The 234264-nt window shown below is 40.9% G+C and overlaps 7 protein-coding genes, 2 non-coding genes and 1 pseudogene across 16 annotated transcripts; 4 read left to right on the plus strand and 6 right to left on the minus strand.

Annotated features, from left to right (window-relative positions):
* Positions 1-6794: 6794 nt before the first annotated feature.
* On the minus strand, positions 6795-20216 carry RNF135 (ring finger protein 135). Its single transcript, XM_061142835.1, has 5 exons — positions 19841-20216; positions 15567-15692; positions 12316-12475; positions 9259-9348; positions 6795-8295 (listed from the first exon to the last, which is right to left on the minus strand). The coding sequence occupies exons 1-5, from the start codon at positions 20195-20197 to the stop codon at positions 7766-7768; spliced, it is 1263 nt and encodes a 420-aa protein (XP_060998818.1). The 5' UTR covers positions 20198-20216; the 3' UTR covers positions 6795-7765.
* A 3219-nt stretch (positions 20217-23435) lies between these two features.
* ADAP2 (ArfGAP with dual PH domains 2) lies at positions 23436-58374 on the minus strand. 2 transcript variants are annotated; one of them, XM_061142836.1, is made up of 11 exons: positions 58189-58374; positions 57250-57380; positions 55340-55431; positions 51565-51644; positions 50210-50322; positions 42923-43069; positions 38350-38433; positions 35235-35297; positions 33844-33921; positions 32333-32561; positions 23436-31065 (listed from the first exon to the last, which is right to left on the minus strand). In XM_061142836.1, exons 1-11 carry the CDS (start codon positions 58280-58282, stop codon positions 31031-31033), a joined length of 1146 nt encoding a protein of 381 aa, XP_060998819.1. In that variant the 5' UTR covers positions 58283-58374; the 3' UTR covers positions 23436-31030. The 2 variants fall into 2 exon arrangements, with proteins under 2 accessions (XP_060998819.1, XP_060998820.1); XM_061142837.1 differs by lacking the exon at positions 58189-58374 and adding an exon at positions 56961-57002 and having other exon boundaries at positions 57250-57385.
* Positions 58375-72793: 14419 nt separating this feature from the next.
* Positions 72794-80832, plus strand: TEFM (transcription elongation factor, mitochondrial). 3 transcript variants are annotated; one of them, XR_009692935.1, is made up of 6 exons: positions 72794-72931; positions 73802-74265; positions 75375-75524; positions 77148-77594; positions 78529-78751; positions 80703-80832. XR_009692935.1 is itself a non-coding variant. In XM_061142842.1 (5 exons), exons 1-4 carry the CDS (start codon positions 72811-72813, stop codon positions 77583-77585), a joined length of 1173 nt encoding a protein of 390 aa, XP_060998825.1. In that variant the 5' UTR covers positions 72794-72810; the 3' UTR covers positions 77586-77594; positions 80703-80778. The 3 variants fall into 3 exon arrangements, 2 of the variants coding, with proteins under 2 accessions (XP_060998825.1, XP_060998824.1); XM_061142842.1 differs by lacking the exon at positions 78529-78751 and having other exon boundaries at positions 80703-80778; XM_061142841.1 differs by lacking the exons at positions 78529-78751; positions 80703-80832 and having other exon boundaries at positions 77148-77983.
* On the minus strand, positions 80310-114662 carry ATAD5 (ATPase family AAA domain containing 5). Of its 2 annotated transcripts, none has more exons than XM_061142840.1 (23): positions 114224-114662; positions 108852-110767; positions 107767-107875; positions 104660-104815; positions 103156-103282; positions 102533-102614; positions 100236-100420; positions 98425-98582; positions 97783-97942; positions 97002-97331; positions 94113-94209; positions 92463-92542; positions 92093-92235; positions 91850-92000; positions 90063-90239; positions 89223-89356; positions 88515-88608; positions 87462-87526; positions 84440-84620; positions 82657-82838; positions 81289-82154; positions 80674-80829; positions 80310-80560 (listed from the first exon to the last, which is right to left on the minus strand). In XM_061142840.1, exons 1-23 carry the CDS (start codon positions 114287-114289, stop codon positions 80482-80484), a joined length of 5694 nt encoding a protein of 1897 aa, XP_060998823.1. In that variant the 5' UTR covers positions 114290-114662; the 3' UTR covers positions 80310-80481. The 2 variants fall into 2 exon arrangements, with proteins under 2 accessions (XP_060998823.1, XP_060998822.1); XM_061142839.1 differs by having other exon boundaries at positions 80674-80832.
* Positions 111209-111749, plus strand: LOC133055900 (ubiquitin-ribosomal protein eS31 fusion protein). The gene has a single exon (XM_061140987.1). The coding sequence runs from the start codon at positions 111246-111248 to the stop codon at positions 111714-111716; it is 471 nt and encodes a 156-aa protein (XP_060996970.1). The 5' UTR covers positions 111209-111245; the 3' UTR covers positions 111717-111749.
* A 9692-nt stretch (positions 114663-124354) lies between the features above and the next one.
* CRLF3 (cytokine receptor like factor 3) lies at positions 124355-184765 on the plus strand. Of its 3 annotated transcripts, none has more exons than XR_009692936.1 (9): positions 124355-124528; positions 139015-139222; positions 141888-141975; positions 143096-143273; positions 144970-145192; positions 146131-146263; positions 163366-163478; positions 164528-165988; positions 184641-184765. XR_009692936.1 is itself a non-coding variant. In XM_061142845.1 (8 exons), the coding sequence occupies exons 1-8, from the start codon at positions 124412-124414 to the stop codon at positions 164782-164784; spliced, it is 1317 nt and encodes a 438-aa protein (XP_060998828.1). In that variant the 5' UTR covers positions 124355-124411; the 3' UTR covers positions 164785-165991. The 3 variants fall into 3 exon arrangements, 1 of the variants encoding a protein (XP_060998828.1); XR_009692937.1 differs by lacking the exon at positions 184641-184765 and adding an exon at positions 167159-173174; XM_061142845.1 differs by lacking the exon at positions 184641-184765 and having other exon boundaries at positions 164528-165991.
* Positions 128502-131230, minus strand: LOC133057949 (large ribosomal subunit protein uL13-like; annotated as a pseudogene).
* Positions 150406-150536, plus strand: LOC133058171 (small nucleolar RNA SNORA30/SNORA37 family). The gene has a single exon (XR_009693279.1). It is a non-coding gene; the product is annotated as a small nucleolar RNA SNORA30/SNORA37 family (small nucleolar RNA).
* Positions 173108-211243, minus strand: SUZ12 (SUZ12 polycomb repressive complex 2 subunit). 2 transcript variants are annotated; one of them, XM_061142843.1, is made up of 16 exons: positions 210729-211243; positions 208403-208449; positions 208254-208318; positions 203974-204042; positions 196140-196189; positions 192708-192793; positions 190529-190760; positions 189360-189453; positions 184902-185007; positions 181159-181336; positions 179585-179676; positions 179215-179358; positions 178587-178744; positions 178014-178212; positions 177466-177545; positions 173108-175493 (listed from the first exon to the last, which is right to left on the minus strand). In XM_061142843.1, the coding sequence occupies exons 1-16, from the start codon at positions 211000-211002 to the stop codon at positions 175148-175150; spliced, it is 2220 nt and encodes a 739-aa protein (XP_060998826.1). In that variant the 5' UTR covers positions 211003-211243; the 3' UTR covers positions 173108-175147. The 2 variants fall into 2 exon arrangements, with proteins under 2 accessions (XP_060998826.1, XP_060998827.1); XM_061142844.1 differs by lacking the exon at positions 203974-204042.
* On the minus strand, positions 176773-176882 carry LOC133058062 (U6 spliceosomal RNA). The gene has a single exon (XR_009693186.1). It is a non-coding gene; the product is annotated as a U6 spliceosomal RNA (small nuclear RNA).
* Positions 211244-234264: the final 23021 nt, after the last annotated feature.

Here is a 234264-nt window from a genome sequence, read left to right on the forward strand (position 1 = left end):
ACCCTGCCTGCCAATGCAGAAGATATTAAGAGATGCAGGTTTGATCCCTAGGTCAGGAAGATCCCCTGAAGAAGAGAATGATAATCCACTCCAGCATTCTTGCCTGGAGAATCCTATGAATAGAGGAGTCTGGTGGATTACGGTCCATAGATTGGCAAAGAGTAGGACGCAACTTAGCATGCACACAATGTAGGATATCATGTTTATAAAATGATTTAACAAATATTGTTTCCACCACATGCACTGCTCTGTACTAGGTTCTAAGGAAGCAGTAATGAGCAACATAGACTTATCGTGGTAGGCAAGTTGTGGATAAGGGAGTCTGGCCATTCATCTTTCTCACCAGAATCCTCCAATCATTCTCCCATCAGCCCAAACTGCCTTTTTTGAAAACCTTTCATGAGAGGTAGCATCTCATAATCTAAATCTCTTTCTCTCCCCATCCCACCTCTAGTCAAAACCAGCACAACTTGTGTGACTGTCTCACTTCTAGTAATCTGCTCCCCCTGCCTGGCTGTGTTCACAGACAACCTCCAAGGCAACACAATGCCTTAACCCAGAAAAACTGCAAATATCCCCATAAAGCTCCTAGGAAAATGACCATGATTTTAGCCTGAGTGACCTTCCTGGACCTTCTTCTACAATTAGTGCGTCAGCTTTGATCTGAGCTAAACTCGGTATACACGCACACATCACCCTGTTAGACACAGTGACAGTGAGAGACTCCAGTCCCCTTGGTAGAAACCAGATCCACTCTGGGTAAACAGTTTTCAACTCTGGCCAAGGGGGATAAGAGAGAGACTCCAGGCGAAGCAAACTGCAATTGCAAAAGTATATGATGTGACATAGAGCAAGGAAGCTGGGCAGGAGGTTGTATCTGCGGAGATGACAGGAAATGGGGGCTAGAGGTAGGTGAGATGGGAAGCAGAACTTTCTATTTTAGGAGCCTTTAAGGCGCACCCAGGAGTTTTAAGCAGGGGAGTGACATGATCTAACTCCCATTTCGGAAAGTTCACATTAGAATGAGAATAGATGGGGAGAGGGCTCCTGACTAGAGACGGAGGAGCTTGAATTAAAATAATCTGGGAGAGAAGGGATGAGAGTCTGAACCAGAGCGCAGATGCAGAGGGAAGAGTTGGGGGCTGAGTTGAGATGCCTTGAGAAGGCAGAAGCTAGGGTCAGAACTTGGTGACTAATTGAGGGGAAGGTACTAATTGTACCAGAAAAGCCGCCGTGGCAATGCCCAGACATTGAGTCCTGGAGATGTCACTGACCAAAGCCATAAGTTTGAAGAATAAAGGTAAAAATTTTCACTGAGCACAGAAGGAAACACATTCTTCCATACTGCACCAGACCAATCTCTTAGAATTACCGGGTAGAATAAGAGGTGTATAAGTGGTGTAGGGACAGCAGAAACTGTAAGTCTTATGGACAGAAACCTTTCTTTTCTCTATTATCTTTCCATCCTGATTAAGTCAAGATGAAAGCCTCAGCAAATCTGTAATACCTGATAATCTCCTTTTGAGCCAGAGAGAGAGAGAGAGCACTTCAGTTCAGAAACTTAAGACAAAGGTTCCAAGCTAGTTATAGTGTTTTGTTTTCCTTGAAACATACATTTATGCTTATCTCCATTTCAAACATATGATTCTGGTTTCCGTTTATATCAACTTTTTAAAGTTTCCTTTTGAAGCCCATGTACCTGAAGAGGGAAAAGTGAGTTGGTTTAGGAAAGACATTAAGTAAAAAATGGTACAGGAGATTTGAAGATGTAACAAAAATCATGGCACGTGAAAGGCTGAAGCTTAAGAAACCTTGTCCTTAAAAAGCCTATGGCTGGTTAGGAAGAAAAAAATCACAAATCTTCAGCATAACCTAAGTATTTATAATTAAGGAAGAAAGCGTCAGTCGTCTGGAAGGATCCAGTGCTTAGGGTTTTGAGCAATTATGAATAAGGATGAATTTGGGTCTAACGGCTCAGCAGAGTAGGGATGATGGAGCTGAGCAAACGCCAGGGAAGATTCTCCCTTTCCTGTCAAAATCCCCAGGTGCCCCCAGGGAAGAGACTTCTCCCTCCAACACAGCAGAGGAGTCTGAGAGGGCTCCCAGAGAACAGCATTGTTTCATTTTGTGATTTGTCTCTATAATCAGCTAGGAAATAAAGTCTTCAAATTAAACTTTCCTGGGGCTTCCACGGTGGTTTCGTGGTAAAGAATCCGCCTGCCAATGCAGGAGACACAGGTTTGATCCCTGATCTGAAAAGATCCCACACGCCTCCGGGCAGCTAAGCCCCTGAGCCACAAACATTGAACCTGGGCTCTAGGGCCGGGAGCCTCAACTCCTGAGCCCACGTGCCACAACTACCCAAGCCCGCATGCCCTAGAGCCGGTGCCCAGCAGCAAGAGAAGTGGTTGCAATGAGAAGCCCGCACACCACAACTAGAGAGCAACCGCCACCCCTGCTCGTGGCAACTAGAAAAAAGCCCGTGCAGCAATGGAGACCCCACAGAGCCAAAAATAAATTTTTTTAAAAATTAAACTTTTCTAGAAAAAAAAAAAAAGTACCTGAGGGAGGAAAAACAAGAGACAGACAGACAGAACTGTATTAGGAGCTGTCATGAGCCTTAAGAAGCTGGTGCCTTCCTCCTTAGCAGGTGGTTCTTCCAGGAACCGGAAATCCTGCTGTGCCCTGCTTAATCGCTCAGTCCTCAGACGTGTCCGACTCTTTGTGACCCCCCCGGACTGCAGTCCTCCAGGCTCCTCCGTCTACGGGCATTCTCCAGGCAAGAGTACTGGAGTGGGAATGCCATGCCCTCCTCCAGGGGATCTTCCCAACCCAGGGACCAAACCCAGGTCTCCCGCATTGCAGGCAGATCCTTGACTGTCTGAGCCATCATGTCAACAATCACTTAGATGTCTGAGAGAAACATCTCCAGACGGGGTGAGCAGCTGCCCTCAGAGTCCCTGACAGGAAGCCTTTCCGGCTTGGTCCTTGGGCGGCTGCTTCCCCCACACAGCGCAGACCCGAGTGAGAGGTCCTTCATCCACTGGCATTTCAACTTCAGTTCTTCTTCTGGGGAGGATTTCCAGTTTTGTTTGAGAAAAGGGTGCTATTGATATTTTTCACACTGTATGAAAAAGGATATGCTGACAGAAAACTCAAGGCAAGGGACTTCCCTGGTGATCCAGTGACTGGGACTCGGGGCTCCCAATGCAGGGGGGCCTGGGTTTGATCCCTGGTCAGGGAACTGGGAGCTTCCCTGGTAGCTCAAAGGCAAAGAATCGCCTGCAATGCAGCAGCCACAGGAGACACGGGTTTGATCCCCTGGAGGAGGGCATGGCAGCCCACTCCAGCATTCTTGCCTGGAGAATCCCATGGATAGAGGAGCCTGGTGGGCAACAGTTCATGGGGTCGCAAAGGGTCAGAAAAGACTGAATCGACTAAGCGCATACACACGGGGAACTGGATCTCTCACGCTGCAACTAAGAACTTACACAGCCAAATAAATATTTAAAAAGAAAGCAAGCTTGAAAGAACAGCAAAGAATCCAAAAATGATAACCTTCATTCCCACCTTTATAATTTTTGTGCTCTGGCTCCAGTTTGGGGAAGTCATGTGACCAAAGAATTACACCCCACGCTGACAGAGGCCCCATTATCCACACCACCTGAGAGGATGGTATTTAACCAAAAGACTTCAATAGGCTAAAACCCTGGCCTCTAGATTCTAAGTTTTAAAAGGCAAACATCAGGGACTTCCCTGGTGGCCCAGTGGCTTGGACTCTGTGCTCCCAACGCAGGGCCTGGGTTCCACCCCTGGTCAGGGAACTGGATCCCACACGCTGCAAGTAGAACATCCCACACACCACAACTAAGACTCAGCACAGCCAAATAAATAAATAATAAAGTAAAACACTTTTTTTAAAAAATGAAAGGCAAACATCAAGGTGACTCTGGGTGACCTGATAAAGGCTCCACAAAGCAGGAAGTGAGAACAGAGAGCCTTTTAATGGTCATTTGGCACACAGAGAGAGGCCCTGGCCCTGCTTAGGAACTCGAGGCCACTACGCTGAGACCTGACACCAACGACCATGGAAGAAAGGGCATCTCATGGCTTCAGTGCTGCATCTTATCAAAGTGGACAGCCAGGTCTGGGTCTCAGCCAGGATCTTATCAAAGGATGTTAAGCTTTGAGACTTGGAGAGTGGGAACACTGGGCCGGCTCCCAGATCTGCCGTGCTCAGCTGACTGATCCTGCCCAAACCCCTAGGTTGGTCCAGGCCCCCACTCCCCTCTCTCAAGTGTTAAAAAAAGGTGATAATACTCATCACACAGGGTAGTTTATGAGGCTCAGAGAGCAAATGAATAGATCATGGGGGAAGAATTCTGGTGCTCCTGTTTCCAAGAACATGTGTGGAAATGAGTGTGAATCTAAAGATGTTAGAGACCAAGGTGCTCTGCTGTGCTTAATCTCTCCGACTCTTTGTGACCCCATGGACTATAGCCTGCCAGGCCCCTCTGTCCATGGGGATTCTCCAGGCAACAATACTGGAGTGGGAAAAAATAAAAATACTGGAGTTGCCATGCCCTCCTCCAGGGGATCTTCCCAACCCAGGGGTTGAACTCAGGTCTCCTGCATTGCATGAGAATTCTTTACCTTCTGAGCCACCAGGAAAGCCCAAGAATACTGGGGTGGATAGCTTATCCCTTTTCCAGGGGATCTTCCCAACCCAGGAATTGAACTGGGGTCTCCTGAATCAGGTGGAGTCTTTATCAGCTGAGCTACCAGAGAAGCCCCAGAGACCAAGGTAGGCAATGTGAAAGTATAGTTCTGAGACTTCCCTAGCAGTCCAATGGCTAAGACTCTGCACTTGCAATGCAGGGGGCACAGGTTCAATCCCAGGTCAGAGAACTAAGGTCCGGCATGATGTGGCCAAAAAAAGAGAAAGAAAATATAGTTCTGTCATTGTTGCCGTGTTTATAACCACCCTGGCATTCTTCCAACGTCTTCACCTGTAACTTTAATTCTTTTGCAACACTTCGAGGAACAGAAGGAAGGGCCAATAATAATGATTTCCATTTTACAGAGGAAAGACAAAGAGGTGAAATGCACTGTCAGAGGTCACCTGGCTGGTTTGTGTAGCAAGACTTTCTGTTCAACCCAGCCCAGCAGAGCTGGATTCCATCTCTCCAGCAGGTGCTCATGCAACCTGGGGGCCTACAGATGGATTGTAAGGCGAAGAAAGGGAGGGGAAGGCTGTAGATCAAGTGACTTCAAAGACATAGCAACTGTTAACAGGCATGAGGGTTCTCTCTATGGGGAGTGATGAAAATGTTCTAAAATTAGATTATGGTGATGGTTTCACAGCTCTACATATACTAAAACACATTGATTTGTACACGTTAAATAGGTGAATTTTATAGTGCGCAAATTATATCTCAACAAAGCTGTTAAGATATATCAGGGTTTGTGTTTTTTTTTTTCTTTGAGTTTGTGCTAAAGATGCATGTTTGGGTGCTAAAACTCTAAAGAAATGCAAGCAAGTGATTACTGTAAAAGTCAAGATGCCTTTCAGGTGGAGAGAGGGTTTTGTAACTGGAATGGGGAAAGAGCCTCTGGGGTAGGTAGCAGGGTTTTATTTCTTGACCTGAAGTGTAAAGGGTGCTTAATAACAATAATGATTATTCCTTACGCTGCACATGTGTTTTGTGTAGTTTTCTCTATCTGTTCTGTTATGGGCTAAAATGGTTCTAAAGAAATGGGGGAAATCAAGTATGAGATGATACCATGTGCTGGCCAGACTGTAAGGACCCACCCCCGCACTTCCTGGTATTCATGCTTTAGTGAATCCCCACCCCTAAATGTGGGCAGGTCCCGTGACTTGCTTCTAATCAACAGAAAAAGGCAAAGGCGAAGGGATGCATTGGTTATATGTCCGTGTGGTTACATTACAGAAGATTTAATGTCGGGACTGACCTGGTGGTCCAGAGATTAAGAATTTACCTGCCAACTTGGAGGACACTGGTTCGATCCCTTGGTCCGGGAAGATCCCACAATTCATGAGGCAACTCAGCCCCTGAACCACAACTACTGAACCTGTGCTCGAGAGCCCGTGCTCCACAAGAGAAGCCACTGCATGAGAAGCCTGCGCACCACAGCTGGAGAAAGCCCGCATGCAGCATGGCCAAAACTAAATAAATTAAAAAACATTTTTATCACACACCAACATGAACTAGCCACAGGTATATAGATGGCCCCTCCCTCTTGAATGTATGGCAGAAACCGAACCAGTATTATAAAGCAACTAGTCTTCCATTAAAAGTTAACGATTTTTTAAAAAATTAAAGTTGTTAAAAGATTGAATGTCCACCTTTTGGGAGACTTGATCTCCCTCTGTGGCTTTGATGAAGTAAGCAGCTACGTTGCAGAGGCCCACTGGGTAAGGAACTGGGGTCCTCGGTCTGAAAACCCACAAGGAACTGAATACTGCCGACAACCACGTGAACTTGGAAGCAAGTCCTTCCCCAGGGGAGCCTCCATGTCACCCGGCCCCAGTTCACACTCCGACTGCAGCTTTCAAGACTGCAGAACAGAAGCCTCAGCTAAGCTGTACCCTGACTCTGGCCCATAGAAGCCTTGAGATTGTAAATGTGCGTTGTTTGAAGCCACTGAATGTGTGCTAATAACATTACACGGCGCTTGACAGCATGCCCCCTGTGGGTGGGGAGGAGGACCCCCAAAATCAATCTCATTGTCAGTGATTCACTAGAAGGACTCACAGAATTCAGCAAAGCTGCTATACTTGTGACTACAGTTTATTACAATGAAAGGATATAGGTTAAAATCAGACATGGAAAAAGGCCCTCTCATTATAGGGCCATTGCTTAATTCTCCCAGCATGATGTGTGACAACACACACGGAATACTGCCGAGGGAAGCACATCCAAGATTCGGTGTCCAAAGCCTTGATTGGCCCACGGTAGGCAGATTCCCCCGTGGCTCAGATGATCAAGAGTCTGCCTGCAATGAGGGAAACCTGGGTTCAATCCCCGGGTCAGGAAGATTCCCTGGAGAAGGAAATGGCAACCCACTCCAGCATTCTTGCCTGGAAAATCCGATGGGTGGAGGAGCCTGGAAGGCTATAGTCCATGGGGTCGCAAAGACACGACTGAGTCACTTTATTTTGTAGGCAGAATCACTGCTCATATGGCTGATCTTAGTTTCCAGCTCCTCCAGAGATCGAGCTGATACTGAGTGGCCCAAGGGCCTCTGATATAGACAATCTTATCAGGCAGGATATTCCAAGGGCTTAGATATTATCTCCTACTCAAGAGCCTTCCTTTCTTTGGACCATGCAGGGTTTGAACAATGCAAGTTAGCCAAGTTAAAGTTACTTTGCATCCCTCAACTTTGAAAGTTCATTCCTTATTTGTTTGCAATTCCTTTCTTTATTTTTAAAAATTATTTTTGGCTGGGCAGGGCCCTGGTTGTGGTGAGCGGGAGTTACTCTTCCTTGGGGTGTGCTGGCTTCTCTCGTTGCCGGGCATGGGCTCCACGGCTCCAGCGCTCAGTAGATATGGCGCACTGGCTTAGCTGCTCTGTGGCACGTGGGATCTTTTGGAATCAGGGACTGAACCCATGTCCCCTGCATTGGCAGGTGGATTCCTAACTGTCTGGACCACCAGGGAAGTGCTGGAAATGGGATTCTTAAGTTGCCACCCTGCTAAAAGTCAGAGAGACCCGATGTGCTTTAACACCCGGGGAATGTTTACACATTCATTTGCCTAATAGTCAGAGAATTTCCAGGGTATAAGCCATACAGCCAGAAGGCAGGGTGTAGAGGAAAAGAGACAGAGATCGGGCACTCAAAGAGAGGCTTCGCCTGATCTGCCTTGGAATAGAAGGCAAGTTTTCCCTCCTCAAGGTCCAGCCAGATGCCCACCACACTAGGTCTGTCTGAGCCGAGGACAGTTTCCTTGACCATGCACCATGCAGAGAGCTTGCTGGTCCCTTTCCACTCTACACACCAGGAGTCCGTGGTCCTTCCCAGGATCTGGTCACGCCTCATCCCCCGCGAAGCTACCCCGACTGCCCAGTGGCTACAACGCTGAGTGTCCACTTCCCAGTAATGCTGCCCGGAAGAGAGGGCCTGGGAACACAAGGCCTGGCTGGAGGCAAACCTCTCAGGACTCCAGGAATTGAGCTTTGGGAAGTCAGACACAGTCACTGTCCGGAGGTCTGTGGACACCACTAGATTACAGGAGAGGCTCCGAAGCTCAAAGGTTGGACTGATGGCCCCTGGAGGAAAAAAACCAGAACGTGACCAGTCAGCTCTGATGGTTCATGCTACGAGGTCCTCAAATAGTGAAAAGCATCTGTGTATCTTTGAATGCGATACAGTTTTACTCATACTAGCATTACAGTCAGAATGTCAACTTACAGTGGAACCTTGTTATATATACCCCTGATGCTGTTCTAGTAACAATACCCGCCTCTCCCACCTTCGTTTCTACTTACCCATGAGCCTTCTTTCAGGAAGCTGTCTGTGAAGCTCACCCCACAAAAGTCACCTCTTGCTCTTCCCCTAATGCTTTACCTGATCTCTAGTGATACTTACCATTTTCTACCAAGAGTAGAGTGATTGATGACCATGGCTATTTACATCTCTCTGGTTATACTAAGCTTCCTGATTAAGGCTCATGTCTTATTCATTTTGTATATTCCATACTGTTTTCCACTAAGGGAGTAAATAATTGCTAATACACAGCATTCCTACTGAAACTCATATTTACACACGTTTACTCACTTACCCTGATGATAATCCCACAAGGAAGTAAGGACTACTATCTCCATCTTACAGATGAGGGAACTGAGGCTCTGAGAGGTTACATGACTTCTCCAAGATCAGACAGCTAGTGAGTGGAGCAGTTGGCTCCAGGATCCGTGCCCTCAAGGATTATTCCAGACTTGGGCAGTGATGGTAGTTTAGCCAGGTTGGGGTATTGGCAGTTGGCTGTAAGTGGTGGCTCTGGCATGGATGCCCAAAGGTTGCCTGCGTTCTGAGAGCTCAGGGGTCTGGCTCAGCCTGGAATTCGGGAGTCTTCAACCCCTTTTGCCTTTGTCATCAGCTCCCCATGGGGAGGGGCCAGGTATGGAGGAACAAGCCAAGGGGTCTAACAACAGAGAGATGGACACAACATGCTCTCACAGCTCCTTGCTCCACCAAGTCAAACCCACGCTGTGGGCAGATCACATACTTACATCGAGCAAACGAGGAAGCCTTCTTGGGTGCAAGGCGGCTCTGGTCAGGCTGTGGGCATGAGGAAGAAGATGGAACTTCTGGGAGTTCAACTATGGAATCAAACACATTGGGAGAGGGAGATAGTCCCATCAAAAAAAAAAAAAAGGCACATAGAAGATATCCAAACATCATGATCAACACACACAGCTTGTCTTTCTCATCATCAGCATTTGATCAGGGAGTACATCCAGCTTAGGTATATCTAGTCCCATATTCTTACTGTGGACTCCCCCCTGCCCACACTGAGTCCTATGCTCCTTGCTGGCAGAGATTTTAATTCATCTCTGTATTCTAAGCATTTACCCATTGCCATGTACATAGGAAGTATTTAAAGCATATTTATCGAATAAATTAACTAATATGGTTCCAGGAGATCACAGCACCCTCACCCCCAGAATCTCCATGACCTCAGGTCAATGCTTTATTTATTTATTTTTTTTTCCAGGTCAATGCTTTAAACCGTTATTAAACTGGGAAATATGAATTGAAATGAGATTCATCACAACTGCTGATACCTATTTCCTCTCAATATACTGAAGTTTGGTTTTCATTTTATTGAAGTATAGTTGATTTAGTGTTGTGTTAATTTCTACTATACAACAAAGTGATTCATGTATGCATATATATATTCTTGTTCATATTCTTTTCCATTATGATTCATCACTGGCTACTGAATATAACTCCCTGAACTATACAGTAGGGCCTTGTTGTTTACCCATCCTGTATATAATAGTTATACCTGCTAATCCCAAGGCTTGTCAGGTGGCTCAGTGGTAAAGAATCCACCTGCCAATGCAGGAGCCTCAGGAGATGAGGCTTCAGTCCCTGGATTAGGAAGATCCCCTGGAGGAGGAAATGGCAACCCCTTCCAGTAGTCTTGCCAGGACAATCCCATGGACAGAGGAACCTGGTGGGGTACAATTCATGGGGTTGCAAAGAGCCAGACACGACTGAGTGACTGAGCTAACCCCAAACTGTACTAAATTTTATTATTACCTTAAAGCCACTGTGTGCTTACAATGACCACAGGAAGTGGCAGAAGGGAAAGTAAGAGAAATGCTAGGATATGGACCATGAAGGTGAAATCTTCCCCATTTGTATCCTGAAGGGACAGCAGCATAAACTGAATCGAAGAGCTGGATGATGTAAACTTACGGTGTAGACAGATACAGTATAGTACTGTAAATGTATTTTCTCTTCCTTATGCTCTTCTTAATAACATTTCCTTTTATTCTAACCTGCTTTACTGTAAGAATATAGTGTATAGTACACAAAACATACATACATACGCAAAAAATAGTGTGTGTTAATCAACCGTTCATGCTATAGTATGGCATCCAGTCAACAGTAGGCTACTGGAAATTAAGTTTTGGGGCAGTTTTAAGTTTTTGGTGCCCCTAATTCTCATGGGTTCAAGGGGCAACTGTACTCCCCAATAATTAAATTTGTATTACAAATAATCACCCATACTGGGTAAGCCCAAAATGGTTATCAAAACTGTAGTATGCATTAAAACCCCCCGCAAAGTTGGTAAAAATACAAATCCTTGGTACTTAGTCCCAGAGATGCTAGCTCAATAGTTTGGCAACGGGGCCTGGATTCTGAATTTTCATTTTTTAAGGGTGAGAAGATTTTTAATTAATACTATGAAGTGAGCATAATATTGATATCAAAGTCAGAAAAAACACATTAGAAAAAAAAAATAGGCTAACAAACTGGAGATTATCTGCATTCTTTGTAGTGTTACAGAAAGTCCTGGGCCATGCCTCGAGAAACACTGTGCTGTTTGCGTGATTTCCGTGGCAGTTCATGGTCTATTTACACAGGGTCAAAGGAAACCATTGTGAGGAGGCAGCCAAATTGCTTAGCAGCTGTTAAAGGGCTGACTTGAAGAACAGCTAATCTATTGTCTTAAAAACAATCTTGTGAGAACTTCAGGGAATGATGGTTCAGGAAATATTCAGATCTTGTGTTTTAAAGCTGCCCTGGACTGGCCCAAACAATCAAAATCAAAACAGCCAAAATAGGGACTTCCCTGGAGGTCCACAACGACGACTGGCAGTCCCATGGTTAAGACTGTGAGTTTCCAGTGCAGGGGGTGCAAGTTCTATCCCAGGTTAGGGAAACTAAGACTCCACGTGCCTTGAAGCCGCCGCCCCTCCCCCCCCCAAAAAAAAAGACTCCTCTTTCCCCTATAGCGGAATAAGCTTTAAAAAAACAAAAATAGCCAAGATAATAAAACTCGTACTTGCTAAGACATACTTGAATTTTCCAAGCTGGATTGTTTAAAAAACTATTTTATTTCTGAAGTTGCAGTGAACGGGGGCTGCTCTCTAACTGCGGTCTCAGGCTTCTCATTGCGGTGACTTCCCTTGTGGCACAGCGTGGGTTCTAGGGCGTGCGGGCGTCGGTGGTTGTGGTTCTCGGGCTCTAGAGCAGAGGCTAAGTAGTTGTGTTGCACGGGCTTAGCTGCTTCTCAGCATATGGGATCTTAGTTCCCCGACCTGGGATTGAACCAGTTTCCCCTGCACTGGCAGGCTGATTCTTACCCACTGCCCCACCAGCAAAGTTCTGTTATAATCTACATTGTTACTACTTAACATGTTAACACTGGCCAGAGATTATAGTTGAATAGAATTTATCAAGAACTGTATACAAAGTTGCATTCTTCATTAATAAGACATTTACTAGTGAAAAATTAAAAAGCTGCCTATTTCTGAATCTCCTCAAGCAGAATAACACAGGTGTGCAGTGAGCTAGCAAAATCAGGTCTAGGTTCTGGATTTGTAAGTCTTAGAAAATGAGTTTCTGTCTATTAAGGGCCTGTGTTACATCACACCTCCAGTCAGGTCCAAAAACACATCCAGCCACAAAAATAGCTCAGCCCACTCCTTCCTCATTCACATCCCAGGGAACATGCATCTGGGCTCAGAGATCCTGTTCCCTCAAAACGAAGCCATGGAACACTGCCCCAGCTTCCATAATCCAACCTCCTCTACCAAATAACATCAACTCACCCTGTGTTTGTTCTTCAAGGGCCCCTTTCTGCGTGAAGTTTTCTCGTAATTTTTCTTGGATCTCTTCTAAGTCATGGAGAATAGCTTTCATTTTTCGCTCAGGTGGGCTGGAACTCAGTTTGGGAGAAGCCAAGGAAACCTCCACCCCTTCCAACGAAGTCTATTGATGAATAAGAACAGAATGAAAGAGAGGGAGGGGGGAGGGGGAGGGAAGGAAGGAAGAAAGAAAGACAATCTTTCAAGGAATGCAACAAATATATTCCAGTCCTGCCAACCATCTATAATTTTCTACCTACCTCCCAACAGGTTTTTCAAAATATAATTAGGCCCTCAAAATACATGCCTTGAAAACAATCTGGAATACATTATTACGGCAATGATATTAGAGAATAGCAATTTCTGGGTGATGGGGTTATGGATGGGTTGTGGTTCTTAAACTGTTACGTATTTTCTAGTATTCTGTACAACAGACACAGAATTCTAAGCTCATACCCCCCCAAAAAGTTTTAAAATTTTAGGCCCATCTTATAGAGGCTTTACAAAATAAATAATACAGATAGGCACTAAGATAAGCCACAGAGGCTGAAATAGTCTTTCCCCGACTGCTATCATCTTATCATAATAACTCTTCCCATGGGCCAAGACAATCATGCCGCCTGCATCCAGTCTCTGGGGCCTCCAACACATACTCTCTAATTTTCTTTACCTTCAGGTCCTGTTTTTCCCCAACACAGTCTCTCATCTGCTCACCACTTTCCTACCTCCAGGACTTGACTCTCCTTCCCAACTTAGGGAAATCCATTTCCCATTCTTTTGGTCAATCATAACAGGAGTAGGTACTACCTCTTGCGTATTTTCCACTGCTTACCTCTAATTGCCTAACAACCTTCCAAGATAGGTTTATTACCCCCATTTTGCAAAAGAAGGTTAGGGCTGTATGTGCACTCAGTCGCGTCCAACCCCATGGACTGTAGCCCATCAGCCTCCTTTGTCCATGGAATTTTCTAGGAAAGAATACTAGAGTGGGTCGCCATTTGCAGGATTAGGGTTAGGGTTAGTTAACTAAATTGCCACAGTTAATTTGATTTTCCCACATTTTCACATTGCTTAAGTACATTTTCAAACAAGATATTTAAAAAAAAAAAAAAAAACTCAAAAAAAACACACACAAAAAAAAACTCCCCATTAAACCAATGAGGAGCAGGCCACAGACCATTTGTTCTTGTTTTACAGATAGAAGCCTGAGACTCAGAAAGATGAAATGACTGGCCCAAGGTCATAACACTAGTGAGTAACCACGTCAGGACTGACAGACTCTCAGACTTTCTACCCCAACACGCTGGGTCCCTGAGGACCCATTTATTCACTCATTCAAATACTCTGGGTATTTACTGAGCATTTACTCTGTCCCCAGCACTGTGCCAGGCCTGGGAAAACAAGAGTGAACAAAAGAACAAAAGTCATCAAGGTCTCTGCCCTCCTAGAGCTTAGAGTCCAGTGCTAGAAAGAGGAATGAAAGACTTTAATAAATTATGGTACCAATCACTATCAAGTCACAAGTGTGACAACTGCTGCAAATGAAAGGTACATGGAATCACATACATGAGAGCTTCTAGTAAGGGGACTTGACTTGTTCAAGGAAATCAGTGAAGGCTTCTTCAAGGAAGTGATAATCTAGTCGAGGTCTGAAGGATGAGCAGGCATGACCTACATGACAGGGAAAAAGAACATTCCATGGTATGGGCCCCGTGATGAGAAGTGTGACACTATAGTGGGAACAGAACGGAGTGATTAGGAGGCTTTGGTAGAAATCCAGATCAGAGATGGTCATAGCATTGGATTAGAGATGTTTTTAAGGAGCTCCAGAATAGTAAATAGGTTCAAGAGATGTTTAGCCAGGGGATGGAGGAGGGCAACATGATCCTCAGATTTCTGACTTGGGAACTTGGAATGGTTACAGGATCAGCTGCTCAGATGGGGTACCCAGAGGAGACACAGTTCAGGACAGATTAAGTGTGATGTGCCTCTGAGATGCCAAGAGGAAAAGATGAGAAGGAAGACACCAGATCAGAGGAGGGTCCAGGCTGAAGCTACGTTTGTGCACAGAGTGGGTAATTAAAGCCACAGGTGTGGACAGGGCCATCTGAGGGAAAGAGACAGTGACCTACAACTCAGCCTTGAGGAATCCCAGCTTTTCACTGCTGAGCAGAGGACAGTAAACCTGCCAAACAGACGGAAAAGGAGCAGCCAGAGAGACATGGGGAAAGACTGGAAGACTCGTATCTCAGAGCTAAGGGGAAAGAAAGCTCCAAGAATGAAAAGCAGTGGACTCACTGATATACAGAAAACAAATCTGTGGTCAGCAGTAGCTGGTGGGAAGTTGCTATATAGCACAGGGAGCCCAGCTCGGTGCTCGCTAGTGACCTCGAGGAGTGGGACGGGAGTGGGATGGGAGGGAGGCTCAAGAGAGAGGGGGGAACTGTGTGTGTTCGTGTAGCTGCTTCACTGTGTGGTACAGCAGAAACTAACACAACAGTGTAAAGCAACTGTACTCCAATAATGAAATTTTTTAAAAAAGAAAAAAGGGGGGAAAAAAGATCTTTTATCTCTGGTCATGGCAGAACAGGTTTCAAAAAAACATTGTCTTTTAAATATATTCAGTTATTACACAGTGTTTTGTAAAGGTATACACATATATTAAATATATATAAATATTTTAAAAAAATTAGTGGGGAGAGAGGCGAGAGAGGCAACATGGGGCCACGGGAGTGAGCGGTAAAAACTACTGGGCGTGAGATAGGCTACAAGGACGTGTTGTACAACACTGGGAACAGAGCCGATGTTTTGTAACAACTGTAAACGAAATGTAGCTTTTAAAAATCATACAGAATTTAAAAAAAAATGATGTTGTGGTCAACTATGTCATAGGCGGCTGAAAGGCCAATGAGAATAAAAGCTAGAAGGTCTGCAGGATTTGCACAGAGATCACTGGTGATCTTCGGGGAGTAAGGTGGTTATGTGGAGTGATAAGGATGGATGCAAGCCTACTTGAAGCCTTCACACCTCACCTCAAACATTCCAAACTCCCAGTTATCTGTGTTTGCAAGGTGAAAGATTGGGATTTAGCGCATCCTTCAAGGGCAAACATATTCATGTTGCTTCCCAGAGGTCCCAGGGGGGCTGTCCCTAGCCCCATCCCCTGGCACATCCTTTCTTCTCCCAGATGAGCCTACCACAGCCAGAATGCTCACTTCTTTATCTGGTTCAGATTCTGGGCGGTGTCTCGGACTCTGAAGGTTCCTGACAATATCTATAAGCCGTTCCACCAGCTTTGCCAGCTCCTGGTCAACTTCTGTGATGCTCTTTGATGCCTCCACCTTTAAAAGAGCAAAGCAGAACATAAAGCTGGACCCGGGAACCAGCTCTAGACAGAGGGAGCCCTAAACACTGGATAAAGGAAGCGGTCAAGGAAGTGACAAAAATGTCTAGAGGAAAAGGAGGTAATGTCCTCAGACTTTCCGCATGCCCACGTCCCCCTACTTGTTGTTCAGCGGCCATAACAGGGAAGCAGAGTTCATCCATTGGATGGGGCCGGGGGAGTGGGGGGTGGGAGTGAGGCACGAAGGGAAGACTGGGGTCATTTTGAACTGGGGAAGTCAGACAGGAAGCAGGGTAGGAGCCTGGGGATTTGGTGCAGGTAGCAGCTGGTAAGCCGCGTGGAAGGCATTTGACTCAGGCTTCAGGCCCACTCTCACCTCTGACTCATCCTGTGTCTTCACCACTCCTTTCAAAAATTAAAGCGACCACCTCTCGTTCCCTTTAACAGTGAAAAGCATCTACTATGAAAGGATTGTGGAGATTCTAGATTGCTGTACAGATGCAAGCTCTTTTTGTTTATTGGCGTCCTTCACATTTAAAGAAACATTCAGATGAGAATGCTAAACAACTCCACTTCCAGAGCTTCATCTGCGCAGCTGCCTGGCTGAGAGTGGGAGGAAATTTGGCCAACAACATATTCTGGCAACAACCTCAAGACCTGGAGAGGCATCAGGGGCAGGCGGGGCCCAGAACTCATTGGAGAAATCTGAATTACCTCCCAAAGGGGTCCTACATAGAACCACAGAAATACAAGATTTTTATCATTCTACTCTAAATAAACCAGAGTTTTTAATAACTGGGGGGACAGCTTTCACTTTTTAAATTATGCTGGAACCTCAAAAACTGGAACTAATTTTTCATCTCTAAGAAGCACTGATGTCCCTCAAAATAGCATGTGTTTCAGAAGTCATATGCAGAATAATTCGCAGAGGAAGGTGGCTGACCACTGGTAACATTGTTTGTTCTTGTATGTCCAGGTCTCACTCCTAAACATTCTGGCAGCTGGAATTCTGGAGTGGAGCCCTTATCTAGACACCTGAGCAAATTAAAAACTTTTATAAATAAGTGTTGGTGCTTTTTCTATCCATAAAACTGCACACTTATCGTGCTAAATTTAGAAAATGCACAGAATTGAAAGAAGAAACATTTTAAACCATCCAATATCCTACCATCCATAGGCAATTGTAATCTGAAAGCCAATGCAAAGTATATTCAGTCACTATACTAACAAATAGTTCTAAGAACCTGAGGAATAATGCTGTATTTATTCATCTGTGGCCACACCACTCGGCTTGTAAGGTATCAGTTCCCTGACCAGGGATAGAACCTGACCGGGCCACGGCAGTGAAAGTGCTGAATCCTAACCGCTAGACCACCAGGGAACTTCCAATGCTGTATTTATAACCAAGAAGAAGAAAACAGCTTTAATTATAAGGGGGGGGAGGGGGAAGGAAGCAACCAATATGTCCATTAAAAGGTGAATAGACAAACTGTGGGACATGTATGCAATGGAATATTATTTGGCAATAAAAAGAAATGAGCAGTCAAGCCACAAACCTTAATTATGTTTAGTGAAAGAAACTAGTCTGAGAAAGCTAGATACTGTGTGATTCCAATGGTATGACATTCTGGAAAAGCCAAAGAGATAGCAAAAAAATCAGTCACTGCCAGGGGTTGGCGGGGGGTGAGGGGATACAGAAAGGTGGGGCTCAGGGGGTTTTCAAGGCAGTATAGCTATAACTGCAGATACCTGACTTCCTGCATTTGTCAAAATCCACAGACTGGTACAACAGGGAGTGAACTGCAACTATGGATTTTAGTAAATGACAATGTATCAATATCAGTTCACAGGACTCCCCTGGTGGTCCAGTGGTTAAGAATCCGCCTGCCAGTGCAGGGGATTGACCTCTGGTCCAGGAAGATTCCACATGCCACGGGGCAAGTAAGCCTGTGCAGCGCAGCCACTGAGCCCCCGTGCCCTAGAGCCCCTGCTCCACAACAAGAGGAGCCACCGCAATGAGAAGCCCAAGCACTAAAACTAGAGCGTAGCCCCCACTCAACACAACTAGAGAAAGCCCATGGGCAGCGATGAAGACCCAGTGCAGCCAAAAAAATAAATCAAAATTTAAAATACTGGTTCATAAATTGTAACCAAGGAACCAAACTAATGCAAGAGAGTAATAAATAAGGAAAACTGGGAGGGGAGTAAGGGAACTTTCTGCAATATCTGCTCAATTTTCTATAAATCTAGAACTGCTCTAAAAAGTAAAGTCTATTAATTATTTTTGGAAAAAAAAAAAGAGGAGTAGATAGCTCCAAGCTTTCTGGCCCTCCATCACTCCCTAGCCTGCCCCAACACATCACACACAGAAACATCACAGAACAAGCAGAAACTGTCAGAACCAACTTTTTGAGGCAGAACTCTGGCAATCACTGACTCAAAAAAAACACAAACTGGCAGTAGGAAGCTTTGTGACATTCTGACCTGCACTTGCCTCATTTCTCTTCCTGGCTCAGTGACAGTACTGAAAATTTCCAGCATGACACTCTGGTCCTGGTTTCCAAAGGCACAGAAGAGATCTTAGTCACAAACTATTGCATATGCCTGTTCTAACCAGGCTTGGGGTGCTCATTCATCTTTGTTTCACCTAACTTGGAGCTCAGCCCAGAGAGGTGGTGGGCATTGCTCAGAAATACTGCAAGAGGAGTCAAACTTGCAGGTGTCCGGGGCAAAAGATCATGGTGTAAACTGACAATATCCTAAGTCCTGGAGGCTAACAGACTAGGAGCAAATTGACCTAAGTCCCTGGAGCAAAAGTTGACGAAAACTGGAACCCTTCTACTTTGTTAATGGGAATGCAAAATATTGTTGTGTGGAATGCAGTTTGGCTGTTCCTCAGCTAGCTAAACACAGAATTGTCATGTGAGCCAAAAATTCTGCTCCTACTGGAAAGAACTGAAAATAGGAACTCGGATATCTGTACACCAATGTTTACGGCAATGTTACTTATGATAACCAAAGGGTGGAAACAATCCAAATGTCCATCAGTGTTTGAATGGATTAAAAAAAAAAAAGTGGTATAATCAAACAAGGGAATCATTATTCAGCCACAAAAAAGGGAAGGGAGTTCAGACTTCCCTGGTGGCCCAGTGGATACAAATCCGCCTGCCAATTTAGGGGACATGGGTTCGATCCCTGGTCTGGGAAGATTCCCCCTACCTCAAAGTGATTAAACTGCTGCCCAACAACTTCTGAGCCTGTGCTCTAGAGCCTGAGAGCCGCAACTACTGAAGCCTGCATGCCCTAGAGCCAGTGCTCAGCAACAAGAAAAGCCACCGCAATGAGAAGCCTTCACACTGCAACTAGATAGTAGCCCCCACTCACAACTAGAAAGCCTGAGCAATGAAGTAATCTTCATAGCAATGAAGATCCAGTGCAACAAATGAATGGTTACCAAAAAAAAAAAAAGGGGAATGAATTTCAGATATAAACTACAACACAAATGAATCTTGAAAATGGTATAGCAACTGAAAGAAGCTAAGGCTAGAAACAAAGTGGCAAATACTGCGTGATTCCACTTGTATGAAATATATAGAGGAGGCCAAGTCACAGAGACAGAAAGTAGATGAGAAGGTGCCACGGGCTGGAGCGAAGGGAGAAGTCACTGCTTCAACGGTACAGAGTTACTGTTTGTGGTGATGAAAAGGTTTTGGAACTCGGTCGTGTTGATCATTGCACAGCAGTGTAAATATAATGCCACCGAACCGTACGTTTAAAAATGGTTAAATGGCAATTTTATGTTATATAACGTAAGCATATTTTAGCACAATTAAAAATCGACTGAGCGACTGAACTGAATTGAAAAATCGTCAGAGAGATAGACAGGCTGCAGAAAGAGAGGAAATAAGTGGAAATAGGCCAGGGTAGATAGTAAGTTGACAGGATTTCAGATTTGGATTTTTTTTTTTTTTCCTCCTTCTTCATATTTCTCTGAACTTTGCAAAGAACGGGTTCTATGTACAGCCTGAGAAAACTAAAGTGCAAGCAGAAACAATCAGGAAGAGAGGAAGCGCCCTGAGGGTACCGGGGTGCAGGCGGCGCGGATGAGCTGAGGGCAGAGAGCAACCGCCGGTCCCACCTCCCTACCCGCGGCTGCGCCGTGGGGCGCCCGGATACGGGCGCTGGGCGAGGTGCCGGGCCGGGCTCCGGGCCGGGGTACGGGCTCGGGGCCTCCAGCTCTCGCGCCGCCCGCCTGTACTTGTCGGCCAGGTCCTCCAGCATGGTGTTCTTCCGCAGCTGCGGCGGCCCAGGGGCGCCCTCGCGGCAGGTGGGGCAGAACCGGCCGCGCCTCGCGTCCCACAGGTCCACCAGGCAGTCGCGGCAGAAGCTGTGGCCGCAGGGCAGCGTGGCGGGCCAGGCCAGCAGATCGTGACAGATGATGCAGCCCAAGTCCTCCTCCGCCAGCCACACGGGGACGGCCCCGCCCGCGTCCAGGCCCGCCATGGTCCCCAGGCCGCCCCCGCCCCCGTGGCGCGGGCGCGGAAGTCGGGGCCACGTGGGGACCGCCTGCCTGGGCTACGTCTTCGCCGGCTCCTCCCTCGCTCTCTGCGGGTCCGCTTCTCCTTCGCTACCGCTCAGGTCCACCCTCGTTTCCTTTTTCCAGTCCTACTGTGAGCTCACTGGGAAATCAGCTCGCCCCAAGCCGCTAGAAACAGGCCGATGCCATAAACAGAAAGGAATTTGAGTCCGGCTGTAGTGACGCAAGGCCTGTTATACAGAGTGAAGTAAGTCAGAAAGAGAAAAACAAATATTGTATATAAACACACACACACCAGCCAATCCTAAAGGAAATCAACCCTGAATATGCATTGGAAGGACTGAAGCTGAAGCTTCAATACTTTGGCCACCTGATGCGAAGAGTTGACTCATTGGAAAAGACCCTGATGCTGGGAAAGAGTGAAGGCAGGAGGAGAAGGGGATGACAGAGGATGAGATGGTTGGATGGTATCATGGGCTCAATGGACATGAGTTTGAGCAAACTCCGGGAGATGGTGAAGGACCAGGAAGTCTGGCCTGCTGCAGTGCATGGGTTGCAAAGAGTCGGACACAACTGAGCAACTAAACAACAAAAAACAACTCACACACATATAGAATCTTTAAAAAAAAAAAAAATGGTACCGTTGAACCTATTTTCAGGGCAGGAATAGAGACACAGGCATAAAGAACGGACTGGTGGACACAGTGAGGGGAGAAGGCGGGGAAATTGAGAGAGTCGCATTGGCATATATACATTCATGCTAGTGCTCAGTGACTGGAGTCATGTCCAGCTGTTTGTGACTCCATGAACTGTAGGCCACCAGGCTCCTCTGTCCATTGGATTTTTTTAGGCAAGGATACTGGAGTCGGTTGCCATGTCCTCCTCCAGGGGATCTTCCCCACCCAGGGATGGAGCCTGCTGCCTCCTCCTGCATTGCAGGTGGAGTCTTTACTGCTGAACCACCAGGGAAGCCCCATATACACACCACTATGTGTGAAGTAGATAGCTAGTGGGAAGCTGCTGTTAGCAAAGGGAGTTGGGCTCAGTGCTCTGTGATGTGAGGGAGACTCAAGAGGGAGGGGAATGTATACTTAATGTATACTTAAAGCTGACTCTTGGTGTACAGCAGAAACCAACACAGTATTGTAGAGCAACTATCCTCCAATTAAAAAAGAGAAAAGCCAGCTCATTAAAACTATAAAATTTTTTAAAAAGAAAGAAATGTGCTGATATCCCAAAATTTTCTTTAGCTTTATGTTCCCCAACCCCCATTAAATTGAGACCTGGAGAAGAAAAAGGAGAGGATTCAAGAACTTGTTTTCTGAGATGTGCCCACTAGGTGTCATTCAGCTACTCCATCAAGCAGTGAGGGATTGAAGAAGACTGGGTGCAGGTAGCTAGCAAGCGCTTTAAAGTCTGATTTCTTTGTCTAGGGTGGAAACCCGGCATGCGTAGTTTTTAAAACCTAACCCAGATGATTCCGGGGCTTCTCAGGTGGCCCTAGTGGTAAAGAATCCACCTGCCAATACAGGAGATGCAAGAGACACCGGTTTGATCCTGTATTCTTGCCTGGAAAACTCCATGGAACAGAGGAACCTGGTGGACCACAGGCCATGGGGCTGCAAAGAGTCTAACACAACTGAGCACACACACACAGATGATTCTAACGTGTAGCCAAAGTCAGGTGACCCTTAGACTTTTAAAATCATTATCACAATGCAGAATTGTGCCACTGTTTCCTTACTGCTCCCTGCTGGCTGAAAGCGCATTACCTGCTAGACTTCAGGATGAAAATAACTAAAGTCTGTTTTCTTGAGGGAGCACACCTGGCCCTGGTGGGGCTTTCTCTCTTCCTCCTCTCTTATTCTAGTCTTATGTGCATGACAAACACATAAGAGCTGGAAGAGCAAAGTCCCCAAGAGGCAAATGAACTTTCAGGCTTACACAGCAATACCTGAATGGCAGAGACCAGGACCCTTATCTCTGTTATCTGTTGCAATGAACTAAAAATGTCCTATATTTTATTTCACCCCATATTGCCTGGGATCAAAATAGGTACCAGATAATATAAATTTGTGGCTACTTCCAATACTGGAAATGACAAGAAATACTCTTTAGCGCTGCTCATCAAAGTCTGCACTATCTATATGTGAAAAAAATAGCATAGTGATCCACCACCAGACATTATTTTTAATAACCTCTCAGCTGACAACTTGATTAGATTTTCCTTTATTTTTTTTGTTGAAAGCAAAGAATTTGAAACCACCTCTGTTGCAAAAGTTATTGGAATTAACCACTTTCTCATTTTCTGGGAGGTAGGCTAAAAAGACTTTGAAAAAAATGTGAAAGTCGCTCAGTTATGTCCAACTCTTTGCAACCCCATGGACTGTAGCCCACCAAGCTCCTCTGTCCACAGAATTCTCCAGGCAAGACTAGTGGAGTGGGTTGCTATTCCCTTGTCCAGGGGATCTTCCTGAACCAGGGACTGAACCCAGTATAACTGGTATAACTATCAATTATACCAGTTACTCTTTTACTTAGAGGCACTTGGTTTAACCTGATATACTCAGAAAGGCCTAGGAGAATTAGAATATTGATCATTTATATAGACCTTTGTTAATCGAATTTTTTGGACAGATACTTGTATCTTAAATACTTGAAATGTATGTCCTTTGAAAGTTTGGAGCTGCGAATTTAGCTCATTCAGTACAGGTAAAATATATGCCACACAATCTAATTGGCTGTGCCAGTTCTCGTAGTTAAACCAGTTGGTCAGATCAAACTCATCTTCTATCAGAGAGTCTGACATCGTTGTTAAATTCGAGTGGATATGTTAATATACATCCCTGTAATGCTGAGCTCTAATGCTAAGTCAGATGGGAAAGGACAATGGTCTTGAGTTTGTATGCAACCGCCATTAATATATTCTGTCAGGGCTCCTTTCTTTGTTTTGTTCTCACTTCAGGGACAAAGCATATTTTGTCAGGGGAAACGTCAGTAAACTGCTAACCTAAAATAATAAAACAGCCAGTTATTTTACCAGCAAAAGGGGTTTATTTGGGAGGAGCAAAGAATTGCAATTCAGGACAGGGAACTATGGTGAACCACATACAACTCCAGTTATGCAAAGGACAGGAAACTCTTTTATTATAGAGAAGGAGGGGAAGTTGGGATAGACTTCTAGAAACAAAAGGTCCATTGGAGTTTGAAGTACAGTGGCTTTTTATTGGCTGAGCTGTTGCCAGGCGAGGAAAAAAAAAATCTTTCTGCCCCCTGCTGGCAGAAATAAAGCAGTGTCATTTCCTGCTGGTGATGCAAGGTACATCTCTTCCTATAGGGGTCTGTATTGACATGGAGTTGTATGTACCTGCTTCTGGCCTCCTGACTCCTGGTTAGTTTTCCCTTAGTTAATTTTCACCAAACATACATCACCCATATTTCCACTCTATAGGAATGCAGAACACCCAAATATAAGCCAAACACCCTATTTTTAATGCCAAACTTTGTCACCAACCAAAATCTGCATTAAATGAAGGAAATCACAAACCCTGACCTCAATGCCTTGATTTAAGACTTCACCGGCACTGTTAAAAGAATGAAAAGTTATGGACTGGAGGAAAATATTTGCAAATCCTATATCTCTAAGGACTTGTATCCAGAATCCAGAAAAAAAAAATTCAAAACAATAGAAAAACGAACCGTTTAATATCACATTTGCATTGACAAAACTATTTCATCTTCTGGGAATAATTGCTTTAACTTTATTTTATTTTTTTTATTTATTGTATTTATCTGGAAAATAATACACTAAAGATAAACTTATCAAAAACAAGTCTTATGAACAGGCATTTTTAATGTTTAATATTGGACTAATAAAATAATAAAACACCTGTGAAATTTTGAACATTGTTGTTGTTCTGGATACAAAAGGTCTAATTTAGATTAAATAAGATCTGAAACACCTTTATGAAACTTATTTTGCTCAATGGGTATGATATTAAAGTTATGTATATACGGAGGTGAAATGAAAGCTACTCAGCTGCTCTTTTTGACCCCATGAACTATAGCCCACCTGGCTCCTATATCCATGGGATTTCCCAAGCAAGAATAGAACACTGGAGTGGGTTGCTGTTTCCTTCTCCAATTTCTTTAACTTTAAAGAAAAGCATATTAGTTTGAAAACTGTGCCTCTCCAAGTTGAATAAATTTGCAAACTCTAGTGTAAACTAGTATTATTTTAAAGGGAGACTATATAAATTTAAGAGCAAGTTCAGTATCAAGTGTCCTGCAAATTCCTCTTACAGCTTTTTTGGACAATTTATATTACTACTGGTTATAATTAAAGTGTTCTGTATATTGATTCATGTTAGAAAAGTGTATAAAATTGTCATTATTACCAACAAGGACCTACTGTATAGCACATGAAACTTGGCTTGATGTTATGGGGCAGCCTGGATATGAGGGGAGTTTGGGGGAGAATGGAAACATGTATATGTGTAGCTGAGGCCCTTTGCTGTTCACTTGAAACTATCACAACATTGTTAATTGGCTGTACCCCAATACAAGATAGAAAGTGTTTTAAAAATTATTACTGATTTGTATTATTAAATGTTTTCATCTCAACATAAATTCTTGTAACTGCTTAGCTAAGTCACATATTAACCTTTTCTTAGAACTTCAAAATTAGCTCATTCATATGCAGTGTGACATCAGTGAGAAAACATAATCACACTGCCTTAGGCCTTTGATTATTGACTATTTTGCAAGCACTCCTTTAGTTTCAAGAAAATCTTGAGTTGAAATGAACAGTACATTAAATAATTGTAAAACTTGTTCAAAACTCAAGTAAAAAAATACGAACTCACTGAATTGTCTTCCATATCTTTCAACAGTTCTATAAATTGGCAGTGCTTCATAGCATTTTCATGTACATGCTGAGCAATTTTAACAATTGTATCCATGACAGTTTTCATAGTCTGCTTCAAAAAACTGAACATAAATACTTTTACTTTGTGTCATACAATGGAACAAAGTCATGAGAATCATCAGAACCTTATTTTAAAATTTCAACATTTGAATTTTTGACCTAACATAGCTAAAGGAACCCTCTGTCACAATAAAGATTGGGTTTTCCATATCTACCTGAAATTCTTTTCTTACAGATGTAAAAGATTCAAAAACATCTACAACATGACTTTTTAGGCCGTGGATTGACATTTCCTCATAAATGTAAAAGTCCTTTGAAACAAAACTTACCCATATTATTCATTGTTAGTCTAGTATCACATAACTCACTTAAAACTAAAACAAAAAAAAAAGTCTACAGTTTTTTCAAATTTTGAATCAGTTGATCTCTGACATTATTAGAAAAAAAATTCTCATGTTCTCCAGGTAATCATTTGGCAGCTTAATTGAAGATACTTCACTTTTTGTAAAATTTAGTTCGTACTTTTTTCCATATCATTAAATTTTTTTCCACAACTAAAATAATAGATATCTTATGCAATGCAATGGCTAAATTAAAATATGTCTTACCAAAGCTACTAAGATGTGTCTGAAGTAACAATGTTTTACACTGCTCCAGTTTCTTATTTTAAATTTAAATTATTTAAATTTAGGGACTCTCCTGGTAGTCCAATGGTTAAAATTTCAAGCTTCCACTGCAGGGGGCATGGGCTTGATTCTTGGTTGGGGAACTAAGATCCTTCATACCAGGTGGCACGGCAAAAAATAAATTTTCTTTAATTGTAAAATTAGATAAAATGAAGTAAAATTAAAAATTCATTTCCTCAGTTACGTTAATCACATTTCAATGCTCAGTGAAAACATGTGGCTATTGTCACCATATTGGGCAGTGCAGCTGTAGGTCATTGGTTCTTCTTTTCCAATTTTTTTTTTTCCTTCTTTTTTTTTTTTTTTTTCTTTTCCAATTTAAGTGTAATTTACAATAGTGTGTTAATTTCTGCTGTACAGAAAGTGCCTCAGTCATATATACATTCTTTTTTATATTCTTTTCCATTATGGTTTATCCCACGATATTGAATATAGCTCTCTGTGCTATACAGTAGGTTCTGTTGTCTGTGTGTGTGCTCATTCACTCAAGTCATTTCTGGCTCTTTGTGGCCCCATGGACTGTAGCCTGCCAGGATCCTCTGTCCACGAAATGTTCCAAGCAAGTATACTGGAGTGGGTTGCTGTGTCCTCCCTCCAGGGAATCTTCCTGACTCGGGGAGTGAACCTACCATCTCTTTCATCTCCTGCATTGGCAGGCGGATTCTTTACCATTGCACCACCTGGGAAGGCCAAACACGAGTTGTCTGTGTAGGTCACTGATTCTTATGCATTTCCCTTTAATTAATGCTTTAGCAACATCATTTCAATTTTGAAACTTTTATCATTCAGTTATAAATCTAATTTCCCATGTGATTTCTTTTTTTGATCAATGATTATATTAATGTGTCTATTTTTCCCTTAAATTTTGCCCATTTTTGCTGCATGTACTCTGGGGCTATATTTTTAGGCACATGACACATCTATGATCCATTATGTCTTTTAATGAATTACACCTTTTATAGTTATGAAACATTACTCTTTATTTCTGGTGTTACTCCTTATCTTGAAAAAAGTACTTTATCTGATCTCAGTATAGCCTCTCCAGCCGTTTTATTGTTACTGTCTGCATGGTGTATATTTTTCCATACTTGTCACTTCAACTTATCTAAGTCTTAAAATGTCTTTTTATGGAGGAAGAGTCAGACCTTGTGACATGCAGGATCTTCTCCTGACCAGGGATTGAACCTGTGCCCCCTGTAGTAGAGGGGCAGAGTCCTAAGCACTGGGTCACCAGGGATGTACCCTAAAATGTCTTTTTAACAGCATGCGATTGGGTCATGATTCCTTATGTTCTCTGACAATCATGTACTTTAATGTAAGTGTTTAATCCACTAATATTGAGTGCATTAATTATTGATATGACCAGGTCTCCCTTTTGCTCTTTATTTTCAATTTATCCCATCTATTTTTTTATTCATTTTGTCCTTCCTGTCCTGCCTTCTTCTGGGTTAATCAAATGCTTTTAAAAATTCTGTTTTAATTTCCTTGTTAGCTTTTTAGCTATACCTCTTTGTACTACATGCTATGAGTCATTAAGAATTACAGTATACATCCCTGACTTCTCACAATCTACTTAGACTTCATTTTGTATCACTTCATGTAAAATATAAGAAGCTTGAAGTGTATAGTTGTATTTACTTCCCCTCCAGGCCTCCATGAGGTAGTTGTCATATACATTACCTCTATAGGTGCTATAAACCATAACACATGTAATTCTTGCTTTAAATAGGCAGCCTTTTATTTACTTATATCTTTACCATTTCTATTACGCTTTATAGATCAGATCAGAGTTTCTGTCTCGTATCATTTCCTTCTACCTCAAAGAACTTTCTTTAGTATTTCTTATACTGCAATTCTGTCAGAAATCTATGCTTATCTTTATGGGAAATATTTTTTGTTTGCCTTTTAAAAATAAAAATCTACCTTCATGCATTTTTTATTGTGATAAAATATCAACAGGAAGTTTACCATTTTAATCATTTTTAGGTGTTCAATTCAGTGACATTTTGCCTTCTTTTCTAAAGATTTTTTGGTTTGTTATCTATATAGAATTCCAGATATATGTATTCCAGATATATATATCTGGAATTCTCCAGGCAAGAATACTGGAGTGGGTAGCCATTCCTTTCTCCAGGGAATCTTCTCAACCCAGGGATTGAGTCCAGGACTCCTACATTGCAGGCAGAATCTTTGCCATCTGAGCCACTAGGGAAGCCCCAATATCTACCTACATATCCTTTATTCTTGAAAGAGGTTTTCTCTAGCGTTCTAATTTGATTTTTTCCCTTAGAAATTAATTTCCTTTTTAACCTTATTTTTAATTTTTTAAATTTTTTTATTTTTAATTGAAGGATAATTGCTTTACAGTATTCTGTTGGGTTTCTGCCAAACATCAACATGAATCACCATAAGCACACATATGTCCCCTCCCTGATTTTTTTTCCTTTTAGAGCTTTAAAGATTTATTTTCACTGTCTTCTGGCCTCCTTTGTTTCTGAAAAGAAACAGTATTTCCTTGTATGTAATGTATCATTTTTCACTGGCTGCCTTCAAAATCTTTATCTTTGGTTTTCAGCAGATTGGCAGTAATGTACCTGAGTGTAACTTTCTTTGCATTTATTCTACTTAAAGTTTGCCAAGATTCTTCTCTTTAATAAAGTGTTTTCTTTTTTAAAAAATTAACTTATTTATTTTAATTGGAGGCTAATTACTTTACAATATTGTGGTGGTTTTTGCCATACATCAACATGAATCAGCCATGGGTGTACCTGTGTCCCACCATCTTGAATAAAGTGTTCTTTTTTAAATATTTATTTACTTGGCTGCATCAGGTCTTAGTTGCGGCAAGTGGGCTTAGTTGCCCTGTGGCATGTGGAATCTTCCCAGACCAGAGATCGAACTATGTCCTCTGCACTGGCAGGCGATTCTTAACCACTGGACCACCAAGGAAGTCTCCATCTCTTATATCTGTCCTCGGCCCCTCCGAGGGGCTCCTAAGAATCCCAAATTGCCTGTTTTCTTCTCTTTCTTCCTCTCTGGACCACAAGTTCCTTTATTGATTCTCTCATTCTCAGAACTTAGCAGAGTGTAACAGAGTGGTTAAAAAAAAAAAGGCAGGCAAGTAACATGACCCTTAATATACATACAGCCCAGCAGGTGCTGAAACAGACAATTTCAAGGTGCTTTAGGAGCCAGAAGAGGAAGCAACCATGTCTTCATCCGGGCAGTCAGGAAGCCTCAGGAAAGACAGCTTGATGATGTTGCTCGTCCTCTGATCGGTGGATCAAAGGAAAATCCCATGAAAAACCAGAGACTCTTAAAGACTCTCCCAACCCTCTGGCTCTCCACTGAAATGAAAACAATGTCTTTCTGCACGTCACTCAAAGGAATAAACAATCATAGAGCCTAGACCTATTTCTCTAACATTGCAGCCACCCGCGATTTCTTTCCGTTTCTCTTGCCCATCTGGGAGCCTTTGAACATTTTCCTCCCTTACCCTAGAGTACTTTCCTGGCCCTCTTCCCTTTGACTAATCTCTGAACAGTTTAAGGTTTCAACTTAGACGTCACTTTCTGGAGAAGAAGGAGGCTCCCTCCTCCCGCTCAGGGTGAACCCTGTTGCTACACACCTTCGCAGCAGCCCACACTTCCCCTTTCTGAACACTTGCCTCATTGTCCTGCCCTCTGGTAGGGCTGTTGTCCGGTGGGCTGAAATCTGTGACAGCGGGGACCACGTCATCGGGTTCCTGCCCGAGCAGAGTCTGGCACCTGGGAGGTGCTCAGAAATAGCTGTTGCTTCCAACAGTTCAGCAGTTGCTACAACTTCCTCATTTGAAAGAGAAAAACCAAGGCAGAGGGTTGGGAAAGTGAGTTTTCCAACAGTCTCATTAGCAACCAGTATTCTTGCCTGGAAAATCCCATGGACGGAGGAGCCTGCGGGGATACAGTCCACAGGGTCACAAAGAGTCGGAAGCGACTGAGCGCACACACATGCATTAGTGGCAGGGCCAGACACGGTATTCAGGCTGGATAGCTCTCTCCCTGGGGTCCAGCTGAGTTGTCATCCTGCCCTCCTTCTTTCCTTCCAGAGTGTGTAGATGGGAACACTGTGCTTTGGGGGGAGGGGGTTGTTTGTTCTTTTGTATTAGCTATACTTTTATATCTTCTAAGATGTGCACAAAGGTAGAAGTCTCCCAGGAACATTTTCAATTCATGGGGAAAACCCACTACTTTTGAAGAGTGAAAAGTGGATACTTTTAAAGTAATTTCCCCCCAACTTTTAAATTCGAAAACTTTCAGGCCTATAGGAAATTTTCATGAATTGGACAATAAGCATCCAGGTATACTTCATCTAGATGAAGTTGCTAACATTTTGCACAGTGGTCCACTTTCTCTCTCTCCCCCTGAGTGTGTGTGTACACAGACCTTCTTTTTCATAAATACACACAGTATATCTAAGTAGATACTCTGTATGTACAGATACATTTATATTTTGCTGAACCATTTAAGTCAGTTGTAGACATATTATATTTTATCCCTGAACACTTCAGAATGTATCCCTAAGAACAAGAGCATCCTCTTACACAAATACAGCACAATATCACAATCTTACAATACTACTAGCTAATATACATTCATATTGGAACTTTCCCAGTTATCTTGATTACATCTCAAAAACTGTTTCTTTTAAATCCAAGATCTAATCAAGAATCATGAATTGCATTTTGTGGCTATGTCTCTTTAGTCTTATCTAATGTAGAACAGTCTCCAGACTACTTGATCTTTCATGATACTGGCAGTCTTAAAGTGTCTAGCCAGTCGTTTTGCAGAATTTCTCTAATGTGGACTTGTCTGATTGTTTCCTCATGGTTGGATTCAGATTAAACTTTTTGTTGTTTTCTGTTTTTCCAGTAAGCTTGGCTGATGCCACGGGTGTCTTCCCATTGCAGTGCCTTCATTTCCGGTGTCCCGAGCCCCGAGGACATTTACCAGCTCCCCAGACCCCTAGGGCAGCAGGGAGGCCCAGGGAGACCCAGGGAGCCGGCAGGTAAAGGCCAAAGCTCTGGTCTTGGCAGAGTTCACTGCCCGTGACAGCTGCCGACTGGGGGTGGGGGGCACTCCTGCAGGGCCCCCAAGGCCGAAGTGGTAACTTCTCCTTTCCACCAGGTGCGCTGGGTGGCCAGTGGGTCACCTGTGGCTGCAGTCACTCTCCGTTGACACAGCTACAGAGGGGACAAAAAGAGGGCTGGGGGCGTGGCTGTGCCAGCGAAGTCCCACCAGCGGGAAGGGACAGCGAGAGGAGAGGGGAACAATGACAGAGGGAAATGGAATAAAAAAAAAACAGACCAAAAAGTGGTAGATGAAGGGGACACACACACAGCAGAGGAGGAGAGAAGAGCAGAAACAGAAACAGCAGCAGCGACTCAGAAGCACAGGCCCCTGGGCGGAGTGGGGGGAAGAGCACCAGCTAATGTTCCTCGTTAACAACTTCCCAGCCCATTACAGAGGCCCTTCAGCTTTGGGATTTTTGGAGAGAGAAGCAAGTCTGTGTTTATCCTGGTCAGACTCAAAGGGCACCAGGGTTTCTCCCCAGGGGCCGCATGGGGTCACCTACTCAGCTTGTACTTTTCCAAACTCAAACTTCTCCTTGGTGTCCCAGGAGCCAGAAGGCCCTGGGCCAGAAGTTTCCTGCTCAGAATGTCTCCCCTCCTTCCACGAGGCTGTCTGCAGATGGGGAAGCCTGCTTGAGACACATCTGGGGCAAAGGGGAGGAGCAGGAGAGGAGCAGACAGACCAGAGCCCAGAGAACAGCACCCTAAAAATAGCCTTCCCTCTAGGAGTGGGGAGGAACCCAGAATCCCAGGAGCTGCCGGCGGGTGTGACCTTCCTAACAGGCCGAGGATTTCTCACGGGAAAAGGGACTCAGGGGCAGGGAGTGGAGGGACAGAGAGGCTGCTCGGCTCCTGGGAGGGAGCAGGGTAGAAAATGGGACCTAAGCGACAGTTCGGGCTTCCCTGGTGGGTCAGTGGTAAAGAATTCGCTTGCCAGTGCAGGAGATGTGGGTTCGATCCCTGAGTTGAGAAGATTCCCTGGAGGAGGAGATGGCAACCCACTCCAGTGCTCTTGCCTGGGAAATCCCATGGACAGAGGAGCCTGGTAGGGCTATAGTTCATGGGATCGCAGAAGAGTCAGGCACAACTTAGAGACACAACAACAACAACAAAAACGACAGCTCTGCCAAGACGAAGCTCATCTGGATGCCACTAGTGGAAGCTTCCTAGTAGAGGAACTTAATGTGGACAGAGAGGGTTTTCAGGCAATAATGTGCACTGTCTGAACTTCTCTTTGGCCAGAAGAGAAGAAAAGGGAAAGAGGACAGTCAGGAGCCATGACCCCGGTTTCAGGACTCACAGTTGAACCCAAGTGAAGAAGCCCCTTTCTGCCTACTCTCCTTGGCCAAAGGAATACACGCAGGGCCCTGTATCTTACCAAGGAGGTTGAGGGGTGTTAAAGGGCTGGAGAGGACCTCCCGAAAACTCTCCAGCCATTCACGCTGCTCCTTCTCGCTGGGGCAGGTGAAGACAAACCTCCGGTGGGGGGTGACGATGGTGAGGCCAGCTTTCCAGCGGTTCCCTCGGATGCCCTTGGGCAGGTCTTCAAACACCTGGTACCCCTGTTCGTTGCTCCCGAGAAACACCTGGCCCAGCTCGAAGGCATCCTGAAAAGAGAGGACAGAGGTCATCAGAGGCCACACCTGGGGCAGAGAGCCACCTGCAGGCCTGAGAGCCCCCAGGTCCATCTTAGTAAGAGGGCTGTGTGTGTGTTGGGTGGGGGCCTCTGCTGGGGATTTCAGCTAGGTGGACCCCAGAATTTAAAAGGCTCAAACTACAAAGGAAATTTTACACAGCCTCTGTTTAAATGAGCTTCTCTGGTGGTTCGGTGGCAAGGAACCCGCCTGCAAAGCAGAAGAGGTCGGTTGGATCCCTGGGTCAGGAAGATCCCCTGGAGGAGGGCACCGCAAACCACTCCATATCCTTGCCTGGGGAATCCCATGAACAGAGGAGCCTGGCGGGCCACAAAGAGCCATGGGGTCACAAAGAGTCAGACACGACTTAGCAACTAAACAACAACATCTGTTTAAATGACACTTAATGTTTGCGTGTGTGCATGCTAAGTGACTTCAGCCATGTTCAACTCTTTGTGACCCCATGGACGGTAGCCTGCCAGATTCCCCTGTTCATGGGATTCTCCAGGCAAGAATACTGGAGTGAGTTGCCATGCCCTTCTCTAGGAAATCTTCCCAACCCAGGGATCGAACCTGCATCTCTTAGGCCCCCGGCATTGGTAGATGGGTTCTTTACCACTAGCACCACGTGGGAAGTCCCATACTCAGTTTTTATGGAGAGCTAACTCTGGGAGTTGGCAATGGACAGGGAGGCCTAGCATACTGCAGTCCATGGGGTCGCAAAGAATCGGACATGACTGAGCAACTGAACTGAACTCTGCACTAAGAATTCAAGTGCTTTATGTATACTAACTCATAGAATAATCCTCAGGGCAACCTCTGAAGATGGCAGTGTTATTAAGTCATCTCCCGATTGAGGAAACTGAGGCAAAGAGAACTGAGTACTCTGCCAAAATGCCATGGGTGCACCCCTAAAAGTGGCAGAGCTGGTCCCAGAGCCCAGACAGTCGAGTTCTAGAGCTCTCACTCCCAACCGTGACTCTCCACAGCCTCCATGTTGGAAGGGAGCCCTGGAGACTAGAGGATGGGAACCCCTGTCTTGGCTACACTGGCAGCTTCTGGACACATGTGAAGGACTTCCTGAAGGTGAGGGAGAGCACAGTTTCATGCACAAGGATGACTTAGAGACAACCAATGATGGAGGGGTGTCTCTCGCTGGGTCTCTCCAGCCCTGTTGGATCCCCATGTTCCCCGACCAGCTCTGTCCCCACCTCCACCTCTGGTGCTCAGCGGAGGGGCGATCAGTGACTCTTACCAGCGGGTTCTTGTAATAAAGCAGCCTGCGCTCCTGGGGATCCAGAGCAAACCACCTTTTCTTGAAAGGTTCTCTCTGCTGCAGAAGAGGGAACTTCGTATCAGGCTTGGCCAGGCCGGGGGGGGCACACGGCCAGCCTGGGCCAGGACAAGAGAGCTGGCCAGTTCCTGGCTTGGCAGCCGGACACCCCAGCACTGCCCCCACCCCTGGGCCTCGACCTCTGATGGCTCCAAACACCCCCCTCCACCCCAGCTTTCCCTTGCGGCCTCCAGCCGCTCCCTATGTGCGTTGGAAGAAGCATTTTCCTCTTTCTCAGGCTGTGGACAAGACATCTCAGAAAAAGGAAGCTGGGAAATCAGAAGTGGCTACTGCTCAGCGCTTCTGAAAGCCCTGGCCTTGGCCAAATTCTAATCTAGGTCAGGGGAAGGAAAGTCCCCCTAAGAGCCACAGGGGCGGTGCCACCAGCTGGTGAAGGATGAAAACTTGCAACTCTTTATAAACCCAGCCATCTGAGGCTTCCTTTACCGTGAATGCCTAACACTTTCACTGTCATCTTAACAAACATCGCGTCAGCGTATTACACCTTAAAAAAAAAGCATCGAAAAGCCATTGCTTTGGGATTTTTTCTTTTTTTTTTTTTTTTTTAGGGAGTTCCTCTGCTTTTCTCTGGGAGAAGGAAATGACACCCCACTCCAGTATTCTTGCCTGGGAAATCGCATGGACAGAGGAGCCTGGCAGGCTACAGTCCACGGTGTTGCAGAGTCAGACAAGACTGAGCATGCACATATCTGCTTGCTTCTTCCTTCTTCCTTCTCCTCCTCCCTTCCCTGCTTCCCTGCACCACCCCCACCCCAGCACAACCCCCCACCATCTCCATCTTCTGGCTTGGAGCCTCACCCCACCAGCATCCAGGCTGGGTCTGAGATGTCCTGGGGCGGCAGGGGCCTCACTGGCCTCCAAGCATAGGTACCGAGGTGAGTTCTCTCAGACCAATCACTACTCCTGCCTCACTTGAACGGTCCTGGTAGGGCCCCAGCTTGGAGCACACAAGTTTTCAAGAGCTGCCCCGCAAAGGAGCTGTGCTTTTCAACTGTGCTTTCCCAAGAACAGGGTCAGTTAGATGGTGTAAAGACGAGAGCCACTGATGGTGATGCTGATCAAGAAGGAAGATGCCCAGTTGCAGGAAGAAGCGCCTGAAGTGAGGCTGGACCACCGTCGAGCCACCCCATCTCCACTTGGTCCTTCACCCCCGGAACTCACAAAAGTCCATTTACTTCCACTTCCTCCCTCCTCCCTGCCCCTGGTTCCCCATTTTCCCACCTCCCCACTTTGGCCCCATTGCCCACTGGGACTGAGGCCATGAAAGTCCCCCCCAGGAATATGGGATGTACCTTTGGACCAGTCTTTTCCATGAAGCCTTGTTTGAGATAGTTCCTGGTGATGAGGGGCACAAGCTGCGGGAAGAGAGACACATACTGACCCCCTGCCTCCCACCCCAGGAGGCCAAGCTTCCCCAGTGAACTTGGCTCCCCGACAAAGGGGGAAGTTTGCAATGGGGAAGGATGTGTGCACATGGTTATATTTGGTATGGATACAACGCTAACATTTCAACAGAGCCCGACAATAGCACCCCAGATGTCTGCAGAGCTAACCAGCACAGCTAAGTCTTGGTATAAAGACTTAGTTTAAGGGTTCCTTCAGCAATTCCAGGAGGAGGACACAGGTCAGGCTCTGACGAGACCCTCCTGGTATCAGGGTGGGTATCTACTGTGGGTCATCAGTTGGATGGCATCACCGACTTGATGGACATGAGTTTGAGCAAGCTCCGGGAGTAGGTGATGGACAGGGAAACCTGACGTGCTGCAGTCCATGGGGTCGCAAAGAGTTGGACATGACTGAGCGACTGAACTGACTGACTGACTGCATGTCAGGCTCTGCATGTAATTCTCAACCACCCTGTGAGGTGGATGTTATCATTTTCATGGTCTGCATGAAGAAACAAGACCTCAGAAAAGTCACTGAGGATTTTCCCAAAGACATGTCGCTGGTAGGATGAAGAACTTTCACCACCTAGAGCCGACCAGCCAGACCCTAGTGATACCTCTACTGCTACTGTATGATGCTCAAATGTTAATATGCCAGAACCTTCTGATCAGACCCTTGGCCAAGACCTGGGCATTGGTGGGGATTCTGAGCCAGGGCCATAGGAGGCGATGGCAGGATTGATTAAGTACAGAAAGTTCTGGACTAGGAGTCAGGAGACTTGAGTTCTAGCTCCAGGTCTGACCTCAACCAGCGGTGTTACCTTGGTAAGACCTTATGCCTCTCTGGGCCTGTTTCCTTCTATGTAATAAGGATACCGCGTTATGTGATCCGCAAGACCGTCCTACACTCAGAGAAGCTTCCAGGGATTGACACTGGCCTCCTATGTTCCAGGGTGTCAAACTGGCAAGTCTAGAGCTTCAGATGAGAACAGAGCCTGGGTCAAGAGCAGGGGCAAAGGTGATGTAAGGTTTGGGAGTAGGAATGGGAAGTCTGAAGGGAGAAAGTTGTGAGCAAGAAACCAAAAATATAAAGGACACCACTCCCCTTTCCCTAAAATGCATTCTGGAGGCTTTAATTCCTTCATTTGGAGCAAAGACAAGAGTCCTAATTGCTCAGTCGTCTGAACTGAAGCCTGAGCAGGGTGAGTCTAGACCTTGAAAAAGAGAAAGAGGCTGGGGATGGGGTACTATGCACTGCACCTTAGATGCCTTGGTTCACTGGACACATGTAGCCCTCAAGGCAGGGACTGTCCCAGTGGTGACAGATGAGTAAACTGGGGCTCGGAGAGGTGAGGCCACTTGCCCTTCGTAACACATCAGCTTCCCTGCCTTTGGGTCCATGTGTTTCTTTGTACAGGACCACAATCCCACTGGGGTCCCCCAGGTTTCTGGCACTGGATCCCTGAGCTCGAACCAGACTTGGGTGGTTGCTCAGAACATCACACCCTATGTAGACATGGGGGGAGGAAAGACAGGGAAAGAGGCAGGCGGGGAGGAAACTAGGGGTGGATAAGGGGTAACGATAGTGGATGAGGGAGGAAGAGGACATTGAGGATGTTGACCAAAGCCCAGTTTCCCCCGCACGGGTCAGCCGAGTTGGAGAGCTGCCCAGACAATGAGGTGGGGCGTCTGCAATTTGTCCTCCAGTCTTTCCAAGCAGCAGTCAGCAACCCCAGTGCCACACCCACGCAAGTGGGCATTCACCCGATATGGGTGCTGACTCTGCAGACCGGAAGGGCCCTGAGCCAGGCCTGGCTAGAGGAATTCATAGAGACCTGCCATCCCAGTGCATCCCTAGGTCTGGAGTGGACCCCTATCCCGGACACTTTGGTCCCTGCAAACTGGGGAATTAAGGAGCACTTAGGGTTTAAGAAGGGTCTAACAGTTGGGAATAAGAAAGTCCCAGGAATGGGACTTCCCTGGTGGTCCAGTGGTTAAGACTCTGCACTTCTACTGCAGGGGGCACAGGTCCCATCCCTAATCAGGGAAATAATACCCCGCATGCTATGTGGTATGGCCAAAAAAGAAAAATCACAAGATTAACATGGTCTTTCCAGCCCCTATCTCTTACAAAACCCTTCCAGAGCAGGCCTAACACAGGGCCCAGAGTACAGCACCTCAGAGTTAGAAGAGACCCTGGAGATGACCCAGAACAAGCGCATCTTACAGATGTGGGAACAGATGCGCACAGAGGCGACTCCACCTGCAGTGGTCACACGGCAAGTCAGCAGCAGAGCATCCACAAGGGCCCAGGCCTCCCGGCTCACGCCTTCCGGCCCACACTCTACAGCTTCCCCAGCCGAGCCTGAGGGATATACGTGGATGCCCCGACCTCTGAAGACAACTGAAACGAAGTTCTCAGGCTCACTGTCACCGTGGCCATGAAAGGCAGACTCTTCCTGTTAGAATGACAATGGGAAAGATCCCACTGCCTTCCTTAAAGCAGACCAGGAAAGGGCAAAGTGGGGGGTGTTCAAGTGGGAAGAACACCTTCGGTTATGCACTTGACCTTCCTGGGACTCCATTTCTAATCACTGGAATGGGAATAATCACCTCACCTAACTGCTGGCTGCAAAGGACGATTAGATAAAAGGGACAACAAGATAAAGCAGGTTCAGAAGCACGTTGTAAGCAGTATGTGAGGGACCATTTGTGCATTTCAGTGGGAGAAGTCAGAAAGAGATGCCCAAATCCTGAGCCTTTTGACACTGTGAGTGATGTATCCCAAAGGGGAGAGTCTGATCTGCTTTTTGGAGACTGCCTTGCCAACGGTGAGGCCATAATCCCCAGCCTCCCCAGGAGAAAGCTTTTGGTTTCCCACTGAGGTCCCCAACCCCAAGGCTCAAGGTCTTTCCTGCAGTCAAACTGAGTCTGGCCTCTGCGTGTCTTTGAGGTCAGCCAACCAGGAGCATAGGAGGTGGCAGACAGGAGCCGTGGAAGTTGGGATCTGCATTTAGCTCACCTCAGACTCTGGGAGTTCAGGAAGGGCCATTTTAAGGTATTGGAGACGGGCTGCACGGAGGGCGTTGAACCAGTCCACTATCTCCTGCAGAGAGACATGCAAAGGACAGACAGACAGTCAATGAGACTGAGTGCAGGCTGGGAGCCTGGGGTGGGGGTGGGGTGCCGGGGCGGGCAGCTGAGGCTGTTAGCAGGCAGCCAGCTGGATCTTCAGGTTTGGACACATGCACACCCCCCAGTCCTACTCAGGCTGACCCCAGGCACCTGGGAGGATGGTGCCAGAGCCCAGGGCGGCACCTGAGCAAGTGGGAAACATATCCCCAGGGCCATGGGAAAGGACCGAGGCCAACCGCACAGGAGCTATGCAGAGGCCCAGCACAGTGCTTGGCACTTGCTGCTGTGTGTATGCATCATCCGAAGATCTCATTAAAATGCAGATTTGAATTCAGTGGGTTTGGGGTGGGGCCTGAGATTCTGCATTCCTAACAAGTTCACAGATGATGAGTTGCTGGTCATTGGGAGACACGTTGAGGAGCAAAGGTCGTCAGATGTCAAAGATCGGCTTTCAGGTGGGGGCAGGTACACCTGGGGATGCTCCATCAGTGCAGATGCTCATCACCTGGAGTGCAACTTAGGCTGAAGCTGGCGTGGACCTCCTGTGTCCCTCCGGGAGAGCGCCTCCCTCAGCAGTGTCTACCATCATCTCTCACCTGCTGAACCCCTTATTCCAGCTGGTTCTGCCTCTGCTCTGCCACTCTTCATTCAGTCCTTACGGGAGCCAGAGTGATTTCCAAATTGCAAATCTAACTGAGTCTAGCTTAGAGTCCTCTCCACTACCCTCAGGGAGAGTCTTAAGTTCTTTAGTATGACTCACTTTGCCCTCTGGACTTCCCTGACAGCTCAGACAGTAAAGAATCTGCCTGCGATGCAGGAAACCCAGGTTGGATCCCTGGGTCAGGAAGATCCCCTGGAGAAGAAAATGGCAACCCACTGCAGTCTTCTTGCCTGGAGAATCCCACGGACAGAGGAGCCTAGCGGTCTACAGTCCGTGGGGTCACAAAGAGTGGGACAGAACGGAGCGACTAACACTGTCACTTTCACTTTGCTCTCTGAGCTCTTTCCATACAAAATCATTTGCAATCACTGCTCCCATGTTCTTCCCTTCTCTTGGAACACTCTGCCTCACCCACCTCTCTGCCCTCACCCTTTATACATCTTTTATCTAGAACATTCTATTCGTCCTGAGAGTGAGTTTAGATGGAATAGATTTTTGCTCCACCCAAACCCTGATTCTATGAAAAATGCCCCACCCATTCTCAGCCACGCACCACCCATCCACAGTTGCAGTCACACTTGCTGCTATGATCCTACCCCTTCTTGGCCACAGAAACTGGATGAGGGCTGGACCAATACAGAGGCTGAACAGGGCTTATCAGATTCTATCTCACAGGAGTATGGAATTGAGGAGAGGAAAGACCTGTCCAAATAGCTGCTGTGCTGCACTTGGATGTAATACAGTGATTGAGAAATTCATTTGAATTTGGTTTCAAAGGTATGAAACATCAGTACCTTTTCTCTGTTTTAGGTCAAGCTTTGCTAGTTCAGTATTCCTAAGCTCTCTTGACGAGGGCATTAAGAACCTTATAGGGTTTCAGGCACTAAGGGAAGGGGATCATCCCCACCGAAGACCCACCTAGGCCTTCACTTTGGAAAGACTCTTCCGGTCACAAATCCAACCTGCATACAGATTTGTTTGTCCTTAAGTTTTGCCTGTTTCAGTTCTCTATACATGTGTTCGTGTTTGCCACAGACTTAAGGCTGTCCACTTCACTTTTAATTTGCCCACCTGGCTCCTGCAGGCGTGAGTTTATAGCCCCCCATTTATGCCCATCTAAGGGAGAAGCTGGGGCATCACCAGGGAGAGGAGACTGGCCAGAACCAGGTTGTCAGAGGCTCTACAGCTGAGCCAGTGTCAGGAGTCAGGTACCATAAGTGTCTGAGATCATGGGCACCTCAGCAAAACTCCTTCAGCAGCGATGGGCGTGGAGAGGTAGCCACTGGTATCCAGTCAGTGGACTGGGGCTACAGCAGTGAGCCCACCATGGATTGAGAGCCAGAGATCTCCTCCATGCCTCCTGGACTGCACCAGTCCCCAGATTCTGGTAAAGCCAATGGAGGGAGCTGAGAAAAATGAGTGGCACTAGACTTCTTGGCAGTTTGGGGAATGAGATTCTTGCATTTAGAGAAGCAAAGAAGTGAGATGTCACTTGCACTCCTGGTTTTATAAAACAATGTGTTCCTGTTAAGAGTGTATTCTCTCTCTCTCCAAACACACACAGAATCACACACACCACAGTTCCTAATTCTAATCTCTCAGGCGGCCCAACCATGCTTCTGTCCCTTGAAATAAATACCCCTGTTTCTTTTCCACTCATGATCCTTTTAAGCTGGTTTGAGTGTTCTCCTTCTCAGCATATTCACACAGTTCTTAAGTAGAACCTCCTTCTTTGGAAAACCTTTTCGATTGCCCCCTCCCACCCCAATCCCCACCTCCCCCAGACTGGGCCACTTATATGTCTCCTGTGTGTGTCTCTAGCACGGCCTCCACCAGCATCATCACATAGTATCTTCAGGGCCTATTTCCCCATCTGTCTCTTTCCCAGGACTATGAGATCCTAGAAGCCCACTCATGGCTCTGCCTCATTCACTACACACCCCAGTACTGTGCACGTTGCAGGGAGGGGCGCCGTAAGGATTTATTGAAAGAGTGACATCCTGACCGCAGAAATGATCAGAAATGGCTCTCAAGAGCTTGTCTTCCGCTGCTGCCACAGTCATGAACAAATAACAACAGTGACAACTAATGTTTATAATGCACTTCACAGTAATGAGATGCATTCACGTTCATGGTTCACAGTCTCTCAATCCTCAAGACCCCTCCGGGAAGTGGGTATTATCAACCATACACGAGCAGGCTTAGGAGGGGAAGGGACCTGCCCTAGTAACACGCCAGGGAGCGGCAGAAGCAGGGTCCCAACTTCTGGCTCCAAACCCCAGCTCTTCAGGCCACACCGGGACGTCAGCCCAGACTGTGGAGAGAGCACGAAGCCTGCTTGGAGGACGATCCACGGTCAGTATCGCAGTGCTGGGGCCTCTTGGGAAGATCCAGTCCCTGTATCTAGTTTCTGACTCCTGCTGTCAAGGGTCTTCCCTCCAGCAGAGGCACATGGGGTGTCAGACAGGTGCAGGGTTCAGGAACCATCGGCCACATGACTCTGAGCAAATTACTTAACACGCCCATCCCTCAGTGCGTGCGTACTAAGTCGCTTCAGTTGTGAGCAACCCTTTGCAACTCTATGGCCGTAGCCCGCCAGGTTCCTCTGTCCATGGGATTCTCCAGGCAAAAATACTGGAGTGGGTTGCCATGGCTTCCTCCAGGGGATCTTTCTGACCCAAGGGCTGAACTTTTATCTCCTGTGACTCCTGTATTGCCGCTGGATTCTTTACCGCTGAGCCACCAGGGAAGTCCCATGCCTCAGTAACATGGGGGTAAAACATTTCCAGGGTTGTTTTGAAGATTAAGAACTGATGTACAGGACTTCCCTGGAAGTCCAGTGATGAAGACTCCACGCTTCCAATGGTTCCATCTTTGGTCAGGGAACGAAGATCCCACATGCCGCACAGTGCAGCCAAATTAATTAATTAATTCTTTTTTAAAAGAAAAGGAATGATGTATAGTGATCACCAAGAAAAGTGCCCAGCTACAGAATTAATAGCAACTCACAGAACGTCAGCCCCCACCTCTGCACCTCCTCACCTCCACTTAGAATCTCTGACCCTTGCCCAGTCACATGACCCTACCATTTAGAGCCGGCTTTTGTCTTTGCAGCTGTACTATTGTCCTGCTCTTCTCTGATGGAGCTGACTTCCTGGACCTTTGATAGAGCTTCTCAAACTTCAGTGTGCCTGAATATCACCTGGGGATCCTGTGAAAATGCAGTTTCTAACTCAGCAGGTCCAGGGTGGGCCTGAGACGCTAGTTCTAACAAGCGCCCAGGTGATGATCCTGCAGCTGGGACCGGACCACACACTGAGAAGGGAGGCCGTGGGATGCACTGTTTGAGCTTCGAGTCATCCCTCCTCTCATATTTGGAATCTCTGGCTGCACCCTATTTGCCACCTCTGGGCATAGTCCTGTCTGCTAACTGGATGCCCCTGGGTGGCTGTGCGCCATCCAGACACACCCCCCGGTCCCTGCCAGGTTCCTCTCCCAGATCTCACTCTGCCTTAACTTCTACTCTGTCTCCAACCAGAAGTGACAACAGGGACTTCCCTGACAGTTCGTTGGTTAAGACTCAGTGCTTTCACTGCTGAGGGCCCAGGTTTGATCCCTGGTTGGGGAACTAAGATCCCACAAGCCACGCAGTGTGGCCAAAAACAGAAAGTGACAACAGATTAAAGCAAACAGCAGCAGCGAATCTCAAGAGCCTGTTGCTCCAGGGAGTCAGGGAGCTGGGCCTTCGAGGTTTGGGTCTACTGAGCTGGAGGCTGGAGTGGCAACGCCATCCTCTCACCTTCCCATTCTCGTGGTACACAAACAAGTTCCGAACGTGGCCGTCTCTCCGGTAGGTGATCTGCAGCCCGTGGGGGTTCCCAATCTTCTCTGTCTGGAAGGTGGCATTCAAGTCCTTGATGCTGATGACAGCTTTGGGGTCTTTACCCTAAAAGAGAGGAATCGGATACTCAGGATGCCTACAAGCAGTGGAGTGACTTCTCATCACCTTCGTCGGTGAGCCTTAAGGCAAACATGACCAATTCGGAACTCCACATGAGTTTTTAATGTTCTTGCCATAATATCAAGATCCACAGATATTCTACCACTCTCTATATCTAGCCATCCCACCAATCCTGCTTAATCAGTGGGCTTCTCTGAGCTGGAAGGGGGCTTGGAAAGACCGTAACTTAGAACTTTTCAAGCTTTTCAGCCATAGAACTTTTTCTAAAATAAATCATTAGGATTTCCCTTAGCGGTCCAGTGGTTAGGACTCCATGCTTCCACTGTAGGGGGCACGGGTTCAGTTCCTGGTCAGGGAACTAAGATCCTTCATGCTGTGCAACCAAAAAAAAAATTTATAATGAATATCCATGGAAGCCAATCAAATGAAACAGATAAACAAGGAAAAGCAAGGGTGGGGGCCTCAGAGCATGCCTTCCCATACTCTACTCTGTTCTCAGGGTCTGAGCAGAGTCTGAGCACTCCCTGATGTTAAGAAGGCAAAGGGAAAACAAATGCTTCCTTTCATAACTGATGAGAGGAAGAAAAATGATACCAACAATCTAGTCCCATAGTAGCTGTAGCTGTAGTCACATGTAGATACTAAAATTAAAATGAATTAAAGTTAGGACTTCAGGGACTTCCCTGGTGGTCCAGTGGCTAAGACTCGGTGCTTCCAATGCAAGGGGCCCAGGTTCGTCCCCTGGTCAGGGATCTAGATCCCATAGCTTCCTGGAGTTCCTGCACGCCACAACGAAGACCAAAGATCCTGAGTGCTGCAACCAAGACCCATCACAGCCAAATAAATAAGTAAATATTTTTTTTAAAGAGACCTTAGTTCCTTGGCACACGTACTCCCATTCCCAGTTCTCAGTGGCCATCTGTGGCTAGTGGTTAGAGTTCTGGACAGATGCAGACATAGAACATTTCCATCACTGACAAAAATTCTAACGGACAGTCTTCTCTAGAGGGAAACTTGATCTTATTTATTAAAACACTGACTGTTTTGCTCTGACCCACAATTTCACATCTCAGAATCTATCTGAGAAAGTAACTGCATTACTATGCAAATACATATGTCAAAAGATGTTTTATTACCATGTTGCTTATATCAGTAAAAAAAAATTATTTAAATGTCCATCAATGATAATGGGTTAAATAAATAAATAAATCATGGCACATCCACACAACAAAATATCACAGAATTGTCTAAGGAAAATTTAAATCAATATTACTAATATGAAAAAATATCCATGATATCTACATGTAAGAAATACCAAGTACTAGGACAGGATATATAGTAGGAACCTATTAATGCAAAAATTGTACACACATATATATGCATATGCTACCTGCATATAGTGTATATATGATGTACATAAACTATATGTGTATATGTTTATTTGCACATACATAAGAAGTATGGACAGATTCAGGCCAACATTCTTCATAATGACTTTCTTGAAAGATTACTAGAAGACTTTCCTTTTAAAATATTTACTATGAAAAATACTAAAAATACAAAAAAAGTATATTTTGACAATATTGTTCCTTAAAAGGAAATTCATTTTAAAAATATGACATTATTAATAAAGTCAAAATCCCTTTAATTACTACTTACCCTGTCCCTTCCCCTCCTCCATTCCCCACAGTCAGTCACTGTCATGAGTTTGATGTTCATCTTTCTAGCTCACTTTTTATACTTTTATACACACAATACACATGCCTATGAACATACATGTGTTATGTGGCTTTAATTTACATAAATGGTATCATATAATATAGCTCATTCTACATCTTACTTTTGTCACTCAACCTGGTAGTTTTTAGTTCTATCCATGTTGAAATGAATCCATCTACTCAGCTCTTGTAAATGACTATACCAAAAGTTATCCATTTATTTTCCTGGTGACAAATATTGAGATCGTTTCTAATTTTTTGCTGCAGTCAGCTTGCGTCCTTGGCATCCATCTGTGAGGGTGTCTCTAGGTCACAGTACATACTTAGGAATGGAATTGCTAGTTCATAAGTGTGTACATCCTTGACTTACTGAAAACTGCCAAGTTATTTCACTACTAGCTCTCCGCAGTGGTTGCCCCAATATTTACTTCCAACAATAACACAGAAGAGTTTTCCTTTCTCCATATCCTCACCAACACTTGATGCTGCCAGTTTTCTAACATTTTGCCAACACAATGAGTTTGAATGGACTCTCAGTTTGTGGTTAATTTTCACATATTCAGCCTAACTGAGGTATAATTTGTAAGCAATAAATGGAACTCATTTTAAGAGTACAGTTTTTTGACAAGCATATATGCTGACGTAACCACCACCACCACAGTCAAGATATACATCAGGGACTTCCCTGGTGGTCCAGTGATTAAGAATCCCCCTTGCAATGCAGGGGACGAAGGCTCAGTCTCTAGTCAGGGACTAAGATCCTACATGCTGCAGAGCAACTAAGTCCACGAGCCACAACTACTGAGCTGATGCGCTCTAGAGCCCATGCGCCACAACAAGAGAAGCCACCAGAGTGAGGAGCCCGTGTACCACTAGAGAGTAACTCCTGCTGGCCACAACTAGAGAAAGCTTCAGTGCAACAATGAAGACCCAGCACAGCCAAAAAAAGGAATATATAAATACTTTTTTTTAAAAAAGAGGCGTAATCTCTATCCCCTCCCCAATGACTGATGCTGAAGCTGAAACTCCAATACTTTGGCCAACTGATGTGAAGAACTGACTCACTGGAAAAGGCCCTGATGCTGGGAAAGATTGAAGGCGGGAGGAGAAGGGGACGACAGAGGATGAGATGGTTGGATGGCATCACTGACTCAATGGACATGAGTTTGGGTAAACTCTGGGAGTTGGTGATGGACAGGGAGGCCTGGCGTGCTGCGGTCCATGGGGTCACAAAGAGTCAGACACGACTGAGTGACTGAACTGAACTGAACTGAACCGAATTGGTTTTGGTCGCATGACTTGAACTGACCAATAGCAAGCAGTTCCTGGCCTAAGCTTTGAGAGGCCTGGCAGCATCCTCGTTTGCTTGGGGGAAGTTGGCCGCCATGCTGTAACAAAGCTTGAGCTGGACTCCTGAATGAGGAACATTCACAGAGAGAAAAACCACAAGGAAGCAAAGCACGAGACATGTGAGTGAAGGCTTTCTGGGTCTCCCAGCCCAGCCCATTCCAGGAAAATGTAGCAGAGGGAATGACCCAGTTGAAGTCACAGGGAGTACCCTGCAGCAGCCACCACCTGCTCAAATTCCTGGCCCCAGAGGATTATGAGACACAATCAATTGCTATTTCAAGCCACTAACTTTTAGGGTGGTGTGTCACTCAGTAACAAATACCTAAAATACTCAGTCCTTAGACATCTTTTCTCATCCACCCCCATCCCCCACCTCAGTGATTCCAACCAGTCCTGTTGCTCAACCAGTTTGCACGCTGCTGACTCCAGCTCAAAACTTTCCCCAAACCTCTAGACTCAGAACTTCTGAGAACGGCTTCCTCAGTCTCTACGTGGATGACTAATAAGCATCTCAAATGAAAAAGGACTCATGATCATCCCCTCAGGGAGCTAAATCTTTGCCATCTCAGCAAATGACAAACTAACCTCATAGTTGCATAAGGCAAAAAATCTGGGATGCATTCTTATTTTTTGCTGTGCTGGGTCTTTGTGGCTGCCTTGGGCTTTCTCTAGCTGCCGCGAGAGGAGGCTACTCTCTCTCTAGTTGCATGGGCTTCTCATTGAGATGTCTTCTCTTATTGTGGCTCACGGGCCCCAGAGCGCTTGGCTCAGTAGTTGTGGCACACAGGCTTCGTTCTTCACAGCACGTGGAATCTTCCTGGAGCAGAGATCGAACCTGTGTCTTCTGCACTGGTGGGCGGATTCTTAACCATTGGACCACCAGAGAAGTCCTGTGGATCATCCTTGATCCCTCTGGCTTTCACACCCCATGTCCAATCCTTTGGTATATCTCACTGGTTCTATTTCCAAACTGCATGCAGACCACTTTTAACCATCTCCAACACCATTATCCTGATCTTGGATTATTGTAGTAGCTTCCTAACTGGTTTCTCTGCTTCTACTCTTGCCTCCTCCTGCCCCACTCTTGCCCAAGTAGCAGCCAGAGTGTCTCTTTTTAAAAGTTTTAGTCAAAGCTTATCACTCTTCTGCTCAAAACCCTCCTGCAAGCATGCTAAGTCACTTCAGTCATGTCTGATTCTTTGTGATGCTATGGATCATAGCCCACCAGGCTCCAAAGTCCAAGGGATTCTCCAGTCAAGAACATTGGAGCGGGTTGCCATGCCCTCCTGCAGGGGATCTTCCTGACCCAGGGATCAAATTTGGGTCTCTTATATCTCCTGCATTGGCAGGCAGGTTCTTTACCACTAGTGCCACCAGAGAAGCCCCAAAACCCTCATATGTCTTCCCAATAGCAGAGTAAAATCCAAACACAGAAATTTTTTGTAAAAATATTCTGGTGATAAACCATAATGAAAAAGAATATTAAGAAATAAGAATGTAATTTTTTTTTAAAAGATCATATACCCAATAAGGGCCTTGTATATAGACTATAAAAAGAACTATTACAGTTCAAAAAAAAAAAAAACAAATAACATAATCAAAATATGAGAAAAGGCTCTGAATAAACATTTCTACAAAGAAGATGTGCAACTGGCCAGTAAGTACATCAGAAGACACACAATATCACTAGCCATCAAGGAAATGCAAATCGAAATCACAATGAGATATTATCTTGTACCCATTAAGATGGCTATGATCAAAAAGACAGATAATAAAAAACATTGGTGAGGATGTGGAGAACCCTCATACACTACTGGTGAGAATGTAAAATGGTGCAGCTACTTTGGAAAAATTTCTCAAAAAATTAAACATAGAGTTACCATATGACTCAGCAGTTCCACTCCTAGGGAGAATTACCCAAGAAAATTGGAAACGTAGCTTCACATAAAACCTTGTACATGAATGTTCATAGCAGCATTATTCATACTAACCAAAAAGTGGAAACAACTGTCCATCAGCTGATGAATAAATAAGTGAAATGTGGTATATCCATACAGTGGAATATTACTTGGCAATAAAAAGAAATGAAGTACTGAAACATGCTACAACATGAATGATCCTTAAAAACCTAATGCTAAATGAAGGGAGTCTGCTATAAAGGACCACATATTGTATGATTCCATTTGTATGAAATGTCAAGAACAGGCAAATCTGACAGTAGATTAGTGGTTGCCTAGGGCAAGGGGAGGGCTTCCCTGGCGATTCAGCGGTAAAGAATCCACCTGCCAAGCAGCAGACACGGGTTCCACCCATGAGTCCGGAAGATCTCCTGGAGTAGGAAATGGCAACCCCCTGGGAAATCCCATGGACAGAGGAGCCTGGCAGGCTATAGTCCACGGAGTTGCAAAGAGTCAAACATGACTGAGCGACTAAACAACAGGGCTGGGGGAGGCTGGTAGAGTGGAGAACTAGAGCTCACACATGTGGGTTTTCTTTTTAGGGTAATGAAAATGTTCTAAAATTGACTATGGTGAAAGTTGCACAACTCCACGGATATACTAAAAGCTATTAATTACATACTTTAAATAGGTGAACTGCGAAGAGCTGACTCATTTGAAAAGACCCTGATGCTTGGAAAGATTGAGGGCAGGAGGAGAAGGGGACAACAGAAGATGAGATGGTTGAATGGCATCACTGACTCAATGGATGTGGGTCTGGGTGGACTCCGGGAGTTGGTGATGGACAAGGAGGCCTGCTGTGCTGCAATCCATGGGGTCGCAAAGAGTCGGACACAACTGAGCGACTGAACTGAACTGAAATAGGTGAATCCTATGGTATGTGAATTTACATTTCAATAAAGGTGTTTCCCAAAAAAAAACAAAACAAAACCATCTTCCTATGGTTTTCAAAGTCTTCCACTATGTGAGCTCATCTCTCTCCATTATTTTTTTTGCTCACTCTGTACCAGGCACTCTGGCCTCCTTCATGCCCTATAGTCTCACCAAATACACTCCGAGCTCAAGCCACGGCTATGGCTCATGGTTGGGAAGTTTGTGTGCTGAACAAAAAGCTCCTGGCTGAAGGGATGAGGAGAACTGGCATCTAGGCTTCTGCTTGCCTAGACTGGGACCAGGGATGCACCCTCTGAGAGGGGTCATCTTTTCTAATCAGCACACATGACCATGCTCCTGCACATACTGTTCTCTGCTTCTTCTACCCCTCCCCCACAAAGCCACATAACTTACTCATGTTTATTCTGTTCTGTGCTCAAAGGTCATCAGAGAGGCCCCCTCTGACCACCTCCCCACGCCCCATACTTGTATCATGCTCTAACCCTTCACTTTCTTTTATTTTACTTCATAGAACTTATTGCCACTGGATAGGTAACATATATTTTGCTTATTACCTGTCTCTATTCACTAGAATGGAAGCCCCAAGAGATCAGGAACTTCGTTTAGTTCACTGCTATATCTTCAGTGCTTGGAATAAGGTCTAGCATAGTAGGTGCTCGATGAATATATATTTTTGGGCTGCGATGGGTTTTCATTGCTGCGTGAGGGCTTACTCTAGTTGCAGTGATCGGGGGTCACTCTAGCTGCAGTGTGCAGGTTTCTCATTGCGGTGGCTTCTCTTGTTGCGGAGCACAGGCTCTAGGGCACACAGGCTTCAGGGGCTGTGGCATACAGGCTTAGTTGCCCTGAGGTGTGTGGGATCTTCCTGGACCAGGGATCGAACCCGAGTCCCCTGCACTGGCAGGCTGATTCTTAACCTCTGGACAACAAGGAAGTCCAATACATATTTCCTGAGTGAATGAATAAATGAAGTAAAGTCAAGTGATCATCAAAAGCTTAATCATGGACCAGTCTAAGCCCATTCAAGGTGAAGAGAAGGTGAGGTTTTCAGTGGACTGGATGGATTGTATAATGAGGAAAAGTAGCAGCATGTGGTACCTAAGTCTCAGTGACTGAGCTCATCTGCAAGACCAGGCACCACTGATCAAACCATAGACCAGAGAGGGGTGAGTGCCCTCGCTCGGGCAGCAGTAAGGGAAGCTTACCTCTTCTTTAGTGTAGTACTTCAGCAGGCCTTCTCTTGCCAGGAGGACAAACCTCCTTTTCAGGAACTGTGCGTTATCCCTTCCCCGCTTCCACAGGAACCCTTCTCGGTTACCTGCCACCAAAGACGAGAAAGAGTGAACCACCGCAGCTCTAAGACCAACCAGCAATTCACCTGCCTGTTGGTGACCCCATACTGTGCAGTCTCAGGGGTGGAATGGACCGCCCACCTGCTGCTGAAACGTCTCAGATCTGATTTAGCTATTTCAGCTGCAGGATGTGGGCCTGGGGAAACTTTGCAATGCTGTATGATTTTAGTTGGGGGTCCCCCCAACTTTCTTTCTTGGCTGTTTCCTAAGAAGACATAGTAAACCTTTAGGTGGAGACTTCCCTGGTGGTCCAGTGGTTAAGAATCCACCTGCCAATGCAGGGGATATAGGTTTGATCTCTGGTCTGGGAAGATCCCACATGCTGCAGAGCGACTAAGCCCACGCGCCACAACTACTGAGCCCACGTGCCGCAACTATGGAAGCCTGCGGGCCTAGAGCCTGCGCTCTGCAACAAGAGAAGACACCGCAGCGAGACGCCAATGCACTGCAACTAGAGAGTAGCCAGTGCATCAACAAACACCCAGCACAGCCAAAAATAAAGAAATAAACTAAACTAAAAGTTAAAGGAACCCTTAAGTAGGCTAAGAACTGAGAAACTGCACCGATTTTGAAAGAGGCCCAACTTCACCTTGATAGCAGCCAACCGAAAGTCTCCCAAGTACGGGAATAATGAGTGACCTCCGGGTCCCTGCTGGTGGCTGAACACTCTGTGCTTCTGGCGGCTATGAGCGTTCAGCACTGGCTGCCTCTGGTCCTCGAGCGGTTTTGTACATTATGCTCTCTGGGACAGTGTCCATTTGGACTCACAGCAGAGGGGTAGAATGTGCCGCAGGTCCAAGGCCACTGATGAGGTCATGCCCTGCACAAAGGTGGGAAGGGAGGCAAAACCAGCCCACTCTCCTTCTCAAGGCTTGTGCCACACCAGGGGCCCCCTTAGCCAGAAGCAGGTTGTCTATTTCTACCTGGTCTGCCCAGGGGGTCAATCTTCTTGCAATTTATACTAAGACTTGTACACCCTGTGGTCCTGCAAGGACCTGAAACGAATGAGCTTCTCGGCCAAGAAGACCATAAAACCCCACCAGCCGATGTGTTGCTATTTTAGAAGCAGAAGAACCCACACCTTGGTCTCTGGGGCCAGAGGGACAGCGGCAGGTATCTCTCTGCTGACCTTGTTCCTAATACTCAGGCACTTTGTTTTCTAGAATGCATCAGAATCAGCCCTCAAAAGATAATGAAAATAACTTTACCTGGGTGTGAGATGGTTTTCCCATCGGCCATAAATTCCTGTCTCTCATACTTAGCTCGAATCCACTGTTCTTTTAAGACCCTAAAAAGAGAGAACCTTTAGTCAGCTGTGTCTGATGCATCCTCTCTTCATGGCAATTTTATGAGACCTTGTAGCTGAGGATGGGAGCTTCACAGCAGTGCCTGGCTGCCTGGCCAGGCTGGTCATGGTTTCTCCACCTGCATACTATTAACACTTGGGACCAGGTAATGCTTCATGATAGGGGACTATCTCGTGCTTTGTAGGATGTTTAGCAGTATCTCAGACTTCCACCCCCCTGATACCAATAGCAACCCCTCCCAAGTTGTGATACTCCAAAACGTCTGCAGACAAGGCCAGTATCTCACCAGGGAATAATCTCTCTCCCCAGGGGCTATATTCAAACCACTATGCTATTCCAACCTCAACCCCAATCCTCTAGGTCACTGAGACAGATGCCAGCTCCCCTGGACCATCTACTCTGCCACATCACACTGTGTGTTCATGAGCTTAAGCCAGGGGAGTCCACGAGCCTCTCCCCAAGGCACAGCCATGAGATCTGGGCATGCTACAATGGACAGAGCAGTGGTCTTGGGGTCTGACCATCTGGGACCTGGTCCTACTCTACCATTTATCCACTGCGTGACCAAGGGCAAGTTACTTTACTCCTCTGAACTTGGGGAGTATTCCAGTAATATTATATCTACCTATCCCTTAGAGTCGTTGAGAACTTTAAATGCATACAGAGGGCCTAGTACTATGCTGAGCACATAATAGGTGTTTGCTATCAGCCCAACCGGACATTGTCACCCACGACTCATACAGAAAATCCACACAGCTGAGAGGGACTTCATTCCAATTGTTTGGTTCCCTCTTGCCTTTTCCAGGCACACGTTCCCAGGTTGATACGACCGCATCCCATGGCCACAGGGAATGACCTAGAACTGAGTACCTGAACCAAGTTGGTCAATCAGAGCTTGGCCCTGGGCTGTGGGGACCAAAAGGAGCAAAACTGAGAGAGGTGGATTGGAAGCCCTCTCTCCAGGGTCGAGCTGGGAGCTGGAGCTGGGAACATGGCTATGGTGTTGCTCCCAGCTACAGGAAGAAGTATATTAAAAAGCAGAGATATCACTTTGCCAACAAAGGTCTATACAGGCAGAACTATGGTTTTCCAGTAGTCATGTATGGATGTGAGAACCGGACCATAAAGAAGGCTGAGCACCGAACAATTGATGCTTTCGATCTGTGGTGCTGGAGGAGACTCTTGAGAGTCCCTGGGACTTCAAGGAGATCAAACCAGTCAATCCTAAAGGAAATCAATCCTAAATATTCATTGGAAGGACTGATGCTGAAGCTTAAGTTTTGATACTTCGGCCACCTGATGCGAAGAGCTGACTCATTGGAAAAGGAGCTGACTCCCTGATGCTGGGAAAGATTGAAGGCAAGAGGAGAAGGGGGCGACAGAGGGTGAGATGGTTGGATGGCATCACCGACTCAATGGACATGAGTTTGAATAAACTCCAGGAGATAGTGAAGGACAGGGAAGCCTGGCGTGCTGCAGTCCATGGGGTCACAAAGAGTCGGACACGACTGAGCAGTTGAACAACAACAGGAAGAAAACCTGGCTGAGAGAAAGAGGCAGGAATGGGAACCAGGGGGATTTCAGAGACTTGATAGTGCGGGAGCCTCCAGCTTGTCCTTCCGGAGGGTGGCTCTACCTCCATTCTTTGTGCGGTCTGATCCGAACCCAGAAAATCACCTTGTGCATAAGCTGGTTTAAACTGGGTTTCTGTCATGTATAGTCAAGAGCCCTACTGAATGCACTACCCTTGCCCCCAGGACATGGAGGAACTCTGAATCATAGAATCAGAGCTGGGAGAGGGAATGGAGACTGAGATTCTGGAGGTGGAGAATTCAGGGGACTTTTAGAATTAGGGATGGAGGCCATTAGTATTCAACCAGAAGGGGTTACAGTTCAGGGCTGTAGTAGAGGTCATGACACATAGTGTCTATGTAGCACTGGCAGAGAGCCTTGAGCTCAGTAGGTGCTCACCAAGTACCCGGTCCCTTCCCCTTGGAGGTTGGGAGCAAAGGGTGAGGCAAAAGGAGCCCTTTCACGATAAGCCTAGCACATACCACAGCTGGGCCAGCCACCAGCCAGTATGCCAAAGTGGAGGTAGAAATAGATTAAAATTGGCATGAAGGGTTTCCCTGGTGGTCCAGTGGTGAAGAATCTGCTTTGCAAGGCAAGCGACACCAGTCAGATCCCTGGTCCAGGAGGATGCCACATGCTGAGGAGCAACTAAGCCCGAGTGCTCCAGGGCCCACACGCCACAGCTCCTGAGCCCACTGTGCTGCGACTACTGAAGCCCGTGTGCCTAGAGCCTGTGCTCCACGAGAAGAGATGCCACCAAAGTGAGAAGCCAGCGCATCTCAACGAAGAGCAGTCCCTGCTTGCTGCAACTAGAGAAAGCCTGCGCACAGCAATGAAAACCCACCCACAGCCAGACAAATAAAAACAAGTAAATAAACCCTAAAAAAAAATGGCATGAGGGGTGTCTTGTGAGATGTTTTACCTAAGTTATCTCCTTTAATCTCTACCATCATGCTACCACTCGGGCATTACTGTCTACGTTTCAGAGATGAGGCTGCCACGACTTGGAGAGTTCTGCTCCCTTGTCTGCCTTTTCACAGCTGGAGAGTGACAGACAGAGAACCATACCGGGGTCTCCCGAGTGGAAAGCTGGGCCTGCCCTGCCACTCCCGGGATGTTTAAATACTGAGAAATGACAGGACACTAGGTACGGTTGTATAGTTTGCACACTGTCCAACAGCATCCTGCCGTGGTTAGAGGACAATGGTGGCGGAAACACAGCCTGTTTCCTGCAGGCCATGCCTCCTGTCTGCCTGGAAGTAAACCTTCTCCCCATTCACACTCCATTCACACTCAACCCGGAGGCTGAGTGCCTGGGAGGGAAGCTCAGGCTCAGGCCGTCAGTCCTGCAGAGGTCTGGGGGTCACTAGGTAACCAGTGTCACCCTCACCCGTCACCCCCGGGGACCTGAACCCTTCTGCTGCTCCATGGCATGCAATCCCAGTACACTGGATTTTTTCCCAGCGTCTTGGTACAGTCACGAAGGCCCTGGTATCAGATGGGCTAGTCCCAGCTCTGCCTCTATCAGCCTCAGGTTTTTCATCCACATGGTTTTCACCAAATACTGATCTCATAGGGTTGTTGAGAGAATGAAAATTAACATACACAAGCATTTAGCACAGGGCCTGATACATAGTAAAGTTCAATAAATATTAGTAGCTGCAAGTATTTCTATGGTTATTATTTGGGGATCTGGGGCCTAAGCAGCTGCCTTGGAGCTATGCTGAGCTTAGGTGGGACAGCTCTGAGCACAAGATTCCATGCAAAGTAGCTGAAACACATTGATTCTGCTAGAATACTGGCGTTACTCTTCTTAATCAAGTTAGTCATCACCTGTAGGCTATGAGAACATCAAGGCAAAGGGACAGAAACTAAAGCAGATGTCCCATTTCACGGCTGTGTAAACTGAGTCTCAGAAAGGAGAAGAGACGACCCAAGCTCCGAAGGTAGAGAGGGCCTCACACAGATCTCTGTGTTCTCCATGTACCAAATGCTTTCCTGGCTCCACCTGCTGGGCAGGTCCACAAAAAAGACTGTCAGAGACAAAGGCACTGGAGATGGGGTAGTGGTGGGAGCGGGTGGGACCAGGAAATCATCCACTCACATGCAGTCGTTGGCCTGGGGGATGTAGTAGAATGCAGGGACTCTGGCTTCATACTTGGCCTTCACTCGGAGGTTCCCATTGTGGGTCATAAACTGCAAGACAACAGCAACTTGGGGTAAAGTTAGAACTTGAAAAAACGTGAAACGAAACCACAGTCTACCCAGAAGGTCACTGTTCTCACTGGCTCCTAGGCTGAGTCAGGAGACATTCCTCCTGGAGTTTGACATTTCCCCCGACCCAGCTTGGTCACATGTGATGCTCAGAAGTCCCAGCCTGGAACAATGTAACAACCATGCCTCATACAGGCAGAGCACTTTACAGCTCTCCCACATTATTCCATTTGATCCCCTCAATCACTGTAATACTACTGTCCCTGTTATAAGGTGAGGACACCAAGGCTCAGAGAGGTTAGCTGGTAACACAGCTGGTCAGCGGAGAGCTGGAATTTGAACCCAGACCTGCCTAACTCCAAAGCTCATGTACTTTCTCCACTGCCCTCCACAGATGGCCAGGACCACCAGCAGTGGTCCGTAGGAGATAGATGGAACTGGAGGATGCACTTCAGTGCTCCATCCCATAGAGTATGTAGGTCAGGAAGATCACACCAGAGAGACCCAGAGGCAGGCATATGTGTCAGAAGTGGCCCTGGCCATCAGTCAGAACTCAGTAACATCAACGGCATTTCTGGGCTGGGGACACATGTGAAAAAAACAGCCCATTTTTAATCCACGTCTCTTGGAAAGAGTGAACCCTATTCTTCCTTTCCCCACTGGCCACTGGGCTGTGTCCCAGGATATGCATGGGCTTTGGGTCTCCACAGAGCACGGTTCCCATCTCGGCTGTGCCATTTATTCACTGAGTGGCCCCTGGGCTACACCTAACCCCCTGGGCTTCAGGAATCTCACCTGCAAAGATGAAGAAGCTATAACCAGGGAGTGATAAGAGCCAAGTTGCTTCAGTCGTGTCTGACTCTGCGATCCCCTGGATTGTAGCCCACCAGGCTGCTCTGTCCACGGGATTTCCCAGGCAAGAATACTGGAGTGGGTTGCCATTTCCTTCTCCAGGGAATCTTCCCAACCCAAGGATCAAACCCATGTCTCCTGCATTGGCAGGCAGGTTATTTTCCACTGAGCCACCAGGGAAGCCCATAACGGGGGAGTGATGAGGCACAAAGAAATGACCTTCAGGTTTATATGCCGGTTTCCGGTCTTTCTCCTGCATTAGAATGTAAAGCTCCACATAAGCAGAGACTTTATCTTCACTGCTCTCTCCTACACCCAGCAAATGCAGGCTTAGAGGAATGAATGAATGAATGAACAAAGCATCTAGCCCAGTGGCCCAGCACAGTGCCTGGCACAGACAGGGGTACTCAGTAAACGTGGGTCCTTGAAATCCCCAGCCAGCCCAGTTTAGGACTGCCTGCTCTCTGAAGGTTTTCTGGGCAGAATGGTGTCATCATCCAGGCTGAAAGTGTTCTCCATCTCTGGAGAGCAGGAGAACAAGGTGGCTCCCTCCCTGGCTAGGGGGACTAGAGAACGGCTATGGACCATGAATCAGGATACTTCTGTTCTGGTCCAGGACTTCAGCTACTAAGAACAGCAGCTGTTAATTGACTACTTACTTTGTACCTGTCTTGAGTCAGCATTTAATCCTGATAGCAGCTCTGTGAAGGGAGAGTGGTATATTTATAATACACGTGTGGAAAGGGCCCACAGCTAGTGTTAAATAGCAGGCTCCGGACCTTGCAGCTTGCAAGTAGGTAAGCGATGGAGCCAGGATTTGAACTCAGGGTGTCTGTCTAAGGCAACTCTAACTGGCTCCTTACTGCCCCTTTCTCGGCCTCAGTTTCCTTCCCTGGAGAATGGGAGCAGGCTCCTGTTCAAAGGCTCTCCACGTGCGCCCCTTGCTACCTCCACGATACTGTCGTCCCAGAAGTCAAGTCTGACGGATTTCACTTTGCTGATGTCTGGAAAGTTGCGGTGGACTCCGGAGCAGTTCAGACAGATAAAGATGCCCAGCTTGTAAGAGGCCCAGTCGGGATCTGCGGGGTGAGAGGGCAGGGTGGGGAGCTGGCTGAAGAGCTGGCTGAAGAAACCAGGGCTAGGCTAGGGGCGCCGGGAGAGGCAAGGGCTTGGCAGGTACCAACAGCCCATGTCTTCTCTCTCCGCCTCCCCGCCTTGCGCGAACTAAGATACCAGCATGAAACCCTCTGGTCAGCCCACTTGGCCCTGAGGCGGCTGCGGCGGCGGCCAGAATGAAGATCTTGGAAGGAGTCCGGGGGATGAAGAGCGAGAGGCTGAGGCGGGCGCGAAGTGGAAGTGACAGCACTTCAAGGAACTGAGAGGACTGACCCGCAACTCGCCGGGAACTGCGGCGGGGAAGTGGGGTCAGAGTCCCTTGGCGTGCGCCGGGTCTGAGCGCGCAGAACCCCGGGAACGTCCGAGGCGCGGGAGCGGACACTGGGCCATCCGGGAAGACCTGGGTCCGGGGTCTGGGAACCCTGGTGTGTGGGATGTTTGGATCCGAGGGTGGGGGAAGGGGCTGGGTCCGAAAAGAAGAGGTCAAGGACCGTGGTCCGGGTGGGCAGGGTGTCTGGCAGAGGGAGGTGAGTAGAATGGGCAGGGCACCCGGGGCTGGGATCCAGCGTCGAGGTCCAGAGGCGGCAGGTCAGGGGGCCCGGCTTCGAGTGGGGGCAGTACTGGCCGAGGAGAGGGCTGTCGGGGGCCCGGGTCCGAAGGTGATATAAGAGTCGTGCGCGGGGGTCTGGGACCCGCCCGGGTCTGGAGGCAGGGGACGGGACCCGCGGGCCGGCCCAGAGTACCGGGCTACACGCGCCTCCGCGATCTTACCCGCCGCCCCGCAGTCTGCGCAGTACGCGTTGCCGGTGCCCGCCGCCTGCAGCAGCTCCAGCAGCCGCTTCTTGTTGCGCTCGCGGTCACCCATGGCCGGCCCCGGAGGGCTCAGGGCTCAGCCCGGCCGCCCCTCGGCCCGCGGCCGCCCATGGCCAGCTCGCTCGCCCGCAGGTGGAGCGGGAAGCAGCCTCAGCTCCTGCAGCCAAGTCCTCGCCGCCAGCCCCGCCCCCGGGGCGTTAAGCCCCGCCCACTCTGGACTTTCCGCCCCGCCCCCGGCGCGTCCAGTTTGCGCCCCCAGCTGCGCGGATCGCGTTCCTCTCTAAGGCCGCACCGGTCCGGGAGGGACCCAGCACAGGGCTTGGAGTCGCTCACTCTGGCCGCTGATCAAATCCTGGCCTATCACCGGCTAGCGTTGTGACTGTGGACAACCTGATCAACCACTCTGGGCCTCAATTTTCGCCTCTGTAGAAGGAGAATGAGGACATATGTCTTTGGAAAACTGGCAAGGCTCTAACTTCTGTTAAGGCATTCTCTTGATATAGGTCCTGTGCAGTGCTTAGTCGTTCAGTCGTGAGCTCTGCGACCTCATGGACCGTAGCCCGCCAGGCTCCTCTGTCCATGGGGATTCTCCAGGAAGAGTACTGGAGTGGGTTGCCATGTCCTCCTCCAGGGAATCTGGAAAGCCCAGGGACTGAACCCAGGTCTCCCGCATTGCGGATGGATTCTTTACCGACTGAGCCACCAGGGAGCTCAAGAATACTGGCGTGGGTAGCCATTCCCTTCTCCAGGGGATCTTCCCGACCCAGGAATCGAACCGGGCTCTCCTGCATTGCAGGTGGATTCTTTACCAGTTGAACTAGTAGGAAATATCTATGTAGATCCTACATCTACTTAAAGACACAGAGACGTTAAATGCCACCTCCTCAGGAAGCCCTCCTTGATACTTAGCTAGCTTGGAGTGATCTCTCCAGCTTCTGGTCTTGCTAGAATACTGGCCCTTATAGGGTCCATTTTTCCTTTTGACCCTGAGAGCTTTCAACCAACCTTGCATCACAGTTATTTATATATTTATGTTAATTCCTCCCCAACCTCTGACACACACTAGTTTGATGTCAGAAGTTTTATTTCTGTATCCCACACAGCTCCTAGAAACAGCACCTGCACATTTTTAGAAGTTCAATAAATAGTTGTTTGACTGTGTTCCCCAGGAAGTGAGGCTTTACCAATGGGATACCACCGGGCACTTTTATCTGAGAATGTTCATCACTTAAGGTGTGGGCGGGGTTTAGGTGGTCTTGAATCTGGGCATTTCATGAATCCCCCTGCCCCTTCCCCATTCCTGTCCCTCCTTGACATCATCCTCAGTGATGCACAGGCTCCTGGTAAGGCACTCGCTGTGCACACGTGTCACTCCCTCTGTATACAAACACCTATCTGTCATAAGCATAATGCACATGGATCTTCGGTTTCCATCCTGGTGGGTTGCAGCTGATCTTCTAGCTGACCTGCCAGCATCTCCAATTCATCACACATACATATATGCATGCGAACATGTAAGGCAGCATGGTATAATGGAATGAATTCAGGAAGCCAGACTTTGAATCTTGGCTCCATCACTTACTAGCTGTGTAGCCTTGGGCAAGTTCCTTCACTTCTCAGAGCCTTAGACTCCTCATCTGTAAAATGAGGGTCGAAAGATCACCGAACAGGGTCATTGAGATGGTCATTGGCACACAAAGCCCTCAAAACTCAGTGGCTCCCTTGCTTCCCCGCTGGGCAGCTCATGGGATCATCTGTTGGAATGCTCTGTGTCATTTCCCATCTTCTCCAGGGTGGAGGGGGTCAGGCCTCCAGGCCCTGGGGGAGGGGAATATGACCAAGAATAACCAGCCAGGATGGTCTTGGCTGTGGGGGTGCTGCCTGGCCTAGGAACATCTCCAGAGGAACCAGTGAGAGAGCTTGGAGAAGGGTCAGAGGCTGTTTACCAAACAGGCCGGAAGATGATTCATTTCCGCTGCTTTACATGAAAAAGAGACAGAAATAAATCTCCCAGGAGAAAGATGGGAAAGGCAACCTAAGGTATGAAGGCAAGGCAAGGGGGAAGAGGGGGAAAAACAGGGGACAGGCCAAGGACACCATTTCTCCACTGACAATGCCAGGGTGGAATGGTGATATTGGAATGGTTCTTGGGGGCCTTTTTCCCACTGAGCTGCCCTCCTTTGCACCTTGAATCTCAGCATCCCCTCTCTGGAAGCCCCACAAAAAAACAACTGAAGGGAAAAAACAACATCTCTTTCACGGTGAGAAGCCAGATATTGAGAGGTTCCTTTAGTTTCTTCTCTTCCTTATTTCTGGAAGTTTCCAGTTAACAGAATTTCAAGGGACTTCCCTGGCAGTCCAGTGGTTTGGACTCCGTGCTTCCCTTGCAGCAGGTATAGGTTTGATCCCTGGTGGGGGAACTAACATCCCACATGCCGCAGGGCTCTGCCAAACTTTTTTTAAATTAAAATACATTTTTTAAACTAAAACAAACAAACAAACAAACAGAATTTCAAGCCTCAAGATTTGCCAAGAACAAACAAACAAACAAAAAAACCCAGAAACAAACCAAAACCAGTACTGTTATACTTCTGGTGATGAATTTCTTCCTTTCCTTCTTTCTTTGGGAAGGGGAGATAATTCTAATTTAAAAGTATTGAGTGTTATTTTAGAGAGTTTTACACTATTTGATTACACTTGCGTCCCATGACGGCCATCTGAGGGCAGCTTGCTACCCTCATGGAGAATGAGAGGTTAAGGTACCCAAGGCCATCGCCAGCAAGGGTGGGAACAGGGCTTACATCCAGTTCTCCTGTTGTAGTGACCACCAAACCCCACAGGACAAGCCTCTCTCCCTTTAGTCTTCCTCCCACAAGTGGATTTTTTTTTCCACTTTAAAAAAATTACAACAAAAATCTCTAACATAACGTTGGCTATTTGAATCATTTTCAAATGCACAATTCAACGGCATTCATTCCGTTCACAGTGCTGTGCAACCATCACCATTATCTAGTTCCAAATGCTTTTCAAAGTCATAAGAAGAGACTCTGTAGCCCCCTCGTGGGGATTGGACATGATCAAAATCAAGCTCAGCTCTGCATTCGGGAGCCAGAAGCTGCTTCTAAAGGAAGAACTCTGTGCCAAAGGAGGTTGTGACCCAGCGGAACACTGGGATCGGCCAGAGGCAACCCCCCTTGTCTGCTCAGTCCATACAGCAGCTGCTGGGGTGAGGGGGCAGTCAGGCCCTGGGACACAGTGTTCTCTGTAAATAAAGCTCCCAGGGTCCCTCAGAGCATGAACAACAGCGCTGCTCCCGGGGTCAAGGTCTCTGTCGAGCTGAGCCCAGCCTCGACAGGGCTGGAAGAAAGCTTTCAACCACATTCCCAAGCCTGGACTGGGCTTAAGATCCCCAGGGATAGGCCACAACTCCCTGGAAATTTTAAATAATTATGTTTATTAGTTGTACACAATTTGAAAACTATAATTATAGGAAATTTGGAATACATAATAAAGAAGAAAGAAAACACCACCCACACTTGTGGCCATTTATTCAGGGATTGCTGTATGTCAGGCCCCTTATGGGCATTATTATTCCATTTCCTCTTCAATATAACCCTGAGGTGTAGACTAATTTTATGCCCATTTTACAGACGGGACAACTGAGGCCCTGAGTTCAGTTCAGTCGCTCAAACGTGTCCAACTCTTTGTGACCCCATGAACCACAGCATGCCAGGCCTCCCTGTCCATCACCAACTCCCGGAGTCCACCCAAACCCATGTCCATCAAGTCGGTGATGCCATCCAGCCATCTCATCCTCCGTTGTCCCCTTCTCCTCCTGCCCTCAATCTTTCCCAGCATAAGGGTCTTTTCCAATGTGTCAGCTCTTCGCATCAGGTGGCCAAAGTATTGGAGTTTCAGCTTCAAAGTCAGTCTTGCCAATGAACACCTAGGACTGATATCCTTTAGGATGGACTGGTTGGATCTTCTTGTAGTCCAAGGGACTCTCAAGAGTCTTCTCCAACACCACAGTTCAAAAGCATCAATTCTTTGGCCCTCAGCTTTCTTTATAGTCCAACTCTCACTTCCATACATGACCACTGGAAAAACCATAGCCTTGACTAGACAGATCTTTGTTGGCAAAGTAATGTCTCTGCTTTTTAATATGCTGTCTAGGTTGGTCATAACTTTCCTTCCAAGGAGTAAGTGTCTTTTAATTTCATGCCTGCAGTCACCATCTGCAGTGATTTTGGAGCCCAGAAAAATAAAGTCAGCCACTCTTTCCCCATCTATTTGCCATGAAGTGATGGGACCGGACGCCATGATCTTAGTTTTCTGAATGTTGAGCTTTAAGCCAACTTTTTCACTCTCCTCTTTCACTTTCATCAAGAGGCTCTTTAGTTCTTCTTCACTTTCTGCCATCAGGGTGGTGTCATCTGCATATCTGAGGTTATTGATATTTCTCCCAGCAATCTTGATTCCAGCTTGTGCTTCCTCCAGCCCAGCGATTCTCATGATGTACTCTGCATCTAAGTTAAATAAGCAGGGTGACAATATATAGCTTTGATGTACTCCTTTTCCTATTTGGAACCAGTCTGTTGTTCCATGTCCAGTTCTAACTGTTGCTTCCTGACCTGCATACAGATTTCTCAGCTTAAATACAGCTTAAAATTCTCCAAGCCAGGCTTCAGCAGTATGTGAACCATGAACTTCCAGATGTTCATGCTGGTTTTAAAAAAGGCAGAGGAAAAAAAAAAAAAAGAAAGAAAAGGCAGAGGAACCAGAGATCAAATTGCCAACATCCACTGGATCATTGAAAAAGGAAGAGAGTTCCAGAAAAACATCTATTTCTGCTTTATTGATTATGCCGAAGCCTTTGACTGTGTGGATCACAATAAACTGTGGAAAATTCTTAAAGAGATGGGAATATCAGACCACCTGACCTGCCTCCTGAGGCCCTGAGAGAGAATCTAAATAAATTTGTCCAGCCAGCGTTACACAACTGAGACGATGCATACTGGATGATACAAAGGACTGGATCTGGGATTCAAATCCAAGTTCATCTTGAGCTCTTTGCAACAAAATATTATGTTAAAATGTGTAAAGTTGACTTATGAAAACAGTAATGTCGTGCAGTTCAACCTAATGCTCTTTTAATGGTCCTATCACCAAGATTTATTATTATGAATATTTACATGGATTTCCTTCTGGTCTCTTATACATCTTTTTATCATTTAGGCCATATTTTTCATATAACTGCTTATCCTTTAAAACTTTCTTTACATTGTATCTTATATTACTATGGATGCTTCACAACATCATTTTAATAGCTTTATAATAGTCCATGGGATATATATATTTCCTTATTCTCGGACACATAGATCATGACTGATTTTTCACTGTTACACATAGCACTGTAATGAGTAACTTTATACCCAAAGCCTTTTCCCTCTTTAACACTGAATTTTCAAGCTGTACCTACCCAACTCTGCTGTACTTGCTCACGGGTCTCCTTCACTCATCCAAGATTTCTGAAGACAGAGTCAGATCAGTGTATCCCCAGTGTACCCCCAGCACCTGTCTGCCACAAAACAAGGATTCAATAAATATTTGTGAAAAAAATGAAGAAACAAGTGGGGGTAAAAAAAATAGCAAGCAATAAAGTGAGAGAACTTGAGGTCACAAAAGTGTATTCCTTTCTTCCTTAAAAAATTGAAGTATAGGGACTTCTCTGGTGTCTCAGTGGTAAAGAATCTGCATGCAGTGCAGGAGACACGGGTTCGATCCCTGGGTTGGGAAGACCCCTGGAGAAGGAAATGGCAACCCGCTCCAGTACTCTTGCCTGGGAAATCTCAGGGACAGAGGAGCCTGGTGGGCTACAGTCCTTGGGTTGCAAAGAGTCAGACACCACTGAGCGACTAAACAACAATGACATTTGCTTAATTGTTCAATTGTGTCCACCTCTTTGCCACCCCGTGGGCTGTAGCCCGCCAGGCTCCTCTGTCCATGGGATTTTACAGACAAGAACACTGGAGTGGGTTGCCGTTTCCTCCTCCAGGGGATTTTCTTGACCCATGGATCAAACTCCTCTGTCTTTTGCATTGCAGGCAGATTCCTTACTCACTGAGCCATTGGAGAAGGCCAACAGCAACATACAGCACGGGAATTCATTTACTCGTATGTGTATGTATGTGTATATATATTTACATATATATTTATATATATATATATGTATATATATTCTTTTCCAGATTCTCTTCCCTTATACGTTATTACAAAATATTGAGTATAGTGCCTTGTACTATGCAGTAGATCCCTGTTGGAAATGTTTCCCTTTCTGAAGTGAAGAAATAACGGGCAGGCATGTGTAACAGCTGAAACTCAAGCAGTCCTACAGAAGAATCTGATGGATTTCACCTATTTGTCTGTTCAATACCACTCTGTCTTCACCAGCAGCTAGTACAGAGCTGAGAGGGACTCCCAACTGCCATACTGCCAAAGTGTTTGCTCATTTACTCATGACGTATTTACAGGGCGCATACGAGGTGGCAGGTACTGCTTTGTAGGTACTGAGGGTACAGTTGTAATCAGAGCAAACAGTTCTGCCTTCGGGCAGCTTACCTTCAAGTGGGGGAGACAGAAAATGCTATAAAGGAAACAACCAGAGTCAGGGGATAGAGGGATATGGAAGATTCTGTTTTGATAGAGAGGTCAAGGAGGTCCTCTCTGAGGAAGTGACATGGTAGCAAAGATCTGAAAAGGAAAAGGTTAAGCCAACTAGGCACCCACCTGAAAGAAGAGGGTCCCAGCAAAAGGGGACAGCAAGTGCAAAGGCCCTGGGGTGGTGACATGCTTGGCGTTGCCCTGCTCACACTCTTCCTGTCCTACTCCAGCCCCCTCCTTTCTACTCCATCCTCCTGCCCAGCCCTCGATGGTCTAGCAAACCCCTGCCCCCACCCCCAGATGCAAATCTTAACTTCTTGCAACATCCTTTTTCTCCCTCATCTGTTGTCCCACAATGTTCATACTTTTATTTCAACAATCATCACATCACATTGTACATTAATTTTTTTAACTCTCTTTCATCCCAGTTGGAAGTGATCTCATTTAAGAGCAGGTTGTCATATTCATCTTTGAACCCGTGGTGCCTAGCAGTGCTAAGCCTGAAAAATATTGGTTGATCCATTTGTGTGAAATGTGCAGGATAGGCACATCCATACAGACAGGAAGCAGACTTGTGGTTGCCGGGGGTTTGGGGAAGGGAGGACAAAGAGGGACTGCTAAATAGTGTGGACAAGGGTTGTTTTTTTTGTGTGTGTGGTTAGTTTTTTTTTTCATTTATTTTTATTAGTTGGAGGCTAATTATTTTACAATGTTGTAGTGGTTTTTGCCATACATTGACATGAATCAGCCATGGATTTACATGTGTTCCCCATCCTGATCCCCCCCTCCACCTCCCTCCCCATCCCATCCCTCTGGGTCATCCCAGTGCACCAGCCCCGAGCACTTGTCTCATGCATCCAACCTGGACTGGCGATCTGTTTCACACTTGATAATGCACATGTTTCGATGCTGTTCTCTCAGATCATCCCACCCTCGCCTTCTCCCGTGGAGTCCTAAAGTCTGTTCTATACATCTGTGTCTCTTTTTTCTGTCTTGCATATAGGGTTATCGTTACCATCTTTCTAAATTCCATATATATGCATTAGTACACTGTATTGGTGTTATCTTTCTGGCTTACTTCACTCTGTATAATGGGCTCCAGTTTCATCCATCTCATTAGAACTGATTCAAATGTATTCTTTTTAATGGCTGAGTAATATTCCATTGTGTATATGTACCACAGCTTTCTTATCCATTTGTCTGCTGATGGGCATCTAGGTTGCTTCCATGGTGGACAAGCGTTTTTTTTAGGGTGTTAGAAATGTTCTGGAACCAGATCATGGTGATGACTGCACAACATTGTGAATGCTACTAAATTGTAGACTTCAAAATAGTTAAAATGGTGAATTTTATGTGTACCTTTATACAATAAAAAATATTGGTTGGCTGACTTGAATTGAGTAGAGTTGAGAGCCACTTTACAAAGGTACAAAGGCTTATGGGAGTTTGTATTATGAATAAAATACAACCATCCAGGGATCTGGAGGGTTGAATAATCCAGTTATGAAATCTGAAGAGCCTGAATAAACACAAGATAGTTAAGTGTTTACATTTTGCATCATTACCTGGAGCCCTGAGTGAGAAGTTATTGCTGCAGTTGAAGGGATTTGGGTGACATTTTTATTTGAATGCTGGGGTACTTCCCTATTGAACCAGAGTTTTAAAATTGAGTTCAAAATCAAAGACTTTCATTTCTTTTAGTTTCACATAAATCAATTCCATAACTAATTATCTTATAAAGCATCTGGGTATTTCCCCTTGAGATCATTTCTTAGACAACCACATCTCATCTCAACCTATATAACCAATTGTCCAATTAATAACCTCACTCACTGTGTAACATTTTCTAATCTACCAATCACTTATATAATTTCATTTTGACAACTGCCTTGTAGGTAGGGGTATTTTGAGCTTTATTTTGCAAAAGAGAAGACTATTCTTATAGAAATAAACTGATAAATACATATATAATACAGTTCAAGTATTCTGATTCTGGGTCTCAAAGTGTGAATGCTGTTTTTCCTTTTGATAGTTGGCCTAAGAATTTAAATTATGTGCTGGGTATTATAACAGATATAATTATGGTTCGAATCCCTCATGCACTCTAGGAGGATCTGAAGAGGCACGGATAGGTGATGTCACTTGCCCTAGTTCATGCTGCTGGTTTGCCCGGTTAAACCTGGTTAAAACACAGGACTAAATGATCTCAAAGTTTAAGCATAACCACTGAGCTCCTCTATCTCCAGGAGACCTATTGAGCCGCAGGAATGCTTTTTGTTTTGTTTTGTTTGGGATCGATATGTACACACCACTTTACTCATTACTGGCTGCACTGGGTTTTCGTTGCTTTGTTCGGCTTTCTCTAGTTGCGGCCAGTGGGGTTGCAGTGCACGGGTTTCTCTCGTTGTGGAGCACAGGCTCTAGGCTCACGGGCTTCAGTAGCTGGGGCACACAGGTTCTGTCGTTGAGGCTCATGGGCTCAGTAGTTGTGGCACATGAGTTGAGTTGCTCCAGGGCACGTGGGATTTTTCTGCCCCAGAGACCAAACACGTGTCCCCTGCACTGGCACCATGGTACCACCAGGAACGTCCCCAAAAATGACTTTTTGACATATTCTAGTTGGTAGCTTCCAGATCATCTTGAAAAGATAGAGTCAAATGAGGAGACATGGGACCTCCCTGATGGTGGTTAAGACTTTGCTTTCCAGTGCAGGGGGTGCAGGTTTGATCCCTGGTCAGGGAGCAGGGATTCCACATGCCTCTGCAGCAAGGAACCAAAACATAAAACAGAAGCAATATTCTAACAAATTCACTAAAGACTTTACAATTGGTCCACATTAAAAAAAAAAAGCAAAAGCAAGCAAACAAACAAAAACACATGGACTGTCTCCTGAGTGGGTATCTTAATCAGGAAGTTATCTGTTCCAAGTACCAGAATACTGATTGAAAAGTGCCTTAAACAAGGTCAGTTATTCCCTCACTGAACCAAAAGTAGGCGGTGTCATGGTTGGTTCTGCAGCTGCACGATGTCATCAAGGCCTGTTCTAGCCCTTGTCAGGGCTGCCTGTCCATGGAGAGATGGCTGCTTCTGTGATATCACCCACCCACTGTCAGTCACAAGAAGAAAGAGGAGGTGGCCACTTTCACTCCCATACATCACTCCCACTCTTTATCAGGCTATAAAAATCTCTTCCTCTACTCTTCCCCCCTTCTCACTACTGCACTTGACTAAAAAAAAAAAAAAAACTCTTCCTCTTAGTCCCCCAACAGAACTACACCCACTCTTATTTATTTGTTTATTTTTTAGCAGCACAGGGCTTGTGGAATCTTAGTTCCATGACCAGGGAAGCCCCCTGCAGTGGAAGCACGAAGTCTTAACCACTGGACCACCAGGAAAGTCCAGCACACCCACCTTTATCTTAATCCTTGTTGTTGCTATTCATTCCCTCAGTCATGTCTGACTCTTTGTGACCCCATGGACTGCAACAAGCCAGGCTTCCCTGTCCTTCACCATCTCCCATAGCTTGCTCAAACGCATTTCCATCGAGTCGGCGATGCCATCCAACCATTTGTCCTCAGTCATCCCCTTCTTAATCCTTAGTAGAGGGAAGTGGGATTCCCATAACGAGTTCACCTCCTGGAACATTGCCACAACCAGGAATGCATCAAGAATGTGGAGAAGCAGTACGTGGGTACCTGGCGACGATCAGAGAGAAAGACCTGGAAGAGCAGGGGGAGGCTCCTCCACAGGGCAGGAGATGGAGGTTCGGCCAGCACCGGGGTCCGGACCGGGAGGATGTATGTGAAGGACAGTGACAGGGTCAGGCCGACAGAAAGCAGAGAGATCAGGAGGGGGAGGGGTTATTGCAGGAGCCCAGTGGAGACAGGAGGTTCTGATTTGAGTGGCCACAGCAATGGAGAGGTTAAAAAAGACATTTTGCAGGTAAGCCTGATAGAATTTCATGTGTCTTAAACTGTAAGATACCACACAATAGTGGGTTGTGAAATTAATATCAATTTAGTGGTTCCAATTAACCCAGATTAAAAAACAAATTTTTTTCCCACCTCAAAATTCTCTGTGTCCTTTGTCCCCATTTTAAGTTGACTTTGTCCTCTCTCCCTTTGAATCTCTCCAAATATCGCTTCTCCATCTTTTGGGGAATCCAAATACTCTACTCGCGCCCAGGGCTGGTGCTCCCAGGTTCTCTCCTGGACTCTCTGCACTTTCTTCAACCCACCCCTCTCCCTGACTCAGCCCAGACATTCCCATGGGATAAAGTGTCTTTTTTTTTATGGCATATCACAGTCCTCTCCTTTACACATCTAACCATCTACTGGACATCTCCACCCAGTGTCCTGTGGGTTAAAAGCAGACCAATAAAAGCAAACAAATAAACACACATCAGTGTTTTTTAAAAGTGGAGATACACACACACAAATTGAAATAGAAAATGTCAAAGTTCATCCTACATAAGAACACAAACATTTTTCTCTTTTTTTAAAAATCAACATTTTATTTTATTTTTGACCACGCCACATAGTATGTGGGATCTTCATTCCCTGATCAGGGATCGAACCTGTGCTTCCTGCATTGGAAGTGTGGAGTCTTAACTGTTGGACCACAAGGGAAGTCCCCGTCTCTCTCTTTTTATTGAAGTACAGCTGATGTACAATATTGTGTTAGCCTCAGGTGTAGAGCTATACATATTGATAATGTTCTTATGTGCATGAATATGTAACAATATATAACAATTTTCTTAATGTTCATATATGTAAAGTTCATTTTCAGATTCTTTTCCATTATAGGTTGTTATATAATATAGAGTATAGTTCCCTCTGCTATACAATAGGTCCTTGTTGGTACAAGTATTTTTAAATAAAGCTATTGTTTCACATGTACATCAACATGTACGTATACATCTCCTGGGTCATGGTCAAAAAAAGTTTTGAAAATATAGAAACTGGGTAAAATGGGCTAGAAATAGGAATGAGAGGAGCCAGGGTCATCTGCATCTGAGCAACAAAAACAGGGAAGTGAGGAGCTGGTTTCTGGGGAAGATGACGTCTTTCATTTTGAACCCACTGATTCTGATTTACAGTAAATCATTTTCAGTGTTTGCCTCTTGCTACTTCCAGACTCTGGTCAACATAATTCTGAATGAATGCTCTGAGAAATGACGACGTTTCCCCTCAAGGTCATTAATAATTAACTCCAAAGAAGAGGTAGTGCTTTAATAGAGGACGTAACATTCTATGCCAGTCTCTCTGCATCCAGTTTCTAAGGAGAAATCCTCTTAGCAGGATTTCTTGGTGGTATGAGGTGGGTACCATGATCTCCATTTCACAAATGAGGAAGCTGAGGTTCAGAGAGGATGAGAAACTGTCTACAAAGCTGAGCAGGTAAAAAGTCATTTGTTGCATCTTACCAGGGAACCACATCATCTCAGAAAGCATCAATCGCCAGGGTTCGTTATGGCCCCATATTATGGTTTTCTAGGGTTGCTAAACAAATCACCACAAACTGGGTGGCTTAAAGCAACAGAAATGCACTTTAAGCATTTAATTCTGGAGGCCAGAAGCCTGAAATCAAGATGCAAGCAAAGTGGATTCCTTCTGTATGTGAACCTGTACCATGCCTGTCTCCTAGCTTGTGGTGTGTGTGACCTGCTGGTGATCCTTGGCCTTGGCTTGTTGCCATGTCATCCCAAACTCCACCTCCATTTTCACAGGCATTCACAGGGTCATCTTATAAGGACAGCAGTCATATTGGATGAGCTGATCCCATGTACGTAGTGTGACCTCATTTTAATCTTCACTGATTGTGTTTGCAATGCCTATCTTTCCAAATAAGGTCAGGTTCTAGTACTGAGGGTAAGACTTTAACGTATCTTTTTGAAAGATACATTTCAACTCATTAACATTTTATTAAGTGGAATTAGGGCTTCCCTGGTAGCTCAGCTGGTAAAGAATCTGCCTGCAAGGCAGGAGACCCCAATTCGATTCCTGGGTCCAGAAGCTCTGCTGCAGAAGGGATAGGCTACCCTCTCCAGTATTCTTGGGCTTCTCTGGTGGCTCAGCTGGTAAAGAATCTGCCTGCAATGCAGGAAACCTGGGCTTGATCCCTGGGTTGGGAAGATCCCCTGGAGAAGGGGACAGCTACCCACTCCAGTATTCTAGCCTGAATAATTCCATGGACTGTATAGCTCATGGGGTCACAAGGAGTTAGACACGATTGGGTGACTTTTACTTTCACTTAAGTGGAATAATCCTCAGAGTAAAAAGGAAATTATTTCCCATTGATTTGGAGAATTTTGCACAAAAAGTTGGCTTTGTGTTGGATTCATAAGTGCCCCAGAAATTGGCAAGAATCCCAGAATTCTCATGAGTACCTACAACTGGCTACATCTCCACCACCTCTTGGACAGTATCTACACAGACACTACTGCCTCATAAAAACACAAACCCACCACTTTTCCCTCCCAAAGTCACCATGCTCCTGACTTCCCTGTCCATCACAAAATTAAAGTCTCTCCATCTTTCATGAAACGGGCTTCCTAGGTGGCTCTAGTGGTAAAGAATCTGCCTGCCACTGCAAGAGATGCAAGAGTCATGGGGTTGACCCCTGGGTGGGGAAGATCCCCTGGAGGAGGGCATGGCAACCGACTCCAGTATTCTTTCCTGGAAAATCCCATGGACAGAGGAGCCTGGCGGGTTGCAAACAGTCCATGAGGTTGCAAACAGTCAGACACAACTGAGGACATACATCATACCATGCATCTTTCGTGGAAGAGCCCAGAGTCAGCAACAGAGACATCAGTGGTTTCATGGATAAGGAATCTTACACCTCTGAAACAAAAGGGTTCTGGAGAGGCACTGCATGTTGGAAGGCAGGACAAGGCAGCCTGTCTTCACTGGGTGTGGGGGAAATGACCACAGGTTGCCCGGAAACCAGGGAAGGAGGATGCCCCTCACCACCCCTTTGATAAACTATCCTAGTAGAGATGTTTTGAGCTATAGATTAAGAAAATCACTAGCTGGGGCTGGGGGCAAGTACATAGGCATTTACTCATTAGGTTCTATGACTAGGAGGGATGATCAGTCAAGTGAGCTGGGTGTAGGTGAAGCGGGGACTGTTCTAGCAGTGAGTGTACAAAGAGCAAGAAACAGCCATCCAGCGTTGCCTGATCACACAACTGCCCAGGTTCAATTCCTGACGGTTGCCTATGCCTTGAGGATACACTAGCTTCCAGATACAGTTTGTTACCTCTAATTGAGCTTCACACTTCAACGTATGGTCAGTTTTTCAGAAACATACCTCAAGTCTGACTCTACAAGTCCAGGTGGTTTCCAGTTACCTTACAAACATTTTTGGTGCCAGCCTGATCTGCATCCCTCCCTTCCACAGGGGATATTTTTGAAGCCCAGTGCTAAAGCCACTTCCTCCTACGGCTCCCTTCCTCGAGCTTGTCTTCAGCTTGCTGGGCTCCTGAAACACCACCTCGCACCTGTTCCAGGTAGTCCATTCTACCTGGGATATTGGTTATGTATGTTCCTGCCTACGTTCTCCCGCCAGCTCTCCTCCTTGCGCCCCAGACAGGGTCCCGGATAGGAGTTCACCAATCTAGATGCCTGGATCCAAACCCAGGGAGGCTACCCAAAGGAGGGATCTTGCCAACTACAAGCTAAAATCGGCCCAGGCGTTCTCTTCCCAGAGATACGGCCCTGCTACCTTCAGGGGCCACAGTGGGCGAGGCCGTTTTCCGGATGCAGAGGAATGAACCTACGGCGCAGCTGGGAGCTCCGGATCCCGGCACTACTACGCCCACGGAGTCTGCATCGAAGCTCTACGAAGCGGCTGCCTGCAGCCCAGCTGGAAGCCCCTAGTGGCGGGCCGGAACGCCGCTTCCGCCGGAACCTTTGAATGGCCGGGCGCTTTGGGACGAAGCACGCAGGAACCGGAAGTCCGTGGGGGAAGACTGGACCGTTGGAACCTACTGCTTTAACGTGGAGGATGAACGTACCTAGTCTCCTCTTGGCGGGAGGTAGGATACCTGGAATACTGGGTGAATCTGCCGTACGCTTTTAGCGCCTGGCGTATTTACCTTCTCAGGTCCCGTGTCCAGGTCTCCCTCTTGGAGACTCTGCCGAGGAGACGGGGCGGTTCTGGTCGCCTAGCCTCGGAGCGATTGTAATTCCTTTCCCTGGGTTAAGGGTCCACGAGCGACTCTGGCCCAGGGCAGAGGGTCCACTGTCTGACGGCTCTTGCTTCCTTCTGGATGCATTATTGTCCCGTGACCGCAATGTAGAACTTTCCCTTGGTTTTACAGAGTTGCTTTTTGTATGTGTTTTCTTCTTTGTAGACTATGGTAGAAATCGTGATAAGTGTACAAAAGAAAATAAAAACCGCTCTTAAATTTACCACTCAGCTAAAACATTTCTTGTAAACGGGTAAAATTTAGTTTTATTTTATCCGCTTTGTGCAGCTTTCGGGATCTTGGTTCCCCGCCTGCCGATTGAATCCCCCGCTCTGGCAGTGACAGCGCCAACCACTCCAGCGTAAGGGAATTCTCTAAAATTTAGCTTTATTTGGCTCCACTGGATGAGAAAGAAACTAGTGAAGATAAATATTGTTTAAAATATCAGTTAATTGCAAGAAATTTTCTCTAAGGTTAAAAATTTTAAAAACGTTAAAATTGGGAAGAATCGTTTTAAATACATGCTTCTTATTGGACATAAGATTTATATGCAGTAAAATTTAGGTTTGTTAGCCACAAAAATCAGACTGTATCTCTCATGGATAGTTCTTAAATTATGGGAAAGTCCGTATCACTTTGCAAAGGCCCTGATTGGGCCACAAGTAACACTAAAAGTAACTAACGTCCAACTTACCTTTTGCTAAAATTTTCTTTTAGGGAGATGGAGATGTTTTCCACTTCCATTAGGGTACTCTTTATTCCAGGCCGTACATAATTCCTGCTGTCGGAAAGAATCCACTGCACCAAAGAAAATCATTCCCCATGTCGATTTTTCTGATGAGACTGCAAAGGAGTCTGGAAAGACACTGGACAAGCTCTTCTCTTCAGAACAGCAGGCTTCCATCTTGCATGTGTTGAATACAGCATCGAATAAAGAACTTGAAGCTTTCAAATTGCTTCGTGGAAGAAAGTCCCTCAATATTGTAGAACACAGAGAAAAGTTTGGACCATTTCTGAATTTGGAGAGTTTAATGAATGTGCCCTTATTCCAGTATAAAATCACCATTCAAGTTTGTAACTCCATTCTTAATCCAGAGACCGAAGGGAAAAAAAAGAAGTTACAGGAAAGTCGGCTCTTGAGAAAGCTCATCAAACCAGAAATAGGAAGAGAGAGAGTTAAGGTACACTCTTTTTCTTAATGTCTCTTTTACTGCCTAAATATTTGACAACCTACTTTGCAAAGTCCTATTCTGGGCACCAAGACAGGGTTCTTCTGGCAATTATAGTTTAGTCCTGTGGACCCAGCGATACACACATAAACAATCTATTTATAGTTATTCTCAAAGACATGAGATGTACAGGTAGTAAATTGGCAATTTAGTGGAGAGAACTGTGTGTTGGGGAATGTTTACTAGAAAAACTCAGCCTGGATCCCGGAGAGAGCTAGGCTGGTAGGAAGAGGAAGGCATTTTAGGAAGAAAGGATAGTTCATGTAGAGAAGTAGGTCTGTGCAGGACTTATGTAGAAGGAATGTGGAGTTACCTGGCTGTTTTCGTTTCCTCTATTCCACATACCAGTTATACTCCTATTGCTTTTAATCTGTTTGTTCTTCTCCCTGTGACTAAGATTCTTAAAATTTCATTGTGTAACAAGTACCTAACAGATCTTTCTCCCTAGTCTAGCCATCTCCCATCCACTTTTCTCACAGCTGTCCCTGTTCTTTCTGAAACGTAAATCTGTTACACCTGAATGTTGCATGCTTTGGTGGCTCCCGGTAGCCCTCAGGATAAAGGAAGTTACTTTCTGCAGAAATCTACCCACCCCTCTGCCTTTTTGCCACTTGCATTCTTTATTCCACTGTCTGAGAGGTGTCAGCCTATATCTGCAGACATCTGGGTGAAATAACTTCCTGTTACCATTTTACTCAGTCTCCTAGTCCTCCAGTAAGTCTTCCTGGCCATTTCTCCTCTCTACAGTGTACCGTATGGTGGTATTTCTTATAATGTAGGGTCATGTCCCTTGTTTCCCAGTATCTAGCACATTCCCCAGCAACATCTGAATATCTGAACACTTGCTTTGAGCTAGGTGCTGAGAACAAGTAAAAGTTCTGTCTGTAAACTGACTACTGCTGGTTACCTTTTAATAATAACTACTCTTTAATAATTCTTAGTACATAAACTGTACATATTATTTCTATCACATAAACTAATTTGGATTTCTGAGTTTGTATCTTAAATCTTATGTCTGTTAAAATGTTCACACATAATTAAACCAGCCTTTTTTGTTTCAGGCAGTTAATAGTATTGTATCCATTGTTTCTGGTACTCGAAGAATTGCCTGGGCTCACCTCGATCGGAAATTGGCAGTGCTGGACTGGCAGCAAACTGAATATTGCCAATTGATGAAAGGATCATACCTATCATCTGTCTATTTAGAAGAGGTAAGGCAGTTGCACCTTCAAATCCTGACCTGCTGAAGCTCCCTGTGAATCTAAAAGGGATGAAATAAAATAGTGAGGATGGATTTTCTTTGGGTACTTAAGACTCACCTGTTCCTATTGTGTTTTCCATCGCTTCTGTTTTTTTAATTTTTAAAAAATTGATTATTTTTTGGCTGTGCTGGGTCTTCACTGCTGTGTGCAGTCTTTCTCTAGATGCGGTGGGTGGGCCTCTCATTGCAGTGGCTTCTGTTGTTGCAGAGCACAGGGTCTAGGTACTCAAGTATCGACAGTTACGGCCCACAGGCTTAGTTGCTCCATGGCACGTGGGACCTCCCTGGACCAGGGATCGAACCTGCGTCCCCTGCACGGGCAAGCAGATTCTTAACCACTGGACCCCCAGGGAAGTCCCCACTTATGATCTTTTTAAAAACTGAACAATTTATTTTAAGAAATGCCTTATGAATCAAAGGTCGATCCTGAGAAAATCAGTGGTATACTGTTCTCAATGTTAAGAAATTTCTGCACCATATTTTTTTTTTCATTTATTTTTATTAGTTGAAGGCTAATTACTTTACCATATTGTAGTGGTTTTTGCCATACATTGACATGAATCAGCCATGAATTTACATGTGTTCCCCGTCCCGATCCCCCCTCCCACCTCCCTCCCCATCCCATCCCTCTGGGTCATCCCAGTGCACCAGCCCTGAGCACTTGTCTCATGCATCCAACCTGGGCTGCTGATCTGTTTCACACTTGATAGTATACTTGTTTCGATGCTGTTCTCTCAGAACATCCCACTCTCGCCTTCTCCCACAGAGTCCAAAAGTCTGTTCTGTACATTTGTGTCTCTTTTTCTGTTTTGCATATAGGGTTATCGTTACCATCTTTTTAAATTCCATATATATGCGTTAGTATACTGTATTGGTCTTTATCTTTCTGGCTCTGCCCCATATTTATAAAGCTTGTTCTTCACACACTATTATTTATTGTCTCATTTGAGTCTTCAGAATCTGGTGAGATGGGCAGTAATGTTCATCCTGATTATATCTATAAAAACTGGTTCAATCAATCGTCTGACGTGATTAGTCAGTGGCAGAGGTGATTGAGTCTAGACTAGTCATTCCAACCCTATATGCTACCCTAGAATCTTTTAAAAGGTAAATAAGACAATTTTGTCCAGTTTTAAAGGCAATATAGATCTTAGGGATTATGAAGCCCATTGCACAGATGAAGAAACTAGTAATTAGGAGGATTAACTGGCTTGTTTTAGCTCAGCTTGTTCCTGCTAGAACCATGACCAGAAGAACTTGGCTATCCTTACTCCTCCATAAAAGTCTGTGTCAGTTACTTCAAAATTGTCAACGGCAATATAATGGAAGTTACATATTTAACAAACAGAAGTGGGACAGAGATGGAGGCCTAAACAATAAAACTCAATGAATTCTTAATTTGTTTTGGCTGCACTGGGTCTTCATTGCTGCATGTGGACTTTCTCTAGTTCCTGCGAGCAGAGGCTGCTCTCTAGTTGGCATGCTCAGGCTTTTCTTCCTGCAGAGCATGGGCTCTAGGATGCACGGGCCTAGTTGCCCTGTTCACTCATTTTACCTTTTTTTCCTCCCAAAGATTTCGTCAATCATTTCAAAGATGCCTAAAGCGGACTTCTATGTTCTGGAAAAAACAGGACCTTCATTTCAGAACCCATCTCTGTTTCCTGTGCTGTTACATTTTCACATGACAGAAGCCATGCTGTACGCCTTACTGAATACAACGTTTGCCCAGGACGGCCGTCATCAGGTGCTGAGCATGAATCGAAACGCAGTGGGGAAGCATTTTGAGCTGATGATTGGGGACACACGGACTAGTGGGAAAGAGGTGGTGAAGCAGCTCCTCTCAGAGTCTGTCCTGAGAGATGAGCCACGGGTGTTCTTCCCACCCGAGAAGATAGTCCGCTACAGGCAGATGTTTTCATCTACCGAACACAACAGAGTGGAGGAGTTATATGATTCATTATTACAAGCTATTGCCTTCTATGAACTGGCTGTTCTTAATACTGAATCTTAAAATTCTGAGGTTAGTATGTTACATGCTGTTAATATTCTGTGAATTTATATTTATTAGCTCCTAAGTTGTAAAAGTAACTGTTTTCAACATCCATGTTAACAGAGAAGAAAACACACGTTTGAATGTATTTAGATGTTTAAAGTCAGACTTTTGGCTCTTGAATGGTTTACACAATAATAAACCAAGGCTAAATCAATATGAGATTCTGTGCCTTTCAGGTTTAAGTGTTAAAAAATATGATGTTCCTTAAACATCCAAAACAGGAAACAAAGTTATCTTCCTTGAAAGGCAAGTGCCATCTATACTAAAAGATTTGCATTATTATATTGTTAAAATAAGGACTAATGAATTTTCTGGATGGTGCTCATCGTGGGAATAAAGCTAAATATAATTGATAATGCAACTTGTCGAGTCCTCCTCTTGCTCTGTGAGTACAGTGTGGTTTGATGGCTTCAGAAGGCACTTCATCAGCTCGATCTATTAAGCACCAAACAAGTTTTGTTTAACAGGCTCTCTTCTCTGTTGCCGCACCATGTGGCGTGTGAGGTATCTGATCCCCGACCCGGTGTCAAACCTGTGCCCCTTGTGGTGGAAGCATGGAGTCTTAACCACTGGACCATCGGGGAAGCTCAACAGGCTCATTTTTAAAACTTTTTTAATTGAAGGGAATTGCTTTACAGAATTTTGTGCAGGCTCATTTTTTAACTTTGAAATATTTTACTCAACAGACCATCTTCTCAGAAAAGTAGCACTCAATTTTTTTCCCCATCTCTCTCCATTTTGCTTAAACTCAGGCCCCCCTTATATCTCACTTACACTGAACCCAAGTCACCCTGATGTCAAAGCATTGTCTTTTCTTTCCTTTAAAAGTGAAGTATACTTGTTGAAAAAAAAAAAATCCAAATAATCAGATAATAATATACATGAACGTCCTCCCTTCCAGCGCCTCCAACTCCCCAGGCACTCTGATGTACACTCCAGACCTGCAGCCATGCACGCTGTAAATCTCTACCTCTGTGACTGTATACAGAAGCATCTCCACCTGGGAACTGTTGCAGACACCTCCAATACATGTCTGAAATCACTCTTCCCCCCAGGCCGCCTCGTTTGCCCCTGTGCTGTGCTCTGGAAAACAGCGTCACCAACCATTCAGTTGGTCAGGCCAGGTGGGCGGCATTCTCCTTCTCACCTATTTCTGGGGATAGCTGTAGTGAAATGCGTTCAACTCAGACATTTAAAGGATAAGACGCTAGGTACTGAAAAGTCATCAAAATGTGGTTACTTTTATCACAAAAGTAAATCTTAAGTCTTACAGGTATATATCTTAAAGGTGATACTTTAAGAACTGAGAAAGTATTCCCCCAAAATATGCTAAACCGGAAAAAAAGAAAAAAGCTATTACCTGTGTCCATACTAGGGAGGAAAATGCTTCTTTCATTTCTTGGTCATTTAAATACAATTCTATGGAGTTAATTTTACTTTAGCTCCTCAGTTGATGAGAACTGTCAGAATTTTCTAATAACTAAAGACCAAATTAACTGGTAAATGCTCTACAGGTAGTGGACTCTTGTATTCAGTAGAAAAAATAAATCCATATACTTTAAAAAAAAAGGTGCCTTAGATCATATTCTCTTTTGTATAGGGACAAAATCTATAAGATAGAGCCAATATCCGAACCTATTCAATATCCATACTACCCAGATGATTTCACCTGAAACTCCCGTTTAAATATTGCATAGTCTTACATTTAGCCTTTAATTAAATCAATGTACTAGCAATACAAGATATATTGAAAAAATATTGTAAGAGGTAAAAACATTTTGTACACAGGTATATGTCTATGTTTTTTAACTGTAGAAAATTAGGATCCTTACCTTTTGAAGTGAAAACATAATTCACCAGATAATGTAACTGCATATTAAGCTAATATATAATATAAACACTTGAAATAGGAAACTATTTTCAGATACCCCTGATTATCTGATTGTAAAAATGATTTTACGTGAAATGTTGTAAATTTTAAAATCTTGTAATTAAAAACAGATACTTTCTCCAAAAATATAACCTTAAGTGGAAATGGCTATCATGTAGAAAGGCTAGAGAAGAATCCTGTGTTATAGTTTGAATGAACAGCAGTTTGTCCAGAATATTTATATTAATATCTTTATGAAATAAAACATCAATGATATAAAAATACAAGAAAAATGTACAAGACAAACTATTTGAGTTATCAAAATATACAAGATATCACATTTGTACTGTTGCTAAAAAAAGATTTATGAAAACTACAATTCATAATCTTGACTTCACCTTCTCAGTATTCAGTGATTCACATGGTAACGTATCCTGGATGAGCACACTAAAAATAAATTTATCAGGAAAAACTTACTTTTTGAAAAATGATCCATAATTTCTTTCCTTGGAAGTTTTCTTACTATTTTCCATGCTATTTCATATTCTGGATTGTGTAAACTTATTTTTAAAAAGATCATCACCTGGGTGATTCACATTCACAATTTGACAGAGCGCTGACACTTGGTTGGAGAGAGGTGGATTGAGGGTCATGAGAAAGGGAGAAGATGTAGGTTAGTTTGGCATTGAAGCACCTTTAGAAATATTTAGGGAACTCTACCTTCTAGAAACAGCCCCCACACATACTCCAACAGAGCTAAATCAGGTAATGCAAAAAAATACAGAAAAAAAAAATACTACCATAATTATAAATAATTTGTAACTCCAATTTTTTCATTTTAAATATTTACACACTAATAAAAATATACAAGTAGTCTATTTTAAATGTACATTAAGAGAAATAAACACTTCCATGAAAATCAATATAAAAATGTATCTTGAGATCCACGTGAGACTCCGTAGAAGGCATTTTTAATGTAGAATATTAAGGGAAGTCAGCTGCCAAAGTGTTCATAGTCTCTTTTGAAATGTTAAGATGAATTCCTTCAAGATAGTGTAGGAATCTGTCAAAATTACAAGGAAAAATACAATTTAAATATTAATAGTTCCATCAGATAAGAATATTTATCAATCTGTAAACAGCTATGTCAAATGTTCTTTTTATAAGAAACTTTACCTTCTTTTACTTTTTCCTTGTTCCTTTAGCTTCTCAGTCCTACAGATGTTTCGAAGAGTTGGTAAGTATTCAATTATACTAGCTTGTCTATTACCCAGATTCAGAAGAGATCGGCTGGAAAAGACACTTTTGATGACTGCTACCCTCTGCCAAGCACTGCTGTAAATTAAAAGTAATGCATTACCTTTTGATTTTTAATGTCCAATAAAAATGCAACTGTCTCAAACACAACCAGCTTCTGGTCTCTACTCCACCCTGATTCTAGTCTAGACTAGATTAACTGTATTCCAGATGAACCTCCTGTACCATTTTCAACACATCAGTCACTTCCATACTGAAAAGACTTTCTTGGCCACCTGCTGTCTGCACAGCAAATCCAGACCCCTTCCCTGTGATCCAAGAGTCTTCCAGATCTTCTCCCCCTGCCCCCAATCTCTCATTATTTCTCTTCCCAGAAATCAGGCTGGTCTCCTTAACTGTCTCCTTAGAAGCTACAATATCACGGACTTACCTGATCAATAAAGCCCAGCATTTCAAAATTAGTAAGAGAAAGAAACTGATAACTTCCCCTTTACCATTTATTATTGAAAAATAAAAAGTAAACAGAAGACTTACTCTAAATTAGCTGCAGACTGACTGAAGCGTACATTGTTGCGTCTTTGAGAAATATAAAAAGTAAGCTCTTTTGTGGGATCTCTTCCTAATTTCTTGCAAGAATTCAGAGACGTTTCCAATTCTTTTGAAATAGCAGAAGAACATTTAGTAAAGCTGAGAGCCTCTACAGCCGCCTTTATTTCTCCAGATCTTTGAGAAGTCCATCCATCACTACTCTCAAGACTAAACTCATCACAAAGTCCACTTTTAACCTTTCCATTTGTCCAACCAAAATCATCTTTACCTAACCCCCTCTGTTCCCGTACATCCATTAGAAGGGCATCTAAGAAGGACATGTTGTCCACGAACTCAGTGAGAGAATTTAAACAGTGAGAAACAAGGACAGAACATTTTTTTTCTGCTGGTGTTATAGGAGGACGAGGAATAGATTCAACGTTTGACTCTAGACATTTGTTTGGTTTCTTTGTCTCTGGATTGCTTTCTTTATCTCTGGCTTTCCTTTCTTCTAAATTTGAAGACGATGCAGAGGGAAGACTAATACATTCATCAGAAATGTCCAATTCACTGTCAAATAAGTCACTGTCATCTAAAGTTACCATCTTTTTCTTATGTTTCTTTCTTGGTGATTTTTTCAAAGGCTTCTCTCCTTCAAAAGATGTCCCAGCAAGACATCTCATGTTTTCTGTTGCTGCACTGGTGTCCACATTGATTGATGAACCAGAAGAGTTTTCTGTTTCTGGAATGATATCAACAGGTAGTGGCAGAATGAACTCGAGATTACTGTATAAGAAATCCACATTCTGCGTTTGGAATTCTGTAAGAAGGTGGATGAGCTTACGCCGTTCTTCCTTTGTTCTGATTTTGTGCTGAAAAACAGTTGTGAGTAAAGAAATGTTATACCAGTACCCAGTCTGAACATTTTTCTACCCATATGAATAGTGTCATTCCTGTCTATCTTCAAAGTAATGAGTCTCTGCCCTTCATAATTTTATTAACTTAACACTTCCTTAATACATCAAAACAGTATTTTGAGTATAAAAAATTAATTTGGAGTGTTAAATTGAAGAATTAAATTCTCTAATTGTCAGTATATACCCTAATTCAATAATTAGCAGTTCATTTGTTTAAAAACTACTATTCTGAAACTTTTTTTAATCTGAAATATCTCTAAGTTCTACATTCTATAATATATATTTAAAGCAATGCCTACGCACCATTTGTTAAAGTGGTACAATGTGTTAAAATCAGCAATCTGAAGCCTATAAAAATTACTGGTAAATTACAATTAACCTTAGATTCAAAAGATATAAGTGAGTGTTGGGAAGATGAAAAAGAACATAAATATTCCAAACCAGATGCTGAAAATACCTTCAAAAATGAAAATAAGTCTTCAGATGGGGAAAAAATGTTCTTAAGGCCGAACAAGGTCTCAGCACAACCAGTGTCACATTTGGGAAGGCCTGTTGGATTCCTTTTTGTATTTCTAGGGTTATTTTTGAAATCAGGGTCATCTTCAGAACAAACAAGTGGTACATTTCTGCTATTTCCTCCTAGAAAATTAGTAAAAGAGAAACTTGAGTATCCATATTTTTATCAGACTGTAACAAGCAATTATTTAACACCCAAGATCCTTTGGCATTTTTTTCTACCTAATCCTCATTTTGTTATTCTCCATCTATGTATCTAATTCACAAAGAGAACAATACAAACATTATTTCTACATAAATTAAGTGGGGGTGGGATGTGGGGTGAGCTTACAAACAATCCAACTGAAAAAAGTGCAAGGACACACAAATATCTAATAAACCGTAAAAAGATGTACAATTTCACCAATAATCATGGAAATTAAGATATTCATTTCTCACCTTTTAAATTGGGAAAAATTAAAAAGATAATCACTGCATACGTTAATGAAAAACTGAAGATGACTTAAATGTTGCCTAGTAGGTAATGGTTAATTATGTTACCTCCATTTTATATTACAGAATAGCATGCAGTTGAGAAAAAGAGGGCTAGAACTATATACTGACAATAAACTGTCAAGTAGAAGAAAAGCAAATTATTTCACTATACATAGTGCTGGTAATTTTGCTAAATAAGTAGGCAGTAATATTTGTATATGCACAGATAAAGGTCTAACAGTAGCTACCTTTAAGAAGTGGGGAAGATCTTTTACTTTTTATGTTATATATTTCTCTACCGTTTGATTTCCATTGAGTGTATATCTGTGTGTATGTATGTGTGTTTTTAAGACAGGATGAAATGCATTTAAGATCTTCAAGAAAATAAATAATGTTAAAGTTCTTGGTACTGCATCTTATATCCAGTAATATGATGATAGTCATTAACTATCTTGTTCATAATAGGATATTTCACGTCTTATTTATCATATTTACTTCTAAGAAATAGTGAAACTGCCAGCTTAAATTGAATTATTAATAAACACTTGAAAAGAATAAGATACTAAATTCTGAACTAATTGAAAAAGTGATAAGGGATTTAATATAACAGAACTTCACCTTTTTAAAATTTAAATATTAGTATATTTCCCAGAGCAAGATGTGTAACTACAGAACTGTGACTACGGAGCATGGAAACCACAAACTATGAACTTCTTCAGGGAAAGAACCATGTCTTATTCATATAAACACAGGACCTGGCATGAAGAAAGTTATCAGAAAATGTCTGTGACTTGAATTAGGTAACAATCACTGAAGACTGATAAGAAATAAAGCATGTTTTAAATAAGAGAATTCTTAGGAAAGACAGGATTATAGGCTATTAAAGAAGCTAACAGGGAAATTACAATACAGCCATCTAAAAATAATTTACATATGGAAAAATCACCAATACATTTTTTAATAGGTGAAAAAAGGAAGCTTCTAAATAATATAATTCTATTTATTTATAAGAAACTATATGTTTATAAATGTACAAGTAACCATTTGTCTCAGAGTCAGTTTAATTGTAAATACCCACATTTAATGCTTACAAAACTTTCAGGAACAAAGTTGATGTATATATGTTTATTTTAATATTGACACAATACCCCAATGCTTAAAATTTTTTAATTTTTCAAATATTTTGGTACAGCATATATTTTAATATAGAATCCCATAACAGAAATTTCCTTTCTAACAAAGCAACTTACGACAAAGAGATAATGGCTTTTCTTCTAAAAATCCACCTCCACTTCTAATCCAGAACTGTAAGTAAAGGATACTTTTCCTGATATCACAAGTATTTGCAGTTAGCAATGTTACAAAATCCTTTACATCAGTTCTGAAATTTTCAGTCAAGCAGATCATCTGTAGGTAGCTGGCAACATTTAGCTGGGGTAGGGGGGAGGCAAGGGGTAGAAAGGGAGAAAGAGAGGAAAGAAACATGGTCAACTGAAGAGTTAACAGAAATACCTCAATACTCTAACAAAAAGCCAGATTTCGCTAAAATTTTAAAACATCTTAATTCTTTTTTTTTTTTAAAACATCTTAATTCTTATTGAGAATGACTGAAAAATATAAGGAAATATGTTACCAAATTAAAAGCATCTATATATACTGCTTTCATTAACTGTATACAGTATGAGACAGCAAGACTGTATCTTGGTTTTTTTTTAAATGGGACATTCTCCAACCTGAATACTAAAGGCAATCTTACTAAACCTTAAGACAATCCCTTAGGACCAATGGTACTACCTGATGGAACATTTACAGCCATTAAAATGATAAATATGAATATTATACTATACAGGAAGAAAAGTACTTACTGTATAACTTTTGAAAACCAGACTTAGTAAATTATATCAATGCATGCATAAAAGAATAAATGTATGTAAATGAAAAATAGAAGAAAAAAATTTAAATACATGATATTTGTTAGCAGTAATACTTTTAAATTTTATTTAGTGTACAATTAATTTGCTATATTTTTTGTAAAACAATATAATTCTCTTATTGTTTATGGAAAGCTTTTTACCTTGAAAAGCTAAAACATATAAAATTATATTCACAGTTCACAGATAATTACAAGACTACTAGCATTTATACATTATAATAAACAAGACAATTAAAAACATTTTTCCCTATGGTATCTTTGACTTTATTCTATATATATGTATTATTCTTGCACACATCTGGGACTTCTTCCCACAGACCAGGAATTCTCCTTTCAATAACAAAAGAGTACTTAATATAAGACAAACCTTGCCATCAATAATAACTATAAGTTCTATAATCAACCTACGAAAATATAAAAAGCCAATTATCTGAATGAACAAGAGAATAACCAAAGGCAGAAGAAAATCAAAGGGAAATCAACACTTGGACAAATGAAATGGCCTTGGGTGAATCCCCACCACACCTTTTAAAATTGATTTTTGACTGAGTGCAGGCTGTAACAGTGGTAGCTAAAACTCACAGCAGCTAGAAAGTGAGGGGGAGGTCCACGAAAGCAGAGAAACAGAAATCCTAGCTCTAAAGAACGCAATGCTTGATTTGATGCTTGAAGTTCCGTGCGTGAGCTTGTTTTAAAGCAGCCCAGCTAAAACTAAAAGAATTGAACAGAATACCTGTTCAGAGGAACAAAAAAGAGTCCAGAATATATACATATATACATTCACAATGTACAATATATCATTCACAAAGTACAAGATAAAAATCTAAAATTACTAGACATACAAAGTAATAGGAAAAAGTAACCGATACCTCAGAGGCAAAACAATCAAGTACAGACTGATCACAAGATGACAAAGCTGGAATTAGCAAGAAAGAATTTTAAAACAGCTAGTAAAACTATGCTTAAGGAAAACATGCTTATAATGAACAGTAGGAAATTTCAACAGAAAAATAGAATCCATAAAAAGAACTTATAAAACTAAAAATTAATGTAATATTAGAATAAAGATTTCTGTGGATGGACCTCATGGGAAAACAAAGATGGCAGGAAAAAAAGGTCAGTAGACTTGAAGATAAATCAATATAAATCACCAAATCAGAAGTATAAACAGAAAAAAAAAAAACTGAGGGGGTGGCGTGGGGAAGAAACAGCACATCTCAGTGACATGCGGGTCAATGTAAATGTCCAACCTTCTTGTAATTAAATCCCCAGAAGGGAAAAAGAGAAAATGAAAATAAAATAAATTTGGAAAAATAAGCCTACAAAGTTCCCCAATTGGAAGAATGACATATAATTAAGGATAATAGATAATGAAGAATCACAAGCAGGTTAAATATGAAGAAAAATAATACCTAGGAACATCACAAGAAAACCACTGGAAACTAAAGTTAAAGAGAGGATCTTGAAGGCATCTAGAAGAAAATGACACATTACATATGGGGCAGAAACATAAATTTTAAAAATCTGTTTAAATTGCTGGGACATAAAAGAAACAGTGGTGACCAAAACTCAATGAAATGATATGTTTAAAGTAGTGACAGAAAAACTGAAAGAAATCTAATATAATCCACTGCCAGCAGGCTTGTTCTGTAAGAATTGCTAATAAAGTTCTTGAGGCTAAAGAGAAACAAAACCAAAGAAAAACTCAGATCTTCATAAAGAAATTAAGAACATACAAAATTACACAGGTAAACAAAAACTTGACTTTTTACCTTCTTAATTTCTTTAAAATATATATGATCAGCTAAAGCAAAAAACAGAGCATTGTATCGAGGAGTTTATAATGTATGCAAACACAAAGAATTTGAAAATTAAAGCATAAAGTTTCATAACAGGCAAAACTAATCTGAGTTAATACACATTAGAATAGTGGTTATCTCTGGTGGAGAGGGAAGTGCTGACTAAAAAGGGTCCAAGGGAACTTTTTGAGGTGAAGGAAATGTTCTATATTTTGATCTGGATGATGGTTACATGGATGTTTATCTCTGTTCATATTTTTCAACTTGTATACTTAAGTGCAATTTAACTATGTAAATTTTACCTTAAAAAAGCACTGGTTACTATGAAAAAAAATTAAAGAACATTAGAGTCTAGCAAAAATTTGAATATTCAAATTTTGAAAAAAAATTTTTAAGTTAAAACGAAAAAATTCAAAGTCTCCTAAAACTCAAAAATGTTAACATACCCCTTAATAGTCAAAATATAGCTAAATATTATAATAAATTACTTGTTATGTAATTGTGATATATAATTTATGATCATCAAAATTCAAAGCTTACCAGTGAAGGAGTATTAAAATTAATTTCTTCAAAGCAGCCATCAAACATTAAACTAAATGTTGGATCTATAGTGAAAAAACATATTTTTAAACATTAAAACCACTAAGGTACTTTCTCTAGTCATATGTTTTTTATGAAAGTATCCTATATTTCATCAGTAATGAAAACATCATACAAATTATAAATCATTAAGGAACTAAATTTCTACCTTGACCTTTTAAACTACCAAGTCACTTGTAATTAATATAATTTTATCGATATTTTTAGAGTACAATCATTAACTATTAAATGGGCCATTAATTTCTAATTTCTAGTTTGAGTCTAACACAAACACATTTTCCTACAAAAATCCATAGTAGAGACATTCTGAATATCTGCAATAACAAATATTGAAAATATTATAATATAATATATATAATGAAAAATATTGTATGAAATTTTAAAATTAAAAACCAAATTCTAATTATGAAGAAAAGGGGACCAACTCTGTAAGGCTGATGATGGCTGACTTCAGCTAAAATATGCAATTAATCCATAGGAAACATTATCAGGGGCTAAGAAATGGCCAAGTTCAATATTAAGAAACTGCAGAAAAGTTAGGTTCCATAAAAAATCCTGACCAGTAAATGAGGTTTGGTAACCTAATTATAGGTATGAGGAAGAGATAAAGAGAAAGATTTGTTATTTTCCTTCCCCAAACCCCTTCACCAGCTTGTCCATAAATTTCTCTATCTGTGTAGGCTGTTGTTGGCATCCTAAATGTCTAACACCCCAACACAATAATTCAAAGTAGTACTCATTTTTTAAAGTCACTGCTATTTGCAAGTTAATATATTAAGTTTTATAATTACTCAAGGCTACAAATCAATTGCAAATTTGAATAATTCTTAGTTGATTAATAAAAATGATCTAGAAAGCCTCCTCACTTTAGGAAAAAAACAACCAATTTAATTTGCCAGCAGACTTCTAAAGCAACATATCTAACCAAAATTAGAAGCTTTCCCCAAATATTTTAACTGAAAGTAATTAATTGTAAAATCACTGATTACCTACCACTTGTCGTGAGGATTACAGGTCTCTTCGTGGTTGCCATGAATGTTTTGACTGCATTCAAAAATCCAGCATCTTCTTCAAAAATGACATCAACCTAAGAACAAAATGGTTATTAGGATATTGACATAGTGAGTAACAATACACTTACTTGAATATCAGTTATGTATACACAGTAGATACACTATATGTCAGAGACAAAATTTATGAATTTGTAAACAGTGTGACTTCACACCACGCTGAGCACTTACAATATCTTACACTATTAAAAGAGTAAAGAAATTATCAAATATTAAAACCAAAGACATACAGTCACCTATTAATATAATTGGATAAGTATGGGACAGTATAATTCTACAGACTCTAAACAGTAATCGAATTGCATGAATCATGTTCCTGAAAAATTCTTCTATGGTTGACAGTTTCATTCACTTTAATTGGAAATGAGTGTTAGTCACTCAGTCGTGCCTGACTCTTTGCAACCCCATGGACTGTAGCCCACCAGGCTCTTCTGTCCTCGGGATTCTCTAGGCCACAATACTTGAGTGGATTGCCATTCTCTTCCCAACCCAGGGATTGAACCCGGGTCATAGACACAGTTTTTCCTGACTTTCGTGGCTGTTCTACAGATCGTCAGAGTAAAATATACAGTAACCTCTAGAATAAGCTTTTATCAGGAGATATCACAAATGTATACCTCTGTAAACCTACCTCCTCAAAAAGAATGAGGGATGTTGCATTTTTCCTGTTGGGTTCCTCAGCCCCAAACTCTTTGACATTTGAATTAGTTGTGTTTGTAGATTTCGTCTGAATGATTTGTTTCTGTTCAAAAGAATTTTTGATTCCTGCATATAAAATATTTTATATAAAATCAACTTTTTTATTAGAATATAACTGCTTTACAATGTAGTTTCTGCTGTAGAGTGAAGTGAATGAGCGGTATGTATGCACATATCCCCTCTCCCTTGGACCTCCCTCCACCCCACACCCCAGCCTGCTCGTCTAGGAGCTGAGCGCCCTGCGCTGTAGAGCGGCTTCCCACTGTCTGTCTCTTTTACACACGGTAGGGTGTGTATGTGCATCCTGATCTCACAGCTCATCCCACCCTCCCCTTCCCCTGCTGGGTTCATATGTTTCCTCTTTATGTCTGTGTCTCCATTTCTGCCTTGGAAGCAGGTTCATCTGTACCACTTTTCTAGATTCCACATACATGCGTTAATGTACGATATTTGTTTTTCTAACTTACTTCACTCTGTATGAGAGACTCCAGGTTCATTCAGGTCTCTACAAATAACCCCATTTTGTTTCTCTTAGTGGGATGAATAATATTCATTGTATATATGTACCCCATCTTCTTTCAAATCAACTTTTGATTGAACATTGGCTATTTCCACAGAATAAGTTTAAACTGAAATCCCCTATCAAAACTGAAACAAAGTATCAAGACTGCTACAAGTAGGACCTTCAGAGGTTTAATAAATTACAATAGGAACTCATGAAATATGATCAAATTTTTATGTATTGGGGTTCTTTGTCAATTTAGTGTCTTACCTTTATTATTTTCTGGAAGTGCTCCTATTTGTTCATTATTTTTTGGCTTAGAAGACACTTTAAAATAATTTGCCAAAGTTTTAGGCGGAAGTGTTCGCTTTGGTCCATTACTTTGTGGTGATGGCGGAGGAAGTTTTCTTGGTGATGTAACAACCTTCTTGGGGGAGCATAATTTTTCTGCCAAAAACAAACTGCACTTAAAAACAAATATTCTAAAAATTAAACAGATGTCAAGATTGAGTTATCCACAGTATATTTCTACTCATACTAGTTAAAAAGCAAATATATAAAAATTTTTTCATTCTTATAGTCAATACTCTTTACACTCAAATATTACTGTATTGTTAGCCTATCAGTAGAGAAGATAAAGTCAGTCATTTGGAAAAGATACTCTTCTCTATTTTTGAAGTAAATAATGTTCACAATCCCGTCATTCACTCTGTCTATATGTGCTAGAGGTCAGAAGAAGCTAAAGGGGCACTTCCCTGGTCATCCAGTGGTTAAGACTCCACCCTCCCAATGCAGGGGGCCTGGGTTCAATCCCAGGTCAGGGAACTAGATCCCACGTACTGCAACTAAGAGTTCACATGCCACAACTAAAGGCTGGAGGAAAAATGATATTGGTGTACACTGAGCACATTACAGGTCTTCTAGTCCAACTTTGATTTAGCCCACAGTAAATGATACTATAAGCAAGTGATATGTTTTTCTAGATATGAAAGATGGATACAAAGTTAAAAACAAATGGCTGATGTCCACCTTTCAGAAGCCTGACAACAGCCTGGCATTTATCCCAGAGCTTGTACCCCAATTCAGCCTTTACATGCACTAGTTATTATCACATGGACTCAGAGCAGAATCTTCTTTACATACCAGTATACGTGCACATATCTATGACTGTGTCCTATTCTTTTTCTATACCCTCACCTTCAGAGATCTTATATTTCTTGTGTATCATAGGTGTTTAAAAAACAGTGGAAATTTTGAGCTTTGAAAAAAATTACCATAGGTATCACTGTCATGTCATAAAAATCAGGCATTTTAACATCACAAGGGAAGAGATATAATCTTAAAATAAAAAATATTTTAGTATCACTAAAAGTGGGATAACCAGTTGTTATGTATCTCTTGCTATGACACTGCAGGAAGCGCAGCCCCATCTGTGAATGTATACTAGCACCAAAACGGAAAGGAATCTAATCAAGCCCACAGATCTAACTGCCAGTTTATAAGAAATACAAGAGGAATGTGTTAACTGATACCATGTAGATATAGTCAGCCAAATCCAGAATGTGAAACATCTTATGACCAATGTCCCATGTTCTTCAACAAATAACATGAAGAGAAAGAGTGAGGGAGTTGTTAAGAGAGATGAAAAGGCACTTAAGAGACATTAATACAAAAAAAAAAAGACATTAATCTAAGGTGTGGACTTTGTTTGAATCCTGATTTGAACAAACCATTTGAAACAACAGAAAACTGAAATCAGACTACATATCAGATCAAATTAAGGTATGTGGTTAACTTTGTTAGTCTGGTTATGACATTGCAATTATGCTTTTAAAAAGTCCTTATCAGTTAGAGCTAAATACTAAAGTATATATATATACATGAGTAAAATTATGTGATGGTCATGAGATTTATTTTAAAACATAAAACCCGAGAAAAATTTGAAAGGCACATATATATGTAGAAAGATAAAATATGGCAAAATATCGATTATTAAAATTCTTTTCTTAGATTTTCATTTCTTAAAGGCTGTGATTTGAAGAAAATAATTCACTTACTTGGTGACTTGCCAATGTTGTAGCTATTAAAAAAGCAGGGTTTCTGTGAGTTGACACCTTGCTTGTCTACTTGATGAGACTGAGTAGCTTCCTTCAGCTGAGACAGAATTTGTCTACCACTGCGCTGAGAAGAGGCATTCACTTCAAATATCTAGAAGAAGAATACATGAAAAGGGGCAGAATGGTTTATATTTCTTTTCATTTCATTACATTAGTATTCATCCACTACAGCTGTCAACTAACCTTAAAACCAAGTTCTTGGGCACAAGCATATACCGCAGCAGTCTTCCCCACTCCTGTTGGCCCTGTTATAAGAACGGTATTACAAAGGCGATTTTCTTCTTCGTCATCTGAACTACCTTTGAAGTCTCTGCTATCCAACGAATCTGAAAATCATTCAAACACACATAAAACAATTGCATGGGCAGCAGTTCTATCTCACCAAACCCGGTGACCAAATCCCACATCTTCCTGCCGATAAATGTTGGCAATTCAATGTACGAAAATGAGAAAACCAAACATAAGATACCAAATAAGAAGCCTCACAAGAGTGATTAGCTAATCTAATTCTAAAAATGTTCAGTGAAATGGGAAAAAAAATGACTCAAAATACCTTCCTGTTTCTCATCTCTTTTTCCCTTCAAATTCTGTCCTTCTTCCAATTCAGCTTTTCTTTTCCAGTCTTTCAACCAACTATCAAAAGAAAATGTATGTTAATAAAAATAAGTCACAGAATATAGATAGCTTTTAGACAGTAAGTTAAATGGTTGTTGGGGGAAGATATGGTATATCAATATATTTTAAGAATTCCATGATGCTTCTGAATCAATTATATAGTAAAATAATTTTACACTGGATTAACATTTTAAAATGAAGTAATTTTGCCTAAATACTCAAGACTATATGTGCAAGGATATGCACTACAACACTGTTTAAATCAGCCTCCAAAAAGAAAAACTTGAAAGTGCATCAGTAGGGAAAAAGATACCTCATGGTATGTTCACATAAGAAACCAGTACAGGGAAACTTAGAAATGGAACAGACAATGACTTGAAAGATGTCTCATACACGACGCTATGAGTAGAAAGATTAAATTATCGTCTAGAGCTAGACCACCTGAGTTTAAATTGAGTTCCACTACTTTTAGATGTGTGACCTCGTACAAATAATTCAACTTCTCTAGGACTCATTCTTCCTGAGGAACAGTATTTACCCTCATAGGATCATTCTAAGGATCAAATGAGCTAAGAACTATCAAGTACTTAGAACAATGCCAATCTCAAAGTGTTCATTATTATGGCTCCCAAGTCCTTATATGAAATCCTTTGGGCCAGGTGAGTTTTAGAATTCAGGATCTTTTAGATACTAGAAATGTAATTTGGAACAAATACTACATATAACATAATACCTTTAGTGGGTCTGTGGCAGTACATCTATAATCACTGAATATTTCTGGTTGGACCGATAAAAACTATAATGAACTTTTGTCATCGTTTAGTCGCTAAAGTCATGTCCGACTCTTTTCAACTCCATGGACAGTAGCCCTCCAGGCTCCTCTGTTCATGGGATTGTCCAAGCAAGAATACTAGAGTGGGTTGCCTTCTCCTTCTCCAGGGGATCTTCCTGACTCAGGGATCAAACCCGCATCACCTGCGCTGCAGGCATTCTTTACCTCTAAGCCACCAGGGAAGGTCATAATAAATATTATGTATATAATGAAGTTAATAAACTTTCAATTTCCAGAACTCTTTGGAGGTGGGAATTGAAGACAAAGGATTATGACCTGAGTTAGTAGTAATATGATCCTATCTGTTAGGAAGAGCAAATATATGCATTAATTTTTTTCTGGAAGGTTTTAAAAGACATCTTTAATAGTAAGGAATAGAAACAGGAGAGAAGAGGTACATTTACTTTTCACTTTGGATTTTTATTTTTTAAGATTTTACCTTGTGATCTATAACTTTATAATTTCTAGTGTTGTGTTAGTCGTTCACTCGTGTCTGACTCTGCGATCCCATGGACAACAGCCTGCCAGGCTCCTCTGTCCATGGATTCTCCAGGCAAGAATACTGGAGTGGGTAGCCACTCCCTTCTCCAGGGGATCTTCCTGACCCAGGGATCAAACCTGAGTCTCCTCCATTGTAGGCTGATTCTTTACCATCTGAGCCACCGGGGAAGCCCATAATGTCTAGATTTCAGTATAAATAAACAGTAAAACTAGATTCATAAACTATTTCTCAATTCCTTTATAAATATTACCAACCTATGTAACTTTTTTATAGCTAGCTCATTGCCTATGAGTTCACTGGAGTTCTGAGGTTGATACTTTTCCGTCCAAAGCATGTCTTCAATTCCAGAATCTAAAGAAAAAAATATGTATTGAAGTATTTTGTTCCTTGACATAAACATATATTCTTATACATTTGCATTATTGTTTTATGTAACAATAAGTATTTGTAGAAATGTTTATAAACTGCCAAAAAAGGCAATTTTAAAAACTTAACATTACATTGAAAATTCTTCTCATCAAAACTGTTCCCCTTAAAGCTAACCACCATAAAGTCTTATGACTGTAAACAAACAAACAAAAAACAAGTCTTATGACTGTAAGATTTAAAAGTATACATTAAAAATGTTACTCAAAGCACTCAGTTCAGTTCAATCGCTCAGTCGTGTCCGACTCTTTGCAACCCCATGAACTGCAGCACATCAGGCCTCCCTGTCCATCACCAACTCCCGGAGTCCACCTAAACCCATGTCCATCGAGTCAGTGATGCCATCCAACCATTTCATCCTCTGTCGTCCCCTTCTCCTCCTGCCCTCAATCTTTCCCAGCATCAGGGTCTTTTCCAATGTGTCAGCTCTTCGCATCAGGTGGCCAAAGTATTGGAATTTCAGCTTCAAAATCAGTCTTTCCAATGAACACCCAGGACTGATCTCCTTTAGGATAGACTGGTTGGATCTCCTTGCAATCCAAGGGACTCTCAAGAGTCTTCTTCAACAACACAGTTCAAAAGCATCAATTCTTCAGTGCTCAGCTTTCTTTACAGTCCAACTCTCACATCCATACATGACCACTGGAAAAGCCTTGACTAGACAGACCTTTGTTGACAAAGTAACGTCTCTGCTGTCTAGGTTGGTCCTAACTTTTCTTCCAAGGAGTAAGCGTCTCTTAATTTCATGGCTGCAGTCACCATCTGCAGTGATTTTGGAGCCCAGAAAAACAAAGTCAGCCACTGTTTCCCCATCTATTTCCCATGAAGTGATGGGACCGGATGCCATGATCTTAGTTTTCTGAATGTTGAGCTTTAAGTCAACTTTTTCACTCTCCTCTTTCACTTTCATCAAGAGGCTCTTTAGTTCTTCTTCACTTTCTGCCACCAGGTGGTGTCATCTGCATATCTGAGGTTATTGATATTTCTCCCAGCAATCTTGATTCCAGCCTGTGCTTCCTCCAGCCCAGCGTTTCTCATGATGTACTCTGCATATAAGTTAAATAAGCAGGGTGACAATATACAGCCTTGACGTACTCCTTTTCCTATTTGGAACCAGTCTGTTGTTCCATGTTCAGTTCCAACTGTTGCTTCCTGACCTGCATACAGATTTCTCAAGAGGCAGGTCAGGTGGTCTGGTATTCCCATCTCTTTCAGAATTTTTCAGTTTATTGTGATCCACACAGCCAAAGGCTTTGGCATAGTCAATAAAGCAGAAATAGATGTTTTTCTGGAACTCTCTTGCTTTTTTGATGATCCATCAGATGTTGGCAATTTGATCTCTGGTTCCTCTGCCTTTTCTAAAACCAGCTTGACCATCTGGAAGTTCATGGTTCATGTATTGCTGAAGCCTGGCTTGGAGAATTTTAAGCATTACTTTACTAGCGTGTGAGATGAGCACAATTGTGTGGCAGTTTGAGCATTCTTTGGCATTGCCTTTCTTTAAGAAATGCAAATTATGAAAAATAATTTGTACTACAAGAAATGATCTAAAGGACAAATGTAGCATACTTTTCATGAAGCCTCTTCTTGACCACTAAAAGGATACATTGCTGCTGCTGCTGCTAAGTCGCTTTAGTCGTGTCCAACTCTGTGCAACCCCATAGACTGCAGCCTACCAGGTTCCTCCGTCCATGGGATTTTCCAGGCAAGAGTAGTGGAGTGGGGTGCCACTGCCTTCTCCGAAAAGGATACATTAGAACATTCTATAAGGTCTGCCTGAGTAAATGGAGAGAGGCTACACTCCTGAAGGAGAAGACAACGTTGGAAAGATACCAGTTCCCTTCAAGTTAACCTACAAACTAATGCAAAATCAAAATGCCCATGGAATTTGTGGGGAAAGGGAATCTGTAGTTCATTTAGTAGAGTAATGCTTGAAAATAGTTTAAAAGAATTATAGATGGATAGACTTAGGATTGTCATACTGAGTGAAGTAAGTCAGACACAGAAAGAAAAATATCATGTGATATTGCTTATATGCAGACTCTAAAAAAAGGGAACAAATGAACATTTTTACAAAACAGAAGCAGAATCACAGATGGAGGGCGGGATAAACTGGGAGTCTGGGATTGACATATACACACTACTATATAAAAAGTAGATAACTAGTAAGGGTCGGCTATGTAGCACAGAGAACACTACTCAATACTGTGTAATGGCCCGTATGGGGAAAAAAGCTAAAATAAAGAACGCATGTATGTACATGTATAACTGATTCACTTTGCTGCATACCTGAAACTAACACAACATTGTAAATCAAGTATACTTCACTTAAAAAAAAGATAGAGACCTGCTGTACAAATGATCAAAACATACTCTAAATGAATAAATTAATCAGTTCAATAGAATACTCCAGATACGCTAGATGACCAAATGGGACTAATGTCAGAAAAATCAGTGAAAGAGGTGTAAAATAATAGGTAGAGTGTGATCCCAAATTTTCAAAAAGGCATACCTATTTGGGGAAGCACAGAAAAATCAACGGCCAAACAGAAATCTGTTAAATGTGGTTTATCTGTAAGACCCTAATCAGTGAGGCTTCCACGTCTTATTTTGTTTGAATGCTGCAATGAGCATACATTAAAAAAGAGGAGGAAAATGAGAGGTCAAAAACAAACAAAAACCATCTAGGACCAGAAGGAGAGAAGAATCTAATTTACCTGGAATAGAGGACACTTCTGATGAAGACTCTTTGTCATCATCTATTATCAGAAGATCAGGATCTTCTACTGTTGCTGTTTCCACTTTACACCTTGTACTCAGAGCTGTTTGTTTCTTCCTGGATGTTTTAGGAAACAAGCCTTTGGAAGAATCTAGCTTTATCCCACTGGAGTTGTTTCTTTTGTCAAGTTCTTCTGGTTTCCCATTTATCTTTCTTGGACTTTCTAAATAGTTATTTGGTTTCCTTCTTTTGGATTTATGATTTTCCGTTTCCACTCGTTTCCTTTTGGTTTCTTTTCGGCTGACAATGGGCTCAAGTTGTGGACTTTCTATTTGGAAAATTATACAAATGCATGTGTTTACCAATCAACAGAAAATTAATTTTATTACCCAATAATCTTAATACCATTTCAAAATATCCAATAGCCTTATTACTGTAAAATGAAAAGCCAAGAATCAAACATTGCATGCTGAAAGCTAGTTGCTATATTGTTGTTTAGACTGCCTTTTGTACAGGCTATAAAAACTACCTCATCTAAGACTTTCCTTAAATAAATTATTAGTATTTTAACATAATTAATGCTATTTTGGGGTTGGCCACTCTGGAAGCCAGCAGAGGCCAACAATGCATCACAAAAGATGCTTTACTTTAGTTGAACAAAACTCACTGTCAACCACAAGAAAAGTTCTCTCAGTGGTGACCACTTCCAAGAGTTAATAGCTAACCTCAGCATTTTCAAAAGTGAAATGTTAATGGAAATGATAGTAATTATCACTAACCTTGTTTACAGTGACACTCAGAAAGTACCTGGTGCTCAGTTCGCTTTTTTAGAAGCAAAGAGAAGTATTTCCTCAAAGGAAATCTGGGATTTGACCACCTAATTTCCTCCAACAAAAGATTTCTTACTTCTTCAGTCAAATCTTTCCTTCTTCCCATAAACTGCAATAAAAAACCAAATGTTCAATTAAACTCACATTCTAATAATATTAATCAGAATATTACCAGTTATTTTCTGTCTGTAAGTCTACATCAGGGTAGGGTTAACTTTAGTCACTAAATACAACCCTTGACGGCAAAGCTGCATTTGCACAGCTTTAGAAGGACTTAGTTCATATGAACTAAGTACTTTTTTAAACTAATTGTATTTTATACCTTTATTAGAGTACAATTCTGACTGACAAAGTATCTAAATGTGCTATATAATCTAATATTCTTTTGGAACTGGCTATCATTAACTCTTAAAATGTTTTTAAAGCTCTCAGAGAATTTAAAAGAGATTTGTATTTCAATTGGGATTTATTTTTTAAAATTGGACTCTAGGAAGAGATGGTCTTTAGGCTCCAACAGTAGACATGTTAAATTTTTTCCCTCTGAAAAATGTGAAGGAAACGTCCTGTAATGTTGAGTGCTCTCATACTTACCCCAACAGTGGAATTATTACTTTTCGAATTTGAATTCAATGTTGAAAATTCACCAAGAGCCATAACACATTTTGAGAGATCTATTACTTTAGTATTTAGTTCTTTAAGTTTAGTTAAGAGAGGACAAGCGGGTGGTTTCAAACGCCACAAATGGCACCCTAAAGAAAAATAGAAAAATCGTTAATTACCTTCATTCTTCACATTCTTATCCATTTACCAAATGCCAAGTCAACAAACACAGAAAGACCCAGCAACAACTACACAGTTAACACAAAAGTATCAAAATTCAAAGGAGTACACAGGAACAAAATCCTCACCTATAACAAATACAATTAATAAAAATTACCTAGTCTTCCCTCCTAATTGTTAAAAATAAGCAAATATTTGCACATTTTTCATTTTTTTAAATCAACCTTGCTGCTCAGGTTAAAAATTTAAGGGGCAATTAGCATCCTGAAATCCAGATTCTGTTACTAGGTGATGATGGGCATGATCCTAAGGAAAAGTATAACTAATCTCTATAGTTGAACATACTATTAGAAAATGCTTTATAACACTGAGCTGGTGAAAGTAACAAGAAAGGTTTCATCCACTGAACGGCTGTAGCAGAACTGAGAGAAAAGGAAACAGAATATTATTAGAAAGGCTGACTGGGAACGTCACACAACAGAGAAAAGACAGGCTAAATAAAACTCAAAAACCATCAAGGTCAGAAACATAAAAGGAAAAGAAAGGAGGACAGATCAGAGTGAACATTTCATGAGGAGAGGGACTACACCAAACCAAACCACAAAACCAGCTGAGAAGAAGATAACTGTTTTTGCCCTGACAAAAAGCACTATGTAGAAACAACAATAGGGGGCTTCCCTGGTGGCTCAGATATAAGAATCTGCCTGCCATGCAGGAGACCCCAGTTTGATCCCTGGGTTGGGAAGATCCCTGGGAGAAGGAAATGAATTCCTTGGACAGAGGAGCCAGAATTCCATGGATGGAGTCCATGTGGTCACAAAGAATCAGACATGACTGAAGTGACTAACACTTTTCAGGAACAACAACAAAGCAAAGATAGAAAGCTTTGTATATGATCAGTAATTATAAAAACTAAATAGCTCAGGTAAGACTGTGGTTGCCAGAGCACTTGAATCCACAGAGAATTAGATCAGGATCCAGTTAACACCATCCTACAAGGCTTGTGTAAACATCTCGCTCTCGTGTGCGGTACATGTGAGGGTAGAGAGAGTTAGAACAATGGAGCATAGCTCCCTGTTACCAACTCCAGGAGATGGTTCACAAGACACTTGTGTGGTACCAAACAGCACAAGCTGTTACAGCAAGGAGGCAAACAGACTTCTCTTAAACAGTGAGCTGCAGACTGGACAAAGACAGGGATGGAGTTCATCTAAGAAACTCTTAAAAGATGATCTGTTCACATATAGGCTCAGATTTCAAGAACACAGCACCTCTCTGGACAGCATTCACTTCAGCACCACACACATGCCTGCCCTCCCCTGGCATCAGGGGTAAGGGGTTCGGCTTTCCTGCCCCACCCCCTTTCTCAGCCCAAGGCTGCAGCAGAGAGGATGTGGTGGTGCTGGTTTAGTTGCTCAGTCATGTCCGACTCTTTGTGACTCCATGGACTGTAGCCCACCAGGCTCCTCTGTTGATGGGATTTCCCAGGAATAGAGAGGATAAAAAGCTACTTTAAATTCCACATAAGAATTATACCTGAACCTTTGTCTCACCTAAAACCAACTCACATAGTTTCATATTGCTTACTAATGTTTAAAAATATGTCATAATAATAAACTCACCATCGTCTTTTTGCTGAACATGAACGACTCTCTGGAAACTGGCACTCACTGCATTGTACACATCTAACGCAGCAGCTTTCTTTGCAATTTGTCGTTTCAACAAATCTGGCAAACCACTCATGAGGAAGTCACGCTTTGCTTTAAACTGCACTTCACAATCCTGAGACCTTTCAGATGCATCTTGGCTTTTAAGAAAATATGAGAAATGGACAGGTAAGGTTATAAACACTTAAAAAAAATACACTATAAGACAGCGGTGTTGACGTACCACGGCAGGCTCCTACATGAATGTTCGTAACAGTTCAAACTATTCACTTAATAGGGGTGCATATGAATATATGCATATTATACCTGAATAAAGTTGATTTTAAAAAATATGTGTGTGTATGTTGTGTACCAAGCACGTGTACTTAGGCACAAAATAACATATAATGTTTATGTGATGTTTGGAAACAGACAAAAAATAACCAATGGCAACAGAAATCAACTAGCCAATGGTAACATCAACCAGAATGGTGACAACCTTTTGCTCTGGTGGCCGGGACACAGAAGAAGAAAAAGTAAACCAATCGGGAGTAAAAGAAAGATGCTATATCCGGATATAATATACTTGTCAGAACTGTGTGCTTAAGATATGTGCATTTAACAATAGGCAATTATTGCTCAATAAAACTGAAACAGGAAAAAAAAGAAAAAATAACCTCAGCTCATGTCCCTAAACCTGGTCTTCTTCCATTGTGCCACCCACTGGCCCAGATCAGAACTTAGGTGTCATCTTTCCACCTTCAACTCTCCCACCCCCAGCCCCTGTGTCTAATTAATCATAATTAATTAGAACCCAGGTCTCCAGCATTGCAGGGGGATTCTTTACCAGCTGAGCCACCAGGGAAGCCCAAGAATACTGGAGTGGGTAGCCGATCCCTTCTCTAGTGGATCTTCCCAATCCAGGAATCGAACCAGGGTTTCCTGCATCACAGGCGGAATCTACCAACTGAGCTATCAGGGAAGCCCAATTAATCATAAAGGGTTCTTAAATTTATCTCCTAGGGAAATCGCTGGTGGTCCAGTGGTTAGGACTTCACGCTTTCACTGCCAAGGGCACAGGTTCAATCCCTGGTGGGGGAATAAAACCCACAAGCCACATGGTGTGGCAAAAAATAAACAAATAAATGTATCTCCTAAAATCTTTCACACATCCTCTCCAATACTTGAGTCCACACTTCCTCCTGTATCCACTCTAATCCCTCCTCCATCCCATTCTCTGTACAACAGCCAAATGAATCCAGCAGTCAGATTAAACTTTCAAAATTCAAATGCTTAAGTTTCATTCATGTTTAAAACCCTCTGACTGCTTCTCATTGCTCTTAGCATAGTGACAAAATCCATTCATGTGTCCTAAAGGTCTACCCACATGGGCTGGTACCACCTCTCCAGCATAATCTCACACTCTGCTCACTGTGCTCAAGTCACGGGGACATTCCTTCAACTTCCTGTATTTACCATGCTCCTTGCAGTCACAGGGACCTTAGATGGTCCCTCTGGATGGACCACTGCTCCTCCCCAGTGAACTCCTGCTCATCCTTCAGTTCAGGCATCATTTCCTCAGCAAATCCTTTCTTAACCAGACCAAATCTACTTAATAGAACTTTGTACCTCTCCTTAGCACAACTCCAATTCTTCACTTGTTGGCTCAATTAACACTTAATCAGAGATCATCTTTCCTCTAAAGTGTAAGCCTCAAGAAGACGGTGTGTGTGTGCTAAGTTGCTCAGTTGTGTCTGACTCTTTGAGACCCTGTGGACTGTAGCCTTCCAGGTTCCTCTGTCCATGGGATTCTCCAGGCAAGAATACTGGAGTCAGGTGCCATTTCCTTCTCCAGGGGATCTTCCTGACCCAGGGATCAAACCTGAGTCTCTTATGTCCCCTGCATTGGCAGGCAGGTTCTTTACCAGTCAAGAAGATGGGGAATGTGTCTTACTTCCATGATATTCCTAGTATCAAACACAGTGCCTGGTACATAATAAATATTTAAATATTTTCAAAGTTCACAAACCAGCTTTTTGGTATTTTTGGTTTGCCTATTTATTTTTCCACTAGTGTGTCTAGAGATGGCCACAAAATGTTTGCAAAAGATCAAGATCTTCAAATTGCAGTTGTAGCAATGTCAACATTATCATCTTTTAAAATGGACTTATTAAAGCTTCAAATGATAGTTTAAATCTTTCTCATCAAAGTAAATGAATACAAAATACATTCCATTGAATATTTTGGCATTTTAAAATCTGTATCACACTGACCTGCTTTCATCAAAACCAAGGGCAGGATCAGCTGTCTTCTGAGTCTTTCTAGTAAGAAATAAAGGCGCGACTTTCACTTTTCCTTAGAAAAATAAATACTTAGGTTAGTATTAAGGCTTATCATTTCCACTTACCTTCAATTACTTTCAGAACTCTTTAAAAATTTTTTTAACTAAAATTTTTCTATATAATGAGTTGGGTCTCTCAATCTGGAAATATCAATATCAGAATTTCTTGGGGAGCTTTTTTTTAAGTTACAAATTCCCACAACCCATCTCTAGAGACTCTTGGTCAGTAATGTCTAGGAAAGGACCTAAAAACTTAACATTTTAAAAAATTTACCCAGATGATTTTGATGATCAGTCAGCTTTCAGAATCACTAAGTTAACAGAGGCTAAACAGATACAAAGAAATGCAATCACTTAAAATATACTCACTTACTCTTTGTAAAACTCTTTACTAACTACATTATAACTTCACTCATTTACTCATCAAAATAGAAATATTTAATATAATTAAAGGCTATAAAACAAGAAATTTAGATTTAAATTAAACTAAAATTCAGAACTATATAATCCCCCTCAAACCTCCTGTTCACCATCAATATTATCAAATCTGATTACCAGGGACATTTTTAGGAGTCTTGTTAAGTTTTTTTCCTAACACATCATTCAGACACTGAAGTTTCTTCTGATTTTTCTCAGGTTGCTTTACAGGAGGAGGACTTGAACTTATTATTATTACAGAGTCCTAAGATAGAATAAGAAAAAAAATTTTAATAACATACAGTTAATGTCATTACAATTTCAAAAAGATTATAGTGCTAGAAGTCATAGACAAGAAAATCACATTAGCAATTCTATACATCTCCCTGTCAGAAACTATCTGATACAAAAAATACATATGAATGGCAGTAGTCTGTGCTTACACCATACAAGTTCACATGATCAAAAAGATTTATTATGATCATAGTTTTCTTTTTTAAAGAAGCAACTAACAAACTATATTCCAGATAAAAGAATCAACACAACCAAGCTATAAAAATTCTAGCTATCCCCTTTCAGAACTATATATCCTAGAAATATATTAGATGAAGTTTGATAAGTACTCATATGGTCAGTATATATCTCTGAGTATCTACTATGTATAGGCAAGAGCAGGCACTTGAAACACAGACAAATGAAACCAGAGATGGCACCAAGGTTAGAACCAGGGTTTAGGGGACAGAGGGAGAGCTAATTTATGAGTGGACAGTTTAACGTCCAACAACTGATGAATGTTAGTGGTGGTATTTCCGTATAATGGGGTATTATTTGGCAATAAAAAGAAAGAAAACACTAATGCTACAACATGGATGAACCTTGAAACATTATGCAAAATGAGAGAAGCCAGATACAACGGACCACATATAGTATTATATGTGATAATATATCATTTGAATTAAATGTCCAGAATAGACAAATCTATACGATTTGGCTAGGGCTGAGGGAGGGGAGATTGGGAGGTGACAGCTAAGGAAATGGGGGTTCTTTTGGAGGTATTAAAATGTTCTAAAATTGACTGTGGTGATGGATGCAAAACTCTATGACTGAATTGCATACTTTAAACAGCAAACTATATGGTATGGAAATTACATCTCTCTAATAAAGCTATATATCTCTATAATAAAATTGTTGTTGTTGTAGTTTTTAAAAAACACAGAAGATGGTGGCATTTAGAGGATCTTAAAATCTGAGTAGGAATTCCTTCAGTAGGACTGAGCACCTAATACACACTTCAAGCTGAAACTACAAACTGAAAAGAGTTAAAACTGTACCCTTTGGAGAGAAATGAATAATTTAGTAAGACAGAGTGAAAGGTGTGTATTTGAGGAAGGGGGTTGTTTTGAGGAATGGCAAGAGCTAGTTCTGCCTATGAAGGGTCTTGAATGACTTGATAAGGATTCAGATTGTATTCTATGGGCAAAAGACAGCCAAAGTCCTTTAAAAAAGAATGGAAAATTATATTCTTCCTACCACTTTAAAGCTTCCCACAAGTACTCTATCTTATAATTTTATAAGGGTTTCCTTCTCTCATTTCAAACAGAAGAGAACAAAATTTATACCACTAAATATCTGTAATACTTACTTCTGTTTCTGATCTTTCAGGAAGCGTCTGATGCCTAGACGAACGCCTTAAAGGTGTCACTACTTCTTCAGTAGATTTTGACTTACTAATATGCAAAGCTTTTGCTTTTTCAATCAGTTGTTTTGCTTTTGATACATTTTTTGAAGCACGGCTTACCTAAACACAAATGTGAAATAATAATTTAGGTTTCTGGCAAATATTTTATATTTAATAATAGAAAGATAGAAAAGATAAAACTTTAGAGACCCTAAAAAGACAGGAGGTTGTCAGGGGAAAAGGAAGGGATGAACAGGCAGAGCACAGAGGATTGTTAAGGCAGTAAAACTACTCTGGATGGTACTATTTATAGAATGGTGGATACATGTCAGTATACATTTATCTAAACCCACAGAATATGCAACACCAAGAGTAAGTCTTAACTTAAACTATGGGGACTTCCTTGGTGGCGGAATGGATAAGAATCTGCCTGCCAATACAGGGGACACAGGTTCGAGCCCTGGACCGAGCAGATTCTACACGCCACGGAGCAACTAAGCCCATTCAACACAACTGCTGAAGCCGGAGCTCTAGAGCCTGTGCCCCACAAGAGAATGGCAGGCACTGCAACAAAAAGTAGGCCCCACTTGCTTCAACTAGAGAGAGCCCTTGCAAAGCAAGTCCTAAATAAATAAATTTTTTTGAAAGACTTAAAAAAATAAATAAATAAACCATGGACATTGGGTGATAATGATGTGTCAATGTAAGTTCATCGATGATAACAAATGTACTATTCTGATATTGATAATGGGGGAGGTATCTGCCTGCGTGGTAGCAGAGGGTATCTGGGAAACCTGTACCTTTTGTTCAGTTTTGCTATGAGCCTGAAAGTGTTCTAAAAAATGAAGTCCACTAAATATATACATAATAGAAAAACATAATCACAGATCACACCAAATAAAGGATCAAAAAAAATACCTATTCAAATTTTACCATGGAAATGAAATTAAAATGTATCTAATTATACTTCGTTTGCCTTCATTTTTTCACTTGAAATCTATCCAGATAAATATAATTACATTTGTAAAAAAACACCCAGAAAGATGACTGTATATACATTTTTTTTAAAAACAGATGTCTGCATAGATTGGAATTGTTGGTTATTTCCATCTTCATGGCATCTTTTCTTTGTTTTTAGTCACTTATAGGCTGAATCCTTTAGAGAGAAATTGAAAAGGTAGTAGGCATAGAAAAGAGCACTAGAAAAGAACAAAGTCTACTCTGCAGGTCTGGCTCTGTCACTGATGTACTAAGCAACTTTGTGTATTTAAATATTATCTTCCAGATAATGTGTTTTCCATATTTTGAGTTCTACAAGTTTTTACATTTGGATTAAAAACATACTGCAAACAAGCTATAAAAGTTTACATTATACGATCTCTTTTAAAAATGTTATATCTATTTAAGCATAGGAAAAAGTCTGGAGTAATAAACTCGTAACTATTAAAAGTGGGTTACCCTTACAGAATAAGAGACAAAAAATTTTAAAAAGCTTTCACTTTTATATGTATATACTACTGTGATTTTTAAATAAATGTTTGCCATTTCTTCAAAACTTTTAAAATTTTTTAAAAAAATGTTAAAGAGAATAGGCATAAAAAATAAAAATAAAAAAGAACAGGCATGGATATTCAGTACCTAAGGAGGTTAGGAATGTTAGGAATTTGCTTTACAGGAGTAGAGTGATAGATATCTATTGTTCTGGTAGCAAAATTTTTGACAGGCTGGTGATAAACCTTAGGGTAATAATCCAGCTAAATTTAAATTAACAACTCCATCACTGAACCAGTTAACAAAGAGATCTGTTTTAGTAAATGCGTGGGGAAAAAATACACATGCATTTTGGCAAATTCTGCTATTACTTGAAATTGGTTTTTTTCTAATAGTTATTTTTCTGATAAAAGTTTTTAAAAGTTCTATTTATAGAAAAACAAAAAACAGAAAAATGAAGAAAATTAAAATCAACCATAATCCGATTACCTCAGAAAGCAGTCATTGCCAATACCCTCCTTTGTGACTAAGCTGCCTGTCCTCCCAGCTCTTACTTACTCCTAATATAAGAGGACTTCCATCCTGACCGTTCTCTAATTTCTTCCTATTTATCAGCTTCTGGTAGCCCTCTTCCCATGCCCCCAGCTTAAAATGCACTGTGTGTCACTCCAACTCAAAAATGTTTTAACCTTTTTTGGCACCACTGTCCTTCAAAGGAGGGCTAAATATTCACTTCATGAGATTAATGGCATGAGTACTAAGCATAATACCTGGAATGTGGTAAGCTGTCAAAAAAGAAAAAAAAAAGGACAGCTGCTAAAGAAAAACAAAGGAGATACCAACTTTCTGTGGCAGGGGCTTTCTCCCAAGGATTACATGAGAATCACCCTGGTAGCTTTTTAGACACACACACACTTGTATCTACTCACCCAAGAAAGAATCCAATTCTCTCATGAAGGAGATAAGCAGTTTATTTCACAAAAGCAGCTAAACTATTCCTACACATTCTCCTTTCAGGATAGTGGTTTTCAACTGGGGGTGATTTTTCCCTCCAGTGGATATTTAGCAATGTCTGGAGATATTTTTGGTTGCCAATGCTGGGCGAGTTGGACTGCCACTGCCACCTCATCCATAGATGCCAGGGTTACTGTTTAACACCCTATAAAGCATGAGACAGTCCCCCACAACAAAGAATTATCCAGCCCATAATGTCAACAGTACCAGGATTGAGAGACCCCACTTTTTAGCCTCTAATCTATAGAACTAAAACAAAAATTCAATCATGCTTATTTCCGTAAGCAGCCTTAAGGAAAATGATTGGAATATAAGTATGATTAAGAAAACCTTTTCTAAGTAAACTACATGGTCTTTATCAACTGCTTTCATCTCACAGTAAGATATATTGATCTCTTAATAAGCTAATTCACAGAATGAATCATCTAAAATAGTAAAGGGTTTTAGTTAACATAAACCAGTCTATGAATCATGTGAATCTTCTTTTGGCGTATCACTTCCAAAAGTAGCGGTTGTTGTTTTAGAAAACAGAATACACTTACAGGACTCCCTAATATTTCAATTACCTTTCTAGTCTGAGTCTCAAAATCTTCATCAGCAGCTTCAGATTTCTTAGACCTTTTCTTAGATTTTTTCTTAGATTTTTTTGGAGTACTAATTCTGGTGAATTTCATTCTGAAAGCAAACCAGAAAGATATTGACAAATATTTTTATGATTATAATGTCTAAGAATTTCAATTAAATATAGTAAACAACTAACTAGAGCTCTAATTTCTGGACAGTTCTGAAGTAAAAAACAAAAAAAATCAAACCCTCCATTAGTTTCAAGTTACTGGTTCAAATGTAAGCCAAACTCAATGTTAAACTCTTAGAAAACATAAAGCTTCTTTTGTAAATCATAAGTTTTCCAGAAAATTAGCCCCTAAGATCTTTCTTATCTTCCCTGATAGTTCAGTTGGTAAAGAATCTGCTTGCAATGCAGGAGACACCGGTTCTATCCCTGGGTCAGGAAGATCCCCTGGAGAAGGGATAGGTTACCCACTCCAGTATTCTTGGGCTTCCCTTGTAGCTCAGCTGGTGGAGAATCTGCCTGCAATGTGGGAAACCTGGGTTCGATCCCCGAGTTGGGAAGATCTCCTGGAGAAGACAAAGGCTACCCACTCCAGCATTCTGACCTTCAGCATTCTGAAGAATTCTATGGACTACAGGCCATGGGGTCAGAGATGGACACAACTGAGCAACTTTCACTCCACTTCAAAATCTTTCTTACATTGGCCAGAACCACATGCAAGTATATATCTCATAGTATATGTCTCAGTTTACCTAAAGTTCTATAACTTATTTTTAATCTCATGCTTGCTAAATGCACAGATTTCTTATTTGAAGGATATTCCTCCAGGAATTAGCAACTATGATAAACAAGAGTGTAAAGCTCATCTGAAATACATAAAAGCTCTTCTGAAAGAATGCCTGACTTTAAGTATGGAAAATAAGCAGCATTTTTGAAACCCTGTTTTCTTTTTCTTATAAATAAGCTGTGTTCTAGGGGAAAAAAACAAACAAACTATTCTCCAGTGCTTGACGTCTTTTCCTTCGAATCTAATAACTTACACAGAATATTCAGAACTTGAGAACAAAACAGAACTTTTACCTAATAGGACTCTCTGAATCAGAGGGTATTGTTATTAATTCTGCTGTATATAAGCGATGCTTCTCTGATAAATTGGCTGCTTTTGGAGTAGAAGCTTTGACTGGACTATCCTCTTGTGCATCTTCAGAATCAGTACCTCGAACGATTACTGTAGCAGGAGTGCTGCTACTTCTTACAGATCTTCTGCTTGACTTGGGTGTAGAAACATTTCCCAAGCTGTCTTCAGTCTCAGCTTTAGACTGTATAACCTTATCCTTAACTGGTAAGCTGGTTTTCCTTGAAGACTTATTATTACACGGAGAGGAAATCTTTAGAGGGTCATCATTTGCTGTACGTTCACAAACAAGGCTTTCCTTGTTAAATAATGTGCTGCTTTTGAAAAGTTCTGTTTTCTTTTGTCTTAAACTCATTCTAAGCCTGTTTTGATTTTGCGTCTCTTTAAAGGAAAGAGTTGTTTCTTTTTCCTGAGTATTTCCCTCTCTATTTTCAGCTGGAATACCACCAGTCTCTAACATTTTTTTATTATTTTTCTTCAGTGTTTTACTTTTCTCCTTAGGAAAACTTCCTTTATCAGTGTGGGGCTGTGATCTGCCATGGTTTGAAACCATTTGGATATTAGGATTTTCCATGACTTTTTTAGAATTATTATCTCTTTCTTCCTCATTTAAAGATTTTTCATTGAGCTCTTTCTGCTTATCAGAAGACTTTTTGACTCCATTTTTAAGCGTATCTGATACTGGCTGCCTAAATGCTTTCATAAACTGTTGTCTTTCTTCTAGAGTGCATTTAGGTTTCACAGCATCAGAGCTTCCAGCTTCCAACACCGCCAATTCTAATTCTTCCTCATGTATAACAACGTTAGATTTTCTTTTCTGAACTGCCTGTTCATTCTCAGGATCAGACAGACTACTTTCCATTTCCACCTGCTTTTGTTTCAAGAAAATGGAGGGTATTTTCCCTGTCTTTTTTGGGGGGATGGGGTGAACTTGTGCAAGAACAGTGACTGTCTTAAAGCGGGTCTGTTGGGAAATTTCATAGGTTTCGGGGTCACTCATACAACCACTTCTGACTGTATCTTCAACAGTTTCAGAAGGAATACAAATTGACACTGTAGAGTCTGGTGTCTGCTCCACTTTATTTTCCTTGTGACTTTTTAAAAATTCCTCATATGAGACAGTTATTGTACTGTCATTTAACAGGGGTATTTCAGTGATTTGATCTCTAGGCTCAGCATCATTCGCAGTACTTTTGATTTCATCAGTTAGGGAAGGCCTTATCTGTTTACTATCATTACCATCTTTTTTAAGGAGATTTAGTTCCTCTGTTAAGGGTAAGCTTTCAGATAGATCTATAACCTCCCTGTGCTTCCTTTTTCTCAATGTTCTGCAATTGATTTTTGAGGGCCCATGTTTAGGATTTACTTTCTTAGACCTTTTTTTGGAGGTCATAGTGCTTGATTGTTTTTTGAGACTTTGGATACTTTCTGCAAGTACCTCGACATGTTTCTTGTCAAGTAAAGCGGAAGTACTACTTTCCACAAAATCGTTATCTAAACTACAGTCTTCTTTGCTCTCATCACTGTTAATTCCAATTGGAGTTTTATGTTCAGTTTTAATACTACTTAGTCGATGAGATAAATTTAGTCTCTTTCTTCTCTTCTTACACTCTGTATTTGAGGGCATTTCCAAACAGTCTTTGCCGCTGTCAGCAAGCAATGGTGTGGATGACTTTGTCTTGCACTTTTTTGTTGTCTGAGTCTTCTCATTTGTGAATGAAGTCTTTCTAAAGTAATCCAGAATATTATTGGACTTGGGTGGAGAGAAAACCCTGTCTCCAGTCTTCCCCATGGGTGATAAATACTTGGTGATTGTTCTGCAAGAAGTTCTGTCATCATCTTTCCTTCGCTTCTTGCATGCCTATCAATTTAAAAGAAGAAAAAAAAGCCTTACTTCAAGCAAAATACTATAAAGTTTAAACACAGATTTATTATTTTATGTAATGGGATAAAAAAAAGAAGGCTTCCTTCCTTGATAAACAAGGAAAAAAACTTTAAACTTAAATCTACAATCAAATCTCAATGTCACATTGAGTTACACAATTATAACTTGTGTACTTTACTGTATGTATACTTCAATAGAAAGTTTCAAGGACACTATATTTGTGTACAAATACATTAATTACTGTTGGCCTCTGTTCATTTAATAACCTTCAAATAGTACCACACAACCAACAGAATTTGCAATGAACATGTCACATACAAACACGTAAAGTCTGATCCATGATAGAAACTTTATAAATATTGTTTCCATTCCCTTTATGGTTTTTTAGCTAAAAGTAAATAAATTATTCTAACTAGCTTTCGGATCCGCCATCTGCGGTGGAACCGCCGCCAAGATGCAGATTTTCGTGAAGACCCTGACGGGGAAGACCATCACTCTCGAGGTCGAACCCTCGGATACAATAGAAAATGTAAAGGCCAAGATCCAGGATAAGGAAGGAATTCCTCCTGACCAGCAAAGACTGATCTTTGCTGGCAAGCAACTGGAAGATGGACGTACTTTGTCTGACTACAACATTCAAAAGGAGTCCACTCTTCATCTAGTGTTGAGACTTCGTGGTGGTGCTAAGAAAAGGAAGAAGAAGTCTTACACCACTCCCAAGAAGAACAAGCATAAGAGAAAGAAGGTTAAATTGGCTGTTCTGAAATACTATAAGGTGGATGAGAATGGCAAAATCAGTCGCCTTCGCCGGGAGTGTCCCTCAGATGAATGTGGTGCTGGAGTTTTTATGGCCAGTCACTTCGACAGACATTACTGTGGCAAATGTTGTCTGACCTATTGTTTCAACAAACCAGAAGACAAGTAATTGTATATTGGTTAATAAAGATATGAGCTAACACTTTAAAAAAAAAAAAAATTATTCTAACTATTTCCAAGAAACAGGTACACAGTGAACAAGCCTAGGATCCCAAAATTTACTAATTAAGCAAAAATGATAGTGGGCACTTACTACAAATAATTAAGATTTTTCAGTATTTTAATATGCTATTAAAACAAAAAAAGATGCTTGCTCCTTGGAAGAAAAGCTATGACTAACCTAGGGAGCATATGAAAAAGCAGAGACATTACTTTGCTGACAAAGGTCCGTCTAGTCAAAGCTATGGTTTTTCCAGTAGTCACGTATGGATGTAAGAGTTGGACTATAAAGAAAGCTGAGCACCAAAGAATGGATGCTTTTGAATTGTGGTGTTGGAGAAGACTCTTGAGAGCCCCTCGGACTGCAAGGAGATCAAATCAGTCAATCCTAAAGGAAATCAGTCCTGAATATTCATTGGAAGGACTGATGCTGAAACTGAAACTCCAATACTCTGGCCACTTGATGAGAAGAACTGACTCATCTGAAAAGACCCTGATGCTGGAAAAGATTGAAGGCGGGAGGAGAAGGGGACAACAGAGGATGAGGTGGTTGGATGGCACCACCGATTCGATGGACATGGGTGTGAGCAAGCACCAGGAGTTGCCTATGGACAGGGAAACCTGGCGTGCTATAGCCCACGGGTCGCAGAGTCAGACATGACTGAGTGACTGAACTGAACTGATTAAAAGAGTTACTGCCTGACTCCTACACTATTCATCGCCCTTAAAAAAAATATCCATCAGTCTTTTCGTTATTTTTAATTTCCTTCAGTTCATTTGTTAGAATAAACTTGTCAGAATAACAAGGAAAACTTTTTTAAAAAAAAGTTAAGTAATCAAGAAGTTATAGTTCTAGAAAATTTAAATGTATTATAAAGCTATCATGATTAAAGCATAGCACTGATGCATGAATAGGCAATTTAATAGAACCGATTAGAAAACCAGAAAAAGAGATATTTAAGAATTGGCATATGACAATAATAGCACTCAAGTCAGTAGGCAAAGAAGTAGTCAATAAAAAGTATTAGGGCAAATCTGGATAAATATAAGGCAAAGTAAATTACAGACACATTAAAGTTTTACCTCTTAAAATGAAGTGATAAATGTGTTAGAAGAAAATGCTAGCGAGTTGGTAGTATTACTATCCTGAACTGATATCAGAGGCAGTATACCATAGGCTCTGGAGTTAGGCAGATCTAAGTTCAAGCGCTGGTTTTGTCAACTACTAGTGTGGGACCTTAAGCAAATTACTTTTAGTTTTGTAATTTACTTCTTCTAACCTAATTTAGATGGTTGGATGGCATCACTGACTCAATGGATGTGAGTTTCAGCAAACTCAGGGAGATAGTGAAGGACAGGGAAGCCTGGCATGCTGCAATTCATGGGGTCACAGAGTCAGACACAATTTAATGACTGAACAACAACCTAATTTATCTTACTTTTAATTACTACTTAACCTGTCATCCGCAGAATGCAGATAATAACACCTCATTACAGAGTTGATATACCCTTCCAATACTGAACAGTAAATATTATTACTATGAAATAACTCTCTAAGCTGGGCATCAAAAGCAGAAACTGTAACAAAAAGATGGGAAAACTGCCCAAACAAAAAGCAAGAACTGTGTGATTCCAGTATTAAAAGTTCTTTTTCACACCTAAGACAAGCAAAGCAACTGCCTTGATTTAGCAAACAAGCACCAGCATAACAACTAATAACAAGCAGACAACAGAACTCAATTCTAAAAAGAAAGTGTCCCAGTTACATAAGTGAATATACATCTTGGCTCACTTCAAGGACATACATACAGCGCATACATACATCAGACAGAATGTGAGCCTGAGATGAAAAGGTGTAAAAATATAGTAACCATCTACTTTAAGATGCTACTTCACTACTTCATGGTGTTAAAAGCTCTTTATAATAACTGCTAGTACATTTCACTGAAACTTGATGTACACAAGAGAATAACAGATGGCAAGGTGGGACTTCTAACTGCAGTATCTTAAGCTATAGAAGAATGAGAAAGTGATTTTTAAATGAAGGGTTCTGTTTGATTCCTGTAGTGACAATCTAATCGGTATTCCTAGAGCAGGTGGATTTGGGTGGACAAGTAGAACTAAAAGATTCTTTTCAACGTTAAAGTTCTCTGCTTCCTTATCATGAACTCAAACCAGACCGTGGGATCCTTCATGACATTCATGGCATTAACCAAGTCCAAAACATACAGTTCCAACATTTCAGGATCTGGGAACTGGTCCTTAACTAGGCATCCTGAAGTCCCCGCAAACATCTCACAATCCTAACGTTTGCCAGGACATCTTCAAGAAACGATACACCCCAGCAATTGTTGAAAACAATGTCACAACTCTTGTGGGGCCTCACCAGGTCCCTCTTTGCCCTCATAGATCCTAAACTAGGATCACTCCTCACAAACGGAGATAATTCAAGCTCACCTCAATCTCGTAGTCCTTCACCAGAGGGGGAGCAGCTGTCGCCGCCATGGCTAGGACCCCCACCATGCTCCTTGCTTTCCGGAATCCCAGTTCCTAGGACCTTGCGCGGCCCGGCCCAGCTTGTCGGGAGGCCATGGAGGCGGCCGACTCCAGCAGGAGCGAGGACCTGGGCCGCGGGGTCCGCCTCGGACTCCCCCGCGCCCAAGACCAGGGGTGGTCGCAGAGGCTGGGCCCAGCTCAGCCGAGTCGAACGCGGGAAGAGGCGATGAGAAAGCGCGGGCAGCGAGAACCCTCGGGCGTGGTCGGTGAGCGCGGGGTGCCCCCAAGGCGGGCACTCCAGTCCTAAGTGATCGGGGCTAGGGGTCCCGCGGGAAAAGCAGGTCGAACGCAGAACCAAGCCCCCGGCTTCGGAGGGAGTTCTTGTCAATTGGGTTTTCGCGCCGACTGGAGCGCAGGGGGCGGAGCTTAGGTTGCTTCCGGAGGCTGCGCGGACGGTGAGCCGAGAGGGCCAAAATACTTCTTTGACAAGCCTGCCGGAGGCGGGACTGTTTGGTCGAGAATCTAAAAGTAGCGGGGAGTTTGCCGATTTCAAACCTCTAACTCCCAATTTCACGCATGAGGATGTGCTTTGACTAAGTCCGTTGGTGGCAAAATTAAAACCGTATACTTTTTTTGGCCGCTTTGTGGGGTCTTAGTTTCCCCACCAGGAATTGAACCGGCACCCTCAGTAGTGAAAACGCGGAGTCCTAACCATTGGACGGGCCAGGGAATTCCCTAAACCCCTATATTTTGATGCCCCAGATTAGCCCCTATTTAAAAGTGAAAATTCAAGAAATACCGGAAAAGAAATAATGATTGATTACACTCCTCCCACACGGACTAAAACGTTATTTTGGCAAAGCTTCCTATTTCGAGACACGCCCCCTTGGGGGATCCAAGATTTCGACTTTTTACTCCGTTTTTTTTCCCTTTTCAGTTCTTTTTCTTATTTGTGTGTGTGTGTGTGTGTGTGTGTGTGTGTGTGTGTGTGTGTGTGTGTGTGTCTGCGACTTTCTAGTCCTAATTGAACTCATTTCTTCCTGTGGATTTTGCCCGCGCGAGCAGCTACGAGCCCACGGTCATCGCCTCAGCTGGCTGCCGTGTGTCCGAATTGTCCCTGGGTACCAGTAGTATGCTAGTTTGTAGTCACGATAATTTCATATATCTTTTGCATTGTTTTCATACATACGTTTAGCTTTACATTTTTTAACATGACACTTGCAATTTACAGACTGTATTTATTTTGTTTGAGTGCATAACTACACGATGTGTAAGAGCTGAAACAAGACATGTAAAAAACCTGTCAAATGATAACGAGAAGCCACCTTGTTCATGGGGTTATACAAACTGATTTTAACTGTTGAGTAATTGTGTCTATCATTATGGTATTTGTTATTGTCTGGACAACAAAAAGAGTACAAATGTCTCCAATGAAATTAGAGGTAATTACATTCTCTTTGAAAATTGTTAACCCTGATAAGGTTAAACTTCTAAGTATAAACTGTTTTGTTGTTTTGGTTTGGTTTGTTTATAACTTGTGTAGAATAAGAACACGCTCTAGGAGGACAGAGAAGAGGAGGAGCAAGAGGCGGAGCTAGAGTTGGATGGCGGGGAGAAGGAAGAGGAATCGATTAGAAAATTACTGAAAAAAAAAGAAAGTCTCTCTGATATGCACCCCCAAATTCAGTTTCTTCCTCTTAGCCGCAAAGGCACCCCATATTACCTATTTGGTGGATAGTATTGCAGACTTTCTTTGAGGGATTCCCTGGTGGCTCAGACGGTAGAGAATCTGCCTGCAATGCTGGACACCTGGGTTCGATCCAGAATTCCACGTATATGGATACATAATGTATGTAAAAGTACATATAAAAGTATCTGTAGAAAAATCTTTAGCTTTGTTTTTCTTTACATGGAAGGTAATAACCTAAATATCACTCACCAATTTTTTTTTTCGTTGTCTTCAAGAGCTAGCCATGATACAGGTCCACTTGATTCATTCTCTTTCATTCCCGAGCATTTCACCCAACTATGCACCTTTCATTTATCCATTTCCTTAGTGATGATCGTTTAAATTGTCTTCAGTTTTCTGTTAGACAAACAGTGATTTGATGAACATTCTTGTCTCCTTGAACACAGGTAGTGCTTTTCCAGGATACACACCTAGATGTGGAATTGCTGGTTTCTAGAGTATGCAGTGCTTTTTAGTCTTCCAAAAAACTACACATTTAAAATGCCTTGTGCTAAAAAAAATAAAATAAAATGCCTTGTGCTGTTAAGCATTTGCACAGAATTTATTTTTAGATACCGAGTTAATATTTTACAGAAATTTATTTAGGAGCTTATGGCATTTATTAATTTTAAATTAAATGAGCTGTCATATTTGTATGGCAATTTAGCATTTACAATGTGCCTGTGTTGTTTTCTATTATCTTCTTCATCTGGCTAATCCTTACTTTTAAAAATTATTATTAGCTTCTATATTCATCCAAGTAATGCCTGTATTTTGTTTAAAATGTCAAATAGCTTCACAAAGCTTTTAATCAAAAAACACCTAATTTCTATTTCAACCCCCAGTTCTATTTCCCAGAGGCAACCACTTTCAAAATTCTTCTAGCACTATAAATATCTGCTTATCTTTAAATAATTCAATATCTTTACACAGCTATTTCTTGATCTAACAATTTTAAACAGTATTCACTAATGTTCTGTTATGGCGGTTAAGGATTTTATTCTCTTGTAACACCACCCTCCACTCTTCCTTTCCTCCCACATTCTCAATATAGCTAAATTATGAAGACTTGTGCACAAATGTTCCTAGACACTTTATTTGTAATAGTAAAAATCTGGGAACAACCTACAAACAGGTAAATTAATAAAAATATCCATTCCATGGAATACTACTCAGCAGTAAAAAAAAAAAAAATGAACTATCAATACATGAAATAACATGGATGAATCTCAAAATCCTTCTGGTGAGTAAAAGAAGCCAAATGAAAAAAGAGTATATACTGCATGATTCTATTTTTCTAAAATTTGAGAAAATGCAAATTAATTTCTACTGACAGGAAGCAGAGCATCATTGCCTGTGTTCAGGAGTTGAAGAAGGCATGGATTACAAAAGAATGCGTTACATGGAAAGTTTGGGGAGTGATAGAAATGTTTGTTGTTTTGGTTATGGTAATGGTTCCCCATGAAAAAGTTAATCACATTATATGTTTTAAATACATGCAGTTTATTGCAAATCAGTTATACTCAATAAAGCTGTTTTAAAAAATTGTTAATGCTGATTGAAGTTTTTCAGCATGGACAGGACTCATTAGTGGGTTCTACAGTAGGATGATCAGAAGATGAACCAGCATTTTCACTGAGGAATTTCCTAGTATTAAGAGGTAGAGGTCTTTTCTCTGGATGAGTTGGTTTCTCCAATCTATTTAGGGGCATGTGTGGGTGCTCAGTCGCTCAGTCTTCTCCAACTCTTTGCAAACCTATGAACTGTAGCCCACCACCAACCTCATCTGTCCATGGGATTCTCCAGGCAAGAATACTAGAGTGGGTTGCCATGCCCTCCTCTAGGGGATCTTCCCAACCCAGGGATCAATCTTATGTCTCCTGCATTGGCAGGTGGATTCTTTACCACTAGTGCCACCTGGGAAACCCCTATTTAGGGGCAGAGGTGTTTATATCTCATGTAGTTTCATGGAAGCAGTAGGGAGGAATCACCTAAATGCATGGACTAGGGCAATGGACCTAAAATATCTAACTCTAATATTAACAGATACCCCCAAGTTAGTCCCATAACTCATTGTAATGTGCTGTGCTATTCATCCTTCCATCCATTCTATAAATATTGAGTATCTGATACATGCCAGCTATGAACAAAGCAGCTGTACACAAAACAGACAAAAATTCCTCTCCTTTTAGGATTTATATTCTAGTTGGTAGACACATATGACACAAATGACAGATAAGTAAAATACATGGCAGTGAGTGACTGAAAGTCACCCAGTCTGGAGAAGGAAATGGCAACCCACTCCAGTATTCTTGCCTGGAAAGGTCCATGGACAGAGGAGCCTGGCGGGCTGCAGTCCATGGGATTACATGACTGAGCATGTGTGCACGAGGGTGGAGGGAGATGGGCTGGTAGCTATAAAGTGGTAGAACTAAAAAAAAAAAAGAAAAAAAAAAGTCATCCAGTCGCGTCTGACTCTTTGGGACCCCATGGGCTATACAGGTAAGGTAGAGCTAAATGCTAAGGAGAAAATAATGCAGGAAATAGGATAAGAAGAGGAATGTCAGAATATAGGTTGTGGGTTTTTTAAGTGACTAAGTATTTTTAAAGGATATATAGCCTGAATTTCCTTGGAGTCTTCAGGGGGAGTCAGCCCATTTCTGAATGGTTCCTCTTCTGCAATTCTGGATATAAATTCTTGCAGTAGTCTTGGGCAATCACTACTCCTCCACTTCCTATCTTCCAAAATTTGTGAAACTCGCTAGTGCTTTTTGTGTTCTCTGCTGTTCCACTCTCCTTCATGGATCACTGCCTTGTCGTGGCTAAGAGGCTTGCGTGACTCAATGAAGCTATGGGGCATGCCATGCAGGACCACCCTAGTTGGATGGGTCATAGTGAAGAGTTCTGACAAAAAGTGGTCCACTGAAGGAGGGAATGGCAAACTAGTCCAATGTTCTTGCTTCGAGAACCCCATGAACAGTATGAAAAGTCAAAAGGATGTGACATGAGAAGGCAAGACCCCCAGGTTGGAAGGTGTCTAATATGCTACTGAAGAAGAGCAGAGGGCAATTATGAATAGCTCCAGAAAGAATGGAGCAGCAGGGCCAAAGCAGAAACGGCACTCAGCTGTGGATGTGTCTGGTGGTGAAAGTAAAGTCCTATGCTGTAAAGAACAATATGGCATAGGAACCTGGAATGTTAGTTTCACGAATCAAGGTAAGTTGGACGTGATCAAGCAGGAGACGGCAAGAATGAACATCTACATCTTAAAAATCAGTGAACTAAAATGGACAAGAATGGGAGAATTTAATACTGATGACCATTATATCTACTATTGTGGGCAAGAATCCCATAGTAGAAATGGAGTAGCCCTTATAGTCAACAAGAGTCCAAAATGCAGTGCCTGCGGGCAATCTCAAAAATGACAGAGTGATCTCTGTTTCCAGGGCAAACCATTCAACATCACAGTAATCCAAGTCTATGTATGCCCCAACCACTGATACTGAAGAAGCTGAAGTTGACCAGTTCTATGATGACCTATAAGACCTTATAGAAGTAACACCAAAGAAAGACATCCTTTTCCTCACGGGATTGAAATGGAAAAGTAGGAAGTCAAGAGATAACCTGGAGTAACAGGCAAGTTTGGCTTTGGAGTACAAAATGAAGCAAGGCAAAGCTAACAAGAGTTTTGTCAAGAGAACCCACTAGTCATAGCAAACACTCTCTTCCATCAATGCAAGAGACAACTCTACATGTGGACATCATCAGACAGTCAATACCAAAATCAGATTGATTATGTTCTTTGCAGCCAAAGATGGAGAAGCTCTATACAGGTCAGCGAAAACAAGACCTGGAGCTGACTGTGGCTCAGATCATGAACTCCTTATTGCCAAATTCAGGCTTCAACTGAAGAAAGTAGGGAAAACCACTAGGCCATTCAGGTATGACTTGAATTAAATCCCTTATGATTATACAATGGAGGTGACAAATAGATTCAAGGGATTAGATCTGATAGAGTGCCTGAAGAATTATGGACAGAGGTTGGTAACATTGTACAGGAGACAGTGATCAAAACCATCCCAAAGAAAAACAAATGCAAGAAGGTAAAGCAGTTGTCTGAGGAAGTTTTACAAATAGCTGAGGAAAGAAAAGAAATGGAAGGGAGAGGAGAAAGAGAAAGATACACCCAATTGAATGCTGAGTTCCAGAGAATAACAGAGATAAGAAGGCCTTCTTCAGTGAACAATGCAAAGAAATAGAGGAAAACAATAGAATGGGAAAGACTAGAGATCTCTTCAAGAAAATTGGAGCTATCACGGGAATATTTCATGCAAGGATAGGCATGATAAAGGACAGAGACAGTAAAGACCTAACAGAAGCAGAAGAGACTAATAGGTAGCAATAATCCAGATAACCATGATGGTATGGTCATTCACCTAAAGCTTGACATCCTGGAGAATGAAGTCAACTGGGCCTTAGGAAGAATTTCTAAGAACAAAGCTAGTGGAGGTAATAGAATTCCAGCTGGGCTATTTAAAATCCTAAAAGATGATGCTGTTAAAGGACTGCATTCAATATGTGAGCAAATTTGGAAAACAGCAGTGGCCACAGGACTGGAAAAGGTCACTTTTCATTCCAATCCCAAAGAAAGGCAATGCCAAAGAATGTTTAAACTACCATACAGTTGCACTCATTTCACATGCTAGCAAGGTTATACTCAAAATCTTTCAAGATAGGCTTCAGTAATACATGAACTGAGAACTTTGAGATGTACAAGCTGGGCTTAGAAAAGGCAGAGGAACCATAGATCAAATTGCCAACATTCATTGGATCATAAAGAAAACAAGGGAATTCCAGAAAAACATCTACTTCTGTTTCATTGACTATGGTAAACCTTTGACTATGTGGCTCACAACAAACTGTGGAAAAGTCTTACAGAGACAGGAATACCAGACCACCTTATCTGTCTCCTGAGAAACCTGTATGCAGGTCAGGAAGTAATAGTTAGAATCAAACATGGAACAACTGACTGGTTCAAAATTGGGAAAGGAGTACAACAAGTCTGTATATCATCACTCTGTTTATTTAACTTCTATGCAGAGTACATCATGTGAAATGCGAGACTGGATGACTCACAAGCTGGAACCAAGATTGATGGGAGAAATAACAACAACCTCAGATATGCAGATGATACCACTCTAATAGCAGAAAGTAAAGAGGAACTAAAGAGCCTCTTGATGAGGGTGAAAGAGGAGAGTGAAAAAACTGGCTTGATCATGGCAACCAGTCCCTTCACTTCATGGCAAATTGAAGGGGGAACAGTGGAAGCAGTGACAGGTTTTATTTTCTTGGGCTCCAAAATCACTGCGGACAGTGACTGCCACCACGAAATTAAAAGACGCTTGCTCCTTGGAAGAAAATCTATGACAAACCTAGACAGCATATTAAAAAGCAGACACACACACACACACACACACACACACACACACACACACACAAAAAGCAGAGACACCACTTTGCCAACAAAGGTCCATATAGTCAAAGGTATAGTTTTTTTCAGTAGTCATGTATGGATGTGAGAGTTGAACCATGATGTAGCCTGAGTGCTGTAGAACTGATGCTTTCTAATTGTGGTGCTGGAGAAGACTCTTGAGCGTTCCTTGGACTGCAAGGAGATCAAACCAGTCAATCCTTAAAGAAATCAACCTTGAACATTCATTGGAAGGACTTATGCTGAAGCTGAAGCTCCAATACTTTGGCCACCTGGTGTGAAGAGCTGACTCATTGGAAAATTCTCTAATGTTGGGGAAGATTGAAGGAAAAAAGGAGAGCAGGGTGACAGAGGATGAGATGGTTACATAGCATCACTGACTCAATGGACAAAAATTTGAACAAACTCTGGGAGATGGTGAAGGACAGGGGAAGGACAATCTATGGGGTTGCAAAAAGTTGGTCACAACTTAGTGACTGAACAACAACAAAAACATGTGAAATCTTCTCAGACCAGGGGTTGAACTGGTGTCCCCTGCATTGGCAGGTGGATTCTTAACCACTGGACCACCAAGGAAGTCCCCTAATCCAGTTTTAAACTCCTTAAGTTGTTATTTTAATAGGTTTTCAGGAGGGAAAAGAGAGACCCACGTGGGGACATGCCAAGAAAAACCTTAAGACTCACCTCAGAAGCTATTTTTTCCAAGAAACTTTCCCTGGTACCTTCTTCCTTCCACTTTACCTTTGGCTGGATTAGGCAGCAGGTTTCTGTGCTTCTTCTCATTGCATTCAATGTATTAGAATACAAATTTCTGTATTTATCTTTGTATGATTCCCCCTAGTCGACTATGAAGGCAAGTCCTAGGTCTCATTCCTGTTTTGATTCCCAATACTTGGCACAGAGTCAGACACATACCTTACACTCTATAAATATTTTGTACATAAGTATGTGCTTTTACCTGGCCATATTAACCAGACTTTGCACACTCCCTGTAAGGAAGACATTTCCATTATTGTCAATTTTTACAAATGTAGCTCACACATGTTTCCAAAATTGCTAGTCTCCTAAATAAAATTTTCGTGCTTTTTGGCAAATGACATGTACTCAGTACACGGAGAAAAATGGAAGATGTCATTTTCTCCCCAATATTATACCATTTTCTCTTGATAACCATCACTGTTGTTATTCTGGAATACACACTTCTCCCACTTGACTGATGTACTTGGCAGTGGTGGTTTAGTCGCTAGGTCATGTGTGACTCTTAGGACCCCATGGACTGTAGCCCGCCGGGCTCCTCCATCCATGGGATTTCCCAGGCAAGAATACTGGATCTTCCTGATCCAGGGATCGAACCCAGTTGAGATCTTCTGGAGATTTTCTGAGTACCTGTTAACCTTCTTAACCTGAACTCCATGGCCCTTACTTTGCTCAACTTCATCTCTAGATGTATTTCAGTCCTTCCTCTCCAGTCAAAGTGGTCTGTTCCTCCTTCCTTACAGAATCCACTTAGATTCCTGCCTGCCTTATATCCTTCCCCACTTGGTTTTGTCCTACCTGGGGTGCCTTTCCTGACTCCTTTTTGTTTAGTTAATGCCTTGATTCATTCCACAGATACTTGTTGAGCATCTGTGGAGTGCCTGGCTAGTTTAGGATAATTTCCCACTTTCTCCAGAAGTGCTTTCCTTTTCTAAACTTCTCTAATCTCAAGTGTCATTTACTTAGCACAAAACAGTATGGTAGAAAGAACATGAGAGTCTGGCCCAGGAAAACTGAAATCTAGCCGCTAGTACAGATTCATTGTGTAACCTTGAGGCAGTCTATTTCTGAGGGAAAGCAAGTCTACCACACTTGGCCAGGGGTCAGGAAACTATGTGTGGTGTGTGCTAAGTCACTTCAGTAGTGTCTGATTCTGCAACCCTATGGCCTGTAGCCCTCCAGTTTCCTCTGTCCATGGTGTAAATCTGACCTACCACCTGTTTTTATTGGCCTCCTGAATGAAGAATGTTTCTTACCTTTCAAAGTAGTTGAAAAAAAGATGCAAAGTATATTTTGTGACACATGACAATTAGGTGAAATTCAAATTTGTGTCCATAAGTATTATTTGCACATAGTCACGCCCACTTACTTACTATATTGCAACGGAGGCCTTATGGCCAGCCAAGCTCCACATTTTCACTACCTGGCCGGTACAGAAAAAGCTTGTCTTGGAATTCTGGCAGGATTGAGGTACCTACCGGGGGGGCCCACGCTTAGGCCTCTGTCTTGACTCCTTTATAAGACTACGAGCTTCTGGGTGGCGGGTGATCCCTCTGAGCCTGGTGACTGGCTCACGGTAACCTCCTAAACCACTGGCCGCTGCAGGAATGCTCGTTCACTGAGTCAATGGACATGAGTTTGAGTAAACTCCGAGAATTGGTGATGGACAGGGAGGCCTGGCATGCTGCAGTCCCTGGGGTCGCAAGGAGTCGGGCACGACTGAGCGACTGAACTGAACTGAACTGAAAACAATAATTTAAGAGCCATTGGGGTTGAAATCCCGACGGCTTGAGAAAATTGATTCCTCCCTCTGTCCTTGTCTTTCCTCCTCTGTGGAACAGAGGTGTAAGAAGGCCTGGCAGTGAAACGCCAGAAGGAGATAAGTTGTGCGAAGCACTTCGCGGAGGTGGAGTCATTAATCCTTCGTTGGCTCCACGCGGACTGGGAGGAACGCCTGCGGGCCAGGCGCGGCGCAGGAGCGCCGCCGGGCGGGAGACGCAGGCGGCGCTGGGACCCTGACGCCGGTTTCGCGCCGCTGTCAATCAAGGCCTCCGCGGGGCGGGGTGGGGCGGGGCTTCCGCCTGCCCTCGGCGGTACCCGGCCGCTCGGCGGCGCCTGGGACAGTCGGGAACCGCGCCCGCCGCCGCCGGCCGCGCGGCCGGACGAGGGGACGATGGAGCTGGAGCCCGAGCTGCTGCTGCAGGAGGCCCGCGAGAGCGTGGAGGCGGCGCAGAGCTACCGCCGGGAGCTGAGCCAGAGGCTGCAGGGGCTGCGGGAGGCGCGGAGGCAGGTCGGAGGGCCGCGCCCGCCGGGGCGCTGTGGGCCCCAGGGAGGGCGCGGGGTGCCCGGCGGTGGGCGAGCGCAGGGAAGGCTGCGGGGGGCGGGAGTGTCCGGACACTCTGAAGGGAGGAGGGAAGCGGCTCTGAAGGCGCTGGAGACCTGGCTGGGTGTGAGGAAGGGGGAGGTGGGCTCTGAGGGGCGTGGGGGGAGGGGGTCTTGAGAGGAAGAGACGCGTTTGGGGAATGGTGGGAGGGTGTGAGAGGTGTTTCCTAAACTGTGTGGGGCGATGCTGGGGCTGCGAAGGACTGCGAGGTTGGGGGGAGTCAGGGATCGCAGCAGAAACCCAGGGCGTTGCAGAGCGTGGTCAAGATTGCGAGAGTTGGGGGCGGTGGAGGTTCTTTGGAAAACCTGCCTTGCGGATGGAGATTGAGTTTAGAGAGCTCGAGGAAAATGTAGGGCAGTGAGTTGGGAGAGCGCAGACTGGAGGCAAAATGGGCCGTGGAAGGGAAGGACTAAAGAGAGGGACAGAGACGGGAGGCGAAGCAGCAGAGTTAACACTAAATGAATGGAATTAGTGTCTGAAAGTGGTCTTTAATATCTCTTATGATCTTGAATGCATTAAAAAAAAATTTAGCGGGATCCCATTCTAGCGAGTTTGGATTTTAAAGTGAAACTGTGTGGAAAGGGCAAGGAAGGAAAATGAAACCCTTGAGGGATGGGATACAAAAGTGTAGGGAAATGGAAAAACAGATTTAAAGACAGACGAGTCGAGAGGAGAAGCTAAATATACTTTCAAGTGACAGCAGTTATCTGCTCCGTGGGGACCTGGTCCTCAAAGATATAGGAAAGCCACATGGTTTTTCCACACCCTGGAACATATAGGGGAAAAGATATAACCCGCGGCCAGTGTGTAGTAGGACAGATAATCCTCGAGCAACTTAATTCAGGTGTTTAATAAGTGCTTTTTGAATCAGTGGGATTCCAGGTGAGTGGAATCATTTGAGTGAGTGGCATTTTTCTTCATCACGCTTGTCACTAATCTATTTGGTCATCCTAGTAGCGCTCATGCTGCAAAGAATCTGAAAATTACAACTAGTTGAATAGTGCTGTGATGAGAGTGCCTTTGGGTATTCTCATCACTAAGGTTACTCAGCATGCTTGAGGTTTTATATATTTTAAAATTCTTGTAGGTTTTTTAAAAATTTATTTTCACTTTTGACTCTGCCAGGTCTTCATTGCTTTTTGTGCTGGGTCTTCGTTGCCTTTGCCTGGGCATACTGTAGTTGCGGCAAGTGGGGGCTACTCTCTAGTTGCGGAGCGCAGACTTCTCAGTTGCAGTGGCTTCTCGTGTTGCATAGCCCTCTAGAGCCAGAGGGCTTCGGTAGTTGCAGCATGCAGACTCAGTAGTTGTGGCTTAGTTGCTCTGCAGCATGTGGGATCTTCCTGAAGCAGGAATCGACCCAGTGTCCTCTGCGTTGGCTGGCAGATTCTAATCCACTGTGCCGTCAGGGAAGTCCTAAAATTCTTGTAGATTTTTAAATGAAGGCCAGGCATCATTTGTAGTTTAGTAGCAAATCTGAGAGGGAAATCTAGGTATGGTGATCCTGACTTGATGAATACTTTTTAAGGCCTTCCAATACATTCATCTTGATTTCCACTTCACAACATCTGTATTATTCCTTCTGCTATTGTGAAACAGAGGTTCTAAATCTAGGGTATGTTTAAATAGAAATTTAAGTATCTCTTATTATATGATTAATGTTTCAGCCAGTTAAGATATCTTATATATGGAAAAAAAAAAAAGATATCTTATATATGAATGAGACTGTTGTTTAAGTGTATCAACAGTTAAGAAACAGTAGAGTTGATATTATCTTCCTTGATGGCTCAGTGGGTAAAGAATTTACCTGCAGTGCAGGAGACACAGAAGACACCGGTTCGATCCCTGGGTCAGGAAGATCCCCTGGAGGAGGAAATGGCAACCCACTCCAGTATTCTTGCCTGGAGAATCCCATGGACAGAGGAGCCTGGTGTACTACAGTCCATGGGGTCGCAAAGAGTTGGACACAACTAAGCAACTAAATGCACACCCAGAGTTGATATTAAATGAATGAATGAGCTTAGCACCTGGGAGTAGTGCTTATTAATTTCTCATGAGTTATTGAACACATTAGAACAATTCAGTATGATCTCATTCTGAGTTTCCAAACCTACATTCTTTAAAATTCTATGTCCAGCAATTTAAATACGGGACACACTTCCCTATAATTTAGTGGAGTTTGGTGTGGGGTTTCGTTTTGTTTTGGAGGCCCATTGTCTCGGGCTTGAAGCAGAAAACAGTAAGAGAACATCCATTATGCTTAAATTCTCAATAACATTGCCTTCCAAGTAGACTGAGTAATATGGTAGTTCGCTTGTGTGAACTGAAATGTGTTTTGTGCCAGTTCCAGTGGCTTCTGCTTCTATTGGGCTGGCCAAAAAGTTTGTAAGATCGTAAGGAAAAACCTGAACAGACTTTCTCGTCAACCCAATAAAAGCTTTAATTCTCTCTCAGAGTTCTTTCTAGTGGCTTGTACACGTTTGGATTTGGAGAATAAGTCCTCTATCAATTTGCAATCTAAGGAGGATCTGTGTTACAAAAATGTTATCAAAATAAGCAGCTGCTTTTGTTTAGTGGTTAGGATATTTTTAGGGTTCCAGTCATTTTCAGAATAACTACATAAAATATATGGCTTTTCAGTCAAAGATTTTGTGTGGGGGATGAATGAGAGAGCAGAGAAAAAGGATGCTCCCTTCGTATATATTTTTTACTTGCTGATTTTACTTCCTTATAGAATTTTTAAAATTGATGTATAATTTACAGACCATACAATCCATACCTTAAAATGTACAATTCAGCAGTTTTTAGTGTATTTGCAAAGTTGTGCAACCATCACCACTGTCTGTTTCCAGAACTTTTTCATCACCCCAAAAAAGAAATGCTTTCTGTCTCTATTTGGATTTGCCTATTTAGCAAATGTCATAAAAATGAAACCATACTGAATGTGACCCCTTGCGACTGGCTTCTTTGACTTAGGCATAATGTTTTCAAGTTCATTCATGGGGTAGCATGTATCGATACTTTAGTTCTTTTTGTGGCTGAATAATATTTTGTGGATAAAGCATGTTTTATGTTTCCATCCATCAGCTGATAGACATTTGGGTTGATTTCACTTTTTGGCTATTATGACTAATGTTGCTGTGAACATTCATGGATGAATTTCCGTGTGGATATTTGTATATTTGAGAATATACTTAGGAATTGCTGGGTCATGTGGTAGCGCTTTGTTTAACGTTCTCAAGAACTCTTGGCATACTCTTTATCTTTGTTTTTGTTTCTTACCCTTTAAAAATCTCTCATGAAATTTGCCTCCTGTTAGGAAATCATGTCTGAAAGTTTAGAAGGAACAAGAGTAACGTCTTTTACTGTCAATCTTTTCAAGTCAAAAACAACTGCCAGCATGCAGCAGTTTCTCCTCTTGTGGTTAAGTTGAAGCCTTACCCTCTGTCTTCAGAGAAAAGGAAGTTCTGTGTAGGAATGAAGTATACTCAGTAACTCTTACTGTTTGAATGTGTTAAACATTAGACAACTTTATTGTCTTCAGGAAATCAGATGATATTTACAGTCAACTTGGCCTCACTGATGTTGAAATCATTAAGAATAGTTCTATATAGCTCCCTGGAATCCTTGGTATTAAGATGTAAATGCCAAGGAAATCAACTCCCACCATCTTTGAATACTTATCTGTTCATTCATTTGATGAATATGTATTGGGTGCCTCCTGTGGGTCAGAAATACTTCTACGTCCTAGAAATACTGTGGTCAGGGAAACAGACCACTGCCCTCACAGATGTAATCTTTTCCTTCTGTGGCTAATCATTAGACTTCCGCCTCAAAACAAAACAAACAGGAGAAATCTAAATTCTTGTGTATTCGTTTTCAGATTTCACTTCCATTGTGTTCTTCATCCCTTGTTTATTTCTACAGGTTTGACTTTCCTGCTTATTGTGAGTAGAGATAGCTGATTAGGATGTCACTTGTCAGCTGGCCAGTCAGAGATGCCTCACGGAGTGACACCAGTGATGACATTGCATAGTCCAGGGCCTCATCTTTAAGCCTTGCAGGTCCAGAAGCTCCCATCTTTGTACATTATCAAAGGGGGGTTAGTTTGAAGTACTGGAGATGGTAGAAATACCGATATTCCAATCCGTGTACAGTTAATATTTCACTCCATAAAATAAATGTGTTGGCCATCACGTGCCTCTAATTAGTGTGATTCAGTGTCTCAGAGGGTGCTGACCAGAGCAGATATCTGCTCTTTCAGAATAATGGACCAATCCTGGTGTCTAATTAAGATACTCTTTGGTGAGGACCCTTCCCAGCTCTGGCCAGTGGGTGTCCCTTTGATTATTGCTACTGCAAGCATGGTCTAGGACTACAGTAGGGGCATCCTGACCTGAGAGCTGATGAAGAATGCAGGAATCAGGCCCCACCCAGGCCTCCTGAATAGTCATCTGTACTTTAACAGTATTGCTGGGTGTGATGCGTATGCACATTAAACACTGAGGCACAGGGCCTTGGAGTGTACCATTAACACTTCATCAGCTCTCTGCCGATTTAACCCTTAGATATGTTGTTGTAAATTGTTGTGGTTTATCATCAAGTTTTTTTAAGTAATTTTATTTTTATTATTTATTTTTGGCTGTGATGGGTCTTTATTGCTGGGAGGGCCCTTCTCTAGTTCTGGGGAGTGGGAGCTACTCTTTAGTTCTGGTGCATGGGCTTCTCACCTGTGGCTTCTCTTGTCTTGGAGTGTGGGCTCCAGTAGTTCCAGCACGCGGGCTCAGTAGTTGCAGCTCCTGGGCTCCAGAGCACAGGCTCAATAGTTGTGGCACCTGGGCTTTGGTATGTGGGATCTTCCCAGGTCAGGGATGGAACCCGTGTCTCCTGCATTGGCAGGTTGATTCTTTACCACTGAGCCACCAGGGAAGCCCTAGCCTCAAGATTAAAATGATGTTTGAAATTGCGTGGGTTTGTTAGATAGTTATACAATGACAGACAGGAGATTAATTGACAATCTCAAGCCACCACTTGTTTTAGCATGTCTTAAACATCTTTAATGCAACCATTTGTCTCTCATGGTATTTTGTTTTCAGATTTTTTTCTTTAAAAATAATCTATTAGTTTTGGATCACAAAATATAGGAAAGACACAAAGGGGATGCCTGTGACCACTTGACTGCACTTCCTTTCCATAAACTCTTTTTTAAAATCCCAGACCTAAAATAAATGAAAAAAATAAAATCAAATCCCAGACCTGTGCTGCCCAAGCATTCTCTCACATCCTAACAGGTGCAGAGTATAGTATCCGACCACGTGGAAACCTTAAACACACACCCTGCAGCGATGTGGGATCCTTTCCAATTAAGTCTTCCAGCTCACTTTTGCCAGTATTGCAACTGCACTGGTTATTCCAACTATGTCCTAAAGCTCATGAATGAATAGGTCCCAAATGATGCCTGCACAGCCCTCCACTTTTTAAAAGGCCTTTCTTAAACAGCTGGGCTTCCCAGGTGGCACAGTGGTAAAGAATATACCTGCCACTGCAGGGAACGCAAGAGACGTGGGTTTGATCCCTGGTCGGGAAGATTCCCTGAAGTAGGAAATGGCAGCCCACTCCAGTATGCTTGCCCGGAAAATTCCATGGACATGAGAAGCCTGGCAGGCTACAGTCCATAGGTTGCAAAGAATCGGACATGACTGAGCATGCGTTAAATAGCAGTGACTAAGGCCCCTTGGCTATACGCAGTCTTCTAAGGCCCAGGCTGCCTGTGGCACCTGGATGGCAGCCCCTAGGGGTCCCCCACATCCTAGGGTGGCGATGGAGGAAGGGCAGGCCAGGCGAAGCATGAAGAATAAATAGTCAATTTAATTGGGCTCAGACTAGAAATCCATGAGTCTTGAGGACCTCTGTGAATCTGTCAGTTTCCTTCCCTGTGTTCTTTTCAGCCTGCTTCCACAGCTTCATGAGCTGCTGCTTTTTCCAACAGTGAGTCTTGGCCTTCTCCTTTCTCTTCTCCTCCAGGGTGGCTGTTACCACCTGGTGGGACTTCCAGCCAGCCTCATGAGCCAGACACCTTAGGTGTAGGCGAACTTCGGAATAGGCTTCAGACTTACAAGCTTGAGGGCAGCAGGAACCACCATCGGCGTTTTCCTTTCACGGGGTGGCGGGATCCCATCAAACAGCTTGAGGCGGCCCGGAGCGGCTGGGCCACGCTTGGTCTTGTGGGCCGCCTGCCTTGCGCTGTCTGCCGGAAGGTATGTCTGGGGGCTCGGAAGTGGTCGGGGCCCCCAGAGGGCTTGGTGTTCATCTGCTTGCAGAGAAAGGCCGGGCACTTCCGCGTCCTTCTGTGGGAGTTGTCAGCAGCGCTGATGCCCTCACATGCAGGGCCGCAGCCTTCCGGCCCAGAAGCACCCGCTTGGCCACGACTGCTGCCAGGGGCCCAGGAGGTGGCCTCGGCCAGCGAGCCCCAGGACTCTCCATCGTTTTCAGCAGCCGCCTGGGAAAGCTGTTTCCAAACTTTTAAATAGTTGATTTCAGCTGCTTTTTTGAGGATCTTAACTAGAAACCTTGGTATTCCTAATGTACCATACCAGATTCTCCGTAGATCATTATTCCCACAGGATTTGAAAACACAGAGCGTACTTAAGACTCAGTGTGGAGATCTCAGTGCAGGGAAAAATAAAAGTTATTTCAGAAAACCAGGGCAGGAAGTCTTAGTAGCTCAGCAAAGAAAAGAAAGCTACTATTGCTTCTTTTATCTCCCACTTCCCCTCCGTTACCCATTTTCAAAACAGTCCAAAAATCTGTTTGAAAATAATTTGTTACTGCAGTATTACTTAAAATATTCCTTTTGTGTCCTGTGTGTGTGTGCGCTCAGTTGTGTCAGACTCTGTGTGACCCCCCTAGACTGTATAGCCCGCCAGGCTCCTCTGTCCTTGAAATTTTCCAGGCAAGAATACTGGAGTGGGTTGCCATTTCCTTCTCCAGGGGATCTTCCTGACCCTGGAATCGAACCCATGTCTCCTGCTTTGGCAGGCGGATTCTTTACCACTGAGCCACCTGGGAAATCCATTATAGTGTCCTAAGAAAAGGTTAAATCCCAAGCTGGAGAAACCTAAAAAGAGATGAAATAGTTTGAAGATAACTCATAATTCTATTTACAGACAACCACTGTTAACATTTTGGTGTATCCTTCTAGACATTTTGTCAAATTGAAAAACTACTGTATATGCAACTTTATATCTGCTTTTTTCTTTTGGCTAGTGTTATATCATAAGCATTTATTATGACAGATTTCCCACGTACAGTCTAATTTTTAATCTAGAGGTTAATTAAAATTACCTAGGTACTTATAGAGCATTTGTTGGTGTGCTGAAAAGTATTGACTCAGATATGTCAAAATACAAAACAGAAGCAAAGCTCTAGAAGCAAAACTAAATAATCAACCACTAAGGGGAAAAAAGCCGCACATATATTTGTGTGCACAAGACCACATATTTACATTGGCTTTTTAGTCATCTTTTCTCAAACAAGTCTTCACAAATTGTCTTTAAACACAGCACCCTGAAAGCTGCTTGTTGAGTCCAAACTCACTTGAAATATAGTAGGAAATGAGAATTCATAAAAGCATTTGGAATTAATAATGTTAAATTCAGGGAGCTTAAGTAAAAAGTGTGTGAATGTCACAGAAGGGCCCGGTTTCTTCCTGTCTAGGATTGCTTTTCTTCAAGATAGAGTGTGATGTAAATTTAATTTTGATAGAGAAGAACTGTTCTTATTACTAGAAACCTGGTAAATTATATGACTAATTTGTGATCTTCAAAGCCAAACAAATGTAGGACAGGCTTTGGGTTTTTTTGTGTGTGTGGAGGGAGTCCACTGGGAGCTTAGTTCACTGACTAAAGATCCAACCTGGGCCCTCGCAGTGAAAGCACCAAGTCCAAACCACTGGACTCCCAGGGAGTTCCCAGGACAGGCTTTTATTATTATTTAAGAATATTTATTAATATTTATTCATTTGACTGCGCAGGGTCTTAATTGTGCCATGTGGGATCTTTGATCTTTTCGTGGCAGCCTGCGGGATCTCGTTGCCTGACCAGGGATCAAACCCAGGCCCCTGCATTGAGAGCACACAGTCTTAGCCACTGGACTACCTGCGAAGTCCCATGCTTTTCTTATTGAGGGATATCCATGAGGCATTTATATTTGCAGTTATTTTATTTGCATTTGCCCCTGTTAATCATAAGACCTTGAGACATTTAACTTTCCCAACTCCTCACTTTCCTATCTGTACAATGAGGATAAGGATAGGACCTACTTTATTTGGCCACTGTGGGAATTAAAGGGAGAAATGTATTTAAAATGTTTAGCACAGTGCCTGGGACTTATGAACTGCTTAATAAACATTAGCTGTAGAACTAATACCACTATATTATTATTCAGGGTGACCTCCCCTACTTCTCCCCTGGCAACTAATTCTTGAAACGTCTCCTCTCCTTTCCAGCAGAATGGCCTTTTTGAGCTCTGATGGCAGTTTGTGGCTGTCCCACTTACATAAGAACTTAATACTTTTTTACTATAGTTTCGTGGGCATGCAACTATCTCCTTTACTAGAATGACACAGTTTTCTGAGGTCAGGATCATGGTTTACTCATCTTTATAACCCCAGTTCCTGGCACATACTAAAGCTCAATAAATATTGAATGAGTGCCTTTATGAATGTTGTGGGGGTACTTTTGCAGACATTCTTTTTAGATCGTTCGTGGCCTTGATTATATGCACCCTATTCGCTAATGCAGATAATCACGAATTAAACATTTGTTTTGTCATGATTTGGTTATTTGTTGCTACATAATAAACTATGTCAGAGCATAATGGCTTAAAAGGCAGTCACTTGCTTAGTGTTCTGGGGACTGACTGGGGCTCAGCTGGGCAGTTCTCCTGATTTTGCTGGCAGCTCTCCTGTAATTGCAGTCAGATGGCAGCTGAGGCTGGAATGTTCAAGATGGAATATTTACTTACCTGTTTGGAGCCTTAAATGGTAGCAGGGCTCAGCTGGAATGCTGGCGTGGCTGGCTCTCTCTTCCTCCCGCCCCTCCCACTTTCCTCCCCTCTCCACTTGGTCTCTCAAGAAGAATAGCCATGCTTCATGAATGGCAGCTCAGACCCCTCAAAGTGCAGAAGCAGAAGTTGCCAGATCATCTCAAGTCTGCGGCCTGGAGCCAGCACAGCTCAGCTCCACTCTGTGACGATGCACGGATGACTGCGTCGCTAGTCACCGCCCAGCCTGTATTTTCAGGGAGAGGTCTCTACAAGGATCTGAGTGCCACAAGGCATAGTTTGTGGCTCCCTGGGGCCATTAATGTAATAGACTGCCAAATCATAGAGTAAAGTTTTCCTTTTAAAAGTTTAGTAAAAAAAAATAAATAAAAGTTTAGTAGGCATTTTTTAAGAAAGCCTAACTGTAAGAGCGACAAGGAAATGTAAGAGCGCTTATGAGTCCATACGTGAAGCAGACAGTTCAGATTTTCTGCCATGTGACTGGCTTTGTGATGTGGGCAGATTCATCTCTCTGACTCCTATAGGTCACTCACCTACAGGTGATTTCTTCCTAGGGCTGTGGTAGAATTTAAGTGAGAACATGGGTATAAGTACCTGGTACACAGATGTTCAGTAAGTGGGAGCGGCTGCTTTATTGTTATTATTGCCATCATTATTACTATTATTATTAATGACTTATGTCTTGGTATTAGTGTAAAGACAGATGGCTAATGCAGTACATTTCCTGTGAACCCAGAAGGAACATTTTGGTTAGCTTCTTCAGTTTCAGCTGACTACTTTGTATCTTTGTCTTTTATTTTTGATTCCTATGTTCTTGTTAGCTAATAGTATTTAAAGCCAGCCTCTAATAATTTTAGTTTCCTATAAGCAAAACAGTTGGGAGCATAACTTCTTAGATTAAAGTTGGAGGATAAAAATTCTTTTCTTCTGTAGTCGTGAAAATCCATGGTTCAGAGGAGATTCCAGTTACTTCATTTCCTGAAACACAGGCGTGTTATGTTATAGACAGAGCTAGTATATATTGCCACTTAAGACCAGAGATGTCTTAAATCATATTCTACACAGGCTTTATGATATTTTAATAGTTAAAGTCTAGAGGAAAATCATTAACAGTCCCTGCTGTCTTAGAGGGCTGTGAAGTATCTTTTACTAGCTTTTATATGGCTTTGTACTGTTATATTATAAGTTTATTGACTTTTTGAGAACTTCTGTTAAAACTTTAAAAGTTGCTTTGGAATTAGAATCAACTGCAGTGGAAACTTTCTAAGTTTTAACGGTCTGTTATACTAGAAGTTTTAGTAGAAAATTGGTTCTGAATATTGTTAATCAATATAAATAATGTATATTACATTTCTTTTTTGAGATCTTGAGTTGTATATCATTTGTATGCTTCTTAAATTTACTTTGTTACAAACTGTAACAGTTGTTTTGCCCTGAATGGTTGTCTGCCACACCTTTCTTTATGCAAGGAGGAGAAATACATATTGCAGCAGGAAATGTCTTCAACCAATCACATAACTTACAGGTTTACCAGAATGCTTTAAAATGGGTTCTGGGGAACTTCCCTGGCAGTCCAGTGGTTAAGACTGTGCACTTCAAATGCATGGGGTGTGGGTTTGATCCCTGGTTGGGGAAGCAAGATCCCACATGCTGCATGGCCAAAAATGAAAAAATAACTTAAACAAAATGGGGTCTGTATGCACTAAGCAGCTTGGGGCAGTGGACAGACCTTGAACCTTTGAGTCGTGCTGTTTCTGGCACCGGGAGGCTGTGGGGAAGTTTTTTGGCTTCTTTGAGCTCTTTCTTCAATGTAGACAATACAGACCCACCTCTTGGGACGAGTGAAGGAGCCATCAGTGAGCACATTGGACCCTGGTGCCACATCAAAGACCAAGAAATTCACTCAGCAGTGAAGTCCACATTTTAAAATTAGTTGTATAAAAGCCCAAGGAATGACCTTGATTAATTACATGATTTGATTAAAGGTGACTGTAGCTTTGAATTAAGAGCTATTTCTGGGAAAAGAAACTGGTGCCAGAGGAAGTGTCACGTTTGAAACAGGGGTGGTCTGGAGTCTGTGAGCCAAAAGGAGTCACATTTGCAATGAAATGACAGGAGGTGAATTTGGAAATGGATTCTCCCTTCACTGCCTTCTGACTGCTTTGTGTTCAAACACTTCCTTTTTTTCTGAGGTTCTGAAACAAAACAAAACGTAGTGGGGCTCGGCAGCAGCAGCAGGAGCTTTTGAATTCTTTCTAAAGAGGAAACTGACTTTACCTAACCAGTGCACTTCCTGTGTGTGTGGTATCCGTTGGGGACAGATATGGGACCTCGTTGGTACAGCGCTCGGCTGCAGAATTTCCTCTTGCTGGTGGTTGGGGCGGGGCGGGGGGGGGGGGGGGGGTTCGAACTGTATTTCAGAGCTCCAGTTTGTCGTCTTCATTTATCCTGGTATCTGTGAGGTCTGCGTGAATCACCTTGTTACCACTGCAGGTTCTGATCCAATAATTCTGGGTAGGACCTGAGATTTTCCATTTCTAACCATATTCCAGGTGAGATGTATCAAAATCCTAAGGCGTTCTTTCCCTGGTTCTTTTTGAAAGGTCCTAAACACATACATGGGGCTTCTCTGGTTACTCAGACGGTAAAAAAATCTGCCTGCAATGCAGGAGACCTGGGTTCGGTCCCTGGGGTCAGGAAGATCCCCTGGAGAAGGTAATGACTCCCCACTCTAGTATTCTTGCCTGGGAAATCCCGTGGGCAGAGGAGCCTGGCAGGCTACATACAGTCCATGGGGGTCACAAAGAGTCAGACACGACTAAGTGACTAACACACACACACAAACACATACACGATTGACTTAATTGCATTGAACAACACTTAATTGCTAGTTTTTATGTATGTTAGGGCCTGATTCTCAGGCACCTGATCCCACGGTTGGGTGATGTGCTAAAGCAAGGACATTTTTAATATAACCCTCTCATTTTTTTAAACTTCGACTTGGATTTAGAAGTTCTCTAGTAACTTTACAGAGATTAATAGCAATTAAACTTAAGTTAGAATTTCTTTGTTCTTTATGATTTAAGAAAGTCTTTCACTTACTGCACAAATACTGTTGTAACTTACATTAATGTTGAAAGGAGAAGACATTGTTTCTGTGATCTCCCCAGCCAATCAAAACCATTTTTTTTTTTTTTCCCGTATTTCTTTGTAGCCCTTAGATGTGGGCATTTTTTTGTTTTCACATGCTCATGAGCATTTCTGGGTAACTTTTTTTGTTCTTAATGGTTTTATTTATTTTTTTGACTGTGCTGGATCTTCATTGCTACAGGGGCTTTTCTCTAGTTTTGGGGAGTAGGGTCTACGCTGTAGCTGTGGTGGGTGGGCATCTCAGTGCAGTCGCTTCTCTTTTTGTTGAGCACAGTTCTAGGGCCCACGGGCTTCAGTGGTCGTGGCTCCAGGCTCTGGAGCACAGCCTCAGTAGTTGTGGCGAACAGGCTTAGTTGCTCTGCGGCATGTGGGATCTCCCCTAATCAGGGATTGAACCTGTGTCTCCTTCATTGGTAGGCGGATTCTTTACCCCTGAGCCACCAGGGAAACCCCTGGGCAACAATTTTGTATTCTGGTTTTCAGTTTTAGTGTTAGAGAATAAATAGAAAGTTTTCAAAATTTCTCTGCTATCTGTTGAAATATTGGGCTTTATCCATATTTTGATACATTCTTTTCTTGGTGGGTTTTTCTTAGCCTCCAAATGCTCTTTCTAAGATCAAGTTAGCAGAGGGTTAGGGTAATAAACATAACATGTCTTAGGAAATTAATATGATCATATTTGCAAAGTACAGTATGAACTTCGTTATGAAGTTGGTTAGATAGCATCACCAACTCAAAGGACAGGAATTTGAGCAAACTCTAGGAGATAGTGAGGACAGGAAAGCCAGTGTGCTGCCAATCATGGGTTTGCAGAGTTGGACATGACTTAGTGACTGAACAACAAATGTGAGTTTGCTTTAATTCAGCTGACTTGCTTATAGTTAGAATTTTCCTGTTAAGTGAGAAAAGGTGAATTGTGTGTTATCTGTGTACTTAAAAAGAAAAGCTGGTGTCTCTACAGACAGCTGACTTGTTTTCAGAATATCTGTGAGATATAAGGATTTTCCTGTCGTATCTCCTAGAACAGCCATTCTTAATCTGGGCTCTGTGGACCAAGGGTAGTGTGTCTCAAAGTGTGGGCTGCAGAGTCACAGGTGTGCTTGTGAAAAAGGAGGACTCTGCCCGTACATTCCCCCAACCCCTTCTTGAAGATTGTTGTGAGGTGGAGCCTTGCCATCTAAACTGTAACAGGTTGTCTGATACGTGATTCTTCTACAAACCAAGTTTCAGAATTACTGCTCTGGGCAAGCAGTGGCTGGGATCTGAGGGACTTTGGAATCTCTGAAATTGAATCAGTTTCTTTTTGGTAGGGATTATTCATTTTTTCTGGGAAGGTCTGTAAACCTCTTATTGAAATTCACAGAGGACCATGACTCAAAGAGGATGACTGTCATTGTCCCAGAGGTGTGCTTTGAACATCTTCTGCTTCCTGTGAACCTTTTGGAGTGTAAATAAATTCTTAGTTGTTTTTTTTTTTTTTTTACTATAATGAGGGCATTTTGTCCACAAAGTGATTTTTTTTTTTTTTTTTTTTTGTATCGTGCTTTTTTAAGCTATCATTTCTTTTCTACTTTTCAGTGAAATGGATTTTTTTTGGCAGGGGGTGGGTGCGGGCTCGTGGCATGTGGGATCTTAGTTCCCTGACCAGGGATCAAACCCATGCCCCCTGCAGTGGAAACATGGAGACTTAACCACTGGACTGCCTGGGAAGTTCCAGTATAATGAATTTTAATCTCTTCCTAATCTTTTTTATTTGGCACTGAAACATTATTATTTCCAAAAACTGCTTTGTGCAGATAATACTTACTGCTAATGTTTATTTATTGAAAACAACAATGTGCCATTTATTTTACCAAGTGCAGGACATAGACTGTTTAATCCACAAGCAGCTCCATCAGGTGAGCATAATTATACTCATTTGATGAATAAGGGAATTGAGCCATGGTGTGTTTAATTATTAATAACTTAATCCAATTGACATAGTCTGTGAGTGATGGGACCAGGGTTTGAGGCTGTTCTGTCTCACCTGAAGCAAACGCTATGCAAGTCTGCGCAGATGAATCGCATTTGGTTTACCAGTGACTGGAAGGTGATGTTGGGGTAGTGCCTTGAGATTATTATGAGTGATGCCTGTGGATCAGCCTTTCCTAGAGATTCTGAGTTTTTATGTTATTTTGTTTCAGATCAAGGAGAGTGCATCCCAGACAAGAGATGTCCTCAAACAGCATTTTAATGATTTAAAGGGAACTCTTGCAAAGCTCCTGGATGAGCGGTTGGTGACCCTCTTGCAAGAGGTGGACACCATTGAGCAGGAGACCATCAAACCACTAGATGACTGCCAGAAGCTGATAGAACATGGAGTTAACACCGCAGAGGACTTAGTCCAAGAAGGTGGGAGTCCAGGGAGCCTGCTAATGCGGCCCATTCCGGTCGACGTTGTACTGGTTTCCTAGGGCGCCAGCAGGCTTCCTGCTGTCTCTGGGTGCTTAGGCTGTTTGCACCTTGGGAAAGTTTTTGATAATAGGATAACAGGGGTACAGTGAGGTATCCTAGGGTGAGTTGCAATTCATGTACTAATTATAATCATTTACAAAGTACAGAGTAAATGATCTTTCTCATGGTTCTGTGACAACAGTCTCTCATTCATGGTTAACACAGCGATTTTGCGATCATTTTGAATCTGTTCACATACTTTTCGGAGTGTTGACAGTTTATAGGATTTAATTCCACTGTTATTTTTAGAAGGTTAAGGAGTAGGATTGGTCTTTACTCCTGAGATTGTAGTGGTTACTCCTGAATGTAGTCAGTTACTTTGGTTAAAGCATGCCCGGCTCTTCCCTTGCTGACTTCCTGCCTCCGTGTCTGTCTACCTTCCTTCCTTCCCTCCTGTAGATCTTTGTCAGGTACATTAAATAAAAAGGTACTGGTTCTGCCCTTTGGGGTTCACAGGCCAGCAAGAGAGGCACACATGGTGAGAGAGATCTAAGACCTCATGGGAGCACAGAAAGAAAAATGCTTAGCTCTGGAAGAGGGTGGGGTGGCTTCCAACAGGAGAACTTCCACAAAGGCTTGAAGAAATTCATCAAGCAGGCAGAGGAAGAAAAGGCGTTCCCAGCAAGACTGGAAACAGAAGTCATGCCAAGAATAAAGTGAATGGCACATCTGGGAGGTCTTGAATGAAGTCTTTTAGGCAACAGAATTACACAGTCAGGTTTACATTAAAAAAAAAAAAAAAAGACACTGCCTACAGTTCAGAAACTGTATTAGGGGTTTTAAAGAACTACAAAGAGCCCGATGAGAACGCCATGGTAGCAGTCCAGATAGGAAATGACAAGGGCAGTGACAGGTGAAGGTGAAGCAGAGCAGGTTTTAAGATTTTTTGGAGGTAGAATGATTGGTGATTTTACTGAGCTATTCCTGTTGGTGGCTGCCCCGGTTATAGGATGGAGGAGGAAGAAGAAAAGGGTTTGGGATGACCCAGGCCAGTGTGGTTTTAGATGACTGGTGAATTGTACCATTGACTGACTCAGGACATGAAGGGGGAGGGTGAGTGGTTCGGGGTATGTTGAGCTTGAAGTGCTGAAGATGTCAGGAGCTGGAAATGTGGGTGTGATGCTAAGGAAAGATTCTACCTGGAGATGTGACTATGGCAGGGAGTAGTGTGTACACCACATCTGAATCCATGGGAATAAGTCATCAAGAGATAGCACAATATGATTAAAATGACTCCCTGAGATGTTCATATTTCCACTCTGTCTCTGTACTGTCTTTTTTTAAAATTATTATTAGAGGATAATTGCTTTACAATATTGTGTTAGTTTCTGCCATACATCAGCATGAATCAACCATAGATATGTATATTTATATCTCCTCCCTCTTGAACCTCCCTCCCACCTTCCACCCCATCTCTGTACTTTCAAATAGTTCAGGGTCACTCTTACTATTCTTAGAATTTAGGTTTACCTGAACTATGACATTTTCAAAGACCCATCTTTCTTTCTCCATTAAAAACATTAAAGTAAAAGTTACATTTTGGTTAAAAAAGGGGGGGGGGGTGGTACAATATGAGCTGGGAAGGCTGCAGAAGGTGGGACTCCAGGAGATGCCAACACTTAGAGGTCAGTTAAGGACAGAGGATCCAGGGAAGGAGACTGAATGCCGTCCATTCTTCATTGAGTGCTGTGCGTGGCACAGAATAAGAAGTGTGTATGGCTCCCAAGTTTGTCATTTCAGCTGGAAGTCAGTCCCCTTTCTGGTCTCACTTAGAATATAGTATTCGTGTTATCTTTCCATGCTGATTCCATTTCCATCTTCTCTTCAAGGACAAGTGTTTATTTGCCACTGACCATAACAGTGTGTTTGAGAAAACTCTTTTTAGCAGGACTGCAGAATGTCTTTCCCTGGGGGCTCAGCATTTGGAAACAAACTCAGCAGCAGTTCAGCACAGGTCAAGAGTGTGTACCCATCACCATGAGGCCTAACCAGTGTTTTTATTTTAGAAAATAAATCCTATGAGTCACATACATGTTTGTTACAGCATCTGCTGCTAATTTTTTTTTTTAATACTTCAGAAATATTTTTAAATTTCAGACTTTTTCCTCCTTTCCCTTCCTAAGGGATAAAAACTTACTTATGGAATTTTGAGGATTCTGAAGCAGTGTTAGTATGCCTCCGTTTTCCTTTTGGTAAGGAGTAGGGTCATTGTTATGTGGTCTCAAAACACTTGAGTGACTCCAGGGCACAGTGAGACAGAAGACAGTTCTGGTAGTGTTCTTTAGGGCTGTGGAAGGACAGGGTCCCTGGGGACTTGGCCATACAGTTGGTTGATAAACCAGGTTTCCACTTGCAGAGCAGGATCTTTCATCTCTGGCAGAATGCAGTCACTGTGTACCCCGTTCCTCTTGTGTTTCACTTGAAAGTCACTTCTAAAATAGTTTCTACACTTGCTTTTGGGGAATTTGTGACATCACATAAGAATCGTTTTCAAGAGACGTGGAGACCCACCTAACACAGGTGACCATTTTTCCTGTACTGGTTCTCTTATCCCTGATTGTAGGTGAGCTCGCCATTCGGGGAGGTATAGGAGAACAGAATGAAAAGCTCTGGAGTTTTACCAAGAAAGCCTCGCACATCCAGCTGGACAGGTGAGAGCTCGTGTCTCTTAGGCTTAAACTGCTTTTCTTTCTTTTTTCCTCTCTCTCTTCCTCTCTCTTTCTCTTTTTCCTTGTTAAAAATTATGATTCAAGGAGATAGAGTATATTTTTCAAAGTTTCACTGCCCATTACCAGTGTGAAATAGTCGAGATTGTGATCTTTGAAATAGAACTACTACAGATTTTCTTCAATCCTAATGTGTAAGAGAATCATTAAATTTTAAAAATTCTGGACATATCATTAAAACTGAGGCATAGCTCAGACTGCAAGGTCCTACTGTACAGCACAGGGAACTGTATTCAATATCCAGTGATGGACCATAATGGAAAAGAATATAAAAAAGAATGCATGTCATATGTATAAATGAATCACTTTGCCATACAGCAGAAATTAATGCAATACTGTAGATCAACTGTACTTCAATTAAAACAAAGAAAACTGAGTCACAACTCAGTAAACCAGATCTTTTGACATAAGCTTGACAGTTGTGATCCTATCCCTTTTCATCCCCCACTGCCATTAGCATTATTTACCAGCAGCTTTTGCACCCTTATAGCATGTGACTGATTGAAGATGTTCCTTGTTGGGATGCCCCTGGCTGTGCAGTGGTTAGGACTTCACTCTGTCATTGCTGAGGGCCTGGATTCAACCACTGGTCGGGGAACTAAGATCCCCAAACCACACGTTTCAGCCAAAAAATAAATAAGTGAAATGAAAAATAAAATATTCTTTGTTTATTTTTTAAAGATTGAGGTATAGTTGATTTACAGTGTTGTATGCATTTTGGGTATACAATATGTGCTGTGCTTTGCTGCTCAGTCAGACCTGACTCTATGTGGCCCCGTGGACTGTAGCCCACCAGGCTCGCTCCTCTGTCCATGGGGATTCACCAGGCAAGGACACTGGAGTGGGTTTTCATGCCCTCCTCCAGGGGATCTTCCCAACCCAGGGATCAAACCCAGGTCTCCCACAATGCAGGCAGATTCTTTACTGATTGAGCTTCCAGGGAAGCCCAATACAACATAGTGATAAGCAATTTTTTAAAGCTATACTCCCTTGTATTTTTAACTCTTGGTTAAAAGTCTCATAAGCATGAGCTTTCTTTCCTCAGCCTACCAGAAGTGCCTTTACTGGTCGACGTGCCTTGCTTATCTGCTCAGTTGGATGACTCAATTCTTAACATAGTGAAAGACCACATTTTTAAACATGGAACGGTAGCGTCTCGCCCACCGGTACAGATAGAAGAACTGATAGAGAAACCTGGAGGCATCATCGTACGATGGTGTAAGGTATGTAATTCAGAACTGTAGACGTAGCTTCAGCATTATGAGTTTGAGTTTTGGGGGCCTTTACAATTTTTTTTTATTAGTTATCTTTGACTATTTTCTTCTCTCCATGAACAAAAATGCCTTTTGCTTCACAATTAAGGTCATAGGGAACTTGAACTGAACTAGCTGTTGCTTTGAGATAAACAGTTTTGAAGGTACTTTTTAAAATCTCTGTATCAAAACGTTTCCCATCACATGTTTCCTAAATGTAACTTGGTGAGTTGAGAATTGCTCCCATTTCTATTTATTAGAAAAGTCAGAAGGTGTTAGTGAATGTTGGGTGTTGGATATTTTTCTGTTCAACATTGAACTAGTACCTCTGAAATAAAAGTTCAAAAGTTTGTTTTTTCCCCCACACTCTCAGCATTACCAAGAATTTTGTGTATTAAGTCATATTAAGCATGTGATAAGTCATATTATGCATGTGAATTACCATATTTTAGATAAAAACCATGTCCAAGTGAGTCATAATATTTTGGCTGTTGACAAATACATCATTCAGAGGTGCGTGGTCAGCTTCTGGAAACTTTTCTTAGATGGGATTTTTACTTTTGTTACAAGATTTTTTTTCTTATTTTTTGATTAATTTTTAATGTTTTTTCATTGTTTTTAATGAAATTGTAAAAATGAAGGCTTTGTACAGAAGAAAGACGTAGAGATGCTTTTGTTGGTTCAAAATAAAGACTCTTATTCTATTTCTGTTTTTTTGCCTGTCAGTTCTTTTGCTATAAGTATTATTATTCATGCTTCCTTGCATACACATTTAAGATTTTCTAAAGTATATACCTAGCTATAAAACTATGAGGTAGCATATTGGATCTATACTCTACCAGGAAATAATCAAACTCTTCCCAAAGTGATTGTCCCAGAGTGTCCTTCGACCAGTAGTGTATGCATTTCTCTTACTCTGCATCTTCACCAGTACTTGGCATTGTCAGACTTTATACTTTTGCCAGTATAGTACCTCATTGTGGGTTTTGATTGCATTTTCCATACTACAGATTAGGTTGAATATCTTTATATATTTTCAGCTGCTTATATTTCTTATTCTGTAAAACACTTAATTGTGTCTTCTATGCATTTCCCTTGCTGGGTGCTTTGTCTTCTATTAATTTTACAGAGTCCTTTATATATTTCAGATATTACCTCTCTCTTAGTTACATGAATAATGTAGTTGTGAGATGCTTGTCTTTGAATTTTGACTGTCTGATCTTGGGCTTTATTGTGTAGGAAACACGTCATTACTTCAAAGGAAGCAGATCTATTCATATCATACCGGGGTTGTAAAGCACATAGTTCAGGGACTTGTAGCAGTCCAGTGGTTAAGAATCCGCCTGCCATTGTAGGGGATGCAGATTCAGTCCCTGGTCAGGGAACTAAGATCCCACATGCCAAGGGGCAACTAAATCCAAGTGCTGCAACGAAGACTCAGTGCAGCAAAAAAAAACAAACTCAAAAACAAAATAAAAACACATAGTTCAGTAAGGGAAAGAAGGGAAATAATGATGTCATATTTTCTGTGACCTTCCTGAGACCAGCCCATATTCAGCGTGTGGCCTGTTTGCTCAGCCCCAAAGGCCCCCATTCAGAGTTCAGCTGTGATGCCGAGAGAAGTTGCTCTCTGACTTCTGCCTAACATAAAGCCTTTCCCCCGCAGGTGGATGACGACTTTACTGCCCAAGATTATAGGCTCCAGTTCCGTAAATGTTCTTCCAATCATTTTGAGGACGTATATGTAGGCTCTGAGACGGAATTCATTGTACTGCACATAGACCCCCACGTTGATTATCAGTTCAGAGTCTGCGCCCGAGGAGACGGCCGGCAGGAGTGGAGCCCGTGGAGCGTCCCCCAGATCGGTCATTCCACGCTGGTCCCGCATGGTATGTTGTTGCCGTCTTGCTCCTGAAGCTTACCTATGTATGAAGACTTGTATTCTTTGCTAAAAGGCAACACACCGACAACAAAAAGACAATATCTTTTTCCTAAGGATAGACCCTGAATTGATGGAGAATGACATGAGACACATCTTTTACTTCCTGATCAAATTATTTCATGTGAATTTTGATAAATTTTCGTTCATTTTTCTCTCAAGCATCCCCAAATGGGCTAACCAGGTGGTTAGAACCTGGTTAGAACCTGCTTGCCGGTGCAGGAGGTACAGGAGATGTGGATTTGATCTCTGAGTTGGGAAGATCCCCTGTAGGAGGAAATGGCAACCCACTACAGTATTATTCTTGCCTGGAGAATCCCATGGACAGAGGGGCCCGGTGGGCTACAGCCCATGGGTCGCAAAGAGTCAGACACGACTGAACATGCATGCACACAAGGGTCCCCAAATAGAGCCAGATAGAATTATAAACATCCCTAAAATCAAATAGTTTTAAATATTGCATTAGAAGACTACAATATTTAACCCAAACCTTCAATGTATATCTTGGTAGAGGCATTTATTTTTTTTTTTTTTGAAAGTCTTATGCTTTGACATTGGTCTCTCCTATATTACTTTTTAAAAATATTTAGACTCATTTTTTAATTACTTCCTAGGTTGGAATAAGCTCAAACATGATTTTATTGAGTAGTAGGAGATAATGCTTGTTTGATCTTCCTTGCCACAAATGTGCAGGAAGACACTAAAATCTTCTTTGTGATATGTAGGATTAACCATGACACCCTATCACTGAATTTTTCCTTTTATTGAACTTGCCCATGACCCCTAAGGGTGGCGTCTTCCACTCCCAAGTTTTATTTAATATATCTGTGTTGAAGATTTTCCCCAAATGATTCTAACAACTTTCAATACCTTTTGCTTTTCAAAAAGAGTGGACAGCTGGCTTTGAGGGGTACAGCCTGAGCAGTCGAAGAAACATCGCGCTTCGCAATGACGCCGAGTCGTCCGGCGTGCTCTACTCCAGCGCGCCCACTTACTTCTGCGGGCAGACGTTGACGTTCAGGCAAGTGGATGTGAAAAGGTCTGATGCTCAGGCCTTGGGCAGCAGCAGGCAATACTCAGAGCATCCAGGAGCTTCTGATCTAAAGAGCCCTGAGTTTATGCCGTCATTTCTAGGCAGTATTACCTTGGAGCGATTTCCTTATTTCTCTGCTTCGCTTTTCTCATATGTAGTCATAGGGTTATTATGAAGCATGAAGTGAGATAATGTGTGTCAGATGCCTTTCTTTGCTTGATAACATAGTGCATATTCAGTGTGTTTAGGTCTTCTTTCTTCCTGGTAAATAGAGGTAAACAGAATATCTCTATAAAGTCCATCTTAAAAAAAAAAATCCATCTTAAAAATTCAGAGATACCCAGGTTTTTTTTTTCCCTTCTTTGTGAATCCATAAGAACAGGTGTCAGTGAGAGACAGCCTAAGTAAACATACTGTGTATATAGATACATATGGTATATATGTTTAGTCTCTGTAAAATAAAATGGAAAACAAGCCTCTCCTGCTGCCAATTAATTTTCTATTTCTTCACCCATTGCTCTCTGTCTTAGAAAAATTCCCTTTTCCTTGTTTCCATGTTGTCTGGGATACATTCTCTGTAGTCCTGTTTCTAAATAACTTTTCCTGAAAACCAAAGCCCAGTTTTGATTGAGGAAAGTCAAGCTCGCCTGATGTTCACCAGACACACCTCAGTGTAGCAAACTCTCCTCTAGGTTTTAAGTTGTGAGAATTGTGGGATTTTATTGTGAATGCTTGTTCCAGGTTACTCTTGTTCTCAGTCTCTTGTTATATAAGGCATGGAGAGTATCTGAAAGTTTTCTCTAAGCTAATGTTGCCATGTTCTCCACCAGCCAAGTCATTTGAACTTTCAGCATGATCAGAATGCACTAGTTTATGCTTCGTCTCATTTTTGACACCTCCCCTTGCCCCTTTCGTTACGATGAGAAAATGACTTATTAACCAGAAAAATACTGACAGAGAAGTAAAGCGTCTAGTACCTAACATCGACTTAGTTATTCCTGGGTAATCAGTTTTCTGAACTAACAAATCTCTGCTTATGTCCCTTGTTGATAGAGATACTCCCATTAGTGAGTCTTCTGAAAACAAGGGACTTTTGTGTAATGATAGGGCTTCCTGAGTTAATAGGTTCAGGCCAGATATCTCAGCTCAGAATAATAATCAGAGTAATACTGCAGTTTTAAGTTGCATTTATCATGTGCCAGGTGCTATTCTAAGCACTTCACTTACTGATTCTCATAACCCAATGAAATAGGTTTAGTTACCCATTTTATGAATGAAGATACTGAGGCACAGGGAAGCCCAGTCACTTACCCAGGGTCACATAACTAGTAAATGGCAAAGCTAGGATTTGAACCCAGTCAGTCTGGATCCCATAATTTTAATACTGGTCTGTATTGCTTCTTGGGCTTCCTTGTGGCAGGAAAATAATTCTCCTGCCAATGCAGTAGACTTGAGTTCAATCCCTGGGTTGTAAAGATCCCCTGGAGAAGGAAATGGCTACCCACTCCAGTGTTCTTGCCTGGGAAATCCCATGGATAGAAGAGCCTGGCAGGCTACAGTCTATGGGGTTGCAAAGAGTCGGACATAACTGAGCGACTAAACAACAAACAGGAATGTTGCTTTTTGTTCGTCTTTTTCATGCAAGAGTGTGGAAATGTACAGTTTCTCCGTATCCTTAGCTCTCTTCCTTTCCCCTCTTGTGTGACTTTTCTCCCTTGGTAATGGTGATCGGATGCTCTTCTACCTGTAACTTCTTCCTCTGTGAACCCAGGGGAACCTGACTGATAGATGACCCACTTAGGTTTGATTCTTAAGTCATTCAATAAATGTTTTTAGGTTATGACATTAGAAATTACACATTGATTTACACCCACCTACTTTCTGCAGCCTGTGGCCTGACACTTAGTTGGCCTTAATAACCCATTAGCTCCTCCCTCCTCCTCCAAAGGTGCTTGACTGGGCCCCTCTTGGCAGGTGATTAACTGACAGTTAAGCTCAGTATTACTTTAGTCAGACCTTTGCATTTTTGTCCTTTTTCCTTTGACTGTGGATTGAAAATGTTTTCTTTCCTTGTTTAAAGTAATGCCAGTCATGGGCCATGAAGGCAGAAGATGTGAATGGTGTGTTTGTGTGGGGAGCACCATCATGTGTTTAAAGGAGGGGGCAGGCAGATAGGCCTACTTGAATAAAGGTAAACTTTATCTGGTTTTTTAAGGACTTCATAGTCAGAGGGGTGATTATACTCCTGCAGGCCCTGTCCTGTGGCTCAACCCAATCTATGCTGAAGTTTCTGAAATGCTTAGAGCTGCTGATGTCAAAGAAACCTGTTACTGGCCAGCTCTTAACAGTCTCTGCAGCCCAGTCTCAGGGGATGCCTGAGTGCCCTCCTTCCCGGCCACTCCCTGACTTCCTGTCTTAAATAGTCCTGCCTTCCCTTGCTTCTAAAATTTCCTGATTTTACTATTTTTTAAACCATATTTTTATTTTCTCTTCTCTACCACCACCTGTCTGTAGCTTCCCTTAGTCTGATAAAATATTTGCTGATCTGTAAAGTGTTTAGAAATATATCAGAATATCAGTTACTCAGACTTGAGCCCTGAGAATGTATTCTGTGCACTAGTAGTTTAACATTAAGTAAAGAATCTGGGTATTGAGAAATCTCATTTTTATAAGAGCATATCTGGGAAGAAGAAAATTTTCTTTGATGGTGAGACAAAATTTTCTTTGTCTTAGTTCAGAAAATTATTTAATAATTCTTGGTTACCTGTGAATAAAGGAACTTTGTAATCCTCATTTCTCCTATGAGCATTGTCATAGTCAGCTTATGCACTGTTGTTGCAGATAGCCTTGCTTTGCCCACTGCCAAGGAAGCCCAGAGGGAGAGTAGTCTTCCACTGTTGCTGTGAATGTTTGGCAAAGAGCTTAATTTTTAAAATTTTTATTTTTTGCAATTGTTATCTATAATGAGGGCATCCTAGGCGGCTCAGTGGTAAAAGAATCCACCTGCCCATTTAGGAGATGGGAATTTGATCCCTGGGTCGGGAAGATCCCCTCAAGGAGGAAACAGCAACAAATATTCTTGCCTGGAAAATTCCATGGACAGAAGAGCCTGGCAGGCTACAGCCCATGTAGTGACAAAGAGTTGGATACTACTGAGTGCATCTATAATGAGCTTTCTGAGCCTGGATAGTATTTGGAGAGGAGGTGGTAGTGTTAGGCTTGTATGTTCTCCTCCATACCAGGCTTTTTCAGTTTGGAGGGAAGTGTGGCTAGAGTTGACCTTGGAGTGTGGGTATTGTTGCAGCACTCGACTACATTGCCATGTGAATAATAGAGATTGATTTTGGTTCTGTCATACATGTATATTTATTAAAAAATAAATAAAAACAGGGACTTCCCTGGCATTCCAGTGGTTAAGACTCTATGCTTCCACTGCAAGGGGCTCCAGTACATCCCTGATTGGGAAACTAAGATCCTGCATGCTCTGCTGTCAAAAACAAACAAAATATGTGGAATTTAGAAAGACGATAATGACGATCCTATGTGCAAGGCAGCAAAAGAGACACAGATGTAAAGAACAGGCTTTTGGACTCTGTGGGAGAAGGTGAGGGTGGGCTGATTTGAGAGAATAGCAATGAAATGTGTATATTACCACATGTAAAATAGATGACCAGTGCAAGTTCGATGCATGAAGCAGGGCTGTCAAAGCTGGTCTCTGGGACAACCAGCGGGATGGGGTGCGGAGGGAGATGGGGGGGGGGGTTCAGGATGGGCGAACACGTGTACACATGTAGCTGATTCATATATGGCTAAACCCACCACAATATTGTGAAGAAATTATCCTCCAATTAAATAAACTAAAAAAAAAAATCTTCCTTTCTAACAGCCTTCCTTATCCTGGTAGCCTTGGAGGTTACTGTCTTCCTCTTTCCCCAGGAGGAAATGAGAGCAGAGAGAGGCTGACTCATCGACATCTAAATCCTGGGCGGCTCACCCCAGTCTGTGCTCTTAACCACTGCGCTACCCTGCCTTTCACAAGCAACATGACGTAGTAAATCGAGTGGCAAATCAGCTGGCTATTTTTTATTGTTAACTCTTTTCTTTCAAGAACATCAAAAAATAAAGTTCCGCTAGCACTTTCACAGGTCCTCCCCTAGGCAGCGGGGCCAGGATTTGGTAGCTGGTGCTGAAATTGACAACCCTTGAGTATATCCTTGCCCTGGGACTGTGTCAGTGGCGACTGTCAATCAATGGAATGGGGGGCGGGGGGAAAGTCATGTTCCAGTGACTTACTGTTGTGTAACAAGCCACCCCCAAACTTAAACAACTCTAGTCACTTATTTAGCTCAGGAAACTGCAATTGGCAGAGTATGGACAACTCGTCTCTGCTTGTGTGGAGTCAGCTGGGGTGGTTTGACCAAGGACGTTGGATCAACTTCCAAGATGACTTGTTGACATGGCCAGATTGATTCTGGTTCTTGGGGCCTCTCTGTGGACCGCCTGTGCCTGCTCATAGCCTGCTCGCCAGGTTCCAAGAATAAGCATCCCAAGAGATAGCAAATAGAAACTGATAGCTTCTTACGGTTTGAGCCTGGAAACCAACATAGTGTCACTTCTACCATGTTTTGTTGTTCAACTGGTCACAGAGTCCAGATCCCAGGGAGGAGACTTAGATCCTGCTTTATTTATTTATATTTTTTGCTGTGCCTTGAAGCATGCGGGATCTTGGTTCCCCAACCAGGGATCAAACACGTGCCCACTGTCCACTCTTATCTACTGGACTGCCATGGAGATCCTTAGATCCTGCTTTTTTTTGTTGTTTTGGCTGCACCTCCCTTGACCAGTGCTCAGACTCACCCCCCACAGTAGAAGTGCAGAGTCTTAACTGCTGGACCACCAGGGGAAGTCCCTAGACCCTGCTTCTTGATGGAGGAAATATCAGTGAATTTTGGGGCTTTCTGTTAGAAATGCCATGGTTGGTAGCTGTTAGAAAGGGGTTTCTTGGAATATGTGCATTTGGTTTAATGCTTGCCTTTGGTTGAACATGAGCATTACCTTTTCTGAATGAATTTAAGCTGGAGGAGATCTTTATTTTTCTGTACAAGCTTGGTCTCTGTCATTGCCAGGTATATCTTCAATACTAATTACCACCTCTTCATAGCATTTAAAAAAAAAAAAAAAAATCTCAGTCTAATATAATTTTATCTGGAAAAATCCCATCTGGGCATAATCTCTACTAGGATTAGGAAGTTAATTTGTTTTAACTATAGGGTCTTTGAAATCTTGTCAGTTTCTTCTTTTATTGAGACAGTGCCCTGTCCTAGGAGAATACAGCTTTGCCGGTGTTTTCTTTTTTGTTAGAGTGATCCCCTCTGGAGGCTTGATGTGTAGTTCTTTCAGGGTGAAGCGGGGAATGTTGCCAGACAGAAGTTTTCCCCACAAACCTGTTAATATAGACTTGGATGGGATAAGACAGGTGGTTCCTAAGTAGACTAAGGATTCTGTAGTTTTTAGTTTGTTTGTAGAGAGAGGATGACATGAAATCATGGAAGCATATCTGCTTTGGGATGTTCACAGGGAGTTATAACTATTCCTTACAGATAATCTGAGGAATATTTCTTATACTTTTTTCCTATCCATGTCTCTCTGTCTGAAACTGCTTTTCTAAAATGTAAGGACAGTTCTGCTCACCTGAGGTCTTTCTGAATGATGCTGACCATTTCATTCAACTCTTATTCCATTCTGATGGTAGTTACAGTATTTGGTATTGTTGGGAATGAAAAGTTTAAAAAAAAGGAAAAATAAGAACCTTTGGCTAATAGGCAGTTTACAAGTTAGTATAAGAGAGATCCTGAGGAACTTCCCTGGCAGTCCAGTGGTTAAGACTATGCACTTCCAATGCGTCCATTGCAGGGGGCACAGGTTCGATCCCTGGTCAGGGAACTAAGATCCCACATGCTGTTCAGCGTGGCTAAAAATAAAGAAGCTGATAGCACCATAACACCATTAAAAAAATATGATTAGACAGTCAAACCTTAAAAAAATCCTGAGTGCTGTGAAATACAGGGGAAGGGAAATTTACTTCTAGACGAGGGAATGATGAAGGCTTTATCTCAGAGCTGGAAGGGCAGTTCAGGTAGGGAAATAAAGCAAGAACCAAAGATATGGAGGAGGAAAAATATGGAGAACAGGAAGTAATTAGTGTAAATGGGGTTAATAGAGACAGGTACATAGTCAGAAAGAACCCCGGAAAAGTGGGATATTCTTAGTTCTTAAGTATTTAATGAGTTAATGACTATAAATCTTCATTACATGCTCAGGAGGTAGAGGTGTTTTATAGATGAGGAAACTGAGGTGTAAAAAGATTACACCACCTGCCTGAGGTTGTACAGATGCTTTTTTGGAGGGATCGTACCGTGAGGTGCATGGGCTCTTAGTTCTCCAACCAGGGATGGAACCTGTGCCTCTTGCAGTGGAAGCGTGGAGTCCTAACCACTGGACCACCAGGGGTTTCCCTGTACAAGTTCTTATAGTTATCCCGAGATTCAGAGCCTGGCAGTCCAGCCCTGTCGGTCTCTTTCTGCTTGGACCTAGAATGTGACAGGAAGCCATGGGAGGACATTGAGCAGATGAATGAGGTGCGCTGATGTATGTTTTACAAGTTGTTTTGGCTGTGGGGTGGAAAGAAGTCTGGAAAGTGGTGAAGGCCAGGAGGAGACCCGTTAGGAGGCTGGAGAGGAGGGGCAAAAATATTACCAGAAATGAGGGAAAAGCTGTGTTCAGCATTCCAGGATTTAATCTTGGTAACAGCTCCTGGTGACTTGGACCAGAAGTTAGTGATAGGTGGTCAGAATCCGGATTTATTTTGAAGGAAGCACTGACAGGATTTATTGACAAGTTGGTTGTGGGGTATGAGAAACGAGTCAAGTGTAACCTCGGGGTTTCCGGACTAAGTAACTTAGGGTAGAATTGTCAGTTGTCAATTGTCATTTACTGAGGTAGGTGAGGCCTTTTGAGGAGCCTATTTCTGGGTGAATATCAGTTCTTTCACAAATTAATTTCCTTATAAGATATTTAATCGTACGTAGCAGAGCAGCTCCCTTGCTGCGATCTATTGAAAGCCCTCGACACAAGTGTTTGTTAAAAAAAAAAAAAAAAAGAAAGTAAAAAACGAAAAAGCAAAAAGACAAAAAAAAAAATAAGACATTTAAGTGAAGATGTGGAGTGGACAGTGGATATACAAGTGTGGAGTTAAGTGGAGAAGACCAGGCTGAAGATACTAAGTGAGAGGTGGTTTTTTCTTCTTCAGTTTTTGGTTTTTTTTTTTTTTTTTTGTCTGCACTGCGCAGCATGTGGGATCTTTGTTTCCTGACTAAGGATCGAACCTGTACTCCCTGCATTGGAGGTGTGGGTCTTAACCACTGGACTGCCAAGCAAGTCAACTTCAGAGGTTTTAACATGGTGGTTTAGTCGCTAAGTCATGTCCTTCTCTTGGCGACCCTGTGGACTGTAGTCTGCTACAGTCTGCCACTGGAGTGGGTTGCCATTGACTTCTCTGACTACACGTGCTGCTGCTGCTAAGTCACTTCACTCGTGTCCGACTCTGTGTGACCCCATGGACTGCAGCCCACCAGGCTCCTCCGTCCATGGGATTTTTCAGGCAAGAGTACTGGAGTGGGGTGCCATTGCGTTCTCCCTGCACATGCTAGGAAGTGTAATTCTGAGTAGCAGCATTGAAAGTAGACATCTTTGTCTTATTCCAGATCTAGGAATAAGATGCTAGTATGTTGCTAGCTGTAGGTTTTTTGTGGATACCCTCTATCAGGTTAAGGAAGTTTCCTTCTATTCTTACTTTGCTGAGAGCTTTATCTATAAATGGATGTTTAATTTTGTCATATTATTTTTTTATACCTACTAAGACAACCATATGGTTTATCTTCTGTTGATATGATGATAACGATGGATTTTTAAATATTGGATCAGAAGCCCTACTTGACCATGTGTTATTCTTTTGTATATATTGCTGTAAGTTTAGCTTTTATGTTTTGAGGATTTTTATATCTCTTTCCAAGAGAGATATCTGTCTCTTTTTTCTTATGATGTGTTTGGTATCAGGGTTAATTGCCAGCCTTGTAGAGTGAGGTGGGAAATAATTCCTCCTCTTTTTTTCTCAGAACTGTCTGTGAGAATTGGTATTGTTTCTTAAATGTTTGAGAGAATTCAACAGTGAATTCGCCATCCTAGAATTTTCTTTGTTGGAAGATTTTCAGTTTTTACAATAATAAGATAATCAGCTTTATTTTAAGAGAGGATAAAAGCTATTTTAGGATTTGTATAGTAGGGAATATATTTCTGTATAAAAAAATCCTTTTCTACCGTGACTTGATAAGACATCCCTTTTCTCTTTTTTTTTCCTGACAAGCCAAGCTGTGCCATGACCCTCTTTGTTAACATATGGCTTATTTGTTCCTTGGGCTAGTTTCCCGTTAGTGACACACAGCCCAGCTGGCTGTGTTCCTGGAAGAACTTGCAGTCTTCCCAGCAGTGTGTGAGGGTCCTGACTGATGTTGCTGCATCCTTGTCAATATTAAGTGTTACTGTTTTAATCTGTAGCCATAGGCCATAATAATATTCTTCTTTTCTTTCTTATATTTATCATAAAGTTGGATACTTTTCATAATATATTTGGATATATTATCCAAACAGTGAATTTTTGGATCTTTGCTCCAGGTGTTCACTGTGGGAAGAAGGAAGTGCAAGGTTCTGAGGCTTTACCACTTAAATCCCAGTTAGCCAAAGTGCAGAGTAATAGGTATAGCCTTCCTTTTGCTGTCAGCCTTGCTTCTTTTTGTTCTGAACCATGTTCTTTTTCTCAGAATACTTTGAGAAAAATTATTCTCTGCAACTTTCTACATGATTTTATGCAGTGGATGGCTTCCTGCTAATCTGTACATAAGTTGATTTTTTAAGTTAATTGTATCTCTGAGGTCACTGTACCATGCCATAAATTATTTTATATGTCATTTTTCTTTTTTATATACTTTTTATATTTAGATGATTTATAGGAGAGTTTTTTTTTATAGGACTTGTTTATGTGAGAGAACCACTCAAGTAGTTTTTTAGGATATAATGTCCTGATTACTTGTCTTGAAACTTAAAAATTCAAAAATGTTAGGAATCCCTGAAAGTCCAGTGGTTAGAACTCTGCTTTCACTTCTGGGGATCCGGATTCATCCCCTGGTTGTGGAACTAAGATCCTGCAAGCCATGTGGCATGTGTCCCCTCACTCCCCCCGAAAAAAATATTCAAAGATGTTAAATTCACACTCTGTTTCTTAGTGAGCTATGAAAATAATTCTGGGTTTCAGGAAAATTAGCTCTTTATTTTCATGGTTCATTTTATATTCAAAGAAATTTTTGTAAGCTTTTAATGGCATACTTGTGTTATTTATCAAATGCTGTTTTCATGTAGAATGTTTCTAGGAACAGTTTTGTGATTTACTCAAATTGAGAGTTTTTTTTTCCTTTCTTCCCAAGATGTTTTTTTCTCACTGCTTTGAGTTTCTTTTTTTTTTTAATTGGAAGATTTAATAATAATTAAATAATTGGTTTACAATGTTGTTTTGGCTTCTGTCATACATCATCATGAATCAGCCATGGGTATACCTATGTCCCCTCCCTCTTGACCCTCCCTCCCATCTCCCTCCCCATCCTACCCCTGTAGGTTGTCACAGAGTTTCCTATGCTATGCAACAACTTCCTGCTTTGAGTTTTAACTCATACTTTATTTCAAGAAAATTTGAGTTAATTATTCATTTAAATCATTTAATCACAGAAAAAAATGTAGATCTGAAATGAGCTGGCCAAACTCAAGTGAGAGCACAGTCCGCCAAAAGATACCAGTTGCAAGCTCAGGGGTCCCCAGGGCCCATCCTCACTTCTAACTACATTCAGTTCACTTCAGTTCAGTCGCTCAGTCGTGTCCAACTCTTTGCAACCCCATGAATCGCAGCACGCCAGGCCTCCCTGTCCATCACCAACTCCCAGAGTTCACTCAAACTCATGTCCATCGAGTCAGTGATGCCATCCAGCCATCTCATCCTCTGTCGTCCCCTTCTCCTCCTGCCCCCAATCCCTCCCAGCATCAGGGTCTTTTCCAATGAGTCAGCTCTTCGCATGAGGTGACCAAAGTACTGGAGTTTCAGCTTGAGCATCAGTCCTTCCAATGATCACCCAGGACTGATCTCCTTTAGGATGGACTGGTTGGATCTCCTTGCAGTCCAAGGGACTCTCAAGAGTCTTCTCCAACACCACAGTTCAAAAGCATCAATTTTTCGGCGCTCCGCTTTCTTCACAGTCCAACTCTCACATCCATACATGACCACTGGAAAAACCATAGCCTTGACCAGATGGACCTTTGTTGGCAAAATAATGTCTCTGCTTTTTAATATGCTATCTAGGTTGGTCATAACTTTCCTTCCAAGGAGTAGGCGTCTTTTAATTTCATGGCTGCAGTCACCATCTGCAGTGATTTTGGAGTCCTCCAAAATAAAATCTGACACTGTTTCCACTGTATCCCCATCTATTTGCCATGAAGTGATGGGACCAGATGCCATGATCTTAGTTTTCTGAATGTTGAGCTTTAAACCAACTTCTTCACTCTCCTCTTTCACTTTCATCAAGAGGCTTTTTAGTTCCTCTTCACTTTCTGCCATAAGGGTGGTGTCATCTGCATATCTGAGGTTATTGATATTTCTCCCAGCTTTCTTGATTCCCCCTTGTGCTGCTTCCAGCCCAGCGTTTCTCATGATGTACTCTGCATGTAAGTTCAATAAGCAGGGTGACAATATACAGCTTTGACGTACTCCTTTTCCTATTTGGAACCAGTCTGTTGTTCCATGTCCAATTCTAATTGTTGCTTCCTGACCTGCATACAGGTTTCTCAAGAGGCAGGTCAGGTGGTCTGGTATTCCCATCTCTTTCAGAATTTTCCACTACATAGCTGGCTACAAATTCCAAGGTTTCCATGACCACGCTCAGGTTTTATAATTTGCTGGCATGACTCACAGAACTTAGGAAAGCACTTCACTTACGATAGCAGTGTTAATACAGCAGGAGGATACACATCAGAACCCCAGAGAGAGGGACTCAGCGGATGAGATGTGAGGGGGTTCCAGACCGAAGCATACATGTCAGGGGAGCAAGACCTTTTGCAATAACAATACTCAGAGTATTACAAAGCAGGAATGCTCACTCAGCCTTTGGTGTCAAGAGTTTTTATTGGGATTTTATTGATTACAGGAGACGCAGGTTCAATCCCTGATTCGGGAAGTTCCCTAGAAAAGGAAATGGTAACCAACACAATGTTCTTGCCTGGAAAAATCCCATGGACAGCAGAACCTGTTGGGCTATAGTCCACAGGTTTGCAAAGAGTCAGAGACAATTGAGCATGCACGCACACTTACACACATCTGTGAGATTGGACTAACATCCCTTCGCTCAAAGCCTCAACCCTGTGATCATGTGTTTGATCTTTCTGGGGTGACTTGTTCCCATCCTGAGTCATCATGTTAGGACCAACTATCTAGGGGCCCACCTGGAGCACCTCATTAGCATGGTGGATCTGAGATGCCCACCATGAATTATAAAGACACACTCCTGTCACTTGGAACATTCTAGTGATTTCAAGGTTATCTCCAGGCATTATGGCAAGCCAAATTCTTCATTATGCAATACTAAAACAAATAATTACTATCCTCCGTCTATTAGTGATAATATTAGCATGTTTTTATTTTTTAAAGAAACAATATTAGAGATGTTAAGGATAAAATTGAAGTATCTTGTGTTCCTCACATTCATCTCTCTCTCTATATATATAATATATATATATATTTATCCATATAGTGTTTTGTGTGTTTTTGTTGTTTTGATTTTAAAAATTTTATTTTTATTTATTTGATTGTCTGTGTCAGGTCTTAGTTGCAGCATGCAAACTCTTAGTTGTGGCATGTGGGATCTAGTTTTCTGACCAGGGATTGAACCTGGGCCCCCTGCATTGGAAGCAAAGAGTCATAGTCACTGGACCACCAAGGAAGTCCCTGATTTGTGTGTGTTTAAAATCTTTATAAACATGATTTTTCAGATTCACGGAAGAATTGCAAGAATAGTACAAAGAATCCCTGAATAGCCTTCACCCAGATTCCCCAATACTACATTTGCTTCATCATTTTCTTTTTTTTCCCAAATCATCTTCAGTGAGTATTTCATAAAAAGAGATCATAAAAATCATAAAGTTAACATTGATACACTATTATCTAACCTATAGAGCTTACCAGATTTAGTTGTCCCAATTAACGTTCTTTGCGGAAAGGAAAAAGATCTTGGATCATGTGTGATATTCATTTGTCATGTCCCGTTAGTCTCATTTATTCATTTACTCTTGGCTGTGCTGGGGTCTTTGTCGCTTCGAGCGGCCTTCCTCTCGTTGCAGAGAGCAGGGGCCCCTCTTGGCTTCGGTTCCCGGGCTTCTCATTGCGATGGCTGCTCTCGTTGCTGGGCACAGGCTCTGGGGGCCAAGGGCTTTCAGCAGTTGTGGCTCTTGGGCCCTACGGCGCAGGCGCAGCAGTTACGGCACGCAGGCTTGGTTGCTGTGCGGCCCGTGAGACCTTCTGGACCGTGGATCGAACCCATGTCCCCTGCATTGCAGGCAGATTCTTTCTTTCCTTTTTTGCCTGTGCTTTTTCTTCGTTGCTGTGGCAGGCTTTCTCTGGTTGCGGGAAGCGGGGCCGCTCTTCACTGTGGTGCCTGCGGCCCTCGTTGCGGTGGCTTGTGGAGCGGAGCACAGGCTCTAGGCTCGCGGGCTTCGACAGTTGCAGCACGTGGGGTCAGTAGTCGTGGCGCAGGGGCTTAGCTGCTCAGAGGCATGTGGAATCTTCCCATGCCAGGGACTGAACCCATGTCACCTGCGTTGGCAGGCAGATTCTTATGCATTGGGCCACCGGGGGAGTCTCTCTTTAGTGTCTGTTAATCTGGAACAGTTTCTCTGTCTCTTTTCAATTTTATGATACTGGCATTTTTTAAGGGCACAGGTCAGTTGTTTTATACACGATCCCTCATTTTGGGTTTTTCTGGTGTTTCCTAAATGTTAAGATTCAGGTTATGTATCTTTAGCAGGAACATTATAGAGATAATGTTGTGTTCTTCTAGGTGCCTTGAATTCTTTTGGATATATGCCCAAGAGTGGGATTGCTGGATCATGTGGTGGCTCTGTTTTTAGTTTGTGAGGAACCTCCATTCTGTTTTACAGAGTAGTTGGACCAACTTACATTCTCACCAACAGTGCTAGTACTTTATTTAGGATTTTTACATCTAGAGTCAGTCATCAGAGTTGTTGGCCTGAAGTTTTCTTTTCTTGCAGTGTCTTTCTCTGACTTTGGTTTCAGGATAATTTTAACCTTGTAAGTTTGGAAATGTTGACCAAAAAAAAAAAAAAAAAGTTGCACAACATGAGAATTGCAAAATAAGTTTTATTTGAGGCAAAATGAGGACTATAGCCTGGGAAATAGCATTTCAGATAGCTCTGAGAAACTGCTCCAAGGAGGCAGCGGGGAAAGATCAGTGTAGATGTGATTTTGGTGAAAGGGGAAAACATGCAATCAAGCACTGGTTTTTTTTTTTGTTCGTTTGTTTTTTTTGCAGAAGGTTTCTGCTAGTCAGGAAGAACAGTCATCACTGTAAAGGATTTTAGTGCTTTTCCAGACAAGAGGAGATACAAGAATTGGGCACATAAAATCTGCTTCTGAAAATATCTAACTATCTGGAGGACCTGTCCTGCCAGTTTTCCCCGAGCACAGCGTGCCTCATGCCTGCTTTCCTCCCTGAACTGCTTTCCCGAGTGTTGAAAATCAGCAGCTGCAGAAGCACATGATTTAATTCCTTGTAGAGGTAGATGGCAACTGCCCTTGACAAGTGCCAGTTTGTAGCTGACAGAAGTATTCCCTCCTCTTGAGTGTTTTTGAAGACTTTAAGAAGGATTGTATTTATTCTTTAATCCTTTGGTAGAATTCAGCAGTGAGGCTACTTGGTCCGGGGCTGCTGTTTACTGATAGTCTTGGTACATTTTTTATTACTGATCCAGTCTACTTTCTAATCATAAGTCTGTTCAGATCTGCTGTGTGTTTATGATTCATTCTTGGTAGGTTGTGTGTTTGTAGAAATTTGCCCGTTTCTTCTAAATTATCCAATTTCTTGGTATATTTTGTTCATGAGTTTCTTATAATCTGTTTAATTTCTATGGTATCAGTTGTAATGTCTCCTCTTTCATTTCTGTCTTTATTTGTGTCTTATCTTTCTTTATCTTAGTTAATCTAGCTGAATCTGTCAGCTTTGTCAATCATTTCAAAGAAAGAGCTCTTAGTTTTGTTGATGTTTTTCTCTTGTTTTTCTACTCTCTATATTGTTTATTTCTGCTCTAATATAATTATTTCCTTTCTTCTCCTAACTTTAGTCTTAATTTGTTCTTTTTTGTTCCTTGAGGTATAAGTTGTTTTCTGATATTAAAAAATTTTTTTACTTACTTAAATTTTTTGAAAATTGGATTAAAAAAAAAAAAAAGCTCTTTTTGGTTGCCCCCACATGGCATGTGTGGTGTTAGTACCCTGACCAGAGATCGAGCCCATGTCCCCTGCACTGGAAGCGAGGGGCTTTAGCCACTGAGCCAGCAGGGAAGTCCCTGGTATCTTTCTAGATGTCTGTGTTTGTGTCTGTAAACTTTGCTCTTCAGTGCTTTTGCCGCATCCTATACATTTTGGTATGTTTTGGTTTTGTTTTCATTTGTATCAGGACATTTTCTAGTTCTCTTTTTGATTTTGTCTTTGATCCATTGGCTGTTCAAAAGTTGGTTAATTTCCACATATTCGTGAGCTTTCTAGTTTCCCTCCTGCCATTAATTTATAGTTTCATTCCGTTGTGGTCAGAAAATAAACATGGTGTAATTTCAGTCTTCCTGAATTTGGTACACTTATTTTGTGACCTCCCATGTGCTGTATCCTGGAGAACATTCCTTGTGTGCTTGAGAAGAATGTATATTCTACTTCTTTTGGGAGGAATGTCCATATCATTTATGGTGTTCAGATCCCCTACTCCTTATTGATCTGGATGGTCTATCCACAATTGAAGTAGAGTATTGAAATCTCCTTCTATTATTGTGTAACTGTTTTTCCCATCAGTTCTGTAATTTTTTGATGCATATATTTAAGTGCTCTGATGTTGGGTGCGTATGTATTTATAATTGTTCTATCTTTCTGGTAAATGGACTTCCTTGTTTGTGTGTGCAGTTTCTCAATTAGAGCCTTGCTGGCTTTTCAGGAGCTGCTAATCTCTTGCTCCCTCTGGTGCCAGTTTCTGGTACTGCAAGTTTTGCAGCCGCAGGGTGCCTTCACTCTCTTGGACCCAGTGGCCCCCAGACATCCAGAGTATGCTGGCTCCCGACAAGGGAATGAGACAGATACCATTCCCTTGAGCTGTCCTGTGAAAAGATAGCACAGCAGAAGGAAGCCTCCCTCTTCTGCCTCCCTGCAGCACTGGCTGCAGGCTGCCACTCCTCACTTTTCTTTGGGCTTGGCAGCATTCAGGCATCCATGTTATGCCAGTTCCTTCGGTGCCCCAAATGAGGCATGACAGAAACCAGTCCTCTGGGAGGCCCTCCAAGGAGCTGGAATGCTGGATGCACACTCCACTCCTCTGTGTCTCTTCTGAAGGAAAAGTTAGGAGCTGGGCTGTTCTTGCCTGGTACCGAGCTATGGAAGCTTGGAAGAGGGGTTGGCATGAGGCAAGTGAAATTACTCTTCTTACCCACTTCAGTGCAGCTATTCTCAGCTTTGTGCTCCTTTGGGACTTTTTAACTGAATTCTGGAAATCTCCTAAAGGTATTTTGGTCTATATATCATTTAGAAAGTGTGTGTCCCTATGGTAGAATGAGTCCTAGGACTTAACTATGCTGTCGTATGGCTGGTGTCATTCTCCTTTTTTATACTGCTGGTTTAGAACTGAAATGACTTCAGAAGCCCACCCATGTGTTTATTATGGACTCCCATGTTTGCCACTTTACAAGGAAAGACATCTTGAGGCCACGCTGAGTATCAATAAGCACATCTTCCCTTAAAAGCTACGTGCTGCCCCTTGCTCAGTTTTCTTTTTTCTGTCCTTGAAAAGTCTAGCTTTCTGGAATGGAGAGAAAGATGTCCCTGGTCATCGGGATGTGGGTTGACCTTTATATCTCAGTACATGATGACGTATTGTTTGAGACTTAAACAAAAAAGGAAACGCTTCAACTTACTATATGAAGTTCTCCAGCCAGAATATGTCCATAACCATATTATCGTGTTTTAAAAGAGGGATTAAAAAAAAAAAGGGGGGGATAATGTCTATTTTTAAATGCTTGGTAAACAGTAGTCATTGTATAGACTCTCCTATTAAAAGTTTAAGTGATGATCACATTCATTATAATGGCAAATATGAACGTTTTCTACATGTCTAGAACCAGAACATAGAACAGAAATGTGCTGTCATAGCCATAAACAGGTAATGTGGACTCTGAAGTCAGAATGCCTGAGTTCGTGTCCTAGCTCCACCACTCAGCTCGGTGATCAGATCAGTTTATTTTCCCTTTTTTTTAAACCTTATTTTTTCTTTTGTGCCTGAGTTTACTTATGTATAAACTGGGTATGATAATAACAGTGCCTACATCATGGATTGTTACATGAATTGAATGAGAAGATTTATGGATAAGATGTACAGACACAAAGTTGTCAGAACAGGACCTGGAATTTAAGAAGTGCTAGAAAGAAATGGCACCCCACTCCAGTACTCTTGCCTGGAAAATCCCATGGACGGAGGAGCCTGATAGGCTACAGTCCACAGGGCTGCAAAGAGGCGGACACAACTGAGCGACTTCACTTTCACTTTTCACTTTCAAATCATTGTTAGCTATTCTTAAGAGTAATCGTGATGAGATAGCTCCTGTTAAGCTTAGCAACTAGTAGAGATCACATTAAAAAAAATATTTAAAAGACTTTTCTGCCCCGTTGACAGAGTTGAAACTGTGGGACAACCAGACAGAAGAGACAGCATAGGAGTGTGTGCAGAAAAACAGAATGGATATGACTCCCTGCAGAGGGATCAAGCAGTATGCATTAGTACAAATGGTAAGTAAGGAGGAAATAACTGCCGTTCTCTTTGAAATGTATGATTTACTATAATAAGATTTGAATCAGTCTGACACGTTTATACCAGAAGATGAAAATTTAGGTCTTAATGACATATCTATGTGACTGCTTTGTACCAGGTATTATTCTATACCCTTTAAAAATAATACCTTAATCTTTAACACCTTTTTGAAGTGAGGAGTAGCATTATATCCATTTTACAGTTGATGAAAGGGCTTCCTAAGTGGCTCTGTGGTAAAGAATCTGCCTGACAATGCAGGAGACGAGGGTTCGATCCCTGGGTTGGGAAGATCCCCTGGAGGCGGAAATGGCAGCCCACTCCAAGTATTCTTGCCTGGGAAATTCCATGGACAGAGAAGCCTGGTGGACCGTCGCAAAGAGTTGGAAAGGAGCACGCACAGCACACAGTAGATAAGGAGAGAGAAGCTGTGGCTTAAGTAGCTGGCATAAAATCACTTAGTCTGGAGGTCATTGAGCTGAGATGTTTTGCCAGGCGGTTTACTTCTGGATTCCGTGTGCCTAAGTCATCTGAAGTCAACATAGAGAAGATAAATTCAGCATAGGTTAGGGAAATGAGGCGAGTTTACATCTGTAGTGTTCTTTGGTCCTTACTTCACAGTGATCACACTTAAAGATCACTACCAAGATGTATTAATATTTTATGGTGTGGGTCAAACAGTCGGTAGACAGGATCCGTATTTATTCCACATGAAACAGTCCTGCTGTTCCACAGGAAGTAGTTTTATAAGGGAGATGCCGTCTGCGTGGGAAACTCATGGTCTCTATTTTAAGAGTGGAGCCCTGGACCAGAAGCCTAAAACGTTATTAAAGCTTTAACTTTTGCTTTTGCTTCTGCCTGGGGCATGTGGGGGTTAGTGAACGTATTTAACTGCATTATCTTTGACCAGTTGGCATTCCAAAATGTTTTCTTTAATTAGGAAATTAGCTTCATTACCAATAATCTAGCATCTTGTTTACATTCTTAGTTGTTGCTCACATGTGAATGACTCTTTACCTTAACATTTTAGGTGCAGTTTTTGTAAATGGAAAAGAAATGACTAATCAGTTGCCCGCAGTTACTTCTGGGTCCACTGTCACATTTGACATTGAAGCTGTGACTCTAGGATCCACCAATAATAACGAAGGCGGAAACTTCAAGCTTCGAGTGACTATTAGCTCAAATAACAGAGAAGTGGTGTTTGATTGGTTACTCGATCAGTCTTGTGGTTCTCTTTACTTTGGATGCTCATTTTTCTATCCTGGGTGGAAAGTGTTGGTGTTCTAGGTTTTCCGATGATTGGCTTTGGGTATGCAGGGGTTTCACATAGCTTTCCTCTCAGCCCAGTTGTCATTGGTTTAAAGAATGGTTAGATTCATCTCTCAGTTAAGCCATTGGAAACAGAAATTATTTACAGGATTTCTTTTGGACTATCTCAGCAATAAGAGGCGTGAATATGGTGGACGAAACCATTGCAATGCAGTCCATTTTATTTTGTAGTATAGTGTTAATTGGAATATGACATCACCATAAAAATCAAATTGGCTTTTAAAGTATGAGGAGATACAGAAAGCCTTATGAAACCCTTCCAGTGTACTTCTAAAGTTGGTTGTAAGAACAGAAAAATGCAACATAACATCATTTTTTACTAAGTCTCCATCTTTTAAAGATCCAAGGCCATTTAAGACTTTAGAATGAAAAGCCAGGAATAGACCAGGTAGAATATGCCATAATGTGCGCTGTAACGTACACTCTCTTGTGTGTTCCCCACAGGAGTGTTGAATATGCTCTTCATCTTCAGGGATTTGTAAGCAGTATTGAATTTTATCTCATGTTCAGTAATCTTTAAGTCCCAAAAGTGTGATAAGTTTTAAAAATTACTGAGCAAATGTCTACAACAGGCAAAGTGTTTTCTTTTGTTCTTTCCTTGCAGTCCCATTCCCAATAGGTTTGAGGGGCTTTACAGGGTAAAACTACTTACAGAAGTAGTATGCACAGCAGTGTTATTAATAGCTATGTCCCATGTATGAAATATGCACCAGTGCACATCCAGCCTCAGTGACTTGCGTGTCGCTCTTGGTAGGGTCTGAGTTGCAGTCCAGTTCATGAATTGGTCTTTTAGTGGACCAAACAAGTGTAGGCTAAATACTTGACCTATTTTTTGGGAAACAAATTTGTTTAAAATATTTATTTGAAGGACTTGGATGTAAACATGATTATCTTAACTTGCTATTTACCAGCCTAAGATCTTTTCTCTTTAATGTGAATTTTTTTTTTTCCATTTTTAAGAGTAGAAAAGTGGAAAAGCAAGTTTGATATTTTTGTAAGATAATTTATTGGGGGATTCCAGTTCCCTATTAGACAATCATGACCTTTTCCCGTTGCCTTTTTATATAAGTAAGCTGTTTTTTACTTGTTTAGTGATTAAGAAGATGTGCTAGAATGTAGATGCCTCGTCCAGCTATCTGAAACAAAAATAAAAAAGTAAAAGGTATGTGTGTGTATTTTTTTTTCTTTCATGAGATTTAATTAATTCAGATTTAATCTTTTAAGTAGAGGGAGAAAAGTCATCTTCGCTTTTAAGTGTGTGTGTATATATATATAATGGTAATAAATAAGCTATGTACACATATATAACATATATATTGGCAAGGCTGTACTCCTTCCAGAGGGTCTAGGGGAGAATCCTTGGAGCTTCTGGTGGCCACAGGCATTCCTTGACTTATTACTGCGTAACTCCAGTCTCTGTCTCTGTCTTCCCATGGCCTTCTCCCTTGGGCTTTTTTTTTTTTTCCAACTGCCCTGTGAAGCTTGCAGGATCTTAGTTCCCCGACCAGGGAATGAACCCAGGCCCATGGCAGTGAAAGCACCAAGTCCTAACCACCGGACCTCGAGGGAATTCCCTCCTTTTGTCTCTTACAAGGAAATTTGTCTTGGATTTAGTACCCATTCAAATAAACCAGGATGATCTCATCTCCAAGTCTTTAATTTACTTATAGCTGCAAAGACCCTTTTTCCAAATAAAATTGCTGTCATAGGTTCTGATGTGGACATGTCTTTTTGTGGGCCACCACCATTCAACACGGATGATGGTGTCTGGCTGGAGTGGAGTGGTTGTTGGTCATCAGTTTGTCTTGCTAGGCTGCCCCTTTCCTGGTCCCTTGGCTGCAGAGAGCAGGTTTTTGTTGGGGCTTTTTGTCTGTCGGCATTTCCATGTTGCCGGCATCTTTTGCCCCCAAGTTTGGGATACACAAGACGAAAACCTTAAGAATGCACAGTATGGAGTTCCTTGAGTTTTGAGGTACCTTGGTCATCTGTCAGTCTTCTTATGTTTGTTTTATTATATTTTTTCCCATAGTTTTTAGTTTTTCTCAGCAGGAGGAGTGGGGAAATTATGCTACTCCATCTTCTCAGAAGCATAAATTCTGAAGCTATATAATAGATTTTAATATCAAAACAAAAATAAAAGAGTAAGTAGGGATGAAGAGTAAATACATCTCTTCGGAGGGCTTTCCCTGTAGAGGGGAACAGAGTAAGCATCTAGCTCCTCAGTTAAATATGAAAGATTTAGTTCAAGAAGTGAAATTTATTCAGTTATTGACAACAAACTATTGTGACAACTGTTGACAGGAACGCACTCACTGAGTTATCTCCTAAACAGGTTCAGAACTTTTCACACGTGTGTGAATCAACCAGTGCCAGAACGGACAGTTTGTTCAGCTCTAATCGGTGTCCTGTGTCTTTCTCTCTCTTGGATTATTCCTTAACCTTAGTGGAGCACTTCCTTCATTTGCTGTGAAAGGGTGCCCAAGAGGTAAATTTTTTGAGATAGAAAGCTGAAAATCTCTTTATTCAATCCTACCTTTGACTGTGACTCATTAAGAATTCTAGGTTGGCGATCATTCCCTCTCAGAATTTGAATGCACCGTTCTGTGGTCTCCCAGGAAAACTAATGCCTTCCTGATGCCTGTTCATTTGTATGTTGTATGTTTTTCCTCTTTGGAAGACTATAGTCCTCCTCTTTGGAAGACTCTTTATTCCAGCGGTCCCCTACCTTTTTGGCATCAGGGACTGGTTTCATGGAAAACAATTTTTCACGGACTGTCGGGAGCAGTGGTTTTGGGATGATTTAAGCATGTTATATTTTTTGTGCACTTTATTTCTATTATTCCACCAGCTGCACCTCAGATCATCATGTATTAGGTCCCAGAGGCTGGGGACCCCTGCTCTGTTGTCTTCCTAGTTTGTTTTTGGTATAACACTCAGCTATGTAGCTCATTTGACAGCTGAGCCTGTAGGGATATGAGTTTCTAATACCCGCTTTAAACCCACTAGATTATAAATTCCTTGAGTTTTTGTATTTTCTATAGCAAGTTATTCTCAACCCTGGCCTCACATTAGAATTTCCTGGAGAGCTTTTAAAAATAGCAGAAATTCTGATTCAATTGGTATTAGTGGAGCTCACTTTTTTTTTTAAGAAATGAAATTAATTATTATGAAGGCAGGTTTGGGAGTAACCACTCCAAAGTAACTAAAAGTACAGTCTCCATGGTGATTTTTTTTGGTAAATCTAAATTTGTTCTCTTTGGAAGACTATTCTTTATTCTGAAATTTAAGTTTCTTGCTCTTTCTATACTGTGTCCTTCTGTAAAATTAAAGTGACAGTAGACATCAGGTTTGCTGGGTTTGTTTGTAAATCCTATCTGACAAAATGTCAAAAAGTTTTTGAATATTTATTACTGGTCTATGAAATCCAAAGTCTGGGATGTACTTCCTACCCAACATTTCCTGATATGTGGGTATCTGATAAGTACTTATGAACTAAGAACAGTACTTTTCTTATAAGACAAAAAACCATATTCAGCAAAATAAAACTAATCTCTCACAAAAGCCTTTCTTTCATGGAATTTAATGTTGATTAAATGAAAAGTGACCTGTCACTTCATTAGTCTTACCTAAGGCAGTGTTAGAAAGCTTGCAGTTTTGTAGAGAATTAAGACTTTGTTAATGTAATCTCAGGAGACTTCTCCAGGATCTTAAAATATATAGCTTGTGAAAGGAGCAAGCATGTTATTTTTCCTTAGAGGTGGGAGCTGAGGATTGATGTTGACAAAACTGTAAGGTTGTAGGGAAGGAAATAGTGATAGATGTTAACCAAGAGCAGATTACTGTCCAGATCCCCTGTTGAAGGAGGCACTTTTTTTGTCTATTGCCATAGTTATTTTAAATGTATTTTTAATTGGAGGATAATTGCTTTCCAATATTGTGTTGGTTTCTGCCATAGATCAGCATGAATCAGCCGTGGGTATACGTATGTCCCCTCCCTCTTGAATCCCTCCCTCCCACCTCCCATCCTATTGAAGCAGGGATTTTGATCCCATTTTACATTTGAAGAAACAAACTCAGTGTGGTCAAGTAATTGAGTTTTGGAGCTGCAAAGGCCCTGGAGTTGGCATTCAAATCCAGGCCTGCGGACTCTCAGTGCTTCTGCCATGCTCCTCTGTGTCCACACTGCCTTATGTCCCTGGGGCACCAATTTGAGATAAGACATTTAGCTTACTATCTTGGCTTACTAAAACATGAACAAATGTCACCCTCTCTGGCATTCATGAGGGTCTGCCTTCTTCATCTTTGTAGCCTCACACTTAACTAAGGCAAAGGCCATTATAGGTGCCCAAGAAGTATTTAAGGAATAAAGAAGGCTCCGTGAGCCTAACTAATGGCATGGCAACCATGGTCCTTTCCCTTCAGGGCCTCACAGAAGAGCCAGCTCCCTGCTTCCCAAATAAGAGAAGTAGGGGTCATTTGGACAGAATCCACTCAGAAGAAAATCTTAGTTGAATTAGTGAAGAAAGGAGCTAAGATTTGTTGGATTCCTGTTACATTCTAGGCTCTTGTTCTAGGTGATTCATACATTTGTCTCAAAATAGAAAAAAGCTTTCATTCTGTGACCTGTGTAGCTTCATCGCTGCTTCTCTGGAGTAATGAGCAATAAGTCTAGCAAAGAGATGCATGCTCGTTTAGGGATAGGAGAAAGAAGTGACTTTAGTTTTGATCCATGAGAACTGGGAGAATCCCTGAAACATGAGTCTTACTCAACTCATTCCCAGTGCTTGGGACAAGTCCCAGCACACATCCACAGACAAATTACAGGACAACTGGAGTGGGAGTGTGCTAGCAGAGCAGGTGGAAGCTATTTGGGTTCTGAAAAAGGATGGAGTAACATGGACAGAAATATGATTCCAGGAGATGGTGCACCTGTAGGTGACCACTGGTTGAAGCTTTGCCATGTGGGTGGATAGGATAGTAGTCAGAAATGGGAAAAGACAACAGATTAAATACAGTAGTTTAGGAGATACACACTCTGTTCTCTAAAACCAGCTTTATAATGTGATTCATCCATGTGACATTTAAATAACAATCTTGTCTTATACTTGAGTGAATTTTTACTTCTGTATAAAAACCAATCTTACACTTGTACAAATAGTACATAGAAACGGAAGGTGCTCCAGAAATTGGATTGTAGACTGTGTATGGAGAACACCAGGGTGCATGGTGTGTACCATGCTGTACTCTGATACCCTACCTGGTTGGAGGGGAGACTGCATACATGAGAGAGTAAGACTGAAAAGATAGTGAATTCCAATCAGGGAGGAAAAGTGTATGATTTTTCTGCTGTCAACAACTCAGTTCAGTTGTTCAGTTGTGACCCCATGAAATGCAGCACACCGGGCTTCCCTGTCCATCACCAACTCCTGGAGTTTACTCAAACTCATGTTTCCATCACATCGGTGATGCCATCCAACCATCTCATCCTCTGTCGTCCCCTTCTCCTCCAGCCTTCAATCTTTCCCAGCATCAGGGTCTTTTCCAGTGAGTCAGTTCTTCACAATCAGGTGGTCAAAATATTGTTTAGCTTCAGCATCAGTCCTTCCAATGAATATTCAGGCCTGATCTCCTTTAGGATGGACCAGTTGGATCTCCTTGCAGTTCAAGGGACTCTCAAGAGTCTTCTCCAACACCACAGTCCAAAAGCATCCATTCTTCAGCTCTCAGCTTTCTTTATAGTCCAACTTTCACATCCGTACATGACTACTGGAAAAAGCATGCTTTGACTAGACAGACCTTTGTTGGTAAATGATGTCTCTGCTTTTTAATATGCTGTCTAGTTGGCCCTAACTTTTCTTCCAAGGAGCAAGTGTCTTTTCATTTCATGGCTGCAGTCACCATCTGCAGTGATTTTGGAGCCCCCCCCAAATTAAAGTTGTTTCCCCATCTATTTGCCATGAAGTGATAGGACCAGATGCCATGATCTCAGTTTTCTGAATGTTGAGTTTTAAGCCAACTTTTTCACTCTCCTCTTTCATCAAGAGGCTCTTTAATTCTTCACTTTCTGCCATAAGGGTGGTGTCATCTGTGTATCTGAGGTTATTGACATTTCTCCTGGCAATCTTGAATCCAGCCTATGCTTCATCCAGCTCAGCATTTTGCATGATGTACTCTGCATGTAAGTTAAATAAGCAGGGTGACAATATACAGTCTTGACATACTCCTTTCCCCATCTGGAACCAATCTGTTGTTCCATGTCCAGTTCTGTTACTTGTTGACCTGCATACAGATTTCTCAGGAGGCAGGTCAGGTGGTCTGGTATTCCTGTCTCTTTAAGAATTTTCCAGTTTGTTGTGATCTACAGCCAACAACTGGGACCCATCAATGGTCCATTTTAATATGGTACTGGTATAGTTAATAAAACATGTATCTCTGCTTTCCTTGGAGCAACATACTATTTAGATTAACAAAAAATACAAATACAGTGTTCAGACTATTTTTTACAGCGCCTGTTTTACTTAATACCAATTGACTGTGTTCCATATCTTTGTTAACTTATCCATTATACCTGGTTCTCAGTAAGAAACCATCCCTCTTCCTGTTTTTTTCTAGTTTTTAAAATATAAGAACTACAGAAAACAGGCAGTACATTTAAAAACTGCAGTGAACAGCCTCCTTCCTACCTGTCCTTTCACCCAGCCATCTTCCCTGACAGCAGTTGCTTTTGTGTATCCATTTTGTCATCTTCTTCAACCAAGCAAATATTGGTTACATATTCTTTAAAAATTTTGTTTAAAATGAAAGTATTCTAGAAACTTCTGTACCTTTCTAATCTGCTCAACAGTGGTCACAGTTTGTCAATTTACATGTGCCCCAGTTTATCTGTCGGATTAAATTCCTGAAGATGAAATTGTTGGGGCAAAGGTTAAACGCATTATGATTTTAATGGAAAGTACCAAATTACTCTCTGTAGAGGTTGTACTAACTTATTTCCCCACCAGAAATGTCATGAGTACCCACTTCGCCGTTTTTTACCCAACAGTATTATCAGCAGTCTTTCATCTTTAGCAAGCTGAATCCACCTGTGTTCCTGATCTCCTTTCCTTTTCTGGTCATGTGTATCTTTGGTCTTCTCTGTGTCTTCCATAGTCTGCAGGCTCGACCTTCCTATCCACTCTCCCCAGTCTCTCTGCCTGTTTTCCTCTTTCAATGGCCCCATTTCCCGCATATTCATGATAAAACTTTTCCGACTCATTTTCCATTTATTAACATTAAACTCCTCAAACCTGTTTTCTGTTACTTTACCCTTGAAGTTGCTGTCTTAAACTCATTTTCTGTTACAGGACGGCTTCCTTTATGAAACTCTTCTTCCTTGGCTTTGTCACTGCTGATTAATTTTTTCATACTGAAACACCATGATTTCTTCTTGGGCACTTATTTCACAATGGGCAGAGTTCTATTATTTAGTCGGGTATCTCACCTGGAGGACTCCCGCAGCATCCCTGTGCTTCTCCCTGTGGAAAGCTTCTCCCCTCCCAGATTCTTGGAACCACAGCTCACCTATGACACAGACTGGTTTGTGTCATGTCTGTGCAGTAAATCTCCAAATACTTCTTATTGCCTGAAATCCAAATGCTTAGTTAGCATGGCATATAAGGCTTTCAGTTTATGTAACAAATATATGAACACCAAAGAAGACCATGAGTCACTAGTAAGGCCAGTGAGACTGACTCAGGAGTCTAATGAAAAGGAAGCAGGTGTTTAAAGAAACAGAGTGAGCTTTGGAACCAGAGGCTCTCAGCTCAAAGCACATACATGTGTACAGGCAAGCTATTTCCTGTAAATAAACCAAGCACAGTGGAACCGTCAACACTTCAGGAACATTTTCTTCAATTCTTCTAAATTAATTTCAACTACTGACCTCACAGAATATATTATTTTATTATATAATTATTATTTGTGTCTCACTATATGGTTTTTTGAAAGCCAACATAAATTCCTTTTCATTCAAAAGAAAATGAAAAAACCAAAGGTGAATCAGCCTTAGGGCAATTAATATTGACATTACCCTAGACTATAAATTTTAAAATATCTTTTATGTGACAGTATAACATACTAGTTGCAACTGTTATTACTAGAACTAAAAGCAGGATTTCACATCTTCTCAACTTATTTGCTCTGATGGATATACTTTTTTGGATATTTCCTATCCTAGCCAAGCCAAAATTTTTTTGTGTGTATTAACAATGCATAATGTAAGAAAAAAACAAAACAATGCATCTTTTATATTATTGAACTTTATGTACAAAATCATTTGATTTCAAATAAACATTTAATGTAAAAACAAACGTTCTTTTAAACTGAATTTTTTTTTTACATCTACTGTACCATTCAAATGCTTTATCATCTTACATGATTTCTTCAAAATCTCTTATCAAGGGTACATATAGAAAAGCTTTTTTTTTTTATAAATAGAAACAAAGGGATTTTTTCAGCTTTTATTATAAGATGACATAAAAAGTTTACTCAACAGAAGTAATTTCATTACTATTTGGGGGAGGGAATCACCAACTTTTTGTGCAAACAATGCTAGCCTTCTTTTAAGCATTAAGAGCATAACTGCTTAAGAAATGACATAAGCAATAATTCTACACCTACATCTCCCCTAAAATAATCTATTTTTTTTTTTTTTACATATGTGCACAGCTTTAGCAAATTAAAGCCCGAGAGAAATGCTCGAAATCCACTATGCAGAGGCATAATCAGAGTTTACTGTAACTCATCATTTGGAGAGCTTACCAATCAAGGAGTCTGTAATGAAAGCTGCAGTTTCCCTCTTTCCTATTTTTTTTCCAACACAAAAAAAAAAAAAATCAATGACTAGGAACTTAATACTGGATGACAAATCACATCCACACTATCAGTTAAATAGCCTCACAGTTAAACACATCTTAAAGACCAATCAAATCAGTATTTACATTTTATAAATTTCTGAAGACACCATTAGAAAGCTTATATATCCCTTCATTAAACAAAATAGGGAACTGCATCTGATGGTGGTGGAATGAAATTAAAAAAATTAAAAATACCTGTATTTACAGCAGCATTGATCCTTTATAAATAAAGAATATGAAAATGCAATTATCTTTAAGGATAATAAAAAATTGAGGTGATGTTACTCAACCACAGTGCTTGGAGTTGGACTAAAAATCTATTGGTGCTTGTTAATGTGCCAGTAGTGAAACCACTTTCTGTTGGAGAAAATCCAACTGTAAATATGTGCATGAGACACATATAACACAGGGCAAAATTGCTCAGAACGATTCAAGTCAGCTTATCTGTATTGGATATTCTAATCATGAAATACATTACGAAGACATCCTTGCAAAGAAAAAAAAAAGTTACAACATTTTCTGGTTCATTTTTATAGAACATTTCCTCCCTCACAAGTGGCATCTTAAAAATCTTAAACTCGTTCTTCCCTTGGTTTACAATCCTAATGAACAGATGTGGACAGCTGAATCTTCCATGTGATTACCTAATTGGGAAAGAAGAAAAAAAAAAAAACCAGCAAAATGTTCAAGTTTAAAAAAATATACTGGGTGAGCAATGCACTAAAATTATCCACATAAAAACAAATGGATGGTCAGTAACCTTAGAAGCCAACATTGACATTTCACCAACAAAAATGTGAAAAATTAACATGTTCTCAAACAGGCGTAAGATGAAGAAGTGCTATTTTTAAATTGTAAAATGAACTCACATAATGTAAAATACCTTATGTAGTAATTTTTCACTCCAAATTGATAAATGATTTCAAAGTCAAGGATTAAGGTCTGATTGCAAACAGTACTGCAACATAATTTCACAAAAATCTTCAGATTCTAAAAAAGGGAATCACATTCTAATTTTCCCTCCCCAAGAAAATGTCTCACAATTACAAAGTAGAAAAACAGCCAGTCACAAATGCCAAAAAAAAAAAAAAAAACCCAACACATTATAAATATGAAATAATTTCTAGATTATCAATTCAGTATATTTCATAAGACAATTTTTGAAGTTAAAAATACTTTAAGGTATTGCTTTTCATGCTCCAACTTGAGAATATTTTAATGACATCAATAAAACTGATATGCGGTTAATGCTGCATACTGAAGTGAAGTAGAACCCTGATTAAAAATATCCTTGTTGAAATCATTTACTTCATCTGACAGTGCCTGTTTGGAACCTATGATTAAAAACACAAACAGAACTCTTCCTAGAGGCTGAATTCCCTAGAATGAAATTTCAGTGTTTGTCCATAACGTGGGGTTAAGCCTTTTCAGAGTTTTTGTTTTTTGCTCTGTTTTGAAACCCCTGAGACACCATCTGTTTCCAAAGCTTTCTCTTTTGAGTTAATTTCACTAAATCCATTTGCTGTCCCATTTTGTTCTTCAGTGACTTCTTCATTTGCAGGGGAAGCAGATTCTCCTTTTTCTAATTTTTGTTGCATTTCACGGAGCTTGGTAACAGCTTTATCTATTGACATTATGCTAATAAGATTAAAGTCATGCATGCTGACTAGATGAAGCATGAAGTTTCGACATAAATTCTTCTTAATTATTTTCTGTCCATAGTTTTCTACAAACAGCATACAGGCATGATTCATTTGATTGTCAGCAATAAACCTATTTAACAAAAACACAAACACATCAACAATAATACAAAGTATTTCTGTCAAAGGCCACAGTGATAACTATTACAGGACAATAAGGCTATATCTAGGTAAGTGATGATTTAACTAGTAAAACTATAGTGAATCTGAGATTCGATCACCTGAATGAACTTACCATTTTAAGAAATTTAAAGAGGTTTAATTTAACCAGAGCTTAAACAGATGTCATTTCTGTTTTTCCTAATGAAATTAGGAAATTAGCAGTTAAAAGTGTAAAATATTTTCTCTTGCCACTCCACTTTCATTAAGTGTATAACACTATTCTCTCAGTTTCCTATTTCAGAAGCAGTGTTTCTACACACTTTCGGTTCATGGTAAACTTTTGAAAAAATGAAGATGTCACAACAATTGTGGTATAGGGTGACTGTTTTGGTGGAAGGCAAGGAATAAAATCTGAAAGAACCAAATTAAACCAAATAGGAGATGGATGTTCAATTACCCACTGATACTCAAAACAGAATCTGTAAAATGTAAAAGCCTGATTGCAGATCTGAAAAAATACAAAGAGTTTACCAACTACCTGACACTTTGTAATGCCAGTTTATAGTGAACCTAGTAGTTCTTATGCTGACAGATTTGGATCAGGAATTAAAATATAACTCAAGTAATTTGACTAAAATTCTATCTTGAAACTGGCATATTAGGACAAAAGGAGAAAGAGATTACAGCCAAGCCTCCACATATATATTTACTCATAACTGAGTTTTAATGACTAGACCAGGGAAGAGGCAAATATTTTCTGTAAAAGGCTGAACAGTAAGTATTTTAGGCTTTGCAAGCCATACGTGGGCTTTCCAGGTGGCGCTAGTGGTAAATAAAGACCTCCTGCCAATGCAGGAGACATAAGAGATGCGAGTTTGATCCTTAGGTTGGAAAGATCGCCTGGAGGAGGGCATGGCAACCCACACCAGTATTCTTGCCTGGAGAATCCCATGGACAAAGGAGCCTGGTGGGCTACAGTCCGTAGAGTCACAAAGAGTTGGACACGACTGAAACGAATTAGCAAGCCATATGTAATCTCTATTGTCTTCCTCTTTGATTTTTTACAACCCACTAAAAATGTGAAGACTATTCTTAGCTCAAGGCAGTTTACAAAAAAAAGGCTATAAGCGATGCACCTAGTCATCTGAACTAGAACTTAGAACACTTGAAGTTCTCCATTCCCCAACAATAAAGAAAAAAAGCGCTCCTTCCCATTTATTTCACTTAACCTTTATTTTTTTATTTTTTTAAAAAATATGGAACGCTTCACGAATTTGCGTGTCATCCTTGCGCAGCAGGGGCCATGCTAATCTTCTCTGTATCGTTCCAATTTTAGTATATGTGCTGCCGAAGCGAGCACTCACTTAACCTTTAAAGGAAAAAATCTTAGATGCGTGTGCTATAGAAGAAAGCCTATTTGAGGGTCTAACACTAACGAAGGTAGAGAAGAATCTATGTACTGACAGGTAAATAGTTCACATAAGGAAGCAGATGTACAGGAAAAACAATGCTTCAGCCCCAAAGGCACAAGAAATTAGGATTGTTCTACCCTCAGCTTTATGAAATGGTAGTAAGAAATAAGAAAAGTTGTTTATATTTTATTCTGAATAATAAGGCAGTTAAAAATTTTGTTAATAATTGTGTTAGTGGTTTTCAGGATTTCCAGGTGTGTAGCACACGGTGTATTATTTATGTATTCCCTAGCAATAAAAGGAATAAAAGCTGGGTTATTAAAAAACATTAACTAAAAACCTGCTGTTAGATGGAGCTAGCACCTTACTTAAACATTCTCTGAAGATAACCATTTTTCTAATAGTTGAATTAGGATATTTAGGACAAATTATACCTAAATTTTAAGTAAGATCCTAACACAGATTTACAGAATGTGAAGCAACAAAAAGAACATAAAGGAAATGGAGTATTTAAATCTAGAAACACCCTACCCATGCTTCATGACATGGAGATTCCATAGTTTCATCACTTCTTTCTCTCCTTCATTAACATCAGAAAATTCCTCAATTTGCTTTTAGGAAAAAAGAGGGAAAAAAAATCTGTTAGATGCAGAATAAATATAATTGATATTTCTAAGAAAAATTGTGAGAAAGTTAAAAACAGAATTTTTTGTAACTAAAAATACTATGACTTCTTTATATAGCAAAGCAGCAATGTTTCCAACATCTATTTAAGTGGTAATTTTAAAAGGGAAATTCTTAGTTATGAAATAGTTGCCTTTAAATAAAATGAAAAAACACAAAATCACAAGAAGAAAACCTGTATTTCCTTTAGTTTGTAACTATTAAAATGACACAATTACAAAAATTGTAGATTCCTGAATTCCTTAATTTAAAAAAATGCTCCTTAACATTATATCAAAAATTTAATTCATATTAAACAGTTATTAGTTTTCTAACAAAATCATTTCATCATAAAACTGTAAAATCATTGTCAATAATGATGATGATGCTAATAGCAACAAAACAGTAATAATTACGGTAATGGTTTTTTCTCTTAGCCATTCAGGGTCTTTTTCATCTTCACTATCTACTTCCATTTCTTGTGGACGGAGTGGTAAACAAGTATCACTATGGAAATATAGGCGGTTGTGTCCACTACTGTATGTTCGCTGCTGTTCCACTTCTCCATCTTCAGATTCAAGAAATTCAGACATACTTGCTTTTGTTCTTTTTGGCCTAATGAAAAGAAATGTTGATGTAATATTAAGTAACAGAGAGGGCTCACACTACTCAGTGTACATTCCTTTCTTACAGAGGTTTCTACCTAGGCATGCACACAGAAATTTCTACTGGGAGACACTTTAATCCCCCTATAACCACTAGAGCAGTAGCCACATTAACACAGGAAAAAGCTGTGAGGAGGAAGTGAGAAAAACCGCTGTAACAACAGGGGCCAGGGAGGGTTACAAAGCAGTATACCACCCCAGAGACTTAGTTAACGCTGAAATAAGAACTGCCACCTCAATAGTAGTTATGACTGGCTTCCCTTTATTCCTCAAACATCAATAAAGTCAGAGAATAAACTTTTGCCACATGACATTTTTACCTACCTGCACACAAGGATGTGTGTGATAGGTGTTCTCTTTACTGGTCCATTGCGACTAAAAGCAAATCCAGGTTGGCGATGAATATCCTGAGGATTTCCTGCATAGGAGCCATCATAACACTCGTTGATAGAAACATCTATCCTAGCACCTTTTGGATGATACTGTAACAAAAATGGCAAGGTGATTAGAAAAAGTATTAATTATCCTATCTTAAATACCTATTCTTCCAACTTAATTAATTAAAGCGTACTTGTGGGTTCTTAAATGTTTTGAAAACTAAAATAAGCCAGGCATACCAGCATGGTGAACAGGAAGCCAAAAGATCTGGAGTCAAAAAGATCCGTGTTAATATCCTGGCTGTGCCATTTATTGGCTTGGTAACTGTACAAATTACTTCTTGTCTGAGCTAGGATAAGGAAATTACCACGTAATTCAAAGAGCTGGGGTGAGGATTATGTGAGTCATTAGAGGTGCACTGTGCAAATATACACAAACACTGAATCATTAACCATAATTCATCCATAAACAATCCATTCAATGTAGAAACTTGGGCATTCTGCACAAAGTACAATTTCTGAAAGCCAAATTGTATCATAAGGTATAGTAGTGAAAAAAATGAAAAGCTACTTACAACATAATTGAAGATAAATCTGCTATGGCAGAGTTTAAGATGTTTAAGTAAGCTATAAAGTTTGCGGCAGTTCAGGGTGCACCAAGGGCAATGTAGGTCATCTCTTGCTTCAGTTTGTTGTCTTGTATTGTTGTTATAAAGGAACTTTAAAGATAACAAAAAACAAAAAGAACAGCACATCTCCAACTTAAATGTCTCAAGATATTTTGTTTCAATATCAATTTTAAACATAATTAAAACAATATAAAAGGAAAATCAAGTCAGAGGCATTCTTTTTATTTAAATATGCCAAAATACTTCAGATAGATAGAATGTGCAAAACAAAGGTATCTCATGATTACTTAAAAAAAGATGGGTCAGCTATGTTTACCTGATAAAATATTCTTAATTTTTGTCGGTTTTCATTTGAAGTATCTTTTTCTTTTCTTGTTTGCAGATCTGTAGTCAATGATTCTTTAACAGCTGAAAACATATACTTTTAATGAAAATACTTGCTTCTAAAAAGTGAAATAATATCTGCTGTGAACATAATTAATAAAGGTTTCACAAAATTCTTCTTGTGGCATTTAATACAATGTTTGTTCTCACCCTCCACTGATTTCAGGGGAACAATCCCTTTATCAGCAACCTAACCAGATACTAAGGTCTTTACTGGTAGGATCCCTTTTTTCCCCCCATTAAAATGTCCTAAAGCATTAGGACACTTATCATGTTCCAAAACACCTAAAACTAACCCCACGTAGCTATGCGCAGTCACTGGACTGCTTTAAGCACCCCGAGGCCAGAGGAAGGTTCTGATTGGTCTCTGTATTCCCAATGCACACCAGTGAGCAGACATCCACTAAATACTGGTTTAACAGAAATTAAATGAAAATGATTGTAATAATATCATTCCAAATCCAAAACATAATCAATATTAATAATTTTGGTGTATTATTTTACTGACTTAAAAATGAAAATTTGTATTTCTCCTGACATAAGTAATCATTTCATATGTACAACTTTGTAAAAATCTTTTCTTCTCAGTTTCTTGAAAACTCTTTTACTAGTATTGGCCACAGAACACTTTGAGAAGTGCCCAGACTACTATTTCCTTGGAAAATCTTTCCCCTGACATGGGTCATTTCTTACATCTCCTGAAACTGACTCTAACTACGTGACTTGCACACAGCTAATGGACGGACTTGAGTGGTATATGTCAAAGACAGCTCCCTTCTGCCTTCTTAAGCAGTCTTAGATAAAAACACATGGATACTCTCAGGTCAAGGACAGTGTTCTCATCAAGCAGATAAAAAATGAAAGAATGCTGCAACCTGGGCCTTAACCCAACAGAGCTAACTGCTACAATTTGTTAAGTGTTTCTCCTCTTAAAAATTTACTACAAAATTTAACCTGATAAAATTCAGGTTATAATAATCCTCTTCCAGTCCCCAAACTGTTCAAATATTCTTAAATGGTTAAGTCAGTTCTATAACATAAACAAATTTCTACGTAAATTTGAAAAAGCACATAGTTAAAAAGCCCTTTATAGCTGCAATTCCAAACTACAAAGCTCTGAAAACCAATCATTTCCTCATGAGTTTGGGACAAATTTATTTAATGGAAAAACTTATCCTAAACTGACATAAAGCTATCTATAGACCTCATATGAAGATAGTATGTAATATATGGCATGTATACTATATATTATACCATGATTCTAAAATTAAAAAAATAAATAAAATTTAAAAAATAAAAAATCTCCAAAATTCCCACATACCTCTAGTGAATAAAGTACTGTTGATTAGCACTTCATCACAAAACTTTAGGAGAACCATAATTTACTCATAGTGTGTCTAGTAAGTCAAATAATATTTCCAAAAATTACTGGAGCAAAAGACAAATTAATCTAAAACCTAAGTCCTAACTCTACAAAGCATTATTTTAACAGCAAAGTCTTCATACCAATAGTTTGAGTAGGTTTTACTGAACCAGGCTTATTTTCTTGATGGAGACTCTCTGAATTTCTAGTGGCAAGAGGTTTGGCGATAGGAGCAGTAGATTTATCATTGGTCTCTCCTGTCCAACGAAGAGTGAACTGCAACGTAGGTCCCTGAGAAAATGTTTCAAATGGAGGCAGTCTCTAAAAAAGAAAAAACATGGAAACAGTGAAGATCCCAAAAAATGAATTGGGAGAAATTGTAGGAGTAAAAAAAAAAAAAAAAAAACACTTATTATGACATATTAATGTGGAATTGACTTCAATGAACAGATTTTTCCTTTAAAAACCCCCAAATGCCTACATGGATAGCCAGGGAAATAAAATAATAAATGTATGGCGCAGTAAAGACTGTATATAGTACTCGAGGGCTCAGACTGGCAATTGCTAAACTGGTTCCCCATACAAACACTGGCCCAATACAGCCAGATTTTCAGACTTTTTTCTAAGTTCTCATGAAAAATACTCCCATTTTTATTTGCTGGTAACTAACAAATTTAAAAAAAACACACAAAAACTATGGTACCCAAAGCCTGCCAGTTTGCAACTTCTCTGACGACCAATTACTTTTGACTGAATTGAATGGTTTTAGCAATGAATAATTTTTGACTTCTCAGCTTCACTAACGACTGCCCTTGCTTCTCTGAATTTTAGGACACTGAAGCTTTCCTCCTCCACATCTGATCACTTACAAAACCACTCTTCGCTTCGTCTCCTTAATTAATTCCTAGCTAACATTTAGCCACAAGCCCCAATCTCTCACCTATCCTCAAGGATTTACCTATTAGATTATTCCCAAATTGCTTCTCCCTTCTTTACACTTAGAGCTCTAAACATTGTTACTTGGATATCCAGGTCATCCTGAACTAAAATATGTTTAGACATCAATCTATTATCTTTTCTTCTTATTTTTGTACACTTATTTTTGTCCCAAGCATTATCATTCTACTAGTGACCCTGAAGGAGAAGGAAATGGCAACCCACTCCAGTATTCTTGCCTGGAGAATCCCAGGGACAGGGGAGCCTGGTGGGCTGCTGTCTATGGGTCACACAGAGTCGGACACAACTGAAGCGACTTAGCAGCAGCAGCAGCAGCAGCGACCCTAAACTAAAAATTTCAGAATTACATTTGAAACCTATTCTTGCTATTCTCATATAATTACCACATGTAGATTCTTACTACAGTATCTTACTACTAGAGAGCAGTATCCCAGCTGCTCTCTCTGCTTCTAGTTCTTACTTCTCAATCCATATTCAGGAGACCAAGTAATTTTTGTCAAAGATGCTTTCATGCTATTCCTTTTGATAGAAATCTTCAATGATTTTCTCTTTTACTGCCACACAGTCTAATCTCCTTCTACATCTTTATTACAAATAATCCTTTTAAAACTATAATTTTAGACAGAAGTGAAGTGAAAGGGTAATCATATAAACCAATTCTGACATAGTGAGTCTGTATCTAGGAATTTATCTTGTAAAAATACTTGCAATGCAAAAAGATACATGTACAAGTATACTCACAACATTTGTTAAAATGTTAAAAAAATTAAAATAATCCAATTATCAACTTAAGTGACATTAGTTTAGCAATTTATGGGACATTTACTTAAAAGAGTAACATAGAGCTGTTAAAAAGAAGCAAATCTATATGACCTGACTTAAAAGGATACCTCAATTTCTTGGGAAAACCCCCAAGCTCATATATTAGTTCAATTCAGTTGCCCAGTCGTGTCCAACTCTTTGCAACCCCATGGAATGCATCATGCATATAAACTCATACTCGTTATATGATATAATAATTCTATTTTCTCATGAAGAAACTTAAAACTTTAAAAAAGAAATTTAATATTGTCTCAATTTCTTGGAAAAACAACAATCCTATTTTCTCAAGAATAAATTTAGATTTAAAAAATTTTGAAACATAAAAATACCAAATACCTGCAGAAAATTCAAGCACTGTAGATATATATAAATAAAAATTATTTAAAATCCCATCACCTGAAGGTAACCACTATTATGCTTAATTTTAGAAAAGGTGGTTGTATGTGTTATTATGTAAAAATTGAATATCATGGAAATCTTGTCAAAATATTGCCCTTTTTAATGGCTATCATTTTAAGAGTTAAGGTGTTTCCAATTTTTCACTATTTAAAAATTTCAGGCAAGACTTATTACCTAGATCTTTTCAGTTATCTAGTTACTACCTTGTGACAAAATTGTAAAATGTAAACTGTTATATCAAATTGTTAATGACTATATACACAATTAAAATTTCCATTTATATTGTCAGTCTCCCCTCCAGTAAAGTTATATCAACTTATTCTTAACTTAAAGCATTCTACGAGAATATATGTCCTCACATCTCCAACTAGAAACTGTCAACCTCTTTTAACTGTTGTCAAACTAGTAATCAAAAGCTAGTAATCTCTGATTTTGTTTCTCTTTGAATACTAGTAAAGTTGAGTATCTTTTTAAAAAGCTTACTAGTCATCTGTATCTGTTGCTTTAAGACCTGTCAGACTGTTCTTTATCCATTTTTCCTAATTAGATTGCTTTTTTTAAAATAGATTGCTTATCTTTTTATTAACTGCAATTCATATTAGCCTTCTGTATGTTACAAATATTTGGCCCAGTCCATCATTTGGTTTTAACTTAAGATTTTTAAAGTATAGAAACGATTCGTTTTAATTAGTTGTTATTTTATGCTTTCTAGCTTTTGCATCACACCTAGAAGGGCTTTCCTAATAGCAAGATCATATTAATATTCACCTGTCTTTTCTGAAGCTATGTAGTGTTAATTTTTACATTTACATTTATGAGCCTCCTGGAATTTATTAGGTCTAAACTTACTTCCAGAAGGCTAGAGAGCAATTCTGTCACACAGATAATGAACGGTTTATCTTTCCCACACAGATCTAACACCAATTTTATCACAGACTAAACTATTTCAAGATTATGCTTCAGTGATGTGCTGGTCTATTCCTATACTTGTACCATAAATTTAAGTTCTTTTATTGTTATCTGGAAAGTAAAGGTTCTCAGAAAACTCTTCCGTAATTTTCCGTAGTACTATTACACACTGTTTTAGGTTAACTTTAGACTAATTTTAAGACTTAAGAAAAAAAAATCCTTTCAGGATTTTGCTTGTGCTGCTACACTGATCTAATATATTTAGAAACAAATGACACTGGTTCTGTTGTCTGCCTATCCAAGAAATGTACGTAATGCCTATTTTTAAGTCTCTTAAAAGTTATTTTAAGCCTGCTTCATCTAAGATTTGAAGATTTCCTGATAAGTTTATTAGTCAGATGTTACCTGCTGTTACTATGAATGGGATTTAAAATATCAGTTAACATTTATTGAGCACTTATTTTATGCCAGGCACGGTGCTAAGCATCTTTCATTAATTATTTCATTTAATTCATCAATTCTATCCCTTGCTTTACAGATGAGAAAACTGAGACACACAGGATTAAGTAACTTGCCAGATGCCACATAGCTACGAGTAGAGATTTGAACCTGGTGGTCTGGCTCCAAGGATAATGCCTTCCATTAAATACTCTGACTAGATAATTTTGATTTGTGTTTTTCAAGGTATTAAAAAAAAGGACTCTTCCTTCCAATGTGAATTTGCATTCGGGGTAAAAACCATCAATCAGAAATGGGAGTTTATAACTATAACGTGCTCAGTCTTCTGAGTAGTCCATACCTTCCCATCAAGAATAGTCTCCCATGTTGCTCTTTTCTTGCTTATTGGACATTCTTCCATTTCCTGCATGGCTACTTCATATTCCCCATCTAAAAGCTGTAAGCGCCTGTTAGACAAACACATACACTTTAAAGTAACCTGAGTATTATTGTAAGTACACAAATTCTACATCTTTAGATTTATATTCAAAAGCATTTATTAAATTTATAAACTAGCTTACATTTACAACAAGGTTTAAAAATATACCTACACTCCATTCCTGGCCAAAAATTTTTTTTAATGATTTGTACTAATAACTATTATTAGAGAATTATTTCATTACTGTAGCTACTCAGATTTAACTTTAAACATTTAAAGTATAATATGCTTATGGTCTTAAAACTTAGTAAGTTTTAAATATTAAGTATAAAGCATGTGTGCAGGCTTTATACTTTTAGAAATGAAATAACAACAGTGTTTTAATACTTGCCTTAGGGAGCCACTAAGAATTATGTCTGTTATCTTTACTTATTGTAAATACTTGAACTAGAATTCTTGAGTCAGCAAACTGATGACAAATTGGATAATTGTAAGATCCTAAGGGGGCACCTGGCACATATAGGTGCTCAATAAACATTTCACAGGTGAATGAATATGTAGAATACTGGTTGAATCAAAGAATCAATTAAATTAAACCCATACTCACAGTACAGTTTTAATGTGTGTGTACATATTTGTGTGTGTATATATAGTTTTTTATTTTTTCCATACCATTAAACACTGGTAACACTACTAACCTAAATACCATTCTCCAACCATACCCAATAATTAACTGTATTATCAAGAATCTGGCATCTCCTCATCAGTCTTACAGAAATTCTCTTAGGTGATATTAGCTGACATTTATTGAGTGCTTACTATGTGCCAGGCCCTATTTTAAAGACTGTATTTACATGGTTCATTTAATCTTCCCAACAACTCTATGAAGTAGACGCTATTACTCCACTGTTCAGAAGAGGAAATGGGGGCATAGAGAGGGTTAAATAACTTGCTTTAAGATGACACAGTGAGTAGCCAGAGCTAGCAATACAATACAGATAGTTTGGCTCTAAAGTTTAATTTAATAGCAAATGATTTCAAGAACTTAAGGATTATCTTTTTGTGCTACTTCAACTTTTTCTACTTCAATATATCAGCTTAATATTTTTAAAGCTGATTTTATTAGTTTGAATAGATATTAATGTTCTTCTAAAATGGAAAGGAGCTCTCCTCACATGTTTACCTGGCTACATAACATTCTGTTTCATGGTTGTACATTTGATGGCTACAATCCAATTTACTCTATTTGTAATGTATGAAGAGTCCCTTTTCCCCCACAGCCTTATCAACGGTACTTGATGAGGCTTTTACCAAGTTTTTTGATATCTGTGAAATTGCTAAGTGAAAAAAATGACATCTCAATGCACTTTTATATTCAGATGTTTTACCTTTTAGTTGTTTAAAAACCATATATACTTTCTTTTCTTATAAATATTTTCATGATATCCCTTCCTCATTCTTCTATTGATCTGTTGTGTTTTCCTTTTTACTTAATATGATCTGTATATATTACAGGAATGAGGTATCCATTGATATCTACATATTGTGAATTCAAATTAATTTTCTTCTGACTTGTCATTTTTATTTCAACTTGGCTTATGATGGTGTTTTTGTTTTCAAAAGGAAAGGAAAGTGAAGTCGCTCAGTCGTGTCTGACTCTTTGCGACCCCATGGACTGCAGCCTCCCAGGCTCCTCCGTCAATGGGATTTTCCAGGCAAGAGTACTGGAGTGGGTTGCCATTTCCTTCTCCAGGGGATCTTCCCAACTCAGGGATTGAACCCAGGTCTCCCTCATTGCAGGTGGACGCTTTACCCTCTAAGCCTCCAGGGAAGCCCATTTTTTAAAAGAAGTTTTTTATTTTGCTCCATATTCATATTTTTCGATATGGCTTTTGAATTTTACTCTTTAAGGGGACTTTAACTTCTCAGAGATTATAAAATGAATTTTTAAACATCTAATCCCCAGATCTTGGCTGGCAAATACTTTTCCTTTACTAAAAGGAACCATGACTCTGAAGAAAGAGCCAATTCCAGAGGAGAGGTAGGAAAAGGAGAATGTAAAGCCTGGAATATCTAGAATACTCCAGAAAACAAAGAAATAAATAAAAATAAGTCAAAGGGACTTACGAACCTGCTTAGAGCTCCAGAGCTCCTCCCGACCAAATTTAGGACAATTTGAACATTAAAATAGCAACAGAAATAGATTAAAACAGACTGAATAGGGGACTTTCCTGGTGGTCCAGTGGTTAAGACTCTGTGCTCCCAAAGCAGGGGGCACAGGTTCAATCCCTGGTTGGGGAACTAGATCCCACGTGCTGCAATGAAAGCTCCCACACAGGGCAAGTAAGACCGGGCACAACTAAATAAATAAGTAAACCTTTAAAAAAATAAAAATAAAACAGACTGAATAAAAGTGGAATTCATTAATCCATACTTGGTACTGTTACGATGGAGAAATATGAATACCACTTTAACCAAGTGATCAAACCAAATATCAGCTGTGTCTGTGATATGCACAAAGTACACATCATCAATTAGTGTTCCTACCCAAAATGTTTAACCGGAATCTAAACATGAAATAATCACAGAAGTCCAAAATGGAATACATTCTGCAAAACTACAGGCCTGTACTTAAAAGTGTCACAGAAGGAAAAAAAAAAGTGGGGGGGTGGGGACTGGAAAACCATTCCAAATTGAAGGAGATGGAATATATACCACAATGGACAACTAGCTACAGATCACAATCCTTGACTACGGCGAGGAGGGAACAGAAAAGTACATTACCGAAGCAACTGGGGAGAGAGTATTGTATTTTTGTCTCATGTTAACTTTTCTGCATATGGAAGATGTATTGTGGTTATGGAGGTTAATGTCCTTGCTCTCAGGAGATCTGGGCTAAGTTTAGGAATAAGAAACGGAATCAAGTGTCATGATCTAACCCTCAAATGGTTTATCACAAAAATACTCATGAATAAAGCACATGTGGTAAAATGTCAACAAACTATGAATCTAAGTGAAGGGTACATGGGTATTAACTACCTGCATTTTTCCTTCAACTTTTTTAAGTTTGAAAATTTCCAAAATTTAAGTTGGGAGAAAATTATTCTATGATTTCCTCTTGGTACTTTTTTAAAAAGCAGTTTTTCTATGTATACCTATAGCTGATTCATGTTGATGTATGGTAGAAACCAATACAATATTTTAAAGCTATTATCTTTCAATTAAAAATAAAATTTTTAAAAAGGCCGTTTTTTAAAAATATACAAGGAATATGTTAACATATGTAAGGTAGAAAGAATTTTTCAAAGAATATAATGTACCCTTCCTCCTACACTGCCTAAAATAGAACATATTACTAACACTGATGAAGTCCAGTGTACGACATCCTAATTGCTTTTCCCACAGACATAACCCCTTTCAAATTTCTAACTTTAGAGAAAATAATGTCAATGACATTAAGTGACAGATTCAAAGACAATATGGTAGCAAAATCAATGTCACTATTCCTAATCACCTTTGCTTTCCCATTAAAAGCCCCGAAACTTTCTTTACCCTGGTAGCTAGTAAGCGGATTATATCAAGGCAATAATCTACCTTTTAAAGAGCATGAGAAATGCACTAGTTGGCTTGGCTTTCTCCTATCCCTGACTGACAGTGAACTGTGTTCACTACCAGTGAGCACCTCAGGACAAGAAATCATGGCATATTCCAGGTTTCATCCTCTAATCGTATCAAAAAAGAATACTGCATTTGCTTCCCAGAGGTTCTTCACTGGCACTAAGGTGCTTAATTCCCAAGTGAAAATTGCAGAAATGATTATAAATCCAAGTGTTCCTTCCTACCCTGTGTCAAATGTACACAGAGCCACACAATGATGATAACACAAAATTTTCTTAACTCTAGGTAAATACATAATCTCAATATTTGCATGAAGCCCACTTCATTCAGGTCTCTGCTCAAATATGACCTTCTCCCAGAAGCTTTCTCTATAAAACCACCACTTATTCTCTATTTTTCTTCACAGCATTCTAAGTATATTAGCTGATATAAGTTTGGGGAGTGTACCTGTTTCCTCTACTAGAATTTAAGCTCCATGAGGGCAGGGGTTTTGCTGCCTCCTCATGGGCGAAAACAGTATCTAACAAAAAAGTAGACACTGAGAAAATACTTGCTGAATAAACAATCTTAACTGAACATTCAAACAACTCATCTGTGTTTATTGCTTTCTATGTGATAAAGAGAAAAGTTTAGTAATTGCAAATTTGTTTTTTCATCCATAAGAATAAAGAGAAAGGCAAAGAAACAGTATCACCACTATATTCTGCTTCAAAATAAAAACATTTCTAAAACATGGGAGCCTTGCCTGTCCATCAACATTACCTGTTTTTATCAAATACTGTCATTTGTGCAACAAACGTTTTTTCCCCATCTTCACGATTTCGTTTTCTTCTAGCTGGAAGTTCTTCATTGACATCTGAATTTGATAAACATGACTCATGAATCAAATATTCAAGCAAATACACCATATTTATGACATTTGGACCCTTAACATAACACACTCTATCCCAAATGAGGTACAGGAAGTTGCAATACCCAGACTTACACCCTTCAATTTTATGTTTTTACCTTATGTGTATGTTCTTACTTTTTAATATTCATTGACATTATTAACCCCACATTTTTGCAGATATTAGTTTCTATTCAGAATGATCTTCCCTGCTAGGCAAGGAGAAAAAATTCCTCCTCTTTCATGGTTATTTTCCAAGAACTTCAAAGAATGCCTCAAGACTCAAAAGATTATTTTTGTCAAGGTAGTTCTCCACTAACCTTCAGAAATACCTCTATTATACCATGGATCATTTAGCTGCAATTATATTTTATGTTTATCTCTGTATTCTAGGTTATGAGCCTTTGGAAGATGGGACTGGATTTCTTAATCATCTTTGTGTCCTGAGCACCTATATGTTATATGAATAGTTACCTCAAAGGTGGATTCAGAACAGTGTGGAGGATAGAAAGATAGATATGTGGTAAGTATAATAAAATGTTAACTGTAGAATCTAAGTGGTAGATAAAAAGTCATTCACTACCAAATTCTGAATGTTCTGTATGTATGAAATTCCTCACACGCTGGGGGAAGGGATGAATTATTTGCTCAGAGACTAATTTAAATACCAGTCTTTTCCATCCAGTGTTCAATATATACATATATTTTTTTTTACTACGTGAAATGTTCCACCATACAATAATGAAAATTTTACAAATTAAATACCTAGTACAGCACAACAACTAATAGTGTAAGCACCAGGCCAACCTACCATAAAATTATCTCATTAGAGATTTCCTAATAAAGGCCATGTTGTTAGAGCACATGCAGTAACTTATAGTTCTGGATCATTTTTCCCTCTAAATAATTATTAAAATAACTAAAAAAGAAATATTTTGTACACAATTATGAATACTATGAAGATGTACTACTTCAATCATTTTTACAGTTCATCTTAATCTCCAACAATAAAATCTAGTAAAATTATTAAAATAAAAATTACCAATATTTTCATTGGTTTCTCCATTAATCATCCCATTATACTCTCTTCTTCCTGGACGAGTCACTCTAAATAGCAATGAGTAAGACTTCACCATATGGCTGTTACTAGGTTCAAATTCATTACTGGAAACTGCAAGGGACGGGAAGTTTCCAGGTTTTGTTTGATTGAGGTCAGGATTCAAAGGCACCTGCTTTTTACCTGTAGGAACTTGCCTTATCGGACAACTTACATCCTGCAAAGGCAAAGATTATTATATTTATTTATGTATATGCAATGATAATAAAACCTCTAATCACAGCTATAGGAAGTACGGTTTAGGGCATGATTTCCAAACGGCATGCTAAGATTCTAAACAAAGGTCTGAAAATTGTGATAAAGTGCAAAGAAAATATCAATCAACTATTTTCAAATGTTAACACAATTGAGGACTTCCTCAATATAATGAAAATAATGATAAAGTATATCTTATACTTAGCCGATGGTCATCTTAAAGTGTTAAGTTAGAAATATAGAACTAAAACCATGCTTGAAGTATTACAACTCATGTAAACTACTCTTTTCCCTTAAATATTCCATTTTTAACAAAATAACGAATAGGATCATTAGAAATGAAAAAAGATGATTACAATAACCCTACTGACAACAACCTTAAGAAATAATAAATCCATATATTAAAATATATTGTCGATAAGAAGTAATATTAATCATCTTATGAGTAATGTTCTGTAGTTATATAACTAGGGCTATGGTGAAAGAGCAAAGTCGAAAAATTGCAAGATGCAGAAGACCTTTATAAGAAGAAAATACAGTATGTATTTTAGGTAGCTTCTGTTTCAAAACAAACAGAATACATGCCTACAGTCTTAAAATTCTGTTCTACAAGGGTTAAAATGGGAAAAATATGTCTCCGTCACCCCAGTTCTTACACTCTAGAGAGGACTAATATTAGCAAGTGGCTGTGCATATCCTTTGAAGAAAACATTTATGCCTTTTCTTAACACAAGAAGGATCATACTATAGTTATAGTCATTTCTTTTTTTGCCTAAACAATAACATACCTTGCAGAATTTTCACATTACTACTAACTGTGTGTGGGGCTTGGGGGACTAGAAAGTATTGTTAGTTAGCCTGAGCGTCCCTAATATACACACACTGCCGTCTCCCATCACTCTGGTCTACTCTATCTCTAGCACAGTGTTTACCATATCATCTTACTATGATTTTGGAAGAGCATTAGCAATAGGGACCTCTATACAGATCATTCTTATTCATTTCTTTGGGGCTTGCCCCACAGCTTGTGGGCTTTTAGCTCCTCAACCAGGGATAGAACCCATGCTCCCAGCGGTGAAAGTGTCCTAAATTTCTGGAATGCCAGGGAAGTCCCTCCTATTCTTAAAACACCCAAGGACTTCCAAAGCTACTAAAAATAAGCCTACTGGCTTTGGTGGGTTGCCCAGGAAATTTAACCAGCATAATACTTGCTTCTATGGTAAAATGATTTCATCTTGTAAATAAAAATTTCAAGCAATATATTAACAAGTTAATGACTGATAATGCTAGCAGCAGAATTTCTTTGCCTGAAAGTACAAGATAATCCTTTAGGGAAAAACTCTTTCTTAGCCCTTATTTAAAATACAAGTGTGTTTAAATAGCTAAAGTAAAAAAAAAAAAGCTAAGAGATTAGAGTAGCAGGAAGCAACTGAATTTATGTCCTAAGATGCTAAAAAATTGGCTTCTTCCCCCACACTGTCATACTTCTATAACAAAGTTTTATGCAGATACCTACAGTCAGATTAGAAAAACTTGAAGACATGGAAGGTTGGCAAAAGAGGTTATCAATTTTACAATTCAGCCATCAACATATTTTAAAACTTTTAAGGTTTAAAAATGCTTTCCTGATGGCTCAGTGGTAAAGAATCCATCTGCCAATGTAGGAAACTTGGATTCGATCCCGGGGTCGGGAAGATCCCCTGGAGAAGGAAATGGCAACCCACTCCAGTATTGTTGCATGGGAGATCCCATGAACAGAAGAGCTTCAGTCCATGGGGTCGCAAAAGAGTCAGACATGGTTTAGCGACTAAACCACCACCACATGGTTTAAAAACATATATATTTGCATAAACATATTTAATGAAAAAAATTATTCCATTTAATCCACCAGTATCATTTTATACATCACCTTTCTTTTTTTGTGGCAAACTTTCACAAGCAGGACTTCCAGGGTGACAGAATTTTGTTCATTTTCTGAATTTTGTGATGGTTTATCTAAATAGAAAAACAATACTTCAAAATCTGTTTTAAAAAACAGTACTCATTTTCCTAAGATGTCTGAGAATTTCAAACAAAGACTTTCTATAATGAAGTCTTCTCAGAAGTTTACTCATTCCTTTTCCCCAAAATCAGTTCCAAATGTAACAAATATAGTTAATTCTTCCTAGTAGAAAGCATAAATGAAATAGTTCAGGAGAGGTAAGACACAAAATAAACATTTTTTTCTTTCTCCCAAAATCTATTAGAAAAATTTCCTAGTTTAAGATATGTTTGAATTGAATTGGTTACTATCTTTCATTTCATTTTGAATGCTCAGATGTCTAAACTAAAAGGCTGATTTGACCAAAACTTGTAACTGAAAGGATTAAAAAAAAAAAGGATTTCAAAAAATATTAAACATAAAAGTTATTTATAATAATATAAACATATTATTTCACAAGAAAACGAGCTATTTTTTTACCTTTCCCCAAGAATCTTTTTTTTAGATTCATTCCCCATTTATTACAAATTTTTTTAATTAATTAATTTATCTTAATTGGAGGCTAATTACTTTACAATATTGTAGTGGTTTTTGCCATACATTCACATGAATCAGCCATGGGTGTACATGTGTACACCCCCCTCCCTCCCCCAGAATTTCTTTAAAGCCTAAATGGGATAGCAAAAATCAAGATATTATTTACTACCTAGGAGACTCTCTTGGTTTACAGAGTTTAGGAATCTTAATTTTAAAGTGATAGTATATAGTCTCTTTATCAATGAACTTTAAAAAAAGGCTTCTGCAAATTAAGGTTCCAGAATACTTCGCTACAACTTGGCTTTAATCCCAAAGGCACTAATAGTCCAAACCTTAAATATTTTATCATTCATTTATCATTAAGTTTCAACAATATACAGAACTACTATGTTATATATATGTATACAGACACTCTATATGTTATAGACGAGTAATACACACATATATATGTTATAGATGAATCTATATACAAAGAAATAATCTTTGTTCTGAAATTTTAGGCAACACTTTTTCTGCTTAGAAACATTCTTCTTACTCAGGGCATATACATAAAGTACATCTGAATCAGTCTCTTGAAAGCTGTATCCAGGATAAAGATAATTTAACATATCCAAAATACCCAAATGTCCAAAATGCAATAACAAAAATACTCTCTGAACAATACTCACCATGAAAATAGTACCCTAATAATCTGTGTATTCATTCTAAGCAATTGTAAGTAGTAACTGCTAAACAAGTATTCATTCAAAAACAAAAGAAAAAATAATATTTTAGGGATCTTGATGTTGTTTTTCTATCCTGGTTTCTTAAAAATATTATTTCTCAAAAAAACTACAAATATAACTTGAATAGACAAGAGAGGCAATATATCTGCTTCTTTCCAACTTCCACTAATTTCAAAGTTCTAATGGGAAATTACTTTCTGGAAATAGAAGTACTGACAGTTTACTTTCTCATATATTCTAGTAATATCAAGAAAAAAGAAAACTTTAAGTGAATTTGAGCAATTTTTGAATTTTTCTGTCATGTAGACAGGAAAAAAATTTACCATACCATGTGCCAGTTTATTTCAACTAATTAATTCAAGTAAATTACTGTTAAATATATGATGTTAGTAAATAGTTTTCAATTAATATCCATCAATAATTTCAGTGATGAGTAATTTATGTTTATAGAAGTACCTGAGAACAAAGGGCTAACAAACCTATAAAATTCAAATTATGAGCTTCTAAAGTATTAGAATTCATGTATTTTTTAAGTACCACAGGAGATCAAATACAATGAATGTTTAGAAATAACTTTACAAGATGATTATAAATGATTTAGGAGAAAAAACATGAAAATGCCACTCAGGTTACTTCTATAAAAAAAAACAGACCAGTTCTAAGGCAAAACTAAAGTTACATTAGCTGCTAATATGACCAGACTAATAGGAGAGAAATGACCAGACTTCCAATTTCTTACATTAAAAACTTGACTAGTTATCAAACTGTTCTAATATAACCATTCTATTTATTATTACACTTTTTTTCTTACTCAACAATACCAAGGATGAACAACTTGACCTGTTTCTTATAAAGATTTTATTCCATTGCATGATTATATTAAAGGATACATACACAAATTTAAGATGGACAAGCCCAGAGGCATTTTATCCATTTTGAAACCAACTGAAACTTTTCCCAGTATGCTTTCACCTTTTTTTAATGAAGAAACATTCAAGACTATATAATTTTCCTTTTACAATATCTAACATATTGATACATCCCATTGGTTAGCAGTGCTCGTTTCAGTTGTTTTATCTCTGTACTGGGATGGCCACAAAGTTTGTTTGGGTTTTTCCATAAAATGTCATTAAAAAAAAATTCAAAATGTTTATCCCTATTCTAGGTTCTGAGGCAATTAATTAAAATCCTCACCGTCTTTATAATTTAAAGTTCGAAAAACGGTGTAAATAAAAAAATGACAAAATCTAAGAAATTTCATTTTATTAAGTCTTTTCCATATTTTCTACTGGCGATCTTTGGAAGGATGAGGGCTCTGAATTGGGTGAGATAATGTTATACAGTTTTTTTTAACCGCAATACTTGGAGCCCTAGAAGGTATGACTGAGTTTTAAGAGGTGGAATTTCATCTATTTAGATAAGCTAATGTTTACCTTCAAGAATGATCCCACAAAACACTGATTATTTTAACAATTTAAAAATCCACTCATAACTTAAATGGACAGCAAGAAAGCTATAAGGAAACCAGGTGCTGAGCACAATCTTACGTGTGTATAAGGTTGACCTACAATTTTTAAAAGCTTTTAAGCGTTTTTTATTTATTTTTATAACAGTTATAATTGATTTACAATGCTGTGCCAACCTCTGATGTACAGGAAAGTGACCCAGTTATACACATTCTTTATTTAAAGTAGTTTCTTAAAACTTGTTTCTCAGACACCCTATTTCTGAATTACCTTCATGCCTTGTTAAAATAAACTCCTAAACTCCACCAAAACCCTATTAGATCTGAGGCCTTGGAGGGTCCAGGTATACAGTATTTCAAACAAACTGTCAAAATGTTTCCACACAGACTAAGACTTAAGAACTACTTTTAAAGTTTAATGAGTTATAAGTTACATCCTCCATATTCCACTATTGACCACAAACGCAATAAGTGAAATTGCTGGGGAAATCCACTAAAGAAAAATTAAATCATCAGAATCAACATCTTTTCCATTAAATATAATTTTACAAATTTACAGTTTTGTGGGGTTTTTTTGCATTCACAAAGGTGTGCTGCTGTAGACTGCCAGTAAGTTTACTTTTAAATACATACCATTTTTGTGGAAGAAACCAGTAAATGTAAGCTGCAGATGAGCTGACAAGCTAAACAGAACAAACAAAAAATTTTACTACTTTAATATGGTATGACAAAAATAACTTAGACTTTAAATATAATACTGAAATCAAAGCTACTTCAGCCAATTTATAAATATTTGGCGGTCTAATTCTTAACTCTATTCAAGCCCACTGACTCCATGCTTTCCGTCTTAAGTATGACATCCAAAACAGTGGGTCTATACACACTGAAATACACACACCACACAAATAGAAACAAAAAACACCAAAGAAGCAAGGCAGAAAGAGACCACCAAATAAGAGGCAAGATAATTTATAGTGCTTTAGTGTTCTACCTGTAAAACAGGGACAGATTTCCCTTCCCATTCCTCTAAACAATAGCTGAATCCATGCTTCTCAATACTCGAAAGTGTTTTTAGTATTTTCAAGCTACAGAATTTCAACCTCCTTAACAAATGATGTAGAACCATCACTTTCTACTTTAATGAGGGATGAAATACACAATCACAAATATGCTATCGATTTGTTACTTGCTATTCAACATGTCATTTTCACTTTTAGTTTTAGAAGCAATGAAAAGGAAGCATAAACTATAATGATCCTTTTGTTTAGAAAACTATCTACTAACGATGGAAAAACTATTAAGTTGGGATAAATGAAAACATCAACAGGCTTTTGTAGTAGCTTTAAACTGGAAAAGGGCAATCTATCTTTAAATCAGGAGCCATTCATAACTTTCCAGAACAGTTTCTGTCATGTGATACAGACACCAGATGATAGAGGGCTATAGAGAACAGATGTTGGGAAAAGGGAAGCAGTACTGAACCCTTACTCAAGAAATTTACTAGTGTAAGTAAAACAGTAAAAGCACAATATGGTTCAATAAAGGGTACCTTTTTAAAATGATGGTGACAATCTACGCATTCATATAACCAGAGGGGAACAGTTATATAAAGACTTTGAGGTAAGAGAGCATTGAGGAACAAGCAATGGTTAGAAATGAGGACATATTACTAACAGGTTAGTTTTGTAACTGTGCCCAGAATTCTAAGTCTTAGAGCAATAGGAGGTTAAGTGAGATATTTCAAAAGAAGATGTGAGGATGCCTCTATTTTCTAGTGAGATAATCCATGAAAGTGTATGCTAAAAAACTACAGGGTGGGAGTTCTGAAGGGCATTTCTAGAACGGTACTAAGAAAAGTAAGCTAGGATATCAACAGACTAACAAAATGACTATGAAGTGTAAGGATTCAAGCAGAGTTAGAAAGCATAAACATAAAAGAAAAATTAGTAACTGTAACTTAAGTATCAAGAAAAAATTTTTAAAGTACATTAAAAGGATCAACTGTAAATGAGCTCAAAGGACTTTTTCCAAAGTGATGAAAATGTTCTATATCTTAACTGTGGTTATGGTTACACAAATGTATACATTTGTCAAAACTCAAACTATATACTTAAGGTGAGTGTATTATACTGATTATTAATTATATATCATTGATTTTTAAAAAGTATATATACCATCTATAAACTCTACAAGCCATTTTACTAAAAGGTAACTAGCATTTTTCTATAAAAAATTGTTCCATAAACAAAACCTTATAATGTAGAACGGGTTAAACTCCAAAATAAAACAGAAACCAAGAGAAATATTCCACAGTTTCCACATCTAATAAGATAATTCGTTAGTCACAACCAGCCTATCCTATTCTTAGTTGCTTCAGTTAAACCTACATACTAAAGGCCAGGTTAATTTTCTTAAAACATCATTTTAAATGAATCATTTCTTTCTCCAATTTTCTAATGGGTCCCCAACTGCCAAACCTTTTGTCTAAGTGCTGTCTGTGATATGGTTCCTATTTCTCTTTAACCCTACTAAAGCCTCATATAAGAAAGTAGAAATAGAATGATAAAATAGAGACAAATCCAAGTTTGAATTCTGGCTCCAGTTATTAGCTATGACCTACTATCTATAAAACGAAGATTGGGAGGCATGGGTAAAATACTAAAGAATCCATCAAAATACTTGCTTCCCCTTCTACAAAGACCCCATCCCCAATCATCCCAGAGCTTAATTTCCTTTATAAGCACCTGTATTTACCACTTTATGTCACAATTTTTTCACACACATTTTCTCTTAACATATCAGTGTCCTTTGTATCTAGCAATGTCTTACAGAAAGGCACTCAACAAATGATTTTCAAAAGGATAATGATGTCCTCCCTAGAGTTCTAAGATTTTTAAGGTCAGGGATCAGGACCCATTATATTGTGGTACTTCTAAAATTATTTACATTGTTTTTATAGGAAATTCGATCCTAGGTTCCAACTGTGAAACAACAAAAATACCTTGCATTGATCTACCCCAGAAAACACTTTATATTAGTGTTATTCAAAACCTGGTCTACCCACTGAGATCATTGGAGAAACTGTTACCATTCCACAAGGCAAGACATTGAGAATTAGACTTTAACCATTTTTACAGAAACTTAGCATTGCCATGGCATCCAAGTATGTGATCTACATATTTTACAAAAGTATCCATCTACAAAAGATTGGAAATTAAAAACTAACAAAAAGGTCACCACAGGATGGTTTGAGGCACAGTTTTAAATGGTACATTACAAATTAAATGAGATGGCAGATCCATTCAGCTGCCATATAACATTGTTTGAGAAAAGGAATTCCAAATTTAAATTAACCAGCTTAAAAAATAAATTTGGGAATGTGATTTGCTATGCATAATTTCCCCTAAAAGCAAGCACTTTTAGGGGAAAACACTCTCCTAAAAGTAAACACACTGATATGTACCTAGAATACAATGTGACAATGAGGCGAGTTGATCCCAAGTTGATCCCTTTCATGGGTGGTTTAGTCCAAGGAAAGAGGACAGTTTTCTCTCCCTTTCTGATTCACCCTTTTCCCTCTCCTTGGGCTACTGCGTCTACATCTTTATTGGTTAAGCTGGATCAGAGGAAGGGAAGAAAGAAACATGTAGGTCTGGTCAAGCCTATCTGGTCTTAGGCAGCACAGAATCCAGCTTAGATGATCAGAATAAGATACCAGATAAGGATTTGGTTCTTCTTCGTGATGTGTTCCCTATTTTCATCTTCTCAGGAAGAAAGCAATATGGCAATAGGAAACTAGAAGGTGAATGTGAAATTTTGGGATGAGATTTTAAGCACAAGTAATTGACAAGTATCTGACAATTGTAAAGCAGTCTGCAGAATAAGGTTAAGTAAATTTAAATTCATAAGAGACGAGTATTTTGAGATGAGATTCATGTAGGAAACTCAAATTTTAGGAGTAGACAGATCCCACAGAAGGACCAACATTTTTATGCAGGAAAGAAACCAAGATTAGTGACTCAAATTTATACACATTGATCTGACAGTGGCAGGTTTAAGACTTTATTTCTAAAGTCATGGCTATATGGCCTGAAAAAAGGTCAACTGTGATGATAAGCTAAGTTACATTTAATGTTATGATGTAAACATTAAGACGACTAGCATTTCTTATTAGTATACTGCTTCACACTGTAAACTGTATCAAGCTGTTTCTAAAATATGTTTATTTTCCTTAAGACTCAAGTAAAAAAACAGCTGCTGTATTCAGAAAAAAAGTCAATAAAGATATGATTGTTTTGGGGGGAAAATCTGTTCTCAAATACCTAGATTTTAAGAATCATATATGGTGGAAAAAGACATATCAACTTAAGAAACAGCTTGAAGTTTTAAAAATGCAGCTAAACCTACAAAAGAGGTGGCTAGAGTAACACCATTAATGCAATGTATCTATTTTAAATAATTTACAGCTTTCTTAGGATAAAGACCAGCAACCTTAAATAGCCTACAAGGTTCTGCATTATCTGGTCATGGCTATCTGCTCTAGTCTCATCAAATGTCATGTTCTCTCTAGTCAGCTACACTGCCCTCAAATGATTTTATGTTCCCTTTATCTAGAATCATCTACCTGCTCACCCTCTATCCTCATTTTACTCCTATATTCATGTTTCAAATCTCAGCTTCTTCCTTCATGGAAGCCCTCATTGAACATTTCTATTCCCAAATTAGACTCTTAAACAAGAGCTGATTCTCCTGCCTCATACAGCCATAGTTTCCCTATGTGTATACTTTTACTTCCCAGCACTTATAATTATTATACAATTATGCTTTTTTCCCCTAAATGCTGATCAACTCCAGAAAGGCAAGGTCTTCATCTGTTTTGCTCACCGTTATATCCACTAGGTCTTAGTAAAGTGTCTGGGACATGGTACATGAAGGAAATGGGAATCCCAGAAAAAAAAAAGAATTCAAATTTTGTTACAGTACAAAAAGATGATAAGAAAAGGAAGATTACTAACTCAAAAGTTTAGGTTGTAATAACAACAACATAAAGTGATGTAAGGCACTTTACCTTTTCAACCTACTAAAAACACAGGCTTGGAAATATACCTAGTAGATGTTCTACTTCAGTTATCTTTGGAAGGAATTTCTCCAGCTACTAACAGGACCAGGAATGGAAAATGATTAAGTGGAAATGTTTCTCATTTGACCACAGGAAATATTTCTGGAAGCAACTGCAAGTTGGAAATCTTTTCATGCTACCTTTCAGTCAGTGGAGATGCACTTAGAAGTCAGGAGTTGTGACTAGAGAATTCCCAAACTGGTAGGATGAATAGCCCAAGAGACCCCCTGGGATCCTGCTAAAACAGAAAACTACAGAAAGATCAGAGATTTATACCAATGAACCATAGTGCTTGGCCAAAACTCAAAATAAATTCAAAATCCACAATATACTGGCAAATCAGAAACAAGAGATGGACAGGATAGGACATAAGGTATTATATCATAAATTCTAAAAAGAAAGACATTTTAAATATACATAACCACACCAGAAGAGCAAGAAGAGAAGATTAGGGAAAAACAGAGACTAGAGATGTGACCACCATGAATTTCTAAACTTGGCTGCGGAGTCTGCAGAAGCCATTGTATAAGAGAAATAATCTTCACAGTCTGTGGGTGTTACTATTGAGTTTTAAGGTGACAAATGCAACCCTGATCTATTGTCACAAACTGACTGATACCTTAAAGAAGTGAAAACCATGAAATGTGCCATGTTTCTTTTTTTCTATCAGTTTCTCCCCTAATAAATTTCTGCCATTATCTGTGACAAGTAAGATAACTGTAGAGTTAAAGTATAAAAGACAAAAAAGATCCTTCAACACCAACTTCATTTTGCACAGATAATGCCAGGAATTTGGTTTTAAGTCTCTACAACTGTGATAAACAGATTAGGCATTTGACTGTTGTAACCTTTGGGCTGTAGTACTTGTAGGGCTTGTAGTATTTGGGGTATCTCAACAGTCTCCTGGAACTTTTCATTTGGGGAATGAAATGCATTGGGTTTGACAATGGAGACATTAAGACTACTGAAGTACTGAAAGAACATGAGTTCCAATGGAATATATCCCAACTATAGCTACTGAACAAACCCAGGATCCAATTAAACTGAGTAAGAGCTTTATGTTTAAGATAGTACAGAATAAAAATATAGAAGGGAGATACTTTATTTGTATATGATTTAAGATTTTAATGTCTACTAATTAATTTCATGGAACAACAAAGATTTACCTTGTTCTCCCATAAGAGAACTGACAATAGATCTTGCAAGCAAGGTTTTATAGTGCTGACATTATATACTGCTGTCTAGGGAACTTACAATCCTATGTGATAAAGTTTAGTAGAACGGCAGGATTATGCCTAATTCGAGATGCAAAATACATTGAAGGAATTTAATAACATAGGGCCTTGTGGGTAAACTTAAAATGAACCAATTTCTCAGTTAATTTTAGTGACTCTGGGAGCAACAATGAGACATTCATAAATATGGAGTGTGTGTGTGGCATGGGGGTGGAACATCTAGTACAGTAATTCAATACCTCATGGGCCTGAAGAGCCTTGCTGAGTATTAAGTAAGCATGGTCAGCTCCAACACAGTTAGGTCTGTTTAAAAAGATCTTGGGGAGCTGAAATGACCAACTCACTGGTCCCAGTTAGATCCTAGACTATTTTCAAAATTACAAGCAGGAATTCTATGCAACTCTCTGAAGTTTCTGTGAGTTGGTCAACAATACTCTGTTACAGTACTGGCAAAGTTGTTAAACTCATTGGATCAAAAGGAATATAATTATTTGGTGAGTACCAGTATAGTAATCTATCTTCCTCACAACACACACTCTAACAGAAGTTCTGTAATATTTATCAAAGCCAAGGTCACAATGAGATAGTAGTCATGTTTAGCAGTGATGAAGGTAGAACCTTGATGGGGGAGATGAAGAAACAGTCAAGTTTTCTTCTTTTTGTTTTCATTCTTCCTTCTTACCCAAGCCTCAGAAGACCTGAGGGCAAACTATTAGGTGTGTAGGAGAAAAGAAGAGAGCATGTATGGTCAGGCTCTGAGTACAGCTTCACACTTTAACTACAAAAGGCCCAGAGGGTCCCAAAAGCTCTTTCCAGGGCAGGTGAACAGACAAGGATTTGGAATAGAAATTCAAGCAAAGGATAGAGGGTGCATGCACTGAGCATATTTTCAGTCTATATAAATCAATACTGTATTTATACAAGGTATTCCTTGGGCAGTAATCGATTAGGTGAAGATTTGGGATCTCAGCTTCTAGAATGAACCATCAAAGTTTTATTTACAAATCAAGACTGCCTAGATATGGAAATATAAATTACGCTGCAGTCCTACAAGTCCAGTCCTACAAGACTGCAAACATTTTTAAAATGAGATTTTTAAAAAATTTTCAAATAGTAACCAAACTGAAAAGGCAAACTTAAAAGCAGTTACAAAAATGACATCTCTTAGTCACAAAAATGAGATACTATAAATAAAGCATCATTAAGTTAATGTACATCCTATCTAAATTGGTAAGGTATGATTTAAAACTTCAAGAGAAAAAGAAAAATCCGTGTGGTAGTTTTCTCAATTCCATTTTTTAAAAAATCTAGTATTTTTAGTTCTACATTCTCCCCTAAAGTAGTCAATGAATAAACAAATACCACCCAAGTCCCTGTTTCTCTTCAGAATAATACTCAACTTTACTTATCAAAGAGTAAGTAGATGCCTACTGTCTAGGATTGGAAGCAGCTGTCTAGCCTAGGGAGATATTAAGCTACTGGGAACATTTAGGGATTAATTCTGGGAATCATATTTGAAAACACACATTAAGGTTCTGTCCTAAAGGCCAGGTTTTTGAAACTATCATGTGATAGACACATTTCAAATATAAACTACAGTTAAGAATATTTTGTCTGAAGGACGTCAATAAGAGGAAGGATGAGAAAGGGAAAAAAAGTGCCTCTCAGAACTGTCGATGATTCCTGAGAAAAGATGTGATGGTGTGAAGCACTGGGCACAGCACCTGGAGTCCAGCTGCGCACACCATCAACATGAGCCTCCATCCTTCTTCAGATGAGGTAGCAGGATTAACACTAACTGCACAAGTTACAGAAACTTTGATTCAAAATGCAAGAAATTGTAGTAGAGAAAAATAATAATGAACAGAATTGCCTTAGAAAACAGTGAGTTTCCAGCATTGGAGATATTCAAGATAAGGCTTAAGAATGGAGTCTCTGCCAGGGATGCTACAGGAGAAGTAATCCCTGATTTGTGTATGAGTTTGGATCAGATGACCTCCAAAGTTTGCTCTAACTCCTTACAATATTGAGGTGATCACAATGAAAATGATCACTGTACTTTTTCTTTTTTCCTCAAGTTTGTCACTTAATGTAAACTGATAGGTTATCTTACCTATGAGATTCTTGCTCTCCTTTCATTTTCTCTACTTTTGATAACATATCATCAACTTTAAATGTTTTCCTGGAAGAAACAGATAAACAAAATAATCACTTCTCAACTGGGAAAAACAAACAGATTATACTTTATTGTCACTATAATAGGCAAACTGGGTATGTGATTTTTATTTTTAATAAGATAAATTATGGATGGTTAGCCGTAACAATGAATACTATTGAGACAGTGTGTATTATAATACAGCAAACAAGCCTTCAAGTCCCATTTCAAAGGCTAACTTTTCCATGAAACCTTGGGTAATTAATCTGAAACTAAAGGGATTTCTCCCTACCTATAGCACTTGGTTTATATTTATTTTGACATTTAGTCTCCTAAATGTGAAACTTGAATAAATATTTTATTTCTATTAGATTATAAGTTCCTAAAGGGCAGAGATTTGTCTTCTTCAAGGAAAGCCACACGGCCCTTGGCATGTTGCCTTAATCTTGGTAGGTGCCAAGCATCTGTCAGCCTGAGCCAAACAAACGCAAATTATGAATATTTTGAAACATTCATATTTCTATTAAGTAAACTGACAAATGCGGATATTCCATAAAACATATGAAGTATAGTAAAAACACCCTCAAAGATGAGCAACAATGGCTAAAGTTTAATATGTCATTTTAAAGAGATGGTTGTCACCATCATGAAAAAAACTTTGAAGTTTAAAGGACATACCATCAAATCATAACAAAATCATGAGCTTTTTAACTTAACAAGTTTAAGAGAAAAAAGTAGTTTTCCACAAAATAGAAACTTAAATTAATAACCACACCCTCAGTAAGCAATTTAAGAACAAATGGATTCTAAAACAAGCCTCAAAAATAAATAAATAAATAAAACAAGCCTCATCTTCGTTCTTAAGGTAATCTACTATCTACATTTTTTAGAGGCTAAAAAACTAGACTCATATATGTTAATGGGAAACATATTTCTTATACTCCCTTCGAATTTAGAACTTGAAAAGATTCATGCATTCCACATTAATTACTTTGTAAAGCTTGAATTCAGATACTAGAAATTACTAATATGCTCATTTCTCAAAAACAGCTATTGTATCCTACAATAAAATATCAGTAGAGAAATGTTGATGTAAATGTATCATAGCAAAACACTGATATGAAGAATAGAATTGATATAATCTATATTTCATGTGAATAAATAGCCTCCATTAACAAAAGGTCTTTTTTAAAAAAAGCTTCTCTCTTTACCTTTAGAGTTACTGAAAACCTCAATATTAAAGTTTCATCTTATAAAGCATAGGAAGAAGTTCTTTAAGAAGGATGGCAATACATTTTCAATCTCCATAGATAAGAGAGAAGAAAGAAGAAAAACATGATTCTTTTAGGCTAGTTACAAAGAACTTTTCAGTATAAATACTGAAATGTACTACTGAGGAGGTTGTAAAGTTTCTGAAAACTTTCAAGAATAAAATGTTTATCTTTGTGTAATGATTAAGAAGAAACCTTGTCTGTAGGAAGAAAAGACTGTAGGTCACAAGGTTCATCTCTTCCAACTCTATGGAGACTGTACATAGGAGAACTGAATATTAACAACCATTTGAAATAGGTTAGATCACACAGGCAACCCAGCATTCCTTAGGAAAAACAAAACAAACCATATAGGCAACTACATAAAAGCAGCCTCACCTCCCAACACAACGTATTTCTGTTTTTTAGAAAGGTACTGCTACTGTAGCTCAGATTTAACAAGGGATATAGTTAACAAAAGGTCATCAAAATGGAGAATATTATTAAAATTCAAGAAATTTCAGGAAATTTTGGAGGGAGGATTCAGAAGCAGCTTACATGAAACCTAGTAAAATGGGCTCAATAAGACACCCTTCTCTCCTCACCAGTGTTTCCACTGTGCCAGGGTAGTGTCAGCCTATAAAATTTGAATGCCTCTATGAAGTGCAAGGAAAGTAAAAGACTTTAACAAATATATCAGATTTAATCTTACACCTGCATGTCAAAAGGAGTGATAAGTATATCTCAACAATGAATATTATGTTGTTGTAATGGTACAAAAGGAGTTCCCAAAACATGGTGAGCAAAGGAATAGTACTAAAAGCAATTTTGTAAAAGCAGTTTCAAGAACAGTGAACAAAGACCACAATCACTGGGCTAAATTCGTCACCTTCCAAATTCACTAACTACTTTGAAAAAGAGAGCACTCATTTGAAGATAGTAAGTTGTTGTATAAGTGTTAAAAATAAGTCAGTGTCTTATACAGGCCAAGCATGCAACAAAAGAATAAAGTGATTCCTAATGCATTTTTACATGGAAAATAGACTAAATGGAAAGTGTATGTTTCTTGGCTGGCAAACTGCTTAGAAACTGTTCCAAAAGACAATTTTTTACCTATGGGGTACTAAATTAAGAAACTTCACTTCTACTACCAAACTTTTAAAATGGCTTCCACTCATTAGCGGACAAGAGAAATGTATCCCACAGACAGTCTAATGAACAATAATGATGTACTCTTTAATCCACTTATAGATTAGCTGAAATCTACTTTTAAAGAACTTTATCACGTTAAATTAAAATCAGATAGCAATTTTTTTTTTTTTGGCCACATGGCAGCCTCCAGGATCTTAGTTCCCTGATCAAGGATTGAACCTGTCCCCCCTGCAATGCAATTACAGAGTCTTAGCCACTGGATCGCCAGGAAAGTCCTCTAGATGATCTCATTTTCATATTAAAAATATTGAAAGAAAAATTTACTACTTAATCAAATCCTCCTACTCTATAAGAGTAAATCAAGGGTCTGCAAATTATGGACCATTGGCCAAATCCAGCCTACTGTCTGTTTTTGCACAGCCCATAAGCCAGAATGCTTTTTATAAACATTTCCAAGTGATTTGATAATAGAGGACTCTAAATCCCAATTATGTTAAATGCTATCCCCTCACCCCACTTTGCAAAAATAAAAGAATTCCACATTTCTCACTAGTTGGCATGTATTATAAAACACTGCAGTAGGGAATTCCTTGGTGGCCCAGTGGTTAGGGTTTAGTGCTTTCACCGCCGGAGCCTAGGTTTAATCCCTGGTGAGGGAATTAAGATCCTGCAGGCCATGTGGCAAAAAAAAAAAAAAAAACACTGCACTCAATCATTATATTTTGAATTTCATCAATAAAAAAATTTGTTGACGTTTCTTTTTTGTATAATACCTATATACTACCTAATATCCTCAATTCTGCTTCCTAGACCACAAAGCCTAAAATATTTACCATCTAGTTATTTACAGAAAGTTTCCTGAACCCTGGCATAGAGTAGACAGGTAAATAATTGACATTTAATTCTGCTGCCTAGTCTATCACTTTCTTTCTAGTTATTTACAAATTTGACAGCTTTCACTGGTTAAATACATGTGCAGGCGTGCGCACAATTGCGTGTGTGTGCTCTCTCTCTGGATCCAGAGGGATTATCAAAAGACAAACGGTTTTAACATTTCAATCCTTCAAAATACATCTAGATAGATCTACAAAACTAAACTATGTCTTACCATAAAAAACACTGATACTTAGTAACCAGCAGGAGTCTCCAAATGAGTTTAGTTTCAAAGTTTACTGAAAAGCTTAATGGTTTTCCTAAGTCAAGACTATAACAATACCAAATGCTTAGTAGAGGTTCTCTCCTTTAAAGTTTTGTTCACTTGATATGCTCAGTAAATAATCATGGGCACAGAACAAGAAACTAGCATTCCATAATTATATACAGTTAAATGTTAAAAGCAAAAATAAGCTCTCTGATTCCACTTTAAGACTAAGTAATTAAGAAGTTTTTAAAGACATTCCTCCTATTGACTTCAAAAGTATTTCCCTTTTAATAAAACCACCAAAAACATAAAATGAGATTTCTTTATTGTTAGAACATAAAAGAAATACTCAGACATTAACTGGTAAACTTATGTATCAAAGATAAGCTCCCATGAGCCCTAATTTAGTAAATATTTAAATCAACTCCTACCAAACTTGAAAAAAACTACTAGCACAGAGCAAAAACATCAGTCAGTAAAATCACTTCATTTACTTCACTACTAAATCATTTCTATCAGGAATAAACTGGCAATCAACTGGGATTTACAAAAGTGGTACTTTAAAAAGTCACTTTGCAATCAATTCAATTACTCTTTCACCTCAGTTTTCATATTTAACCTTTCATTAGAGATTGTACTTTAAAACAAAATTTTAACATGATTTGATCAACTTGAAATAAATTAATAAAATGTACCTTTTGATGTTTGTTCTGGAGTTTCGATGAGACATGTAAGTAAGAGTTCTATGCAAAAATATTGGCTATAAAAAAAGTTAAAATATTCAAATTAAATAGGTGAAATTTTAGGAAAAAAATAATGCTGATGAATTTTGTTGATTACCTACCGCTATAAGATTTCGTGTTCGAAGAAATCTATAGATCTGCGTTGGTTCTAGGTAACAAAAACAAAATCCAAATGTTATCTAAATTCACTCATTACTTAAGTTATTAACAAAATACCAACCCAGCCCATGTTATAACCAATATAAACTAATCACCTATATGAAAATCATGTACTGAATATTTACATCAAGAAAATTAGTATGCAAAATTACATTAAATGACATTCAGTCTACAACAGTCACAAAATGCACCTACATTTATTTTAAATTTAAGGTACTCTATAATCTTTGTTTTTAAGCCTTGCATATCTAAGGCAGCTATTTTTAAACGAGTTTGTATGCAGAACTGAAGAGAGTTAATATAAACTACTAATAACCCATCTCTTTCTAAAAAGTAGCTAATATGAGATAGTTGGATTCCGTAAAAGAACTCCATATTGATGCCAATAACAAAAATGAAATGTTCACTTTTTAATTAGTCTTTTCAAAAGTCTGTGCAGTAGTCAGCTCCAACAGAATACAACTGTTACCTAAATAGATGTCCCAATACAGATATGAGCAAAGTTAGTCAGTACTGAAATCTAAAACACAGATCAGCTAAAATTTTCATTGAATTTATTTCTAGCTATAGTTGAAGTTTCTATTTTGCTCAATGTAAATATTACCTCAGTATGTAAATACTATTGCAACACATATTTTTAAATAGATTCCCAGAATGTTTTTAATGTTGTTTAGTTAAACTTGCTACAAAGGACGTATGTTATAGATAGAAAACATTTTATACACAAATACCATAATACCAGTTACATTAATGACATGTTAGTAATATAGTTCTTTAAATAAAGCAGTATAAAAATGACTATATTAGTAAATACATCAAAGCATATACACGTCTCAGAAATTAGAGAAGAATCAAGTTGTTCTATGACCAAATCTCTTTTTCCAAATCTAACTCTTAATGACAGTTCATTTCTACAAAGCAGGCTCATCAGAAAGCAAGACAGATAAAACTTTCTTGGAGGATTTGTCTTCTCATAATGTTTAGAGAGAATTTTTTAAATTTCCACTCAATTTTTAGTTAGCTAAGTTTTAGTCTCAAACTAAAAGGAGATGAGATGTTTTAGAAAGAGTACAAACATGTATGTTTATTGTCATCACTGTGCTTTAGTATTTCCAATTGAAAGCCTCTACAGATTTCCCAAACTATATTAAGGAAACGCGAGAATAATGTAAATCTCTCTCAAGCAGGTTCAATACTCATTTCAATAAAAACTGAAATTCCTTGTATTAAATTTCAATTAGAATTTCATGAAGCACTAATGAGAGAGAATGAAAGAAGGGTATTAAACAATGTAATACATCTTTCCAAGCACAGCTGATACCATGCCCTTAACATATGCCACGGAAAATTGTAAATAAAGACATTGAGTGATAAAGCCGAGTTTATTCAAGTTTCTGTAAGATATCTAGCTGTTAAATATCATCCAGATACAACATCCACACCAAAGCAGAGAGGAAAACCACCAGGACGTAAAATTCATTAAAGAACAGGGCAGGTTACTCATAGTCATGCTGTTTCTTACAAATTCTATTGTTTGTTTCCAGACACCTTGCCCCCTTCCTAAATTAAGTCGTAGCTTTGCCCTCGAAACAGACCTTAAAAACAGAAATTGACATCAGAAAATGTTCTGAAATGAAGACAAACACAACGGGCAGAATTCCGAGAGCGTATCCAGAGAAGTGAGTTGCTTAAGCACTACCTGTCTCAGTTTACGTCCCCCTTAAATGGGTGGAAAGATTTGAAAGGTTTAGAGCATCAAAAGGTGCCATGTTAATGTGCAGCACCAAGTTCTTGCGAAAGCATTTCAGACTGACAATTTGGTCGATTTTACTGCATTCCTCTCTTCACAGGCTTAATTTTGCTCCTCTGAACCTTCAACCAACAGCCTTCTACTTCTGGAGTACGGAAGGCATGAAAGAAAGCAAGAACTAGTCGTGTACCGCAGATCCAACTATACAGTTCAACCGTGACCTCTTCACCTAAAAGCACCCTGCTCTTAACGCGGGGCCCCACGGCCTCAGCTCGCGTGTAAATCTTTGGGGAGGCACGAACCTCACCTGGACCCCTCAGCCTATCTCCCCCAAAGCCCCTAGACTCAGAGCCCCCGTAAGCCGTAACCCCCGAAGGCGGAACAGCCCCCTCAATTTCGCCCTCCACTCCCGAATCAAACCGACTCCAGGAGACGAAGGGGGTCCCAGCACGAGTGTCCCGGCCCTCTAACGCTGCAAGAGTGGAGATTCCTGCCCTCAAAGCCTCCAACACACTCACTCTCAAAGGCCTGGAGGAAAAGCTCGTGGTCAGCCTGGACGTGCTCCATTTTCGGCTTCTTCACCGGTAACACCGCGGCCCCCGCCGCTGCCGCCGCGGAGGAGGAGGAGGAGGCCGAGTAACTGCCGCCGCCTCCACAGCCCCCGCCACCGGATTTGCCGCCCGACGCCGTCGCCGCCGCCACCGCCGCCGAACCCCCGAAGCCGCCTCCCCCGGACCCCGCGCTGGGCCCCGAGCCGCCCCCTCCCCCACCGCCGTGCTTCTGAGGCGCCATCGCGGTTCCTGCCTCCTCCCCCCGCCAGCTACCCGCCGGGCGGCCCCGGAGAGTAAGCGCCTGCAATACCAACCGCTCGCCCCAGCAGGCTCCGGCGGACCGAGGGGGGAAGGAGGAGAGAGGGGAGGAGAGGGGAAGGGAAGGGAGGAGGAGAGGAGGGAAGGAGGGAGGAAAAAAAAAGTGTCTCCTCCTGAGAACCCCGCTCCGCTCGAGAGACCGCTCACCCTAGCCTGGCCTCGCTCCGCCCACTTCCCCCGCCCGGCGCTCTGATTGGTCGGCGGGAGCGCGCGCCGCCCGGCCGCCCAGCCCGTTGGCCCGCGGATTCCCCCGTCAGTCACGCGGAGGCGCTTCTCGCGGAGGCGCGGCTTGGTTGGCCCGTGCGCGCTGCCGATCGCGGGCCCGGCCGCCTCTTTGAACTGAATTCGCGGGAAAATTAGGGGTCGGAGCGGCCTTCCTGCTGGCCCCGGTGCATTCTGGGGAGAGAGGGACCCAGCGAGCGGCTTAGGGAGCCGTTTCTCGCCTTCTGAGCGTCGTCAGTCGCTGCCCCCGGGGTATACAGGACCCCTGAGGAGAGGCGGGCCTCTGAGGAACTGGGGGGCGAGGGCCCTGTTAAATGATCTGAGATCCATGCTGGATCGTCGAGTCTCTAACTTCACAGGAAGGGGCCTGCCTGAGGGTTTGGTCGGGTCGGGTAGGGTAGCTTCTGGTCTAAGGGGCTCGCGGAGCGGGGATCGCGTCCCCGGTCCCCTCGTCACCACGTGCCTCAAGCCGCCTTGGCCGAATCCCACCCAGCGAGACCTGGAGAGGACTGGGGCAGCCAAGGGGTTGCGGCTGCTGCTCTCGAACGCCGCAGGGCTCCACCAAAGGGAGCAATTTCTAGGGAGCTTGAATGTCCAAAAATCAAATGAAAACGATTTTCTGAAGGTGCGGTGAGGCTTCAGGATGCTTACTGAGAGAGGTTGTGGCTTCTCAACATGTTAGAAGCAAAACCTAGATATTTGATCCCCGGACACCAGAAGAGTTGTCAGAGGGACAAACTAGACGAGTTCTTAGAAGTACCTACACCCATCTTGAGAATCTATTCATTTTGTGCTCAAAAACTGTAGAGGGAATCCGGTGTTTTCGCCTGTCTCTTTTAAAACGAGATGCGTAGGCCCGATTCAGGCTTCCGGTCCGGACCGGTTTGGAGTCGAGCTAATACTCCGAGATTTGAATTTCAGGTTGGGCAAGATGATCTCTAAGGACGTCCTTCCAGTTGAAATCCTGTGATCTTGTATTACATTAAAATGAAATATTATCTTCGAAAATTGCAATCTATAAACACAGATCCATTTCATACTTCCAATTATATTTTTTAAATGCTTGCGTTGGGCCCTTTATAGTTAATTTCAAAATGCTGTTTACGAAGCAGGCATCTTTGGAATGGTTATTTAAATAACCAAAGCGCTGATTTTATCAATGCATTTTCTACTTAAGAAAGTGAGTTCTGCAGATTTTGCATGTAGTATAAAATTTGGCATTTCAGAAACACATCCGAAAGTAGGTGTACCTGTTGCTGGTTTTTAAGTAGTCTATATTTTTAGTCAGACAGAAAGTTCAGAATGCTCTCCTGTGTTATACTGTTCTTTACTCAGTATATTTTTTAGTTTCCCCCTACCAAAATAAAGAAGAGATTTTGTTTTGTTGTCTAGATTTCTGAAATATCGCCTTTTCCTAGAAGCTTGTGGGGTATTAGATCTTGCTAAACTGCTCATCTTTAGGTTTACAGGGTTAGAAAATGAAGTTTCATCAATTCAGTCAAGGTCTGGAGTACTAAGCGTACTAAGCAAATCACAAAATATCAAGTTATAAACCTAAAGGCTAATTTGTTAATTAAGAGTAAATATAACTGACAAAATTACCAGTCTTCATCATTTAGGGGTTCTCCTTTTGAAGGGAAGGGTGGAAATACAGGTAAAGCCAAAGATAAAGACCAAGTCACAGGTTATCATAAATCTTAAATGAACAGAGAAATGGAACCAAAGGATTTGGGATGTTGGTAAAGGGTATTTCCTGTAAGAATGCCATGGTATAGCATTCTAGGCTTCACCCTGGGCACAGTTTTAATGCACAGTAGCTAACCAGTACTGATCATGAGAATCAAAGCTATCCATGCTATGGAAGAGTTGTGTAACACATTCTCTTTTTGTATTCTCCTTTGTCAAGAATGTATGTAGCATACTGAAAAATCCTTATAACCTCAAACAAATTAGAATTAATTGAGGGCTTATCTTGGTCACATTACTGTCTTCTTAATCAGATTATGTTCCATAGATAAAATGTCAATAGATCACCCCAAGGTTGGTCACTTCTGTGACTAGGTTGTTTTGTTATTTTTTAAGTTTGGTGTGGCAACTGTTTTTGAGACTGGTGATGCCAATTCACTGTCAAAGACAGGTATATGTTTAGTCCCTGACCTCACACTGAATTTGAATTGCTTTCCAGGGTTTTGTTTGTTTTGGCTTTCATGCATATTTGGAATTGGTAACTGACCTTTTATATTTCCTAGCACCAGACTAGATATGTGTGCAAGGAAAGAATAGCCATCATATTGACCTTTATAGTTGTGAGTATTCTTTTATGTATGTTACCTCAATTTGTCATAATGATCCTATGAAGCAGGCATTATTTTCATTTTACAGAAGAGAAAATAGGCTCAGAGAAGTTAAATCACTTGCTTATTTAGTGGCAGAGCTGTGACTTGGACCCATCACTTTAAGATTAAGCATTGAGTCTATTAGAGTAAGCCAATAAAAGCTATATCAGAAGAAAAAGAACGTTTAAGTCCTGCTTTGAGGGAACTAAAGTTGTATTTGCTGACATGTTCTGAGAGATATATAATCAAATTTGGTTTTTAAAAAGGAATGGCCTCCAAAGTAAAAATATTAATAACCTTCCTAATAAAAGTTAGTATGAAAAAATAATTTCAACAGTTCTGTTTGAAACTTAAAAGTTTGCATATTTTTCCCTTTGTCTAGAAAAGAAAAACATAAGAACCATGGAATATTCACTGTGTATTATGGGGTTTTCATAATAAACCCCTGATTTGTGTGTATGTTTATCTAGGTTTAACTAGATATAATAAGGGTGGTAGTAAGGCATAGTTAGAGCCCCTGGGACAAAAAGAAACTTGACACTAATAATCTGAGGGAGGAGAAACCACCTGAGACACAATGGAAATATCTAAACCTGAATTTTGGGAGGCCTATAACCGGAGATAACTACTATGCCCAATTTTTTTAAACTGTGGGACAAGTGATTTTATGTTTAATTTTAAGCAAAAGCAGGAGTGAATTGAGGTTTATTGAGCATTCTATCCATACAACAGTTGTATACTGTTATTTACTATTGTTAGTCTCTTACAAGTAATTGAATCTCAGAGAGATTAAGTCACTCTCTCACCATCCCATAGCTTTTAAGTGGTCAAGCTGAGATTTGAACCCAGTTACAGGGAACTCAAAACCCCATGTGTTTTCCAGTAAAACAAAGGTCTCCAGGCTGTCATCCTGGAAGACCCGGAGTTTCAAAAAGCAAGTGTAGGCTCTACTTCCCCATTCATCTGCAATCAGAGCTGTTCCGCTTTTCTGTGTTCTGTAATTTGTTCAAAGATAATGGATCTGCTTGCTCGAGAAATATTTTTTGAAAACCACTGCATTACTCTCTGCTACCTTCCCAAGCCTGATAATGAGGAGCAATGAGCTAAAATGGCACTAATAATGTGGGCTATACTCACCTCAAAATTTGACACCATGAAAAACATGAGTATGCTAAGAGTAATGAAATTTACTTTAATAGTAGTGAAATATAGATGAAAAAAATCTGTTTCTCACCCATGCCCTGTCCAGAAAAAAAAAAAATTAATCTTCTTGCTTTTGTTATCCCTTATCTTTGTGTGAACTGATTGTTTCCAAATTAAGTTTCCCCTTCATTTTCTAAGGGGAAGAAAAGCATTACTATGTCACCATCCTTCATAAATAATATCAACAAAACTAGATATATATTATACCACTTCTATAATAATGCTGTAGTCTGAATTTCCATTTAAAATTTGTAAGTTCACCTTCATTGTACAATTTCTGATTACTATTGATAATCAGAACAAATTAAGAGATACAGGCCTTTATTTTTAGCTTGTTGTTGTTTTACAGATACCGTTCTTATTTTCCTGAGACAGTTTTCCTTTGACAGGTATATTTAGCAATTACTCTTTATAAATAACTTTGTTATGTGAAAACAAATTTTATAGCTAGAAGAAACTTAGTATCTAGCTTAAGCCTCTTTTTATACACCTGACGAAGCTGAATTCCAGAGTTTAATTTGCTAAGATTACACAGGAAGTATATGCTGAGAGAGAATCTATAGGGTTAAATACTTGTGGAAAAGCTGCCCCTTAGCTTCTACATTCAGTTTTATTTAAGATGTTGTATGTTCTTCTTTAAAAAAGTTCTTTTCCACCTTGCCCTACTCAGAATTTTATTTATACCTGCATACTAACCAATGGAACTAGATCCTGGGGAGACATTGCTATTATTCCTGATTGAGCTAGTTTTTTCTCCTTCACCTTCATGGCTTCCTGCAAGAACTTATTCATGTGACTAGTTTGAGAAAGTTGCCACCTTCATGGTTGAGCTGAATAAGAGGGATGTCCTGAAGAGACTACCGAATGATTTGGCAGCTGTTTTTGATAGAACAACACAGAGCTTACAAGTTGCCACTGGTATATCTAGTACTCTGTGTGCCTGCAAGAAATTCCCTGAGATTATAAAAGCAGTGGGCAATAGATTTCAGAATGCTGTAACCATTTTTTAATCACAGAGGCACTGTAAAGAGAATAATTGGGGGAGTAGGACTTCTACTTAATATCAAGATAAATTAAGTTTCTGTACTTTGGGGATCAAATTAATACACAGAAGCCAAGAAATTAATTTGGTTGGGCTTCAGAGAGCACTCTTCGAAGAGAGTTTCCTTAATGGGAGAGCAATGTTTCTGGCTCTATTTCTATTTTTTAAATCTAATTTTTTCCTAGATTTTAAAAGTTTGCAACAAACTTAGGAGAAAGAACATTATACTATCAGTTAACTCTTGACTTGTCATTATTTCACAGTGTGAGTTTGATAAAGTTATTGAAGTTCTCTGGTCTTTGTTTTCTCAAGTATAAAATTAAGGATTGATTTAGAATAGTGACTTTTGTCCATAACAGAATCCCTGGAAGTTGAAGGTAGAACATGTATTATGTGGGAAATCATGTTTAGCATTATAATTTTGTTTTTGAAAGGGAAAAACAAAGCTATCTACAGTTCTTATACTATAATCAGTAAAAATAAAGTTCTTTATCAATGAATATATGAAAAAATAGACAGCCTTCCATATACCACATGACACATCTATAATATCTGTTCTTTTTTTTTATATATAATATGTGTTCTTAAAGCACATCTCCCTACAAGGATAGACATGGGTTACAGAGGTAGGGGAATAGGAACTTTTTAAAAAATCGAACTAGGTATAGAGGAAAAAAAAAATCAAGAAACACTGATATAGGTTATTGTTAAAGTTATCCCAGTTCTTTAAGTCTAAGAAAAATAACAGAAATAACCTTCCAGTGCGCTATACCAAAGTTACATTCATCCAGATGTCCTTTTCTACAAAATTATAAAACATGGGTTCTACTTTTGATTCCTGAATGAAACAATAAACAAAAGGCAAATAGTGTTATCTTTTCTCTAATGGAACAGATAAGGGTTAAAAACTCAGCTCAAAACAGGTCAAAGGATGTAGAAGAGTGCCCAGTAGGAAGGTAAACTACACAATATTTAGAATGGGAAATGAAAACAGGAAAGTTTATATTGTACTTATCATGTAAGAATATAAAAATCTTCTTTAACCAATAAAAGCAAAAATATCAAAAATGCTGAGAGTCCAAAAAGCTCTGAGCTGACTGAATTGCCCACAGAGAGGAATACTAAAAAATAAGTTGGTAGGCCTTTTAACAAAAATTCAGTAATTTATTCAACCAATCTTCAATTAATTGTTACACTATGAAGAAAAAAAAATATAGAGGCCTGTACAAAGAAGAAAAAAGAAGAGGCCTATACAAATTGCTTTTAGGAATTTGTTGAGACTTTTTCAGGGTCCCAAATGGTCAATTATTTTTTAATGTTTCACAAGTGTTTAAATAATATGAATATTTTCTGTTTTGTCCAGAGTTAATCATGTAGGGAATTCCATGGCAGTCCAGTGAGTAGGACTTGGCATTTTTGCTACAGGGGGCTAGGTTCAGTCCTGGTTGGGAAACTAAGATGCCTGAAAGCCTCCAGTGGTCCAAAAAATACCCCCAAAAAACAGAGTTGATCATCTATGTCTGTCTACTTCTCCATCCATGTTATCTAAGATACCACATTGCTTTTGGTCCTCATGCTCCTTAGTCTCCTCTAGTCTGTGACCTGTAACAGCTTCTCAGACTTTCCTTGTTTTTGATGACCTTGACAGCTTTAAAGAGTACTGATATTTTATATAACGTTCCTCAGTTTGGATTTGTCTGATATTTTTCTAATTGAGTGGGGTTATGGATTTTGGAGAGGAAGATCTCGGAGGTGAAGTGCCATTTTCATCACTTCATGTCCAGGGTACCTGACGTCAACATGGTCGTCATTGATGATGTTAACCTTAATCACCAGACCAACTTAGTATTTGACAATCTTCTCCACTCCCATCCTTGGAAGCAAGTCCCCACGTGTAGCCCACGCTCAGGTGTAGTGATGGAGGTTGTGGTGGTGAATTAAGCTCTTCTTTCTTGATGGGGGAGTAGTTTTGTAAGTTATTTACAATTTCTCTGCATAGGAGACTTTTCTCCCTCATTTCTGTATTTTTTCAATCATTTATTTATGGGTGTTTACTTGGATACTTTGGGCTATATCCAATGCTACATTATTTATTTTGTTCAGATTGTTCCTGCTTTGGCCATTGGGGAGATCGGCCCCTTTGACGTGGCCCCATGATTTGTGTTTTGTTTTTAGCAATTTCTCACTTTCTTGTATTGTAAGTGCCAGCCTCATCTTATATATTCCCTACCCTAGTCTTCCGTTCAGTTCAGTGGCTCAGTGGTGTCCGACTCTTTGCGACCCCATGGACTGCAGCACGCCAGGCCTCCCTGTCCATAACCAACTCCCGGAGTTTACGCAAACTCATGGCCATTGAGTCAGTGATGCCATCCAACCATCTCATCCTCTGTCATCCCTGTCTCCTCCTACCCTCAATCTTTCCCAGCATCAGGGTCTTTTCAAATGAGTCAGTTCTTCGCATCAGGTGCCCAAAGTATTGGAGTTTCAGCTTCAACATCAGTTCTTGCAATGAATATTCAGGACTGATTTCATTTAGGAAGGACTGGTTGGATCTCCTGGCTGTCCAAGGAATGCTCAAGAGTCTTCTCCAACATCACAGTTCGAAAGCATCATTTCTTCAGCATTCAGCTTTCTTTATAGTCCAATTCTCACATCCATACATGACTACTGGAAAAACCATAGCTTTGACTAGATTGACCTTTGTTGGCAAAGTAATGTCTCTTCTTTTGAATATGCTGTCTAGATTGGTCATAACTTTTCTTCCAAGGAGCAAGTGTCTTTTAATTTCATGGCTGCAGTCACCATCTGCAGTGATTTTGGAGCCCAAAAAGATAAAGTCTGTCACCGTTTCACTGTTTCCCCATCTATTTGCCATGAAGTGATGGGACCAGATGCCATGATCTTGGTTTTCTTAATGTTGAGTTTTAAGCCAGCTTTTTCACTCTCCTCTTTCACTTTCATCAAGAGGCTCTTTAGTTCTTCTTGGCTTTCTGACAAGTGTGGTGTTATCTGCATATGTGAGGTTATTGATATTTCTCCCAGCAATCTTGATTCCAGCTTGTGCTTCATCCAGTCCAGCATTTCTCATGAAGAACTCTGTATATAAGTTAAATAAGCAGGGTGACAATATACAGCCTTGATGTACTCCTTTCCTGATTTGGAACCAGTCTGTTGTTCCATGTCTGGTTCTAACTGTTGCTTCTTGACCTGCATACAGATTTCTCAGGAGGCAGGTCAGGTGGTCTGGTATTCCCATCTCTTGAAGAATTTTCCATAGTTTGTTGTGATCCACACACTCCAAGGCTTTGGCACAGTCAGTATCAGCCGTTTCTCCAAGAAGCTCTGATTCCTTTAAGGGGAGAAATGACAACCAAATTCCCCTGTACAAGGAAGGGTGGCACAGCTCATTGCCCTTCCCAGCAAACATTGGTGAGAGAAAGAGGCAATGAAGGTCTGCTTCCCAGCTCTTTCCTGGCAGAGCTCACCCTCCAAACCAAACCAAACCTCCACCCTCTTTAACGTGAGTCCCCATCATAAGGGGCATGTTTCAGGTTTCTCACGTTAAGGACTCCTGGAAAATTGTAATAATCAGTTATATTTTTTCTGATTCTAATGATGTTGTTTCTATACTCAGTTAAAGCAGAGTTCCCCTTATTCCTCCTTAGAAGCTGGTTTTCATTTCTTGGAAATCTTAAAATTTTACTGAAGTGTCTGAGCAGAAGAAGGGAGAATAGAATATATCTTGAACAGAGGGGATTTCACTAGAAAACCTGCAAACAGCATTGGGGAGCTTGTTTTATTCTGGAATAAATGTTTCCTGACCCTGTGAGTTTGGGAGTATTTCAGAGAGAAGAATGGCAGGTAGCAAGTAGTCTGAAAAGCTGTGAGTCTTGAAGACTTTTTCAAGTGCCTAAGCTACTGAATCCTGCTTCAAACAATACTTCAAACAGAGCCTTTTGTAAAGTTAATAAGTGTTCCTTATTTCTCAGGAAAAGGGCTTTCAATGTCAGAGTCCTTCCTACTTTCATATTTTACCTCATTATTTTGATGGCTATGCTGCCTCTCTCCAGTCACACCAGTTTAAGCATTATTCCATGAATATTTCTATACTTTCTTACTATGTTTGGAATGTCTACCCCTCGTTTGCTCATCAAAGTGCTACACATTTATCACTTTAACTTAGATGTCATCTCCAACATGAAAATATCACCTAATCTTCCCAGATAGAGTAAATTACCCACAGTGTATGGACTTGTCTATCCCATTAGCCAATGTCTGTGCTGTGCTTAGTCGCTCAGTCACGTCCAACTCTTTGCGACCCAATGGACTGTAGCCCGCCAGGCTCCTCTGTCCATGGGGATTCTCCGGGCAAGAATACTGGAATGGGTTGCCTTGCCCTCCTCCTGCAGGGGATCTTCATCTTTAAAGCCTACTGTGGAATAAGCATTCAATCAATGTTTGTTGAACTCATTAACAAAAAAAAATGAACATATCTGCATAAAGTTGCTTCAGAACTGCTTGGTGAACATCAGAGCCTGCCCCTAGGCAAATATTTATAAAGTGTTAAGCGGAAAAGACACACTAAAATGGGAGGCAAGGTACCTAGCTTCTCTAATCCTAGCTCAACTAGCATCTACATGGCCTTAGAAGTCACTTCAACTTTCTGGGCCTATTTCTATACACAATTAGAAGATTCCACTGGATCAATTATTTTCAGTCTGGAGTGAGATCATAATGTCAAATATTTGGGGTCAGAAATATCTCATCTTCTGATAAGATAATTGCTAATCCTATGACATTCTCTGATTTCTGGGAAGCTTCTTATGGCTCAGTTATAGCTTTCAAGTTTATTTCATATGCTGCTATCCTATTACTTTCATTTATGTTTTACATTTTTTCTATGACATTTCTTCTGCTCATACATGTAAATATACTCCAGAAATTTAATATTTTACATTATTTCACATACTTTAATACTCCTACCTTTCCTAAATATTGATAGATTTTTAAAAAATCCTCTATTAGTTCAGTCTAATATTTGTGCACTTAAGTGAATTAACCAGGTTTATTCTGAGGACATTTCTTATAGAAAAAAGGACTAGGACTCTTCAAAATGAAAACTCCACTTTATCTTTAGAGCTTGTGATGAGAAAAGTATATAATGCTGAATAAAATTTAAAAACCCAACTCACTAGTAGACCTAGAAAGATAAGGAAAGGTTTTTTTCTTGGTAGATCCCCAAGGCTGTATTAGTCATTTGCTAGACATTCCTGTAGTGCTTTGTTGCTTGTGTTGTACATACCTTTTAAAAGGTACTTATCACATTCACATTCATTAAGTGTGTGTTTAAGTTTCTGCTTCTCCTACTACAGTGGGAGTACATCAAAGAAAGAAAATGTGTTTAATTCATCCTTGTATCCTCTGCCTCTTTTGCTTAAGACCTTGCCCATAGCAGACACCTGATCAGTATTTGTTTGATGAACTAATAAGAAAGGTGGATTGTGAATTGAGCCTTGACTATTGAGGGTGTCAGGAAGCAGAGAAGCAATAAAGAGTTTCACTCAGGGGAGTGATGTGATCAGAACTGCATTTGGAAGCTTACTCTGATTTAATTTTATTATTTTAGAGGGCATGGTTTTTAATTTCGAAGTAATAATTTGCAGGAGGTGGCTCATACCAGTGTGCAAGAGCCAACTCGTGAATCTTGAGGAATTTTGCAATCCATTTGTTAAACACAATCATTATTAAAAATTAGGTTATGTTATTGCTGTTATTTAATCGTGCCCGACTCTTTGTGACCCCATGGACTGTAACCCACCAGGCTCCTCTGTTCATGGGTTTCCCAGGCAAGAATACTGAAGTGGGTTGCCATTTCCTTCCCCAGAGGATCTTCCCGACCCACGATTGAATCCACGTCTCCTGTATTGACAGGTGGATTTTTTACCACTGAACCACCAGGGAAGCCTTGGGTTACATAAGGTTACAATTAAAGATAAAATTATTTGGAAGCAATGAGTTTTGAGTATTACTTCTATTTTTAATATAATATCTTTAGGTTATATATGGCTATAATTAAATATATTATATTAAGAATAAAAGCAATATTTAAAACTCGCTTCCAAATTATTTTATTATTATTAACATTTTACTGTTGCCTATGCTCTTGAGATTATTTGTGTATTGTATATATATGGTAGAAATACTAGCATAATGATGCACTACTATGCTTCTCCCCCAACTCTGCTTTCACGGGTGTAATGTTGGTGGCTTGAAATCAGGCATAGGGGAAATATTTGCACGGAGGAAATGGGCAAGCACTAGCAATGATGGCTCCCCACAACCCTCTTTGGAGAGTTCATTGTTATTTACTGGTACACCATTGTTTAGAAGGCAAAATTGACAAAGAGGCAATGAAAAGTTTGGAAAATAGAGTTGAGGAAATTTGCAGACAAAAAGGGAAATGAGAGAATTTTCAGGGGAAAAAAAGAGAAATGAGAAGTGGTAGAGAAAAGATGAGAGAATTAGAATTATTTGGAGATACTGATATACCAATAACAAGAATTTGAGAAAGTAAAAACAGAGAAAGAAGGGTGGGGATGGAGTGGGATAGAAGATGTGTGTGGAGGGGAGAAATCTAATGAGTAATTGTGCAAGGGACAAAAAAGGAAGAAATTTTCCAGATCTGAAGGGCAAGAGTTTCTAAAGTGAAGGAGTCCTTGAGTGTCTTACAGAATGAATGAAAAGATGTACATCAAGACATACCATTGGGCATTTTTAGAAAGTCAAAGATAGAACATAAAGCTTCCAGAAATAATAAAAATAGAATGAAGGACGATGGGTCATGGACAAAAGTAAGAATTTCATGAGACGTCTCAGCACTAATGTTGGAATCTAGAAGGCAATTCATAGTTGCCTAAGGAAAAATGTCATAAGGAAAAATGAATTCCAACCCAGAATGATATACCCAGATGAAGGATCAATGTCAAATAAAGATATTTTGAAACTTGCAAGATGTCAGAAAAAAATCACCTCCCTTACAGTCTTTTTTCAGGAAGCTAGCAGAAGATGTGCTATACCAAAATCAGGGAGAAAAACAAGACATGGAATTCAGTGGGAAACAGGGGACTCACAAAAAAGTAAGGAAAATTCCCAGGATGATGACGAAGGGAAATCCCATAGCAACAGTTATGGTATTGGCCTACTGAGCAACAGTGAAGACTGGTATGGGAGGAAGATTTCTGAGAAAAAACCAAAATAGATGTATTCCTTGATGAGTTTGAATGAATGGGGATTTACAGTTTGGGCAGAATATTTGGGGGGAAATGAGTGAGATTTACATAGAAAGCTTAACAAGGAATTGAGACAATGATTAACTCCAGGTACTGGAAAGGAAGAAGAAGGCAATGGCAACCCACTCCAGTACACTTGCCTGGAAAATCCCATGGATGGAGGGGCCTGGTAGGATGCAGTCCATGGGGTCGCTAGGAGTGGGACACGACTGAGCGACTTCACTTTCACTTTTCACTTGGATGCATTGGAGAAGGAAATGGCAACCCACTCCAGTGTTCTTGGTTGAAGAATCCCAGGGAAGGGGGAGTCTGGTGGGCTGCCATCTGTGGGGTCGCACACCCGACTGAAGCGACGCAGCAGCAGCAGCACTAGAAAAGAGATATAATCATACTACATTACTCAGACCCTTTGCTAAAAGTATTTTCAATTCGTTGTAGGTAAATTAAAAACTGATTTAACCCACAGTATGGGGGAGGATGAGCCTATATGGAGGAAAAGGTATGGAGTTCGTGAGAGGCCGGTAAGAGGATGCCGCACTGACGGGGGAAACAGCCCCCCCATAAATAAAGGACATTTCCCTCTGAAGACCTCCTCAGTCTGAGAGAGGACATGCAAAGGGAACCAGCCAGAAGGGAAAATTGGAGGGCTTGGTGGAACGGTTCTTCGGAGCAAGGCTGCGGGATGGTGGTCCCCTTCGTCCCTCCAGGGGGAGGCAAGACTGCGACTCTCGACCCCGAACTCAGGAGCGGCCTCCGGGCCGAGGGGCCGGGAACCCGGAGACCCAGTGCCCGTCCCGCGCCGGCTGCACCCCGGGCCGCCTCTCGCGGGGAATCCGTGGCCGGGGAGGCTGACGGCCTGCTGGCGCCAGGGGAGGGCTGTCGGGTTGGGCCGGGACTGCGGCGCCGAGTAGCCGCGGGGAATTGGTGGAGCGGAGGGCGGCGCCCTGTCCCCGGGCGGCGGCCTTGCTGTCGACCGCCGGCAGGAGCCCTCGAGGGCCACCGCGGCCCGGCGGACAGGCGCCCGCTGCCGGCCTCCGCTTCGCCCAGCTCCCCGCGGCCGAGCAGCCCCCCACCCCCGACCCTGACCCAAGTCCCCTGACCCCGGCTCTCAGCCCGGGATCCCGACCTTCTTAGTCCGCTGACCCAGATCCTTGTGCCCCGAGCCAAGCCCTGGGGCCCCTACCCCTGGCCCTCGCCTGCCACCCCGGCACCCGTCCTCGCCTGATCCTAGCTCTCCTACACCGACCGCCGCGCGGACCCGGGTTCGCAGCCCCCAAGGGATCTGTGGTGAGGCCAGACCGGGCCAGGGGAGCTGATCGCTCAGCCCGCGTCCGGGTCCGGGTCCCGCTGGTGGTCCCTGGGCTCTGACCAACCTAGTGACGCAGCGGTGGTGCTAGACACTCAGTGAGTGAGGAGAGGGATCCGGACCGAGTTTCCAAGCTGGGTGGGGCGGGTGACCCCTGGAATCAAGAGGGGGCAGAAGCGGTGGACGGCAGAGTGGTGTTTTCGTTGGTGGTGGTGGTTTAGTCGCTAAGTCGTGTCCGATTCTTTCGGCCCCATGGACTGGGAACCTACCAGGCTCCTCTGTCCATGGGATTCTCCAGGCAAGAATACTGGAGTGGGTTGCTATTTCCTTCTCCAGGCGATCTTCCCTGATTCAGGAATTGAACCCAGGTCTCCTGCATTGCAGGCAGATTCCTAACCCACTGAGCTACAGGGGAACTGTGCAACAGATGGGTTTATTGAGAGATGTGGCAGTAAACCAGTAGACAGAGTCGGGCGGGGGCGGGAGGGGAGTGGATTGCACCTGGCTGCACATTAGAGTTATAGGAGAGAAGGGAAGGGTGGGGTAAGGCAGGAGTCCCCTACTCCCTTGCCACGGGTACCTCTCTGTAGCCTGATAGGAAGTAGGCTGCATAGCAGGCGGGAAACTGAAGCCATCCTGGATAGCCCCTTTCCCCACCCCACGCCCCAAAACACACACACACACACACACACACACACACACACACACACACACATTGCTTTCCATTAATCCGGACTGGGTCCCTGGTGCTAAAAAGATTGGGGATCGCTGGGGTAGCGGAAGGCTGTTTTTTCTTTACAAGTTTTAGAGCACTATTTGGCTTTTAAAACTGGTTAGTTAGGAAAAGGAGGAAGGGGAGGAAGATAAAGAACCACTCGTGACCTTTAGTAACCCCGAAGTTTAGATTTCCCAGCAGACTCCCCCAACTTACTAGCCGTGTCAACTTGGGCAAGTCACTTCACCCTTTGGAACCTTGGTTTGCTGGGCTGTGGAATGAAGCTCCACCCACAGAATTTCCTAAGGATTAGTGACAGGTAGGCAAAGATGCTTTGTCAGAGTCTGTGATGGGCACAAGCTAGCTGTTCAGTGAACCTTATGAATGAAGTTACTTTAGAATGAATAAAGGGATTCATAGCCAAAAGCGGCCTCCCTGCCACAATACCTGTGTGCTGAAGGGCTGCAGTGGATGTGATCCAATTTGAATGTGGGTTTTTGAGCAGACCAAGGCTGTAAAGGAGAAAGCAATAATAGAGCTGCTTGTGTGAACAACTAGAGGTCTTTTTAAATGTTAATTTGTACCTGGACAGCTCCCAGGTTGTGGACGCTTGGGGTGAGAAGGGGAGAAAAGGGAGCAGGATTTTCGAGAGAATATGCCCCATTTCTTATGAGTATCTTATTAGCACACAGATAAGTTAGGGAGTGAAATTACTCATCTTACAAAAAGTGTTCCTCACATGAAAAGTGGATCCTAAGTCCCTTAAGGCAGAATCACCTCTGGTGTTTAATAATAGCAATGTGTAAAATAAAAGTTGAGGTATTTCAAGCAATTGCTGTGAAGTGTCAAGTTTGTGTTTTAATATCCCAACTAACCCAAAAAGAATGATAGAGTTGGGATTTGAACCAGAGTTTGATTCTGAAACCTCTTCTTTCATTTTTTCTTTTCTCTCTATTGAAATGTTTTATTGAAATAAAAGTTACAAAAATAATACACCTTTGTTATATTGCTCAACAAAATAATAATGGAGAAAGTCCCATCCCACTTCTCAGATGTAACCAATGTATGAATGGTTTGGTGGGCAATCCTCCTAGCTTTTCATTTTGTTCATAACATGCACATACACACTTTTAAAATGGATTATACAATAACTACTATTGTGCAACTTGCCTGTCTTAGATTTAACAATGTGTAGTAGGCCTATTTCCATCTAATAACATACACAACACTCTTCACTCTCTTTAATAGTTATATAGTATACCACTGTATGGATGTATTGTAATTTACTTAACCACTTGCCTGACAATCAGTGTAGGATATTTGCAATAGTTTGCTATTATAAACATTGATTCAATGACCCTCCTTATATTGGGTTGGCTGAAAAGTTCATTTGGGTTTTTCCACAATATCTTACAGAAGAATCCAAACGCACTTTTTCATTTAACCCAGTATGTATACGTCTGTGCATTTTTGTTAGTGTTTCTATATGATAGATTTGTAGATGTCAGGATGGCTAGGCCTTAAGCATGCATGCTTAAAATGTTTTAGCTACTGACGAAACATACTCAAAATAAAGCTTCTGGTTTTAATGATTATACCCCACTGCCCTTTGAGCGAAGTAGCAACTGCATTTTGAAATAGCTGGCTTCCTTGGGTAGTGGCAGCTGTGTGGACCCATAGGGGAGGGCTACTCATGGAAGGGGAAAAAGAGAAAGATTGTGACTAAGTCTTTGAAGCAGACAGCCCCTGTCTTGGGTGTTTTGTGTTTACCCAAGCCAATGGTATGCCCTGAAACATAGCAAGGGAATTTGCGGTTTGTGGCTCTCTTGTGGTTATGAACTATTGAAGAATATGGCCTTTGAATTTCTAGCAGTATGTGACTTTTTGGATAAAATAAATAAATAAAAGATTGTTAAAAGTGACCACATAAGGACTTCCCTGGTGGTCCGGTGACTAAGACTTCGAGCTTCCAATGCAGGGGGCCTGGTTCGATCCCTGGTGGGGGAACTAAGAACTGACAAAGCCTAATAAATAAATATTTTTAAAAAGTGACACATAAAAAAAAAAAAAGTGACACATAATAATCTATTGCTGCAAATCCAGAGTTTCAAATCTGTTTAAAGCAAGGTACATTCACATTGTGAGTGGATTCTAGCTGCCGTAGGAGTGTGGTAGAAAACCAAATGGCTCTGAAGAGAACTTGCATCCCTGTTCTTCCCAATAAACATTCAAAGCTCAAAGGGTTAATTGCTTAAGGCTTTGAAGAACACCTCAAGTGTACCATTTGGTAAAAAACATGGAAACATAATACCCTCAGTCTTTGACAGGTGACAGCAACTGTATGAACCAAGAATGGTATTTTGGTTAGGTTGAGCCTTGTTAGTTACAGAGACAACCTCTTAAGGCACCTCAAGCAAATGGGCATTCTTGTAAGTGACACAGAGCAAGAAAGGGCACAGAGATTCAAAGCAGTACGAAGTGGGACTTCAGTTGCAGGAGTCTATGGTCCTCACTCCAGGGCACTCTTATTAATGTGATTCAGTGACTCTGTGTTCCCTTAGGCACTATGTTCTTCCCCCATCCACTTTTACCCTGTATATTTTTCTATATCTCATAATTTCTACTTACCTGGTTTCTGCGTCCTGACAACTTGGCCTTTCCACACGTCAAGCTCCTGTCTCTAATCCATGGGCTCTCTTTGATTTTTAACTCATATGTTCCCACCATGTACTTCTCTTTTTACTTCTTAATCCAGAGTCCAAAGAGGGAGGGTTAAGTTAGTTCAGTTCATCTTTTCATGTCAGGGATCATTAAAGGTTTTTGGCCAGCCAATGGATGGGTTGTCCTTGAGGAGCTTACTTGGTGGTCTAATAACTAGTAGCAAGACGCCCAGGGTCAGGTGGAAAGAAAAAAAGTAGCTGTGAGTAGATCAGTTTCCTTCAGGAAGGGTTTTGGGCGTATTAAACTCTGAGTAACTCGTGACAGTGTGTGTAATGTAGAGTTCTTACTTTTCAGTAATGCTTATTGAGTACCTAATGTTTTCCAATACTAGGTTTTAGGAACTTCAAAGATAAATAAGATATTTGTTCTCTCTGTCACAGAAGTCACAGTATTATAAAGGACAGATGTAGATTAAAGAAAAAAGTTACAGTACAAGCGACCCTGTGGACTGTAGCCCACCAGGCTCCTCCATCCATGGGATTCTCCAGGTAAGAATGCTGGAGTGGACGGCCATTTCCTTCTCCAGGGGATCTTCCCAACCCTGGGATCAAACCCAGGTCTCCCGCATTGCAGGCAGATGCTTTAACCTCTGAGCCACCAGGGAAGCCCTCAGTCACTTCAGTCGTGTCCAGTTCTTTGTAACCCTATGGACTGCAGCCTGCCAGTCTCCTCAGTCCATGGGATTCTCCTGGCAAGAATACTGGAGTGGGTTGCTATGCTCTCCTCGATGGGATCTTCTGGACCCAGGGACTGAATTTACATCTCGTGTGTCTCCTGCACTGCAAGTGGATTCTTTATCCACTGAGTCACCTGGGAAGCCCAAGCTAAGTGGGGGGACTACACAGATATCCATTCATTTATTCAACAAACAGATAATGAGCACTTATGATGTGCCTAACTCTGCAGATTGAGCAGCAAACGATGTCAGCTCCATGGAACATCTGTTTCAGCATAAGCTTGAGGAGAGAGACAAATAATAGATACTCCTGTAATACGTTGAATGGTGGTGATATGGAGGAGAAAAAAGCAAGAATGCAGAATAAGGATTGTTGAGGGTAGGAGCTTCCATTTTAAATAGGAAAAATCTCTTTGAGAGAGGAAGCGAGGGAATGAGCTAAGAACTTATTTGGGGAAGAGAATTTGAGGCAGAGAAAACAGCCTGTGGAAAGGCCCTGCAGTGCTGTAGGGAGGGATACGGAGGAGGCTGTGTTTCTGGAGTGGAGAAAACTAGGCAGTGGTGGGAAATAAGGTCAGAGCGGAAAGGGAGGGGCAGGGCAGCAGATCCTAGGAGATTTGTAGGCATGTGAAAACGGCTTTAGTTTTCACTCTGAGTCCAGAAGCCACTGCAGGGCTTTGAGCACAGGAGTGATGTGGTCGGACATGTTTTAACAAAATGACATTGGCTGCCTTTTTTTTTTTTTTTTTTTTTTGCCACCCTGCATGGCATGCAGAATCTTAGTTCCCAGACCAGGGATCAAACCTATATCCCCTTTATTGTAAGGGCAGAACCTTAACCACTGGACCACCAAGGAAGTCCAAAATTGGTTGCTCTTAAGAATAGACTTCTGTTAAGAACACACTCAAAAGGGCCAACGAAAAAGCAAGGAGGGGAGTTGGAAGCTTTAGCAATAATCCAGGTGAGGAAAAGTGGCTTTGTGGGCTAGGATGCTTGCAGTAGCAATGATGGGCTAGATCACGTTCTGGCTGTATTTTGTAGAACAGAAAGGATGGCTGACAAATTAGATTTGGAACCAGGGACAAGGTTCTTAGCCTGAAAAATCAGAAGAATGGAATTGCCATTCAACCAAGATGGAGAAGATAATGGCAAGAGCAGATTTGGGGTGAGTATATCAGCAGCATGGGTTTGGACATACTAATTTTGAAATGCTTATAAGATCTCCAAGTGGAGATACAGAGTAGGCAGTTGGGTATACTCGCATGAGTCGAGTTCAGGGAATGGATCAGTTATGCATTGCTGCTATAAATATGGATGTCACCTAGATCTACATTTTTGTCCGAAATGACAGCCACTACCTACACGTGACAATTTAAATTTAAATTAATTCAGTGACATTAGGAATTCAGTTTCTCAGTTGCTCTAGCCACATTTCAAGTACCCAATAGCCACATGAGACTTGTGGCTGTTGTAGTGGATAGAGCAGATACAGAACATTTCCATCATCACTGAAATGTTACTGGATAGTACTGATAGAAGACATTCAATGTTACAGGCCTGAATGATTTTCTTGTTTTATGGACCTAGAGAATTAGTGAGAGGGGAATAAAAGAGATTCAAAGACAGCCCTTTAGGGGAATTCCGTGGAGGTCCGGTAGTGACGATTCGACATTTCACTGCCAGGACCCTGGTTCCATCCCGGATCAGGGAACCAAGATCCTACAAGCCACATGGTGTGGCCAAGGCTGAGCCCTTTATATAAATGTATGTAAGTAAGTACACAAATTGGTGTTGATGGTGGGATGGTGGGGCATTAAGGGCCGGCTTCCTTTTTTTCCCCACCATGATCTATGTTTGCCAAGTAGATAAGGGGACAAAAGACATGCCAGGCACATGGAACAGGGGCGTCGACAGAAGTGCAAAACAGCGTGGTGTGGAAGGGGAGCTATAAGAAAGCTGGCATTTTTGGAGCAAGGCCATTTTATTTTAATATAGTTAAAACACACACACACATAACACAACTCCAAGCTTCTTCCTTGCTTAAACAATTTGGGACTGAGCACGTGATGCTGAAGCTAATCAGTCCAGGTCTAATTGGAGGGCAGAGCAAGAAGGGGAAAAAGAATTTCACTGGTCATTTGTAAATTGGGAATGGATGTAAGAATTAAATTTAGAGAAATGGATACTACCTTACAATCGATACTACCTGTTTCAGCAATAAAAATCAAATGATCACAGTAATTTTCCATTTTTTGAAGATTTGTTCATAAAGACCTGAAAGTTACTGAGCAGGGTACGGGTTTCTATCTGGATTGAAATGAAGTTGATGTAGCTAATTAGCTATGGCTTTGATGAAAAGTATTCATACACAAACAATTGCACCCCATCCTGGAAGCCAATCATTTCAGAACATGTTTTTTCAAGATGTCAGTTTGTTTTAATAGTAGGTTGTTATCTCCAAGCTACTATATTCTTGGTTTTCTTTCTTTTTTCCCTGAATTTGCAAAAAGCAATAACATAAAAAACACAAAAGTACTTTTCACCAATTAAAAGAAACTCTTTCCATTTACATGAGTTTTGAACTAGAATAACCTAAAAAATTTTAAAAGATTTCATTAGAATAAAAAAACTTTGAAAAGTGTAATCTATTGGAACCTCAACGTTGTCATTCTATGCTCCTCCAGTTAAAGACCATGTCATTATTTCCATTATACTTACCTCCTAATTTTCAGGGCTTATTAGCCTAGCTGTAAAAACTTGCTCCAGTTGAAATTTGGCAAGCTGACAAGGCTGCGTGCCAGAAGTAATTTACTATCCAGTGTGGTTCTGAAAGTAAAAGAAGCTATATATAATAGAAAAAGAAATGAAAAGTTCCTGGTTCCAAATATTTTAATGTGTGTAATGCATGTCACCTCAAACTTTTCAGCTTTTGTTGTTAGCAACGTGAAATAACATGAAAGGATTGAAAAGTACAGATGCTTTGCATCCGCATCAAACTGAGGGCTCCGATGTTCTTAGGCATCAAAGACCAGACTGTGTCTATCACTTCTGCTGTGACTTTGAAGTCTACCAGGGCTCTCTGTGTGGGAGAAGCAGGCAGGGGACTTTGAACAAGATAGGGGGATGGGATTCCAGGTGTCTCTCCTCTCATTAGCACTGAAATTAGGTACATCACTTTACCTAATAATAAAAATGGACTAAAGAGAGGAGTGTTTCTTTTTCTGCTGGCATTTTTTTGAACCAGGCCCCAGCAGTGAAAGTGTAAAAGTATAGAGGCCTAACCACTAGACTGCCAAGGAATTCCCTTCACTGTTGTTTTCAACCACTGAGCTATCCGTGAACTTAATCTTCAGATGTGACAATGAATGTTCCAGGGAAAAGTTAAAGTTTACTTTGAAATTAACATTTAAGTACTTTGAAGGCCATAATAGAAATTATAACTTGATTTGCAAACATCTGGGGTTTCCCAGGTGGTGCTAGTGGTAAAGAACCCACCTGCCAATGCAGGAAACATGGGTTCAATCCTTGAGTTGAGAAGATCCCCTGCAGGAGGAAATGGCAACCCACTCCAGTATTCTTGCCTGGAAAATCCCATGGACCAAGAAGGCTGGCGGGTTACAGTCCATGGAGTCACAAAATGTCGAACACATGCACTCACACACTCAAATGTCTGGCTAATGTTCATCCATCAGACTTCTTAAAAGATTGTCTTGGGACCCCAAGTGAGACCTGTCTTTATTGTTTTCCAAATTGTCTTCTGAGCATTGCAATGAGACCAAGTGTTGCTCTACACCAGGTGAGCAGGGTACAACTTTCTGGGAGTAATCTTACTTGACAAGCTTGGGGGAAAACCACGGTAATTTATATTCAAACAAACACTAATCTACTGTGGGCCAGAATGCAAAATTAGAATGAACTCTTTCAGAGAGGAAGAAGGCTTTGGTCTTTTGTGTGTCAATATTTTGACCCTGCCACACACATAAAAATTATAGTCGAAGCTCTCTAAGAGAAAGATACCCTCAAAGAGAAGGCATGGGCATTAATGTTTTTCTTTTAAAGTATAACTTTCATAAAGTGCATGAATCTTAAGTGTATCCCTCAACGGATGGAATTTTATAATTTATACAGTCATATAAAGACCATCTAGATCAAATACAGGAATTTCCAGCACCCAGTAGGCTCCCTTGTGCCCCCTTCCCAGTCAGTAAAAGTGTGAAAAGTGTTCTTTGCTTAGTCATGTTCAACTCTTTGAGAGCCCATGGACTGTAGCCCACCAGGCTCGTCTGTCCATGGAATTCTCCAGGCAAGAATATTGGAATGGTAGCCATTCCCTTCTCCAGGGGATCTTCCTGACCCAGGGATTGAACCTGGGTCTCCTGCATTGCAGGCAGGTTCTTTACAGTCTGGACCTGCTTAATAATCTGATATCTATGGTTAATTTTAAAGGTCAAATAAAGGATGAATAGATATGTCAAACTTTCTGAGGTACACCTTAGAGCTCCAGACTCAAGAGCACTTTTTCTCAGGCCCTTGGTTTCTTAATTAGAAGGTGTGCTCAAGGACTTCCCTTGCAGTACAGTGATTAGAGTCTGAGCTTCCAATAAAAGAGACACGGGTTCGATCCCTGGTCAGGGAACTAAGATCCCACACATCCTGAGTGTCATGGGTAAAAAACAATACAAACAAAAAGGAGGCTGTGCTGAGCTAAGGATTCTGAGAGCCAGGGGGTATTACGCAGTTTCTTCTGCTGTACTGGACTTTCTTTAATAGTGCTTTTTATCTCTTCAAGAGCTCCTTCTCGGGTTGATATTTTTGAAATGTCTGTGATGAACAGAAGAGTTAATCTATAGAAAACTTAGTGCACATAGGTGCTGGGCAGTATTGGTAAGTCCTAGACAAGTGATAACTATGATTATGAGATGCAGAAGAGACAAAAGAAGTTTTGTCATTATCATTATAATAATTCGTAGAGCACATAAGGGGCTTCTCAAGTAGTGCTAGTGGTAAAGAATCTGCCTGTCAATGAAGGAGACACAGCAGACACTAGAGATTTGAATTTGATTCCTGGGTGGGGAAGACCTCCTGGAGGAGGAAGCAGCAACCTGCTCCAGTATTCTTGCCTGGGAAATCCCACGGACAGATGAGCTGGCAGGGGTTGCAAAGAGTCCATGGGGTTGCAAAGAGTCAGACGTGACTAATCATGCAGAGCATGACAAACGTAGAAGCTAAATTTGAAAATAAGAGAGTAAAGTATTATATTTGGGTTGATTTGATGTAGTTATCCATCAAATTCGCCTTGAAAGGAAAGTTTACCAGAGCTTGCTGATTCCTTTGGACCTAAAGAACATTCAGTACATTTTCTCATTCTGTCATGATTTTACTAATTGAGTGTTTGTTACATTTTAGGCACTGTTCTAAGGTCCCAGGTATCAAGGTAGAGGAAACAAAAATCTGCTCATATGGACCTTACTCTCTAGGGGCATTTGTGCTCTTACTGTTAACACAGGCCCCAGAGATTTTCCTATTACAAAGAAATTCCATCTGTGTTTTACACCCATAATTTCCTTCCACATCCCTCATGTCTTACAGCTGAGGGAACCAAGAATCAAGTCACCCTTAGCCTAAAATCTGAGACCAGAGGGGGAGAAAAAAAGAAAGGGAAGGATCAAGGGTAG

The sequence above is a fragment of the Dama dama genome, chromosome 5, assembly GCF_033118175.1.
Source record: "Dama dama isolate Ldn47 chromosome 5, ASM3311817v1, whole genome shotgun sequence".
NCBI classification, from domain to species: domain Eukaryota; kingdom Metazoa; phylum Chordata; class Mammalia; order Artiodactyla; family Cervidae; genus Dama; species Dama dama.

Coding starts and splice junctions, on each gene's coding strand:
- RNF135 (XM_061142835.1), bottom strand. CDS start 20,197: ATGGCGGGCCTGGACGCGGGCGGGGCCGTCCCCGTGTGGCTGGCGGAG. Junction 15,693..19,840: donor GCCCCACGGCGCAGCCGCGG/GTAGGGAGGTGG, acceptor GCTCTTTTAAAG/GTGGAGGCATCAAAGAGCAT. Junction 8,296..9,258: donor GGCTTCCTCGTTTGCTCGAT/GTAAGTATGTGA, acceptor TTTTTCCTCCAG/GGGCCATCAGTCCAACCTTT.
- ADAP2 (XM_061142836.1), bottom strand. CDS start 58,282: ATGGGTGACCGCGAGCGCAACAAGAAGCGGCTGCTGGAGCTGCTGCAG. Junction 57,381..58,188: donor CGCAGACTGCGGGGCGGCGG/GTAAGATCGCGG, acceptor CTCACCCCGCAG/ATCCCGACTGGGCCTCTTAC. Junction 35,298..38,349: donor CTGAACTCCCAGAGTCTGAG/GTGAGCTAAATG, acceptor CTCTTCCCGCAG/CTTGTGCCCCTCATCACCAG.
- TEFM (XM_061142842.1), top strand. CDS start 72,811: ATGGCCGGGCGCTTTGGGACGAAGCACGCAGGAACCGGAAGTCCGTGG. Junction 72,932..73,801: donor TAGTCTCCTCTTGGCGGGAG/GTAGGATACCTG, acceptor ATTTTCTTTTAG/GGAGATGGAGATGTTTTCCA. Junction 75,525..77,147: donor CATCTGTCTATTTAGAAGAG/GTAAGGCAGTTG, acceptor TTCCTCCCAAAG/ATTTCGTCAATCATTTCAAA.
- LOC133055900 (XM_061140987.1), top strand. CDS start 111,246: ATGCAGATTTTCGTGAAGACCCTGACGGGGAAGACCATCACTCTCGAG.
- ATAD5 (XM_061142839.1), bottom strand. CDS start 114,289: ATGGTGGGGGTCCTAGCCATGGCGGCGACAGCTGCTCCCCCTCTGGTG. Junction 94,210..97,001: donor AGAAGTGTCCTCTATTCCAG/GTAAATTAGATT, acceptor TTTTTTCTTTAG/ATTCTGGAATTGAAGACATG. Junction 89,357..90,062: donor ACTTCCAGAAAATAATAAAG/GTAAGACACTAA, acceptor TTTTATATGCAG/GAATCAAAAATTCTTTTGAA.
- CRLF3 (XM_061142845.1), top strand. CDS start 124,412: ATGGAGCTGGAGCCCGAGCTGCTGCTGCAGGAGGCCCGCGAGAGCGTG. Junction 146,264..163,365: donor GGGCAGACGTTGACGTTCAG/GCAAGTGGATGT, acceptor CCCCGTTGACAG/AGTTGAAACTGTGGGACAAC. Junction 163,479..164,527: donor AGTATGCATTAGTACAAATG/GTAAGTAAGGAG, acceptor TTAACATTTTAG/GTGCAGTTTTTGTAAATGGA.
- SUZ12 (XM_061142843.1), bottom strand. CDS start 211,002: ATGGCGCCTCAGAAGCACGGCGGTGGGGGAGGGGGCGGCTCGGGGCCC. Junction 208,450..210,728: donor TTTCCTCCAGGCCTTTGAGA/GTGAGTGTGTTG, acceptor TTTGTTACCTAG/AACCAACGCAGATCTATAGA. Junction 192,794..196,139: donor TGGTTTCTTCCACAAAAATG/GTATGTATTTAA, acceptor TTTTCTATTTAG/ATAAACCATCACAAAATTCA.